Source organism: Neopelma chrysocephalum, unplaced genomic scaffold (assembly GCF_003984885.1).
Source record: "Neopelma chrysocephalum unplaced genomic scaffold, ASM398488v2 Primary Assembly neopelma1_22b, whole genome shotgun sequence".
Lineage (NCBI taxonomy): Eukaryota > Metazoa > Chordata > Aves > Passeriformes > Pipridae > Neopelma > Neopelma chrysocephalum.
In genome coordinates, this window is record NW_020897690.1 from 12,479,992 (window position 1) to 12,768,349 (window position 288,358).

Below are 288,358 nucleotides of genomic sequence, written 5' to 3' on the forward strand. Positions count from 1 at the left end.
AGAGTGCCGTGAAACCAGATAGGAAAATAGTAAGTGAAGAACACTTAATACTTCTAAATTACCTTCACTACTGTATTGTTAACTTGGCAACAAAATGAGTTTGGAATAGAATCCAGAGTTTTTAATTGCTTGAGGCAATCATCTTGGTTATTAAGTCACTGGGGAGGATTCAGCTAAGGGGATCATACAGCAATGAGGTAATGCAAATCCTTCACTGGTAGGTGTAAAATAATTCTTGTGTGTGAAACATTCATTACTTTCCTTCGGATGCTACTACCAAAGTCATGACCATAAACTAAGAAGACACAGGCTAATCTTTCTGATGTGTTGCTGCTTGTTATGAAGAGGTGTAGGAGGGCCAGCAATCTCGCAACACAATAAGGCATAGGCTCTTAAGGTTTGGCACTATAAATAGGAGGAAGGGAAATTAAGAACTGATTAATGAACTGACAGGGTACCTGTCAATAAGGAAAACAAGACACAGGTGTTTCCATTCACTGTACAATCCCAATTCCAAAAGTATGAGCAACTTTGCAATACTTGTGTGAGTAAGATAGGATCTGGTCTCTTGTGTTACAGAGCTTGTACAGCTGTAGAGCACAATTGGAGCAAAATCTCTCTGGGAGACTTGACAAGAGGGAGAAGACATTTCAAGGAGTGCCTTAGACAGAGGACAATGCTAGATACATAGTGTGAGAGGTATTACATAAGCCATAAAACCAGATGGATAAATATGTTTACAGAAGACATCCTAAGATTTATCATTTTTAAGTGTCTGCCACTTGACAAGCTATTTTTGTTTTCTTTTGTGAAAAGAACGGAAACATCTCAGTTTTCACTTGCTGTAAACTGGAGTTGTTCTACGAAAGCCAGAGGGTCTCAAGCAATTTACAACAGCTGTTGTAAATTTACACAGGAACTGTGTTTTTAAAGAGAAGACAAGCTTAAGTACCTTGTAGGGCAAGAATAAAAACTGTCGGCAACCTCCACCTCTTCCTGCAAGAGCTGTGAGGTCGTGGAATACACTAGAGTGCTGGTGACCCTGACCCACACCTGCTTTGACAGATAAGGTATTCCCGCTTTCCATCTTTTCCAGTGTCCTAGGCATTTTACAAGAAACTTCTCAGTAAAAGCGATCATCACAAGGAAATAGTAAAACCAACTGAGCCCTGCCCTGTGCAGTCTGTCTGAACCAGTGTACCAGGCACACCTCACCTGAAAGTCAGTCGTGCAGTAGTTGTAGTTGAGAATTATCTGGGCATTGCCAAAGCATGCAGAGATGAAGTTAGAAAAGCAAAAGCTCGCCTTGATTTGAAATTGCCCAGAAATGTCAAAAACTACAAGAATGGGTTCTTCAGGTGTGCAAACAAGTAGACGCAGAAGGAAAATATTAGCCTGCTGTTGAACAGGAGAGATGAATTAGTTCCCAACAATGCTGAAAAGACAGAGGTTCTCAACATGTTCTTCATGTCTGTCTTTACCAATTCTGTAGGTCCTCAGGCCTTGATAACAAAAATCCAGGTTGATGTGAACACAGACCCACTGTCAGTAAAAGAAGAATTGATTCAGAAACAGTAGCTTGACCCCCCAAAATTGATGGACCCTGATGTTTTCCATCCAAGGGTGTTAAGAGAGCTGGTTGACAACATTGTGAGGTCACTCTGCCTAGTCTTTGAAAAGTCTGGAGATTGGGGGAATGCCCCAGAAGATTGGAAGAATGCTGATGTCACCCCCATCTACAAGAAGATCTTAAAGGAGGTCTTACCTCAGTCCCTGGGAAAGTTATGGAATAAGTTGCAGAATCACAGAATCTTTAGGGTTGGAAGGAACCTCTGGAGATCATCTAGTCCAACCCACTGCCATGGCAGGGTCACATGAAGCAGGTTACACAGGAACATGTCTAGGTGGATTTGGAATGTCTCCAGAGAGGGTGACTATGCAACCTTCCTAGGCAGCCTGTTCCAGTGCTTTGCCACTCTCAGTGCAAAGAAGTCCTTCCTCATGTTGAGGTGGAAGTTGTTCTGGTTTAGTTTATGGACATTGTTCTTGTCCTGTCACTAGGCACCACTGAAAAGAGTCTGGTACCATCCTCTTGGCACCCACCTTTGACATATTTATATGCATTGATGAGATCCCCTCTCAGTCTTCTCTAGACTAAATGGGCACAGCTATCACAATCTCTCCTCATAAGAGAGATGCTCCAGACCCCTAATCATCTTTGTGGCCCTCTGCTGGACTCTCTTCAATAACTCCTTGCTTTCTTGTCCTGAGGAGCTCAGAATTGGACACAGTATTCCAGATGTGGTCTCACTAGGGCCAAGTAGAGGGGGGGGGATAACCTCCCTCGACCTGCTGGCCACACTATTCCCAATGTACCTCAGGAAACTATTGGCCCTCCTGGCCACAAGGGCACACTGCCAGCTCATAATCAACTTGTCTTTCAAGACTCCCAAGTCTTCCTCCGCAGAGCTGCTCTCTAGTAGGTCAGCCACCAACCTGTACTGGTACTTGAGGTTATTCCTCCCCAGGGGCAGGACCCTGCACTTGCCCTTCTTGAACCTCCTTAAGTTTCTCCCCATGCAATTCTCCAGCCTATCAAGGTCCCACTAAATGGCAACACAGCCTTCAGGTGTATCAGCCACTCCCCCCAATTTTGTATCATCAGCAAACTTGCTGAGGGTACATTCTATCCCTTTTTCCAGGTTGTTGATAAACAAGTTGATAAGACTGGACCTAGTATTGATCCCTGGGGAACACCACTGACCAGAGGCCTCCAGCTGCATTCTACTCTGCTAATCACGACCCTCTGAACCATGCCATTCAGCCAGTACTTAATCCACCTCACTGTCCATTCATTTCACCCACAATTCCCAAGCCTACCAATGGAGATGTTACAGGAGATACTGTCAAAAGCCTTGTTGCAGTTGAGGTAGACACCATCCACTGCTCTCCCCTCATTGACCCATCTGCCAGGCTATCCGATTGGTCAAGCATGATTTCCCTTTAGTGAATCCATGCTGACTACTCCCGATGACTTTTTCTTACATACTTGGTGATGACTTCCAGAATGATCTGTTCCATTGGCTTTCCAGGGGTGGAGGTGAGGCTGACTGGCCAATAGTTTTTCACGTCCTCTGTCCTAGTTAGAACGGCTGGGACCAATTCATCACTGGATGGGTGTAACCCAAACCTGTGTGTTCTATAGCCTTCCATGCCATTTCCCAGAAACTATTATCAATAGAGCATTTACACCCTCTGCCCAGAGCAGCCTGACTCCTCAGGCTATAAACTAGGTGTTAAGAGGCCTGTGAGATAGGAAGATGTTCCTGTCCTCATACCCTTTTATGGAATTCCCCGCTCTGAGGGAAGGACTGAGCATTCCTGCCTGAACTGGAGAATATACGAACTTGGAGTTTTGGAACCTTTTTACCACTCATGGGATCCAGAGGAAGACTGCAGCTCACCGCTCTCAACCAGACTGAGACCACCACCCTCAACTGGACTGCAATCACCACTTTTGACCAGACTGTAACAGCTCTCCCACCAGCAGGTTTTTCCCCTCTCCCTTTACTTTGGACTCAGGGGGGCCCAAGGAACACCACTTTGTTCATGCCCCAGGGTACTGGGTTATACATTTGGGTTTTGTGGGTTAAAACCAATTGTTTGTCTGTATAATTGTACTTATTGTATTATTTTATTAAATTGTTATTCTGACTTATAATCTCTCTTTTGAGTTGAGTTCATTTCCCCTGCTGGTTAACCTTTAAACCAGCACATCCTCCTTCTTGCTCCTTTTGAAGATGGGAGTAACACTGGCTTTCCTCCAGTCATTGGGCACCTTTCCAGCTCTCCATGATTTTTCAAAGATGATGGAAAGTGGCTTAGCAACATCATCCATCTCCCTCAACACCCATAGGTGCATCCCATCAGGCCCCATGGATTTATGGGTGTTAAGTTTGTCTAGCTAATCCTTAATCCAGCTCTTTATGACCAAGGGGAAGTCTTCCTTTCTCCACCCTTCCTCTCTTTCCTCCAAGATCTGGAATTCCTAAGGGCTGACCCCAGTAGTAAAGGCTGAGGCAAAGAAGATATTCAGTAATTCCTCCTTCTCTGTGTCTTCTGTCACCAGGACACCATTCTGATTCAGCAACAGTTCAGGGTTCTAGTCCTGCTTTCTGCTTTGCTTCCTTCACACAGGATCCTGAGTTCCACCTTTTCAAAGTCACTACAGCCAAGGCTGCCTGCAATTGTTACATCTTCAATGTAACAAACCTCCTGGTTTGTTAGTACAAGGTCCAGCAACACACCTTTCCTCATTGGCTTATCCACCACTGGCATCAAAAAGTTATCTTCAGTGATCTGCAGGAATATCCTGGACTGTGTGTGCTGAGCCAATTTTTTCTCCATATATCAAGGTGGCTGAAGTCCCTCAGGAGAATCAGTGCCTGTGACTGTGAGGCTACTTCCAGCTCTCCACAGAGAGTCTCATCAACTTCCTCCTCCTGATCGGGTGACCTGCAGTAAACACCCACAACAGTGTCACCCATGTGGCAATGGATTTATGGAAAAAGTCCTGCCAAAGATGGACTGGTGAAGAAAAAGAAGAAAACAGCTCAAATGTTATAGAAACAGGAGTTTTTAATGTTGTTTAAACATGTCTTAAGATGGCCCTTTTGCATTTCTGCAAAGTCACTGGTCCTTCTTCCCGACACCCTCTGTAAAGACCCCTTATCTCCCAGGCAGGAGTGCCCTGGGAAGATGTCCTAAGGTGCTCTCAGTGGCCTTTGTTAACCCCTTTCTATTGGCTGTTAACTCTCTACCTGATTGGTTTTTCTGTAAGACCCTTCATCTGTAATTGGTCCCCTTTGACCCTCCCAAGAGCTTTATAAACCCCTACCCCACATTATACTTCCTTTTTCGTCCGTCCCTCCTTGGTGGTCTCTGTGTGTGCTCCTTGCGGGGTCACAGGGCCACATGGTGGGGGGCAGGGTGGATGAGCATACACTTTTCCAGGTAATGGACTAACTCCAGGGCCTGAAGGTTCCCCCCTCCAACTCATTCACCGTATACCCATATTAGCCTGTCCCTTAATTCATACCCATGAACTCTCAACTCATTCATCTGTCCCTGAGTAGAGCTTGATACATTCCAGTTGCTCTCTCACATAAAGAGCGACTACACCAGCTCACCTCGCTGACCTGTCCTTTTTGGAAAGCACAGAGCCATCCGTGACAACATTCCAGTCATCCCACCATGTCTGTCGAATTGCAATGAGATCATTGTCCTGCGACCGTACATAGATTTGTGGTTCTTGTTTATTCCTCATGCTGTGTGCCTTTGTATAGAGACACTCCAGAGAGGTAACAAAGCATGCAGGTGTAAGAGGAAGAGTCACAAAGATGATCAAAGCAGTGGGAAGCCTGACATATGAGGAAAGGCTGAGAGAACTGGGATTTTTAAGCCTAGAGAAAAGAAGGTTTAGGGGGGACCTTATCACCATGTTCCAGTATTTAAAGGGTGGCTACAAAGAAGATGGATAATCTCTTTTCACAAGAAGTCACATGGAAAAGATTAGGGGTAATGTATATTAGTTACTTCTGGGGAGATTCTGATTAGACACAACAGGAAAATTTTTCACAATGAAAACTATCAGCCATTGAAATAATCTCCCCAGGGAAGTGGTGGATTTCCCAGAATTGGACTCTTTAAGATTTGGCTGGACAGGATGCTGAACTATCTTGTCTAGATTGTGCTTCCACCGTGCTTTTGCCAAGAAAAGTTGGACCAGATAATCCTTGAGGTCCCCTTCCAGCCTGGTATTCTATGCATAATGGCAATTTATTTTTAGAAAATTAAGTACATGTTCCAGGTAGCAGTCCTGAATCCTCAGGAGTTAGCTTCTGATTTAATGTGAGTAGTCCCAGCTAGAGAAACCTTCATAGAAAAGTTCCTCCTCTATAGGCAACTTGACATACACAGACAAGTTTTTGTTGTTTTTTTAGGGCAAGTGACTTATAAAATGCAATATGCATGAGAAAAAGAGAGAGATAAAAACTGAATTGTAAAGAATGAGGAGGTTCTCAAAGCCCCTGTGGTGACGTAGGGGGGAATTTACAAGGGCATGTTGAACCTACTTTAAAATGTGCTGATGCAGAGACGATGATGGGAACTCTTGGAACCAACTGGGAATTGACTCACTTGTCCCTCCCTGCTGCTGCCTCTGCCTGTGAGTAATATTCACAGCTCACCTTTTTCTCTTTAAGCAGCTGGTGTGCCTGATGCTGACTCAACTCTGGGGGATGGAAATGTAAGCCAGATTGAAGCCAGAGGTGATCTTGTTTCCATGCATGGGATTTTATTTTTCATTGTTTGATTAGAATCACAGCCACATCAAAAGAATTGGAGAAAAAAGAAGGCACTGTTTTTGCCCTTCATGAAAGGCCTTCAGGAATTTTAGCTCTGCCTGTGGCAGGGGGGGAGGTGGTAAAGTTTACTAGATGAGCCAATTCATATCTTTCCCTCTCAGCTTCCCCCCTTGCCATTCCCACACTTGTCTGAGCTCTTTTTATAGGGAAAAGATAGGGGAAGGTGACTGCAACAGATGAAAGTGATGTTAGTTACATCAGCTGCTGTTGGAAATGGAGCTGAGGAATCCACCTACCAAGAAATACAGCCAGAAAATAATCCATCCAAAAAAGTTATTGCAGTCTCTGCACAGGGCACCTGAAGAAGCTTTTGAAGGACGTCTTTTTTCTTATTACAGTAATATTTTTCAGGTTCACAAGGTGAGCACTGTGTATGGGATGCAGCTGGCTACAGTGATTAATGGCTCTTTCTGCTACGAGTTCCTCTGCAGATCCTTTGGCATTTCATGTATTCAGCAAAGCTTATTTCCACTTAACTGCAGTCTCTCGTCGTGTCCCAACATCCATTTGGACCTCTATAAAGTACATCTGCATGCTAGTTAATCTCTGCTCTTGGCAAAGGGTCTGCCTATGCAGCATGCTGCTTCTTCCTATTCCCTTGCCCTGGGCTTAAGATGATATCTTCTTACTAACACAGACTAGGTACATTATCCTACAAAATCTGCTTTTGAAAATAAAATACTGAAAACCATTTCCTCAGAAGCACTTTTTTGTTTTCATCTTAAAAACGAAATGACATTGCCTATTTGATACTGTGCTCTTTAAGTTCCTTTAAGAGATATCTTTCCCTCCTACAGATATCTAACGTGCTCTGCACAAGCCAGTGAGGTTGCATGGCTTGATATGGCAGTATCCTAAATGTGATCCATTGTGCAGCAACATCAGTTTGCAAAGGGGAGACAGGCCAGCAAGGGCAAGAATCTGTTTTGGAGGCAGAGCCTGCTGCTGACCAAGAGGTAGGGAGAGTTTCTCTGCCATGTGAGTTTCTCTGGCAGTGACTGTTACAAACCTGCAGAACTTGGTGGGAGAGGCTTTAAAAGCACAAAAGATGTCCTTTGTCTGTTTTGTCTCTCTCAAATGCTCCTCTTGTGGTGCTTTCTGTCCCTTCTACTCTGACTGCAGTTCAAAGTGTGAGCACTGTGGAAGAGAGTTCAGGACATCAGCATCAAGGCAGCACCTTTTAAAAAAGAAACAGTTGCTGAAACTATGGGCGCAGGAAAACGTCTTGTGGTTGATAAAAAGGGCAATCCTCTCTGCTAGGAGGTAGGTGGGTGGTGGAGACAGTAGCTTGGGCATCAATCCTGGCACATCCTTGTCGGTACAAAGATTCTCTGTTGCATTGGAGTTATCAAGCAGTAACTGAAACGCTCAATAATCCTTCGTATTTACAAACCACTGTCATCCCTACCCTCTTATGGGGTTTTGTTCGCTTAGTGGCTGTCATGGTTTAGGAACAGTATTCTCCAGTTTAGTGCTCCCTCTAAAACCATGCTGCCATTCACTCCCCCCTCAGCCTCCAGTTGGAGGCACAAAAGGTGAACATCTCAGGTTGAGATAAAAACAATTTACTGGAAACAACGAGATAAGAAAACAAACAGTAACAGCAACAATATTAATAACAAAATGTATAAGACAAAGAAACAATTTAGATGGAAATAAACTATAAACAAATATCTGACCGTTTTGCCTGCCACATTTTCCCCCAAACCATAGGTACACCCTTCTCCTCAGAAGCGAGAGAGATTCCCTTTCCCCCATCCTGGCAATGACTTGTGGTGGTATCGAATAGCATTAGGGTCCTGACCATGGTGCCTTCCGGCTATCGGAAAAAAATTCACCCTGTCCTGGCTGCAACCAGGACAGTGGCACAAGCAGAGTGACAGAAAACCGGAGCTATAGATTTCTTTCCCTTCCTGTGTGGAACTATGCCACCCCATCACATGGGGATTATTTCTCATAGTCATTCCTTTCTGAGTGTCCCTGCTGCCTGCTCTGCAGCCACTGAAGCAGGTGCTGAATGCTGCTGTTTACCATGTTTTTGCCATTTTTTCCAGTATTATTTCAGGGCATGCTTACACTTTTCCATGCTGAGTTCTCTGCTAATTTGGGATTGACTACACAGCACTGCCCACTCACATTGTGTTTTACTTATAAGTTACTCTCCTCCTTTTGAAAACTCTCCGTGTATTGCTGCAAGCTAACTTGTCTGTCTTGCTCTGCTCCTGGCCATCTCTCTGACCTGACACACAGCTTGACTGGCTGGTGAGAGGTCTGTCTTCTCTCAAACCTATGCCAACCTGTTTCCCCACTTCTGCTTCCTAATTCACCACTTCTTCGCTTGGTTATTATTATTAGGATGACTAATATATCGCATCTGTTTCTTGCATCTCTGCTGTCTTCCCATCCTGACTCTGTGGGTAATTTATGTGAAGCAGAGTAACACACAGACAGTGAGCATGATGGCTATTTAGAGATGGAAGATGGTGTATTCCAGGAGCAATAGTACTTGACAGACAAAGGCCTGAGGTGCTATCGTAGAGCTCTGAACTCTTGCAGACTTTAAGGATAGCTAGAACTTGAGTTTGCTGTCCAATAACTAGGATGAAGAAAAAGCTTAACACTCAGAATGGGATACAAGTTCATCCCGGATGTAGATTCTTTTGATTTAGGGTTTAATTAATTGTATTTGTTGGGGGTTTGATGATACTTTGAAGATCTCTCCTGGAAATGAGATTTACCACCACGTTTGCATTCACATGTGTCTCCTTCTCAGACGCAGCAGGTGTGCTTCTGTGTTGGATACCCATGTATCAGGGGAGCCAGAGGAAGGTAAGCCAAAGCTGTCAGATCTGATAAAACTTGTGGCAGAATAGAGAGTCCAACACATCCTTTCAATCACACCTTACAGACTATGGTGTCTTTGTGTATGTTGCTGCTGATGGTGATATAGCTAGAGACATGAAGTAGAGATGAAAGTTTCCTCCCACTTCTTTCACTTCCTGACAAAGAAGGCTGAGAGTGAACCAGACAAAAAGGAGAAGTGTTTGCAAACTTGGCAGACTTTGAAACCAAAGTGTGCCTTTTTTATGTGCATGCACCTTTTCAGAGGTCGTTATTGTGCAAAGAGGAGGCATTGCTCATTCAAACCAGGATGGCAATTTCAGTCCAATGGCTGGAACTCACACACCTGTCAAACTAAATGAGTCTGGAGTACAAGCAGAGAGGGCTTCAGAAGGTTAAATCTGGAAGTAAACACCACTACTTGCTTCAGGCTTTAAATTGTGAGTCATAAATGTTAAACACTTGAAGGTATCAGCATAGTATGCTATTTATCACAAAACAAACAACTTAACTCACTGAGCACATTTATAGAGGTCTCGTTCTTCTCCCACGCTTGGCTTGCAGACAGATACAGAACTACTTGTGTAAGGAAGGACTCCTTTCCTATAGGAGAGAGAGACGTGAAATGGCTAATACTGAATGCAGATATTATTCCAAAGGTGCTCTATAATGAATCCACAAGCATTCTCCACAGTCATCTCTTAAGAGTGACTCCTGCAGTGTAACTGAGAGCCAAGAAAAGAAAGGTGTATTAAGGTGTAAAGTAGCCCCATTTTGCATACAGCAGAGCAGCTTCATGCATGTTATCTTCTTTGGCACAGAATGAGCGTAAGAGGAGCAGAAACAGGTGCCTGCACCCCAAAATCTCATACCATAAGGTCTGCAGGGCTTCCAAGCATGTGGCATGGCTTGCAGTGTCAGCTATGTGCGTATTTTCTGGTGTATCTGTCCTGTGATAGGGTTAAGCCTTCTCCAACTGACTGCCTCTAGCTTACCACAAAGCAAGGCTTTGTCACATCCAAACCTCCTGTGAATAATGTTAAAAATAACAGGAGTTGCATCACTGGGTTGGGTTAGCTGATAGGTGGCAAAGATTGCACTGCAGAATCCTGCTGGAGCCTCCCAAGAGTTTCTACACACTGGACCGTGGTTGCAGCCAGGAGGGGCTGTGGGAAATCTGAGGTCACTAGGTGTCTGCAAGGAATGCTCTTGGTCCTCCTGCTACAGTGGCTGTGCTGGTTGTCAGTCTTGCAGGAGATACTTGGCTTCCCCCCACCATCCCCCTGCTGCTGCCGCCTTCTCTACAGCATCCCTTGTGTTGTGATTTGAAAGTCAGCTCCAAAGATAAAGCTGTGTGATTAGTGTGTCTTTTAAACCAAAGTGTGTATCTTAATCAGTTTGATTTACTATCTGATTCAGCACATTAGCTGCAGACCGTGCAGCTTCCCAAACTCCACAGTGTAATGAATATGCATGCATTCAACAGTTGCAATTAGCAGGCAGCCACTGCTGGGGAAAACAAACTACCCAGGGTCTAATTCTAACCTTCCTGTAGTGACTTCAGTGGGACATTAGCTTAAATGCAAGCCACTGAATCTGCCCCGCAAAGCAGTGGTTAATAGGCCTTAATGTTTCAAAAACCTATTAAAATAGCAAGGTTTGGGTCAATTCTAATTTTACCTGAATGAGTTTGCCTATTCCTCTGTGACCCAGGCAGGGAAATTGAAAGCACAGAGCACGTACAGTACAGTACAGTACCTACGTCAGTGTTTGTTTCAGGACTGGTCATTTGGGTAAGCTGTCTCCTCTTGCTGAAAGAAATAGAATTAATTAGCAAACTTAAAGAAAGTAAAAGGGTTAAGGTTTCCCTTTGGGATTCCCAGCAGATAGGTTCAGCATTATGCAATTGTCATGAGAATTCATGAGGCAGAAGCTACTGGAGTAGCTAGGAAAAATATGAGCAATTAAAATTGCATTTCTGTTCTTGTCCTTCAGCTTAACCCCTTGGTGGACCATAAGCTCAATTGTTTGTGGGGGCTTTTTTTATTTCCCTGAGGCTTTTCAGATAGCTATGATTTGTATATTTAAGCCCTGGGTTTAAGTTCTGCTCACAGCCAACACAGTGATTTGCAAAGAAACACTTTCACATAGTTATTTCATAAAAACCATTTCTATTTAATATAAATCTGTCAAGCATTCAAAACCATATGTGAAGTAATTTAAAGTGTTTACAGAGTCGTAGAACATTGTGCTTTATTGCATTCAGAGGCAGAAAGCAAGGGCCTGACCTGCAGCAATAGAAATCTGAGCTCAGCCCTATCCAAAGATGAAAGAGATGAAGGGATCCTGTTGCTGTGTACATACAGGAAAAGGAACTGTGTTGCATCCCTCCGTGGATCTGCTTCCTCTCTGCATGTGACTTTCCCACTCCTGTTCCCCCCACACCAGCCCCATCCTCTGAAGCTATGCATGGATTGGGGTTGTTGAGATTTTGAGAGGCTGCTGACCTCTTGACTAGTGAATGCCCATCCCTTCATCAGAATAATGTTTGTTTCATCTTGAAGTCAGTCTAAACCAAATCACCAAGTCCGCTGTGTGAGCAGCTCATGACAGCTCACCAAGCAAAAGTGGTGACTTCTGGAGCAGTCACTCATCTGATCAAACCCTTCTTCCTAAATACAACTTCAATATCATCCCATTCAAGCCAGCTTTTGCAACCTGTCTGCTTCTGCGAGATTTTTTTAAAGTCTATACTGGGACAATGTCTCCATAATGCATATGGTAAACGTGCATTTTACATGTGCAAAGTCATAATACTCACAGAAGGAAACTAATGCTGGTCCTGAGCAGAAGCTGTTAAGCATGGGCCAAGTAAGAAGCTCTTTGCAGAGTGTGCAACCAGCTTCTTTTCCTTTCCTTTGGAAAGATACTAGGTGTTCCAGGAAAAGGGAGGCTGGTGGTTCTTCATAGCATTCTAATGCATCTAAATATGACCAAAGAAAAGAGAAGAAGGAGTACACCTACCTCGTCTAGGCTTTTTTTCCCATTTAACCCCCAACTTTCCAACAAAATTGTACATTCTCATCAAATCTGGCCCATGACAACTCAAGGAAACTGGTTTAACTTCTGCAAAGCTAAATAGTGACAGGGAGACAAGATCAGGCTTATAATGACAGGATATTTTTTGCTTAACTACGATGAAATTAGCTTCCCTCTACGTGTGCTGACTCTGCAGAGGCTTCTAATTCACACTGCTTGCATTTATTTATTTTAATAAAAAGACAATAGTTACATCTGTTTAAAAATAAATCAAAAGTGCTGTATTCATAGAATCAGTTGGATTGGAAGGGACCTTTAAAGGTCAACTAGTACAACCTCCCTGCAATGAGCAGGGACATCTTCAACTAGAATAGATTGCTCAGAGCCCCATCTAACCAGGGATGGGGCGCCTACCACCCCTCTGAGCCATCTGTGTTACTGTCTCATCACCCTCACTGTGGTAATCTAAATCAACCCCCTTTTAGTTTAAAACCATTACCCCTTGTCCTATCACAACAGGCCCTGACTAAAAAGTTTGGCCCCAACATTCTTGCAAAACCCCCTTTAGGTATTGGAAGGCTTCTCTAAGGTCTCCCTGGAGCCTTCTTTTCTCCAGACCGAATAAATCCAACTCTTGCAGCCTGTCTTCAAACAAGAGATATTCCATCCCTCCAATTTTGTGTCATTTTTCTGATGCATGGATAGAGTTTGCCCGTCGTTTTGAAGTAAGAATGGGAAAAGCAGTTTAGGGCCAATCCTGATGTCTGCTGTAGTGCATCAGTGCTCTTTTTGTGAGGGTACACAAGGGCTGGGAAGCAACCAGCTCACTTTCTATTGGGATGTCCCTTTAGTGATGTGTGGACCTGGCTGGTGAAAGACTTTCTGAGGTCATGTCCAGCATCAAAAAAGAGAAGTTACAAAACTGACCAGTGAAAAAAAACAGGGTCAAAATGGACTGAAAATCTAGGGAACAGAGCATTGAAATGGATGTGCACATGAAGATTGTACTCTAAAATTCTGACCTGGCACTCCACTAATTGCAGTACCTGTATCTCTATTCACACACAACATTGTGTATTAGATCTACTTGTGCCTGGCTGTTGATAGGACAGTAGAAGGAGGGATTTCTTTTCCCTGTTCAAGATGTTGGCTTACTTTTAGATTAAAGAGATGTGGTTTGTGGAAAGGCTTATATTGAAAGGAATATACTGAATTAATTCCTGAAGGGCAGAGAGAGAGAGGGAAAAAAGACGGCTAATAAATACAGCTTAAGAAGGAGAGTTATTTGGCAGATGCAGACTTCTGGTCAATTTGTGCTCTCAAGTAGCACTGAGATGTCAACTAGAGGGGAGAGAGAGAAAGGAAGGGAACTTAGCTTCATGATTGTGCATAAAAATAACATTAAAGCTGTCCTATAACCCTCTCCTATGCATCTCCTCCAAAATGAAAGTCTGAGTGGTTTGCAAAATCCTTTCAAATGAGCCTACCCTGGTTCAAACACTGGGAAGTGCAGCATGACAGGCTCTTAACAGCAGTAGGCACCATATGTAACTGTTGCTGTTCTTTGTCTATGTGCACTGCATACATATACCCAGCAATGAAACATGTGTATGGTAAGTGAATGAAAAGCAGCCCATGAACTCGCTCCTTTTTTGTTTTCTCTGCATGAGGCAAGTGGATTTATGCATATCATGTGCACATACATCATAAGTGTGAGAAACAATCAACTGGAGCATTTGAAGGTTGTTTTGTGGATTACCTGCCTGATTCCCTGAGGTGTGCCTTGTTAATTTTATTTTCCTTTTAGAAAGAATAATTTGGTTTGGGGTTTTTTTTGTTGTTTTTTTGGGGTTTTTTTGTTGCTTAAAAAAAAAAAGAGAGAGAGAGAGAGAAAACCCAACACATATGAAATGCATTTTTCCCCCAAAATAACACAATTGCAAATGCACTGTGGGGAGAAGGGGAGCAAACCTCAAATTTAATTGTTTTCAATTCTGGTACTACTTTTTGAATGTGAATTCTGATGTCAGGGATGACAGGATGAGTACGTTGAGCAGGGACTGGACTTGTGGAGGGGTGCCTGTGTCTCAGAGGTCTTCCTTACAGTAGCAGGATGGTTCTTCGCTGGGTATCAGAGCCATCCACATCCCTGGGATGTGGAACCAACCTCTGTGGATGACCAAACGAGACATGGTCCTGGGCAACTACAGTAGAGGTCAGCCACAGCAGGAGCCTTGAGTAGATATTGATGGCTTGCTCTGTCTTCTGATCTTCACAAGGACCCTTCTGGACATTAACACTTGCTGAACAGAAGGTCTTGCTCCCCCTTCCTACCAGCCTTGAATAGAGAGTGACTCACTGGTGCTAACAAGGAGTTTCCCTACCATCCTCTGCGGGGACATATTACCCTTATTTTATGGAGAGCAGCGGCAGAAGTACTGTCGCTCTTTCCTAGTACGGAACAAGCGACTCCCCTGGGAAAGTCAGTCAGTTTAATCCATTTCTTCCTTAAGGAAAATAGGACACCAGAGACAGCGTGACTTGCCCAGGCTAGTAGTGGCACTTGCTGGCTGCGAGACCTGACCTCATGGATGTTTCTTCTCCTCACAGGTTTGTGTGATCAATCAGCAAGGCCTGATACACTGTACCAGGGTAATTGTTACCTAAGCCTGCATGGCTGGCTACTCTTCGTGCTTCTGCGTGCTCCCTGTGCATACATATTGACTGATGAATGCACACCCTGTTGAGTGTTATTGCTTTCTTAATGTGCTGCAATTTTTCCTCCAATATCCTAACCAAGAATGATTGTTGCTGTAGAACGTCCTCCCTCCATTTGCCTCAACCCATGTTTACTTACAAGAGCACATTTTGCATCAGCTGTCACTCTGGTCTCACTGAAATAGAAGTTTCAAGTTCACAGAACAATAAAAGATATAAATTAGCTGTTATAATTAACTGAATGACATGAGCGAGCTTTCAAATTCCAGACTCTGTTAGGACCTAATACAATACGCACACACAACAGCCTAGGGATCTCTGCCCATCTGTCTGTGCCAGGGACTGGGCACTACCTGCACCCTGATCTCCGCCCAGCAGGCAGCCCTTCATGCCACAGTGCCAGCTGGTGCCAGGTTACGTATGCAGGAAAGCGCTCACCCACACTAACCATCTTTTATTGCCATCCTGCACCATCCTCGTTGGACCCCACTAGCAGGCCCAGAAGGGGAGGAGAAAGAGGGAGAAATGCCATTTTCTTGGAAAAGTGTGTTATTTCCCAGCCTATACAGCTTTACAGGGAAGTCCTGGCTGCCACTGATATTTGTCTGTCGGCCATTTCTATAAAGTTCAGGTAGCCATGAGACCTTGTTCTTCTTCTGGAGGGATTGGGACAATTTTCTGCCAGAATCCCCTGCAACTCCCCACCTGGAACTGTACCACCCAGCCATCCAAGTGTTCATCCACACCGTGTTCAACATCCAGAGTCTGGCTGTGAACACCATTCATTACTTTCCTTTATGGACTCCTGCAAACCTCATTTCTCCATGTCTATTTGACATGTCTGTTGGTTTGAAGGAGCTGATCTGGGCCTCCACAGGTCAGTGGCAGTGCTAAACCTCCTGACAAACCACTGATGTGCCTGCAGGTAGTTCAGCCCTTCATCAGTTTGACAGGAGGTGATTCCACATGGTCAGATCTCAGAGGCGAGACCATTGCTCATTTTTAGGTGAGGATGGTCAATAAGGCTCATGAAGGAGAGTTAAAACTTATGTGTTGCTCAAGTCATAGACTGGAGAAAATCAGAGGCAGGAGGTTTGGCTGACTACAGCCAAGGAATCGTTTATGTGGACAGTCAACATATATTCCCACATCAGAAGCATCCTCAGGGAAGGTCACTGTGCTTAGGAGATGAATCCTTGCAGTGAGGCTTTACAGGTGTTCAGACAGCTTGTTAACAGCAGGAAACACAGAGAGTGCAAGCACTTTTGCGGCTCATTAAAAGCCCAGGTGGATATGTAAACTTGGTTTTGTGCTCTTTCTGACAACTGTTTTTGCTCTTTAAAATATGTCATCTGTATTTAAATCCATCTAATATGAATCTTCCTTTATTTCTACTTGAACAATTGTTTTTTTCTGTAAGAGGGTGTCATGGTAGTGGACCCACATCTAACAGCTCTGTGTCTAGATGTGAGGCAGCCTTCACAGAAACAACATATTTGACTGTTCCTATGCCTCCCCAGCCAAGCCAACACCGTGTTCTAGGGTGTTGAGCACTGTGGAGAGGTTTCTTGACAAAGTTTCATAGTTTAAATTTTAGAGATTTTAATTCATTAATTATAATTAGCATTGAATAGGTGTTTCTTGCCATAGAACATGGATATGGAAAGAGAGCATGAGTTTTTGGTACAGTCTGGAAGGGTCAGAAAAGTGTTCAATCTGTCCAAATCTTTCACAAAACAGCTATCACTTTTGATGAAATTTTATATTGGAGAAAATCTGTTGTACTTTTGTTGTACTTCTGATTTTTATGATACTGCATTACATTACTGTTTCACATTAGTATTTTGTACTGTAATATTTTGACATTATTTGAACAAATTATTATTTTCTTGCTGGATAAAACAACTAGAGAAACAAAATGTTCTGAGAGCTTCAAACTATTTTTTTGTTCGGCTTTGGCACTGCATGGCAAATCTGAGGATGCAGCTTTTAAAAAAAAAAATCATATTTCGTCTAATGGCATTCCTGACCAGGGCTACTGTAACATTGTACTCCATGAACCCTCAAAGGATTAACAAGCATTTAAATCAAAGCTGACTGAATAAATTGTAATGAATAATTTATTCAATTACTTTCTCTTCTGTTTTCTCTTTACCAGTTTGTCTATTAATACATTGTGACTAATTTAGTTGTTGTTTGAAATATTTTACTGATAATTCCTGTAAATAATCTGATCAGGAAAAAAAATATTCAATTTAACAGAATATGTTACATAATACAGAATTTAAAGGGGAATTTTATAGTATCATAAGATGTAGATATACTTGACCTGCTTTTTGCAAAATATTATCTGAAACCCACAGGTGCTTGAAATAATTTCTATTTTGATATTTGCTGTTTTCATTGCTATTTTTATATATAAGGAAAATAATATGTAAGAGAGTCTCAAGCTGTTGATGGGGGTTCAAAAACAAGTCATGGGATGCATTTGATATTCAAATTTTCTTGAATTTTATTTGCATTCATAAGATACATAGCTCATGTTTATTTTCTGATTGGTTGATCTCAACCTTCCAGATTATTTTTTATGTGACTATTCAATTGTATTTTAAGTCCCAACTTCCAACAACATCCTAGAAGTCAATGTTTCAAGGAAAGCTTCTGTCCTAAAGCCTCTCACAGGTGCTTTTGATGTTCATAAAAATGGATGGATAAAGGGTGGGGTTTTTTAATATATCAGGTCTGAAAAAATTTCATATTTTAGTTTTGCTTGTTGTAATTCCTGAATTAAGTAAGAGGTGTTTAGGTGTTTATTTTGGAAAGGCATGCAATAATATTTTTCAGTGTTTAATTGGCTACCCAAGCCAGTCTTGACCATTCTCTGCACATCTGTCTACTAGACTTTTTATTTTTCTTTAAAGTGTGGGGTGTTTTTTTGGAAGACTGTCCCTGCTCACTGCCTTCATTGCACTGGAAAACCTCTTTCAAGCTTGTCCCTCACAGCAGTGGAGAAGTCACACACAGCAGGGTAAACCTGGCTGTGCCACCAGCCATGGTCTTAAGGAACACTCCCAGTCTTCATCCTCCAGTTCTCCCCAACACCACTGGGCTACATTCCACTGAGATGGAAGGTGTATGTTAAATTAAAACACACATATATTGGCAAATAACTAGGAAGAAAGAAAGAAAACTTGTTTCTTCTATATCTCAGCAGTGAATTGATGGTGTGGCACTTTGCCTACCGGGGCTTGTGAGAGGTTAGCAGGCGGTGGAAGGGTGACAGTGAAGACAGCAGCAGTGAGGAACATGATTTCTGCTTTCGTCAGTGTCCAATCTGTCGCTGTGTGGTGGCACTGCACTGCTGACCAAAGAGCTGAAAGCTTTGTGGTGGGCCAGGTGAGAGGAAGGTGGTTTGTTGTGCTTCATGTGTTCTGGCTGTGTCTGACAGGCACACCTGTGTTTGACATACACTTATTTCTAAATTACTGTTTCATGTCTCTTGTGGCCATCACAGAGTCTCTCCTTGAAGACATATGATATTGATGCAACAAGGCCTGTAACTCCTGTGTTTGAAAACTCATCATGTGCATGAATAATTTGGTGAATTATTCTATATGCAAACACATGTTTGTAGCAAAGTATAATTGGTACCACTGTAAACTGGTTGGGAGTGGGGAACTCTGGGCATCTCAGGCACTGATCTGAGATGCTTTGAAAATGCTGTCCCCTACCTTGTATTTTCATTATGTTTTCATTAACAGATGAAAATGGTGACCCTAAATATGAAGGTTTCTAAGGTTTTATCTTGCTTCCTACATTTGGTTGCATGAAAAAAAATTGCATTTTAACTATGTACACAGAATTTTGATTAAATTACTAACTTAGCATTCTTTAAAATCTAATTTTAATTGGAACTTTGCTAGAAGCTAGAATAATTTTTCTCCCTTCTTTGCCCATCTTTCCCTCACTAATGTGAGTTGAAACTCCTTTGTTTAATGCTATGCCCTGTTCCCACACAACTGAAAATGTTAGCATGAATCAACAGTGAATAGAGATAAGCTGCAGTGTCCCCCCCTGAAGACCACTGCACTGCTTCTATGCCTAGAACACTTTTGCATCACTTTTTGTCCTCCGTCTGTTGCAGCTTGACTCCACTCTATGAAACAGAAATGTTTTCCCAAATATGATAGCTCGTTCAGTTTGCGATTAAAGTTTCCCTGCAACAGTGATGGGATTGTGCCCAGAGAAGACTCTCCCTCTCAGGCAGGTCAAGGACAAGGGGCAGAGCCAGCACAAGGCCAGGAACAAGCCTTTACAGAGCATCTTGAGTACCAAGTGTGAGGAGTTCACCTGTATGACTGCTGCAGCAGTAACATTTCTTCCTTGGGAATGTTGAGATTTCCAAACATAAAAGGAAACCAGATAGAGGATAAATACAATTTCCAGCTGTAGCTTTCTTGGCAAAAGACCATCCTGAACACACTGATGCCTGTGCAGATGCCTCAATGGATTTTGAAGGGGCCAAGGATTCCCCTCTTTCCCTATTTATCTGGACAGGACTCCATGCACTCTTGGCAGTAATTCAGTGCTATAGAGCAATGTGCTTTAGTAAAAGGAGACTTCAGGATGGTGCTATCAATGCCAATTTGAAGGTAATTTAAACCATTTTGACTTGAGAAATGGCTAACAACCTCTTCACATACCGGTAGGATGGTTCAGGAAAAGATAACAGCTTCAGACTGATTAATAAAAACTCACCTCTCACTTGGAGCTTAATTAATTCTTCTGTTACAGGAACTACAGCTTTTGCTGTTAGCTGAAAGTGGTCTGACCTTCAAATAACATGACACATACCTTAGGAGTAGAAATATTCCAGGGCCTGTTCGTATCGTAGCATCTCTATGTGCTTTGCAGGTATTTGCACATTTCTCTTCTGCCAGTTCTGATAAAGACCTTACTCTGAGCAAAATCTGGTCCTGAACACCTCTTGGTTATTCATCAGTTGCCTTGCACTGTATGAATGATGCAGCCCATAAGAGTGGACATTGACTCTACTCCGGTCATTTTAAATTATACTTTTTTGTAAAGAGTTTAGGCTTACTCCCAGTAATCTTTTCTGGTTTGTGATTGAAAGGCATTTCTTCAAAGCTTTTCAGTTCTGTTGTATTAATGTAACACAATAAATAAAGAAATGCAGGACATTCTTCTAATACCGTCAAAGCATTTAATAAGAAATGAAAGAGGATTTCTTTTGTTCCTACAATTATGACTAGTGAAGCAAACTGTGGTAGTGAACATTATTTGGTTTTTGATAATTTTGTTATTTGAGAACAGCTTAAACTACTGTGCATATGGTTACAACCCGTTATCACAGGAGACCATAAGGCAGTGAATGCCACATGAGCAGCAGTCTCATGCAGGCAGGGAGGAAACTGATTTCTGTGGGTAAAGCATTCGATTAGGACATTAGAAATATCTGGCTTATGTATGTTCCTCAGCTATAGTTTTCTATGGGTCCTTGGAGATGTTGTTCAAGGGCAAATTTTCAAAGACATTTAGGCACGCAGCTCTCATGGAATTAAAAGGGACTTCACTATGTGGGCTTTGTCTTTCTGGGTCTGATTTCCAGTGTGTGACGATGCTTCTTTCATACCTTATGTATTGCCAATTACAAGCATTGGATAAAAAGCACTTTCTCTCAGTGTGTGTCACTTCATCAGTTGCCAAAATGGAGCCAGAGACCAAATATGTGGAGACTGAACAGGGGTTATACTGTACTGCATGGGTATATGTGTGTGTGCATGTATTCACGTACATACTGTCTCTTTAGTAACATTTTCTGTCCCTGTCTAGCTTTGTTCGTGTCAAGGTAAAAATTTTTACTCTATCTTTCCTGTCTCCTTAAATGACTTTCCTGACTTTCTGTTCTTCGTTTTTCATCTGATTTGAATCTAAACTATGAAGGAAGATGAACATCCGACTTGCTAAAGAGCATCACTCTTGTGAATAAGAATCTATATTGAAAGATGTTTAAATTATCCACAAAAACAAGTGCTTTTAAAGCAGTTAGATCTGTTTCCTTATGAATTTGACTTCTCATTTTGCATTATATTGCACTATATAATGTCCAAAACATACAAAGGGCAAATTGGAGTGCTATGAATATGCTCCTATGTGCAATCTACTATATTATACAAGATGAAATTTTTAAAAAAGTTAGACAAAAAATTATTTGAACATGGGGTGACAGAATGACAGAAGAATCATATGACTGTATGGAAAGGCTATATCTGCATATTTTAATCATAGCTTTTCCACAACTTGTTTTTTAAAGGAAATTCTGGAAACTTTTAGGTAGTTCCACACAGCCCTCTGATTTTTATAGAACTGCATGAACAGAATCTGGTTCCATAAAACTTTTCTCAATGAAATCTATGTAAAACCTTAATTAAAACACGCTGTCTCTACCAGTGCTATAGGAAATCAGATAACAAAGCAACAGCACCCAATATGCTGCTCTAGATGAAATAATTTCCTATTTCATTTACAGTCCTAACGAATGCTTCACTTTCCCTTCATTAAGTCCATATACATCTTTGTCCTGGAGATAACATAACTGCTGACACTGCAGGTTGTCCTTATACAATTGTTATTTTTAAGACCACAGAGCACATGATACAGTTCTATAGGAGCTGTCCTAATGAAATCAACAGCACTGTCACCACACTCATGAGCATTTACACAATGGACTGATCCAACTGCTGGCACTAGGTAACATTGATTTTGACATGCAGAGGAGGGGCAACCAAATTCTTCCAGGATTTCACATCATGCAAGAAGAAGCGAGTAACCCCCTTTATTTTTTCTGTAAAACATATTGGTCTGAGTTTATTAATTCACCGAGGAGGAAGAGTGTCCAACCCGCCTAACGCCTAAGTAGCCAGTGTACCATGGAAAAAAGGAAATGAAAGAAAATCCAGCCAAAGGTCATTAGTCTGAAAAATCATTGGTCTTATTTTTCTTTGCGTGCTGATCCTGTTTATGCTCAATGTGTTCACATATGAGTGGAAAGGAGATTTCAATCAACAGTTTATGTAGCATGCCCAGTTTTCATGCATTTGTATGTGACCTTTTCTTACCCTGCTGGTACAATTGGTTTCTCAGTGGCATATATTTTATTAACTTTTTCATGCTGGGATTGCATTGAAATGATGCTGCTTTTGCCCCTAGGAGTCACATCAGGTGACAGGCTTTCCAATTGCCATTTAAAGAAATGGTGTCCCGCAGATGTCTTAGAGAGGATGAGGATCTCTTACAGAGTGGAGAAACTGTCCCTGCCAATTAGAGAGGTGGTCCCTTACGGTTCGTGAGCAATATCAGTCTGGTGAGCCCTCTAAAGCTGTTTCCATTTTTATATATTCTTTACCACTCTCATCTTTTTTGTACATTTCAGTGGCTCTGCGGGGCTGGGAGATCCAGGGATTTCTTTTTTTGGTAGCAGTCATATAGCTTCATTGCTCCCCTGTAAAACTTTGTTTCTTCTCTTAGGAGTCAGTAAATACAGCATAAAGCAACCAGGAAGATCAGCAGGGAAAATTGAGAAAAGATGTAAGAAAAGCAGCATGACCAGATTAGTCAAGGAGCCAGCATTTCTGTCCAGGTTAGTCAGTGGCCCAACTCTGAGACAAGTGAGAAAGACAGAGGTCGATCGGCCTACAGTGAAAAACAGCTAAGCAGCAGCAAAATCATTTTCCTTAACTAGAGATCTGATCAAAAGCCTGCTTAGGTCAGTGAAAAAAGACTTCCGCTGAGATCAGTAGATTTTGTATCTGTCTTCCAAATGTGTTCCATCTTTGGTAATTAAAATATCTTTTGCTGCTTCCTGTTCATCTTAGCATTACAGATCCCACGCTTCTGTTATGGAAGTGGACTTGCATATGACTAACAGGTGGAGTGGTTGCAAAGAAGCTTCACTTCAGAATCTAGCCTGCAAAACATTAATTACTAGTAAAGATGTGAGGAGAAGAAAAAATCCAGAGTGGTTCTCAACGTCTTGGTGAGCTTCCAGAACAGCATGAGGCAGCAAATCCCCAGTTCAGTGGCTGCGAAACAAGTTCTATTCATTTGGAAACACCATTAAAAAGAAGTCCAGAGCTTTGTTATTGCAACTTTGGAAGTCAAAATGATTAAATGAACTGCTTGCTTTTATCTTCGCTCCACCAATGAGTTCCTACAACAGCCTTGGTTAAGGAAATGGAATTTAGCATCCAAATTCCTTTCTGAGATCTCATGAAATATTGTGGGTGTTAAGCAAAAGGATTGCACAGTTGTAACTATTCGCTGCTATCTTTGGTGAAAAAACACCAGGAATATTATTTGTAAGAGGGACAGTTCAAGACATGAAGTCTACATCAGACACCAGGCTTCAGTAGGCAGGACTCAAAGATGCCCATTCACCAAAGTCCAGTTCTGAGTCTTTTTGGTGAATGTTGTACAGTATCCCAGACTGTACAACTCACCCAGGGCTGGAGGTCTGCTTCTCACTCTCCAGCACCCAGCACATTTTTAATGCCTCTGTGATACTGAGCAGTAATTATGCTCCCAATTGCTAACAACAAAAGAAAGGGTCAAAAGTGCTTACTTTGGTGCTCTGTCTGCATCTTTTTATGTATCCAGAGGTTTTAAGTAGATATTGGCAGAGAGCTGAAGGGAACCCACAGCTCTTTTTCTACAAAGTGAAAAATTACGGAGAACAAGTTCAGAGAGAGAACAAAAGAGAGAAAATTTGTTCAGAGAACAAATACAACAAAAGAACAAAAAAGACAACAAAGCCCTACTACCAACACAATACTGTCCATCTTTGTCTCTTTTCTTCCAACCATAGATGTTTGGATCACCATCCACAATTAACTCTTTACCATGCTCAAAGATCTAGCTGGGCACAGAGCAACCAGAGAAATCAAGGGAGACACCAGGACTGCATTGCCACATCCCTGCAGGAAATTCGTGTTGCATAAAATACTCCAGTGATTGAGCTGCAATTGCCAACTTGTCAGCCTGAGGGAGAGCTCTGGGAGTAAAAGGCAAGCACTGCTCTCCTGGAAGTAAAGCTGCTGCTTGCTTGCAGGTAAATAGGCATTGCTGATCTGCCACCAGCATTGCTGAGCTTGGTGTGATGCTGAGCAAAATGAAGTCATGCTTTCAGCTATTTCTGAGTACATTTACCTGTATTTCCCTGTATTTTGCACGGTTTTTCCTCTGTTCCCCTACTTGTCTAGCCCTTCCTCATCTTAAAAGCACTGTTGCTTGGTGTATCCTGGAGGGAGCAGTCTGTTTCAATTACAATGGCAGCACTACACTTTCACTGATAACAAATAGGCATTGTGCTCCTGGCCACAGAAAAAAGGCACCGTAGGGAATTGTGCCTCTGGTTTGCAGGCAAGAGTTCAACTTCCTAATTTACTTTCAATATTCAAAATTTCACCTGTGTCCTCTCAGTTTGCTCTGCCATCTACAATCCCAAAGAAAAAGGTGGTGATCCTACCCATCCAAAGATCCTAGATTTGCAGAGGGTAAAAGGCAGCTTCACAAGTTCCCAGATTAGCCCACTTTCATATTTCTCAAAAGGGGTGCAAGCAGCTGTTCACAGAAAGACCATATTCAGTGCAAGATGAATGAAGCCTCACTATGACCTGTGAATGGGAAAGATCCTCTGACTCCTTTGTGTACAGTCAGGACAGCAAGAGATGAGGTAACCTGCCAAGGGCAGTAGGCAGCTGACAACAGGGCCAAAAATAGAAAGCCTCTTCCTGATCTCCAGGCCTACAACTTTCTGCATGGAGGTCTTCCTTCTGTCATCTCAGATAAATGGTTGAGCATGACAGGTCAGCATGAGCAGAGGTATAAAATAAGACAAGCAAATGTCTGTGTTAGATTTAATGATGTGTGCTCAAAGCCGTACTTACCAGATATCCTGTGTTAGGATTACCCTGGGATCACCGGCCATAATTCTCCATGCGCCAGCCTGTAATTTCTGAAAACACTACTTTTGCTTCTATTTTTAAGTTGTCTTTCCTATCATTTTCTTCATGGTTATCAGGGCTGGATAGTTCTGTAAGAGCTCAGTCAGCATGAGAGAAAACAGCAGCACAGAGGAAAAATGGCAGTGATGGCAAACTTCAAAAGGTTTGGAGGTTCAGGAAGAGGTGTAAGCTTATCTGCACCTCTTTGGTGTGGAAATTGATATGGAGTTTCATGAAAAAGAACTCAACTTCTTGTAAGACATCTGGCAGATCAGAGCTTCACCTGGGTTTGAAGTAACTTGAGAGTGACCTTTCCTGCACTGCTTCCATATTTTGCCTTCCTGTTCACTGCAAACGAGAAGTGGCAGAAGAGCATGATGGTTTTGGTAGATGGAAGCAGTCTCCCCGCTTCCCCATCCTCTGTTCTTTGTTATCAACAAGTTTAAGAGCTCAGCCTGCAAACAACAAAAAGCCAGCCAGCCAAAGTGTCCTTTTTAAGCTTTACAAGAATGTTTTTGGAGGTTGGGAGCAGAAGCATGCAGAGGTGAATAATTATTTCATGTGAGGAGGCTTGTTTGTATGGGGGCAGCCAGATCAACTGGCAGCTTCATAATATGGAGGTGACATAAGAGTAAAAAGTAATGTAAAACTGTGCAGGATAAATTCTTCCTGACATACACCCCATGCCAACTTCAGAGAAATTGATGACTTGCCTGGATTGTAAAACGAGTACAGATTTTGGCCTTTTGTTTTTATGCAAGGTTACAGAATCCTGACGCTATGATTGTTGCCCTTGATATGAAAGTCACATGCTATGATTCAGTGGTTTTAATTCTCCTTAAAAAGCTCATTAATCACTGATTGTACATGTGTATAATTATTCTGCTGGAAATCTCAATCCATTTTTTTTAATGTGAAAGTCAATAGTTAGGGGGCTGCCAAGTCTATTCATTATAAAACCCTGTTGTCAAGAGTATATAACCGGGCTGTAAACACTTGTTCCAATCTAAACAATTGCACAGAAAGAGCCTGCTAAAGGAGGTAAATTTAAAAAAAAAAAAAGTAGAGAGAAAAATCCGTATGACTGTTTCTAGTTACATGTCCTTTACTGAAGGTAGTACGAGGCACCCAACTCTGCAGGCTCTGGATGAGCACAAGGCTACGGTGCTCCTCTCCTTTCTGCCGGCAGAGGGAAAGAAAAGGCTGCTGTTATTCCGTCCTTCAGATACTGCAGATGATTTTCTGTCCCAGACAGAACAGCAGTGCAAATCCTGATACTTTGCAGCAGTGCAAAGTCTGTGCTCCAGGCAGAGGTTTCTCTCCCACAAATGCCTTTCTAGAAGGTATCTTTAACCAAATCTAGGTTCATTCTGTATTTTGTGCAGAAGGTGTAATTTTAATAAATGTGAGGCTCTATTAAACCATATCATGGTCTCTTCCGGCCTCAAACTTTGTAGTAAGATAATCCAAACCAATCCCTGTACTGGGTTCTGTCAGGGAGACTGATGCAGCAGCAAACGCCGAGAATTTGTGCCAGAGCTGGTGCTGGAGCCCCCCTTGCTGTTGCCCCATATCTTGTGGGTGGGTTTGCTTGGAGGATTCTGGAGTACTTCTCAACAACACTGTCCTGGGATGTCCAGGCAGTCAGCCTATGGCTGTATGCACAGATAAAATAGGAGCATGAGCTTGGATGGGGAGAGCAACCATCTGAAACATTCTGTTATATGCATGGGTCTGCCTAGAATTCATGGCAATTTTTGAGGTCCTCAGGACTGTTGCCACAGTCTTGGGACTTACATTAATTTTGTAGCAGAGAGCTCTGTGTTGCTATGAGGAGAAACGGTTGCTTGAATGGATAGGGAGGTCCAGGATAATAAAACATTTGAGTCCCATCCAGCAGGGGGAATATGGAGGAGCTCAGTCCCTAAGCCCTGAACACATCCACCTCCACCGCCTAGTATGGCAGAGAGTAGTCATGCTGAAAATAACTTTCCGATTTAGACAGAGAAGTCTCTGATGTTTCCCCTTACTCTCTGAAAGCAGGCACGAGAGGAATGAGTCAAGCAAGAGGAAATCTCCGGTTTCTCAGTATGCTGTTTCAGGCAGGTGTGGGACTGTGTGTGTCTGCTCAGTAACCACAGAAATGGTTTGTACAAATCATTAGACATTTCAATATAGAGTGGTTATGGCTGGAGAAGCACCTTTTACAGAATTGGATCACTGCATAAGCGCCCCCTCATGATAATAGTATTTTTAAATTGGCCCAAGGTTCCAAACAGAGCAATAAAGAGCATCAACAAATACTTAGGGAAACAATCATACCTATGAGTCCCAGCTGCACATCCCCATGGCATACTGTGCCTCTTGGAGTGTGCTAGTTAAAACAGGCCATGTAAATGGAAAGGAGGACAAAGCAGTCTTCTGAAGCTAGGTACTGGATTAAAAAACTTTGGAAAGTTTTCCACTTCTTTCTGTGAATGTTTCTGCTTTATGAAACAGAATCTGAGGACCAAAGTGATTCAGACTCATCCAGGATATCTACAGGATGGGTTAATGCACTAACACTATGGGCATTCATTACTATAGGCTATAGGAATGCACTAGGGCTTGAATGCAAAGTTTCTTGAAACCCCCAGGTGTGCAGCAAAACAGAATGGTGGACTCCCTGCCTCCCCCAGTCCTTGTACTCCACCAAGATAACCACTGAATATAGTCACCACATGCAGTGGCCACAATGTTGATTAATTAGTAATGTGCAGTGCCTAGGAGAACTGGAGAATCACATAATCTGGAGGGAAGGGCTCTAGGGAGATTCTAGCTCTGATTCCAAGCAGATCCAGTGTTGAATTCAGACCTGTTTTCTCTGGGCATTATCCAGTCAGGCACTGGAAACCTTCAAGGATGGAGCTTGCACAACTTTTTTGGGTAAACTGCTCCAAAGTCTGACTGTCCTCATGCTGGAAAGATTTTTCCTTATATCCTGTCTGGACACCCTCTATTTCATTTTATGACCATTGTCCTGTCCCATGATCACACATCTCAGTGAAGAGCCTGGTTCCATCTTCTCAAAAACCTCTTTGTAAGTACTGGCAGGCTTCTGGTAGGTCCCTCAATTTTTATTATTTTTTTCTCTTCCTTGGGCTGAACAAGCCTTGTTTCTTCAGCCCTATCTCATGCTCCAAGTGCTGCCACACCACACATTTTGGCGGCCCTTTGCTTAGCTCACTCTGTCAGTCAACATTCTTGTGTCTGAGGACACAAAATTGGACATGATATTTGACATGCAGCCTGAGCAGCAAAGAGGAAATTTCATTGTTATTCACCATTCTAAATTTAAAGAAACTCTGATAGGAAATGTTTTTAGCCCTTTGTAATTTAGCATTTAGCTATTTAACATTTAGCTCAACCCTGAAATCAGAGTGAAGCCCAAAAGTATCCATTAAATACTTTTTTAAAAAACACATTCTTTAGAGCAACACTAATAAAAACTGCTGAAGATGTAAAAAGGAATCCACATCATAATTGTTCATCAACTGCAATTAAAAAATTCTCCTTTCATTTCAACACTGCTGGTTCATTTATGCATCAGAGACCATGGGACTGAACAAGCATCGCAGGTACAGATGTCAGCTGTGAGCCATTTTGGGGAATGGGCATGCTTGCCTCAGGATGTCTGAGGGAAGGGACCAGCCAGCTCAAAAAGGCATGAAGAAATAGGATGGCCTAGGGATTTCCAGACTAGGACTCTGAAGGTGTTCCCGAGTACTATAGTGCTAACAGAATTGCACTTTTCCAAGGGGGATATTAAACACAGTGCTGTTGGGCTTCTAATTCACCTTGATGAGTTGGAAGGCTTCTTCGTGTAGCTGCTGAAGCCTGTCGCTGGCACCTGAGACTGCTTCCTCAGGAATGGCAGACTGGCAGAGTCAGTAATACCTCTCAGATCAGTAGAAATATTAATATATTAAAATATATGTGTAATTTGAAAATGCCATTGGTGAATGGCCAAAGCTGAAAGGCTCTGACTTTATTACCCAGACTTTCAGTGAGGTTTTTTTTCTTTTAATCCTCCAGGCAATACTTCCCCCATGTCTTTGCTCCTAAAATCAGATTTCATTTTAATTTTTTTGAGAATAAATTGCTGTAAATCTTTGGAGGGTCCTTAGAAATGTGATGGCTGCTGTGTCAGGCGTTTTGGTTGAAGAAATTCTGCAGCTGAGTTGAAAATAATCTATTCCTTGCTTTTATTAAGCATTGCCTGATTATTTTTTTCCTAAAAGGCCAGAACTGTAACTGGTCACAAGCTAGTGTTTCATCTAGGCAGAGATTAAGCCAACAGGTGTCAAAAGTAAATAGGTAACTCATTGGGATAATGTTACCTTAAAAGTGTTGGAGGATTTGAATATATTTTGTGAGATGGCATTTTTGGATTTCTTCCCATTCTCACTCCTTTGTTTTGAATGCAGATAGGTTGTACAAGCATTGCTTTAACTCACAAAAGCTTTCTGAATCTAAAATGAAGCATTTCAAAATTAAAAAAAGCAAAGTCAGAAAGATTGAGACAGCAAGCAGCCCTCTCAGAGAATGCTGTTTGGCAGTGGTATTATTAGAGGAGCTGGAGCTGAGAGAAGAGAGCGTGTGCACAAAATTCCCTGCGTCACTAAATATGACTTTCAAAACCTCATAATATCTTCTGTAAAAGCTACCATCCTGTCAAACATTTTTTCGGTTGATCTCTTTGTGGCTGAAACTATAAAGAAAGCTCAAATAAAGTCGCAACTATTTTTGCTATAAAAAAAGCCACATCCTTTTCCTTTCTCCTCCTTGCTCTAAACCCCTGGCTGTACGGCATTTGATCAAGCTTTCAAAAAGACAAAACAAAATTCTCCCTCAGGCATAGAGCAATCTTGGGAAGTTTTGGCTCAAGAGACAGATATTTCTGAGAAAATGAAAAAGAGATCTTGGAAACAAAATCCTACAGCAACCATAACTGTGCATCTCTATGGTGGCTTTAATTATTATGTGGAAAGATTCAGTCAGATATTTAGAAAAGCTGGGGGACTTATATTAGGACTGAAAGACTGGAATGGGGCTGGCAGCTGTGATAGGGACAGGGGACCCTGAAGAAGCACATCTGCCTTCCAGTTCTGTGTCAGGATATGGCCATGCAGCAGCGGGCAGATGAAAGGAGGTGCTTTTGTGTCTTTTGTAGTCTCCCTGGTAAATCCTCTTCCAAAGGGAAATGCCGGAGAGTGAATGCAGCCAGAGTGCTCGTTCTCCACATCATTCAGGCGTGTCTCAGTCCTGAATTGGGAGCTGATGCTTAGCCATCAAAAGAATATTTCATACCTGCCTTGACCTATTTAGTTATTGGCAATCAGGCAGCCTGCTGTTCTATGCATGTGTGTGAGCCCACACCTCTTTTGGACAGTTACCTGCTAATAATCAGAGCTGAGCTGACAGCACGAGGTCATTAATGGATATTAAGATTTTTATCAACTCTGGCCTGTGTCTGATTTAAATCAGGTGTCTAGAAATGATAACTGACCACCTCCATGACCTTTTGCCAAGCAGTTATATAGTATTTAATACATCAGATTTTTCCAACCATATATATTCCCTCATTTCTATGTTATTCTGACACTATTTTCTCAGCATTATCTACCTATAATTTTCTTCGATGAACTAGCACTCTCTTTTTCAACGCTGGAGTATGCATTCTTCAAACAGATGTTAAGCATTAAAAATAGCAAGGAATAATGATAAATAATTGGGATGATCTGAGAGATCGCAAGAAATAAAGGAAATAATTTAAGGGGAAAAAAATTCTATTACCATCAAAAGGCAAAGTAAAGTAAGAAAATAATTGCAGAAGTTCTACTTAGTAATCTTGAGGTGCCTGAACCCTGAACCCTGACATGTCTGACGTGCAGTTAGCATCAATCTCAGGTAGGGCTGTGGAGATTGTATTGTCCATGAGGCAATCTAAAAGGTAGCTCTGTCTTATGTATATAAATGTTGGAGTCATTCAGATTTAGAAACATGAATGCGTGGCTTAAGTCTGTGCCACCCCCTTTTCTCTAAGCTTTGAAGCTTGATCTTTCCTTTTGCAAGAAACATAACAGAGTCTCACTCCTTGCTCTTTCCATTTTCTATGGAGGTATGTGTTTACATGGAGGTATGAGTTTACACGAGTAAACTCATAATCTTTGTCTCTGTGTGAGTAATGGAGCTACAGGCATCACAAAAAGTGATTGTATGTGACCAGCCCCCAGACATCGTTCTTCAGTTTTCTCTGTGTAGGACATGCAGTTGAGGGCACGATTGAAGTCTTATCATACCGCAGTCAAGCTGTATAATGAAACTTTAATGTCATAGTGTCTCCTCAAATGCTGTAGCTTTACACCTTAATAATTTTTGCCTTTTGTCCTTTGAACCCTCTCCAAATTTTCTAATTAGGTTGTTTGGTACATAATGAGGGTTCTCAGTGCTGGCCCCTCTGCTCAGCACTGCACAGGTGACAAAGTCCATCACCCCTCTTCACTGTGATCTATTGGCTTTAAGGCGTTTCTTATCCTTCATTTACAAGCAGTGAACAATTTGCTGTCCAGTTTTGTTCTTCCTAAGTGCTTGACATCGTTTATTTTGGATTTCTCCTTCTTGGATGATGCTGCTTTGGGTTGTGTTAGTAGGGGTCAGTGCAAGTGTTGTTTTACAATGAATTTCTTTTTGTTACTTCTCACTTCAATTCTGTAGATACGTATATATTGCTGTGGTTTTGCCCTTTCTCTTTTGTTCCTGAGTGTGCACTTTGCAACATCTTTTACATCCCTAATGAAGGTATTACTCCAAGTCAAAACTAGATGGAACCCTGTGAACATTTTGCTTCTGCTACCTCATCACTGTCCCTGCTGCAGTTCTCTGTAGGTCTCCTTATCAGTCTCCTTTCTGCTTTAGCTCCTCCTGTAGGTCTTTATTAAGCAAATTGTTTATGCTGGTTGCTGAACTTCAAGAATGCAAACAAGCATTTGCTTTCATCTGGTGGTTGCTCAAAACCGAGTTGGAAAGATTTAAGCATGTGCTTAAGTGCTGCTGAAGGGAGGCTTCTCTTTCAATTTAATTACTTTTATCCCTTACCTTTTGATTCTAGTCTTCTATGTATAAAACATCGATATCTCCCCCTAGAATGGATTCTTTCTTTATCCCACGTCACTTGTTGCTCGTGTTTCCAATGCCCTCTCGAAGTTTTCTAATAGCTCTTTTTGTACTGCTTGGTCGATTATTTTACTGGAGATTGAAGATAAAAGTGCTGGGCAGTAATTGCCAAGATCATTCTTCCTTCTGTGTAAATCAATACTATATTTGCTTTATTTCCAGCCTTTGGGACTTCCATAGTTCTCCATGACTTTCAAAAATAATTGCCAATGGTTCTGTAAATTAACTGGCTATACCCTCATCACCTAAGGATGAGTGCAACCAGATTAGCTGATTTGTATGATGGATATTCAAAATTTCCAACTGTTCCTGTAACCTGCATTACAGTGATGGCTATTTGGCTAGGATTTTCATTATTTCCCAATTGCTACATCCCTTTTTTCTATTTTATTCAAGAAAAAAATAGTAAAGGGGTAAGTTGGCCTTGGAAGAAATACTGGTTTTTTCATCTTCCCCTCACTTATTAATGAAACTACTTCCTGGCCATCTTTCCTTTCCCCTACAAGGCATTGGAGAAAGCCATTCTTATTCTCCAGTACTGCTTGGGTTAGCATAAATTCAGCTAGGTTTCTCCTGTCCTTTCATTTCTCTTTTCTACTATTTGCTCTTCCATTTGCTGCTGCTTGTTTCTGGGTTCTGCTACCTCTGAGCAAAGCAGCTTGCACTGCTGTCACTGACCTATTCCTACAAATAATTGGAAACATAGCTGGGCCAGAAGGATCCAATCCATCACCAAATTCCATCCCATCTCTCCCTCACTGACCTCATGTCCTCTCATACGTGAACTTTTTCACTGTCTTTTATTTATCAGCAATGGAAAAGGAATAGCTTTAGGGCAGATATTTATGACTGTCTTTCCAAGACACTTCTCTCTTTCCAAGAGAGACGTAATAGGCAGGTGCCAGGATTAAGCAAGCCCTGTGTTTCTGGTTCCCCTGAGGTCACAGCAGAGACCCGCCCTGGAGGTGGCTGCCCATTTTCTCTGTATTTTGTCGCTGCAACCTCAGCCAATGTATGATGTTTGAGCCCAAAGCACTTTTGTTGCTGTCTCTCTCTCTCTCATGTACTTGTAAGGGCACTGACTTACATGACCTAGCAGGACTTTTCCATCTTTAACTTCTTTTACATGGTTTACCTTTTACAGCAGCATTCTCTGACTCTTTCATTTCTTGGTCGTTTCTTTTTCCCAGAGGCTCAGTTTTATACCTCCCAGCTCTCAAAATGCCCTCACTTTAATAAATGATGGCAGTTTACAAGCTGTGCTTTAGACACTATTCTTGTTGTGCTTGAAGTATTTCTGAACAGATAATTGTCAAAACTCTTCCCAGATTTAGGGCAGATTTTTTTCCTGTCATTGTGGTACCAGCTCTCAAACTGGTCTCTGCAGGTTTTAGAGTGAGTTGTTGTGTTGTCCTCAGAATAATGTAATGTAATGTAGTGTGTCAAGCAGTTCACACAACCTGTTTCTCCCTTGAGGCTGCTGCTATCCTAAAACTATTATTTTAAGGAGGGAAAATGTTTATTCTCTTCTTTGATGTTGTTTCATGTTAATATGCCTCTATTTTGCCCATTTTCCTCATGGTGGAGGCTGCTTTCTTTGCTCCAGCGACCAGATACTTGGAATGAAAACATGTTACTGCCTACTTGTCTTAGAGGGAGTGCAGGAAATGGGTCTGGGGGGAGAGCACATTATTTTCTTTCTCAGCTTTGCTACCATACATATTTATTACCATGTTCCTGGCTTCCCACTGATTATCTATAATACAATCTTCTGAAAACATATGGGTAAGACTCTAGAAACATATTACAGGAAATATGAAAAGTACTATTTTGTTACTAAATTCATGATTATCCTTCTTTTGAGAGTACCTTATGAAGACCAAACATGATACCACAGATGGTATAGTTGGAAACAAGGTGCTTAATTAAAATAAATTATAAAAAAAGAACACCCCTCCCAACTTTTAACTTAATTTATATACTGTCTTGATTTTTTGGCATAACCCCTATCACCATGCTGCTCCAGGAGCCTTTTGCCTCCCTCACCAGATTTCTGTGTAATGCATATTGTGCTTCTTGATGTGCCAGAAGCGGTCCATGTCCCCTGTCAAACCTTTCCATACTCACAGATGTTTCATCTCACATATTTTAAATTTCATCACTACTCGAAAGAGGAGGCTGAGTGTTTCAGGACCCTGACAAAGGGATCACAGTGACTGTCTCTGCTCATACAGCCCAGTCTCTGCTCTTCAGTTGTTTTCTGAGTAGGATTCCATTCACATTACGTGGGCATCTCTGTTGCCCTGAAAAAAAAGGGCAACAGAGGACCTCTTTTTTCCTGCTTGATTGAAAATATTTTCATGTATGGAAGAAATTCACACTAAACCCTAAATAAACTAATACAAGTCCAGCATGTTAGCACAGTAGGTGGCTTACTGTAGTCAGCGGCAGCATCTTTTTCTTCCAGGCAGTTTGCCCACTATGACTTTGTTCTTTATTCCCTGCTGTCTCATATGGTCAAGAATAGAGTCCCAATTAATACTTGCCATGTTGCCTCATGCTCAGCCATCAGGTAAGCTTGAAAACTTCCCATTCATTAGGCACTCCCACTTGAAATGTATTAGATGTTATGGAAGATGACCAAGGGAAGGGAAGGTCCCCAAAAGCTTATGGCAAGCAGACAGCAACATTGACTTTGGGTAAGAACACAGAAGGATGCTCACCATTGTCATAGAGGCTGAGGTTTGCCTTTCTATGCAGGGCTGCTGAAGACATCCCTGGCATTTGTTTCTAGTTCTAATGTCTTTGATGCTGAAAGAATGACGAAAAGATGCAAAGAAATTTTAAAAACAAACAAACAAAGAGGACAATAAGAATGCTAAAGACATAATCCTCCAAGAGCTAAGTTATCAAAGAGAATGTTAGGATGTGGCTTGATCATGGTCCATTGATAACTTTGAGGAGAAGACTGATAGTAGAGGGATCTTAAAATTAAGTAGACAGAATTGTTAAGCAGTCCCCTCAGGCATGGAAAGTGTGGGACTAAGGCCTTTGCCCCAGTCTTAGCTAAACTGATGGTTTCAGAGTAGGATTGTGAAGGCCCCAGGCGGATTGCTCATGGTTGCATTGCAACTGCCAGGCAGATGCAGCCTCCGGTAGGTCACATTGGCTGAGGAGGTAGCCTGTGTTTTGCCAGTGCCAAGGTGGTTATTGGCTGTTTTCCCTTTAGACACAGACATCCATTTGAGAGTCACTCCTCAGGGGCGATGCATTCCTGCAACTTTTACTCATTGATGCTGGGTCCGTTTGTCTCTCCATCTATAACACACAGAAGTGTGTCAAGTGTGTCATATTTTAGTTTGTCACACATATGCCCACCTTCCCAAATCTTCTTGCAACTGAAAGATAACAACTCCACACCAAATACAGGTGTTCTGCCAAGACTAAAGCTGAGTCAAAGTGTATAAAAGCGAAGAAAGGCAGGCAAGCTCCGATGGTTCAGACTTTGCTTTAGTCCTGTTATTTAATGAGAAGGTTCCTCTTCATCTGCTCAAAAACTGTTTTCTGTTGCAACACTCTTCAGAAAATAATTTCTTATACCTTCTGTCTCACAGCAGGTTGTACGGCTGCATTTGTTTTCAATCTTGGCCTGATTGCAAATCTAAAATATGGTTCTTTGTTCTTTTTAAACAAAGCAAAAACCCCTCCAAGCAGAATTTGAAGAAAATGGTCTATCTTCTTTTAAAGATGGTTTTGAAATATTTTGAAGGTTTTGAACTGTATTAGGCAAATGATAACTGTAAAGTTCCTTTTGTACTGGCTATATAACCTTGGCAGGAACTTGGAGCTCTTATTAGTCTAGGTAATGAGGAATAATAATAGTGATAATGACACTTCTGAATGTTTAAAATAGATTCTGTGACAATGTGCTGGTCAAATGTGAGATAATCTTAAGTCTAATACAGTTTTAATTCTCAAGCTATATAAAAATCCAGTTTTAAGATGACATGCCATTCTGAGATAATCTTCCCTGCATAATGAGTTAAGAAATTTAGGCCTTTCTACATTCCAGTTACTGAGTTTATAATTTTATCTTGCAATTTGGACACATCAGAAGGTAACGAGTAAGAGTTTACCAAGAGTAAGGCCAAGAGTAAGGGACAGTCTGGCATGTAATTTTAGGTGCTTAAAACACCAGCTATTAGAGACATGGCTCCCCATGCTTACAATTTGATGTTGTTTAATTTATCAAAATCAGCTGGCTATGTTTGGGATCCTTCTTAAAGAAGCAAAACATGGAGACCTCAGTAGAAACCCAGTCTTCCAGGTCTGGGACAAGTTGTGAGTTTTTGTTTAATAACAATGACAACTTCTAGCAAACTTGTCAGCGAACCATGAATAAGAAGTCCCAGTTACTTTATTTCTTGGCCTGGCAGTTTCACATGTGCCCAGCAGAGAGCTCTTTGTCTCTAAACCTCTCTGTTTCTAAGGAATGTGCCCCAGAAAACTTTAGGATGAAGAAAGCTCACATCAGATAGGAAAGGCAAACTATACTATAGCAATGTCTTAGGTCCGACTTAAGACAGTGAAAAGAAACTCACTGAGTTAACATCCTCTCATCTCTAATCTAGGCTCCATTCCTGTAACAATTAGAGATTTAGAAAAGCAAGGGTCCCTGAAATTTGAAGGTTCAAGGATAAAAAAGGATATTACATAAAGTCAGCTGAAACTAGTGTATATCAAATTCTTTTTTAGTGTTACTAACTTTTTCTCTCTTTCTCTTTTTTCTTTCTTTTTTTTTTAAGACCACCACAGGACTCAGGCCTTGGTAATTCACATTTATAAGTAAATTCTCAGCTTATTTAAACGAACATATTCTGAGGAATACCTTGGAAGTCTGCAGAGACTCTCTGCTGGCTGCCAATACAAAGCTGCAGGTAATAGAAAACTCCTGGCCAAAATTTCTATAAAAATGAAATGAAAAAAAAGTTCAAGTTCTGGAATTTTATATGTAAAGTATAATTTATATGTATATAATTTATATGTATAATTCTAATCTTAAATATTTCTCCTAATCTCTCCATAATTCCTGGATTTAATTAGCTTAGTTTGCAAGATAAATATGAGATGTTTCCCTGCAAATTATTCACTTCTCTTCTTGTTCATGAGTTGTTTATAGACCTATATTTATTGAGTAATTTGTAGTCTCTGGTGATCTTTAGTCTCTCCTTGCTGGGAATCCCAACCAAATATTCCTCAGCGGATTTTCTCCAGACTTCATTGATTCACTATTCGTGCTGCCCAGTCTATGACTAGTCACCTAAGTTTCAGTGTGTGGTCTCAGACTGCTGAATTGGTGATAGCTGATTTGGATTGTGAGATAAAGGATAACTGTGTAAGAAATTATATTTCCCATGCAAAAGTAATCTGGTTCCTACACAAATGCAGGCTTTGCAGAATAAAGCTCAAACTGCTCATCATTCGTATGACCAAAGCTCAGTCAATCTACTGTAGAGTAGACAGAAAGATGCAGAAAGTTGTAGAATTCACTGAATTCACTCCCACCGTGCCCTAGACCAGTTGTCCACTTTTGAAGGACGAAGAAAACCAGGCTACATCTATTGAGAAAGAAGATGGAGGCTCAGTTTCCTCCTGCTTCCTTGCTCTAGAGCTTGTTGTTGGGAAGAGATTCAGCTGAATGCTGCAATGACAAAACTCATTATCAATTTTACACAAGTTAGTTTTCTCATGGAAAACCTTACTTCACCACTTTTTATCCCTCTCACCCACAGTCTCTGCCTGAAGGCTGTGATTCTCTCTGAAACATATCAGTTTGGTTCCCTGGCAAACTGAGACAGTTAATTAGCTGTTTTCTGCTTTTCTGTGCTTGTGCCTTTCTCTGTGACAGAGTGAACAAATCTGCAGCCAGAATTTAGATGCATGAGTGATAACATGAGCATCACAGTGTTGCCAGCCATCCCTGCCATGATGCTTCTCCACACACGCAAACAGGTTGGCCACTGAATACATAAACTTTGTCATCTCCCCTCCTTGATCCTACCCAAACCTTAAAAGCTGCAGAAGACCCTGGAAAACAGTTCTCCACAGTTCAGAGTAATACAGAGATCCCTCTGCGCATCCCTGCCATTGCCCAGTGTTGAAGTGTGAAGGAGCAAGATTCAGGTTGGGAACAGTTCCAGGCATGGAGAAAAGCATACAGCAATTGGCAGGACTTTATTATATGGACCTTACAGTTATCATATGGACTTTACTGTTATTATGTGGTTTCATTGTATTCACACTACACAGTGCACAACCTGGTCGTGCCCAGGCTTGCCATGGGTTTGCCTGCTGCCTGCTCCCTGCTTCCTCCACTCCTCCCCCTTTTGTCCATGTCCCTATCCTGGTTGTTCCCCTGCTTGTCTGTCTCATGCTCCGCCCTATGTTCTGGCCCTTTCCCCGCCCGAGCTGACAAAAGACAGTGTGCACGCGTGAATAGGGCATTCTACTTGCACCCTTCCTCGTGTCCCATACCCTCTTCGGACCGCGGTATTGAAGCACTTGCACTCCCAGCCTGGGTGTGCATGGGGTTTACTCCAGATGGCAGGAAGGCTGCAGCAGTTAGCAGAGTAGTATAACTGGAAAGCAGGTGAGAACAGGAAGGAACAAATGGTCTGATGTGAGGGTTCCATACTCAACTTGGTAGTAGCATGAGGCATGCACATTTGCCACAGCTACGGACTTCTGCCAAGTTACAGTGCATTTGTGAAGTTACTGAGAAAAAACAGTAGTTAGCCAAGAGCTGAATTGTTTTTCAAGCTTCTGAATTTCCTCAGTAAGTGAATCTGATCCCTACCAAAAAAGATAAAATCTACCTGGTTTTAGTGTGGGATGTCATTAATGTCTGAGAAGACTTTAAGAACACCAGAACATATTCATAAACTGATCCTTAGTGATTTGTGCATGCATATCTCTATCTATCTAACCTATCCTTCTGCATTTCCATCTTAGGCAGACTCTTCCTCTGCGATTTGTGAACGTACCTTGAAGAGGGCTAACAGCCTCCTTATTCGGTAGAGCCACCACACTGAGAAGTCATGGTACTCAGAAGGAAAACCAACACTTGGAAAGGTTTGTATTCCAATTCCTGATTTCATGGATTAGTCTGAAAATTGTGTTATCTATTCTGCCTGAGTGGCAGCTGGTTATAAGCCTTGAGGGAGAAATACTAAATATCACTTTCTCTTTCATAAGAAAGATGATCTTATTTATTTGAACTGGATTTTACTCTGTGCTTTTTCTATGCCCTAGAGCACCAAGCATAACTTTGGTACTCCAGAAGCTTTCTGCCCTGTGCCTTTGAATCAGCCCACCCTGTCTTGGCACACATCTGACATTTCAGTAGCAGTTTGTACCTACATGCTAATTGAGATCTCCAAAGTCCCCTAACAGAACATGGCCCAACTTCATCCTCTGTTTCAATGATTGACTGTTCCAGTGATACTCTAGCTACTCTTTACAACATTCCTGTAGGATATGTAATATTCCCATGGAGCAGGTCAGAAAATATAAGATTTAAAGCACAGAGGTTCAAAATGTTTCATATCATGCATTCAAGCTGACCTCAGTTTTTCGGTTTCAAAGCTCTTATATTTTTCTCAAAAGCATGATTGAGATCAGAGAGAGAATGGCATCACCAATTTGTTCACAGTCATGAACTTATTTGGCTAAGACTTATAGTGAAAACAGTCTCCCAGAGAAGAACATAAGCCATAAGGAAGCTGAAAAAAAAAAAAAAAGAAAGGTTTTGATCTATGTTATAAAGGTGGGCCACTTGGATGACTGTCCTTGCTATTCAAATACATATGGTTTACTCCGGTTCCTGGTCCTGCCATCAGCTGAGAGAACTAGGAGTAGGAGATGTCACAAAGCCCCAGCCTACCCAGTAGATCAATATCTAAGTCAAGAGGAGAATATTGTTCTTGCCCCCTGGGGCTGTGGTTGGACACAACTGCCTCTTTTGTGTTATCAGAAAAGCCCATTAAGAGCAACTCATTTATACTGGGACAAACAGATTTATTTTCTTCTTTCTTTTAAGTCCTTTCTAGTTCTCTGTCAACAAACATTGATTTAAAATGGACATTTATCTTCCTTGGGCAGAACACTTTCAGACATCTGCAATCCTCTGAACTTGCTCTCTAACACTGGAAAGTTATAACGTCAGTGAATGAAGCCTGTGATAGAATTTTTAATAGGCAAATATTACCACCAGATTTACCTGTTGACAGTGGAGTTGATGTTAATGGCAGATGGTATGAACTAGGGGAACTTTTGGGCCTTTTAATGCTAAAAGCCTGCAGCATATAGGTTTTTAATTTACAAGATCCACTTACCATCTACTTGTAGGGAGCCTGAGGCTTGCAAATGGGTAAAAATGGATAAAGCAGTTAAAGAGGTGCTGAAGTATTATTAGGTGTGAAGCTCTGAGTGGAAATACTGTGTTCAATTGCTGCATTAGGTGGGTGCAGAGGTACAGGCAGTCACTGCCAGCTGGCTACAATGCATTAGTGGGAGACCCACACCTATTTGAGTGTGTGCTAACAGAGAATAGAGGATGGCAGCTTTAAGATTAGCTGCATGGCAGGAGAAACAGGCAACAACCAGGAAGCCATTCTTAGTAAGATTAGGCTTATGTATATTTTACATTTTGTCACTGGTTCCTCTTGGGAAGGCAAACTCGGTGCAGACATGTTGGAAATATACTCCTGAGGTGCACCAGCTAGCCCTCCAGCAGGCACTACTGGGCTGCAGGGGATTGCTGGAGCCCTCATTTGCATCAGAACTGTGAGATTTCAGGCAGGAGAACTGTGATACCCTGCTTCTGCCTGCAAACAGCAGGAAAAGTCGCAATCTCCCTCACTGGGAGTTGGCAAAACTTGCAATGGGGGACAGATATGTGTACCAGATAGAACAGGTTTTTCTGTTCTTTGGTTTTAATTTTCCTGGGAGATGTGAAAGGAAAGCAGAGATCATAGTATGTATTTAAATTAACAGAAACTCTTTGGCTTCTTACATGAAGGACATGTATGAAAACAGGAACATCAGAGCAACAGGGAAGGCAACTTGACGAGGGAAGCACTTAAAATAATGCAACTGCTTCATAGTGCACAATGAGGTCAAGGTTATGAAGAAGTCCAAACTCTGTCAGAGCTCCTCATTTCAAACTAATGAACACTTTGATGACAGGAGCTGGAGTTTCTTGACAAAGGGGTTGAACTGTTTGCAGCTAAGTGGTGATGTCAATGTCAGTAGCAGCACCGAGAGGTTAAAGACGGTAATTTAATTCATTTGGGTAAGCATGTGTCACCTTTTTGGTCAGGAGGGTCTGAACAAATTCCTCCTCTGGGTTCAAGTTCAACACTTTATCTTCAAAATATCAAGGCCAAACAGAGTTCAGTTTTACATGCACGCATAGAAGTTCACCTTTTATTCACCAGAAACATCTTGTTTCATGGCTCATAAATATTAAACTTACATAAATGTAACCTCTGTCCTCTCAGGGGTGATCATGAGTGAGCGAATTAAAGAACTAAAATTTCCAAGCTGCAGTCTCTTTTTCTGTTGTTAAGCACTCTCTGCTAGAGGCTGAACAAAAGCACAAGCAACTGTGATCAACTCAAACGCAGAAAGGACTCCCACCTTGATTCCCACTTCCCCCCCTCTGACTACCCAGTTGTAGAAACTTAACAACCACAAGTACCCCAGCCTGAGTTTGTGAGCTTTGAAAACAACAATAAAAACCCAAGTGTCTTCAATGTCCCATTCATAAAAGCCATGCCCCATGTGTGAGGGCATTATTGGTTTCTGTGGTGCTGTGGCCATATCAGTGCTGCCATGTCCTTCTTCAGTAATTTGTTGTCGCGCTAGCACAGTCTAGAAGTCACCAGTAACAGAAACGTCCAACCAATTTTGTGCTGTAACTTCCGAGATGAAAAACTTGGCTGGGAAAAAACAGAAGTCATAAGTCTATTTGCCTCACCTTCTTACTGTATGCTTATCTGGAACAGCTTGTGAAATTATTTGGAAACCTAATGTACTTAGCAGATAGGGACCAAGACTCTCTGTGAGCTTGCCAAAAGCGAACTTTAATTCACAGTCTTGATATCATGGGAGAGCTATACTTGAAATGGTCTGATGTAAGGCTTTTCTGACATTTATATGGTGAAATACAATTCAGTCCCATATTTAAAGGGAAAAAAAGGAGGCAGAACAAGGAAATCTCTTAGGAAAGCTTCAAGGATGATGATCAACATCTAAAAGTTACCCTGATCAGCATCATTTCTCCTATGGGTCTTTGAGAGTGGTTCTTGGATTCGCTTTTGGTGCAAAGAAAGATTTATTTAGTTGACTTTGAATCTCAAAAAATCAAATATTTCCAGATGCTCAATACCCTCAGTTCCTGCTATTTTTGTTGGACATTAAATGGCACCTAAGAAATAGTAGCTTCTGAGTACTTCTGCCACTGAGCCTGCCATGCTATTCCAGCTAGAAAATCTGTGTTAGCTCTAAGGCTACTCTTTACTCCTCCTGATTCCATCTTGTCTTGCCTCTCATGCTGAGCACCTTCCTCAGTCTTGCCTGCTGCCTGCTGTTTGCAGAGACAGGACACAGAGCCTGCTGTTGCTTCAGATTTCAAACATGATGCTCATCTCATACCCAGAGAAGACTAAAGAGATGGTCTAAGTAGGTAATAGAGTAATAGAAAGTGGAATTAGCAATAAAAAACTATTAAAAGGCTGTTCTGTAAATCTGCAGTGGCTAAAAAAAGAGTCCTGGCAGGGGTTGATACTGTCCTTCGCTGCAAATGGTGTCTGGGGCATAATTGTGCTCTCATGCTGATGATGACAGATGTACAAACCAGAAAGTGACAATAGTATGAGGTAGCTTTGCAGAGGGAAGCTTCGTCCTCCAGCCAAGCCACTGAACCTCTCCAACTGGAAAAGACCTTGTGCCATAGTTGTGACTCATAGAGGATGTTATCTCCTCTCAGAGAAGGTAAGTGGGCTTGAGTATCTTTCTGAAGCAGGTCAGCTGCTGGGAGAGGCACACAAATGGGCTCAAAGGGAAAAGCTGGTGTCCCAGAGAAGATATCTTGCTACACGAGTCACAGGTGTCTCAATCTTCACACGGGGTAATCTTGAAGTCTGTGTGGAATATCCATGCTATCAAAAGCAGATTAGAGCCTGTTCAAATGCTGTCCCGATGAACCTTTCAGCCTGTTTTTATTCAAGAGCCGATGGCATGTTTTGCACAGAGAAAGCCAATTACTCTTGCCCTGTGGGAACACATAATATCCCACTTCAGTTTCCATGGCATTTTGCTTTTCTTGGCCCAAATAATTGTTCAGTACTTGTGAGGGCCACAGTACTGAATAGCAAACTGTTTCAGCCCAGACACAGCAGTATGACAAGACCTGTGACAAAACTTAGTGCTGATTTAACAAAGTACTCTTATTGGCCTTTTTAGCCACCAACGCGCCTGCAACAAACGCGGGTAGAGCCCTTCCCAAATCTTCGTTCGCGAAGCCTAGCCATGATGATACCTGATGATTGTGTCTGTGAAGAGTCATCATGGCTGTGGTTTGTATTCAAAGCCTCACAGTACGCTGAGAAACATTCCCTCAGGCTAGATCTGAAAAGGTACTAGTGTGTCTCAAAGTCAGAGGTTGCAACACACAATGCTGAGATGAGCAATCCAGGACCTGGAGCCCTGCATTAGACTCCTGTGTGCATGGGAAGTCCCACACCTCTGACAGGGGCTTCCAGGCCACCATGTTGAAGCACGTGGCCTATGCTAACCAAAAGAATAGCCTAGCCTAGGAGCGTGCTTGTGAAGCAGTAGGATGGTGCTTTCATCCCTCCGGAATGGTAATGTTCATGGGTCAGAAGATGTTTTCCTTAAAAAAAAATTAGCAGATGTCCTGGAGGCATTGGCTAGAGCTGTTTCCCCAAGGGGCAAGAAGGCAAGATATCATCCCCTCATTTGTCTGAAAAGAACCAAATCCACGCAAACTGGGTATGTGTGAGCCTACTTCCCTCAGTTGAGGTCTCCTGCCTCTTAGGGCAGTGATAAAGGAAAGATGGGCTTTGGCCACCTGCTGTTGTAAGAGAAGTTCCCATCTTTCTCTCATTACTTGGTTTGAAGAGAGTTATGTCTGAGGATGTGACATGTGTTAAACATGTTCTGAAACCACCTTTCAGATCAGCCATCTTGTGCATCACAGCTAAATGTCTCGTTTCCATGACCCGGCAATGTGCACTTGCAGTCCAGAAAGCCAATTATATCCTGGGCTGCATCAAAAGCAGGATGGCCAGCAGGGAAAGGGAGGTGATTCTGCCCCTCTACTCTGCTCTGGTGAGACCCCACCTGGAATACTGCACTGTACTGTACTCTGGGGAGCCCAGCAGAGGAAAGATATCAACCTATTGGAGTGAGTCCAGAGGAAGGCCACCAAAATGATCAGAGGGATGGAGCACCTCTCCTATGAGGAAAGGCTGAGAGAATTGGGATTGTTCAGCCTGAAGAAGAGAGGCTTCAGGGTGACCTAACTGCAGCCTTCCAGTACCTGAAGGGAACCTGCAAGAAAGGTGGACAGAGACTATTTATAAGAGCATTTATAAGGCAGAACACAGGGCAATAGAATCAAACTAAAAGAGAGTAGGTTTAGATTAGATACTATCTTTACTGTGAGGGTGGTGAGGCACTGAAACATTTTACCCAGAGATGTTGTGGATGTCTCATCCCTGGAAGTGTTCAAGGCCAGGCTGGATGGGGCTCTGAGCAACCTGGTCTAGTGGAAGGTGTTCCTGCCTATGGCAGGGTGTTGGAACTAGATGATCTTTAAGGTACCTTCCAGTCCAAACCATTCTATGATTCTGTGATTGCAGTTAGGTCTAAGGCCTAGTCTAGGGCATAGATTAGGTGTTAAGCTCAAGGAAGGAGTATTTGCAAAAACTCAACTCCTGAGTGAGTAAGAAATCACACCAGAGAGCAGTCTAGGTGCCTTCTGGCCAGATGAGGTTTTTTCTAACGGTACTTTTAGATGCGGTGCCATGCAGAGAGCTGGTGCTTATCAAGACTTTCAAGATTATCTTGATATGGCAGAAAGTCTTCTGGTATCTTTTGAAGCATTTGCCTTTTCTTTGTCGTGGAAAGTACTATTTGATGAAAGTTGCAGTCTGCATGATCCTTTCGATCAAAGCAGCACACAAGCTTAACGAAGCTTGTGACTAGAGGTTCTATAAAATATGCTTAGAGTCGGCATTACAAGATCCAGTAATAGAGGAATTAGCTTACAGTGTACACAGGAGAAAAGCTTTGCTCTGGGACAATTTACAGAGGTTCTGAAAAAGGATTGGCAATAATTTTGCTCTGAAACAAGGATGTTGCTTTTATAGCAGTTTTTATTGGTAAGTTCATCCTCAAATGTGTTGTTTTATCATTATTTTCCTATTATTCACTCTGAAAAAACTATCAGCATAAAAATATTACTTGTTCCAGTATAAAACTCAGTTACTAAGGTTACTAGATGAGATCTGTTTGGAATGATTTACAGCTCCTAAACACACTTTCCTCCCCCAACAAGCTGACTGAGAAGAAGAATCTGCCCAAATAAATTAACCATGGTAAATGCAGACTGACCTACAAATTAAGAAATACAAGGTTAAATACAGACATTGATCAAAGGCAAGAACTATAAATAGATAATGAACTGAAGAAACAATGCCTGCAAAGCAAAAGGCTTCTGGAGTTTTCACATTGGCTGGCAAATGCTGTTTAAGTACCCTACTCAGCAGAAGAGGAGGATACTGCCTCTATGCATTCGGAGGAAATGTTGTGCAGCAGGCATTGTCACTTTCACCTAGAATAAGTCAAGAAAAAATTAAAACCATCCTCTGTGAAACTTTGCAGGGAAGTTCAGCATAGTTCTTCCAGTGTCAAGGCTGTGATCTGACACACAGTATCACTGCCTTCATGCGGATGAGAAGTTGTTGCTTAGATTTTTCATTTTCTGGTACTTATTCTTTACAGACCACCATGGTCTGGTGGTATAATGAAAAGGGTGCTGCATCCTAAAACACCATTTGATGTTTTGGGACATTCTGGCAGTCAAGTCTGAATTTCCTCCTGCTCCGTTTATGATCAAGTCTTTTTAAGCAGTTACTATTTTCTTCACAGTTTTTCACTTATTTTGGCTTTGTGTTGTTGATGAAGTCCAAAGTTGTGTTTTACAAAGGTGCTACTTCTTATCCTTCAGCTTGCTGGTGAACTGAGATCTGTAAAAGTAGGTGCAGTCATTAACACTGAAACATAAATGATACAGGCAAATAAGCACATCCCTGTGCGCCATTACGGGTCTATTGCCTTCAGGAAAGTCTCAGTGACATGCAGTGAGTGAGGATCCAGACTCATATGAATGAGGCCCTTCCAGGCAAGCTTTTTTTTTTTTTTTAATTTTGGCATCCCTTTTTTGAAAGGCAGGCCCCAAAGCTCTCACCTGAAGTGTGATTCTTTCTCTGGAGCCTTATAATCCACCATCAAAGGTTTTGGGAAAACACTGCTTCATTGAAGACATGATCCTTGCTGGAGGTCTCTGAGCCTGTCTAGTGGTAACTAACGGATAGACAGATACCCTTAGAGATGCAGGACAGCCCCTAGGGAGGTGAGAAGACTAAGAAATGTTCTCTGCTAATTAAAGTGCCATTTTCATGCAGCCGCCTCTGGCGACCGGGAATAGTGTATGTAGCACTGGAAGGGATATAGAAGTAGATTTAGAATGGGAATGGTACTACTCAGATGAGAACATTGTCTTTGATAACCACAGAGGAAGAAAAACAAGATGGAAAGGATGTGGTTTAATTAGGTCACTGGTGTAATAGCTGGGAGTGCCACTTGGAAGTATGCAGTAGCAAACAAGCATCTTTTTCTACCCTTAAGTCTCTCTTTCCTTTGGAGGGCTGTGTCATCTTTCCCACTGTCAAGGCCCTGAGGATACAGGAGCAGCGTGGCTGAGGTTGGAAGAAGCCCCAAAGATCATCTAGTCCTATCCCCTATGCTCAAGGCAGCATCTGCTAGAGCAGGTTGCTCAGGACTGTTTACAAGTTGCTCAAGACTATATCCAGTCAGATTTTGAATACCTTTAAGAACAAGAATGTCACAATGTCTCTGGGCAATTTGTCCCAATGTTTGACCAGCCTCACAATGAAAATGTTTTTATTTCTTATGTTTAAATTGATTTTTCTGTGTTTCAGTTAGTGCTCATTGCCTCTTGTACTGTCACCAAGCAAAAGCCTATCTCCCTCCATCTTCTTTACTGCCTCCTATCAGGTACTTAGTGATAAGATCTCCCTGGGTCATCTCTTCTCCAGGTTGGACAGTCCTTGCTCCCTCAGCCTCTCCTTGTGTGTCAGAAAACTGAAGCTCTTTACTACTTTTATAGACATTTGCTTAATCTACTCCATTATGCCCATGCATAGTTTGTACTGCGGAACTCAGACCTGGACCTAGTACTGCAGTTCTGTCTCACCAGTGCTGAGGAGAGAGGAGGAATCACCTCCCTTGACCCACTGTGTACCGCTCTTTCTAATGCAGCGCAGGATGCTGTTGGCCTTCCTTGCTGTGAGTGTGCACTGCTGGCTCATGGTCAGTTTGCTGTCCACAAGGACCCCAAGATCCTCCTCTGTAGAGCTGCTTTCCAGTTGGTAGGACCACAGCCTGTACTGGTGCATGCTATTCCTTCTCAGGTGTAGGGCTTTGCATCTGTGTTTGTTGACCATTATGAGATTACTGTTGGTCCATTTCTCCATCCTGTCTAAGTCCTTCTGAATGGCAGCATATCCATCCGACGTATTAGATATTCCACCCAATTCTGTGTCATCTGCACGTTTGATGAGGGTGCACACTGTCAAGTCATCCAGGTCACTAATGTAATTGTTAGACTGGGCCAGTTTTTAGTGCTGGCTCTGCTGTGGATCCCTGGGGTACAGTACTAGTGGTCCTAGACTTCATGCTGCTGACTTCAATCTTGAGTGAATCAGCCAGTTTGAGGTTCAACTCACTGTCCTCTTATCTAGACTGTATTTCATCAATGCATCAATGATGGTGTCATGGGAGACAATGTCGAAAGCTTTGTCTAAGACAACGTGAACACCATACAGTGATTTTCCCTCAAGTCCTGTCATTGCAGAGGGCTGACAAGATATCTGTGTGATGATCCATGCTAATGACTTCAGGTCACCTTCTTCTCATTCAGGTTTTTGGACAGGATTCTCAGAGGGACTGGTCACCACCTTCACAGGGTGAAGGTATGTATGCATGTTCTTGGGAGATCATTCTCCTATCTTTATAAGTAAACAAATGACTTGTAACAAACTACACTAGATCATAGGAGACTTCACACCACAAGCATGGGCTTCCCCCAGACTTTTCTTTAAATTCCTGGCAGCTGAATGTACTTATGAAAGAATAGTTTTTGCCCTAGAGATTTGCCATAATGTGATGCTGCTAGTTAAATCTGTTTCTCCTCCACCCCACCTCCCAGGCTGAGGTCTTACAGACTTCATTTCCTTGCTGCTATCAACTAAAGGCAATCTTCTTTCTGATTCACTTACGATGATTTTTAAATCAAGCTGATACTGCACTTGATTCTTTCTAATTGGTACACTCTGCCTTATCCCCTTGGAGATGGGGATGCCCTAAAGCCTGATGATTAAGTCAGCCTCTTAATAATATCCCAAATCATTTCTATGCAGGTGTCCAATAATAATTTTATAAGGCAGTTTCTTGGCTGCAGAAAGGTGTAGGAGAGATGTGAGCCTCTTTTGAAGCATACTGTTCTTTTTGATGCCAACCAAGAACCATCTTGTCATTGAGGCACTGCAATATGGGGTATGCCTTCCAATCCTCCCTTTACCAGCTGTTAAAATATCTTCCTTCTTATCACTCCATTCTGGCCAGTTTAGTGACCTTCCCTGGGAAATCAGCTGTGTGGTTGCACACTGAGCACACCATGTTATGCTGGCGCACCTGGGCACAGCTCCCTTGCCTCATTCACGGCGTCTTGGAGTGTGGGATTTGGTAAATCACTAAACCTGCTGTTCCACGGTTCCTGTATATACCTGGGGACAGTGGCATCTCATCTGTCCTTGATTTGACACTGTTGTGCATGACAATGCTTAAAAGGAAGGGTTTCCCTTTCATCAGGGGAACACAGTGAACGCTCTCTTGCATGCTGCCACAGCAGAGTTCATCTCTGAAATAATGCTCTGTCCTGTGAGGAAAAGTGGGTGACCAGACCAGGAATGTAAAGCATTGTCTCAGTGTGGCATTGTTCAACCAATGTTTCTGGTTTTGTGGTCTATAACACCTTTTTTTATAGCTTTCTATTGTTTTTCTATTGTATTTCTATTTATATAGCTTTCTATTTGTTGGAGAAGGGAACAGAGGGAAGGGGTCAAGGTATAGGAGAAGATATTCTGACCTCTCTTTTGTCTTCCCTCTTGTGAATCCTATGGGCCAAGGTTCCATGTAAATCCCATTCCTGATGAACCCAACCCAGAGCTTGAGGAGCTACCAGCCTACAGGTCAAGTTGTTTTATGTTGTGACAGCTCTTCTTGAGGCACAGCTGGAATGACCACAAAGAAGAAATAATATACAGTGACCCAGTAGGGAAGGCAGTAGTCCCATATACCAGACTGTTGCTAAATGTTCCTTCTCTTCTACTCCCTGTCCCAAAATGGCAGTTTAGTAGGAGCAAATTGAAGATGACACATGATAAATGCTCATACACACACACAGACAGCTGAGCTTGGGGATGGCTGTCGGGATGTGCTTGTTTCTGGCTTGCTGCCAAGTAAAAGCTGGAGGAAACAGTGAGAGCTAACAGTGAGCATTGCCTTCAGATCAGGCAATTTAGATGCTGCCTTGATGCCCTCTCACAGAGGTTTTATTTTCTGGTAATGAAAGATGTTCTGAAGGGGTTAAATCCCTCTGTTAATCCACTCCCACACCCTCATAAATTCAAGACAGCTGATGGGCATCATTTGTTCTAATTATTTGGGTCCTTAGATGACTTATTCTTTACCCATGTGCCCTTTGAATTTAAACCACATTAACTAGCAGTGTTACTTGCCTGAATATCAGTCAGCTGTTATGTATTTTAACTCAAGAATGGCACAGTTGAGTTCACACATTTGTTAAGTGATTTACAAAATTATAGAAAGATTTGTTCAGGTAACCTTAATGGATTTTATTAACTCGGCACTAATAATTTAGAACTTTGACTGAAAGGCAACTTTAACCTAATTTGTCTTTGGTCATAGGACAGAGTGCAGCAACCTGTATATTCTGTTCAGGCCTCACCTTGAGGACAGAAAGGAAAGCGATGTTGGGCAGGTGTGTAACCCTTGGAAATACAAGCACACAAATCAGTTTGGCTGTGCTGGAAATGGCTTTTTCATCAGCCTAGATATATGTAATGGGTCAGTCAAAGAATATCTACTTATTCCCACCTCTCAGTTTTCCTTTCGCTTTTTTCGTGCAGAGTTGCTATTTCCTGGTCAACAACCATTCACTAGCAAAGAGAAGGTCGTGTCCCTCTGACATTACTGCCTTACATCAGTAGAGCAGTGCACAGCCTTGTTTTTCATTCAGGGCAAGGTCAGCACAACAACAGTGCATGCTTTGCTGCCAAGATTGGGTTCACTTCCATATCTGGTTCTTTTCTCCTTGCTCATTATGGCACAAGCACGGTCCTAACATCTAGACCTCCGATAAAAATATTTCAAAATGAGCAGGTGGGAAGATATCCACCTCTGCTTTCAGGGTGAACCTACAAAGCTGTAAGTTTAACAAACATGACGGTGAGAGGATGTTTAAAGCATAAATGTTCTGAGGCAACCAGATATAAAGTTCGGGTCCTGACCAGATATGGCATAAGAAGCACAGGAAGGCTCTGTATTAAAAGCAAACCCTTTTTAGCTGAATGATCAGAGAGTACTCATCTTCTGTAGTCTATAAAAGTAAGTTTATATACAGGGAAAACCTCTACAAAGTGTAAACAAGATCAAAATGCAGCCTCATTACCGGTTACCCTGGTAAGTGCTGTGCAGCACAGACCTCTACAGGAGAGTTTCTGAGGAGGAGAAATGAGCCAGCCAAAATAGTATCTTCTAGGCTCATAGCCCACTGCTTCCTGTCAGTCACTAGATAAATTCTTCCTCAGGATGATTTCCTTTGCCAAAGGGAGCACCGCGCTGCTGTCTGTGATATAGTTTCAAAAATGCAGGTTTCTGTTTATCGGCTCAAGCTGTACTTGGGCTTCTGTCCCTTCACTTGGGTTATCGTGTCTAGTTGCTGGCTTAGGGGTGCAAATCAGGTGCCAGAGGAGAGTCAAATTCTATTTGATGCTGTAATTAATTCTGTAGGAGTAAAAATGCTTGCAGGAATATGCCAGCTCCTTCCGTTTACAAGCAGTGATGTTAGGTTCCAGCAAGACTAAAAATACATCGTATTTACTCAAATGTAAAGCACTGGATTAATTGTCAAGCATATTTCTGAACAGCTGAAAGTCTGCCTATCACAGAGAAAAAACACAGCCTATATCTGAATGCCTAGGTCCTGCTAAATTCCTTCAAGCCCTGTGAAGCAGCATCAAAGAAAGAAATTGGCAGCAACTATTTGGGTTTTTGTGTCCTGCCTCTGATTAATGCAGTGGTTCTTTTATCAATGAGCCTACAGGAACGCTGTAGGACTTGCATTCTCATGATCTTGTGAAGGACGAAGGCATGAGTTGAAGGATGAAGGCATGAGGTCAGGGTGCAGTGGATTGAAAAATGGGAAGCATTGGATGGGCATGGCGTGGGAAGACTTTGGGGGGATAACATTATAGGGAAAGAGATAAAAAAGGACCTAGAAGTGACATATATGTAATTTCTAGTTTATTATTCTAGCTTATGAATTGGTCTATATTGGATGATGAGCAAAAAGGAGTTGCTGTGTCAACCTTGCCAAAATTTTAGGCAAGCTGTCTTTGTAAGAATGATGAATGGCTAAGAAGGGGAAATTCACACTGTTTCAATTCATGGACAAGTTGTGGAATGCTGTTTCTTCAGTTGCTCTTCCAATCATAATCTAAGAAGTAAGGACTGCATGTCCCTTACATATATAATGTTCCCACTGGATCTGCTCTGCTATTGACTAGGTTTCATTCTGTCCATATGAGTTAAACAAAGCTGATATGGAACAAGGCACTGAATTTCTTTGTGGACTTGCTCTGAACCCTAGTTTCCATTCCCACTTAAGCAGGGCTCATTGACAAGCTTGAAACAACTTTGATACCAAGGAGAGTCCTTTTTCTGTCCCAGCTCTTAGCTCCCCAAACTCTGTGGACCACCCTGGAGATCCTGAAAGCAGTGGAGATCCTACTGGCACACTGGCATGGCTGTGATTATGTGCCATCCACCAAGGATGAGGATGGTACTGCCACTGCTCTCCATATGAAGTTCTTTAAAGACAAAATGCTCAGTGTAGATAAATAAAATAAATAATGACCGTGGTAATCTCAGACATCCACTGCATGGAGAATTACTCCACCATTACTCCACCACTCAGCTTTACCATAATTTTTAAGATATCCTTGGTTTTTAAAAAGCTAAAAAACAATTTTCCTTTAATCTAGTTTTTTTTGTCAATAGTGAATACACTGTAATCCATGGGTGACTATACAAGCTTTGACATGAAAAATTCATTGCTGCAATGTCTTTCTCAAGGAAGAGTATAATGTAGACATTTATCACTGTGAAGGTACTAATATACTAATGGTTTTGTTTCAGAATGGTGATATTTCAAGCATCTCATGTGAAAACAGAAGAGAACCAGCGTATGAAAGAAGCTGCTTTTCATCAAGAATTGGATGCTTTGCAGGAATAACTTCAGCAACATCAGTGCTAACAACAGCTAAAATTTAGACACGTGCAACCTAATTATTTTTCCTGGGGGCTTGGACTTAGGAGCATTATTTGAAGAAAGAAAATAGAGCAAAAAAAAGAGCTTTGTTGAGCCATTCTGTAATAAAGATGTGCTAACAATTCAAGTTTATTTTCTTACCAGATGCATATAGATTCTATTGCCTTTATAACTTGAAAGGTAGAGTCATTAAATATCACTTTGCAACATTTTTGTTTTTCAGGTCATTGCTCTAATTTGTCTTACCTGTAACTATTATGTGCTATTTTTACTTCTTGGCCACTTCTCTGCATCTCTTCACTTCTATGGATTCTGTCTCTACTCTTGAAGTGCTCTCCATAAAACTGGGAGTTCAGCATGGACTGATAGAGACCACTCATTCAACTTTTTTACTCTATAACTTGCCCATTTTCCCCCAGTATGTCATGATAAGGACAACAGCTGTATGACAAAAGCTGTTTCCTCCTGTCCCAACCCTGTCCCCTATCCCTGACCTCCTCTGTGTACCAGCCCTGTTCCCCCTTGACTGTTTCAATGCTCTTGCAAGCTCTTTGTCCCTGTGGGGTGCCAGCAGCTGGGCTGGTTCTTCTCTACTGTGATACAACATCACCTTGTGTAACACCCAGTGATAGTCTTCATCTCACTGTGGGCCATGGCACTTCATCTGCTTTCAAGGAGCGGAGTTCCCCGCCTCCTCTGCCCCGCTAGCCTTTGCCTTTCTGGAAGGCTGTTAGTGTTGTGCCCTTCCCACTGTGGTCGTTGCAGCACGTGATGCCTTCCTTCATTGGAAGGGAGTTTTAGAGGTCAACACCCCTGTGTTTTCTGTGCCTTTGTGGCTCACCAGTGACTGTCCGGCTGTACAGTGCCAAGGACCTGTGCCAGAGAAGACCTGGTAAGGGCTGGAGTGGGGGTCCCCATTTCTTATAATCTCACCTCTGATAAGAAGTGTCTTTGGTTAAGACTAGACTTTTCTTAGTGAGGTAGGGACTGTAAATAACAGCATTCACTGGTGATTTTCCCTGACATGATCTGGTGCAAGAAGCCATCTAGAAGACCAGTATAGATGCATCTTTACTGGGGCCATTTAGTGCCCAGAAGCAGGGAGGCTCAGGTTGCTCTAGGGCACACTCCTGTTACATTTTAGCAGAGTTGTGTTTGGCGCTCAGACAGTATGTTGTTTTTTGGTTGTTTTTTTTCTGGAAAAGTGTAAAAATTGCATTGGTGTATTTTCCTGTGATGTGCTTCTACCCTGCACAGAGCTGAATGTCTTCCTTTAGCTAGGATGAACCTGGTAACCCCTCCTAGTCAGGGGATTGTAATGTCAGTGTGGAATGAGAGCAAAATAGAGGTAATGTTTTATTCTAGTCAGAGGACTCTGCCAGCTGCTGTCAGTGCCTGGTCCTACCTCCAACCTGCCTCATTCTGAGCGCTCTTGGGGTCACACTCCTGGAGCTTATACCCAGCCCTATGTCTTTCTGCTCCCTGCGTTCTTATTCTTCTTGAACAGGGGAAATATATTATGTCTTTTTGTCCTGTCTTACTTCTTTTTTCCTAGGATAACTTCAGATCTTCCCATGCTCGCCTCCTCCTCTGTACTATTTATCCACATCTGTCGATACTCATGTGTCCCCTGCTCCGTTGTTCCTCTTTATGATTTAATTAGGATGTCCGGCACAGCTTTAGTTCACTTCATTTAATAATCTTTTAACTTACTCTTCGTTACTCTTTCTCAGAACCTTGCTTCTTGCTGTGTTAAGTTAATCACTCTTGTTGATTCTTTGACTTTTAACAAAATGAGATATAATGACCATCTATTGAGATCTATTTTCCATTTAGCCACGAAAACGCGATCACTTTTGATTAAAATACAGATGGGCCTGAATGGACCTGAGGAATAATTAAAATGAAATAAAACTCACCTCAAGGCTTGTTTAAAATTTCATCTGAAGCCAAATCTGTATTTCTGTAACTTCACCCAAAGTCTGCATTCTGTGCTCTTTTATAATCCACAAATCTCTTTGGTATTAGGAATTCACAGACCATTTGTCTTTCATTACCTGTAGTGCTAGCATAGAGCTGAACTATATAAGTCTCAATTTACCTCCCTAGGACTGAAAATTAGTTACCTGTAAGCAGTCAATTGTGCTGATTACAGTGATCACTAAACCAGTTGCATCCTCAACTTACTTGCTCTGTTTTAGGACTGGAAATGATCTCTTCATTCCTGCTGCATGTTCTTGCTCTCTGCCTCTCTGCCTTTTTTCCTTCTAATTCACATTTGTTTGGAACTGAAAATGAAGCCTCACAGACTACCTATAAAATACAGCTATTCAACCTAAGGTACAGCCCTTCGAGAAACAACAGCCTGGCTGAACACAAACTGTTTCTTCTCTGTGTTAGAGTACTCAAACCAAAAAGATTCATTATAGTTCCTTGACTAAAAAGTTTGTATCCTCCTCATCGTGCTCATTTTACTTCTGATTATTTTTCCCACCCCAAATGCAACACAATCCATTCATTGCATCCCAGGCAGGTAAACCTTTTTTTAAGAATGACTTCCCACTTAGTGGCAGATGGAGTCATTTCCTCGCAGCTATGCATCTGAGAGGTGGAGGGACAAGAGAGATTGGACTAAGTGCTCCAAACTGCAGGGATTTCTCTTTTATGTCAGAGAGGGTACGTATGTGGTACTTTCACTGACTGCCAACATTAGTGCCAGCATTGATTCTCTTTGGAAATTCCATATTAAGTTGCTTTTCAAAGGCCTAATAGAGAGATGGTGACTGTTTCTGAAAGGGCAAGGTTCCTTTTTGTGCCTGGTCTGCCTTGTAGCATCCATGTAATACCATTACAAATTCCCTTACTCTAAATTCTGAGCAATAAGGAGCTAGACATATGTTTAACACATCCTTCCTTCTTTTGCTCTCAATTTTCAAAACAAATATATATCTGTTCCCTTATTTAAACTGCACTTGTAAGTGCATATCAGATCACTGGAACCAAGGGATCCATGATTCTAGTATTCCCATTTCCCCACGTGCTTCTGGCTGTCAAAGCTGCTAAGCGTGAATGATATTGAGGTGTCCAGTTTTGCAGGTAAATTTTGCCTCTGGCATTCTTCACTGAGACTCTACGAACTCTCTTTGCTTGAAGACCTGTGCTATAAGAATTCTGATCTCTGCTGTCTGCTCAAAATGGAATATTTCTTTTTCCCCACCCACATAGCTTTATGTAGAACAGTTCCTCAATAGTTCCTTTCTATTTTTCCCTGTATTATACCTAACTATTAATTGATTTTTCCCTAAAAATCAGCTAACTGTGATGATAAAAACACTGGGTAATAGGAAGTGTGTCCTCATGCTACCTGCACTGGCAATTGTGTCACTTTGTCTGTGTCTGTACATTCGTGAAGGTTATCTCTGTCTCCCCAGTTCATCTGGCTGATGATACTTGTCAGATGGCTCGTGGATGCACTCGACAGGTAATGCCTGAGCTGATAGGTCTACACACTACAACTCGTTCCCAAAGAGCCTGACTACTGTAGGCTATGGCGAAACCTCTGTTAGGGGATGCTGCAGCCTGGAGTATAGGAGAAAGACTTGGGAGCTGTTAAAGCTGAAGGACTGGGTGTCTGAGCTCTTCTCTGATATTGGTGGTACAAGTCTGTCCAGATGCAGACACAAAGTTTGGGTCTCTGTCACTCAGCCCCCACAGAACATGAAACACAAAGACGTCGTCCACATGAACAGAGGACAGAGGGTTGCCCGAAAGCTTGCCAGAGGCAAAATGCTGTCTTTTGTCTGCTTCAGCCTGCAGGCAAGATGCATATGGGCAGCCCAGCTATGTCCATGTCAAATGTTACCACATGGTATTGGCAGCATGTGGCACCTCCTCCTGCAGGTGCAACAGTGCCTGGCAGGCAGGCCTCACCTCTCCCCTTCAGGAGAAGGAGAGGTTTCCAACACCTGGCTGGCTGAGCTGGTCTCTGTCCCAGCATCCCTCTATAGCTGTCCTCATCACAGTGCAGGGGAGGGAGCAATGAATGGGAGGTACCAACTCTGCTGTTGGGGAATGCAATTTCCTGGTTCCTTCTGCACTCCTAAGGCACAGATTTTTCCTGCCTGCAGCTTTAATGAAGAAACAGTGTCAAGAGACTGCAGTAGCAAGCCCAATCTAGCATCATCACCTTGCAGGTATGGGTTAAACCAGCTGTACTGCCATGCCAGTATTTAACTAAGCAGAGTCTATGAAGAATGAATGCAGTGTGACTGAGCAGCAAGTTCACCATTTAAAGTGAAAATCAACACTTCCCAGCAGTGAGGCAGATCATTAAACATTTTGTTGCATGAGCCACCATCACTTTTCAAAAAAAAATGTCGGCATGTTCAGCCAAAGAGCAATTCAGTTGGCTTAACTTTCCTGACCGCTTTCTAATTTGGTTTTAATGAAGATATAATTAAGAGGTAATGTCAGTAAAGCAGAACATTGTCACACAATAATGGTCTCCTGCTGCTGCATAAATGGTAAATGCAATAAATACAGAAGGAAAGACGTAATGTTTATTTTCAAAGCAGGAGGCATTGATCCTGGGACACTCTTCTGTTTTGATACCTTTAATTCAATTTTTTTCAGAAAAATGAGGGGCAGCAGATTTAATCCCTTTTGGCCTGCAGCAACTTCACAGGAGTAGGAGGAAAATTTTCAAGGTGGCTCTGCTGCAGTGGGGATGCACTGCTGCTAATGGTGGCTCATGGGTTAGACTTACAATTGCTCACTTTAACCTGATTGTCCTGTGGCCTTCGTGCTGCCATAGGGAATGCAGCGATTGAGAGCCTCAGTCAGTCGGCACTACCGAATAACTTAGCCATTACAGTACTGTTTATGAAAGAAAACCACCTTTTATAAACCAGCCTTTTGATTTTTTGACTGGCTGGAGCTTATGATGTTTGTCTTTTCTGGTGAATAACGTCTGCCTTCCAGCATTGCAATAGCAGAAATAAGGATTTTATGTTCCAGCCTGTACCGTTCACCTCCATTGCAATTCAGGCTGCAAAATTATTTCCGTTCTGAATTTCAGTTCCCAGTTTTGCAAAACTTATTTGGGGAGAAATTCTCTTCCAAGGCATTTAAGCCAAGTAATACCTTTGACAATTTTTTTGCATTATGAAAGCTGACAAGATATACTATCTCCTAAAGCTAAGACAGTTTTTTCAAGCAGAAAACTGCATGAAATAACTGCAAATGAGACTTATGCTAAAATAATAAATCTTGGAAGTTGAAACTTCTTCTGAAATTAGTACTTGCTGAAGAGCACTGTCTTTGTTCTGTCTGAAATATTTGGTGTTTTGAATTTGCTAATGAATGACAATTTTAAAGCACATGGAGTAAATCTTAAATCTTCCAGGATTCTCGAGAAATAATACCTCTTATATAGTGCCTCTTCATCAATAACTCTTAAAGTATGTTATCCTGATCAGAATGAGGGCTAGCCAGATATGGGTTCATTAAAAAAAATCCGGGGTTTTTCCATTCTGAAATAGAAGCAAATCCAGCCTTTCAAAAATGCTAATAAAAAGCAGGAGACCGCTAGCACACCATATGTTAAGCACATCCAAGCTGAGGGGGATTTGCCTTCAAGCCCAGAGTAGGCCTTGCATTTAAATGTGCCCTAACTACTGTGTTGCTTGGAGTCATTTTGCTCTTGTGGAGGGAGATATTCCCACTGACAGAGATGAGATGGGCTCTGTGGATTTGTAACTGAGCAGTTGGCTGGAAGATGGAAGCAGCACCTCTGTATCCCCCTTTTGGCTCATGCAGGTTTGGTTTGGGTCTGGTTTGGGCCTGTCATCTTGTGCAAGAGGATATCCTGCCCCTTCATCCATCCCAGTGACATTGTGGAAAACACGTGCTCTTCACCTGTTTCTCCTTTGTGAATTACAACACTTACCAACTCCCTGTTGCCTTGCACGGAGCACTAAGAAGTTGTTTTTCATTTACTCCTCTGCTGCTGAGGTAGAGCACTCTCTCTGATGAAATGGGACATCTCCCTCTGGACCAGAGAAACTTGCCTGCCACACAGAAATAGTTACGACAGATATATTCCTAGGAAAGGCTTGTTTTGTCATATCACTGTTTTACAGCCATAACAATTATTTTACCAACCTGCCAATCCTCAAGTCAGCATCTTAGCGCCATCTTCTCAGACAGGAAAGACAACATATCATAAGTTAACATGAAACCCATGGCAGAGCTCAGTGTAAGACATAAGCAGTCAGTGTTTTTAACTTTCAGCACATTGCCTTGGACTTGGCTGTGGAGAAAAATTGCAATATTAAAGACAATGAGTGTTTTCAGATACAATGCTGTGAATCTGGATGACTAAATGTAAGTTCATGAAGCTGCATTTACATCAGAGTCACTCGGTCAGAATTTGGTTTGGTCAACTGCAGGCTGTGGCCCATCATTTAGCTGTTGATATTGTCAAAGGAAGCTGGAAAAAATCACAGCAGGAGCTGTGTTTTGGCTAAAGTTATACTGGTGCAGCTAAAGCAAATACTAGGAAGTGAAAGGGATCCAGAGTAACAGGTTCGTTTTGTCCTGAGCCTGTTCCCACTGAGACACAGGAGAGGGTTAGCTCCCCCAAACCAAGACACTTCTTCAGCAGCTTAGTTTAAAAGCTCCTGGGGACAGCAAGAGGGAGAAATCTCCGCCTGACGCACAGTGAAAACAACAGGAAGAAGTCAGTCACTGTAATGCAAAGGGCATCTGAGGCTACTCTCCCACTTTTATTCAGGCCCCTGTAGAGAGGTGGCCATGGCGTACTGGCAGCAAGCAAGGCAACAGCTGTGATGCCCTGGTGCTGTGGGCACCCCAAGAGGTCCAGAAGATCAGAGAGGTGAGAAAGTGGTCAGAGCAGCTGTCTGGGCTGTCCTCAGCCACCTAAAAAACCTTGAGGCCATGGAAAAAAAAAAAAGGCAAAGACAGCCTTGCGGCTTTTACCTTAGCACAAGCAGCAAGGCATGAGATCTGCCTATCCCTAAACCACTATGCTTTCAGGATGTGCGCTCTGCTTTTAAACACCACCAAAGGCTGTCACTGAAATAGATTTATGGGGCAGTCTTCTGTAAAGTAAACCTGGGGAGGGAAGAGCAAGGAGCAACACATCCCCCCTCAAATGAATAAGAAACTTCCAAGATTTCCCTTCAACCTCTGGGAGCATTTCACTTGCCAGTGAACAGGTCTATAAATTTCACCTATTGGTGTGAAGTAAAGATGTTTTATGGTTGTCCAGACTGAGCTATGATTGACTTAAAGTCTAACAAATAATTTCCTTAAAGTCTAACAAATCAATCTCCTCCCACTGTGCCTTTAACCATGCAACCTCTTTTCCTTTAAAGATAACTGGGGAGGGAGGGAAGACCTGTCACCAACACCTAATGAATGAATGAATTTTGAGCCATCCTATAATTTCCCTCTGCTTGGCTATAAGAACATGAGGAAAACAGCAGAGCAGAAATCCTCTGGCAAGAAGCAGACTGATCTCCTGAGCATCACATCACACCTGTGCTGTCAGGAGGCAAATCGCTCCATGGGAAGCTGAAGCAGCTGCTTCCTCAGAATGGTGTGGGGTGCTGAAGGAAGGATGAGGTGTCCATGGGAGCCTCACCACAAAGGGTTTTTTGTTGAAAGATGCTACGCAGCACTGTATGTTGTGGTGGAGGGGACACAGTGGAGTATTTCCAGCAGGAGACGATGCATTTGTACCAAATCAGTGCGCATGCTATTTTCTCTGTTAGAATATTGTCATTGTCCTTTATTACATTAAAGGGGAACATCTTTATCTCATGGTGATTTGGGTGGGATGTGACATTGCCTAATGTAAAAGGGGCCTGTAATATCAAGGAGACAACCGTGAAATAACACATTACACACTGAATTGAACAGCAGGCTCATTTACATCCCTTTAATTTGGAAATATGAACATTCAGAAACCCTCTTCTCCACTTGCATTCCCTTATTTGGGAAACATGTAAATTACATTTATGATAATTTAGTATTTAACTGGTACAAGCATTGCGAATTCCAGAAGCAAACGATTTAAAATAGGCAGGAGCTGTGCCAGCCTTCTTTGCAAATGCGTGTGGTAAAAGACACCTCTGCGGATGACTTTGAATGCAGCACCTCCAGCTTCCGGACCTGCACTTGCAAATGCTTGTAAAGCAGATGGGACAGCTGGGATGAGGCTTGCAGGGCTGGACCTTTTGTCCCAGTCACAGTCTAGGCTTATCACATTTGGCAGATGGATTTAATTAATAAACCGTCTGTATCACCTCTTCTGTTGTGTGTAGAGTCATTTTTTTTGCACCCTCTGAGATCCCAGAATTGCAGATGAAAACAACAACAGAGGAGCTTTTAGATCAGCCATGCTCAGATGATGCTGAGAGGCCTCTTCTATGATAATCCCACTGCTACGTTTTCCAGTCTCGCCTTAGAAACCTTCTACCAGTGGTGACTCATATTCAGTTGCTCATCAGACAGTTTATTCTATTGCCTGTGTAATAGCCCTTATTATGAATTAATTTCTCTTGTATCTAAATGGGTTTGTTCCACTTTTAATTTGAGACCCTTTTACCATCTCTGATGCAGGGAAGGTCCATCGTAACAGCACACATTAGTGCTCATCCCGGTGCTAGCTGGGGTTCCCTCCTCCCCTGTGAATTGCTTTCTGTCACACCCCCACCTGCGGTTCCCTTCGCCATTCCTGCTGTCCATCCTCTGACACTTTTCATTGTCCTTTTTAGAAAATGAGACTTAAAATTGCTTGCTGTTCTCCAGATCTAGCCTTATCCAGAGTGCAAAATGCTGCACTCATCACTCTCTTTTTGTCACATGGCAGTTCCCTCTTTACTCTATACACCCTGGAATAGAGATTGCTCTCCTCAAAATGGAAGCTCTTACAGTCTTCGTTACCTACTACAATCCCAAGGTATTTTACCAACTTATGTGTTCTAAATATTTGTGTTGATTGTTGCTATTTCTCTTCAGGTGTATTACTGTGACATTCATCAATATTAGGTAAATTTTATTGCATTGACTTCTTCCCATGATTCAGAACATTCCAGGTAATTCTGCAATTGGGACTTGCTATCTCTTTTCACCTATTCATTTTATATTTTATTGCTTTTAGTGCTAGTAAGGTTAAATACAGTATTGCCTCATATAAATCAGTTGTCCAGAGTACAGAAGAGAATAAAAATATTTGGATAAATAATTGGAAGTTGAAAATGGGATTTTTATTTTAAAAGCAAGAAAAGTAAATTATTTTTCATTAAATATAACAGCTGCATTTAATTTTTTCCCTTTTGCCCAATCTTGAATGCAAAGAGAGAAGACAAAGAAAAAAATCTTCTTTTAAAAAAAATGTTGAAAATCTTTGTCAAACATAAACTTTCATGCTAGCATTTTCATCTGCGCAATACATCCTTTGGGGGCAAAAGTGTTCAGAGTAATTCTGACAGAGGCTGTGAGAAGGCAACACCTGTCTTTTTTTTTCTGCCTGTTTCATAGAAGGGACAGCACAAAAACCATTGCTCTGAAAAACAGTTCATGCCTTCAGGAGAGCTCTGAAACATTTGCCTGCAGTTAATCAGGAGCCATTGCTCAATGAGCTTCCATGTGTCTTTGCTGTGTGGAGCAGGGACTAAAGCAAGCACATGCTGTGGAAACTCAGACAACAGCAGTCCTTTGAGCAAAATTTTATTAAAACAAAAACCCAAAATCATCATAACAAAAACTAAACTCAACCAAAATGTGTCTGAGAAACAGAAATGTTAGCATACTCATTTCTTGATATTGTCCATAGCCTTTTATATATTCATGCATAATTTTCTACAGAAAGTTGCATAGCTTAAAGACAAAGGACAAGCTGGGGGGAATCTCATCTATAATAAGAAAAGCACAACTAAACAGAGATCTAGTTAATGAAAAAAACATCTTTGCTCAGAGACACTAGTCAATGGACTGAGTTCAGAGAATCAAACAAGAGTTTCATGCCCATTCCTCAGGAATACTCAGTTTTCAAATCATCTGTCATGGACTGTGCACTGAAACCCCATCAGAATATACCTGCTACAGCAAGAAGGTGTGAGAAGCTGTGGGCATACGTTGTCTATCAGGGTCTGATGGTGCTTCTGAAAATTGCATCAGATTATGTCTTCTGTTTGGCACTAAAATAATCCTGAGTCTTTTCATGGTGATACAAACACCATTTGACATGCCCCTGTGGATGGCTGACTCCCAGATGCCATTATTAGCTTGTGGCAAACACCTTAAAGTTTCTTTAACCTTCTTAGTAAGTCTACTTTGTATCTGTGTTGCTCATTCCCAACAGATTTGAGGAACATTGGTTTTGGTTGTCCCTAAGGCAAGGATGAGTACAGGAGGGGAGCCCAAACAGGACTCCTTGATTACCTGAGATTTGCTCTGACAGATTCATTTTTAGTAATTGCGCCTGCACACCTGATTTAGGGCTCTTCAGCAAACAGTAGTGCAAGCTGATTTCTTTGAAAGTAAATACCCAGTAGTCAGGACTATGACAGGTGTTACAGATGGGACTAGTAATTCACTTAACTGTGTCTCTAACCCCCTCTTTTCTATACATTTCACCTCAATATTCTCCAGGGCAATCACTAGCCCTGCTAAATTTGTGGTTCTCATTTAATTCCCTGACATGTTCTTTTTTAAGGCTTTATTTTCAGTTATTGAAGTACAAGAAATTGCTTTTGGCCTCAAGCCTTGGTTTCCAGAAAGGTAACAAGAGATTTCACTCTTGGTAACTAAAACGAAATGCTTTCTGTTTTTGCGTGAACATGTCTCAGGGCTTTTCTGAGCCCAACTGCACTTTTTCACAACAGTTCATGTTCCCAATGGAGGCAAATCTTTTCCTGCTCTGCCAGTGGAGGGCACAGTGCTCAGACCAAACCCTGGTGATAAAGAAGTAGCTTAATTCAAGATGAACGTCTTGCATTTAGAGACAGTCAACATATCCCTCTGCTCCAGGGCTTCTTAATTTACCATACAACAGGGGGTCCCCTGGGTGGGGGGATCTAGCTGCATGGGGTCAGGTTCAGAGACAATCCTAGCAGGAGTCACCCAGTGCACACCACAGCATATTCTTTGGAAACAGGCCCGTGGTCATACAGGCTGTGGTCACACAGCCCATGGTCATACAGCCTGTGACATGTTTCGGGTTATGAGGTAAATGCTGCAGAGGGCACCTCCCTGAGGAGGGATGTAGATGCACATGTAGATGCCATGCACAAGTAGTCATTCTTTTCATGGCATTGCATCAGAAATGTTACTGTAATCATTACAAATTATGTCTGCTGGATAATCTTTTCTTTCCTTTATCTAGTCTATAATTACAGCACCTACAAACAAACAAACAAAAAAACCTTATTGGATTTTTTCTGTCATGATCTATGTTTAGGGCTTGGCAGGATCCAATTTTAATTTCAACTTCAATGATAACACTTTATTACCCGTGTTCTTTATTTATAGTTACACACTGCTTATTTATAATTATGTAAATATTTTTCAACTTGCATCCAGGAAAGCACTACTATCATGGGTTGAAAGAAAAGCAGCTTCTCTCTTTTGAATAGCTGGCGTGATTTCAAAGAGATAGGGTCTACAAATTCATCTGCCATCACAAAATTTAGCCCTTAATCTATACAGAAAAGAAATGACAAATAGATTACAAAACCCTTCCTGACAGAGCCTGTCCATGCTCTGTTTTCTTGGAATACTGCACAAGGTGACAACATGAATCACAAGAAACATTCAACGTGAGCTTGAGCAAGCTAGAAAATGCTCTTTTTTCTTTGGAGGAGGGAGAAATAAATTATGTTATTAAAAACAGAGATGAGCTGAGAAAAAAAATTCTTTTAAGTATTTTGTGCATTTTAGATAGCCCAAGAAGATCCCATATGGAATATGAGCAAGTGTTAACAGAAAGGTCATTAATCAAGTAATACGCCTACTGGAAACAAATCCCACAACAGCTCAGAAAAAAAACAGACAAAAAGTTAGCCCGTGGTTAGATAAGTAAATGGATGTCTGTGTGGGAGCATTATTGCAGAGAGGAAGCAGCATGAGATTGGGCAGCCACAGGTCAGGCATTTCATCATCCAACTCTCCAGTACCCCAGCACTCCAGTAACAATCAGATGATACCCAATCAGCAGAAAAAGTTTCCTAAATCAAAGCTGCTTGCTAGAGAAAGAGAGCACAGAAATGTCCACCGGGAGGAAACCTCTGGTTTATCCAGGAAAATTGATCCCCAAGACTGCTGTGTGACCTTGTCTGGGGACAGGGACCAGGTTTCCTCTGACTCCAGTCAAGCTGAAGGATTTCCCTGCACAGGAAAGTAGTGGGACTTCGGGTATGTTGTCTGCATGCCTCCACCCACAATGGTCACTTCCTTCACAAGGTACCCAGGCAGGAAGCTCCTTCTTCACCTTCTTCCAACAAGCAGGGCTGTCCAATGCAGTGTTGCTGGGAACTCTGGTTGTTGTTCAGTAATGCTGAAAGCTGAAAAGTATTATGTCAACATTTTCATGTACAAAGGGAAAGCCTTAATTTTGAAAGAATTTATAATAGCTCAAAATAATTGGTCCCTGCACGCAGTAAACATGGGAGTTATTGGTTCGGGGCTGCAGAGTGGGTAATGGGAGATGACTGCTACCATCTTGACATTGATATTTTTGCTGAATGGTTTGGCAAAGCAAATCAAAAAAGCCAAGGCTATAACTGTTTTCTGTTGTCACCTTAATAATCTTAAGTGCTCTGAGGAAACTGCCACTAAGCATTTTACACAAAGTATTTGTGGAACAGGCCTTAAGAATTATTGTTAGTAAGAGAATAACAGATAATAATGAGCATTTTCTCCCAGTTAGTGTACTAGTGGAGAATTTACAAGTCCTAATGTGCACTAAATTTGAAAATTATAATTTTAATACTATCATGAAGAGTATTTAAATCTGAAAGAAAATTACAGGCTAACTAACTAGGGGATCTGAAGTACAATTGTCAGAGCTGAAACATCCTTACTTCCCCACACAAAAACAACTAAGTCCATCAATCTCAAAGTTTTTATTTGATACTCCATTGCCAGGAAATGTTTTCAAATTCAGATGAAGGGAAAAAAAATAACAATCCTAAATATATCATTAAAAGCTTTGTGGAGCTAGTAAGACAGACATTAGGTCAACTTAGAGTCCTTGATTTATGCCAGAGATGTAGCCATGCAGCAGTACAAGAGAGCTGAGTGTCCAACACTTGTCTAACAAGATGTTATATTTTTCCACATGCAATGAACAGCTCTTTACCAAGTCAGAGGAGAAAGCAATCCTCCAAACCCTCCTTAGTTGACAGGTTGGGCAGAGATGCCTTTGTGATGAAATTCAGTTCTTGAACAGGTCCAAATTAATAGCATCTTTTGGTCTGCCCTGAAATTTGATGCACCTCACAGAGATTGTAAGGCTGAAGTTATGGACTGAGGGAAGCAGATAGGATGCATCAGTTTGTGGAGATGGTTCTCCCTATACCAGGTGCTCTTTCAGCAATATGTGCATGGGTGAATAAGTACAGATGTGTGTGAAGATTGGGGGAAGCAAACCATGGTTTTTGAACAAGCTCAGTCTCTCAGCATGTACTCTGCTGTGTCTTGACATCAGTTCACCTTTGATGACACAATATTGGCAGCAAACCTCAGGAAGCATCTGGTTGCCTTGGTAGGTAAATGAGCAGCAGCTGGGAAAAAAATTGAGTTCATGTGGGGACAGAGGCATTGAAGGGCTTTCTGAGCTATTGATTTTTGTATGTGCTCAAGGAAGAACAATGGGGAAACAGATTTTTTGTCAGCTCAGGTTACCCAGAAATTTCTATAGTTTGCCCTGCAGCCCAGTTGCCAGATTGATTGAACCTGGTTAACACTGCTTAATAACCAGCACAAACGATCTTTGAAGCAAAAATGCTTGAGAAAAATCTGCTCCAAATCCTTGCTAAAGAAATTTGTATCTTAAGTTGCAACACAAAACATTTTGTGTGAATCATAGAATCATAAAATATCCTGAGTTGGTAAGGACCTATCAGGATCATCAAAGTCCAGTTCCTGGCCTTGCACAGAACCACCCCAAGAATCATACCCATATGGTTGAGAGTGTTGTCCAAATGGTTTTTAAACTCTGTCAAGCTTGGTGCTGTGTTCATTCTCCTGGTTCCAGTGCCCAACCCCCTTCTGGGTGAAAAACATTTTCCTAATATTCAACCTAGACCTTCCCTGACACAACTTCAGGCCATTCCCTTGGGTCCTGTCACTGGTCACCACAAAGTAGTGCCTGCCTCTCCTTTTCCCCTCACAACGAAGTTGTAGACTGCAGTGAGGTCTCCCCTCAGTCTACTTCAGGCTGAACAGACCAAGTGACCTCAGCTGCTCCTCATATGGCTTCCCCTCAAGGCCTTTCACCATCTTTGTTGCCCTCCTTTGGACACTCTCTAAGAGCTGAATGTTTTTCTTATATTGTGGCACTCAAAACTGCACACAATATTCAGGGTGAGGCCACACCAGTGCAGAGCAGAGCGGGACAATCCCCTCCCTCTACTGGCTGGCAATGCCCCCAGGACATGGTTGGCCCTCCTGGCTGCCAGGGCACTGTTGACTCATTCAATTTGCCATCGACCAGGACCCTCAAGTCTCCTTCCACAGCACTGCTTTCCAGCATCTCATTCCCCAGTCTGTACATACATCCAGGGTTGCCCCATCCCAGGTGCAAAATATGGCACTTGTGTTTGTTAAACGTCATGCAGTTGGGGATTACCCAGCCCTCTAACTTATCAAGGTCTCTGCAGGGTCTCTCTGCCTCTGAGGTAGTCGACAGTTCCTCCTGCTTTAGTTTCATCAGCAAACTTACCTCGTATGTCTCTGTGTCCAGGTCATTTACGAAGATGTTGAAGAGACAACATGTTGAAGAGAATACTGAGGTCTATCATAGGAGAAAACCAGTGGTGACCATCAGCTGGGATGGCCATTGCCCAGCTATGTGGCCCAGCTATACTTTTCTACAGGTGAGTGTCATGTATCAATTAGGTGCTGGGGTCATTCTTGTCCAGTTTCTGCCTCTGCCCTCTGCATGGCTGGACCTCAGGCATTCTGAGCCATGCAGCTGCTAGGTGAGCAGAGGACACAGCATCTCTTCCCCCCACACTCCACAGGTTTTCTGCTCCTGTCCAACCTCATCCTGCTCCTACAGACATTGCAGTCATTTTAATTTTGCAAGAACATGCATGATACTAAGATGTATTTCCAAGCTCCTGTATTCCTTATATTCCTTACATCTTTCCTTGCAAGCACGTGCAGCCACTGCACAGGTTGCACTTGCTTTAGGACTGTAGCTGCTTCTGCATATGATGCTGTGCTCATTCCCTCACTGATGCCTCGGTGTCAAAGGTTCCCTCAAAATAATTCATACCGAGGTGAGGGGGTGCAAGATGGCAGTTAATAGCCATTTTCACACAACATTTTGAGAAATATCTGCACCCAGGACCAATTCAAAACACAAGTCTTCCTTTCCATGCATTTTTCTCTCTGCTGTTCACTCAGCTCTAATCATTAGGACCTGATCGCTTCAGCAAAGATGAATGCATTGACCGACTATTTTTGTGTCCTGTTGTTCAGAAATCATTGTTCCTGTCACATAATAACTGTAATTACTACTTTTCTAGGCCTTTGGCCGATTGTCTTAGCAGAAGAGAAAAACAACATCTGAAAAAGGAAGGTGCAAAATCGGACATCTTGGAAATAAAAATAACCTCTTACCTCTTGCTAATAAAGTTGTTCCCTTTAGGTCAGAGCCCATATGCATGCACATGTGCACACAGTGCTTCCTCTACTCTACAGTGCCTGGGGTAGTTTGCTTAATTTTAAATTGGCCGAAGTAGATGAAGGGTGGCAGAAGGTTATTTTTAATCTGTTAATATGTTATGGGAGACTGTTGCAGCAAGAAGGTGGGGAAAGGCAGAGGGAAAATGTAAAGTAAGTTTGTTTGAATTAAAAGAGCACATGATTTCAAAGCTCCTGGTGCCAGACTTTTATAGTAGCAAAAAAAGACCTTTTTTTTCCCCTGCTTTTCTTATTCCATGAGAAGACATGTCCCTGTGTCAAACATGGGAGCCTTGGCTTGGCTGAGTCTGTGGTAAAGGAATAAGTGACAGCCTCACAACTGGACTTTTCCAGAAAGCTCCTGGCTGTTTACACAGCTCAGCATAACAAGGAGTGTCACCACTAATACACAGAGGAACTATGGATTTAGAACCACACTGTTAGCCTGCCTGACTCTGGGAGATGGTGGGACCTGACCAGACAGGCAATCAGAGGACATCCTTTTCCCTGGGCAGCTGTCAGGTCCCTGCTATTCCCACTCCTTCCTCTTTGAAATATCAATTTATTCCTGCTTCTCATGCTTAGTATGTCTTTTTTTTTCCTTTTTTTCTTCACTTTATACAAGAGAATTCTTAGCAATTTCAGACAGGTCCAGCTGTGGTTAATTTATCATGAAGAAAGTAATATCAAATGGAGCAGTGCTGGGGAAACAAACAACCCAGTGCAAAGCCTGCCCCTAATTGATTGATGAAAGGAAAATTAGGGCTGCCTCCAGAAACAATTTCCATAGCAATGGGAATAGAGAGGAAGCTGTGCTGAGAATTGTGGGCAACCCCCTGCAGCTCTTTGGCCTCTGAATTGCTGGGCACATCAGCGCTGGCAGCAAGGTGCCAGCCAGTGTGCCTGGGGCTCCTACCAGCAGCCAGTGGTGGATGCAACAGGTTAGCATGGGACCACTCTCCCACTGATGGACCCCCAGGACAGGGCACAGCACAGGGCCCATGGTCAAGCCCAGTTAGGGAATTGTGAGCACAGTGCTGTACTGAGGGATGGAGATTAACTTCCTCCCCCAACTCTGCTCTGCCCCCAAGGAAACAGATGCCATTTTTGTGGTCTTTTCTGTTCCTTTGCATTTCTTTCAGGCAAGGAACAAAATGCTGCCTCAGCCCAAGTACTGATTGCTACCACTTCAAACAGACTGACTTTCTTTTATTTTCTCTGTAACAAAGTCATTCAGGAGACTTCCCAGCAAGAGTTTTCGCCCTTCAGAAAAAGTCCTTCAGGTGCCCTGGACAATTGGGGTACACTGGCAATTATTGAGACCACGTTCTTTGTTTTTGATGGTTAAGGTAGTTTGCTTTAAAATTGACTAATGATATGGGGCATGTCTTTTATTTGCTTGATTGGAGGTGTCTTAAGGAAGGCTTCATTTCAGGGAAGGAAGTCCACTGCAGGAGTCTAAGGGTGGGGAACCACAGTTGTCCACATTGCCAGCTGCTTTTGAAAACCTTGTTCATGCAAATTTGTGTGTGCCTTTTGTTTGTCAGGCAGGCCACAAAAAGAAAAATTAAGTTCCTGGCAGCTAAATAATGAGTAAATGTTACTCTTAATTTGGTGTAATACAAAATTACCAGTTTACAAATTTTAATAGACCTTAGAGAAAAAACAGCTCAAAGAGAAAAAAATAAATAACCCTAATTCTGGACTTGAAACTTGAAAAAAACAAATTAATCCATTTTCATAGTTGTCCATTGGGCACACTCTCCCCAGGTCTTACATTTACCAAGGCTTAATTCCTACTCTGTAACGGCTCAATCCTGACAGGAATTCGGCACCTAGATAGGAGGAGCCATTTCTTGCAGCACGATGCTGTAGCTGGCTTCACCTCTATGCCTTAAAGCCATACCCTTTTCAAAGCCAGAATGTACACTACTGCTTTTGGCAATGTTTTGATTGCTGGTTATGACCAAGACAGGGTCAGAAGAAAAGAAAGGCAAGGTTGATGTGAATTTCTCCATGCTACCTTTGTCTGGCTCACCTTTTTCAACAGTATTCCTGAAGTAAGTGGAAAGACTGATCACTAAAAAGCCTCTCTCCTAATGTGTGGCCTCTTCATTATCATCATCAGTACCAGCAGTCTACAGAACATGTAGAAGAAACTTCCTGAAAGGAAACAGCCAGAAGACAGAGAGAGAAAAACAAAGGTCTTTTCCAACCTAAACCATTCTACGATTCTATGATATGTAATGCACCAATCGACGTGAAGATGGATTTCTCTCAAAGCAACATGACACATCTTTATCTGCCTGAATTTATAGGAATAAATTTTACAGCGCTGCTTTTCGGGGCAGACAAAAGTTAGCAGGCTCTGAGGAGCATACATATTTCAGTAATTTGTAAAAAGTTAAAGAGTCAGTGTATCAGAGAGATGACTTAAGGGACAAAAATAAACTGGAGAGAAAAGGAGACGATGGAAAAAGAGCAGTGCTAAGGATGAAGTTGAGCATTGGTAAAAATTTCTACTTATTTGCTAAATGCCCTTTCAACAGCATCCACTTTCCGGGAAAAACTCAAGCTTTCTGTTGAAAAGCAATTGAAATATTGTTATGTTTGGAGCATTTTCTGATATTGAGCTTTTTAGTGTAGTAATTAAAATTTGCCAGGGAGGGAAAACATCCTCCAATGCTGTTATTGCTGTTGACAATTTTTAGTAAGAAATCTCTCCTTCCCTACCTTCACTAGGGAATGAAAAGCTTGCACTTGATGAAGAGCTAGAGCAAAAGACAAACAAGGAGAATGACAAAATTAGACAAGTCAAAGCATCCTGATTTGTTTTTTATCTACTTTTTGGTACTTTCTCTTCTTAGCTTCTTGTCTGTTTCTTTTCTACTTGTCAGGGCTCTTCTTTTAGGCTAACAGATTTTTGCACAGGGATTATTACTGAGTTTTCACAAAGGTTAGCATGTTGTGGGTTTGACTGGCAGAGGGTTTAAGGGTTACAGCATATATCAGTCACCGCAGACAGACAGCTAGAAGGAAAGGTCATCTGGACAGCCCTTTGCTATAGTAAACAGCAAGGGAACCCAACAAGAAGGTTGAAATTTTCAATGCAAAAAAAAAAAAAAAAAGTGAGAAAAAAGTGAGTAGAGCTTTTGTTCTAAAAGAGATCAGCTGAAAACCATCACAACCAGCACACCTGCTGTCTGAGCATTCAGTCAGAGTCTGGAAAATGCTGTTGCTGAAGGCTGGTAGTTTTGCTACGTGCTGTATTTAGCTCCAGCTTACAGTCTTACATGCCATCAAAACCAAGGCAAGACTACATATTTGCTAGCTATACTTGAGCAGTCTTTCTCAGCTTAAACTCAAGCACCTGCTTTATGACCTCACTAGGGCTGGATTATCAAGGCCCTGGTGCTTGTTCACAAATATTTACAGGGAAGGCATGATACTCAGATGGAAGTGGCATTGTTTCTAGAGAAAACAATCAGGACTAACAGGGTAAGCACAGAGCAGACGTGACAGTGTCAGCTAGAGACAGGAGCTGATACCGCTAGGGTGGCATTTTAAATATACTCTTCTATGGTTTATTTGCAAAGAATGAACATAATGCTCCAAGAGATGAAGAACTCCACCTGCTCTGGAGATGTAGCTATAGCAACCTCCACATGATTACATTGCTAATCTGCAGGTGTTGAAGAGGCATAGATAGATGCTGTTGAGTAATTCAGCTTCAAATAGATACTTTGATCTGCATAACAGCTTGCATTCATGTCCTAAATATGGATCATTTCCAGTTCTGCAATTCTTCTTTATAACAGCAAAATTCCAATCCTTTATTTTATAAGGGGAGTCTTAAAACTTGCCCATGCTAACTAACAAGATAACCAGATCCCTTAATTTCGGGTTGGGCAGGAGCAGGAGGAAAAGAAACCTTTTCACTGCCAAAACTGTCTGAACTGTTTCTTGCATATTTTATCTGCGTGACTCTTCAATGGGAACAAAACCAAACAAAAAAGAAAAGTCGTTCTACTTTCCTGTATACATGATGTACTGATGAATCAATTGCATCTTCACATTAAAGACAGTTTATTCTTCTGCAGACACTGGCAGCAGTGTCTGAACTTGTACCAGATCAGATCATGCTTCATTAGCAGCCACAACACTGTTAAAAACATCAAGCTAACGTCTGTCCTGCTTTTTTCTCCCCAAGATATAATTGAACTTGGTGGGGTTGCCTGGGATGGAAGTCAATGCAGAATATGGCTCATCACCAGAGAGCTCCAAAGGAACCTGAACCTTTGATAAGCAAAATCTGCAATTCACTGATTCAATAAAAGAAAGGAATTAAACAGCTCCAAGAGAAAAATGACCCTTCATTGTGTTCCCTGCTAATCTGCTGGAGCACTCCTTTGGAAGGGTAGTTCAGCCACACACTCATCATTTCATGAAAGCTAGCTAAGGACATTTGATGAAGCTTCTAAAGTCTGCATAACATGCCTCTTTCCTTCTCTCCTTTTTTATTTTCTTTGCCTTATGAGCAACCTGCAGCCCAGTTGCTCCCTTCACTTCCTGAAGAACCTATACTGCCCTGCTTCCTGTCCCTGCTTCATTTATTTCTTCACAGATTTCTGCACAATCGCCTTATTTATTTATCGGAATGACTTTCTGTGTTAAAGAACAACAAATTAAAACAGAAAAGGCATTTGAAATTAATTGGTCAATGTTGAATGCTTGCCTTTCGCATGAACTGCATGCATGTGGCAATAAAGTGGACCACGGCACAACAGTCGACTCTTTTTTTCCAAGGGAGCCTGTCTCATCCCTTGCCTAGGACACAGCTTTTCCAGAAAATGATATCTTATTGCTGAATTCAGACATTCTTCATTCCACCCCAAAGCTCCCTGTCCCATTGCCTTTCTACTGGTTTTGCCTCCACTCTCCCCTCCTGCCCCACTGACCTCCGACCCTATCTTGGTGTCCTGCGTTTTGTCACAGCCCCAGACCCCTTGCATCCACTGCCCTGGCCATCCGGGCTACCCCTGCCACCAGAAGCCACTAGGCTCCTTCACCTTCTGCCTACCTGGGACATTTCAGACTCTTTTTCCCTGGCTCCTGTGGCCTTTCCTTTGTGCCACCCATCACTGAGCGGCTCCGACCACAGGGGCTACCCACCCCTTGCAGCTTTAGGGGGCAACTGGAGAGGGGAATTACAGCATCTGTCTTGCACACTGAAGGGAAGCAGTGCCGTGGTCTTTCTGGTCTTGGCCCTGGGTGTCCTGCACACTGATGCTTTGCACATTGGACAGATCTGTCCTGCCTGGTTACCCTCTAGCAACCTCACTTCCCACGACAGGAGTCTGTCTGAAACCACAAACTCCCTCTCAGTAGAATCATGTCAATTATATGCCTCTCTTCTAACTCTTTATTAATTAAATCTTCCATTAGTTTCTCCTTTATTTAGCCTGATATTGATATCAAGTAAACTAGACTATATTCACCTGCATGGTTTTATTTGTCTCAGAATTTTTACACAATATTGACATTGAACTGTGAGAATTTACCCATTTTAAGAAATATTAATATTAATATTAAAAAGTACATACACATGCTAAAAATATCCTTCATTGACTCTTGTGGGCCACTTTTGTGGACCTTTCTATTTCAAAAATGGTTAACTAGTGCAAGTTGTTCAATATCTTTCTTAATTAGTAATGTGTCAGAAAATACATTATTCCAAATAGAGAGCAGAAATAATTGTAGAACAGTTTAGAGTTTTTCTTCATTGTTATTAATGACTAGGCTATCTTCAGCTAGTAATAAGTCTATGGCATTGATAGTTTTTCTGCTATTATTCATATCTTTTCAAGAAAATACTTCTTCTTAAACAAAGTCTGACCATCCATGAAGTTTTTTCTGATGTCTTTAGTATCCTTTATCAATTTTCTACACCTCATAAACTCTTATTTATATGGATTTTTATTACCTCCCCCTTTTTGCCATATGTTGCATATTGCTTTTTAATTCGTTATTCCTGCCTTCATTCTTCCATTGAAAGAGAATGTGCTTTTCACCAATATTATTTAGCTCCTTTGCTGTGAAGGAATGGCTTTTTGGCCATTTAATATGTGCTTCTGCCTAATAACTTTTTACACTTAGTTTCACTTGTAACTTTTCTCGGTTTGGGAAACTAGTATCTTTAACTACTGAGTGCATGTGGCACTTGAGGTTACACAACTTGTCAAGACAGTGATGGCAGCTGTCCCTAGGCAGCCTGTGATTTATGCTTCGGCACAGTTTTCCTTGCCACACAGTCCAATTCCAAAGGAGGACACCAGTCTGCACCAGGCCCGGGGTTGCAAAGGGTCTCTCCTCTCTGAAGGTGTTGGTTTCATAGGTGTATGCAGTTTACGAAGCTGTTCCTGACACACAGGCAGAGGAGGTTTGCTGCCCCTGAGATGCCCACCATCCCCAAACCAGCAACGGTGGAGAATGTGTCACCTTCCATTTTATAGCCAGTGCCCTGCCCAAGCAGGTTTTATCCAGTGCTTTTAACACTGTCATCATTTAAAACCTTCCAGGCTGTTTCAGTAGGCCAGTTATATCAGATTTCTTCCCACTGGGGGTTACTTTCATTTCCTCCTGCTTGTTTCCCAAACTCCTCATATTGGTTTATAAATGCATGGAAAACAAGGGCTCTGGTGACACAGGAGATCGGAAGGGTCTCTGGCCAAATGGGAGCCCCTGACCCACATAGACTCATGGAAATGGGAAGAGAACCTGAGAGGGAGAAAGAGGCTGGCTCAGAGGTCAGGACAGAGTTGAACTGAACTCTCCCTTTTAATCCTCTGCCTCGACTGCAAGACTTATCTTTCCTCATGAATTGCTTTTGAGCTGTATTGCTCCCAGATGTGCAGAAGTGTTTTTAGCGAGCCCAAATAGCCTCTCAGTTATCTAAGCTGAGAAGGAAATGTCATATATTGCTGAGGGAAAATCTTAACTTTCTCTCTGTATGTGCATGCTGGTCCATAGCAGAAATAGTTCCATCTAGAAAAATATTATTTTGGGAATCAGAATCAGCACTTTTTTTTGTTCAAATGTGCTATTTTTCACTTTGCTTGGCACTTCAAGTGCAAGGTCATGTGGCAAATCATTACACTAACAATGTTTATCTCTGTTTGAAGAATTCTGTCAAGAATTGATTTGAAAAAGGTTTGGGTAGGGCCTTTTTTTTCCTTGACAACAGCTCCATTATTCAATGCCTGTTTATGTAAAATCATTTGCTGCAGAGATATCTTCATTTTAATTGTAGAAAGAAGCCAAAAAAAAAAAAAGTCACCAATATTCTTGAAGGAAGAATAGTCTTTTTTAAAATTTTAATGTTAAATTTTATCACATCCCCACCCATGGATTCTATAAAAATTCAGGGAAATATTGTTTAGAGAGGTGCCTGGGGATCACTTGGGCAAGCCTCAGTCTTGAAGCTGGAGCAGCATCAACCTAGCTCAGTCCAGCCTGTGCACTCACACATATACACAGATTTCTATCTCTGTGTGTATGCACATATACACCAAATGACAACTTTCATAGGCCCTTACTGTTTTCAGTAGTCTTTAAAACCTTACACAGGTGCCGTATTTTAGAAATACAGTTTTTAACACCAGCTGGTTTCAGTGTGCTAAGTGTTTTATCTAGCAGATTAGATTACACACCCTAGGGAAGAAAGCGACTTAACCGCATTGTACAGCAGGTAAAGTGCTTTGGGGTCTGTGTTGTGTCATTAAGACCAACATGAGGAAGCAGCAAGACTTATCTTAATCTTGCTGATTGCCTCAATTAACACAGTCCCTATAGTGTCCTCCTTGATATCTAATCCCCACAGTTTCTTGTTCTGTATTTTGCTCTGACAATTTTATCAGATCATTGCTAAGGGTATAAAAGTACATATTAAGTAAGCAAGGATGTGGCAGTTATTTAGAGAAGCCACGTGCTTAATTAACATGGAAATCAAGCAATGGATTATTAAGTCTTTCACATAAGGGAAGAAATGTACTAGATACATACAGGCCCTAAAAATAAAAAGCCAAAAAAAAAAAAGAAGGAAGAAAAAATGTATAGGAGGGTAATTATGAGCAGAATTCAAAAGTTATGCCATTCATAACAACCTGTCTACCCCCGGCAAACACTTTCATCATTTGGAAATAGCTTTTCATATACAGCAACATAAGCAAGCGGCAAAAAAGAGGGGGGCTGTCCTCCCACATATCACACATCCAAGATGTAGTGAAATTATCTCTAGACTCATGGGACTTTTCCTTATTCCTGAGGGTAGCCTCTACTCCCAGAGCAGTCCTCCGTGCATTCCTCAGTCATGCGAAGACAAAAAAACATGAAGATGCAGATCTAGGGAACTTGATGAAATGATGATCTATATCTTTCCAGCCAATTCTGCAAATGATGCCTAGCAAAAAGATTGCTATGCTGGGAAACAAACGAACAAAAAAATCCCTAGCTGAGAGTAAAAGTCAGTTTGGGAGGCCGACAACCTTGAACTGGCAATGAGTGCTGCTACCAGAAGCAATCCCATGGCTGAAATTGCTTTCTGCTCGCTGATGTGCCATCTGATGCTCTGGACAGCTTTCAATAAGTGTCCCAGGGCCAGGATGCTGCAGGGAGTGAACATGACCATCAAAAGGGAGCACCTGCGGGTCCTTCCTTAGGACAGCAGGTAGGTAGGCAGGCAGTAGTCGTTCTCCACTGCATGCATCCTGTAATGAAACCTCATCTTGAGAATTGTGTCCATATCAGTTTGAGCTTTCTTTCTTCTGAAGTCTCAAGATGAGAGCCTCTAGTTTAGAGATTTGCCTTCTTTTTCCTTTTTTCCCCATCCCATCTCACCCACAGTGTACAACACACGGGATCATGTTTTGAGGAGAATGATGGAGAGCGAAATGTTCATATCAACCCCTGCATACTTAATCATGTCAATCCTTAAATATTTTACCTGAATCAATCTTTTAAATCAGCTCAGCACTCACTGGCTCACTGGGCAACTGCCACGAAAGAGCACAGCAGAGGCTCTGATGGTGAATGCCTGTTGCAAAGAGTTTTTCCTCTCTTTTCTCTGCCAAAATTTTAAGCTGTGTACACCTGTTTCTAAGCTAGGAAATCCACTCTGTCTTTTGTATTGCCTTTCCTAACTGACTTCCTGACTGCATGTTGCAGTGAGATGCCAAGACAGCACCAAAAGGAAATATTTCTGGAAGAAGAACAAATCTCTACTAGTGGAGTCCTATGTAAGAATATCCCATCCTTACTGCTCACAATGCAAACAGCACCTCATTTGCATTTCTGTGGTTAAATGTAGATAGTCTAAAATAAGTCATTGTCAGACTCCTGTAAATATTGATGACTGCTCTGGGACCTGGTTTGTAACCATTTCTTTCTCTTCTGTCACAATCTGAGAGCAACATATTAGCAGAGACACCGATGGGAGGCAAATAAATACCTTTGCCTAGTGGGTGACAACAAAAGAAAAGAAGAAAGTTACGGAGGAAAATTTCCAGATGAATAATGAATCGAGCCAGGTTGGAGGCTGGCGAATCTCAATTAGAAGTCTGACATATTGTCGGTCTCCTGCCTTTGCAGTCCCGGCACTCGAAGGGCTGCTCGGTACCAGCCGCACGTCTGAGTGTTTCCCACCTGTTGGTGACTGTAAGGCCAGTGATGGAGCCTGTTGTAGGACCAGGTGAGATGCAGTCACCCAGGCTGGGGACAGCACTACTGCTTCTCTCATGCAGACGAAAGGACAGAGAATGTGCCAGCAAAAATGATGGAGAAAGGTGACTGTGGCCACCCCGCTGCCCTCCAGAGATTATCAACAGATCTGGTGAATTGTATTCATCTTGTCTATTGTGAATAGATCTTGACAGTTTTTCTTTCTGCTTTTATTTTTTTTCCCTAATGACAGTTTCAACACTGCTATTTGAGATGTCTTGGTGAAGTGCCTGAAGTTACAAAGGAGGGAGTGAGAACATCAATCTGCATCTGCTCTCTCCTGCAGAGAGTTGTCATTAGTCATCTTGTCTGGACTAGCAGGTGAGGGATAGTATGACCCAAAGGGCAGCCCTAGAACTAGAAGGCAGGTGAGGTTCTCCCAGATTGTGCTATGAGAAGGTCACATCTTTGGGCCTCAGTTTCTCCAACTGTAAAATGAGAAAAACACTTATTGCTCCATTTTATTTCATGTCTTGGAGGAAAAGTACTCGGTAAGTGCTACAGTTTATTATTTTAATGTGACTGTAAAATCATGATGTCTTTATTGCAAAATGATCTTTAAAACATGAAGCATTAGGATGGTGACTGAAATCATTAGTATCAAATTGTTCTGCTTTTGCCCTGTCACATTGATACTTCAAAGCAAAATTGTCCTGTGGGTGTTTATAAGAGTTTATGAGGATAACTTGTCTTTTCAAACCTTGTTCAGGAGGGCAAAAAAGCCCCCAGATGTTTTCTTAATGAAAAAGGACTAAGGTTTCTGCCTGTTTAACTCTGAAGCTGTCCCTTAATATTTAAATTCCTTACTCGCTAACAATCAATGTGATGAACAATCAACAGGATGTCAATGAATCTTCAATTTTTCAGAAGTGATGCCGGCAGATGTCCCCACACCTTAGTCCCATCCAAGGCTATTGAGCATACTGAAGCACTGAAGAGGTGACATACGTGGTGCCCCATTCCTCCATCTGCCTGCAGCAGGGGAGTGAAGGTGTCTCTGCTCTCTGGTGTGAGCGTCCGCTGGCAGGGACAGGTTTCTCTGTTGTTTTGGGGTGCTTGACACCTGGCACAGGGAAGCCACATCCAGGACACAGCTGTCTTGGGTACAACTTCATCAGAAATACAGTACAAACAAGATGGCACTGTGCACTGCACAGCTGCTGGGCTTGCTTGGTTCTCCAGAACTGTCCTATCTTCTCTGTCTTACAGGTTATATTCCCACCAGGTTAACAGGGGTTTGAGTCTTTGTCCTCTCCCTCCATCCTTGTTCAGGCTGGACTGCATTGTAAAATCATGTTTCCTCTTCTGACAGAAAGCCCAAAGGCACTTCAGGAGTCTTGGTGAGTGTCCTCTGCTATGTGGGGACACACCATTAACAACCTTCCTCCATTCTCCATTTCTCATTCTCCTTCAAACTTGTCATTCCAGGATCTTGCCTTGCCTTGCATACATTTTACAGATCACGAACATGCTTGTGGTTGCTTATGATTCCTCTATTTTGCCCTAGAACCAGGAGGGAAGCTTTCTTCTCCTTCTTTTTTTTTTTTTTTCAGCCCAGCTATTTAGCAAAAAAAGCTACTGGCAAATGTGTTTATTTGCTTGTTCACTCCTTTTTTTCCTCCCTGCCAGCTTTCCCAAATGACCTTGGGATTTGCTAGGCAGTTTCCAAACAAGTTTGATAAAATCGAAGTGGCTTCAAATGCTACAAATATAGCAATGAATTAAATATGTCTGGAGTTTTTCCCTGGCACAGAACAGTTCTTGTCTATGTGATTCAACTACTTTTTCCCCACACTGTGTATTTGGAATGATCCTGGGTTTTATTGTTGTATCATGTCCAGGAACTGCTGGGAGAGTGCTGGTCAGCACAGGCCAAAATGGGGCAAGGGGTCACCATCATCATTGTGCTGTAGAGATGACTATATACCCATGGCCACAGCTTAGTTTTCTAGGATAAATGTAACCAATGGATATCCCTGCAAATTGAACAGAGACGAAAGCCAGATAGCAGACAGTCAGAAATCTACACCAAATTGTCTCCTGATACAAGAGAGCCTGGCTACAAGACACAACCTCATGCCAAACCAGATTTCATCAGCTCAGGAATGAATTGGTAGTTACTGGCTGAATGGAGCAAATGCTCCAGGTTTATGCAGATGGCCAGACCCAGGGCCATTTGCTTGTACAGCACTGATTATGACTGCTTCAGAAAATGTGTGTGAAAGTGCTATTCCCAGGCCCTTACATCAAAAGTTTAACAAGGTCACTGGGTGTGTGCTGAGTAAAGGAGCCACCTCATCATCACCTCTGTCACATGGTCTGCAGCCCAGCCCTAGATTGTGTGATAGAGGTCATAGAGACCATGCTTTTCATAGGCAATAATTGTAGCTGATCCCGATTTAAATGGAAATAACCTCTAATGGGCTGTAACCCCACAACCACCCAGAGTGGGAAGTGCCTGTGGTCCCCGAAGAAGTGCAACCTAAAGGGCCTGCACAAAGGAGGCAGAAGGATCCGAGTAAGACTGTTTTGAGGTCTCTGAACTATAGGGGACATCCCATAGGCAAAGCTGGAGACCACAGCTAGTCACCAGGTACAGGGTAGGAGGAGACAAGTACTCCTGCCTTTAACTCTTCCTCAGGATTCCACAAGTTTGTGTCTGGCTCTACAATCAGATTTTCAAAGTGCATATGAACAATTTCAGTTTTTGAGGACTTGGTTTCTTCAGGGTTTCAGGGAAGCTCCTCAGTCTGTGATACACAGCAATACGTGTAAATTTAATGTCACAAGTGAAGCCCAGCAAAGGAAAGACTATGGCTCTGAAGCAGCTAATGAAAATTACTACTATGTATTTTATGGCAAACCAGTTCATTAGCATTTAAATTGATTCTTAAATATTTTCCTAGAAATTCACAGAAATGTAAGCCTTAAATTCAGGACTGATAAAGTTTTGTGATTTTTATCTCTAATTTTAGATTTAATTTTTAGTCTAATAGATTGCAATTATATGGCCATGCAATTTCATAGAGCTGCTTTAAAATGCACAGATTTGTGTTTTGCCTTTAATGAGTACAAGAAAAAAAGAAAGGAAGTAGGCCTTATCCCATGTCCCTATGCAAAATTGATGGCAAATCCTGATATTCTTGGACATAAGCCCCCTCATGCATTCTAGTTACACGGCTTGCAAATTGAAATCCTAGACAGAAGATATATCTTTTAAACTGTGTACAGGATACAAAATATAAATCCAAAGGACCTGAACAACCCTGTAAGTTGAATGGCATAGATGCCAGTCAGTGAATACCTATATTCATAGATTCATAGAATCATTAAGGTTGGAAAAGACCTCCAAGATCATCAACACCATATCAACTAAACCATACTGCTCTGAACTTGGTTCAAAATACAAGTGAAAAGGCTTGAGTGGCCTCCATCCAGCCTCTGTCTGCACCTGAGGGGGTTCAGCCATAGTGCTCTCTGTTTGACTGCACCTGCCCCACCAGTGACTCCACACGGAGAGGAGCTGTGGCTTGCAGGGGGTAAGTCACACTCACACCATGCTCACATCGATACTGTGTGGACATAAGCGATGGGCCTTGCCTGTCTCAGCTGTGTACCTCAGGCCATTAGTTTCTCTGCTAAATTTCACCACCCCCTCTTAAAGCATTAAAAAAAATATTTCCTATGGGTACAAAAAGGCAAAACTCAGCATAAGCCAAAATTGTGTGGCTTTTCAGTGACCTCTGTGATTGGGAGCACTTTTTCACTACATTTATTTAATCCTGGTAGTTAGTGCCACCCCAGGTCAATCCTTGAGAGTTTTGCAATTTTGAGAGGTGTAATTTATCCAGATGTGGTTTCCATGGCTGAGAACTCTGCTGCCACTTACCTCAATCATGACTGAAACGTGAAAATCTTCAGAGACTGACAACTTAACAAATGGACACTTTAGCAATATTGCTCATCTGCTTGAATCTATATTTTAATTAGCTTGAGGAAGATATAAGGGCTGCTTTTCCAGGTGTGAGCTACCACAAGACCCAGGGGGAAAAGAAAGAAACTGCTGAAGGGAAGGATGTACTTGTGCTATTATGGCCACAGAAGACTGTCTTCACTCAGTCCTGCCTTGTTGAAAGTGCTGCTAATATTGTACATGAAACATCCCTTCTCAGGCTTCTTCGGGAGCTCTGATGCGGAAACCATTTTAGATGATGAAGTACTACAACACTGACAATCACACATCTTCAGTATTGCATTAAAAATGAAAAAAAAGATGCTTGAAAACATCCTTGTTGAGTATTACTGAAGACACCTGATTTTGTTGTGAGAAAGGTTAGGTCAAGCTCTATATGTTTCTTATCCATGTAACAAGCATTATCACAGGGAAGCTAAGGGTAGAGAGAAATTACTGTCACAGAATTTTATTTTACTGAACTAAATCTTCAATACAAAGGGTCTGACTGCGGTTTCTCTTTAACAATAAAAGTTTGATTATGAACTGAATGTCACCAGTTCAGCAGAGTGCATCTCACTTAGTGTTAAGTTCGCTTCCTTGCCAGGAACATATATCTGTTCATTACAACATCAGGCTACTTACTCTAGATTTTGTACTGTATCAAAGGGGACACTGCACAGCTCAGGGATGCACATTTCCTCTCCCACATTTCTTTTATAAAACTCACTGTACTTGTAAAAATCACAGTTAAAAAATTTAGAAAGTTATGTGAAGAAACAAGGTTAAATCAAAAGCTTACAAGAAAATCCTCTTGATGTGATTTGAATTCAGGGTTACATCCAGGTGGTCCAGACCATTCAAATCAATCCATGACTCAGAAGAACATTTGAAAAGGAGCTGATCTGAATGGGACTGTGAACTTTTCATCTTTGACTACCCATATGATTTATTATAAAAGATAATACATTTATTTCCAAGAACCTAATCCAAACCCCAGTACAGTCAAGAAAAACCTCACCACTGACTTCAAAACCAAAACTTATCACATAACCAAAAAAAAAGGAAAAAAAAAAAGCCAAACAAAACAAAAACAGTCGAATGATGGATTGTTCTGTTTCCACAGAGCACAAAGTGGCTTCAGTTTTAACGCTCACACTTCAACTCCCAAATCTGTCTGTTTCGTGCATGTTGTGGAATGTCATATTTATTAAATCATTTTTCATAAGTGTGTCAGAAGAATAAAGTAAAAACAAAACCTGCAAGTGTAGGGTTGTGCATAACTCTGACACCACAATTGTGGTGCTGTGCTCAGGGCTTCATGCAGACTGGTGCAGGTACCAAGAGGAAAGCTCCCCCCATGGTTTCAACAAGGGTTGGAGTAGGCCCTTTACTTTGAGTATACCTTTGTCAAACGGCTCCCAAAATCAGACATTTGAGCTATTTTAGTGCTATTGTTTCCATCATCCAGAGATGTCTGACATGGTTGAACAATACTTCCCTCTCTCACAGCCCCGTGAGAGGGCTAGGAAGCAACTAAATGTGTCAGAAGAAAAACTTGCAGAGATGCTTGAACATCCCAAACCAAGATGAAGCAGATCCATTGCTGAATACAGCCAGAGAGATTTGACCATAAAAGAGCTGTTACTATCTACCTAAATGATCTTGCTAATATCTCTTTCTCGCAGTGACTACATTCTTTTATATCTTATATAGCTGGTGTACCAAACGCATAAACCTTTTCTCCTGATAGCCCATTAGGTATGCTTTTGAGGTACAACCCTCAGTAATTACTTCCTTCCAATATAATTGTATTTTAATTACACATTTAAGGCCAAATTCTTTCCTCATCTATCCCAACTAAAACTCTTTGAAACCTTATTAATTTTAATTAAGGAGAAGTTGATGCAAAATTTCTAACTGCTGAATTTTGCATTAAAAATTTTAAATTCATTTAAACATGGCTTTAATTTCCATAAGCACTTCAATTCGTAGTGTGCTCCCTCATTCAGTCTTTCAGAGCAATAACATCAAATATATGAAACATAAAGTTCTTTCCAACAGATGATATTAGGACATAGCCCATCTTTAAATGGTTCCTCATTTGCCACAGTTACCTGAAGGATGTTTGCTAAGGCTCTAACAGGACTTCTCTCTTATTAACACCAGTAGCAGTGCTACTCCATAAAGGATGGCAGAAATTATTTTGAGTTCTTTTATTCAAGTATTTCTATATTCTCAGTTCCAGAGCAGGGAGGGTGAGGCACAGGTTCTATGTAGGAAGCATTTAGAGGTGACATCAGGGAGCACACAGCAAGGGGGTGACCTGCAACTGGAGATAAACTGTCCCTTTCTGAGACATGGGACAGAGCTTATGTCATCAGCCAGTGCAGTACACACATCACTGCAGCATCAGCCCTGCCGACTAATGCCCTGTTGTCCAGGCAAAGAAAGACAGCCTGGAAATGAAGCAGGCAAACTGCCATAAGGGCCTTGTGTCACTGAGAGGTCAAAAAGCCAGTTTGAGGTGTCCATGTGAGCATAGAATTGATACATGGAGTTGGTCGTGAAAGACAGTGGGAAAACTTGGAAGTAAAACTTTTTACTGTCTCACTGAGCAAGGAGGACAAGAAGTGACACAAGAGAGTCACTTATTATTTTCAAAATAATACTTGGAACAATTGAACCATCGAGAAAGTTATTTGAAGACTTGACCTGGACAGAATAAGACTGTAAAGGGACTCAGTAATTGTGCTCAAAACTGAGAATAAAAATAAGGGGCAATAGAGCCTTATGTTTCGGATGTAAGATCTGTGACACTATGCTATCGTCGGAGACTTTATGGACCCCCTAATTAAAAACAAGGGTTGCTTGTGGGATTCCAGAGTGCAAGGAAAATTATTAAGAGAAACAGATCCAGCCCTGGAGAGATTAGCCAGCATCACAAAGAAGTCACTGATGAGTGCTCAGACAACTATAACACATGTCACTGGGACTCCAAAGCTCTCAGGTGAGGAGAGGGTACTGCCCAGCAATGTCTCTGGCAATACAGCGAGCAGGGCATGCTGTGTGGAGTACCACACAGATGTCTGTTTGCAAAACCTTGACAGTAGGCACTGTAACCTACTGCCCACAATGGGCACTGCGGGATGTGCCTGTGCTAACTCCCAGCATTTTTTTAAGTAGCGACCCAGTAGCTCCAGCAAAGATCTGACGTTTATTCAACATACGCTGAACATGTGGGAGACAGCCTTGTCTGAGTGAAGTCACGGAGCATACCCTTTGGCCAAGCATGAGTGCCCACAGCAAATAGACAGGGAAAGCAGTGAGATAGCAGGGAGATAGACCAGTCTGACCCATGGGAAAAAAAAACAAACTACAAAAAAGCCAAACAAACTGGGCAGGTCGGTTTGCTTTTAATAACAGAAACGTGTACAGCCACCCCAGCTCACTGCCCCAGCTCCACAGAGACCAGCTGCCTTGGAACAGCTTTCTAGGCTTTTGGAAGCCTTAAGTGTGTGCACAAAGTCCCATGACACATAGAGGAAAGTGATATCATACACATCTGTCTGACCCTTCTACAGCCTCTCCACTTTCAGTTCAAATGTTTCTGGCCCCAGAGGGTCAGGGCAGTCTCTTACCAGCCTCTGCACCAGCTTCACACGAATCCTCAATGTCAAAATCACGTCAATTGTCATTTCTAGAGAACTGTAGGCAGATACAGGGGACAGGAAGCCTGGAAATAATTGAAAAGTCTGGAAAAATCCTGGAGATGTTTGTTATAAGTAGTGTCATTTATTGTTATAATCCATGACATTAGCCAGATGTTACAAACCTTGTAGTGTGAAAGAGCCCTAGCACCTGATGCCACCCTCAAGCCCAAGGGGAGAAGGTTGCGAAGACATTTAGCTTGTAAGGTCTTGAACAGACAGGAGACTCTGCTAGTTGAGACCTCCTGTCTGAGAGGTCAGACAGCCACCTGTCACACCAGATCATCACAGCCTCCAAAAATCATCACTCTTCCTCAGGAAGGGGCAACCACTGGGCACACTAGGAGAGAACAGCACCTACAGTGCAGATGTAGTAGGCAAGGCAAAACCAAAACTGAAAGATCCTCCAGCATGAAACAGCAGAGCTGCAGATGAGTCAGGAGACAACTGGAGGTCAAAACAGCGCAGGATGTCCCAGGAGCCCTTCTCACTTAGCAGACTGTGAACAATTAAATAGGTATATTTTATTATTGTTTGTTTCATATTAATGTTGGCTGTTAGTGTGTGTTGTTTGGGTAATGAAGGTGTAAAGAAAGGTAGGACACACTGGCACAAGGCAGCTGGACCTCTCTCTTTGGGACTGAGGAGTCCCTGTTATACGTTACCTACTGAAACTGTTTAAAGCTGTTTCCTGGCAGGCTCCTGGGCTCTGCCTGATGGCTGAGAAGCAAGTCTACAGCATCATCTGCAGCTGTAATACCTCTGGAAATAGTTTTTTTTCAATAAGAACCTTGTTTCAGTTTTACAAGAAACGAAGGGCTTTTTGACTGTTGCTCAGCATGTGTTACCTGACATGCCAGGCGTTCCCAGCAGCCATGAGGAGACTCAGGCAGGGAGGAACTGCTCTGTGTACTGAGATGAACTTTCTCATTTTGCCAAGTCTTGGCAGACAGGTAAATTTTTTAAAGGTGATATTTGCTTCTAAATGCAACACGTAACTCATTTTGCTGCAGTCTATCCATCTAGTGTGCTATGCTTGCAAGTACAAACTTACCAGTACCAGTTAACGTGACTCAGAATTAACAAGGAAATATGTGTTTTTCTATCAGAGAAAGAGTGGGTCACATTAAAATATTTCAAAGTATTCTGCAGTTGTCTCAAAGTTTGAAGATCCCTGTTCCTTGCCTGCTTAAATGTAAAGAGGTGGAGCTTAATGATACATTTCTGCATAATTGAAAATGCTCAAACACGGGTAGAAAGACAAAGAGAGAGAAAGCTAACTGGAAACAGTTTCCCAATATATGCAAGTCACTTGATCTTGGCCAACAGAACCTGCAGTTTCAACCCATTTAGGCATTCTGGAAAATTTGTTCTGGATATGAAACATGCTTACTGGGCAGCTGCAGGGCCTGTCAATTCTGTGCTGCAGCCAGCCCTCAAGAAAGAGAGGTCTCTCAGGGCCTGCAGCCAGTGTCCTTGACAGCTTCCAGTCCTCGTCTCCTTCCAACAGTAAATAAAAGCATAATGAAACAAGAGCAGCTAATGCCAACGCCCAAAAGCTGATTTTGGAACGAGGAGCATGAGATCAGAGAAGTGCAAGCAGCATCTCCCCTCTCCTCCAAGTACTTTACAGCCTTTTGCAGCCCAGACATGTCCTGAGCCAGACTGGTTTTCTGTGTATTCGGTAGCTCTCAGGGGAGTTTCTCTTCCATGAATTCATTCAACCTTCTCTCAAGGCTGCACTGGTGATCAGTGTTTTCTACGCAGCCAGTCACGCCAAGGAAAAAGAGAATCAATATTCACTTTGGTCATGGCCTTTCCAATACTCGGCCATTCCTTGATGTGTCTTTGTGTTAACAACCCCATGTGAGGGATAGGAATGAGCAGCTGCCAGCAGGGCCCTGTGCCATAAATATTTCCAGATAATATTTTTTCTCTCTCTCTTAAGGGCATGGAGTGCAGCTGACACTCCTGTCCTGTTATTCCACCTTTTTCTGTGCATATAATGCATCTGGCAAATACACATTAAAGTAAATATAAGGAAAAAAATCTCACAAATGAAACCAAAAAGCCAAATAAACATGAAAAGTGCATTGCTGAGATTTTATGCCATGTACATATACGTATGCTAGTGTACGTATGCTAGTGTTTAGTAATATGCAGAAATTACAGATATGACTTGAGCCTTCTAAGGCTTTATGCTAGTTTCTCCCTCTGCAAAATAAAATTCTCAGTGGAGGAAGCATGACATGAAAGAACTAAGAATTGTGATGATGATGGTCATTATTATTGACATTTTTCCTTTCATATTTTAATTTGACAGAATTAGCTAAATACCTTTCCTAAAAGAATGAACCTGAATTGAATTCAGTTGAGTTTCTGAGTGAAAGAATTAATTATTTTTTTCATTTCCTCTAGGAAAGAAAGGTCTCTGCATTACTTGTACATACCATCAAACTAAAATGGTGTGAAGAAGTATGAGTTACTCAGCAATGAAATGTTATGGACTAAATGGGAGGCAACTGTTAAAAATCCTCATCTGAGCAGCCAAGGAGAAAATTCCTTCATGATACATGTAGGTGACATAATCCTGGGAACACCCTTCCCACAAGTGTGGGCCTTCTTTGCAGATTCCCCAAGGAGAAATCTGCACATCATTTGCCAACATGGCTGTAGATTTATGTCTTTGTTTTCTTAGAAATATGAAATTTTGTATATTCATTGATTTTCAGTCTAGAATTAATCAATTACAATCAAATGGTACATCAGTCCTTATAAACTTGCCACAGACTTTTAAGTTCTTCCCTCAAGTTCATATTTTCTGGCTGAACTGAAGCATGTCTTCTGTAATTAGAAAAAATAAAAATCAAGCATTGGTTTAAAGACATCAGGTATTAGAAAATTGTCAGACAGAATCTGATTCTTGATCTGAGTTGTCTTGTGGTTTTCATCATGAGGTTCATCAGTCCCTGGGCATCTGTGAACTACCCCTTATGCAATCATGAAATGTAATTGAGGAAATGAAGTTCTTTGTCTCTACATAGTAATTGACCTGTGTAAAATGTCCTTGAAAACTTATATTTCCATTGAAAGAAGTTGAAGAATCTATAAATTTAAAAAATTACTTACCTAGTGTCTAGAAGTACCAGCACTAGACCCTTCAGAGAACGATGCAAGCAGTCCCATACTCTGCAATTATAAAGTAATGTGTCAGAAGGGGATATTATTCCTATCCTAACCTTTCATGAAGCTTGTTTATGCCCTGAAGCACAAGTTTATTTCACTTACTTTTTGAGACAATTTCTATTCCATGCTGTAACTCAGAGTGGCTTTTTGGAAATCACTAGATTAGTGGTCAGTTTTCTAAACACCAGCACAGCATCTGACATCCCTTTCTTCAGCATTATCCTTCAATAAATTACATAAATATATTGTATCATAGATACAGCAGTTACTATATCTCAAAAGAAGTAAAAATTTGCCCGATTCTCATAATGATATCCCAGTCTTACCTGGAGAGGCAAAGATGGGATGTGTCATGCTGGAAGTTGCCTCCACAGGCACTAGGGAGAAGAGGCGGAGTTGTGAGACAGTTTCACTTCCACCTTGGTGGGACTGTTATCAGACACCTATGTGGAGACCTCAGCAACTTTCCTACTCCTTCTCTGTCTGAAGTCTGATTGCTTTTGGTCTTGATCCTTGTACTGGCATCTTTTTCACTGTTGTGTGCTGGTCCCCTCATCCTTCTCATGTCTTCAATCTTGACGACATTAATAGGCATGCTGATGAGGAAGGCACAGGCCCAGACCTAGCCTTTGGGGAGAGAAAAAAAAATTAGAAATGAAATAGATTTTGAAGTAGGAAGCACTTTTCCCATGTTGAAGAGTCACAACAGTTCCAAAATGAGAAGGCATGTTTTAGTGATTAGTTGCAGTTAATCCTAAGAATGCTTTAGGCTTTGTAATAAGTCAAACACAATATCCTCTCCTCCTTGGAGAAGTGAGATGTGGGGTTTCAGAGTGGAAGAACAAAAGCTTTACAAATGAGGTATTTGCAATAATTCCTCCACAGCAGCTATCTACACTACATAATACTTCCCCCTAAAACAGAAATCTGCCTTGAATAAAAGGAAGAAAATTACATTAGAAGAGACAAGTCATATCTAAAACCTGCATGTAAATCGGAAGTTCATTAGGAGAGTATGCAGAGAAGCTTTTGGAAGGTAATTTTCCTACTAACTAGTTTTTCCAAGAATGAAGTAAGGCTTTCAAAAGCATCATTGCTCTAAGTATTTCAAATTATCTACTCTACCTGATACTATCTCTTCTCATAGAGATTACAAAGCACTTAAATTTTTACCCACTTTGTTACAGAAATCCCCAAGGAAGGTTTCAATCCATTTGCAAGCACTGCTCTGAGAAGATAGCAGAAGTTTTCAAAACTTCCTCCAGCACATCTAGAATTAAATGCTTTTTACAGTATTGCCTCTATATCATAAAGTTCTTTGTTCAGAAACTTATCACTGAGTCATGCAAAAAAAACCCACTCTGGACCAAAACTCAGTCTACAAGGGTTCAGCCAAGAAACAATATTTCCTGGCACTTTGTCCCTTTCTTTTTTCTAGCGCTGAAATAGAAAAAGATTCTAAGTGCTCTACTGTTTCCAAGCATGAATGTGCTCCTATTACTCATAAAATTACTTTAATTTTAAAATGAAATGGTGGGAGCTTATAGCTGAGATTGTTGATGATGTTTCAAGTGTCAGGCAAGCTCCACCGCGCTGGCGGTAACAGATGGCCCAGCCATCGTTCAGAGGCGTGCACATCCCCCTATGACATCTCCCATTTTGTAGCAGTCCAAACACTCACTTTTATTTAGGCAAGTCCACCTTTGGCACCCACAGGGGCATGTTATAGCAAGGGTCATTAAGGAAGGTATTGCTCAGTTTCTGTCTCTCCCCATAGCAAGCGAGACCCACGTTTTGCAGAGTGGAAACATGTATTTTGTAGGGACACAAAAGGGCTGGGACATCTCATCTCTCTCACAGCCCAGAGGAGTACTTAGCAGTGTGACTGTGTTTTATTCTGGCTTGCCACGGAGCCACACCAGACTCGTCTGCTTGCAGCATTTTCCAGCAAGGTTGCTTCTCAGGGGAGCTGAAAGTGTTATGGATCGAGGCAGGTGAAAGCTGGCTCAGCTTCAATCCAAACCATTTCTTGCTACAGTTTTGTACTGACATACAAGGGGTTTTGCTGCATTCTGCTTTGTGTGCTGAAGTTAGAAGAACTCCAAATAAGAAAAAAAAAAATTAAAAATTAAAAAAAAAAAAGATGCAGAGGAGAAAACTTGTGTGGAAAAAAAGGCCAAAGAATGAATCTTCCTATAAGCTCCTTTATGAGCACTGCTGCCTGCTGTGCTTTGAACACAAAGGTTAAAATCCACAGGTAAAAATCCAGGCATTCTATGGACTGGAAGAGCTTTCCCTTTGGCTTTGGTGTACCTAAGTTTCCAGGCAAGGTCACTACTTTGCTGTCTTACAGGCTCTGCAGCTTGTACATGCCTGCAAAGTTCCTGGGGGTCACAGCAGCTGCGTGAGGAACCCACGTGCCATTCTGAGCAGAGCAGGAGGAAAAAGACAGCAGAGAAGTTCACAGAAAATGGTCTGGTGGAAGGTGTCCCTGCCCATGGCAGGGAGGTGGGAAGCAGAGGATCTTTAAAGTCCCTTCCAACCTCAGACGTTCTATCATTCTATGAAAATACACCATTGTGGTAAAGTGGGCAAATGTCTGTATTGCTGTGTTTGGCTGCTTCCTCTCCCAGTTGTATCTTCTGCCTGCATGAATACATGGCTTTATCAAGACTATCTGTGGAACTGATCAACAGCAGACCAGTAGAAAAGGTGACATAATTAGGGCATCCTGGTGGCCTACGTTCAATGCAGCTGGCAGTCATCTGGGAGAGAAAGTTGCTCACCAGCTTCTCTGGGGCTGGTACATGAAGGAGTTTCTCAACCCAAAGCACAGCCTCAGGAAAGACCAGGAGCTTCTGAAAATGTCTGTGTTGTATTAATAACTGAGGGAATCACAGAGCTAGAGGGACAAATACCCAAATCCCTTAAGATACGGCATCTATTTGACCTCTCACAGAAATAGTGTTGCATTCAGAGAGAAAGCAAAACATTTTTAGCGTTCTTCCAGCATTGCCTCTTGCATTTACTCCAGCACGCTATATTTGGTATGGTTGTTTCTGTAGGAGAGCTACTCTCTAACAACTGTCATCGTGTAGAAGCAGCAAATCTCCTGGGAGTTTAAGGCAGCTTTTATTTAGACCCACACTTTGTTATGATACCAAGTTTAGCCTCAGCCATGCTGCATACTGAAATCCCAGCATCTGTGGCTGCTCACAAGGTAAAGGTCCACATTTCTTTGGTTTCACTGTATTTCAAAGTATCACTGCCGATGCAAAACTGCTCCTGTTAATCCAGGTCGTTGACTACAGATCAGATGTCTGGAGATGGAGAGAGAGGGTGGTGGCAAAGACAGCATGCAGTGTACACTGAGGGGGACAAGTAACAACTGTGTAGTTGTCAGCACAGAGAAAGGGATGCTTATCTTGCAGGTGTGATATTTGGGACGGAAGGCTGGAGTATTGATTTAACTTCTTTGATGTGCCATATCTTTCTGGTAAAGCTTTAAATGCTATTTCTGGCTGCCACATTGATTTTCATTACCATGGATCCCCTTTTTGAGGTGGAGACTTTCTCTCAAAGGAGTTTCCTAAATGTTTTTAGCCTCGGGTAATGTTATATTTTAAATTACAGCACAAACACATGCACACACATATGCAACAACTCATACTATCCGTAGGAGATCTGTGTATGGTACTGTGCAATTTTAGTTTTCCATCACAGCAGCATTTAAATTATGGATTTGCTTAAAAAAAGAAAAAAAGAAAACAAAACATAACTCATCCAACATGCAAATACAACAGTCTGTCTTGTTTGCTCCTGTTCCATTCATCTGGAGATTCAGAGGTATTAAGTGACACAAGACCTTTGAATCTGCCCCCTCAGAAACTCTGACAGCTCAGAACATGGTGCGTTCTCCATTATTATTCCAAAATATTAGCTTGCACACTCCAGAACTATTTAAGAAATACTGATTTAATTGTACTCCCCCACATTTTTGCAACTGCCATCTTTTACTGTGAGTGTTAATATGCTGAGTGGGACAATGGTGCTGCTTTGCTGCTGTAAAGAAAAATCTTTTTCCTTGTGAATTCCAGGAATGGCTTCTTTCTGCTATTTTAGCTGTTTCATGTAACAAATAATCCTTGCAATAGGAGAATTTGGCTCATCATGCAGATTTGTGTTCTTTATAACTGTAAAATAATAGCAGACAGTTTTCCCTGTGTGTCAGTGTTTTTATTCCAGTCAAGGTTGATAAAATATTTCTTGAAGAGAAACGTACAACTCAGTCTGCATAAGAAACTGTGCTGCTGCTGATGAGCACAAATGTGGGGGTGATATTCCGGTGTAGTGCAGTCCCATCCCTGTACAAAGCTGCCTTCATGCAAACCCAAGCTGGCACAGCCTAGGCAGGGGCTTTCCTGAGACACAGGCCATCATACGGGCATGTAGAACCCTCCTCTGCCTCCACTGCAGGGACAGAGAGACGTGATGGCTCATCCAGAGCAAAAAACACATCCCATCAGTAAACCTCTCAGCGGTGGTTGGGTCAGGTCTGCAAGTCCGTGTCAGTGCTGTATGTCAGAGCAAGCCTGCAGGATGAGTCTGCTGTAATGGTGCTGCTGTGGTTTCAAAACCGGCCATTAAACCTCTCTTTCATGAGAATAAATGATCCTATGTGCATACACCCATATGCACATACTCACATACACACACATTTTTTAGGCCTTGCCAGTACTTGGGGTTTGGCTAGTGGTGCTGATAGGAGACCAATGAAAGTTCTTATGGCTGAGATGAAAACCATGCATGATGTTACCCCTGGAAGAACTGTTTGAAGAAGCGTGAGTGTTCCCAGAATAGCACAGTTTCTCTAACACAAATACAAGCAAAGCATCAAGCTCCAAAGAGCTTCTTTTTTTAGGCTTGGATCTAAGGAGTTGGAAGTGGGGACAAGCAGTGGAAGGTTGACAATGACAAGAAGGCATTCGTTTGAAGGAAAATAATAAATCTACTAAACTCTTAAAGACTTACAGCATAAAGTCTTGGCAATCCCATCACTTTTCCAAAATACAATAATGTCAGGATTCTGGTGTCTTTAGGAATAAAGAAATAGAAAAATGCTTAAGATTATAACATGGCATTTTCCAACATTTAATTATAATAAATACAACCCTATCTGAAAATACAGGAAATATATTAAATAAATGCTTTTTTTTTTCTTTTCTAGGCTGAAGAGCAGCAGTTGTTCCTGCCTAATCATATACACCAGCCACAGGGTAGCACATGGAGGTCCTGACAGTGTAAAAATGCCACTGTAATTTTGTGGTAATTGCATTGTAATTTTAAGAAATGTCCTGAACTCTTATTATCCCATAGAATACATACTGGTTTGTATATTCACAGACATCTAATGTCCCTGGGCTGTTTTTTGTCAGGGATTATCTGGGTAGTTGTTTTTCACTGTTCCCTTAAGGCTTCACAGACCTTCGTAGGCAGTCTGGTGAGTTCAGTTCAGCATGTCGCAGTTCCTCTATGGGAAGAAAGGAAAGATCTTGTTGTAAGACTCTGACATTTAGTTTTCCTAGGCATCAGGTGCTTCCCTACCCTCTAGACAGCTCAGTTCCCTGGCCTAATGCTCTGAGTCTCCCTGCTGTCTTGGTCATGTGCAGAAAGTACAGTCCAATTAGTTCCTCCATGTGGAGAAGATGCAGAGGGTCAGCAGTGATAAATAGATCCCTGCAGGCCAGAAAGACCCATTCTCTGCAAAATAACAAACCTTGTAGCAAAAGAAAAAGAAAGAAAAAAAAAACTTGGAAAAACACAGCTTACAACTGAAGAGCCCACAGCCCTTAGTGAGCTGAAGTTGAAAGTTCACATAGTTTTGAATCATTGCTTCAGGCTCTCTTCAGAGTCAAAGGGATCCCAGCTTACAAATTGGTCATATATTTAATCCTGCTTTAGTGGCTGCAATCAAGTAAGTTTTTACTGTTTGGGAGGGGTTTGAGTGAAAGCTGATACCGCATGTGGCGAGAGAGAGCTTTCTTCAATTCCACAGACCTGAAATAATCACTACCACAGTGTGAGCTACATTTCATTCAGATGCAGTGTAGTCCAAAACTTCCTTCCTAGTCCTGGACTGCTCTTCTGGATATTCTTCACAGAGGTGTGAGCACAGACATTTCTGAAGCAAGCACTGGCATTATCAATCACAGCAGCACCAGAGCAAGTGATCTGATTTTAAAAATTATGAAATGAAAGCTGTTGGTGCTTTTTCACCTCTGAACATCAAACAGTGTGCTCACAACCTTCTCTGGATGGAGGTATTTGATATTAGCCACTGCTATGAAATTTCTCTCCTCTTACTATATTATGAATGTGGGTGCAAAAACCCGAGTACTGCTATTGTTTGCAATAAGAAGCAGTGAATATGCACTCATCACTGCTGCACCATGATCACATTAGTTATAAACACAGGTAATAGGCTGTCTTTGATGTAATTGCATTCATTATTATGATTTCTTTGCCTACTGTGGAAATCAGGATATTTTGGGAGTCTTCTTAATGGAAGCAGTGGCATTTGGATATGTATCCAAATGTATTGCAAAACTGTTCTCTGACTGTAGATTTTTGAACTTTTCCCTCCTCCTTAAGCCCAATTTTGTCAGTTATGGGTCTGTGAAGTATAAAAATCATTCACTATGTGGCAGAGCACACCTTGGAAAACCTTCCCAATGCTATTTGCCTACCTTCCATATATGACAATGTTCCCTTTCTCTGCTTACCAAGAAGTCTGAATAGATACTATAAATTCAAGTGCCCACTTCACATTGCACATGCAGCAGTATAATTCACAAGCAGCAGTGTACGCTGTGCCCTCAGCAAAGCCTGGGTTGGGTGATGGCAGCCTTGCCCCCATGGAGCAGCATCTGCATCTGCACATGATTTTAGAGAAAAAAAGGGTACCAGAAAAAGACTCTGTGAGTGTAGCCAGCCCTTCCCAGGTGAGCTGCACATCAGAAATGTATGGGTTTTTTTCTGAAGAAGCTGGCAAATGCATTTGAAACATACACAGAGATATTTTTCAGCCAGTTTAAGCCATGGAGGGAATCTTCTGTGGGCTGCAGAATAAGTGGGTGCAGTTTCCAAAACGTCTACCTTCTCTTCATAGTCTGATGCCTAATAACAATGAGTTTATTAGCCTTCCTACCTATGAGGCATAAGCATCTGTTTCCATCCATCACGTGCAAACTGAATTGCCTCCAAGACTGCTGATCCCCCCTGTCAAAAGTCATTGGCAGCAGCTCAGTAGGATCAAAGTATGGTGTGGGGCTTGTGGAAAGAGCACCTGCTACACACACATCCTCGCCCAGACAAGCTGCATTGCATAAACCCCATTTCTTTAGGAATCCAGACTCAAAAAAATATTTTATTTTTGGCCTCTTTATACTATGCATTTCATTCAACTGTGCTTCAATCACTCTTTGCCAGTTTTTCTTGCTCTTGTGAGGCTGGAGAAGTCATAAATATGGCAGCTGCCTTTGAGCGTTAATGCTGGATGCTGTCCATGACTGCTGAGCTGCAATATGCGAGCCAGCGATACCACAAAGTGAGAGTTTATATTCCTTCCCTATTACATATTTTTAGTGTGTAAATCCACAGAGCAGAAGAAATTTATAGGGGAGTGAGTTGTCATGGGGAAAGTAATCTCCATATAAAGCAGTGGCAGGTGCCTCTTTCTGCCTGGGACTTCTTCTGTTGGGAAGCTTCCCAACAGGCTGAACAAAACCTTCAACCATGGGTGTTCTTTTCTTGTGCCTCAGTTAAGGGCAAGGGGGGTCACTGACATTGTTTATCCATTATTCATTTAGGAATGGCTCCAGGAAGCAACTTAATGTCATGTATTTTTCACTTACATGAATTGCAATAAACCGACTTCTTCTTCAAGCCTACCTGCACTGGGAAAATCTTCTAAATTGTTTTATGGCCAGCACAGCTTAAACTGTTTGGGGGCCACAGCAAAGACCCAGTTATAGACAGCATGAGGTGAGTGATCAGTTTTTTCCAATGTGGCTTCAGACTGTGGCAATAACTACACTTACCAAACCTGAATTACTAAGACTACATAACTCAAAAGTATCTGGGCTTTGTTGAAATACACAGTATCTTTCTGCCTTGCTCTGAAAATACTACTATTTCACAAGTTGCCCATTCTCCCTAGAAAGGATTGGCTTTAGTGGGAGATTTGAGGTTTTCTTGCTTTGCTTTCCTAGCCTTCTTTAAAGCAGGTATTTTAAGTCAATATATCACTAACAAGCCCAGATGAGATTTCAGTGCAGCCTTTACTGTCAGAATCAAAATTACATGAAGTGTTGCATTTTGAGACAGTGATATGTGTGCAGCCAAGAGGAGGTGGTTTCTGATCTGACTGGTTGAAATGCTCCTGGTTAAATCCCATCACATGTGAGGCTCTGTGCAACAAACACACTTGTGAACTAATAAAACTGAGGGGCTGGAAAGAGAAAAAAAATTATTTCTGGGTCTAATAGGAAGTACATGAATAAATCACAACTGAAAACATGGAGCAGAAAAGTTTGGTTGACCCCCAAGAGATCCAACAGAGAGAGATGGTACATCCTTTGTTGAAGGAAGGCATCTGAGGAGGAGGAGGTGCTACACAGAATAGAACATCTGTCTCTGCCCTCAAGACCTCCTGGTCTGACCTGAGCAGTACCTGGGTCATTGGATGTGGCAGATTAAAAATTGTCCTGTAGGCACAAAGACACATTTTCTGAAGACTAGTGAGATTTGCTGAATTTCAGCTGGAGTCAGTCACTCCTTTAGACAGTCTCCAAAAATAGTAGAAGCAAGGTGGGCTGTTAAAGCACGAGTCCAAGTCCTTGTGTGAAAACACCCTCCTTGGCATGGGAGGCATTCCTAGCTCAAGATAAGGTACTGACCAGGTAAGGCTAGCAGAGACCATGCCCAGGGGTCCATAGTCAGTTGGATGTGCTCAGTCTGTGTCCCAAGAGCACCAGAAGATCCTGCTTTTCCTGCAGCTCCTGTCTCCCCTCCCTACTGGCCTTCTGGTATGAGGAGGCAGGGGCTGTGCTTCGCAATGTGCCAGGGATGAGGGCACAGAGAAAAGAAGGAAGGCAGGGAAAACTAGTTAGTTCTCATCCTTTACCATCCCGTTTTCCTGCTGAGAACTGATCCAGAGCTCCCTGTGAAATTAGGAGGCATGTGGTCAAATGAAGAGACACTAGGTCCATCCCAAAGGAGGGAGAGAGCCTTCTCCAAAGCAGAAATTGGCTGTAATTCCCTTCAGTGCTCTCCTATCTTCTCAGGTAGGCTGTGATCTCATCTCAGGCCACCCCTGGAGTGGGTTTGGCTTCCAGGGTCCCCACAGCTTTGGGGGACAGTAAGAGGTAACTGGAGCTGTTCACTGACCTCTGCAAAGAGGCTGCTTGGTCCCATTTTCTTTCTAGGGTCAGCCAGAAAGGAGATTCTCTAGTCTGTTGGCAAGGCTGAAAACCCTGGTTTACATCAGCTCATGAGGACCTCTCTGTGCACTGGCAGGCACTAGCTTGTTCACACCTCCATGTCCTCTACATTCCCAGAAGGAATCCTGATTCCCATTCTGGAGTTTCTGATTGGCCAAGTGACCCAACACAGGACCCTGCTCTATCTCTTGTGAAACCCCACTGGAAGGAAGTGCCTGTCTTTCTCCACCTCTTTCCCACTCCACAGCCAAACCAGCCTTATAGCTCAGGGTTAAAGTTAGGTGCTCAAAGTTAGGGTACCATGCAAAGGTCTCCCTCAAGCTCAGTGTTGAGTGTGAAGGATGCCTGAGAGCACGTCACCTTTCCATCATCCCAGAATTAGTTTCTGTGCAACAGTTTTCTACTTGCAGACAGTGGAGGGTGTCATGTATCTCCTTGTCTTGCCTCCCAGAAGCTAAAATTCTCACATAAAATCCAGATGAAGATGGTTTTGTGGGATGGTCAATAAAAAGCATACTGAATGGTAAGACGACAAATCCTTTATCTCTCTGAGAAATGACTGTATGCGGTCCTTAGTGCTAAACTCTCCAGATTGTCTTCTATTTAATGAATCCTTATCTTGCCTCTATCAAACATTTAACTTTAATCTAGGCTTTACACATTTGCTTTAGTTTATTCTTACTCCAGCTGACAGTGGTGGAGAACTGCCTTAGTAGTTCTCTTGAGGCATTTCTGGTGGCTCTTCAAGTTGCTACATCACCCTCCAGATCCTCTTAGAAATGGTAGTTGAAACACATCTCCCATGCCCTTTCTCTATTAGACTGAGAGATGGGGACCAGGGGGTTACACTGACTGCTGTGACAAAGGCAGCAGATACCCCTTGTCCCCACACAGCCGCTGCTCAGGTTCAGACCTGCAGCGAGTTCTTCTCTCTCTATTCAGCCATGCAGCTTACGGGCAGCAAAACACAGATCATGAACTGTCAGAAAACTTCCCTCCATTCTATCCATGGCAGACAGATGTGTAGGTGGGGTTTTTTTTGGTCTCAGAAGCCTACAGCTTGATGATTCACCAGCACAAGGTTTGATGACTCCTACCCTCCAGTGTTGTTTCCTCTTCTACAGTTACACTGGTTGGTTACAGTGCCCAGCTGGAAAACTGAGGGGGAAACCTGCAAAGAGAGGGTGTGCTGGAGGCAAAGGACTCTTGCAGTGAACAAAGAAGCCTGTTTCTTGTGTGTCACCCACTTCTGATATGGTCAGGCATCCCCCTGTAGATTCTGTGTCTCCCCCAACTACATGTTAGGCAATACATTCCTGTGGCACACAGAAATATGGGAGTGTGAAACCCTTCTGAGGCTCTATTGGAAGCTGCTTGTCAGTGTCTTCCCATCCTGGCCACAGGGATGGCAGTCCCAGATGCAACCAAAGATTGAGCTTTTTCCCAGCATCTGGACTGTGCTGTGGTGTGTCAGAGCTACCCCAGACTCCTGCTGTGTCCTAAATGGAGGTATAACTCCAGCTATGGCCCTGCAAGAAAGGGATTGCAGGTGATCCTGCTCTGCCACAGGCAGGCATCCATATAATCAAAGCAGAGAATGGTAGCAGCATAGCAGTGCTAGTCCTCTCAAAAAAGGGCAGGTCCTCCACAAAGAGAAGATAGGCTGCAATGGGCCATAAGTGGGAATTTGAAGCACCCAGTGTGGATAACAAAACATCAACTATGGACTACTGAGGAGCAAAGAGCAACATTTCTTCTCACAAATGCAAGGTTTATACTTTCTATCCCATTTATTAGCTATGTTTAATTTACATTCTTTTTCATTTGGCTGTGAAAACACTGGCATAAGTGGGAATGCAAACTCCATTTAAATACCTGTATTTATTTTCATTCTTCCCCTTTCAGTGAAAGTTTTGGTGGCAGACAAACTTCTGATGGACAGCTTGCGTTCCCATCTGTGGCTTTTTTTGGTCTGTTATAAATATAAATTAGCTCATAGCCAGATATTGCCTTAACTTAATTGTTTACATAGTAACTGAGGACAGATAATGTATAATCTTGGCATTATTTAGCAATTTAAACCTGAAGTTTTCCTGAGTTGTTGTTAGACAAAACATTACATTGTAAGGGTTTTTTTTTCCTTGCCCTATAATATTTTACTTTGATTAAAGCTGTACTGAGGTAAAATTGCACATCTCACGCAAAAAGCAATTTACCTCGGTTCTTATTGAAGTTAACCATACTTATTTGTCCTAGCGTAATGTATTTTTCTAGCTGCATTCTAACTGCAGTGCTTTATCATATGAACCAAGTTAGATTTAATCAAATTCAGTTTGTGTTGTGAATTTTAAGACATTTGTTCAATTAGTTGGAATAAAAGCAAAATACTTGGAAGGAAGATTAAAGTTGAAAAATGCTGCTGCTGAGCTGGGCATCTAGTGCTCCTTCTGCACCTTTCTCACCCCCAAACATTTCTCATGCTTGAAAAGGCCCTCCAATCATTTTTTTCTCTTTCTGTTTCTTGGGTTTCTGGTGACGTTCATGGGATGAGGAAGATAAGTTGTTTTATTGGGTTCCTGCACCAAGGGTAAGACCTGACCACTTTTCCTCCTCTGTCTGTCATGAGCTTTTTCTGTGCTCTGGTCGATGGAACCACATTCAAGCTGGGGCTTTTTTAATATATTGGAGTCCACTGGGATGTCACAGTGCTGCTACCCAGTTCCTCTCTAGTCTTGCCAGTGCCCCTTGACTGCTTTCCTATTACTCTCCTTGTTGCCACCTGGTGGAAAAATTGCCATCACTCACTTGTGTTGGCCCTTCAGACATGGGTGTGCAGCTCAGGGAGACCACCGCAGGAGACACCAGCCCTGAACACCCCTTGCCAGCAAGAAAACTACTTTCTCCTCCCACCCTTTCTATTGCTTCCCCTTAAAACAGCTTTTTTGCATATGTACAAAGTATTTTTGGGCTATCAGGATGTTTTTACTATGTTGCCCTTCATACCAAATACAACATCCATCAATTATTAGCATATTGCCTCTATTAAGAAATTTTAATGCTTGTTGTTACTATGTCTTATTTTCCTCATCTGGGAATTCTTGCCTGACTTGGCTTAAGCTCACCAGTCTGAATGACTTGAAAAGGCCATTGTAAAAAATTGAGAGAAATAAAAATGTCTTAGTGCAGTCAGAGTCCACTCTCTCAACTGAAAAGCATGGTGCTTTTACGTTTTGAGACAGTTTCTCAGACAGCCAGACAAGGTGACATTAAACAAATCATGCTAATTACAACACAATTTATGTAGAGAGATTTTGCTGGCCTGCTAATACTTGGCAGGAGCTGTCAAGTACTAATGTTTCAAAAAAGAGCACTTCTAGCACTAACTTTTTTGGTTCTTGGGGAAATAGATGGAGCCTGTTGAGCTCCCTTGTTTGTGCGAAGGGAAGCAGAGCCCAGCTCAAGCACAGGAGCAGGGAGGGCTCAGAGATCAGAGTTCGGGCCATGGCTTTCAGATAGAGGTGCACAGACTGAGCTGTGGCCCTAGGCAGATCACTCCTGAATGCACCCCATGCCAAACAAAATCAGCAAGAATTTCTGCAATCCCTGGAGGCTCTGCGTCTGTCTGGCTTCTGTTATCCCACACCAGGTGTTCTGCTGCATGTGTGTCATGCCCAGAGGTGCACACAAGACCCTGCCATTCTGGTCTGGAAACATTTTGCATGGTTGATGGTATATTGTAAAACTGAGAGGAAGATCACACTCTCTGTGCATTAGTTGTCTTATTGACAGAACAAGGATTAAACACTTACCTATAAAATTTGCCAACAGCACCATGAAATTTGCTTCCTAGGAGCTTGTAAAGCACCTTAAGCTTAAATCTAAGGGATATGTAGGGCTTTGCCTCCTATTAGTTTAAGACTGTGTTCACATAAGTGCTATCTCCCGCTGTCCAACTCCAGCTAGTGGTTACCTTCACCTTCACAGAACCAACACAGGGCTGTGGTGCACTGGCTCCTCACCCACATTGGTGATTACACCATAGCTTAAACACTGCAGTTTACAAGAAGCTGCCCTGGTCCTGAGAAGTGTTCAAGTGCATCATGCTGATTTTGCTGCAGGGACAACAACAGCCCTGGTAATACCAAATGGATTTGGGGGCAGGGACAGGGAGAGAAAGCAGGAGGGAGAGAAGGCTGGTAATAGCCTCTCACTGTGAGGGTTTACTGAATGACTCTCTGCCAACGACGTCTGGACAGGGCTGCACTCCATGCAGTGGCCACTGATCGCGCACAGACATGGGACACAGAATCACAGAATATTCTGAGTTGAAAAGGACTCACAAGGATCACTGAACACAACTCTCAAGTGAATGGCCCATACTTGGGAATGCAAAGCTCTGGGTTAGACCCTTAACTCAAGGGAGAGTGAGATGGCATGGAGAAGGGTCCTCAAAACTCTGCTGCTCAGACTTAAATGAGCTCAGACCCTTCCTCTGCTTCTCTGGGACAGACAGAAGGAGAAGCCAATCAGATAGCCGTCTCACTCTCTGGAACAGCAGAAATGCCCTGGCAAGCTTTTCCTCATGTGGTCAAAGGAAGATGGTGTGAATAAATGTGATTTGGAGATTCTCAAGTAGGGTGGTGGGTGGGATGTCTTGATCTGGAAGTGGATTCAGATCTTCCTCCAAAGCAAACTGAACTCAACTCTCTGAATAGTTATCTGAATGCAGGGCTCCCCACACCCAGCTGAGTTGCTCTCATTCTCTCACAGTCATTTGTGTAGCCCATGCCTGGCTTTGATATCACTTGGAAATGCCTATAAGCATGGGCATACCTCTGCAGAGCTTGGGTGTCTTCTTTCTGGGCTTCTTATGTTTTGCTCTGAGGTAGATTTACAAGCAACTCTGCACATATGCTTCAGGGGCTTCATGATGCCTGTGGGAGTTTATGATCTCTGGTGAGTCCTGGATACTTGTGGAAATTGCCCAGGAAGTAAGCTACATTTTTGAGAGGGTCAGAAGGACTCTAAATGGTATATTTAGCATCAGCTGGAGACAGCAAGACCTTTATGGGCCTTGGTGGAGGTGGCACTTTTTGCATGAAAAAAGGAAATGCAAACTCCTGCTAACCATAATAGCACCATTAAGTCCTGCAGTGCTTGCACATCCAATAAGTATTTGCAAAAGTTACATAGAAGAGGTTTGCAGGGCAAGGGCAGGGTATTACGAGGGGTAAGGCTTCTGCAAGGAATAAAGCTTTCTGGTCTCACCAGCCACAGCAACTCCTGGAAACTGAAGATGATCACCTCATCTCAGCAACCTCTGGGAGTTAAACCTTGGTACCTGCAGACAGACTCCTGCAGTGGTAACATGCAGAGCTCATTTTCCTTTACAGCTGCACCCGATCGCAGATGTGACTGTCACTTGCTGTGTGCAGGCATATTTTCACACTTGACTCACAGTTAGTCCAGCACCATAAGCCAACACTGCCCGTGGTTACATAGAAATTGAGTAGCATTGGGAACACGTATAGCAGGGGAGAGAAACAGGCCAGAAGAGTTATTTCAAGCAGATGTTGGTGATAGCTGTTGGTAGCAACACTAAGTTATCAGAAGGAAATACACATATATATCTTTTCAGAATGAAAAACCAGCATCTGCACTTGAACAGGGTTTAGTGATTGCTAAATGGTTCCAATAGGCAAGAGAAGAGCTTTATGAACAGAAGGTTTTGCATGAAGCAGTTGTTGTTTACACCTGAAACTAGTGTACAAATAAAGCCATCACTCTTTACTGCCAATTCTCCTCTGCTCTGAGCCAGAGCAGCCTGCAGAGCTGCATGACAGCCCTCTCTGCAATTGTTCCTCGCAGTTGTAGCTTTTATATATGCTTGCCAATGGTTGTCCAGGTCAACTCACACGCTGAGCCCCATTTAATCCAACAAAGCAATGTGTTAAGAAAAGCAGAGAAGGCATTATTCAGAAAGGGGAACTTTGGCCTTTGACAGAAAAAGGAGAACATGGAGTTAATTTTCCACTTTGAATTGTCCTGCAGAGGAGTTTGCCTTTTTCCAGTCAGCGTCAGGGGAACCCACGGCCAGAGGACACCATGAGCAGAAGTTTCCTTGTGCAGCTGCCTCCCTTGCCTTCCCATCCACAGGCAGCAATCACAGTCCCATAGACTAAACTTGAGCTGGATAAAAAATTAAGCCTAAATTGTAAAATACTATAAAATATTAGGTCTGAAATCCAACCCTTTTCTCCCTCCCCATTTCTGTTCCTTTTATACAACCACCAACATTATTTGTTTCTCCTGTATCTTTCTCCTTGCTAAGGTAGGTCATATGAGGTGCCTTCACCTTGAGAAGATCAATGTTGGGAGTTGTGACCCTCTGGTACCTCTTGCTGCAGCTGCATAACCCATGCGATGGCAAACCCCAGCTGCTACAGAAGTGTCAGGGAGCCCTGTGAACCTCAACACCAAATTGGAGGCAGCAAGCTCTGGGTGATTGTGCCCCTGAAAGCCACCAGGAGCCAGAAGTGAGAAAGTGCCACAGGTGGAGGGGACATGAGAAGTGGACTAAAGTCCTGCTGGTGCTCACTGGGTGCTCGCAGTGACTAGGAGGAGCACAGGGAGGTGCTGAGGAGGAAGGAAAGTCTGAGAAAGGCACTAAAGAGGGGACTTGGGGGCTGGAGTAACCCCAGGAAGAAGGAGATGAAGAAGCAGAAAGGATTAGCAAGGTAAAGAGGTAGTGATGGCAGTAGGAAGCATTGTTACACTGTGCTGTGTAATCGTTGCACAGTGTTGTGACAGCTACACTTAAAAAAAACATAGGTTAGATCTCAGAAAAGCTTAACATTTACTGCTTAAAAGAATAAGTTTTACTCTTTTTCTTTTCACTTCTCATTGAGAAAGAAGGACTCTGCTCATGTCTTCAGGCTTTTTTTCCTAGAAATAAACATTTAAGAAAACAATTCTCACCAAGCTGTGTGACTCAAAGAACTGGGGCACTGGGGAAAACACCAGTTATCACAAACCTTACCACTAAATGGCAAGCACTAGCAAGTGGGGGATTAGGTTTTTTCTGGACCTGCCCCTTTAAGTTCCTGGCAGCTTTGATCTAGCAGCAGAGAACTGAGGTGGGAAAACAGATCACATACTCCCTCCTGGATACTTTTCTTTTGTAGTTGCATGTGATGCTGTCATTTAATCTTGACTACAAATGGGAACTGACGGTTTCTCTTTGCGTGGGGAGCATGGATACATCCCATGCAGACATTCTCAGCCATCCACAGATTTGAAGAGACAGTGGGAAACTGGGTCCAGCCCCAGATAACACGGCTTCAGGAGACAGTTTACAAGCAAAGGTTATGTTGTGGTTCACAGCCTGTTGCCTGTGCACATGTGCAGAAAGAAGCCAAGCCACAGACCCACACCCTAGTTGTGAAGCACCACTAGGTATGGTGTTGCCCCCTTGGCAAGATTTGTTTAGCACTCAGAAACTTCTGACAAACAGCCAAAGTCTCCAGATTGTGTCTGGACAAACTTTCCAAATGACAAAGAGCAAATTTCTTAGAGAAATGTGGGCTGTATCCAAAATCAAAAAAATCCAGTTTCCCATTCAGACACCAGGTGATAGCCAGCCCCAGCCTTCAGATTCACAAATGCAAACCCAGATCTCCACATCCCTTTAGATAGTGTGAAAGCTAATTTGGGCATTTGTAGAAAATCCAGATAAAATCAAGCTCATCTTAATGTTTCATCCAATGAGACATTTGATGTATTTGAAAGTTTATCTCATCTTTTAAAATCACCTGTGGCTCACTTTTAAAGTCTGAAATCATCACATCCATAATAAATCTCTTCATGGATGTTCAGCTTCTTGAAATTAAATTAGAATAGGAAGTGAATGTATAGACAGATACACAAAATAAAACAGGTAGGCTGGCTTACAGTGATATATTCTGTCTGTAAGGAAATACATTGGTGGCCCCCTGTATAAAAAAACACCCTTCTACAACTATGGCATGCATTAAATGACACTTTTTAATGCTTTTTTTTCTTCTTCAGCAAGAAAAAGTGATTTGCCTGGATATCTCACTTGCCTGAGCCAAACCCCAGGGTGTGTATTGTCATCTGTGTCACTGTAAATATTTCTGTTAGATCTGTTTCTGAAGACTCTGAGCTGACATGATCAAAAGCAACAAATAAGAAATGGCTTAAATTTGCTTCCTTGCTTACATGTTTTCTGTCCCCTAAAATATATCTTACAAGCATGATGAGTATGAACTGGAAGAAATAATCTTTAAAATTATAAAGATATGCATGTATAGATTAGTCTTATGCTAGATTAGACTACAGATCTTTCCATTAAAGGTAAACCACTAACTTTTCCATTTTATATCTGCTTTTTCTTTAAGACTGGTGTATTTTCTGAGATTTGATAGATCGCTCAAAGCCACAGATACTCACATCAACTCTCAAGCGAGTCTTCATCATTCCTCGGAACTCTACATTTTCCCAGGAAAAAAACAAACAAGTAGTTTTTGCCTACTATGTAAAACTATGTTTAAACTATTTATTACCCAACAGGTTTACACAATTAAAGCTCCACTAGATGTGAAGCAGCTCCTGATGACATCAGGTATCACTGTCTAGAGTCATGCTGGCTCTGTTCACTGTTCTCACCCCAGGAAGACAAAATAAGCACCCCAACTGCTACACAGTTTGAAAGATTTCCCATCAGACACAGTTAGCACAGACTTGGAAAGAGGCCCTTTTTGGTACAGTCCCCTGTTCAGGAGTGCTCTTGGGCTTGTGATGAGGCTCTTTGGAGCCCTGCATCACACCCGGCATTACTGAGGGTTCCCTTCCCCTCTGCCCCAGTTCCACTGAGTGACACTGTTTGTCCTCTGTCTTCTTCCACCTAGGCTGGCATTCAGCATCTTCTGAGAAATTTATGCTGACTGAGTTTCATCTGCACATCGACAGAGGATTTATGGCTGCTTCTGCAAGGCCTACTGGCTGTACCACCTCTGGTTTCTCACTCAGCATCTTCTTCTGCTTGACTATGGATAGCAAGAGAAACAAGTCAGCAAGCCCTTTCCCTTTTCAGTGGTTTCCAAGCAAAAGAAACATTAGCATGTCAGACTGCCAGACAACACACCACAGATTCTCCCACATATTGCTTCTTTCTTCCTTTTTTCATGTCAAGAGCTAAAGAGGTGGGTGACAGATTTCCAGTGGAGGAGGGGAGGGATTTATGCTGAGCACTGCTATTGCAACCTCTCTGCCTTTTACACTTGAGCGGGAAGGGGCCCTGCAGTGAGGCACTGAAACCAAAAGCCTATGCAAAAAGTCCCTGGCTAATTAGTCATTATAAAAGAAATGAAAGAAAAGAAAGAAAAGAAAGAAAAGAAAGAAAAGAAAGAAAAGGAAGAAAGAAAGAAAAAGAAAGAAAGAAAAAGAAAGAAGGAAAAAGAAAGAAAGAAAGAGAAAGAAAAGAAAGAAAGAAAGAAAAAGAAAGAAAGGAAGGAAGGAAGAAAGAAAGGAAGGAAGAAAGAAAGAAAAAGAAAAAGAATTGCAATCTGTCCAGACAGGAAAGAGGGCTTTAAAAGGATATACCTTTACAGCCATAAATTGCTAAAGAAAAGGAATTATAGGATAATGTACAAAGGGTCAATTCAATAAAAGGAGGGAAAGAGACATCTGAGTTTCCTTGAAGTCACTGGGGAGGCAGCTGTGCTCAGTGTGCTTGCTGCACATATATGTAGCTGGATAATTGCTTGGTTAGAAACTGAAATAGCAGCATGAGGGCATCATCCAAAGGAGCAAGGAGACACACGGGGAAAAAAAATCACCATTCCAGCCTTGGGCAAAGTTTCGCTGCATGCAGAGTAGATCAACAATTTATTTCTGAAATTTACACTTTGTAAAGTATAAATAAGCAGAGAGGATCAGCGTGCGCCCCAGCAATGTACATACCCTCTGACAGATACTGTGTTTGGCTGCATCTAATGAGTACAGGCCCAGAAACGAGACTACAGCCCTGCAGGAGCTGTGTGCTCTCACACTGCATTTTTTTTAGAAAGCAGCTCAATTAATCTGAAGGTTAACTTAATTAAGTAAAGCTCACCTCCTTATCAGGTTCTTCTAGGCTTTTCACCACATCAGGTACTGTGAAGTCATTCATTAGGCCTTACAATGTACCTCTCAACTAGGTAAATATGTGCTAATTGTATTTCACAGAGAGTTCAGACAAAAGCAGAACAGCTAAGCAGAAGATTTTGAACCTCTGGCCTTGGGAGTTGTGTAGGGCTCCAGAGGAAAATCTGGGTCAGGGGAACGAATCCCAGAGCATCCATGGGACTGTGAGAGCCAGACAAAGGAGGAGAAGGTGACTAGAAATGAACTCTCGATGAAAACATTGACGGGTGTTCACTAAGCCCCAATTTGTGCGCTGTACATTCAGGGTGGGCCACCAATACTCTTAGGGCTGCGATTGACTGGAGAATAAGCACAGACACCCCACTCCTGCAGCTGGGACGCCCCAACAAGCCAAGGGCTCCAGGATACTGTGGCAATAAGGATAATTTCTGATTCATTTAGGGTCTTGCTTTCCTCTCAGAAAAGAGGAGAGCTCACACCCATCAGTGCGTGTCACCCCTGGCAGGGCAGTCACAGAGCAAACCCCCATGGAAATCCTATGTGCAAACACAACTCGTGTCACCTGCATGCAGTGAGCAACTCAAGAGACAGCAGGTTTGTGCTCCTCATGCATGCCAATATGTTGGTGATGGTGGAACATGAAGTCAGTGCAGGGCTGCATGCATGTGAACATTGGAGACTGAGGGGAACTGTCTCTTGTTCTCACATGATGGAGAAGGGAGTTTGTCTTGCCATCCTACAGTCACATGTACTGCAGTAAAAAAAAACTAAAACGACTGGACAAGGTCACAGAGAGAAAAAAATCTGAAAGAGATTTTCAAGGCATCTTGCCTCAAATCCATGTCCCAGGTACAGTCTTCCTTCCTGTCCTCACATTCCCAAGTTATAATTCCTTACCTCCATTTTTCTTTTCCTATAAAAGAACAAAATGAATGTGATATTTATTGTTACAAGGAGTGCAATGCCATAATCAGGCTAAGAAAGCAATTGACTGACTGCTGACACATATTACTGAAAACTTAATTCTGAAAAGCTTCATTTGCTCACTGGGGACACTTGTCTTGTTTACAATGTCACTTCTGTTACAAGAAGTGTTTTTAAGGACAGATAGTTCTGGGAATGAGAGGAGCCTGACAATCTTGTGAATTGGGCATACAAATTTGCCTGGCAGATTCAGCCTCTGTCCTTGCCCTATTAGTGCTAATAAAAAACGTATGCATTAGCCTCGTGTTAAGAAAGAAAGAGAAAGAAATGAGAGAAAGAGAGACACAAAGAGAGGGAGGAGGAGAGAAGATAGCATGTGGGCCTAGAGCAGCACAAGGAGAAGTTAGCAGCAGAGGTGAGATGTTTGTACATCACTAATGCGCTGTCCCTGTCTCTGCTAGCACTCCACCAGTTCTGTACCTGCCTTGAAAATATGTTCCTTGGTGCTGCTTAATTACTGCAGTCACTGAAGTTTCAGAGACAAATACATCTCCCAACAACCCTATGTTCATCTTTTCCTATTCTCAGCACTTTAAAAAATGCACCACTTTCCATTCCAGCCGAACAAGTAATATTATTTTTTTCCATCTTACTTCAGAGCTTCCTCAGCATTTTTTACACCTATTTACATGAACCAAAGTGGTTGCTTTCAAAATTGATTTTTCCCATTTGCTGTTGCTCTGGAGGTATCAGGCCCAAGAGTTGGTTAAGATTTTCCCTTTCACCTACTAGAACAGAGTCCATGTTTTAAGGACACATTTTTCTCACCTTCATGTTCATATTCTACCTCATTTTAAACAAGCAAACATTTCTTTTGAAAAAAATTAAGTTTGTGGTCAGCCCAACCTCCCCAAATTTGTCCTAGAGGAACAGCTACATGCACTCTGACGCAGGAGATCAGTAGTCAATACTCTGTGGAAGCAAGAGTGTTTCTTCACTGCCTAACCTGGAGAAGTCTTGGGTACACATGGATTTGTAACTTTAAGGAGGCTCCTAAATCTTAGCCCTTTTTGAGGTACTTTAGATGATCTTCATTTCAGTATCTCTATTCTCAAATTAAATCACGTGTTGTGAGCAGCCTAACACAGCTAGCACAGTTCTGCACAGTGTGCTGACTATTTTTCTAAACTTGGAGCCTTTGGCATATGAGGAGGTCACAGCCAACAGCACGGAAGTGTCCTCTCTAAAACAGGAAGGACCCATTTTATTGGCAAACCGTCAGTGGCAAGAGATTAAGCTAAGATTGCAAATAATGAAAGCATGGCAAAAGCATGTCCTGTTTCCCCTCCCTTGATCCCTTTATTATGTTTTCTGGTATAAACACCATAACCTGCCGCCTTCCAGCAGAATCCTCATTTATAGAAGACCTAGAGTCCCCCTGAGTTTTAAGGACTTGACTCTGCAGTAAAGAGCCACATGGGTTTATGCAGATCTCTCCTAGCTCACTGGGAAGGTCAGGAGGAGTGCTCAGGCTGGTGTGCCAGCAGATTGGAGCTGAGAAGTACATGCTAAGGTAGTCCTGTAAACAGTCCTGTAAAACAAAACAGAAGCAGAGCTGGAGACACTTTGTTGAAAGAAGCGTTAAGTGGAAACTTTTGCCAAGCAGTGCGGGACTGCCAAACCCACAAACGATTTGAGACTACCTTCCAGTTCATGTCTTGGAAAATGTATTCTGTGTAAAGAGCTACACATGCTCCTAAGAGTACATAGTTTAGCCTACAAGTCAGTCTGATTAATTCATACACATGCTAGGAGTGGGAGCAACAGAACAGAGCTGGGTGAAAAAGGAAGTAATGAAAAGAAAATACACTTCAGAATTCGGTGGTGGTGGAGATACTGGGTGCTATTAACAGTCACTGGGATTGATGCTGGGGCACCTCTAGAAAAGTCAGCAGATAATAAGAAGCAGTATTAAGTACAAATGAAGGTGGGAAAAATTTACTGCTGTCTCTACTGAGACTGTGAATGGAAAATTTGGAAAGAGATGGTGAAAATACTAAAAGAGGCCAAACAAAAAAATTCCACTAGAATCAGCAGAGTATTTTTAAATCATGTGCTTTAATAATCTACTATTTGCATTACCGTAACATGTCATTGCATTATTTGGGTGTGCAAACAATTGTTGATTTCCCAACTTCTGCTGGAAAAAATTATGACCTGGGGGAAAAAATTTCTGTAGTAAATACCTCAGCATGAATAATAGGATGAGGTTATTTAAGCGACAGCTCCTTGAAAAATTAGCCTAACTTCCTAATAACTGTACTACATAGCTTAAAGAAATCTAATTTTATCTCTACCTCCCACACAGTAAATCTCCCTATCACATTCTTTCCTTGCTTCACTGCTATTTCTTTGCTTAATAATCACCTACTTAAAAGATTGGGGATAATGTTAATAATGGGTAAATTAGACACACAGAAAAGTAATGTTTTCTGTGCTTTCAGAGGTACTCGGCATGACTGTCATTAAACCAAAACCGAGGCTTGAGGAGGGAGCACAGAATCCCGGGCAGGCTGCAGTGGAACAGGGCAAGGACTCTGGCTACCTTAGTGTTGAGAAGACAACATTAGTCAGCGTTGCAATGCTAAAATATCTAACAGGAGCGGCTCTCCCCTTCAGCATTTTTCTCCCATAAACTAATTAAGCTATAATATTATGAGCGCTTCCTAAGAGGCTAGGCTTTCCTCTTAGCATGACTATGGGCAGACTGGGCAAAGCTGGGTTATCGCTGTGATGAAAAAATTGGCACTACATTTTGCCTAAGTCTCCTTTATTTTTTATTTCAAGCTCTACACAAAGCCACTCACATGCCCAATGGCTCAATCTCACTTCCAATTAAGTCAGTGATAAAACTCATATTGACTTAAATGGGAGCAGGTTTGCATCCCAAAGGCTAACAGTCAAGGCTTTTAACAGTCAGACTACTAATGGGGAAAGTAGAGAGTTAGAAAATGTCACCATCTTCTCTTTTCTTAGGAGCAGTAATTCAAAGTGAATAGAGTAGGCATGTTGGGTTTGAAATTATTTTCAGTGAGAAAAAATACGTGGTGAGGCTATTTATAATGCAGTGATTCAGCTCTTCTTATAATACGTGTGGATGGATCTGTTGCAGAGAAGAAGGCAGCACATAAGAATTATTGACTCTCCCTTTAAATAGTTTGCAAGGCCTTTCTTAGCCCTTATTATATTTAGCCCTTACTATATCACCTAGCCTGTGCAGCAGTGTACACTGCTAATAAAAGGGTTTGGCCAATTAACTTGGTTATATTGGAGTCCGCTGCTGAAAAAAGAGCAACAGACCCGGAAGGCTCCAGGTGCTTCCTCAGCACTGGCCTCTGCTATCAACAGAGACCATAGGAGTCCCAGTAAAAAAGAGAATTTTGTTTTTCTTTTTATGACGTTAACAAAATTAAGCAAAAGGAAGAGATTAGATCAACAATGACCGCATTACTGTTGATTTCTCTTGCATGAAAAAACATACTTTTGAGGGAGGAGGGGTAATCCACAATTAAAAAAACCTGGAGAAGGGGCTATGAAGCCTGCTAGAGGAGCCCAGCATTTAAATTTCCCACAAACCTTTTAAAGGTAGCTGCTTTGACTGAACCCAGCTTTCCCAACCTCAGTGTGATTCCCACTCCTCACATAGGGCAGAGGCACCCACACAGAAATGCAGCCCTCTGGGAGCAATATTTTAGGTGGTGACAGCCTACTGGTGCTCATAACCAATTTCTCCTCCTTTCCCCACTCTCCCCTACCCTGCACCAGGAGAGGAAGAGGGATGCGCATTGCAGAGTGACTAAGCTGCAGTCCCCAGCACACAGAGGCTTCTCCTGGCTGGAGCAAGAAGGGAGGGCATTTCCAACACCGACTAGGCCTTGAAATCTGCTACCTTGCAGGTGAGTGTGCTGCAGTGAGCCAGTGCCCACTGGATACTCAGCTCAATTCAGGCATGCACCTGGAGGGCTGCCATAGGAGCCCTGTGGCTCCCTGTCTGGAATTGCCCCAGTACATACAATGAGGTATTCTGGGGAAATTGACACCATGGAAAGTTTGAAACGCTCTGCCAGCTGGACTTAGTATTTCTTCAGGATGCTCATGACAGCCACAGTTGTAACTACACACCATGTGTGGGAACAGGGAAGCCTGCCCTGCCCTGCCACAGTGTTGAAAGTATTTTCCATCTATCCTGGGTATTGTTTGTTTGTTACCCTGTGGATGTGTTCCACCTGTATTTATGTCTTTCATCTCAGTGCCTTTTCCACTTCTTGCTTTTGCCCTGCTAGCAGAGTGGAAGGAAATGTGCTTGTCTTTTGCAGTGTTCATGATCAAATTCAAACAGAGAATGCTGAACTATAGCACTGCCTGAGTAACCCAATGGGATGAGCCCACACAGGAGGGAAAAGTAAAGGGAGCAGCTTTTGTGAAAGACATTCAGGTTCAGCTTGCAGGTTTGTGACTCTTCCGAATAATTGAAATGGCTCATGCAGCAAAGACTGAGCAAAGTTTTGTGACTCTAATGGGAAGCCAGGTGGCTCAGCAGAAGCTGATGGAATTGCTCCGTATGAACATGAGGGAAACAGGCATCTCTAACATCAGCTCCCAAATGTTTGCACCTCTTCTCTCCTCAGTCCATGATCTGGAGAGTACACCTGCACACACCCACATATGCTCTTTTTTGTCTCCTTTTCTCTACCATTCTCCTTTCCAATCTTTTTGATTGTCATGACTTCAAAATTCAAAACAGTCCCAGCCTCCTTCTCTAATTAAAGCAGAGATCGTGGTTTTGCATCTCTGCGTCAAATGCTGAGGTCCAGTGGCAATCCAAACAACCATAAAGTTGACATTGAAGTAGTAGCTTGGTATAAGTACACACTGCAAAACCTGGAGGAGGAGGGGGAGGCAGTGCAGTCCTGAAGGATGTGGGTCTGGATCTCCTCTTCTTCTCTCTCTCCCTCAGCTCCTGACTCTTTCTCCCTTCCTCCCTCACTCCCTCCCAGCCCCCTTAGAGCAGAATGACCTAAGCTGGGAGCCTTTGCCCACTCCCTTGCTGCCCTAATGGAATGCCCTAATTCCAGCAGAGTTCCCTCCTGCTCCAGCTGCACCATATGACCTACAGCCCCCCTCTGGGTTCATATAGCTCAGAGCTCTTCTCTGGCACAGTGATGGTGAGGAAAAGATGTACCAATGGCATTGTGTAAAAAATCCCACCAATCTCCCTTCTGCAGCTGGTTCTGCCTCATCTTTGGAGAGCAGAAAGAAGGGAGAAAAGTGTCACAAGTACAGTGGGTCCAGACAGGAGCCTACTTGGGGTGAGAGCCAACAGTCTGATACTCCGTGCATGACAGCCAGTAATGCTGCCATGGTGTCATCCTGTCATCCAACAGCAGGATGCAGGAGGGTTCGCAACAGGGTTTGTACTGCCACAGAAGCTAGTCTGCCTTAAAAAAAGCAGAGAACTTTGAAAAATGTCCTTTCACAGCTAGCTGGCTTTGCAGGCCAGTGTGAAGAGGGAAGAAACCTCCTCTGCATGTTCCTGATGCCATAGGTGCTGATCTGACTTACCCCATCATTCCAATTGGGATTTGGTGTCGACCCTCTGTCAGAGTTACAGGATTGCTCTGCCAGACCTTGCCTTGCTCCCTTCCTTCACCCACAGGGAGGAGGCATGTCCCCCCAGCTGGTATGCCTTGCCCAGCCTGGCCCCATTCAAGGAATACTATTGGGGACCCGCATACTCACCAAGCCCCTTTGGCTAGGTCTAATGTACAGGGACAATCTATTTTCTGACTACTGGAAGTTCACCCAAGGCTCTTAATGGATGTTTCCTCTGCATCATAACTACTGATAAACATTCTACATTAAAGTACTAAATTAATCTCTGCTGAATATATGTGACACAGCCTGAAGCCCACCTCCATATCCATTATCTGCTTTGTTCTTACAGCCAAGAGAAGTAAGATTTATTTTAGTCAGTAAGGTGAACAAACACCACCTGTGATCCACTCAGGAAGCTGACCTGAGATAGAAGGTGAAACTTTTACTGTTTCTTTTTTACTATAACCAAGGCTAATGGTGCATGGATTATTATGCTTCCAGCAAAGCTGCCTTTTTCAGTTGAAAATGAGGTTTTTGTCAATTAAATACTCAGTGAAACAAAGATGTGCACTACACATATAATAATTCAATTTTAAAAACATACTGAAAGAAAAGGAGCTTTAAAGAATGGTGCTGTAAATGACAGATAATATTTTTTTGTGTGGTTTGAATAAATTGTTACTTTTATTCTCATGCTCTACATAGTGATCACAGACTGAATCAGGCTGCAAATACAAACAGCCCCTTTGCTTTCCAAGCAACTCACTGGCTAAAGTAACTTATATAGTGCCACTGTTTTATGGACAAACAGGCTAAGTCAGTTCCTTATCCTGGCAGTATGGAGCTCTGACAATCAATAAGTTCCATGTTTTGAAGAGGGATGGAGAAACTCTTTCAGTGAACTGCATGGGACTTTTAAGCCTAAGTACAGCTTAAATGAGGACAAGGATAGTTCTTTAGTACATCTCTTTTTCTCATTAATGCAGCTCCTGGAAAATTCAGAGCCCATAAGAGTGCAGGCTTTTTCCATGTTGCAAAGCAGGTTTCCTCCAGCAAAGTCAAAACAGTATGAGCCTAGGAGACAATGCCTTCCCACTTTGCCCTTCAGGATATACCGTGCTGGGTTTCCTGTACATGGATGACAGTTAAAAATACAATCAAGAATTACGTATTAGAGCTTGCATTCTGCTACATGCTCTGTCCTGGGACTTTCTGAGGGTCTGAGCCTTAATAGGGTTTAACTACTTTAGTATTCATTAAATCAGAGGGGCTTAGGGTACTCAGAGAAGGGGGAGGAGGAGAATGGGGAAGCAGAGAACTGATGAAATCACAAAAGGTTCAGGCATGCTTAGGATAAACCTTGAGGTTTTATGTCCCACACTCGGTCTCCTTCTCTATCACCATCTGGGAACTCAAGACGAAATCAAAGCCCTTATGGGGACAACTGGAATGATTGTGTAGACTTGTGCTATCTGTGCAAGAAGTCAGACAAGATGGGAAGGAATCACATGCTGCAATTCACAATCCAAAGGATGGATAAACCTCATGCCCAAGGAGAGGAAAAAGAAAAGAGCCTTTTAAAGGGATACTTTAGGTCTGTTCAGGACTAAGCTTTGGTTCATTATTTGAAGCAAATCTTGTGAAGCAGATAAATTATAGACAGTAAGACTAATGCTGTAGTGATTATTACTGTCAAAGGCACATAACTCCCTCAGATTCCCCAGAAAATCCCTGTACTGCTACATGTTGCACAGACGGAAGTGAGTAAGGGCTCTGACTAGTACAGGAAGAAATAGTTCACACCATTTTCATTCCTCATCTATGGTTTCCATAGCAGATTTGGCAACATCTCAAAGCTTCCTCAGCCCTATACCTATTATCAGTTAAGTTATGTTACAGTGCTGCATTTTAATTGCTGGGTTTTCTGAGACAGAGGGAGCTGAATCTAAATATATCTCAAGTGCCAGCAGTGATATTTAGTACAGCTACTGTAATTAAGTATTCAGCCATCACCAACAAATAAACTTCTCACTTGAGCAAATAGGTTCTCTGAAAAACACCTGAATGTTTGACAAAATTCCATTTTCTGTTATTTTAATATCATTAGGAGGCCTTGGCTTTCCTGATTGGCGGGGTGTGCATCTAAACTGCCAAGAAATTACTCGTTTTCAATCACAGTTCTTTTCCTTTTATGACAGCAGACACTGACAGCTCTAACAAAGATGCTCAGCTAGGAAGCTTTTTCTCCTATAAGAGAAATGAAATACTGCTGAGTTAAAACCACTAATTACAGTTTATAATAACAATGCTTCCGGGGGGGTGTGTTTAAACTATACTTAACTGCTGGGGTTTTTTTTCTTTAAACTAGGGGTTTGGCTACAATTTGATGGTTAGCTACTTGGAAAAATCTTCTCAACTGGTATGGTCTAGCTGGTAGATTCCAGAACAAAAAAAAAAAACCTCTCCTGCAGTATAGGCATAATTTTCTTTCAAATCATTTGCTTTGTAATTCAAGTGCAAAACTTAATGTATGCAATACGAGGCAAAATATTTGAATAAAGATCACTGGAAAACCCCCAAAGTACATCCTTCACTCTGAGTATTTTAGAAAGCTCTTGGAATTTTTGCTAGCCCATATGGGATAGTTCAGAAATGGAAAAATCAGTAGGTAAAATGCTTAGGCTGTAGTAAACTTTGCAGCTGCAGAGATCTACACCCAGAGTTCTGCTCTTCTATCCAAGTGCATGTGCTCCTGTTTCCTCCTGAAGTGTTGACACCTCCAACGTCTTCCACTGGGATGGGAAAGTTTTTCTCACTCCTTTTTCCCTCAGAAGATGTCTGAACATGACTTGTATTTGAGAATACTGAGAGACAGAGCTTCTCTAGTAAAAATTTTCAGATTATCAGGTTTTATGCTTCCAGGATTGAAAAAGGCGCTAGACACGGAGACACATGCACACAAGGATGCAACAACTGGACTTTTTAAGCCAGTGGGAATTAAAGGGATAACAGATGGCAACGGACGGACCATCGGTATCTAATGGGTTATTTTGCTAATTCATTCTGCTGAACTTGCACCAAAGCTCAGAAAAACAAACAGAAGAATGTAAATGGCATTGAAAAGTAAGCCAGGAGTACTGACCCAGAAGGCCACTCTCTTAATGAGAGCATTCTCTCTCATTTATATGACAACTACACAAAGTATGCAGGAAACACTGAGCCTGATCAGAGAAGTGAAGGTAAGAGTATTTATTTACATTTCTTATAACTACCTTTTTATTTTTCCTACAGGAAATAGCAATCTAAAATGGACTACAAAAGTAAATATTTATCTGGTAAGGCAATCGTAAAAAAATCTGTCTTGTGATGATACAAGGTTTAGCTCCTGCTATTCTTAACCCCTTGAACAGAGCTTTGTTTCGTGTGTGTTGCCACTGAAATCAATCAATACAGAATGGGGCAAAGTCTGAGAAATCAGAGACAGTCTGGAAACGTACTCTAAATTATTCAGCTTTTATACCAAAATCTAAATGTGTCTATTGCCACATGAGAAAACATCTTCTGTAGCTTCCTAAAAGATGTCAAAATGGAAGGATGGGAACATGGCCATTTTTAATCATCCTCACTATTTTAACAACTCAAAATACAATTCCAAAGTCCTCTTCTGAGTGTTTCAGTATTTCAATATATTTTTAATGCATATATTTAAAACATTGTATCCCAGTATATCCAGTCTAATGCAGCATTAAAAAGAAAGATTTCTATTGAGTATACTTTATTAGATGGGACATAAAGGCATGCAATATTTTAAACAAGTGGCAAAGTTAAGCCAAAACAAAGAAATCGTGTTGCAGCTCCTACCCAAGCCCAGACACACCCTGAAGTCAGCTGGTGAAAAAGTGAAAAATTTGTCCCAGTGAGAAACAAAAAAGTTCAATGCTAATCATAGACATGCTCTCTGCTCAAAACTTGCAAGGATACTTAATTCTATTTCTATTTCTACTTCTACAGAAAACTCACACCTACAACTCTTGAAGGACAGAAAGAAAACTGCTGAGTCTCAAAAGCACAGATCATGAGATACATCCAAACAGTTTAGTGTTTAATTCAGTGATCCTAGTCAAATTTGCAGAAAGAAACAAAAAGATCAATACCAGTAGCATTGCAAGTACAGTAACTTTTGCTACCTGATTCAGATCTTTCAACCTGCACTAAAGAACAGGCAGAAATCTGACAGAATCTCCTCTGGATCTAGGAGAAAGCTTCAAAGGCTAATGCCAAGGATCACATTCCTGAGTCTGCTTCTCTTAGATGTTCAGTGAAGTCCCATGCCTGTGCCCGTCTCAAATTTTTTCTTTACATCTCTTTCACGTTGGTTTCTTCTACTTGTCTCAGACTCAGTTGAAAAGATGTGCCCCTCTGGCTGCAACACAAGACACGAGGGTTCAGAAAAGCTCCCATGTCCTGTGTTGTAGCCGGAGGTCTCACAATAGTTTAGAGCAAACTCTCTGGCATGCAGGTTCCTTTCACAGGCAAAGCTCTTTTCCTGCACTTTTGAATTCAACCTATGTGTCAATCTGTGAAAGAGAAGTGGAGAAGAATGGAAATCACATGCACAGATAACACTGTATACTTTTGCTACTGTCAACACAGTAAATGGATAAAGGACCGGAGTAGCTGCCAACCTGGAGCAAAAAGGTCAAATTCTGACCTGGAATTAAAAGCTGTCATTCAGTTGACCTCAGCAAAGACATGCCAGCTCACAGTAGTTTAAATTAGCCCTACTGCCTTTCCAGCATGATCTCCAGACCTTGAAGGCTAAAAGCATTTCTTTGGCAACTTTGCCAGCACCTGTTTTTTCAATAGTAGATAAAGCTAAGCAAATAATTAGCAACTAATCATGTAAAAACAAATGCTGCCTTTTGTTTCTTGTTTGCAAATTGCCCTTACACGGATCACAACATTTTCAAATTTGTTATGCAGAATTATTTATGAATGCCTTCATAATTATTAATTCCAGGTCTGCAGATCACTCATAAGGAGTTGTGAACATTTGCAAATCACATTGCATTTCTTAATTATATAAGCCATGTAAAACTTATTCCTGATGAGGTTAGTTGTCCAATTAACTAACTGACACTATGGATATGCAGCTCAAGAAATCACTTTTGGTGAACATCCAAACTTATGAATTTAAAAGGGGCATTGCTGAGAACAGTTTCTGCTAATAAAGCTCGGTAGCAAATAAAACAACCCTTTGAAATGGTTCAAAGAGTTAAATTGAAATTCACTTGTGAATCCAAGCGGATAGTCACAGGACAGCATGTTTTTCTACTGCTTGCTCAACTCAAGTCTTAAATTAATGCTAACGAAAATATTCAGAGCTGTTGTTGAATTTCTTATGAGCACAGTATTTACTTGTATGTGCTCTTTTCCTTGTGGACTTACAATTCATTCCCAACTGAAACACTTTGAAAAGCAGTGCTTGAAAATCCCTTTATATATGTATATGTGTGTGTATATATATATATTTATATAAAAATGTCAATCCAGTACAGTATATTGCTGTGCATTACAATAAAGATCAGCACTATGGAGTCAGGTGTACAAGACAAGATTATTGCTATCTCTGTTCAAAATATCTTTGGCAGATTTATTGGGTTTTTTGTCCCTGACCCTCCATATATTACTTTTATGCTGTCGCTACTTCACTTGGTACTTTTGCTTCTCTAAACAAACTCAAAGAAGCAGGAGAGGAAATGAAGTGTACTTAGCTGCTATTTTTACGAAGATGACCGACTGCCTGTACAGGCACTCTGATGATAAGTACTCACATTAACAGAACTTAGCAAATTACATAAGCTGTTTGCTCAAACTTCTGTTCAAAAGATTTTAATTTTTTTTAAGCTTTCCTATCTACTTCAAATAAAACTCACAGCTATCAGCTTTGTTCATTTCCAGATTTATCTTCCAAGGAATAAAGTACAGTTCAACTAATCACAGCTCAGATTAGGCAAAGGACAAAGCTATGAATTAAAAGGTCTGGTCTTTCCATATAAGGGCACCAAAAGGAATGCCATCAGGATTTTTGACAATAACATGGCTCTTAAGGTTGTCTAATGACAAGTGCAACAACAGTTTTCAGCCATTAGTTTGAAGCTTGAAGAATCCACAAATCTTTTTGTGTATATATTCTGAGATTTTTGCTAAGAATTATACAGTTTATCTAGAAATTAGTTATTTCCAGCCACCTGCCTTTCTTATCTCAGCCGCATAGTAAAAAAAACCAACCATTTTTATATTCAGTGTGAAAAAAAAATCATGCCAAGCTCCATCTGTCTTACCAATTCCCTAAACTGTGCCTATATAGGCACTAAAAGGAAATCAAAACAGAGTACTAGAATCTTGGGACCCAGAATTAATCTGCTTTTTACAGAAAAATTATGTTCAGATAAAGCTAAATGATTCACTCTATCCCATTTCCACAGCAAGGAAATTCAAGGTTAGAGCTGAAATTGCATCCTTAAAAATTTGCTGATGCCCTGTGGAAAAAGCATGAAAATCCTTTGAGTTAGAGAAGATTCCAATTAAATTATTCTATGTTTCCTTCTCTTATGTCTCCTTGTTTTTGTTCACTGAAGGCATTTCCGAGAGAAGTTGGTCTGAGTCCACAAGCCTCTGTGGAAGGGTTTCATTCTCTGCTCTGTGCAACATCTCAAATAATAAGCAGGATGCATTAGCACGGCAACCTGCTCTATACAGCGCATCCTTTTACCTGTTTTATGCTACCAACAAGGGTAAGTCGATTTATGGACAAATGGGAAACCTGCTCATTCCTCAGGATCCATTTCCCTAGTCTGACAGTGCAATCATCTTTCACACATGGCTATAAACTTTGAGTCATGATGAATACTGATGGAAGGGAGGGAGAAATTTGCAAATCACCTCTTGCCTGGTATTTCACTCCCCTCTCTCTCCTATTGTGAGAGGAAGGTGAAAGCTGCAGTGAACAATCATTGAAATTTCGCCTCTCGGCTAAACTGGCCAGCGTAATCTTCATAGTGAGCCATTTGAGAACAATCAGTGGTGATATCATTAGCCAGACAGTCATTACTTCTGTAGTTTGCATAACGAGCAAGAATAGATATAACGTGCTCATGTGACCTCAGAGGTGTCCAAGGGGTCCTTCTCTGGGGCAAGGAGATTCCATTCCAGACCTGGCCATCAAATCAAACCTATAAACTGGAGGTCTGACAGGAATTCTGACTTCCACCACCAAACCCACACTTAAAATTTGTTGCTGTGGCTGGACCCAAAATGGGAAAGGAGTTATTTTCCAGTTCCAGAAACACATCACAGGAATACTGAAGACACAGCATGTGAATTTGAACTCAAGACGGAGTGATTTGTCCTCATCTTCAAGCCATTAAAAACTAGCACTTTCCTTTGGATCTGGATACTGCCTTCTCTGCCCACTACTATTATTAGCTAAGGGAGAAATTTCTTGCCACTGTTAGAATCAATTTTCTTTCCCAGCCCCCACTCTTTGTTACAATTTCCAAGTTTGTGACAAATACTCTTTAGTTTTTCTAATTAAGTTTCACATCTGTTCCACACTGGTTCACCTTTTTCTTTAGTGAGGGCACTTTTGCTGGGGCACACTAAATGTTGCAGTCATTTTATAGAAAAATAAATGTGGGTATGTGTTACAACTTACCTAACTACTTCCAATTAATTTGCTGTTTAAGGTGACGCTGTACTAATTACACATCAGTACATTAATGTAGCTGCAGGCTGTAATCATTTCCCTTTGAACAGTGCACACTTCCAGCAAAGTCCTCAAGAATTGTTTTGGAATACAAGAAAACAATAATCAATTCTCTTGTTGCTGCTACTTCAATATAGAGCAAAGATCTGGCTAACTTTATTTTTTAAGAAGATCAATCTCTATTTATTAGTAGTAAAACAATTTTGACAAACTCTGCCCTTGCATGAACACAAACCCTTGTGGTACTTAATAGGCACATATCACCTCAGGCAGAATTTGGCCCTCAGTAACCTTAAGCTCCCTGTAAGCCTCATCTTCTTCTGATCAGTTTCCACAGTGGTATTTCCCTCATTCTAGACTCCAAAGCCAATAACCATGCAACCTAGGACAAGGCCTCTGTGGGACATTGTGGTTCTGTTCTGACATGGTCATGCACAAGCATTTATCAGTGGTGACTGTTAAACTTTAACTAGCATAATTTGAGAGAGCAAAAGAAAGGAATTTACTTTTAAACATGGAAAGCTTTGTATGATATTTTCTGAATTAAAGACTGTGATTTAAAATAATCCTGTAAATTGAAAATCTATATCTGATGTGGCTGAAGGGGGACTTCTAGACCTAACTGTCTTAAATATAGATTTTAAATCAATATGAGTAGTTTGGGAGCATTACCGTTCAAGGATTTTGTGCCATTGCTGTTAAAGCATTATTAATTCATGCTCTTATCTTTCTCATTTCACAAAGTGCACGGGGGTTTTTTCTGCAAGTCTATTAATGTAGGAACTATAATCCATCTTTTTCTATTTTGCCTTTGTATTGTCTCCCCAGATCAAAGTTAGATTATAACATAGAGTGAATTTCATAAATTATTTTGAATGACTGTAGAGAAAAAAAAAGAAAGGAGAAAAAATGCAAGTTAAAGTCAGAAGCACATCACATATCACACAATTTACCTAGAAGCAGTCAAGATTGCTTGAAATAATCTGCTAAAACTCAGCAATAAAAAGTTTGTTTAGTTTCTAAAGATGGCAGATGTCATAAAAAAAGAGGCTGATGCAAAAATAAAGCCTCCAGAGTCTGGCAGTTCTGTTTGGATGTCAATAAAAGATAATGTAACCTGTCAAATTTGCAAGCATGTATTATCCAACCATCATATTGTACCTTCACCACTCAAGCATTACCTTCCAAGAAACATCCGCATCTGCTTGATTATCTTAAAGTAATTCTGATGAAGAGAGCTGGTTGCAGATTAAAAGTGTCTTTCTCTTACTAGTTTTCTCTCTCTCCCCCCTCCTCACTCTTTAATCCTTCATTTTTTACAGTTCAGATAATTTTTTCTTGAAAGGTTAAGGAGCTAGCAATTATTTCAATGGCTCTTGCAGCTTTAGGGTAAGTGTCTCATATGGCCTTTATTTTAAGGAGCTTCCCTTCATTCTTCACACTCAATATCTCTGGTTGAACACTGAGATTACTCCAGAGTTGTGGAGTTGTGTAACCTGGAGATACTGAGCTTTGTTCCTACTAGAGCATACAAACCATGGTGTGGAAATGGCCTGCCGTTGCCATGGATGGGTTGTCATGCTTCACTCTCCATTGAGCTGGGGTTGCACCACCAGACAAAATTCTAAAGGCTAGAGGTTTTTTGTTTTATGCTAATTTAGAAATCTTTAGAAAGTTTTTTTTTTATTTCTATATCCCTTATGAATTTTCCAAACATTTTAATTCACCTTCTATTAGTCAACCTCCACTTTCTTTTACCATCAGTTCATACATTGTGACTTCGCAAAGTTTTGGAGGTTGCTTGACTTTTTCCAGTGTGTATGTTCAGTTCTGGAAAGAGGCCACAAAAAAGCACACCATCTCAACAAATTGAACATTTATTTTGAGGCTTCTGCTGACAGTCCTCATCACTGAACTGCAAAAGTTTGCATCATATCCCCATGATATCTCTTCACATTGTTATGCTTGATGGATTCAATCACCTCAGCCACTGTGTTTCTGGAGAATCTGTCCAAATTCTGCATCAACCTCCAAAGAAAGTCTGAAAATTAAATTCTTGCTTGTTGCTTGTTTTCCAGCTGTACAGCAAACATGCATAAAGTGCATGAATTAATCAACATCACAGCTATTTCGGGAGCCCAGAAGGATGGAGCATTGGGTCAAGGTGAAAATGATTGTACTAGTGATTCTTGGTCATCAGTATTTAGCAAACCCACCCCTGTGAAAGCATTTCCTCCTTAGGCAGAGCTAGTTTATGCTGTGAGAGGGCTGCAGTTCATTATCTAGCTTGGTAGCACAGAGAAAATCCATCTCCACAGACAAAACCAAAACTGAGTCAGGCATTAATTCCTAAACAAAAAGTGTGTCTTTCCTAAATGAGAGTGGAAGCTGGCCCAGAACTTCCACTCAACACAGAAGAAAACCTGCAAAACTGCCACTTTCACCGCAGGACTGGCATCAGTTTGGGAGAAAGGCCACCGACAGAAGCCCTGTCTTGTCAGGCAGTGCTGTCCTCCCAAGGCCTTGCTCTACACAGCCATCTATCCTCGCTGGGCAGCCACCAGCATGTGCCTGCTGCTGCACATCCACATCCTCCAACGGGGATGCTGTGGTTCGCACGGTTCAGGCTCCTTTGCCTCCCTGGTCCTGCAGCGTGAGGATGCACAAGGAGACTGTCACTGTCATTACAACAGGCCTTCAATTTTTTTCCACTTCTCATTCAGTTGTGATTCAAGCTGTCCTTCTCTCATAGAAATGCCCTTGTGTAACAGCACACGATGCTTGTGTAACAGCATCCACGTCCTGCTCCTGTGCACTTAACACCGTCTTTTCACCACTTTCTGGGCACCAATTTGCAAAGCAGAGCTAGGCAGTCAGTTACTAAAACCGCCCTAATTTATTAAATGAAATAGCACCAAGGGAAGGCATGTGGTTATATGCATGGACTGATACAAAAGTTTCATCTAGTGGTACCCTTAACGGATACAGTGACCCTCAGACCAATGTCTCCATGGGATGGAGACGTGACATTGAATATTGCTTCCTGGAGAACTGAGCAGTTATTGCATGTATTTTATGTCTGGGAGCCCTGCTAGACAGTGGCTTATCTACAGTTACATGGAAAGTGTGGGGCAGAATCAACAATTCAAATAAGATTTTAAAGGTGTGACTGAACAGGCATCTGCTAATGTATGTAAAAATACTTGGCAGGCTTAGAGCTGGTTCCCAGAGGGCACCAGAAAATAGGGTTGGACACAGCCTGACTGGTGTGCCACACTGGCATACAGAAAACAAGTCTCCCAGATGCCATCAGCCACATGCAACACTTGCCATGTAGTTCCTCCCAGCCAACCTATGGATCCGAAATGCAAATACAGCTTGTAAACTTCAATTTTGCAGAAACTGATTTCCATATTCACTGTTAAGGCCCTGTCGGTGTTGTCTGTGGTATGTAACTGAAACATGGTTTCATGAAGAATGGAACTAATGATAGATTTAGAGATGCTCTAAATTTGCCAGTGTGCAGGAGGTTTTGTCCACTGCTACTTCCTTCTAGTACTAAGAACTGACTATTGCTTCCAGAATTAAATATTCTATATGAAAAAATTGTTCCCACAGCACAACTGACAGAAATTTGAAATGAAATAATAATAACGTACAGTTCATTTGCTGTCTAATGTATGTGTGGGATTGAATAGCACTTTGCAATACATTCCTTTCTTGCTAAATTACTCTAACTTCAAACTGAACTAAAGTACTTAGTTGCCACTACACCACTGAACTTTGATAGCTGGATCCATTCCAAAAGTTGGGACTGCAGTTGATTTTTCTTGTGGAAATTCATGAATAAGGGAAGAAGACAGAATTTATTAGAAAAAAAGAAAAAAGGCAACTTATTCCATTCTCTGAGTTCTGCTTCCTTCACCAATCTGGCAAGGGTGATTAGGATGTGAAACATGCATCAGGTGGAAACATCCCACCCAGGTGGGGGTTGGCAGTGTATGCGTTCCCAGTCTCTTCTTCCCCTGCAGTAGTACAGCTACAACTCTGACTGAAGCTGTGTGTTTAGCCAGGCACAGTCAATACACTCAAGAACAACACCCCTGCTGGTAATTTTTGCAAAACCACGTGGATACCTGCTACCAAATTCAGTGCAACAGCTTCTAACACCATTAGTTTATGTCCTTCTGTCTTCCATTAGTGCCAGACAGGCTGAATTGTGTGGGAACACACCAAATTATGAAGCAGACAAAATTATACCAAATTATTACACTATACAAATATTACACCTAGAATCCTACCCACACGGCACATGTTAGCTCTAGCTTAGTTGCTGCTTAGGCAAGTTAGGTTGTAGCTATGGCTGTACTGAGCCAGGTGCTCAGGCATAGCCACTTACTAAAGCATCTACACTACAGTTAACTACAGTATTTGCTATCAAATGGGTCCCACTGTACCACACTGGTGAAGGAGCAAAGTCAGTAAGAAACTGCAGACACCATGTCTGGTACCTGTCTGCTCTGCGCAGACCTCCTGCTTTATTGCATTTGCTTGTGAAGGATGTAGGCAGATGAAACCAGCCTGATGAAACCAGCTACCAGAGAATCATCCTGCTGTATTCTCTGTGTCTTTGATTACTCTTTAATTCAGGGAAAATTTTGTGCAAGGTCCTTCTGACTCTGAAAAAGCATATATATGTCCATTCCAATTCTTAAGAACATAAAAGAACATAAAAGACTATGCTACCACCCTATCCATAGATGCCCTTCTGTTACCCAGCCCCCATGGAGAACAAATGCTTTCACTTAGGGAAGGAATACCATGCAAGGCATTTTTTGAAGTTCAGACTATTGAAGTACAGTTTTTGAGCACTTCATATACTTCAATGACTATTCTTGCAGCTAACTGCAAAAGAAGAAGAACAGATGCACAAAAATAGTAAGTAACTAGTCTGAGGTCACACAGACCATGGCTACAGTGTCTGGCAGGGACAGGATCAAAGCTTTAATATTCTCAAAACTAAACATGTCCTCTGTTCAGGGGTGAGCCTGAAAGCACATTAGCTGGTACAGATGAGAAATGCCCTCCAGGGCATATGCCCTAGCAAGACCAGCACATTAGTGCACAGCTTTCACACCCTGCTCACACACCCCATCTACTGCCTGCCTCCAAGGCAGCCACATCAAGGAGCTGAAGAGCAGGCAAAGGCTGTCATCCTTGCACCTACTCTGGAGACAACCCTTTCAAAGGGCTGTAGATAGCTCTAAGACACTGAACTTGAATATGATTTAATGCTTTCCCCACTTCCCTGGGGTCAAAGGTGCTTTAGGAAAACTGCAAATTTTGGGCAACTTTAGGGACATCATGTTCAACACTGGGAATGAAATGAACAGATAACAGAACAGAAAGTTCCCAAAGATAGCTGCGGGAGTGAAAATGAGAAAAGAGAAACAGAAAACAAAGGAATCAAGCACCTATACATTCCTTACAGGAATCATTCAGTAGTATAGCCTTCGGTTGCTACAGGTGCACTAGTTCTTCTGCAATGTCATTCACACAAAACTGCACATAAAAAGTACTTTGGCCAGAGTTTGTATTTAATTAAAATGATTTGGACTGATGAGCAACATGCATTTACACAGAATGCATGTGCCATCTGGGTAACGTCTCTAAGTAAATCTAGATTAGAGCTTGTGGTTCAATTTTAATTTAACTGTCTACAAATTAATTTAAATACAATAAATGGTGACCAGAGCATGCTAAGGATGCTTGGTTCATTGTGGGCTGAGCTCCAGAGGAGAGGCTGATCTTTGTGATAGAGCTGGTGGTGAACTATACTAGTTCAGTTTTTTCCAGCACTCCAGTGCAACAGGGCTAAAATCTACCAGGCACCAACCTCCTGTCAGCTTCAACAGAAGAACATGTGCTTAAATTATTGTCATGGTTTGAGCAGCCTCAAAATCCAATTCTTGATTCCTAGCCCCCCTCCCACATCTCAGCCCCATGTGAGATGGGTTTTCCAGACAAAAACACAAGACTCAATATGGGGGGAAAGGAATATATTACAAAGACTATACACATAAATAAATACTATAATACACTGCATACAATCTTAACTCTATATCTATCTCTACCATGACAATAATATTTACAATGGGCCAAATCTCTTCTCCCTCCAAATAAAAGTCCAGGAGAGAAGAAGAAGAAAAGACCCCTTCCAGTCTCTCAGCAGCAGGTCTCTCTAGGTAGCAAGCTCTTCTTCTCTTCCATGCAGCAGAAGCAGTTGCTGGCTCCCTGCCAGCACACACGAGGGAGGCCTCCAAGCCTCTCTCGGCCCCCGTCTCCAAACAAGGGGTCTTTCCGTGGGCTGCGGTACCCCAGACAAGGTTGGGTCACCATGGTCATATCACGAAGCACAGGGGTCTTCGTGACGGTCTGGTATCCTCAGGGGAAATCAAGCCCCTGTGCAGAGCTCCCATGCTCTGACTCAAAGATGGCTGCCAGCTTCTCTGAAGCTGCAGCAGGGGGGGCCAAGGTCACCCCACACACACATTCCTTTGGCCTTCCTGGCTTATCTCTCAGGAGGCCGGAGCTTCTTAGCTCCTCTCTGTAGTGCATACTGCACTCCAAAACTCTTTCAAGTGAATCCAATCATCCTCCTCTCACTCAGAGGAGTCTCCAAGGGAGTTTGGGGGAAAGTTTGGTTGTCCAGTTCTTACCCCCCGAAACTCTGTTCCTGCTGCTGGCTCGGTTCTCTTGTCCTGCTTTCTGCTGCTGGCTCTTTTCTCTCTTTCCTTGCAGGAGTTTTTCTGTCTGCTTCCTCAGTTCTTATCAGTTGGCTCTTTGCCACTGCTCTTCAGACGCTGCTGTTCTGCTGCTGCTCCGTCGCTGCTCCCAGCGTCTCCCACTGCTGCCTACCGGGGAGAAACTCCCCCAGCTCCTAGCCACAGGCACTCAGCCCAGTCCCGAGTCCCTGCAGCCCCCCAGCTGGGGGCTGGGGGGGGGGGGAGAGCCCCCCAAGGGGCCGGAGCCCCTTCCTCGTGGCCTCTACAACATGGCCACCACTTCTTCAACCAACCAGTACCACTGCTTCTTTTCCGGTCCAGAGAGATATGTTTATATTTTGCAGGAGCACTGATTGGGTCAAACCCCAAGGGTCACCACCCCCTGGGGGTTACCACTTTCCTAGTTTCAGGGGGAAAACCTGGCCCAAACCACTACAATTATCTTTGAGGATTTGTTTATCAAATGGTAATACTGCCGTCATCTGTGAATCCACACAGGGAATTCTTCATCTTCAGCTTGGGAAATACTGCTTAAAAGAGGTGGGAGAAGATGGAGGTCTGGGAAATTTGTAAAAGAATATATTTGTATACACAACAAAAAAAAATTACAATAAAGGGAATACTAGTATTCAGTAAATGAGCACTTGTATTTTTCCTTAAGAGGCCACAGACAGGTAAAATTAGCCCCTGTAGCTGTTTGAGTATTCAGATAGACAGATTAACTTTGTAATTCCACATAAAAGAATGCAGGTAAAGGAGAAATTAACTATTGAATAAAAACCTCTTCTGTACCTTCTGAGGTTCAAATGTTCAAAAATTTTTCCTCCTGTAAATACCGTTTTTGTAGCTCAAACCTATGCAAAAGAGAAAAGCAATCTCCATCACTCAAAAATACCTTCATTTACAAAACATATACAGAAACATGCTCTACAACAAATCTCTGTGTCTTGTTATAAGCAAGGAGGCATCAAAATCCATAATAACTGCATTTATAAGAGAAAGATCAATATGGCATCTGGTATTTCAAAGGTAGAAAATGATTCCATTAAATTTCTACTGGTAGAAAATGCACTAAACAAAATATCTAAAACTCATAGTGGGTTTTAGTCTTTCACACTGTACCACTGGAAAAATCACAGGGAAACCATCACAAAATTCTCTGTAAAATATGCACCGGGACCTGCTTCACCCTCTTCTGATTCAAACAACAGTTCTCCAAGAGAAGACTGTGGCTCAAGATGTTACTGAAATCCTCCAACTTGCATCTTATCAGAGCATCTGTGTTGTCATTGGGATGTGGTGGTAAGAGTAAAACCTTAAGGTTTGGGTTTTTTGCCCTGAGTGCCACTGTTCCAATGTTGTCTCTGTGTGTGTGTAACTAATTTACTTGCGCTACAGGAAAAACAGTAAAAGAGAGAAGTGCTCTGATTTTGATTCCCATTTTAGATACATAAAAGCAAAACCTAAGAATGACTACATTACATTAGACCAAAGGTCTGTCCACTCCAGCAGAGCACCCTTGTTTTTACAGAATTGACATTAAGAGATCTCTGAACACAGTTTTTGCTCCTGGAACTATTGACAATCTCTTATTCTGGTGTCTTGACTAAAAAAACTCCACAAAGCATGGCCATAAATGGATGGTTATTGAATCATAAGAACAGGACAACCATATGTGAAACTTGCTAATAATCTCTCTGCCTTTAATGATTTTAGCTCAGGACCTTATTTCGCTGAATGTAGGCCTTCAAGTATTTTGCAATGCTCAGTGGATTTATTTTCATGAGCTTCAGTCATCCCTTATAAATTTTTAGAATCCACCATATCCTTTGACAAGGACTTTCACAAGTGATCTACCTGTCATGGGAAGAACAGTATGAGACAACCCTAGCCAGTGGGAAGTTATGGTGTCAGTCCACTGGTTGCCAATGTTGCCATGTACTCTGCTGGTAACTCATAAATGGAGCTACAGAGGAAAATAGTTTTGAAGTGTGATGATGAAGTAGATGTTGATGGATATTTGCAGAGGGTAGACCCTCAGCATGAGAGACATCAGAGGAGAAAGCATGAAAGTGGCTGTTTGCAAACCTTAGGTGGCCTGTAGGCAGGACCAATCTATTGGATTACCTGCAGGGAAATGGTACCCATGGCAGTCTCAACACTTCCCAGAAGGGTTCTGTAAATACAGCACTGAAGAGGAGCTCTGGAGGAACAATATAGAGTCAGGCTCTATTTCAAATACAAGACAAGACAGATACCACTAAGCCAGGAAGAAGTCTAGAAAGTTGTATCTTTGTTCTTTAACCTTTATATAAGTGATCAATCAAACAGTTCTTTCATTTCTGCAAGATGTGGAATGATTCAGAGAGGAGGCTAGACCATGGCATCAGCTCCCTTTTTCCCCTTGAAACCTGAGCAAAGGCCCATTTTGCTGCAATAAACTGACCCTTTTTACAGTCAAATACAAATATGGTTATTCATGACACCTGTAAATGGTTTTGTCTTAGCATAATCCTCAGTGCTGAAGACAGTGACATTAAATCAAGCAAGAGACTGGGTTTTTAGATGCATCTGAGACAAAAACATAGCAACTGGTATGGGGCCTTAGAAATTTGTACATTGGTAGCAATTAATACTAGTCATTAACCTGGGAGCTACAAGGGCTTATGATGTCTGAAGGCCTCCACTGGTTGCTAATAAATCCAGGCTTTTATACAAGGAACAGAGCAGTTATGGATAAAAGCAGTAGGATGGATGTGACAACCAGCAATTTTAACTTATCACCTTGGAGCTTTATTTTTGAAAGCTTTTACTTCCCACTGATTGCAGGCTTCCAATTTTGTGTTGTCATGTAATAAATTACAAAAATTATCTTTTTTTTTTTTGGCATAGTGCTTCATAGACAAAGTGTCTAAAAAGCTTCTTTTTTTTTAATGAAATGAGTTAAGTATTGCTGCCATGGTAATTATAAGAACAAATCAGCACCAAACAGTTGCCTAGAAATCTAGATACAAACTCAAAATTTTCAGTAGCCAAGGCATTTGGTTTGAGTCCTTTCTAACTGGAGGCTTTTACTGTGTACATGAAGGGCATAGGGGTGGAAGACTGGAGCAGAGAGGTCGTTTTGAAAAGCAAATTTTTAACCCTTTTCCTGAAAGGAGAGGACTGTCTAACTTACTAATATGTCTGAAGGAGATCTGAAGGATATCACTCCCATCAGGGAGGTGAGCCTCCTCCTCTCAGCAGGGGTGTGAAGGAGAAGGCATCCTCATCCCTGAGGTGGCTGTAAGGGTGGCACCACCATGCCAATCATTTAAAAGATGTCCTGCTTGACCAGGAACTTCCCCATTTAGCACTAGGGTAGTCTCGGCTCTTGCATTTATTAACATTCACTGCTACATTTACTGCTCACTGAATTAATATTCTAGGTAAGTATTCTAGACCAAAAGATCTACTTGTCTACTTTGCTGACATTGCATATGCTTGATCATAAACATCATAAAAAGTCAGTAATGGATGCAAAGAGAAATTGTGAAGCTGGTAAAAATGTTTGCAATATTTAATTAATTATCTTATGTATCACCCATAACAAGAAGGCAAAGATGCTGTGGGTTGAATAGACTCCTAAAAGCAAGAAGCCATAAAAAAAAGCCTTGCTCAAACCTTCAACTTTTCTAGAGCAAATATAAAACCAGCAATAGGTTGTTAAGCACCTGATTATAAGGCAAAGTCTTTGCATCAGAAAAAGGTACTGAGATCAAAGATGGAAAATTTCTGCCAATAATGTCTCCATGGCTGGCTTGAGAATGGAGTCTAGGGACTGACAGCTAAACAGATCTCTTCCAGGGATATGAAGGTGGTCAATTCAAACTGCTCTGTTCCCTATTATGTACGGCATTTAAGATAGGTCACATTTTACAGTCAGTGACATTAAACTATTTCATAGTGATCCATGTGCTATAAGTTATAATATATTATTTAGAATATTTTAATCACCTAAAGTTCAGGGACCTCAAAGCACATATTAATTAATGCTTATTTTAATTAGCTCTGCCTCAGAGAGAGGAAGAAGATAAAACTGTGCAGCCTTATTAGCACGACAGTCCAGATCCATAATTAAACCCAGAATACACAACATAATAGACATCAGAACTTAAAGGAGTGGAAGGTTGGTCACCACCACGGCAGCCTCCCACTCCTATAACCTTCTTTTTTCTTAACATTTTATTTCTTTCCTCCCCGAGTCTTCCTGTGAGTGGCAGTTTCCACAAGGGAAAAGGCAAAAGATTTCTGCACCTCATGGGCCAAACTCAGTTCTGCTCTTGCAGCAAAAGCATCATCTTCTGTGGAATTATTCTATATTCTACATATACTATTATTAAGAGGAAAAATCTTTTTGTGAAGGTATCTTCACAAGCAAATTCTTCCTCTATTTAGCTACCAGCCATGTGGATCTGTCTGCAGGCATAGAAACCTCTGCTTTGCTGCCTTCAAGCATTCTGCCTCTTTCCCTGACCAAGAATCGCTGAAGATGCTTTATTTTAAATTTCACAGCTGCTGGCTTCTGAAAGGAAAAAAAATGGGTTCTTTATATTTTCTGACTCCTCATAATAAATTAACTGTATTGGGTGAGTCAGTGTGCAAAGGTCATACAGCCAGTCAGTGGTAAAGCATCGATACAACACTCAATAGGGCCAGTCTCTAGCACCCTACCCTTGTCTGCCAAATGACCAAGCCAGGAAATTCCGATCACTGCTATTCAAGCATCTTCCTATGTGCATTAGAGACACTTAAACAAAACTCCAGTAAACTGAGATGCTGATTCTAAGTTCATGAAAGTCAGTAACAGTTCTCCTGTTGACTTCAAGGTATTTAGGATACGATTTTAAGAGCTTAATAAAGATATTGGAAAACAATTATCTAACTCTGTACTGGTACTATCATATAGCATTAGTTTTCAACCTTTTTTTTGCTCCCAGCTCCTTGAAATTTACTCAGTAGATTTGATTTTCTTAGCAAAGTTATACAGACACCCTAAAAGTGGTTCTCACACTCTCAGATAGGTATGGGTCATGAACTGAAAACATCTACTAAGGGGAAGGAAAGGACATTCATATAAAAAACACCCAAAACCTTACCAGTAACTAACTATAGGAAAGTTTTGTATTCTCTTTCTTATTTCATACTAATTACCATTTTTTCAACTCTAAATTGCAATAAATTCCCTCAATTTCACTCCCCTTGCTCCATTCCATAGAATTTCTCCAAATAAATAATGAAATTGAGTAGTTTAGCTTGCAGAAATTGCTATTACTTTATCAATGCCTGAGCCAACAAAAGCATTTTTCATGCACCTGCATAAAAGAGAAGGAACTGAATAGCTTTTAAGAAATGTGCTACATTTTAATATGTCCTGGTGACATACAGAAGCATATCTACAATTCTGAAAGGAGTTGAGATGGAATAATGGGTGGAGAGGGAAATTTTCTACACTCACGCTTCTTCACAATGAATTTACTGATGTTAGAACAAACGGTCATGCCTTGATCCAGAAACAATTCTTTGCCAATAAATTTTGCATCAAATCCTGAATCATCATTTTAGTGATTTCTTAAATGCAAACCAATGTTAATGCTTCAGTATCTTTTACTCTTAAATGCAATATTTCACTTTACTATTTCTTCATTTGCATTTGCTATTATTTTGATTTACTGTATTATAATTTATTTTGCAATTGTAACTAATTTTGTTATATATTTAAAGTGTTTTATTAATTTTGATAGTTTTGCTAACACAACACGACAGCATATTTAGTGGATTATATCAGGTTTCCTTCTACTCCTCAGCATCAAGCAACTGTAGAGACATTAATGTATGTTTAAATTAAACCAAAGCAGCGAGTTTAGACTGGTCTAACCTTCCCCAAAGTTTTAGAGGAGCTCATTAATGTTACTCTGCAAAGCAGTCTTAAAGTGGAGCCATTATGTGCTATTGTTTTGATAATTTCTTGCCAAGCTCCCAATGCCTTGCAAGCAACTGACTTTTTATGAGCTACTCTTGCTGACAATTTTCATCATCACAATTCTTAATTTTGACTCGTCCCATAAAGTAAAGCTTCCTGAAGTCCTCCTTATATTTTGCATGTTTATTAGAAGGACCAAGAAGAAAGGGGGAAAACAACAGGCCAGGGTGTCATTACTCTTATTTATGTCAATGAATGATGCTTTGCTCCATAAATAATCCACTGAACCCATAGTGTATGGTACAGGTGTTAGCTTGTCACAGTTTAGCCTCATATGGATATAGACAATATATTCTTGAACATTTGGGGATTGGGAGAAGACTTGCTTGTCATTTGAAGCTGAAAATAACAAAAATCTACCAAAAATTTAGGAAAACTGTTTACAATGAAAAATACACAGTTACATTAGTGCTTGAGTAGCTGAACTCCAGCCTTAGGACTCAGCTTGAGACAAAATCTCCTCTCAGAATGCCTTGAATTTGGACAGATGCAAAACTGAACAGGTTCTTAGAGACATCTTTAAATAGAGCATAACAGAGTGTTCAGTTTACTGGAGCAAATGCTACAGACAAACTTCATTGAACACCTACTTCATTTTTACACCCAGCTTCTGCTTTCTCATTAATGCATATCCATCTACAAATCCTGAAAGCCTAGTGAAGATTTTAGAGAGAAAACAAGGCAAACCGGTTCAATAATCTCTGAAGAGCATTTGCAGAAACTCTTGGATATCAGACTAGAATCTTTTAAGTCAAAGAAGGGCAGGTGGATAAACACGAAGACTGATTTTCCACAGAAAGCTAACAGTCATTTTGGAAATATAGAAAAAATAATGTAATTATTTTTCCCCTCTGTCCCCAGCTTCTTTCTTCTTTTTAACCCTCAAGGAACTAACTTTTTTTTTAAGCGTGAACCCAAGTACATTGGGGTAACTTAATTTCAAAAAATTAAGCAACAGCTGTTCTTTTTAGAGTTCCAGTTGTAAAAATTTATTAATTAACTATTAAACATTTAATCATTAAATGTACTTCCTGCATGTGTGCCTGCTAAAATGCAAAATACTGGACCCATTTCTTTTTTATCTTTCTACATTCAGGTGGCAGAGGCAGAAGTGGAAACCAGATGGAACACAGCAGATGGGTATTCTGCTGCTGCAAAAAAGTCTCTGGAGCTGTAAAAGGTAATGCAGTCCAGCTTCTGAAAACTATACTTCAGGCAAGATGACTAACTACAATAATCACAAAATCAGCAACATAAAGGAAAATATAACTTCCTGCAATAAAATGAGAAAAGCATGCAAAGACAGAGTCAAACTGGGAGGTTGACTTTGCAACCCCTTGTGGTAATGAGCGGCGATCAAGATTACAGAGAAGAGGTTCATGCCTGAAAGCTGGTCTGCTTCTTTCAAGCATTGCAGTTGATCTAATAAAAGATAATATCTCCTCTAAAACCTTGCCTCTTTTAGATTTTTAATCCATTCTGAATAGAAAAACTATTGCTATTTCATTTTTCATTTGGAGATTCTAAAGAGCTTTACAAAGAGGTTTACAGGTACCACTGAGATTCTTGATGTATAAAGTATAATGGACTACCTTGATGTTTTGACACTTTACAATCCATATCCTGACTTGGATACTGATGTGCTACCAGCTAATGCATGGGGACAGTTAGGTGCCTCAGCACAGGACGTATGGAAGGTCAATCTGAAGAAGCTGGAAGAGTGGCGCTGCTGGAGAAGGAGGTGCCCTCCTCTTTTCCCCATCCTCACCAACATATCCTGAGCTGCAGCTGGCACTTCTGTAATTCATAGTTATGAACCATCTCCTTAAGATGGACACTTAAGCCATCCCTTACTCACAAAATACAGACAAGATGTCTACAACGTTCTTGGAGCTCTCATTTGGGATCTCAAATTCCAGCTTCAAATCCTTCAAATGTCTGAAAATGTTTGGCTCTTTCTTCTCTATGCCTTGGTACAATTCATTCTCCTCCTGCCTCCTCCCTCGACTCCACCCCCTCCAGTCCAATAAACATTTAATCACTTCATAGAAATTGGAACTGCTCGACCCAAGGGAAGGATAATTTTGACTCCATGTCCCATCACTCTTTCTCAAAGCTTACTCTTATAGCCTGCTATTTAAGGTGCTTCTCCTGTGAGGCAGAAAATACAAACTCATATCTACCTAGGCAGAGGTGGAATTTGAAGTGGGATCTCCCAACTACTGGATGAATGCCACTAGAGCTGACTGAGGGTGTCAATGTCATGCTCAAAGAATATCTGTAACACTGAGTCTTGCAAGTGAGCCATCCATTTCTAAGTTTGAAATCCTGATAGGTCTGAGATGCAAGACCTGATGCAATGCTCAGAGTCTCGAGGCTGGAGACATAGTGGGCATGTAGAGGAGCAAGATAAAAGGCACATCAGGAACATTTTAACATTAGATGCTTAGACTACACTTGATATTCAGAGAAAAGTGGTTCTGCCCATATGTGATTGCAAAGACCTATATATTTTCTTATCTTGGAAATAAATAACTTCACATTTTCAGAATGTCCAAGCACCACCAGCTTCCAAATCTAGAGCATAGAGCAGCATGATATGAACAGAAGAGAAATCTACCGCACATTAATTCAAGCTTTTTAAATCAATAGCTAAACTGCTCAATAAGATCCTGGATCCGATCCTGGAATGGTGAAGAAATCTGGTGATGGCATGAAGGTGTGCTAGGAGAAAGAATATGCAGACAAAGCTCTGCATACCTTCCAAGCTGTTTCAGTTAAGCTCTGGTTTTTTTAGATGGCAGTTTCACCTTACCTGTACCTTACCTGTGCAGCTAAGCACAGCTGGGCATGAACTCATCTGAATCCATTCCCATTCAAACTGCAGACATAAACCCTGTGAACACCATGAATTCTACCCTGAACTTTGCACAAATCTCTCTCTATAAGTAATTTTACATTCATATCAAAGGAGGCTTTTAATATCCTTTGCCAGACAGCTACCGAAATTTCAGGGGTGTACTAGATGGACACATTTTATGACCCTTTAACTAATTATTGAGCCTTTACTACCCTTGGTGCTTTCTACATTTGCTAACCTCAGATTACACTTACATACCTCTCTTAACATGATTTCAGACTGAGTATGACTTTCCTCCCATATCCACTTTCATTTAATTCTGATCTGTCCCTTTTTTGAAATTCTGAGCTGGTTTTCATAAAAATCTTATCTACAATCAAAGCTCTGTTTCTCTGTAATGCTTTGGGATATGGCCTTATCTCATGCTATTATTAAAAACGGAAAGCTCTTTTATACAGGTATATTTTTGACCTCTGCTCTTCTCTATTTCGAACAAAACCTGCAGCAGCATGGCCAAGAATAGAAGCAGCATCATTCAGCTCCCAATTCTATACTTTAACCACTAGATGATGCCTCCTGTGAGTATATAAAATTTCATTGAAATGCAAAATCTCATTATATTTGCTTACACTTACAATGTGTTGCTATTATTTTTTATATCCTGCCACTCCTTGACCTCCCTTGTCCTCCAGGGCTTAGCAGATTTTCCAGGTCCATTATAACAATGGAAGAAGGTTTATGTGACTAGTTGTCACTCAGCCTATATGTGAAAGGTCCCCATCAAACAGCTAGGGATAGTTATTACACCATAGTCAGCCCTGTTTGAACAAAGGACTCCATGACTGTGTGAACGACACTTCTGATAAGGTAGATATTTTAGGAAACAAGCAGAAACATTTTGAGGATATTACCACTAGACAGGCACTTGTATTACCCAAGAGTTCAGCACTTTCAATATGTGATAAAATGTCAAAAAGCCATTTTTTGCAGCCAAATGTATAAATTGAGACCCATTCTACTTAAACAGAGGACACTATATTTGTATAAAATAGTGTAAAAACAGTGTCAATCTCAGATCATCACCAGTACAGTTGAAGATAAACAACACTGTGGCTCTGTAGATAAAGTTACCAGGTAAGTGGATAAAGAGTTGTTGTTAGTATATTGTGCTCTGCCAAGATATTAAGAAATAAGTAGAAATTAATAAAAGGTTCAATAAAAGAGGTTATAATGTGCATCAATCTATTGCAAAAGCTTTTAATAGTAAAACTATGACTTATTTGTGGCTATGGGACTTACTTGTGGCTATGGCTTATTTCTGACTGTATGTCATGAAGTTGTTTTCCGAGTGCAGAAGGAAGGTAAAATAAACATTCTATTTTCTACAAAAGCTTGGGTTCTATTTAAAAATCTTGTCAACCAGAAATGGGGAGGAGTGTCTGAGTAAGAGTAAACATAAAATGACTCATTATCTTCTGATAAATCAAGGCACTACAGACAATGTATTTGTCCAGCAGTATGATCATATGTTCACATTATTTTGATCAGGAATAACATTAGCCAGCTAAGCTCCACATTTGAACAGCACTTTAGCATCCAGCTTTTCATTGAGTCAGCAAACAGTCGCAGTGAACTTAGTACTCACTGCACTGAAAGGTGGTCAAAATTGAAATTTCTGTTCTGCAGGAAACCCTGACCCTTCAAAATTTGATTATGCTCTAAATCAGAAAGAATGTCACTACTCCAGAGTTTCCCATTAAACAAATGTCTTGAAGAAAAGATATTCAGGAATTTAAACCAAAAGCATTTTGGTAACTACAAACCAATTTATTTTTATATAATTGATCGGTTTTAGTTTGATATAGTTAGAATCTTTGCATCAATTGTATCTAAATGCTGTCTGAACCATTTTAGATTACATTTTATGTCATCATAGTAATATAGTTAACATTAATATATAATGTAAAAGGCAGGACAAAATAAAAAATGGGAATTACTAAACCAGAAGATTTTTACAGAACTGAAATAATTATGTTAGACAGTTCTCTGCAGATATCTGCACTGTATCTAAAATCTTAAAATAAGACTGTCCTTCATTCACTGGTAAAAAACCAGAACAATCCTCCCTCTCCCTGCCCCAAAATTACTCAGTTGAAAAACGTGATTAGGTCTGGCCTCTCTGAAGTGACTGGGAGTTCTGGCATTGACATCAATTAAGTCAGAACTTTATTCACTGATTTCAGATGGACTGGAAGTACCTGTGTACTCGAAAACATGCAAACATGAGTCCTGTATTGATCTGGAACCTTAACAACAAAACTTCAAAGAAAATGATCCCATCTAAATCTCAGCTGAGAGGATAAAGCAAGACTCCTAAACATAGTGCATAGACTCTCAAAAAAGCAAAAGCATTGTCTAGCCAGATTGAGTCCATTTTCTATTAATTTACATCATCTGAAACAACAGCAAAAATAGATTATTTCAAAATTAGTTTGACCAGTCCACCAATTTTAAAGTATTTTCAACCACAGGAAAATACTGACACTATTTTTATCATACACTTAGAAAAAATCATTACTGTTACTGCATTATTAAAATCTGCATACCTATAAATAAGGTAGTGATTTCCAACATTAAGCAGACACTGTTCTCAACAGTCAATATAATAAAACTAAACCATGTAGTATGATAAACAAAAAAAGAATTCACCCAATGTGGGCAAATATGCCTCAGGCACATCTATTATATGCACACCTGCCTACAGAGCAGATTGCTATCATCTAGTGTTATCAAAAGGCTCTATGTATTTCTCAGGAAACAAGCACACACACTTTCAATAAATCATGGTGCTAAATATATGTTCCTCTGTCAGTAAGACATTGCCTTCCATTTTGGTCATGCCTGAGAGAGAATGTTTCTTTTTTTTTTTGCGAGTTCAGATTAAAAAAAAAAGTAGATTCTCCTCTTCCCTCCTGCCTAATCCCTTGATCTTGTGCTTTATTGCAGACTTGAAAAGCCTTGTGGGGCCTTTTTTTCATGGAACAGGCAGGGCTTCGTTGCCAAGCCCATCCACACTGCCCACCACTTTTCTGATGGTACTTGGGAGACAAATCCTTTTGGATGTCCACTGGCCCGAATATAAACATGAAGCTCCTTACACCATTTTAGATGTAAGATCTTAAATAGATCTTACATCATTTTAGGCCAATATAGTCTGAAGGGACATCCCCACTGCTGCAAATCATAAAAGACTAACAACCATCTCCATCTACCTCCAAAACTATCAGCCAGTGCAAAGTAAAAGGTGTCTTAATTTCCAACAATAAAGAAGCATATTTAAAATAAAGTAAAAAACAATACTTCAAGCACTATTCATGCAACACAATAGACTGCAAAATTGCATTGAAATTTTCAGAACGCTCACTTAAAGGCTCCTTGTTTTCTTTGAATAAATATTTATTTTTGATACATTAACTCAGCATTTTTGTATCAGTAGGTGGAATGCATACTCTAATCTAAAATTCATAATACTCTAACCTAAACTTCATAAGAGTATTAGCTGGAGCTTTGCAAATACTTTCATCCAAAGAGATGACTGTATTTAATACTGCAGTATAACCTTGCCTAGTTTCTCAAATAAATTTGCAAAGGGAGTGGATTACTCTGAGGATAATTAATGTGATAGGGAGGTGGGGTTTTTTTATCTTGATGTCATTATTTGAAACTGTCTAAATTAAATTGCTACATTAAGTAATCCGGGGCACCAAATGGAATTTGAACCCTACTCCCTAGGTACAGCAATTTAGCAGCAAACAAACTTATGTCACAAAGCAGACTATTCAAGCATAAGAAAGTACCTTTGTCAATCCCGGGCAAAGAGTGACTTACTTATATTCCCAGTGGAAATACACCACAGAGATGGAAACTGAGCAGGGATCTCCCAAGTACCAAGGCTTTCAGCACAAGTGCCAACTATTACAGTGGAAGAACCTGCACAGACCCCACTGGATCTATATTAGAACTATGGCAGCCAGATACAAAACAAAACAGAGATGGAGAACAAGTAAGCATCCACTGAAATGCTAGGCTAAGGGCCAACTGTCTGTGTTGGCAGATGTGATGTACCATTTTGACAATGCAAGTCCACTCAGGTTCTCTAATCTCCATTAAGTATTGCAGAACATTGTCAGAGAATTTTCCACGTTTTAAATGTACAAAGAAATATTAAATACCTTGCTCTATCAATGCATATTTTTACTTACGTTTATTAATTATCTCTATGGACAACAAAAGCAAATAAGGCGTTTAACAATGGTGAGAATTAATGGCCTGGTAGAATGTGCAAAAGTTTCACTAGAAACTTGTAGCTAAAAGCCACAGGTCAACATTACCACAGGCATAAAACTAAAGAAACATCCATAAAAGGATGATTCCAGACCAATTAAGGTTCAGCAAACATTCAGCATCTGTGGGTTCCTTATGGTCTTTATTAAGCCAGAATGAAAGGGTTATGCTCATAATTCTGTACTCTTTTTTCTTTTTTCCTTTATGGTTAAAATCTTTCGCTGCATTTAATCACTTCTGGTGTCTTTCCTTCTTCTTTGCAGCAATTTTGCCTGAGCACTCCTGGGAGTGGTGTTGCATTACAGATTCATCAATGATTTGCTGCTTACTCTACATTATCCCACAAGTGCTGAGGCAAACAGTTCTTCGCCAGGATCAAATGATGTTCTATATTCGCCCACAATTTAAAATCTTGTTAATGTTGACACTTCTGACGAAAGCCTGACAGTGACACTGGAATGAGTGTAACCTGTAGGCTTTGGTGACTGCCAAATAAACAGGTACCCAGGGCACAAAGTTTTTTCTACATCCTCTATATGCCCACAGGGGCATCATCAATTTAGGCAACATCTTTTCCAGAAACAACATCAAATAGAACAGCTAACACACCCAGTCTGTAGGTGATGTTGCTGATGGGTGACAGGGTGACTATTTGCTATGTTGCTAAACCAGTGTCTGAGAAAGAGTTTTGCTCTAAAGTCAATTAGCTTTAATGGAAAGACTCCAAATTACTTCAATGATCTTTGGACCAAGCTCAATAAGAACTAATTAGGTCTCCATTCCAAAGGTTAGTTGTCAGAATTATTCATGGCTTTTTGTTTGTTTGTTTTTAATATTGGACAAGAGGGTCTTTTTTAATTATTTAGAGGAACTGGCATCACTTTGAAAGTCATAAATTGCAAACACAGGTGCCAGTATTAAAAAATTTAATTTCAGGTTATCAGACAAGTAGAAAAATTTTACACACTGTGCAAACGCAATCCACTTCATGGGGACGAAGGCAATAAAAACTACAGTTAGTGACACCTGTAATTTAGTTCTGTGATATTGGCTACACTCCACAGCCTTACTAAACCTTTCATGTGTTCTACAAGAATACAACTAAGTTTCCTGACTATAGCTTCCAGTTCTGACAACAAAACCTAGGATCTAGTCCAGGGATGGACTTTTCAGAACTCATCTCACTCGTGCATAAAACCCCTAACACAGAAGATTATACGTCTGAAAAACTTACCACAAGAGAGAACATACTCGAAGAAAGAAAGGGATACAGGTACCTCATGTAGAAGTGATACCACAGCAAATGGCTGAGCAGTCTCAGTACTATCTATGATTTATTTATTCTGTTAGCAGATCATCACCTGCAAATCAAATTAAGAAATGCTCAAAATCTGAAAGTCACAAATTAGACCAGAGTGAATTATATGATGTCATTTATCTCACAATCTTCCTCTTATTTTTTCTTCCTTTCTTTTCCTGGAAACTTAAAGTTCAAAGTACAATAAACATAATATAATCAATTTGCACTTACAGCATACAAGACAGGAAACAGAGATGTAGTTCTTCACTGCGAATTGGTCAGACAACAAAATTATTTAATTTGGAGTGTAGTCTTCAAAAAAAAGACCTAAAATCAGCTTTTGGATACTAGAGTCCAATTCTCTCTGGCACTAACAAAATGTCAAGTCATTTTCTGGCAAAATATGGGTCTGCGCCTTTGCTGAGCTCTGAAAACCTAGTTATAGACGGAGAGGAGAGCCTGTCTTTGTGGTATAATGGAGAGGATGAGAGGAAAGACATAGCTCACACCCTCACATGGTGCATACAAAGGCAGAGAGCCAAAAATTTCTTCCTGTGGGCAGAGACGGCCCTTCTTTCTCTCCAATAGGGACTAACCCCCCTGTAAGGGAGTAAAGGAGGAGGGTTGCTCTCCTCTCCTCCATCTCCTGTTCACCTTGTAGGCACCAAAGGGCCAAGCTCAAGCGAATTCTGGCACAGAGATTTTCCACAGGCTGCCCACACCTGCCCTTTTGCCAGAGACCTTGTCAGCTGAAACGTGTACTTGTTCCGTACCTGCTCCAAGCCCCAGGTCGCTCACTGTCTTAAAGCAGATGAGACACCAGGGTACAAATAGAATGCACTGAAGGTCACCTGATGGAAGTCAGAGTGGACACAGGTATACGCGCACACTCATCACTTGCTCTGTGTTTGGACACAAACCCCTGGCAAACAGGTTTGGTCTGAGGTGTTGGTCTGCAGGGCTGGGTTGCAGTTCATAGTCTCTTGCAGAGCTTTAGGTCAACTGCAGTTTTTAGAAGCAGTGACACTTCACTTGAGCTGAAGATAATGAAGATGTGGGCAAACAGCCTTTCTGAAAAGCAGTTTCTCAACAGTCATAAAATCACAGAACCATACAATGGCTTGGATTGGGAGGGACCTTAAAGATCAGGTAGTTCCAACCCCCCTGCCATGGGCAGGGACACCTTCCATTAGATCAGGTTACTCAGAGCTCCATCCAACCTGGCCTTGAACACTTCCACAGATGGGGCATTCACATCTTCTCTGGGCAAAGTCTTGTAGTTGCACTGATTAACAGTTACCGAGATTTCTAATAAATAGACAGACAGTATAAAATATTTTGGATTAATATGAAGAAAAATTGGAAGAGCTTAGATGCACTACATCCTTGTGCCAACTCCAGCCTAAAGTCTCAATTACGATGTGTAAGCATCTTTTCAACTTGTGCTAAAAATAATAAAAGAACTGGCATTAATTTATGGCCAGTCAATCTGAAAGATCCATAATGGGAAGTTTTTAACAAGCTGCTGTCCAACATTTTTGACATGTTTTAAAACAAGCCATCCTGATCAGCCCTATAGAGGGTAATGCTTCTAAGCCTCTCCAAAGAGGAGGAGGCATAAAGATTTAGCGACTCAGTAGACATGACTGCACAGACCTCTGCAGCCAGCTTGGAAATGACAAATGATTTGTTAATAGAGAAGCTTTCTTTTTGTATTATTTTTTGCCGATGAAGTGAAAACAGAGCATTGATTAAGCAATCCAAGCTGAGAATATTCTACCCAAATTGGAGAGCTTTCAAACCAGCTGCTGGTTTCAAGGCTTTGAAATACAACTTCTGCTTGTTCCTCGATGCTTAGAGATACCTATCCTGAAGCCACAGATAGTGATTGATGCCAAGCTGACACAGATGTATTTCAGCTGTGTGGGCCATGCCACTCGCACACCACTTGTGTAAAAAAATGCATTCTGTCTCAAATGCTACAAACTAAGAGAAAGGATTAATAGAGACATCAACAAAAAAGTTCTCTGTACAAATAGAGTATGACTGAAGAATATCAATAGCCCAACATGTTCTTGACTCACCATCACCCTTCTCTTCGACTTGTCAGAAGAAATCATTTGTACAAAAATTCAGACGGAGCCTTTCACTCACAACACTATGTTTCTGCACAGAATTTTACAGAAGTCACCCTACATATTCAACAGTTAATAAGAACTAGGTGTCTAGAGGGAATTAAAAATATTTGTGCGATTTTTCCCCTTGCAGAAAAGAATTAAATTTTCCATGGGAGCTTTAAATACAAGCTTCTGGCCCTTACAGATGTTAAAGTTTGAGTGATTCATATTCTCATTCCCTTGTGTAGCTACATTATTAGACTGTATTTCCCTCAATTCATCAGAGAATACACTATGTCCATAATCATAAAGCAGAGATAGTGGCATGTCATGGAAGACTAGGTCCAAACAGGAAAACAAGCCCCTAAGCAGAACAGGAACAAGAAGCATCTAAATTGTAATACTCAGAAGGCATTACGGAGCCTTTTTAAAATTAAAAAATACATGATTTTGTCATTGAGCAATTTGGGATTTTTTATTAAAATAAACCTGCAAAAGGAACATGCCTTTCACTACAAATATTTTAACACACCAATTTTAACACACTGCTGCAACGAGAAATTTTCACCTTAATCAGGTCAGTTTGTTTGGATGACTGCTGAGTAAATAGCTATGCCATGCTATCTGTATTGCAGCTCTTGCTCCAGAGATAAGAAAAATCAACACAGACATATGAGTCAAGTAAAAAATATGCTTTATTTTTAACAAATAAGCATTACAAGAAATGGTATGTTTATTCAACTAGTGATCTCTACATTTTACACATCTGAAAATTAAACCGGTTATTTTTATCTCTCTGAATTTTAAATCAACACACATCACTCTAAAAGGCTGTTAACAAAGGGATTGTTCTTCACGTAGCTGAATTACTTTCCTGAAAAGTTCATGGAAGAATACAAATCCTAAGGCTAAGATCCCATTTTCTGAAAATTTTGCTCAGAAAACCAGCACATATACTGGAAGGGGCAGATTTCCATTACCATAATTTAACATCCCCATTTAACCTATTATCTCCACATTCTTGATGGAAAAATTTCCAATTGTTTGAATACCTCCTTCTTCCCTGAAAAAAAACCCCAAACAATCAGAAAAAGGGAACAGAAATTTGTGTTTACTGTTTTAGAACAGAGACTGGGAGAAAAAAACACTATCAGTGATAAAATTATTAATACTTTTTGTTGTTGTTGTTAAAATTAATTACTGAGCACAAGATTTGTTGAGCGAGTAAAAGTAAAGTTGGGTGAGCCTTCTTGTAGCGCTCTCTGCAACATCATGCTGGTACCCAAAATTCCATTCATAGTCTTAGTACCATCTTGATCAGATTTTCCTTAAAATTCCTTAACATTATGCAAGCACTTGGATAAGATTTGTTGCTCTTCTTTTTTCAAATCATAAAATCATAGAATGATTCGTAGAATCATAGAATGTTAAGAGGTGGAAGGGACCTTAAAGACCATCTAGTCCCAACTCCCCTTACATGGTCAGGGATACCTCTCAATAGAGCAATAGGTTGCTCAAGGTCTTATCCAACCTGACCTTGAACACTGCCAGGGTTGAGGCATCCATAACCTCCCTGGAAAACCTGTTCCAGCATCTCACAAGCCTGACAGTAAAGAATTTCTTCCTAAGTATAGTTAGTACTAAGTACTATTTCTTTCTTCCTAAATATAGTACATGGTTTCACTGCCAGAGAGGAAAGTAATAGCTCTGTACATACAGGAGATGACACTCTATAAAACAAAATTCTGCTTTCTTTTCTTTCCTATAACCCAGGATCCTGTCTTGATGTGAAGATGACACACAGATTCCTTACTAACCTCTCCTGAATCTTTCTGACACACAGAGAAGTGACATTCCAGCTGAGTTTTATTGGTCAAACTTGGATTCACAGATGCTACTGAAGTAAATGGATGTATTTATACACGAAAGAGATTTCAAGAGTTTTTTTTCGTTCTCACAGCAAAAAATTACACTATTCAAAGTACCTGTGTCCATGAGATTAAAAAAATTTCTTTTCTCATTAACTATTACTTTAAATTTATTTTATAATTTATTTGTATTGGAAAAAGTATTTATAAGTAGAAACCACAGGAGAGTCATAATTCAGGTCACATTTGTGCAGCTCACCAGCTAATCTGAAAATCTAAATCTATTGAGACTTTCTAATATCTTCTCAGAATTGTGTGTCATATTACTTATGAATAGACTCAATCCAAGAGGAAGCTTTCTAAATACCAAAAAATATTTTCTGCTTTGTCATCTACTTCTTTCTTCAGTCAGCTTATGCCTTTTGCTCAAAATTTGTAAATTAACAGACAAATTGGGTTTTGATCCATCCACTGCCTCCTCCCTGTAAGAGATTAATGGCTAAAGAATAATCCCACTGGATTGGCTAAAAAATGCAATGGCACCAGTAGAGAACATACCATGCCTCCTCCTTTTACCAGTTGTTTTGTATATAGTGACAGATTATTGAAGTAAGTGAAACAGCAGGAAAATAAATGAAATTTTGTCTCCTTTCATTCCCAGTATCCTACTGTAATTTCCTTCTCCTGATAATGACTCTAGTAGATGAAAAAGGGAAAAACCTTCCTGCAACTGAGAGAAAGATTGAGAAGTCAAGAGGACTGGATGCAGCTACTGGACATACCCCCAGATGAGTGACACTGGCTTATTTCCCACATTTCACAGTAACCATGAAAAGAACGTTTGCTTCCTTTGGCCTTAAATGTATTTTAGTTGCAAGCTCTTTGGGGCATAGTCTGCAGCTGAATATGCTTTTCCAGTGTTATTTGCAACACAGCCATGACATATCTTGAGACCTGACAAAAATCCCAGTAATAAGTAGTTACCAAGGAACTTTTTCCATGCAACAATTTAGTTCTGTGAAAGACCACTTTCCTGAGCACTCATTACAGTACTTGTATACTTGCAAATCGTCTATGTGCCAAAAGAAAATCTAATACTTAAAAGACAGAAATAAAATATGAGTCAAGTGGCAAAAAGGCTATTAGAGAAATACTGGGCACCTGAACAGATCCATGCATCCTTCAGTTTCCAAGCAGTTTCATTTTCTAAAATATTTTGCATTTCTTTTGATACTGCATACATATCTCTTAAACAGTTAAAAAAGCCACCGCTGTGAAAAAATGCTGCACATGGTGAAAGTACTTCAAGGAATGCAGACCCTGATCTGGAACTCTTTTCTCACACGCATAATCTTCATAGCTTTGATTATGACATGAGAAGGATTATTTCTACAAGAGAGAAGAAAGGTAGGCATAGGAACTTAAGAATTGTGCTAACATACTAAAGCACTGTAAAATGAAATAAAATACTAAAATTTGCATTTAAGCTCTTTTAAGTTACGTCTATTCTGTAATACAGAAAAAGAACAGCAAATTCAACAAGCTTTTATAAAGCTACAGCCAGCAACTAGCGGGACTTTGTAAAAAGAAGGTACCGCAAATAAGCAGAGTCCATACAGAATGCCAAAGGTAATGTCCGCAAACTAGAAACATCTGAGAAGTCAAAAAATACTAAGATAAAGTTTGAACTCCCAAGAACTTCACTGAGTTCTGTCCTGAAAAGAATATAACAACATATAGTAAAAGGCTCTTTGGTCATATAAACAAACAAACAAACAAAAACACCCAGAAAACAAACAAATAAAACAAACAAAAGAACTCCACAAAAACACACAAGGAGAAATGATGTGCCACTGTGGAAGAAGGATGGGGAAAAGATTAAGGACAACAGAAGGAAGGCCTTCAATAAATATTTTTCCACAGTTTTCAATCAGAAATGTTTAGGTTAAAATTAGAGACAAAGTTAGGGTGAATAATGAGAATGTGGGTATGCAAATAGAAACTCCCACAGCTAACAAAAAACTTGATTCAAAAAGTTAAATGCATCAAGCTTGAAGTCTGATTAATCACTAACTCACCCTTTTTTAAATTTTGTTCACATGTAATGCTAGTCCAGTGACAAATATTTTTAATAGCACCATCCAGCTGAGAGTGAAACTGAAAAATAGCAGATATGGTTTCTTTACTTACAAAAAATCTCTGAAGAAAAATAAGAGGAGATGGCAGTTGGGAAATTACAAGCTATTTCGTTGGATCTCATTAGTATGAAAGGCCTTTAAATGCATTTTGAGAGAGACAATGTATAAAGACACAGAGGTAAATGAAAAATGGGATAAAATGCAACAGCAATTTCCCAAAAGGACACCACACAAATCATCCATATAGTTTTCTTAGATGAGGTAAGTGATTTTGTGAACAGATGAAGTGTAATAGATCTCATCTTTCAGGACTGTAGGACTGCATTTGACACCATGTTATATGTTATTAAGGAATCTGAGAACTAAGACTTTTTTAGTGGTTAAAAAAAACAGCTAAAGGAGGACTAATAACAGGCAAGTGCCATTAAGAAGGGATGCATCAAATCAGTTGAGATTAGCAGTGACAGCCTTCAGGATCCACCCTGGGGCTTCTGTTGTCCTTTCATAGCTCTTGACCACTGTCATCCAGGTAGAAGACTACCTGCATGTTCTTGTACTGCCAGTAAAGAAGAGCAGTGAAACTATACAAAGTCAGCAGTTTGAAGATGGGAGCCAAAGAAATGGGGTAAGCAGCAAGGCCCTGGGCAGAAAATTCAAATGTAACCTAGGAGATGACCCAGTAGTGACAAATGAAGACTGAAGTTGTCAATGAGCGAATGACTACACAAGTAACAATGAAAAAGGCAAGTGAGGCTGTAGGACAATGAGGATGGAGATTTTCAGTAGAACTCAGGAGACATAGAGATTCTCCATCCAAAGATACTAACAGAGCTGGTTTAGCCCAGTAATAGAAGAGCTACAAAAGCATGTAACTGCTGGCTAGAAATGTCTTGAGGAAGATGCTTCCAGGTGGGAGAAGTGTTATTTAATTTAAAGAGCAACAACAGCATGGGCAGGGGGGAACGCAGTACACATGCCACACACTCATCAAGGCTGTAAAGAAGGGAAGTTTCAATAAGCCTATGAGTTTCTCAAATAGTCTCCCAGATAAAAGAGTAAGGGTAAAATTACAACCTTCGAGATAGTGGTTGAGATATAGTCGGAAGTATCACATGCTGCAACGCCCTTTACAATTTCCTGGACCCATTGCTTGCATCCACTGGTCACAGAGGGTCCTTAAGCTCCATTAATAGTATGGTGTTGATATTTTTAATGCTTCAATGTTACTGGTGTCATTTTGGGGAACATAACCAAGAACATTTACCATTCCGTTTTTCACATGCAGTTTTCATTACAAAATCCATGTAAAACTAATTACACAGATAAAGGCTTTTGCAATAATGCAGGCTACTTACAAGTGAAAATAAATAAAAAGAAGAATGTAGAGCCCAAGATTATTTGAACAGCTAGGGCTCACAAAAATACAATCAACAGGAGTTTTAATTAAGAATAATTAAGTATTTTGTGAAATAATCCGGGGCAAACTGTGGAATTGTTTAAAAATTGTTATTAGCTGCTTAGACGGAGTTTGTCAGATGGGTGGCCTAAAGCTGAGAAATTTAACAGAAACTGTACTTTCAGAACTTGTGGAGAGATGCAATTCTCCTGAAGAGAGTGAAGATTTGGCACTTCATATGAGCAGAGACGATCTGGCCCAAACATTCCTGTTTGCAGATGATGACTTTCTTATATTATGCACTTTGTCTTGGCACAGTCAATCAACAGAGGAAGTGCGGCAGAAATAACAAAGCCTTTTCTCTATTTGCTGATAACATTTTCAGCACATTTAAGGAGACATTTGAAGAACCACAGTAATTTCTACACCCCTGAAAATGTGTTGAGCAGAGACAAAAGGACAGAGAGGATATCAGTAATTGCAAAATACAAAACAAAATGCAGAAAAATGTCTCCAAAAAGGGAATGTGAAGTAGAAAGTATCTGAAAGAACCTTTCCAGGAAATAGTGCCTATTTTTACCCATTAGGTTTCAACCTATTTGAAAACAAATCAGTGGATACTATACTAGGGATGAATCTAACCCTTGTATCTAAAATAACACTTTCAGGGATTAGCCAGGACAACAGCATTTTTATCAAACAGAAGTCATTTGTATCCATCCTCACATTATCAGAAAAGCAGCTCTCTCCTAATTAGCAGATCTTGAACATTAACCTTTTGTCTTGACTGCAATCTCTTCGATTAGTGGTAATATTCAGCCTTCTCAAGACTTCTTTCATAAATTGCCTATTCTCATGGTAACAGCTGCCACTTTCATTCTACAAACACCAAGAAAATGTGATTTCCTTTATATCAGTGGGCCGGGCTAGGTGCGCAACTTTGGCCTTTGTCAAGGATCTTTTCAGAAAAAACTGCTTATTCCAGAAGAAAAGGAAACAGGTGCAAGCACAATTCAGGAGGCTGTTGTTGGCTGATCCACAAAGCAGAACTGGCAAAGCTTCAAAAGGAAACAGTCAAACAACCTACCTGCAATGCCAGTAAACTCTGCAGCTGCATGAGGGGAGCACAAGCACATTCAACAGCAGCCACCAAACTTAAATCAATATTTTCTGTGGGGTTTTGTTTGGTTGAGGTTCTTTTATATTTTTTTTTTGCTTTTTTCTTTGGTGGCTCCACAAAGAGTAGCAAGACATCAGCTTAATACTCACACAAGAATAGTTGAGAAACAGTTAATGTAAATCAAGAGTTCTCATTCAAAGAACATTGAACTTTAGCCAAAAAGAACACTAATTCATTGCTGAGACGCTGACACAGCTTTAATCACCAGTGTCTTAATCTTCAGGCTCACAACAGTCTATAACCAAAGTTCTAGTCTCAGCTGAAGTGAATTCCCAAAGGAGCATCAACTTTGGTGGGACCAGCAAATATTCACAACTTTGTCTCCAGCAAGTCGTGAAATTTTTCTGAAAGTTTATCAAATCTAGGGCTTTTTCCAGAAAACCTGTCTATTGCATATGAATTCCTCTGACACCTTTACCTTCTTTGAAACTGAAGGTCTCCAAGTCAATCCATTAAGGGGAGAATGGATAAAGTGAAATTCATATCTACTTCTCCAGCAATCCACTGAAATAATCAAGTTTTCTCTTAGTCACAAATGTAAGATTCTGTCAGAAAATAGAGCTGCAATTTTCCTAAATTAGCATTGCATGTTCAGTTTCTTAAATTGGTTTTTAAAATACATTTTTAATTTTTGTATGAAATTTTTAGCACTTGTGTAAAGGACTGGCAGACAGCAAAGAGACCGAAAAATTAAACACAACTCTAGAAGCCTTTATTTGTTTCCTCTCCTTAATTCCTCATTAACCCCTTCAGCACCAGACCAGGTGATTGCTTTCCTTGCCTTACAAGACTTTTGATTCCAGGCATACCAATACCTGTTGTTAACTAGACACTTCGAACACCTGAACTCAGTTTGGATTTGGGCCTACTGCTTTAAGCCAAAATTACCAAGTGTTTGAGGACAGAAATATCATGGATCTTCTTTTATGATATATAAATAATGGCCCATCTTCGCGAACGAAGATTTGGGGAAAGGTCTTTTTACCTTTCCAGCCTGTGCAATGGATTTTTTAGGTGAGACACAGCCTGCGCTGAACTGAGCCCACCCTTTAATCCTAAGGTTCATCTGCCGGGGCCAAGCAAGCTTGGACAATGGCAGTGAGGTCCTCAGGACGTAGGTTTGTTTAGAGTGTCCTTCTCATAGATGGATGGCCACACAGGGCTAACGACCTCCATCAGGCCAGGAGACCGGGGATTCGAACCCGTGGTCGCAGCAGTGAGAGTCCTGCATGCTAACCACTAGGTCACCAGGGGTCTTCTTTTATGACAGTGAACAGTCAAAGGCTGCAGTTGACTGCGTAAACCTACATAAACTCTGTCTCTGCTCATTCCAACAGACATTAAGATTGTTCAGTAATGGACTTATTTCTGACCCTCAGGTCTGAGCATTTATTGTGCTTCTACATCTGCAGATTTCGTTACTACCAAAAGTACCAAATCCAGTACCAACAGTAACGCCCATGGCTTCTCCCACTGTAGCCAAAAAGGAAAACACCACTAGTCAGCAATGAATAGGAGGCTGTAAACATATTGCAAGCACTAAACCAGTATATTTACATGAGTATCACAGACGCTGCATGCCACTCAGACTCAAAATCTAATTCTGACACTGGATCATAATCCATAAAGGGCCAAATTAAATCTCTCCATTCTGGGCTCACAGTGGGAAAGTCTGGGTTTGAGTTTGCACTCAGCATCCCAAGCACATGTTTATTTTCACTCCAACTCCCCCAAAAAATTAGTGAATAATCCAGAGCTGCTCATCCAGGAAAGATTCAAAAGATTTGCCAAGTTTCAGACAACAGTCCATGGAAAAATCCAAGTGCACAGATTTGCTGGCAAGAGATGCCTCTATCCACGCTCAATTTGCATGTGTTCTAGAGTGGTTCTCAAAAATGGAACAACCTTAGGAAAAGAAGGATGATGGACTGAATTGCACCCTACCTGTGAACGGCAATACCCCTCAGCTTTACTGCAAAGGAACACCAAGAAAACCATTCAAAGTAAGCAAAGTAACCAAAAGTATTCAAAGCAAACAAAGTAAACAAAAAATTACTGCACAGCACTGAAAGGAAGGAAATGGTTGGCAGGAAGGGTTGCCTGTATGACTGGCAATATCATGGCAACAAAATTATTTTACAAGAAAACTCGTATTCTGATGCCAGTTTGCAATCGTACTACAGGGACCAGGACTGTTAAGGTATTACTTCCACACCCTACAATACTACACCATACCCCATTTGGTGCCTTTCTCTGCAGTCTGGCCCATCTTCCACCTGGGAGAGGGGTATGACTCTACCTGCACTGGCCCTGGAGTTAGGAGAGGCAAGCACCACTCATTTCCCACTTTCCTAAAGGTTTGTTCTTTCACTCCAGTAAAACACCAGAGCACAGCAGCTGTTACTGGTAATTTTTACAAGGATTTGTGTATCCTAGAGAGTCCAAGCACTGGATGGTGCCAAGGTGGAAAGGTCCCATACTGCAGAAGAATTGATAGAGAGGAGAGGATCCCAATTCCAATGCCTTCTGAACTAAATCCCCAGAGGGTACATCATGGCTTCCCTCCCACCACCCCTCCAACAACATCAGTTCAGATCTCACAGGAAGCACACTAGGGAGGTGACCACTGCCCTGACCCACAAGTCCTATAAATCTCACTCTGTCTTTGACTCAGAAATGTTTATAGGATTCCCATATTTAGTGTCTTTACTGTACTTCAAAAAAAAAAAATCAGTAATATGGGGGATTCAAATGGTGTTGCTTTGTCTTCACACTTCTTCTGTCTCCAACTCTGCCAAGCAGGCCCTTCCTACCTCATGCCAGGGAGACATAAGCAGCATCCTTGCATCACTGGTTGAGTTTTGAGGTTTTCTGCATGCTTTTACCATGTATTAATTGAACTTGTCCAACACCAATTGGTGAGCTAATTGCTGTTGGAGCAGATGGTAAGATATTGGTACTTTTATATCATGTGAGGGAAATGTAAGGGAGAAAGGATGTCTTTTCCATTTCCTGTGGGCTGAAACAAAAGTTAAAGTAAGCTTTTACGATCAGTGGAGTTTGAGGAACAATTATCCAGCTCCAGTGGATTCATACCTTGCATCTAGCTCCATCTGGTCCCCTCTTCTGTGGTTTAGCTTGCCCTGTGGGCACACCATGTGCTGGGGGTTCATAGACTGCCAGCACGCTACTTCAATCTGCTCCAGGCACCAGCGGTCAGTGAGCAGTGTTGTGAAGCAATTCAAGATACTAAAACCAGGAGCAAACTCATAAGGTGCTTGTGATAAAGAGATAATATCTGTTTCTATATTACGTGCAGTTATCTTGGAGGGATGCTAGCACAGCAATGCCCTCAGTGGGAAACTACTGCTCAGTGCTAACTTCCCCGTGGTGGCCACCATTCACATTCAAATAGAGATATAAATAGCACAGCACTATAAAAAGTAACAACAGCAACAGAGGTCTGTGTGAGGATCAGACTTCAAAACGTGACACTGCAGAAGAGATGCTGCATTGGAGCTATTCAGGCACAAGGCCTCACATTTGGAGAAGAAGAAGGAATATCTTGCCAACTGGCATTCCAGCAGTCAGTTGCCAGCCAAGATTTTCAAGGTTGAACTTTATACCCGTAGCTTCACAAAGGTCACACTTAGCAAACTGCTGGAGCTTAACAGAGCAAGGATACATTTGGCTCTTATTCCAAGGCCCTTTCCTTGATGTTAATATTGATGACAGTGGAACTAACATCTCAATAGCTGCACAGAAAGGCCAATGCACAAATGTGCAATACTCAACATATGGAGGAAGTCTAAAGCCTTTCAAACCACTTAATGAGAAAGCTATGGATATCAACAGCAGAAGGAAAAAATCTAAAATGGGAGGAAGATGCCTACATCCTACCATGCTAATTTATGTTGTTAGAGTGGAAAGTAAATGGCAATGGTAGCTGTGCTGACGATTTTCAAAAGTTGTATTTATTTTTGGCTTCCTTTCAAAAATAATGTTCCAATAAATATGCAGCACGCTGGGTTTGTGGCACTGGTAGTGTGTCCATCACCATGGCACCTGAGCACTCAAGCAAATGATTAACCATCAGAGCAAATGAAACAGAAGCTGAGAGCCATCAGGCACTGTGACAAGCTCTTCATAGACCTTAAGTATGCCAGTACATCTCTGTCTGGACTTTCACTCCTTCAGGCTTTCCACTGTCCTATCTTTCCTGTTTTTATGAAAACCAGGTATTTTTTTCAAGCAGTGAAAAGGGAGGCAGAGATCTCAGACTGGCTTTGGAGAAAGAAGGAAATAAATAAAAAAAAACAACAAAAACCAACAACAAAAAACAACCAAACCAACCAACCCAAACCCAAATACACGCTTTCATCAGAAAAATATTGCTTAAGGACACAGTAAGGAAAAAAATAATTTTCATTTGCACAAACCAATTATGAATCGACAAACTGTTATGTCTGCTCTGCCATCAGTTTAACCCTTAAATTACTTCTCTGAAGAAGGAAAACAAGTCTTTCTTCACTGAGGGCAAATATGATCTTTCAGGAGACTGATGCAGACCATACTTCAACACTATTGTTAGCATTATCTAATAATAATGAAAAGAATACATAAAAACATATGGCTATGTGCCTTCTTCAAAAAGTCTGGAGATTGCATCAGGCCCTCTCCACACTTCAAATAAGCAGCAAGTTAATGACAACTCCACAGATGTTTGTTTAACATATGTGCATATAACTACTGTTAGCTTCTTCTGGCTTAGGATGCTTAAGCAGAGACCTCTGAGGTTTTAGAAAAAAAAATAAAAATCTTCTGTTGAATCATCTATCCCTCGCTGTTTTGTTTTGTACAGAATCTCTGAGGGGCACAGGAAAGCAGAGGGCCTTGCATGCAGCCTTTACAAAGGCTAGATCCTTTCACTACTGGAGAATTGTGCAGTTATAATACAACACTCACTGTTTTCCATCACTAATCAAGAAAATGATATTGCACACTAATTAAACTGGTGTCACATGGAGCTTTTCCTCTTCAGTGTCACTGCTTCAGACTTAGGAGATAGTTACATCCTCTCCATTCCAGTTTATCCTTTAAAGAGGAGTAAGTTTTGGGGACAATGCCACATTGCCAGCAATGAAGACTCAAGTTCTCACTTCCCAGGGCAGGTACAATGTGCTGTGCTACCACTGTGCCTCAGCAGCAGTTTTGAAGCACATAAGGAGCACTGCACTGCCCACCTATATTTGACTGTGAAACTCTGGATTAAAGTTCACTCTAAGCATCAGTCTGATTCTGTTACCTCTCCTGTGTCTAAATTATATCCATCACTGTCATCTCTAAAGATTCAGATCTTCTGCACACTTTATCAGGCATTATAATCGAAGCTAATGAAAGATAGGTTTGTTTAGCTGTTGTAAATGGCTTTGAAGATCTCGGTTTGAACAAGGGTGATGAATTAAGGATGTCATCTGGGCAAACAGTTTAATTTCGAATGAACTTAGCTAAAATGGATTACTGAAAAACCAATACAGACTTTTCAAATTCATATTATTTCACATACTTTACCAGTAAATATTTTACCCTTTCTTGCCACCTGACTCACCAAGCATAAACTGAAAGAATCAGCAATGACATTCAGCTTCTCAAACATGAGACTAACTGGTGACTATAGGTGTAAGAAGCCTCTTTTTGGCTGCAGCAGGGAGTATAGCCCTCAAACAATTTAGCCCTCAGCAGACTAAATTTCTGCATAGTAGCAATTCTGTAAAACAGCCTGAACATGGTAATCAAAGCATTTTATAACAAAATTCAGAAAGTAACAACTGCAAAGAACTATTCCATAACACAGTTATTTATTGGAAGTACCTGGGGTTTTTTTATTCTCCCTGGTCCATTTTCAATGAATTAAAATAATAACTTAAGGGGAAAGAAAATTATCTTAAAATAGTCGCAGGGGTTTTTTCCTCTCTCAGGTAATTTGGAGCCAGGAAGATTCCAAAATAACAGCATGATTGTTGAAAATCACAGGGTAAGGTTGGAAATGTCTAGAGGTCATCTAGTCCAACCTCAAATCGGTGCCACCTTAGAACAGGTAGCTCAGAATTAAAAGGGAAAGAAAATAATTTAAAGAAAAAAAATTTAAAGAAAAAGAATTTTAAAAAAATTAAGTCTTCCTCTATCCCCTTTTGCACCAGAAGGGGGGGGCGAAGTAAGGAAATATTTTCTTGAAACATATAGCTCTTCTGTGTTGTTTATTAGTAAATATGACCAACATGGAAAATAGATTAAAGCTTCCTCCTTTGGTTGACCTACTTCCCTTTCTGTCTTGATGCAGGTAACATTTAAGCACAATGTGTGGCAAACTCCAACTCAGTTACCAGCGCTGCTCTGCCACACTGCTGGCCAGAAAAGGCTAGGAATGCTGCAAGTTCAGCTCCAGTGACAGAGAAAATGCTCCATTTATTAGCAGTCCCCTCCAAGTTAATCAAGGAACGGAGCCAACAGCTGCTGAGGAGGGTTCCACCCCATCTTTTCCTGGGAAAGCAAGGCCTCTAGGGCAGGGCCTGGACTGTACAGCAAAGGAGAATAGGGTGGGGAAACCTTGGAAGATCTCAGTGAAACCCAGATGACTCATCAGAAAGTAAAACATTTCTATTTTGGCAAGAGGCTGAAATAGCAGCCCTAGGTTGTGCTGCAACACAGCAATAAATGACCCTGAGCGCTTGGGACAAACTCCTGTGCACATTGATATTCCTAACGGTAGGGGCTATTTCATATCTCATTAAACAAAGAGGTTTACATGACAATTAACACATTAATTAGCGCCATCTTTTTCACAGTTGGAACTTTGCCTTGAGATTTCAACATTTTTAGACAACTGTTCTGTGAGTGAAAATGAAGGAATAGTTTTTTTATGACTCAAGGTCATAAAAAGGTGACACTCTAAGTGGCAAGGACTCTTATGCAGAACTGGCACAGAAATATATTTATCTATGTACTGAAGGACACTGCAACCAGTCAATGGCCTTTCCCATAACTTCCATGTGAGGACGGCCTCCCCGTACAATCTGCACCCTGCCATTCCAAGCCTGGCCCTCAGCCTAGGTAAGGTGCCAGGCTGGACACTTCATAAGCTGACCATAAACAAGCCTAATGTAGCCCAAAGTCACACAGGGGCAAAGCAAAGCCTGGATTTCAACAAGCAGTAGCTCTCATTCCTCAGCCCCAGCTGCTGACCCGTGTGGCTCTCCACTACAACAATCCCTTCAACTGTATCTGTAGAGATATGACATGTGGGAAAACTCTTCAGCAAACGCCAAAAAGCAACACTGCTAAATTCACTGAAAATAGGTAACAGCTATAAGAGAATGTTTATTGCCCAAGAGCTTCACATTTTAGATACATAACTAGTAACTTCTGCGAGGGATCACTTTAAAGAAGAGTTGGCACACAAGTATAGATATCCTTAAACTGCATGTGTATTTCTCTCTCAGGTGTTTGTTCAATACCATCTTTAATTTCTATTTTCTTTTGAGAGAATGGATTTGCAAGTATACAAGAAGACATAGAATACTGGAAATGGAATGAAGGGAATTAAAAACTGCAAACTGGAACTCGTAGCTTTCAAGACCAGGTGGATTCTGATATTCATGGGGTCTATTCCCTATCAGATGGATGTTGCCAACCCATGGAAAATAGTGACATGGTTTATATATGTTATCTTTTACTTCTCTCAGGTATATACTACAAGGAAGTATGTATAAACAATAATAAACAATGTATAAACTAACAATAAACATATTAATCTTTTACCTGTTTTGGCACTCAAGGCACAGAAAAATCATTGTGTCATAGCCTTACCTATCATACCACTTACAAAATAAATCTATGCTCAGGAGGAACACTTTTCCTTTAATTAGCTTTTCAAAGCTGATGATACTTTTTAGAACATGATTTATTTCTTTTATTTATCACCCTGCCTTGTTTCAGATGGATACTGTTTGACTGACCTCTAGATACCCTTGCACTTGCTCTGTGATATCCTCAGAATGTCAATGCTTTGATTCTTCATCTTTCATTTCCTAAACGTTTCTTATTGGTCACTTCTGCTACCAGTGGCAGCTGAAGTGGAAGTTTATCCTCTGATAATCTGTACTGCTTTAATGGTTCCCACCATCCTGAGGACATTTTCCAAGTGTTATGGTGACACCAGCTGAGATCTTGGCAACAGAAAAGTGTTTCATATGTTTATTTCCTAACTTAGTCTTTTGGGGTTTTTTTCTGCTTTCCCAAGCCTCTGTTACTCCCTTGATTTCTATGGCTCAACTCCTTTTGTTATTGCTATATTCTTTGTTATCATTTCTCAGTATCTTTCTGATTATAAAGCCTTTGAAGAACCTGAGGGCATTGCCAACATGCATCCAAAAATCTCTTAGTAAAGAGATGAGCAAAAATCTCCGCTAAAAGGAACAATAATAGTTACATCTTATTTATATATTTATCTGTAAACTAGAGTCTAGGAACTATAGCACACAAACCTTGTAAAATGATGAGCATGTTTCAAACAGTTTTAATATAAAATATCACACATAAAACAGCTCACCAGTTTTAGCATGTCTCCAAAATAATGTATGCTTAGAAATGCTTATCCTTGTAGCATCATTATCCTTTCTTTTTTTTCCAAAAGGAAATTATTCTTGCACCAGCATGCCCAAAAAAGCAAAATTCTCATATAATTTCAATCACTCAGTTTGTTTACGACTTTTATACAGCTGACTGAACATCTATTATCTCACCCGAAAGAGAAGCTGTGAGTTTGCTCACCTTGGTCACCTGCAGGATTTTTGAAATGCCTCCTCTTCTGTTCCTTCCAAAGAGTGCCTTTCTGCATCTCCCAGTCCATTCCCGAGTCCACTGAACATGTAGACATTGATAAGTTCTGGCTAAGTTATCCCACGTAACTCTGAAGAAAAAAAGGAGACCCTTGCAGATGCTGCAGAAGGTCTTCTTTACTCTCTTAGAAAATTTTGTTTCCTTGGTGGTCTGTCACAGTCAGGTCTCCGGTAGTAAACTGAACAACCTATCCTCCTGGCTCTTCTTTTCTTCTTTTTCTTTTCTGTAAACACATAATCAGGGCTTCAAATCCTTTAGGCATCACAAAACTGTATTTCTCTATTGCCCTCTACTGACTGCTGGGTAACGCAGCCTTCCCGGAGAACTGGCGAGCAACAGATACACGGTAACGCGTTCCCCCGCCGCCCTCCCTCGGATCGATAATGATACACGATGACCAAAAGTCAACACAAATCATTCTATTTTTCTCTTTGTTACAGAACACCAGGCAAGATTTACAGCTTCTTGGCCAGCCGTGGTAGCTGCAAAACACTCAACAACAGAAGCAGGAAGCAGTAACATGGCTCTGCCAATGTGGGTTTTTTTTCTTTTTTGCGAACAAAAGCCAGGAGAAAGTACAGACGAATGCATTCTGCCTTGAAATGCAGATGAATTTGCCCCACTGATGCCACAAATACTGTACTGGGGATCTGAATGTTATCTGATTTTAAGGGTTTTAAGGTCCTGCCAGCACTGGATGCACAGAAATACTGACTTTTGATGGGGGTTCTGCATGAAGGGGCTGGTAGAGAGCCATGAATTTAAGGCCGTGGGTTTTGGTCATTTCCCCTTTGTGTCTAAGAGTTCTGTTTAGCACATTCAACACCACACCTAACATGGGAAACATCATGTGACAGGACCCGGGACAAGACACATACTGTGTATGAATGGCACTGGGAGTGGCTGTTGGCACTGCTTTTCGGACAAAGATGATCTATAATGCAAAGAGAACCCAGCGAACTAAGATAAAAAAGGGAATGGCCCAAAGTTGTTTTAGGAGCAGAGGAAAAAAATATCAGCATTTCAGCCAGACTGTAAGAGATTGAGAAGAAAAAAGCAGGGATAAGAAGAGTGTAAGAGTGTGGGGGAGGGGGAAGCGGTTGGTGGAGAAATCAAAATTAATCCTTTGCATTGTATTAGTCACTGCTTAATAAGTAAAGCACAGTGCTTGCTAACCAGGTCACTCGGGCACTTGTTCTCACCAAAAAAAAGTTAAAAAAGGGTGCTGGTGCAAGTGTTCTGTCCCGCCTGCACCATTCCAGGGGCAGGAAGAAGTCAGTCTGTCAGCTCCAGGCAACAGAATAAATCCCCAGCACATCTCCCTTTTGCTAGGCAGAGGCTGGGAGAGAACATGGTATTATCTTGCCGTAACATTCTTTCTCTGCAACCAACTCTCCTAGGGAGCAAGCATGGTTAAAAAATTATAAAAATAGACCCACCCCTCAAAAAAGTGTTGGAACTATTTTTCCTTACTTGCGTTCAAAAAATACATTCATTTTTTTCCCACCAATATTAATAACCAGGAATATTTAATTTGCAAAAAAATCTGTTGACTGATGAACATTGGTTGTGCTTTAAATAGATATTATACGACATCCCTGCTCTTCCACTTAGGAAAGACAGAATTCACATAAGAACTATGATCAACCAAGCCAGCAACATGGCAACAACAATTTAATATTGAAAGGTTCATTGAAAAAAATTATTTTCAATTCAAAGATAAAGTCAGCAGAGGCCCTAATTGTAGCTATTAGGAACATTTCATTAACAAGCCAGATTTACTGACTGCATTGTAAAGCTCTATTAAAGGAAGCCCTGAAACTCCTTTTTGCCCCATGCTTTTTCTATGTCTAAAGCCCTCAGCTATTTCTTATTTTGTAACATGGAATAATTGTATTTATTCAAATTCCTTGATAGAATATCGAAGCCTGCTCAGCTGAATACCTCTCCTAAATGAACACCATTACCAATAGATCAAAGGAGAAAAACATCTAGCAAATGAATGGGGCCGAGGATACACATCAAACGGTGAAAAGCTGAGGGTTTGGGCTTTTTGTTTTTGTTTGGTTGTTTTGTTGTTTTGTTTGTTGTTTTTTTTTTAATGGGAGCACATTTGCAGAGCGATAAAGCAACTATGCAGTTGCCAAAATTCATAGAAGGGCACCTCAAGTAGAGCGGGCGACGGGTTAAGCTCAGCACTCCCGAGCATCACTCTGGAGCTGCTGCTGTTGCAAATCCTTCACGTGACAATCCCTGACAGAGACATCCGTAGGGTTTGGTTTTGGGTTTGGTTTTTTTTTTCCCCATAGAATCACAGAATAGTTAGGGTTGGAAGGGACCCCAAGGCAGGGTTACCCAGAGCAGGTGACACAGGAACGCGTCCAGGTGGGTTTGGAATGTCTCCAAAGAGAGGGAGACTCAGCGACGTCCCTGGGCAGCCTGTTCCAGAGCTTTGCCACCCTCAACGCAAAGTTCTTCCTCATGTTTTTTTCCCTAGGGTAAAAGTTTTCTTCCCTACAGGCAAAACTTTTCACGCCGCTGGAGACACAGACGGCTCCCGAGCACGCACTGCCCGTTCCGAGCGGGCGGCGCGGTGAGGGCCGGGCTCGGCTCCCCTCCAGCCCCTCCGCCCGCCGAACCCCCGGGGCGGCCCGCGGGGCCCCGCCGCCGCTCTCAGCGCCAGCCCCGGCCGACCCTGGCCCTTCCCCCGCTCCCGGCCCAGCGACTCGCGGTACCGCGGGCCCACCCGAGCCCGGTACCATGGAGCTGCGGCCGCGGGCAGCCGCCGGGGCTCAACCGAGCGCTGCACATCGGCCGTGCTTCCCTTCCGGCGGGGCGGGCGCTGGGCGCCATGGGGCGGCGGCGGCTGCTGGCGGCGGCGGCGGCGCAGCTGGCGGGAGCCTGCCCGGGACAGGCGCGGTTCCTGCTGTAAGGAGCCGCGCCGAGGGTGGGAGAGGCGGTGGGGGCGGGCGGGAGGGGGTGGTGGGACAGAGAGCGCAGTGGTGACGCGCGGGGTGTCCCCGCCCGGTGGCGGTGCCGTGACGCTTTCCCTCTCTCCCCCAGGTGGACGCTCCGCAGCTCCCGAGGCGAGTGAGGGTCCCCGGGCACACACGGTGGTACCGCGGCCGGAGGGGAGGGGCTTCGGAGCAGGGCGCCCCTCCAGCGGAGGCTCCTGCGGTGGGAGGGCAGCGCAGAGGTTGCCGAGGGGCAGGAGCGTGGGAATGCCGCCTTTCCCATTTCCTCCATTATGCCCCTTCCTTTGCACTGCTCCCGGAGGGCCGTGCCACGCCGTGCTCCGGGCTGCCGCCAGGAATGTCGAGCTTGCCGGAGAGCGGGGGCCAGGTGTTCCTCAGCGGTGTAGGGAGAGGGGCTCGACTCCGGCTCTGGCAGCAGGAGCTGATAAAGCAGATGCAGGAGCCTCTTACTGGGTCTGAAATTTATCTCAAAGCATTCCTTTATCCCAGGCTGAGGTGCGGTCGTTTCCTCGCACTTAAAATGGGCAAAGAGCTTTACAAGGCTTTGGTGTCCCTGATCTGGCAAGAGTGTGCCTGCAGGGAGCTCCTTGCAGAATTGTGAGCCTCCGTTGTTAAAAGATTTTCAGACAGGAATTCCATTTTTCAGTAAAATCTGCAGTTACATATTGTGTGAACTTACACCATAAGCATAAACTTACCCTGAATTGTGCTTAGCTGAGCACATACTGGTGCCCAGCTTCCTCCAGAATCCTAGTTGTATCTTAAACATAAAAACACGTACCTAGGTATTGTTGAAACTGAAACATACTGTATGAATCTTTGCTTATAAAAATAATTTTTTTCATTCTTTTACCTTTATTTATCTGTAGCTAATGAACGTGAATTAGAAAGGATATGTCCTTACTGCTTCCAGTTCCTGGTTCCTGATGGCTACCGGGTGCGTCTCAAACCAAAGATGAAAGTGTCTCCACAGATAGAGAAAGTTCTTAAGCGAGAGGCAAAGAACCATAAACTTAACATGAAACAGACAAAGCTTTTGAAAAAGTACAGGGAGTCAAGAAGCATTCTGGTAAGGACATTTATTTGGGACTGACAAGTACATGACATTTCTCTAAATTTCATGTCCCTATTTCAGTGGCATAAAAAAGAAGATACAGAAACCTTCCTCTCAGAAGAGGAGCCCACACCTGCACATTTCTTTTTCATGAGCATATGTCTCTTTCTTGTGGAATAACTTCTATTCATTTTAAATCTACCCTTCCCAATAGATAAATCATGAACAATGACAAGAACAGTAAGATTTTCCCTCCAAAAAACCCCACAACCCCACATTGTCAGAAGCTACACAAACAGCTCTGCCTTCCCTGTGATATCTTTAGCAGCAGTCTGGATAGACTCTGCAGATGTCTAAGCTCTTGCTGAAAATTAAGTAATCTTTTCCTGCCAGAAGCTCTGGTATTTCCACTGTCAGCTACTGTATCATTAGCATAGCTTTGCAAAAAAAATGGCAGGAGTAGCAGATTTCTGCCTGTTTCTTTTTTTCCTACAAATGGGGCAGAACTAGAACCAGGCAACTGTACCAGATGCAGAGCTTTAATACAGCCATGTAGATCCTAAATCCATTGCTAAGAATAGTCCCATACCTAAGAAGCAAAACATGCCATTGACTGAAATCAGGCTTATTGTGATAACTTGACATTTACTGCCTTTGTTTCAGTTTTATCAGTTTTTAAGTTGAGCAAATATATTTTTACACAAGCTGTACTTCATTTATTTCACTAGACTCTCATGGCTACATCAGATTATTGTTACCTTCTGTATTAATTGAATTTTTTACATTTGTCTGAATATTACTGTTTATAGAAATCTTTCAAAACTAAACTATGGAGGTAATTTCAACAAGCTGATGTTGCTCTTGGGGGTTCAGTTATTTTTCCTAGAAGTGCTCAGGAGTGTGAACTTTAATTACTATTTTTTATAATAACTACTATTTGAAGAATAATAGTATACGTTTAATCTAGTGTGGCCAAGGTATGTACTACTTTTAGAACACGTTATGTGAATGGCTGTTGTAATAAATGAAACAGCACCCTATTGTGCACAGCAGTTGCTAGCACACTTGGTATTTTCTTCTGTTAGAGTCTGCTGGTTTGGGGGAGTAAAATTTATGAAACCAAAAATTATTAAAGCGTTAATAAAACAAAATTAAACTCAGGAAATATCAGCGAGGTTCTTGGCTTTGAGAGCAAAATAAGATGCTCCATAAATCACTTTCCCCAAATTGTAGAGCACAGTTGAGCTTCAGAAAGGATATCTGAAAAGGTTCTTCACCCAGAGAGTGAAGCACTGGAACAGGCTCCCCAGGGAAGTGGTCACAGCACCAAGGCTGACAGAGTTCAGGAAGCATTTGGACAATGCTCTCAGGCACATGGTGTGATTCTTGGGGCTGTCCTGTTCAGGGCCAGGAGTTGGACTTTGATGATGCTTATGGGTGCCTTCCAATTCAGGGTATTCTAAGATTCTGTGAGCTGAAATCTTGGCTTTATTTTTCTGGGATCGCAAACATTTAAGGGTATCTTAAGAACTGTCTCTTTAAGCAACTGATGAACATGAAATTACGATGGGTTCTTAGTCTTATTCTGTAGCTAGAGAGAGTTTGTAAGGACACACTGTGCATTCATATAAGTAGTTTAAAATTCAGTTTCAAAGAGGTCCAGTGTAAACTCTGGGTAATATTTTAATCTTGGTATGTAACTACAGTTTGCTGCATTTTTGTTCTGTTCAGTTTGCATTTGTCCTACGGATTATGGTTTAAGTATTTCTCGTCTTAGTCTTTAAAATGCTGTCAGCAACTGGCAGCTTTCAAAATTAGCAATGTAGATCCCTGTAATCTAATACCTGAGACTTGTGAAAATGAAAATTCAAGCGTGGTTGAAAATTAAAGTGAGCAACAATGTGACAGGTTGTACCTCTGATACCTTTCTTGGCAAGTAGAGCTTGATTTTAGTCTGTTTCTGCTATGAAAAGGCATATAACATAGGGCAATTTTGGAACTTTAAAATTTTTGGAGTTAACTGCAGATCCAGTTCAGGGAACAGAAACTAGCTGTGAAGTGCTACTATTAATCCAGTAATTCCTGCATTGTAAGGTGGTCACCTCCACTTATATTCCACAGAGTGCTAAGTCGCCATGTGATGCTGGGTTTTTTCCCATCTGAATTACATTTAGAAGAACTAAAAATACATCAATACCTAAGCAGCAAAAGTTAATGTTATTTCTTTTTTTTTAGTTCATTAGGCTTACAAAATAATGTCTAGAGACAGTCAAAATACTTAAGTAACTGAAAACATTTCATTTCGGCATCTCTAAATGCAATTTTTTTCTAAACAATCTGAATTTAGTTACATTTACACACTTTGAAATTATTTGGTATAGATGTTTTCAAAACTGCTTAGACATTTTTGTGACAGTCTTTTGAGTATGTTTTTTTAACCAGAAACATCACGAAACTGTTTCTCTGTCAGTGTAATTGTGTGCCTCAGAAAGTTGTCTGGCTGTATTACTCTCATGTCTCTTAATATGGGTAGTTGCCATGACAGTAAGGGATATCAGGAATATCTGACAGTCTCTGTGACTGTCTGACATTATCTGTTCTGATGCACCTCTCAACTTACTGCGCTGCTGGAAGTTCCTCACAGCCTAGAAGTAAACAGAGAGAAGAGAAAGTGCCCTTTGTTCAGAACATCCTCCTTATTGTAGTAAGTATTTTTGCCCTAATAGAAACCCTCATCTGAGGGTTCACTGAGACTTCGTGTTACTAGTTAAATGGATGGCAGTTTTTTGGAGTTCGGTAATTTAAATATTTTACCTCAAGACTCCCTGGAAAGTGTGCAATATGACTTTATCAGGCATACAATATGCTAATGTATTTAGATCATATGGTATGTCATGCTTTTTAGCCAAATACAAGTACCTCTAATGTACAGAGGTGCTCTTGTATCCTCAATGTATCTTGTATGCCCAAGATACCATATATCCGGTTCAGTTGCTCTTTCATCTTTCTGTCTTGACAGGGTTGTTCTCTGTAGTTCACTGTACAACGTTAAGTTCAGAGTTACAAGTCTTCTGAAATTACTCCAGGGAATTGGAATAATTTCCACATAAACCCATAGGAAGTGTTTGGCTTAAGAAATATGAATTAAAATATTAGTTGTAAAGTATATGTTACTTTTTAATATCTCATGTTTTATTTAAGCAAATATTTAATTTGTGTCATGGTATTTGGAAAACAGTTTGGATAATTTTTAAAATGGCTTTATAAAATCAAGGTAGAAAGACTGAAAGAAAGCTTGATATTTCTTTTCTTCTCTCCACAGCTAGTTACTTGCAAATCATGCAACAAAACAACAAGACATTATGGTAAAAGCAGGGATTTTCTGTCAACCAAGACACAAAATTCTGGCATTCCAAGTATTAAATCTAGCCTCAAGACACCAGATGTAAAAATTCCATCTTCGAAGAAAATTACACCTGTAAGCTGCAGTAGGTCGGGATCTAAAGGGAACAGTCCCTCAACGCTTCCCAGGTACCTGTTTCTCTCCTATTTAAAGAAGCACTTTGCCAAGTAGAGTGTATTATGTCTTGATTTTAGATCAGTCATTTAGTAAACTTTAAATTGATAACTAAGTGTTTTTCTCAGTGGTGTGGTTGATGAGATCAATGTTAGCTTTCCAACCTTTAAAATCAAAGATTCTCATGAAAAGCCACTGTGCGCAAAAGAATGCTCAGTTATGTTAGTGTCATTAATGTGAAATGTCTGTCTTAAAATCTGCATAACAAAGTTATACTTCTGACTGCTTTCACATGAAAATACACTACTTACCTTGAATTTTTTTTCACCCAAATTATATATGTGCACTTTCACAGTTACGTTATGTTAATTCTGATTTTTCACCTTTAAGACATTTGAGTCTTGTTTTTCAGAACATGTGAATCTGGACAGGCAACAACCAACTCTGCTTCCAAGACTCCCCGAAACTCCAAATTTCACTTTTCTAAGCTAAAACGGATGCTCAACCTAGAAGAAAAAGAGAGAAGCCAGAAGGCAGATTTCAAGACCTTCTTGACTTTACTTTAGTTCTGTATTATTTCAAAGTAATAAAGATTACAGCAATAAATATTGTTCCAGTTCTAGTAAATCAACAAAGCAGTGTGTCTAAAACTCAAGCTAACAGCCTCTACCCTGCGAAAGCATAGATCATATTTTTTAGAGGCAAGCTCAGTTTCGAAGGGGAGAGTGATTGTCTGCCAGAGGGAGATGAGAACAGAGCTACTCTATTATGCTTGGGAACCTTGAATGTGTTTTGGAGTTTCTGATGGTCCAAGAATTAAAAGCCAGGATTTATCCTTTGAGGAAGCCAATGATATCAGATTGATCGGTGGATCCACCAGAACCAAGAGATAGGTTGGCTGACCAGAAAGCAGTTTGGGAATGCAGAGGTCACAGTTTGCTCCCCTTCACTGTCCCACTATTGAGATAATTCATCACAACAGAATGTAAAAAATCTCCCCCCTGCTTTGCATGTTTGAGTAAAACAAAGACACTCACTGGCACCTTTTTCAGGTACGTTATTTTCAAGGGTCTAATGTAGTGTCCTGTAGTGTTGCTGTATTTTGATAACTGTGGCAATTTAAGCGCAGCCTTTACAAAGATAAAATTAACCTACTTTTTAAGACAGCGCTCATATACAGAGAGAGAAAACTATCACCAGATTTAAGTTTCTTCATTTTCTCCATGATATGGACTGCAGATGGTACGGGTCCCATGATAACAGAGCCTTGGGTGCACTAACTGCACTCGGATGTGGGATGCTCTCAGTACCAACTGACAACTCCACACTAGACTGGTACCAGCACCCTGATTAGTTACTGATAGAAGAGTGGCACAGTCATAAAGAACAGAGGATACTTCTTTTCCAGTTGCTCTGGTGCTACCAAAATGGGTCACTTTAGTTTTGTGAAAATGACTGAGTTCTGAGAACCTCTTTCTTAAGAATCTTTCAGTTTTGTCAGGCTTCAGAGTTGCTTCCTTTCTGGACTTCAGTCTGGAAAACTAGTATTACCCTGGACAGTAGAGAAGTCGTTTTGATGGGAAAAGGTGATTGTCAATATTAAAGCAGTCTCCAGTGTTAGATTTTCAATTTAAACTTTGGTACAGGGATGAGAGAGGACAGTATGTAAAGTCACTGTTCAGGACTGAGGTTATAGCCTGTCCTGCATACAGTCTGCAGTGGTAAATTCTTCAGATTTCCCTTGTGAAAAAGAGAACGAATCAGTTAAAAACATTTACATACTTGAATTTAAATGTCCGTATTTTCTTTTCTTTTTTTTTTTTTTTTGTTAGTCTAGTAAATAGTTCCTTTTAAGTGTGTTCAGACTCAGTGAACAGCGCTTAAGAAAACTGGACCAACAAATAAGTGGGCAGACTGGAAAGCAATCCAGGGCAGGGGAGAATAATTTGCTGTAAATTGTACATACAGTCTCAAAGATTGGCATGTAACCTTTTTATATCTCCTGTATGCTTGCACAATAACTGAAAGGTTCACTGCCGTTTGTCTCTTATGTACATGTAGGATCAAATTAACTGTCATTCTTTGATCAAAATACAAACCTTGGAGTGATGCCTTTTCCAGTGTAGAACTTGGCATTACTTCACCTGTTGCTGTATTTACGATCCAGTCCTCTGGAAAAATACTTCAATCTTATTGACGGAAAATGTGCATTATACAAAAGTGTTTGAAAAAACAAGTTTTGCAATAAAATTTCCTATTAAAAGTACACACATTAGCTATGCTACTGCTGTGCTTCCCATGAGGCTTATGTGAAACCATCTGCTGTGTTTTAAGGTGCCCCAACATTAACGTTAGATCAAAGCACATCTCCCAATTGTCCCTGTTTACTGTGCTTCTTACGCAACACCTTGTGGTCTCAAGAGTGCATTCCTTTTGGATAAAACTACAGATAAGGGATAAAAGACAATGAGGGGGGCACAACCAGCATGCTGAGAAAGCTACTGGGCAATCTGTTCACGGACCACGGGATAGATGTCTAAACTAGGTGTCTCCAAAAAGTGTATTGTGGGTGGCAGGCACCAAGCTACAGTTATTCTGCACTCCAAATGTATAACTATTGCATCACTCTATTTGTTAATGTAGTCTTGTCTTGTTCCAAACATGTTTTTTCTTTGAAATTACCAGAGTTGTCAGGTATGTCCAGCTGTGTTGTTAAAAGTGATCGTTATTGTAAGCTATAAGACTTTATTCAGGGAAAAAAAAATTAAAAAAGGTCACACATTTTACAAGTGTGCTTAAAAATGCTGGGTAGAAATGACCTTCAGTGCTTTTATGTTTTTCCTAAGCATACAGCCCTTGCATACAGGCATTTAAGTATAGAGTTATTTCCCAGCTCATACAAATCCTATCTAGGCAACGGTGTGTGTCTCATTGGCAGTAATAGCATCATACCATATCAAAAATGTTACTGTGTCTTAATGTAACCAGCTCAACTAAAGCATGTTTTACTTTGAAACATCAGTTTGAGCCACTTTCCCATTTTTTGAGTATTGGGAGCCTCAAGGTGACATATTCCAACTGGTTCCCTCGCACCCATCCTCACCTCTGAAGAACAGCAAACTTTGGCTAAACTAGATGGTATATGAATAGTAGTTTATTTTTTTAAATTTACAGTTCTAGAGATAGGACCTCAGACCCTTTAATGCACTGCTTCCTCAATGAAAACTGTCACACAGAATACAGAGAGTAATAAACCTCAAAATTATTATCAACTGTTTCCTCAGCATCATCATTGTGAGATCTTGTCTGACTCATAAGTATAGGAAGCATTTACATAAAAGCCATTTCCCACCATGAGATTGAGTAGGCAAGCAATAAATAATAATTTCAAAGATGTTTTTACAACAATGTTTTATTAAATATGAAAGAGCGTACATACAGGTGTGTTATTCTGAGGACATAAATTACACAAGGATTACAGGTTCTGTCAGAAAAGCACAATAATGAAACATCTTTACATTTCAAACTTTTCTTGTTAGCTTTTAACAAATGAATCTATTTCTGTTGCAAACAAATAACGAGTGCTATTGAACTTCTGCAAATTCCCACAAAAACATCATGCTTAGTAGGATAATTTAAATATTGTAAATATGAATTCTGAATTAGATTCCTAAATAACACAATGGAAGAGATTTACTACTTAATCAAGATAAATGACACACTGAAATAGGAGCCAAGACAAAATTGGTCATTCATTAAAAAAGAATTCCACTTCAGACACTACATTTGAGTCTGCCTTCTTTACTTGCAGGAATAGTCACTGTGATTATGTGCATGAGTAATGAACAGAACCGGCCCTAAATATTTATAGAAGTAACCATCAAATTTTAGATGTGGTGGTTTTCATTGATCCTCCCACTGAAAAAACCCCACACCCACAGATCCATTTGCTTACGTTTCAAGAGGCTGACATCCAGCACTTCTGTAGAGTGCCAATCAAGCCTGTGTATGATTTCCATGTCTTCCATAGTTGTCTGCACAGCTGGCTACTGCATCCTATGTATCTATTTTGGGTCATCATCAAAGTAACAGACTGAGTCGCCACTGACTTGTGAGAGCAGCATTAGTCCGTGGAAGTCTTAACACACTGTCTTTTTAAACTTCAGGTAAACAGGAATGTAATTTTGTCATAATGAAAGCTCTCAGTTTGACACTCAGAAGACTACTCGGATAAAATACATAATAGGCATGTAGATTTGGGTTGTGTTGCTAGGGATTAACAGAGGTGTTTTAATATATTAATACAAACATTAACAGAGTGAATCAGACAAGCTAATGTTACTGCAGGCTGTAGTTTAATTTCCAAAAGGAGTAATGAAACATAATTTCTAAGAATAGTAATTTTTGTAACTAATGACTTCACATTTATTTTTCAAACCACAGAATTGGGGTAATATTCCTGATATCTTTCAAAACATTCTGCAAAAAACACAGCTTGAGCCTGCAAACACTAGAATATACAAGCAGTCCCAGTGACCTCCAAGAGAAGCATTCTCATATGGCAAAGTGCTGCAGGAATCTCTTTGCTTTTTTCAGAGAATGCTCAATAAAAGTGCAATATAGCAAAGCAAATAATCTAATTATTATGCTTCTATTATTAGATGAAAAATGTTCAGATATTTTATAATTGTGCCTTTTGTAGGGTGGGCATTCTGGTCTGCAAAGAGTCAGACCACATTAAAAGAGGCAGGCAGGGTATACCCACACATTTTCTTTCCCAGGGTGGTAACGCACCAAAGCACTTCTATTGTAAATCCCACCTACAGCTAAACCATTGTGCTGCCCAGTTTCACAATTACTTCTGTTTGGACAAAAAGTTCAGTTTCCTTTACATTTCCACCCAGGCATGTTCTCCCTTCCAGCTCCCAGGCACCCCACCATTGCCCACCCAGCCTCTTTTCTTCCTGAGATGTCAGAAGTACGTACATTAAGCTCTGGAACCTGAGAATTTGGAGGTATTTTTTGACACTACAGGACTGCATTTGTATCATACCATGTTATCTTCTGCTACACTATTACAGTCACAAGATAAATCTTCTAACTACTTGATACCTGATGCCTTTTCCATATAAATAAAAAAAAAACAACGTACCGTTCAGCCACTAATATACAACACTTGCTGTAAGAGTGACCTTTGCCTTCCACAAGTCCTCTTTTCCAAAGAAATATTGAGGGATCATTTCCAAAACTCCAGCTGTGAAAAACTCCTTGAACCAAACAATTTTCACAGTAAAATGAAGAAAAATATATCCAGAAAATAACACTCTCTCAAAATTAAAACTTATATACATCAAGAAGTAGTTGAGGTTTTTTCCTCATTCTTTTATCAGTTCTACATTATCTGCAGATAAACAACATTACCACTAAGAGTTATGAAGAGGAAAAACAAATCTAGTGAAGTGTCACGTCTTTTTTAAAACCCTCGAGAGATCAAGAAAATTCAGCATACAACTTCATTATTATAGTTATTTTCAATTAAGGCAGCAAACGACTGTTTAAAATTCCCTATGATTTTGAGTATCCAAGACAGATCCTTCAATGCAGTCCAACAAGCCATGTCACTGTACTTATTTTGTACCTCTGGGTACAAATTAAGTTTTCCATGGATGGAATTCAACCATTGTCCTAGTTACAGGGGCCAGGACCAGTTTATCACTATGTGGGTATAACCAAAACTGTGTATTCTACACCCTGTATGAGATTTTTGATGGACTGTTAATAACAGGTCATTTGCAGCAGCTGCCCAGGGCAGCTTCTAGGGAAGTTGCCTGGAGGCCTGCTCTGGGAGTGGATACTGCTAAGTGGCACAGAAAGTGGCAGGACATGGGCCAGTATTTGGAGAGCTTCTCTCCTCCAATGATCTGGAAATTCACCCCTGAACAACTTCAGGACCCTGTTAGAGCAATAAGATACGTGAGAGGAAGGTGCTCTGACAGCTCCAGAGATGGGCAGCTTACGGCAACATGCTGGGCCCTGGCCACTGCCTACCGGTCGCTGCTTGGTATAGTACAGCACCTTAAGGAGGAGGAGAAAGGAAACAAATCAACAGGTACTGCGTCCACACAAACCACGGCTAAGCCAGAGGTAAAATAAAGCAAATTAACCAGCATGGTGTCCACGCAAACTGTTGTGGAGCCAGAAGGACAAACTGAACCAACAGCAGTTGCCCCTGTCCAGAAAAGAACATCCAAGACTAAATCAGTTTGCTTAGTGGATGACGGGGAAGAGGCAGGACCTTCACGCTCAGCAGAAGAAACAGAGCCAGAAATCATCCACTCGGTCCCTAACCTGGGTGATCTGCATGAGCTGCAGAGAGAGTTCATGTGATAGGCAAACGAGTCCATTTTGACATGGCTGCTCCGAATCTGGGACGCCACAGCTAATGATACAATTCTAGATGGGAGTGAAGCAAGACAACTGGGATCTCTGTCTTGAGATATGGTCATTGATCAGGGGATTGTAAAGAGGCAGGAAACACTCAGCCTCTGGCAGCAACTGTTGTCAAGTGTAAGGGAGAGATATCTTTGTAAGGAGGACCTCCATGTGTAGCAAGGACGATGGAATGAGGTATCCGATGCTTAAGAGAATTAGCTGTACTGGAGATAATCTTTTCAGAGGACGAAAGATTCCCTAAAAGTCCGGACGGCGTACAGTGCACATCCCAGATGTGGTTAAAATTTGCACAGCTCGGGCCAGAAATATATTCCCATTACTTAGCAATGTTGCAATGGAGGGAGGGAGAAGACAAGGTGGGCGCGTTGGTTAGTAAACTCAGGATTTATGAAGACACTGTTACCGCCCCACTACAAGCCCACATCTCCTCTGTGGAAACAAAACTGGCCGAACATGTCCAAAGCCTGGAAGAGAAGACTGAAGAGGGCCACCAGAAGCTAAGAGAGGAATTTAAGGAAGGAATCTTCCATATCTTGTCAGGACAAACGAGAGTCTCTGCTATCAGGAGAAGGCCTCCCCCAGCTAAGGAGAGAGGGTACACTCCCCGAGGTAATCTATGGTTTTACCTCCATGAGCATGGAGAAGAGATGAGGAGGTGGGACGGAAAATCCACCTCTTCCTTAGCAGCCTGGGTACATGAATTGAAAAGAGGAACAACTACCAGAAGAAACTGTTCAAGGATAAATGTTGCTCCAGTCTCTCATGGGCAAGACTCCAAACGGTAAAGAAGTGATGATGTTATATGCGATCCTCTCAAAGGGACCTCCAGGTCATATTTATGGTAAGAGAGCAACGAGTACCACAACCAGAACTAGGGGGGCCCTGCCTCTAGTCAGGTAGAGGAGAGGGACAATCAGGTCTATTGGACTATGGCCTGGCACATCAGACCCACAAAGATATGAGGCTCTAGACGACACCAGCGCACAATGTACTTTAATGCCATTGATATATGTAGCTGATGCATAGTACACTAACAAGGATTCTTCACAAATTCAGCTGTTCGTAGACAAACACCACATTTGTGCCATGCAGAGGAGATTGTTAACTTGGCAATAATTTTCCACTGTTTGACTCATACACAGGTCTGAACTGCCTCCTCCTATTGTGTGAGAAAAAGATGATCGAGATCTAGAAATCTTTGCTGGGGTGGGTCAAGGTGGGGAGCTGGTAGCCCATGCTGGCCTCTAGGGTTTCTCAGTGGAAGAGGATGTACAGCACGGCTGTATCATCTTGCTTCATGTATGGATGGTACGTAGCGTTGCCAAACATTAATAATGGGCATTTAGCAATTGAGACAGTTTAGAGAATGACCTTTCAATTTAATTAAAGCTGTAAAATAGCTTCACATTTCTGGGATTAACCTTTTTAGATGGAGACAGATGTTCTAGAAAGAGATTAGAGTACAAATGAATGGTCCCTCGATTTAGAAACTAAGCAGCTGTAAAAAGTTACAATTTCGAAACATAATTAAACTGGTCAATTGTATAGTTTCTACACAATGACTTTTAAATGATACAAAAATATTGCGGTATTTTGAGTCATTTAAAGATCTGCTCAGTGTTACATGACTTATGTTTTCCAACAGAAAATTGGTTATTAACATTTACCTCAAAATAACTTACTTTTTTTGGGGAGTGGGTAATTTAAATGTAATGGACAGTAAGATCACTTTTAACTTTGCATTAAATTGCATTGACCTTTTTGCAAACACAAGCCTGTGATTTCCACATTTCAATTCCTCACTAGCAACGAAAACGTCTCAAGTTAGAATTATGTTTTCATTATATGTTGATCTACATTAAATACAGGGTACATAAGAAAAATCTTAGCATGTTTTTTTACAGGGCACCCAACCAAAATCTTTACAAAAGATAAGATAATCATTAATTCCTCAGCGTAACAGACACACATGCCACTTTTATAAATGTACCCTTATGTTCACTCGCCAATAAAATAGTAAACAAATCAACTTTTTAAACCATTTTTTATAAATTATTAAAGTATTTTTACTGACACTCTCCAACAATATACAAAAATAATACTACAAGAGTACCAATCAGTCTGGCCTACCCCTCATTTCACAGAAAAGCAGAGGTTATGGAAGGATGTTCTTGTAATCAATCATCACTGTAGATGTCTCCTGCAAACGGTAGGTGTACATGGCTGCCCGTGACGTTGGGAAGTCGTGAGAGATCAGGCAGGTTCTGGATCCTTGACCTGAGTTCTTTCCTTACTTGGGACACTCTGGCTAACTTGCGTTTGTACTCCTGTAACACAGAAGAATTCAATATGAGGTTCTTTTGCTAATACCATCCCTACCACTTATTGCACTTGACAGTAATTAATTTCCAAATTAAGTATTCCTTCTGCAAGTTAGATAAACAGCCTTTAACAGGTGAGATACCAGAAAACTGGCTATTTTGGAGACAGAGGCATCAGTTCTAGCATTTTTTCAGCAACTGACTTCAAAAGCACAGACATGGTATTATTTTGCTTTGAATTGTAAGTATATAATTGCTAAACAAGGAAGACAATCCCAGTTAACACAACCACAGGCTTTTTCCATGTACTAGTAAAATGGAATTATTCTTAAAACTTTATTATGGAGAGTTCATACACATACGCTATTACCACTCACAGACTATGGGAGAACAAACTTACTGATTTCATAGAAGTTATTTTCATCTCATACTGATGAAAGAATAACAACCAACCAAATATCCTCTAACCAAGCCTGCTGATCCACCCCCCCAAGCTGAACAATTTTGTATTAATTTTTATAACAAAAAACATACTTCATCAGTACATTTATGCATTTAACCCTGAGTTTTGAGAAACTTCTTGAATTGGAAACTTAGGATTTCACATTGTGTTGGAATACTACTCTGATATATTTCATGATCATGAGGCACTCTTCACTTGAAACAACATTATATGATGAACTATTTAAAAATGTAAATCAGTGCACTGAAATATAGTTAGTGCTCACCTACTAAGAACATAATACATAATGGAAAAGAATACCAGTTTGTATAAAATGAAAAGTTATCCCAAAATATAAGAAGATTAAGGTATAATTCACAGAAATACTTAAACTTCAAATACTTGGAAAGTTTGGAAAGCAGAAGCAGCTAAGCATTACCAGGCAAAGTGGTGCTTCATGAAATTATACCACAATTCACAACACACCAAATGCAGATGCTTCCTAGAGTGGCTGCAGGTTTTGCTGCAGCCTGGGAATGGCTAGAAATAACAACAAATACTTAACCTACAACTTGGACAATCAACACATGGATAACCAAGATCTCATGATTATAACCACTTCTAAATAATAGTGGGGAAAAAACTCTACATCATCCTGCAACAGTGCCAAAACACTTGAAAGTTCCAACAAGTATACAAACACTGTGCAAATGTCTACTAAAGATAACAATCATGCTGTTTATTATCTAAAGATAATTTTAAACGTTACTATACTGTTAATAGCATGGAAAAATAAGGAAGGACAAAGAAAAGGACCTTTTTGTCATAGAGCTCAATACACTAGTAAAAGTGTATCCCCACATACCTGGGGGATGATCAAGATTACTGGACAAGGTCCAACATATGTTAAAAAAAAAATTTTGCAACCACTAGCAGCAGCATGATCTTCTTACCAAGGGCAGTAAAAGAACCACAAGATAGCATAAATTCTTAACAAGAAGGTAAAAATAATAAAAATAAATAAATAATTTTTAAATAATTAAAAATAATTAAATCTTTACATAGAGAGGAACGAAGTGTCCCTGAATTAGGATCATCAATTCCTTGATATCATATATCTTTCAAAATCAAATACTACATACAGTTCAGAGTCTTAAAAGATACTAAACACACTGAAAATACTACAGATGCCCAGTCAGTGGAACTGTAAACATTTGGTAACAGTACACAGGGTAAAGCAGCATTCCTTTTATGATACAGATGACCAAAGAAGTCTTACGAGTCCCTTGGTCCTATGAAAACCATCACTTGCTCACACTTGCCCAAAACATCCTCTGTGGTACAAATGACTTCAGGATGCGGCTGTGGAACTTAAGGTCTGTATCCTGATACTGTATCCTTTCAATAATGCCCAAAGGTCACAAATACTTCACTGTTTCATATATAATATACATTCATATATAATATTACAGCAGCATTGAGAGGCCTCAGTGATCTGAGTCTCTGCAAGATGCATAGTCCTTTGCCAGCTACTTGTTGCCCTTCTCACTAGGCATTTTAATTGAGGTTGCAGAGATATACCCCTGACTATTATTTTTAGGAAACAGATTTTAATGTCAAAGAAAAAGACAGCTTTCAGGTTGCATGGTTTAGTAAAACAACCAATTTGGCAATACATAGAATAATAATCAATCAATACACTCAAAAGGCCTAAAATTTGTAAAAGATAGTAACTATAAAATCCCTCTAGAAGTTAATTCCTGTAAACAGCTGAATCCTGTCCAAATTAATTCTCCATCAATGAAGAACGTGAAGCAACAAATCAGTATCCCTTTATAGGCTTGAAGCCTGATGCTCATCAAATATGCACAATTACTTAGTGACAGACTTAGAAGCTATGTTATTGCAAGACTTCACTCCAAAACCTGAAACGTGCCTTATATTAGACTGTCAGTTGCTTGACTCCTTTAAAATTCCCTTTAGCTGATAATAAATAACTTCCATGACAACATCACTTTTCTGACCTCCAGCATTTTCCATATAAATTTTGTCTAGCACTTGTTGCCTAGTGACTATCAGCTTGATCAATATTACTGACAGTAGGTTCCTTTTTTCACTAAGGAAAATATTCTCATACGTTCAGTCTCCCACATAAAACAGTCATCTTCCTCTCGCCAACACTTCTGGCATAAGGCACACCCTCAGTAGTCAAAACTTGTTCCTCATGCCTTCTCAGAAACAGAGAACCCTGAGAAAGTTTGGTCAAAGTTTTTACTGTAAAACTATAGTAAATAAAAAAAATAGATAAGGTTTTGTAGTTCATTATATTATTGTTAAGCTACAGAATGCAATTGTAATCCAATTTTGCTAATCCAAAGCATGTGAGATTGAAAGTGCAGGTTAGATGTTCATAGCAATCCTCCCCCACAAGCAGAAAAATTATTCACCTTATCCAGAGCACCTCTTTTCCCATGACACACCTGAAACCATTTAGAAATCTCTAGAAATCTCCAGTTTTGATGACCGGTGAGCAAGTTCAAAAAAGGGGTGGTTTTCAAGTGCAGTGACCCAGCAGTTTTGAGGTATTTTCAAGACAGATGCTTTTCACAGTTTGATTCTATTTAAAATCACTAGTGACTTCTGAAAAGGTTTGCTTGTATAATTTTAAGGTTGCTACTGTAGTTCTGGCATTACCTAAGTAGTCCTGGACTGTTGGAATGCAAGTATCAAGTACTCATTACCAACAATACTCATTATATGTACAGGCTTTATTATTTTATCATAATAGCATGCACATGTACCGACAACCTTTTTCCTCAGCATGTATGTTGAGAGTGTGACTTAATTAAAGCAGAGTCATGGGAATGGGGATATCCTGGTGTTATTTTTGATATCTTTGCTCCATTAGAAATGCTGTACACTATACAACCAAATAACAATTCAACCATATTTTTGACACTTTTAAATGGAAAATTTTAAGTGGAAATCCTCATGGAGAATTTCAATTTCATTTTCATTATGCTGATTTTTAAGATATACTTCCAATTACCCCTGTGTAAATGAGGCAAGATTCAAGCTTTTTACTTCAAACAGTCAAGGACAGGCAGAAGTGTGATGCTTTCTTTTGCTACACTGAGAATAATTTGCATTCCTTCCTACCTGTGGAGAACCTTACTCTTGGGATATATGGGCAACCTGATGTATGGAAATAAAGTCTCTTCAATTTCTCCAGTGGTTTAAGATAACACTGCTTTCAAGCAATAATTTTTTGTACTTCCAGTCATAAAAGTAGGTTTATGAGATAATTAGAAGAACTTATTTTGCTCATTAGAATCCCACTGATTACTACAGTTTCCATTACTTGTCAGTGTAGAATATGGATATTTTGTGAAAGCAATGCTAACAACATATGGATTCAGCATCCAGATTAATAGTGATTCTCTATCAAATAAGCACCGGGCAAAAAAGCCAAATAATTTTTGATTAGACACTACAGACATCATAAATAATAAAAATGTGGGCAGGCTAAACAGGCTGAAGAGAATATTTTCCCTTCCAACTGAAATAGATCTTAATATAAAGTTTCTGCAATTACTGCAGGAAGGCGGTACAGATAAAACAACTTGAAACTTCGTGGATATGCTTCCCCTTTATGATATTGATATGACTTTGAACCTTCATCTGATCACTGAGGCTATGGTATGCATCTAAATACTGTGTGGTAGGAAACGTACAGCAAAGCAAGAATAAAAAAGTTTGCAGAAGACCAGTATTTAATCTGCACCCTGTTAGCTACAGAAAGAAAGGTAAGGTGGAAATCAACACTTTCAGTACAGAAAAAAAACAAACCAAAAGGCTTAAAAGGCTTTTAAGGTGTTGAGAGTATGTGTGTACATTGAAATCCATGGCTTGTATGCACACCATATTTAAAACTGAGATCTCTGACTTTGTACGTCCATTACAACCTTCCAGTTTCAGGTGCACATGTCAGAGCTGTGTCACAGAGCAAGGCTTCTCACATGCTGTGCCCAACACTGCAGAAATCACTAGAATTTTTCAAAGGTTCAGATGAAAGCAAATATTATATGATAACCTGATATCTAGATTTCAAAGTTCAAAATCACAGTATTTTTTTATAGACTCCACTTTGTTAAAATCAAATGCCTCATGCAATCAGGGTATTTTTCTGCAAGGAAAACTGACAACTACACTTAAAGGAGCCAGATAAGCCTATCACCCTGGAAAATGGATGAGCAGGGTGAAATTTTGTGCCTTTTAAAATTTGGTATGCCTTATTCTCCAGTAGTATGATTAAAAGCTCAACCTATTTACCAGTGTTAAGGACAAACAAACCCCTGAAATAGCTTTCATTTAAGACACTGAACTGCATTTGAACACATCTATTTGCTTCACACAAGGTTGAAAAACCAAGGACAGTTATGACAAGCTTAGGAAAGGACAGGCCTGGCTAACCTTCTATTGCACATGGTGTATTTCCTAGAAAACAGATTTCTGGAAGAAAACTGCAACTTTTCGGTATGTTAATATCTAACCATTTTCTATTACTTCTTGTCACATTTAGAGCTAAATAAGCAACGAGCACACCTACCTAGTGACTGCTTTTTTATTGCTTATTGTTCTGTTCATTGCCCCAGGCATTACTAACTGTATGCACTATTTTGTGTGCAGATTTACTAATATTCTCATAGGTTTTCTAATGGCATGCTTCACCATTACAAAACACAATTTATTCTTCAGAAACCTTTGAGTTGACAGATCAAAATGAAATGCATCGTCGAATTCTGGGTATCCCATTTTTCTTAGTACTTAAAATTACCAAGAAGTTAACACTTCAAAACCAATTTTCTGAATTAAGTTAAAGTATTAGAGACTCCTCAGCTTGTCTGCAAATGAAGCAACAGGAAGCAATCAACTCAGAAGTGTGAAATCCACAAACTTAATCAGTGAACATCTGGGGAAAGCTTGATCATGTGACTTTGTCTACCATCAACTGTTATGCTGTGGTACACACTGGAATACACTGCAGGTCTTCAAATCACAAATTCCTGAGTGAAACAGTAGTAAATAGGAATAAAGCATTTTATCAGGACGTTTCCCATCTGAAGACTGATTATCAAAAACGCAAAATCCTCCACAGGGTCACAAACTACTCTTCCCATTCCTTGAATGTGCAATTTCTTTGACCAGCTCCTTCCAGCCTAAAACTGCATCTCAAATCTCATTCACTGCAGTCTTGACTCCTGGTTTCCATCTCCATTCCTGGAACACTGTTTCTAGAACCAACCTTTGTCCAGCAAGGATGTTCAATGCCTCTCAGACTCCTGTTGTGCCTGTATTCACATGCAATACAGACACGCACAACTGGTTTTTGCCAACCTCTTCCCATTTCCATCTCTTCTGACTCCATATCTAAATTCCTTCCTCTCCAATCCTCATCTGCACTTTTCATTCTGTCTATAGTTTTGATCCCATTACACCTGTTTCTCCCCAGTCCTATACTTGGCCTGTCCCTATTCTCTGCATTTATAGTACCTTCATGAGATCTTTCTATCCATTCTCTTAGTCCAAATGAATTCCAGTTCCTCCCATTTCAGTCCTACATGATGTTACGCTTTTCTGGCTGGTCACTCCCTTCTCAGCCAGCTGATCTCCTAATCCATTCTTTACTGTAATGTCTAGTCCTGGATTCCTTCTTAATCTCCAAAGCTTCTGATGCCAAGTTCCATGTGCACTTTTCCAAGTTTTGCATTCAAACTGATCGGCTTCCACCTGTCCATTACTCACACGCACAGGAGCCATAGACAACCCATGCATGGAATTTCTCTGCTCTCACATCATAGAGAGCAAACAGCCAAGTGGCCCATGGTCAGCCTAGAGAACAACTGTACACAGTTTCAATTGCAGAAGTCTTCTTGAGCCCAAACCAGAAAACTGTCTGGCAGAAAAGTTCTTCATAGAAGTTAGTAATGTTTTAAGAAATCTCTGATGAGCATATCAAATGTAAGATTTTTCCAAAGGCTTGTAATTTAATTAAATTCAGGTTGATTTTCCTTGGTATATCAAAATGCATGTCCCCTCAGAAAGATGGATTTCCCCATTCAGTACTAATTTGAGAAAGAGCATAAATTATTTGATTTCAAATAAAAGGTAATTTTATATGACTTTTTTATCACAAACTTGTACTTAGCTTTATTATTGAGGATTGTGGCATTGTTGACAAAAAGTCGGTGAATGTTTGGGAAAGCTGAAGAAAAGAAAACAGGAACCTACAAGCCTTCAGGAAGGTGGTGGAATCACCATCCCTGGAGGAGTTCAAGAGGTGTCTGGATCTGGCACTGGGTGATATGGTTTAGTGGTTTAGGGGCTACAGAGACAGTGCTAGGTGGACGGTTGGACTGGATGATCTTGAACGTCCCTTCCAACTTTGACAATTCTATGATTAAGCTTAATTAGTAGGAGTATTACTAGGCTTACTTAGTTTATATTTATTTCCATTCAATCATAAAAGGTCCAGGGTGATGAATATTAATTTATAAATTACTATATAAAGACATTGCTTTAAGTAGACAATCTCTACAGGACTATGATTGAATTTAAAGCATTCCAGGATGGCAGATATGAGCAGCAGCTCAAATGAAAGATACCTGCTTGAGGTTAAATTTGGCCTCCTTGTGTTTTATTATCTGATACAGCATTTTTATCTGATTGAAAAATTAGCCATTAATAAACTCAAAGCTACGCAATTCCAAGAGATGCTTACATTATACTCAATCCTTAAGTTTCAAACCTTGGCTGACAGAATGAAGTTTTGGAGAACTTCTGATGACAAGCAATCAAATACTTCAGAACAATTCTGAGCAATTGTGCTCAAATACTCAAGTTGATACTCTATACAGACACAGAGGGGATAAAGCAGGACAGTTTTGAAAATAAGAAAATAAATAAAATTAAATGGCTCGAGGCTTATAGATAGCTTCTTAGTTTCAATCATCCACAAACAATCTAAAGGAAATCCAAATTAAAGGATACCAGGGTTTAATTTTAAAGGAATCTATGAGTGAAAAATTTTGGTGGTCTATAAGCAAAACATGCCTTTATCAATGCATTTAAGAACAGCTGTGTAAAGTCTTCAGGCTCAAATATTTACTGTATCTAACAGCTGAACTATAAAAATTGTGTGCATAAGATGCACATTTCTCATTTCACACACCCCGTGCCTGTAGGTCATTACAACAGTATCAGTTCCAACTTCAGATTCCACACATGCAACTCATCTTTCTAAATCTAATGCTGTGAGTGTTGAATCACAAAAACGTGGACTTGGAAGTTCATTATTTAACAGAGACAAATGGACATCTGAAAGTATGAAAATGCTGTAAAGCCAAGACTTCATGTACTTATTTTGAAGATGAAAAATGAATCTAAGAATGAAAGTACCACTGCAGGTCACCAGGTATGGATTTATCTATTGCTAGCCATGTTACAACTGTCTCAAATCCTTTTCTTTTGCCAAAGACAGATCTACATAAAGAAGCATAAAGCCTAGTTTTATTGTAGCAAGGCTAAGCACTAGTAGCAGTCTAATCCAAGCAGCTGAGAACTTAAAACAGGCTAAAGCATATAGCTTTTGCTACTGCAGTATAGAGTCACACAATGTTAACCTGTGAGCAAGAATAAAAATGAGAACGGTTTGATTCAAAGTGTTTTATTGACCTGAGATTGGGTATTAGCTATATTAGGGTGAAGTAAATAAACGCAGTGCAGATTGAGGACCCAAAATTTCAGCTACAGGCGGGCCCAGACTGCTGACCTTGTTCATTTAAAAAATCAGTGCAGGTCTATCCACATGAAACTGGTCATGGACCTTTTGAATAAGCTCTTACAACTATTTAATTATTCATGTTTGTCTTTTGTTTTCAAAGTTCATAAATTACTCCTGTTCAACCTGAAGGAAGAGCTATGAAGGACAGCCACCTTACAATCCCATAAAAGCCTTACCTGAAGAGCATGTGGCTATTTCTCACAGATTTTTAAAGAGTGGTTCTCAAAATAAGCCAAGAAATGCCATGGCCCATCCCATATGTGTACACTCTAATGAATCAGGTAGACATTTTCATATTACACTTACAGTTGTCAACTCATTCTCACAGTTTCATTAAGTAGGTTGAAATATCTGTTTTAGAGACACGGATTCTAAAGAAGAGCATTAAGTTACAGCTCAAAAATACGTATTCACAAGCCTGATTTGTTTAATGGTACTTGAAAGTGCTCAGTGTCAACTGATAATTGAAACTAGAGTTTACATGACTCCTAAGAATAATTGTCTGTGTAAGACAAATTGTTGATATGCTGCATGGTGATTTTTGTGGTTTTCTCACATTTTGTGTGAAATAGATACTTCAAATGTAGTATTCAGTGATGGGGATAGAAGCGTTAAGAAAGGTAAAGTTGGAAAGGAGAACAACACAGCAGCAGCACATATTCTGATTTACCTGCCCTTCATATGCCCTGTGGGAATATCTCCAATGAAAACTCTACTATGCAGGAAGCAAGCAAACTGCACCTGTTCTACAACCAACAAGGATCAGAATCTAAATTTTCCAACAATGCACATAAATACAAGTTCCATCATTTAAAGAAAGTGCTTACTCTTGAGCTTAAGTATTAAAATATTATGATGAGAAAAATCTGCCTTAGCAAAGTGATACCAAAAAAGTCACAAAGCAATTACAAGAAAAATTGACAATGTAAAAGTCTCTTACCAGTCAATCAATTTCAGGCAGCAAATTTGGCACATGCACATTTTTTACATTATTTACCAGATTCCAAATTGCTCAAATAGCGCGTTTTATTTTATAACAAAAAGGGTGTATAAAAGAGGTTGTTAGGGTAGAAATTATGAGCAACAAGAGAAGAAAAAGTCCAGAGAGAAAGCAGAACACAGAACAAGTAAATAACATTAAACAGAACAAGGAAAGACATTTACAGTTCTTTTCCTGAACTCTTCTTTCCCATTATAAACTATTTTGTTCCCAAAAGCCTACAGCTTGCAATAACCTCACTAATGCACATCTTTCTGTGATCTACTGATAACATCTATCAGTGGTTAGCAATCATTTCAATCTAAAATGTCTTAGTTTTTTAAAGCCTCTTTCATCCATTCAAGCCACCTATATTTCATTCAAAGGATCTTTAAAATCATTATGGTGGTTTATATACAAGCTCTGAAGAGTATCTGTGGGGTTTTCTGTTTTGTAGGTTTGTATTTCTATCCAGTTGTGGATGAAGGGACTTTGGAAGATCAGGTCATGAGGCAGTTTACTTTAACAACACTTAACTTACTATGTTTAGCTCATGATATTTACAAATATCAGCATGAGTAAATCAGTAGACTTGTTATGGGGGGAGGGAAGCAAATAATGTAAAAAAATCTTTTGTTCTTCCAATTTTCATCCAATTTTTAAAAAATGTGTTATTTTGGAATGGAGGGGAACACAGGGAAGAACTATTTGTTTCAAAGCAGAGCATTTCAGATATTCCTGATAAAGATTCTAATGAATAAGATTTCTGACTATTCAGTAGGCATCTAAACACAGTTACTCTTCTTCATCAGTTTCTCTACTGTATTTTCTAAACTAGTTATTTGTGTTTCTAGTGTTGAAAAAAATAGAATTATACAAAGTAATAAATCACTTAACTTTCCTTTTCTGCCATGTGCTCCTTGCATGTCAGAATGCAAGTCACTTAGATATATTTTCACCAAGTACATTACCCTGGGTTTCTTGTATGACACTCCAATCTTCTCCCTTATTCACACTAAATCTGCTCTCACAAACTTGATACTGCTTTAAATTTGTACCAAAGGTTCTAAAGAAAACCTCAGGCTCTACTTCCATTTGTACAGGCTAAAATAAGAATCTAGAAACTTTTCCTTTGATTTTCCTCACAATGTCTCAGGAAAGCAAGGAAGTACATGGGGTTTAGCAGATTCAATGTCCAAACTGCAAAATAATAACATCTGTCTCATTTCACTGGTGAGCTGCTTCAAATTCCTTGAGAAAACAAGACCTGAAGTAGCAATGAAAACTGCACTCTGGCTGCAGCAAAGGGCCTACCACAGTGACGAACTGAATTGAACACAAATCCATTATACACAGTTAGTAGGGCGATTTAAAAACTTTTTTATTAATTGTCTATCCCTACTTGCTCAGTAAACCATTAAGGCTGGTCTGTCCATAAGCTCATGCTTCCAGATCTCTTGTAAATGTGATGGTTGAAAGAAAAATAAAAATAAAGTACACCCAGCACCTGACATCTGGGACTTCATCGAGGGAAACAAGGCCACCAGGTCTGAACCTGCAGCTGAAGTTTGGGCAAGAGCTGGATTGACTGGCTGGCACACCAAAACCCTCCTGCCAGGACATGTGGTAGGCTAGAGTAAGTGTATGAAGAAGTATGTACATTTCCCCTGTGTATATGTTTCCACCCTACTATGAGGTAGAGAGCTTGAGTACTAGGAATACTTCGCTGTCACTCTGCAGTGCAATCATCACGAAAAAGGGCAACATTTCCCCCTTGTGGGGGGGGGGGAACATGACAATGAATAGCACTAAATCCAAGGTACACTTACTTATGATTTAGCCATTACTTATAATACAATATAAAGACTTGCGCCCAAACTTAAGATTCCATCTTAAAGAGTGACTGCGCAAGTCACCATGCATTCAAAATTAAAAAAAAAAAATTAAAGGGCTTGCCTTGTAAAGTAAAAGGTGATTTTTATAGTGATACTCTGCAAAAGCAAGCTAGCCAGGCACCACAAGCTGAATGGCTTAGCAGCCCAAACGTATCCCTCAGTGACTCCCAGCCAGCTCTAGCAGGTCTTCGGTAGTGCAATAACATAGCAAGAGGGGCCTCTGCTGAAAGAATAAGTTGATGGTGCAGAGAGGACACACCTGTCCCCCTTTTCACACCTAAAAAGAACAAACTACAAAACCATGCTTTTGTCACTGTTCAGGGTAAGTGACTTGCTCACAGCTACGTTATCAAGAAGAGTCAAGAGAACAGCGGCAAATAAAACCAGCAAAAAACCCCTCTCCACAGTCATTCATGTGGAGGTGGAAAGCTGCAACTGTGTACAGCATATTTAATTATGTTGCCAGATGAACTGAGGTTCGGAGGATAAAGTTTATTTTGCAACATGGTAAAAGCTGTGTGACATCACATAAAAGCACGCTACGTGCCCCAGCGTTGGAAGAAGCATTGTTAATCACACATGTCCCATGAAGCAGTGAACAACATGCTTTAACAAATAAGTCTGTATGCAGCAGCATAGGAGAAAGATTTTCTGCAATTAAAAATTTTGAGGGACGTATAGAACACATTTCCTGTACAAATTATTTCAAGGAAACTCTAGACCTCATAGCATTGTCAGAATTGCCCAGTATTGCCCTCCCACAGCAGCACTGACAGCCTGCCTGCTGACCCTCACAACAGTGTCTATGCATGTACCTTTTTCACTAGTAGCTTTGTTTTTACTGGAGCTCCAATGAAATTCAGTATTTTCCAGCACTCTCCTCCTATTGAAGCTTGTGCACTAGCTCATGTGCAGAAAATAAATTTGCTCTAAATCCTAAATCACGTAATACAATTAGGATTTCTTAAATTAGAAAACATATATTTAAATGCTAAGCCTTTATCAATTACACTGAAAGATGCAATTCCGGCATTTATGTTCAGTATTTTATAACTGAAGATCATTAAAACCTACTGTATACATTTCAGTCTTTATCACTTTTGGTATTTTTAAAAGTAGCTTCTGTAAACTTTCTTGCTCTTTTAGTTATTACCTAACTGAATGTTAGTTATTCAGACACCAGAGGACAATGAATATTTAAATCCAAACCTGAAGTTCAAGTGATCAATATGATCCTACAGCCCACACACAGATTTACCCTCAGAAGCCTGAGCATTATTGCTTGCTGTTTAACAGAAGCATAAGTTAAAACCTATAGCTGCTATTAAGTGTGAACAATTTTTCTGATCATGTTGCATGAAAAAAACATTAATTTCCACTGACTACTAGTGGCTGTTATCCATCGTGGCTTCAAGGATTTGGGGCTAGGATATTTGCCAAGTTGTAAATGAACACATAGAGAGCAGAGGACACAAAAGGAATAAGTGAAATGCTCCTAGTCAGCACAGTGACAGGAACCTTCTCTATCATGAACTGTTGGATTTGAAAAAAATTATGCTAATAGTAATTTTGTGTTTTACACATGCATCAACACAATAATTTTCAACTACCTGGCTTGAAAGCAGTTGCATGATCCAGTATTAGTAAAGCCCAATAATATTAGTAAGCCCAATAATAAAGCAGTATCCTTCTAGGACTCAAGGATTAGTACAAAGTATAACAGCTCTACTGGAGCATGAGCTGGGAAAAAAGGAATATCCTGGTGTTCCAGAAAACTGGCCTAGATTCTTCTCTCTGCACAAAGCAGAAGACACTGATCAGCCAGGAGATAAAAAGAAGTTTCAAGGTGCTTCTTTCTAGAAATGCTGAGAACATGGGTACAAAACAGCTGCAGAAGAAAAGCCCAGTACTATTTTTGGCAGGACTTTTTCCATAGATCCATTGCCACACAGTACATCTTCAATGACATCAGGATGACTTTCACTTACAGGCACTGCAGCAAGGGAATGCACTGACAATCCATATAAATTATAGGTGAGAAGCTAGCTAGGAAACCAAAAGAGTAGTGGTTTAAATACTGCTTTCTGGAAGATAGCCTTGTCATGTTAAATTTCTTGCTGCTGTGTTCTAAGACAGCACTACTGTACAAGAAATCCAGAAAACTGGGAATTGTTAGTCTTTGAGAGGAACGTGTTGTCTGAAAAAGTTCATGCCGGTTCCTCAAAACTAAACCAGTGTGTAGTGACCATACTTTCTGCTTTGGGCTTGCACCTGCATCACTGCTTTATTCTACAATCGTTCAGCCTGACAATAAAAATGTTTTGAGATAACCCTGCTGAGCAAGAATGCCTGATTTCTTCCACAGATAAGAATACTATAAATAAGGACCTTCCACTCCTACGTCTTCAGATAAGCTAAGCACAGTAATTGTGTTATGGCATATTAACAGGTATACACGCAGACAGAATTTAATTCTCTGTAGAGAGGTTGCATCTAATATCATCCTGCACCAAACAATGAGTTTCTGTACAGGAAATGGCACTCAATTCAACTACATGACCTGTGACTGCAAGCACAAAAAATGCCTGGCTTTCAAGATGGCATACTAAATTGTTTTGCTTAAACAGTCAGTGTATGCAATACTAATTAGAGTGGTACAACTTCTAGATTTTAAAGATTAAACTAAATTAAACTAAAGATTTTTTAATGTACTAGTGGTTTAAAACACAACAGCAGCAACAAAAATCACCACCACCTAGCTTTCCTAGGGCAGAAGACAGAAAGTGGGGAAAGAGAAAACCATGATCTACTGGTACCCATGCAGTATCTCTGACTTACATTAGTCATTATGGAATCATCGTAGATGAGTAAGACTGAAAAGCTATGGCTGGAAGCTACCCATGGAGTTTCAGTTCCACAAAACCATGATTTTCTCTGGATGCCAAATACTCCAAAATAAAGTTGATGATGGCACAGCTCACCAAGTTTACCTATTAAATACACTGACCTTATAAACAAGCCAGCACCTTTTGCACATGGTTCACTATGGATGGTTCTGATGGATGTCAATTATCTCCATCAGAAAACAGGTACCTTAAGATGGGAAATTTTATGATGTTTCTAAAACAGATCTAGAAATGAACTTGGCTTCACCTTGACACTCTAAAATCTTGGGCAATGAAGAGCACCAGATTCAACTTTCACTGTTGAGTCTGGATATGTAGGATAACAAAGTGGAGGAAAGCAAAGAAGGAGGTTCTATACACACGCAACATTCTCAGTACTCTCTTAGTGGCCGTGGTTTGAGGAGAATGCACAATAAGTGATAGGGTAGAAAAGAAGAAATAAAGTGATGGGTCATTACAAATAGCAAATAGGGATGTGATGCAGAAAATGTGATTTCTTATCTAATGCCCTTGCAGAATCATTCCTCCTACTCTATGGTAGCTACTAGCAACCTAGAAATAAATTACATCAAAACCTTTTGTGTCTGAAACACTGCCAAATGTAACACTTGGGGGAGTTATACCATCTGCTGTCTCCTGTCTTCTACTGCCCCCAGGATCAAAGGGCTCGCATTTACTGAGAACACAACAGTTCTGAGGCTTGTCTTTAAAGAAGCTATAAGGAGCTCAGTGCTCCACATAAAATCTGAGAACTGTTTACAGGCATAAATAACTGTGGTACAAACAAACAATGACATCCCTCTACCCCCTTTGCTGGCCAATGAACTACGTATTTGGGCTGGAGTAAAATGAACCTTTGATACTGACTGAAGAGAAACAAAGGAAGAAATACATGATTAAGAACAGAAAGGGGTCATGAAAACCAAGTATTTGAGGAAATAGAGCAAAATAAGCATTTACTTGATGTCTGTGACCACAGTCAGATGTAAATCTTGATTATCCAGCCCTCTTCACATTATGTTATTGTTAATGTTCTACTTTCAGAATTCACTTCAAAGGAAAAGTCTTTTGAAGGGTCGAACTCAAAAGTTCAGTGCTTATCTCCAGCTTTCAATTCTGTGTTTTTCAAAACTTGATCCTCTGTCCTGCAATGTAATAACTAACAAAGCAGCTACTACACGTTTTCTACCCCAAACTCTAATGCAGCAGAGCTTTAAAACTGCTGCATGTGCTGACTGTAAAACAAATTCTCCACATCTGGTTTATGAGGCCTCAAAGATGGGGCAGCATAAAAATGTCTGGTTTGGATGAACGGGGATGAGGGAAAATATCCCACCAAAACACACAGGGAAATGTCTAACTTACAGGAAGATCTAAGGCTTAATTTTACAGTGATTTCTATCTATTTGTTAACACCAGCCTATACTGAAATCAGAAACTCACAGAACAGTTTCAAATACTTCAGGATTTGTGCTAAATCACAAAATACTGATTTAATATCCCAGCCCCCCGTTGCACAGCTACTGTAACTTCAACAATTATTTTAGGAAGTATGTGGCATTTTTCCTACTTCTCAGCTTCCTCTCTCACTCCCAGTTAAAAATTATGTGTATGCTGTGGAAAACAAAGCCAACTATGGAGAAAGAGTCTCTCTTTCACACTGAGAAATGAGCCTGATTCAGCGAGATAAGGCTTGGGGCCAAATAATCCTCTTAACAATACTTTATTTCATCAAGAGTCCTTCTTCCCTCTACTAACTAAATTGTAACATACTTGTCTGCTTAAAAAGTCACAGTACATTCCTCTCCTATCTATGCCCCTCAAAAATACTGTTCTCATTGACTTTAAAAAAGCTGATTTTTTCAGTTTGGTAGTGTAGAAGTGTGGAAAAACAAGTAACTAAAATTCTTTTTTGACACATAGACAACAAAGTGTTTCAAATGTTTCCATTTAAATATGTATTATTTCATTTCAAATACTGAAGCTCTTCTTCAATTTCAAAAAGTTGTAACAGCAGATTTTTCTTCTTTTTCTTGATGGAAGGATGTACTTTATTTGATAACTATGTGTAGGGTTTTTTTTAAAATCAATTGGAATTCATAATATATTACTAAATTACCAACCCAGTGAGAATTTAGAAACTGCTGTGAGGTCAACTTCACAGAAAAAGAAAATTAAACAAAGGTGCTTCTGTGAAAACCAAAGAATTCAATACTGAATCAGGAAAGAAAGTAAAGCAGCTAGTGATATTGGAGAGAACACCTAAAAACACTGGCACTTGAGACTACTTTCAGAGAAATACTGTTTCAATTCTATTATCACATGCCAATATTTTACACCTGCAGTAGTACATTTATTCAAGATGAGGCAGCACAGTGGTACAAGAGTGTTCCATAAGTAATGATGCTATTTGACTCCTGTAAACCAACAGCCAAATGTCCTAACTGCATCCCAGTTAGCCTAATTCTCCATCCCACAGTAACTCCCACCCAGTGTGCCCCCTCCAACTCTCCCCTTTCCATCTCAATATCCCTTGACCTCTTCTACATCACCCAACTACTGTCGCGGCAAAGAGCAGTGAAGGTTATGGCTCAGGATAGCAGACTCAGGGGAGGAGAGCTGCTGAAGCATTCCCTTATGCCCCTCTGCTATTTACGCATTCAGAGAAGTAATTTTATCAAACTTTCAAGAACAACTGTTTCTCTGTCAAATGAAAGAACTGATACAACTGGCAGCATAACTGCAACAGTCAAGTATCACAGGAAATCGGACAGTACCTGTAAGCCTTATATAAGAGCAATTCACTCCCCTCTTCTGCCAATCGCTGCCAGCACTACCTGAGAAATATTAGAAAAATGTTTTACACTCTTAATCTGATAAAAAGTCAGCTTAATGCACTTTTTATCTCAGAGATACATCTTCACACTATATAAGTAAAATTAAATTCCAAGACAATATAGAGCTCATTTACAGGATTTATACATCATCCTGTGTTGTGTCCCCAGCATTCTGTTTCTCCTTATTTCCTTCAATGTTAGTCCACTGCATTCCAGACTTTGGCAGTGGAAAAACTTCACCAACTCCAAACTAGACCACCAGAATATTCTTTTACTTTTGGCAGAACTAAAAAACACCACAACTGCTTCAGCCTGAATGCAGAAGTAAATGTACTCTGGCTGTTTCTTTGGTTTAGAATAAAACTCTAAGGCAAGTGTAAGGACCACTTTACACACTTATCAGGTGGTGCTGAGCACTCCTGTGACAAAAACCTTCCATTTCTTCCCAGCTAAGAAATTAATCCTCAGCAAGCACAACAGATGTGGAATACATTGTTTCCTCACTGCTGCTAAAACAGCTCTCCCAATTGCTCTTACTGTTCCATTACACCCCCTCAGAATAACTAATCCATACAACTTCAAAATGAGACCTGGTGTTTCCACATCGTCCTCAACCATGTTTTAATCCATAGTTCCAAGCTGTTCTCCCTGCTCTGCAGACACATATGCCATACCCTGCTCAGTCAGGGAAATCTAGGTATGAAGAAAATAATCCAGCTTCTAAAAGAACACATTTTGAAATAAGATGCTAGGAAGAAAAAAAAACAAAACACCAAACAGCAGGCATGTGTCTAAACATATACATGAACATAAATCTCAGTTTTTAATCAATGAAAGAATAAACACTTCCGCCAGGTACCTGTAGCACTGTGTGAAAGTTCTGGAGTTCCCCTACTCCTCTTTCCCCCTCAGCATTTTGATTCAGAGTACACACATTGTGTGTTTCAGTATGGAAGCAAGCCTACCAGATTGGCTTCTTTAGGAAAAAGGGCTATCATTTCTTCTTGGAGATGAATTTTCACAATAAGGCCAGTATTAACTGAACTACAGGTGCTACTAGATAAAAGGAAACATTACTCAAAACCCTGTTTTTAATCAGCAAGCTATAACAGAAAGATAAAGAGTTTTTACAAACTGGATTTATCAGCACAGCCCAGCTAAGAATTATGTTCCCTAACAGTTTTCATCTCTTCTCAGCTGGGGCTCTTGACCTACTGCTCCATGAAGTGGACTACTATTCTTTAAGTTTTTTAGGAATGAGGAGTAGCTGATTAAAAAAAAAAAAAAAAAACAACAAAACGGGCTGGATTTTATTTTTTGAAGTAAACTCCCCAGGTTTACTATGCTGACTAAGACATTGGTTTAACTGTGATGCTTTTGATCTGTAAAATTCAGTTTCACTTTGAGTCCTACTGAAGAGCATTTCTGCCCTCTACATTTATAGCCTTAGCTGAAAAGATGGAATTTGTCTGCAATAGTCACAATAAAACCCTGTGACTAGTTCAGCAGGACCATTACATAAGATCATAATGAATTTAAATTATGAAAACAGAATTGCTTGGGTGCTTGATTAAAGAAACTCAACTATGAACTCTTCATTTTGATTCACATGAACTCAAATCATTTTGACAACAAAATTACTAACACTAAAAATTATTCATATGTCATGTAAGATTCATATGAATTCTTGAGTGTTCTTATTTCTTATTTTCTTACATTTTATTCATAGTTGATGGACTCAAGTAATAGGCAAATTTCAATTCAAGTTCTGGATTTAAAAAAAAAAACACCAAAACAAAGAAACCCCATCAAATAAACAAACAAACAGAACCACATGGAAAGTGCACTATCCTTACATACTACAAAATGCTAACATATTCCAAAACAGGAATATTTCAGCTATAATACATTTTTTTTTAAATGCAGAGAGGTTTTTGTCATATCACCTATACTTACTAATTAGTTTGCACCAGTTTTTTTACTTTGCCCTATGCTGACACTAAAACACAACTGATAACAATATGTAATTTATTATTTCATTAACAAGATCTGAAAATACTTGCCACCTCAAATGATTACTTAAGCTGATGAATTATTTTCCTAGGTAGATATGAGGACAGAGGTAAATACAAGCACTCTGCCCAAGATCTACAGTAAGCACACTGGATGAACATTTTCTTTAAATGCCATCTCACAAACAGCTACTTGCTGTCCACCTGAACACTGTTTCCTTCTCTCCACAAAAGCATGAGTGTTATGTTCTACATCAGATTTCACACAAATCACTTGTTCTGTATAACACTACAGTGGTTTTAAGTGAAAACATCAGAAGTCTGTCACTGAGATAGAATGAAATTTGCTTTGTGTTGTTTCATTAAGGCTGAGAGAAAAAGCAAGCTGATGTTCTAGTCATTTCTCTTCTTTCTGCTGTCAGAAATTCCTGGAAGCAGTTCTCATCAGCTCTTCCAACCTACCAGGCAAATCATTATCAGAAACGCAGCAAAAAAATCTAAGTCCTTGTAGAGGGCATAGTAAAGTGCAACTTGAGCATGGTGCTTCAACTTCATATAGAAGCTCGTTAAACAAAAAAAATATATATTAAAGTTTCTAGATCTTAATGATGGCAGAAAAAATTTCCAATTGTAACTTTTGAGTATCAGCCTAACAGCACAGGCTTTAATTAGGACACTATTTAAAGAGAACACTAAGTTCTCTTTTGAGTCACAGCTTTTGAGTCAAACACACTTATCTTCAAATACACATGGGCTTATTTTCTCATTAAATGAAATTATCAGGAGATATTAGCTCAAGCAACAGATTTTCATTCAGTTTGTTTACACAAGTCATCTCCAATTGTGGGGCAGAGCTTTCCAATACATTCCCTTCCCTCTTCCTTTCCATCCACAACATTCTTTTTTGAAACTAGACTACAGATGTTTCCTTTGTAACTCCTGAGAGAGAAAGCCCAGTGTTTAGTCTGTGTAGTTACTACCTTTCACCCCAGTGTGGTCTTATATTCCTATTTGGAGTTCACAGCTGCTTTAACAAATAATTCCAAAAGCAAGTTTCTAGCTGTGGGAGGGATACAGGCAGGGTTTACAGTTCTGCTAACTTTGTATTCACAACACAGATGAAAAAAAATATTACAATTTAATAAGTCTAGCAACACAAACATACAAACATCAGACTTTTAAAGTTGTAAACAATAACAATATTACTGCAGGAAATTAACGCTTGCAGAAAAGGTGTAGCCTTAACTTGAAAAACCTCACTGCTACTACCGACACAAACAGGCATCATGGTTTCAGTATTTCTTATATCCATTTCTTACATCCAGGTTTTCTTTTTCTTCCGGGAAACACCCGATAAAAGCAAATGAAACATCTGCTGCAGGAAGCACCACACAGTCACTTGCCAATCTACAGCTGTCCTTTAAAAAATTTAGGAAGTTCCAGACATAACACTGATTATTTCCTTTTCAATTTCCCAACATCTCAGACGTTTGCACAAGGTTTTACATACCTGCAAAACTTGTTCTTCTGAGGGTGACACAAACAGATCCATTCATTTTGGTTAACAGTATAAAGTTTTTGGCTGGCAATAGCCAGGAACATTCCGTCTAAAAGTCTCGCAAACAACAGCAAGTACTACTTAGGTAAGACCAGTATCTTCTCTCTATATTTTTATAATGAGGAATTCAAAAGGTACCTCAAGGGTATTAAAGTACTTGGTATCTTGTGGTATCTTGTACTTTTTTTTCCACTTTCAAATAAAAAGTAATGGGTAAGCTGCAGAGTGAAAGTTAAAAACCCCCACCCTTCACAAATAAAAAGGGTGAAATTGCTAAAAAAAAAAAAAAAAGTTGTAACATTTTTATTACCCTTTTTTAAAACCAGAGCATGTTCAACGTGACAAGCAATGTTTAAAATGTGATGAACTGAAGCAAATATTATCCTTACTTTACAAGGATATGCAAAGTACAACCTACAACCTGCCCGATCTTTTAGTAAAGCCAGGATTTATATTCAAATATCTGGCAAGTCAATTTAAAATGTGGAAGTCTTCAAGTGTTTCTGCTGTTCTGAATTGGTCTGTGGTATCTAATACTCTTTCAGGTACTGAAAACTGAGTAACTATGCAACATGGTATCTGAGCCTGCAACTGTTAAGTCACTATATGAAAAAGGTATATTTATTACTCAAGTACAGACAGGTTATAAGCTTGCTATGAGAAATGGGTCAAATAAGCATTATGCTCATAAAACACGTACAACACAGGGCAATAAAATGCACTGACCACTTGACTTTGCTTTGCTGTGTTTGACGTACAGGCTGCTGTTCTCCACTCTAGTCCTGCAAATTAGTGCTACAAAACTCTACAACTGTATCTCCTGCCACTGAAAAAAGTGCTCATGGAAACAAAGCAATCATATTTAAAAGATACACTATCAACCTGTAGAAATGCTTTGCAAGCCTACTTCTATTGCAGAAAAGAGATGCAACCTAGGTCTTATTTTAAACATTCCCTCACCATAACTTCTAACCAAACAAACGTTAAGCAGAGATAAGTATTTCAGTGATCACTTAATTCTCCCCAGTCACCTTTGGGTAGCTAATCAAAACTACTGAGCTCAATGAAGTTTTGGGGTTTGGTTTTTTTGGAGTTTTCTTTGGTTGGTTTTTTTAAATCAACACAACCACCCCAATGACTCATATTCACTAGAGGACTTGCACTGTGCAACTCGACTTTAATAAAGCATTTACACCACACAAAGCCTCTCAAATGGCTATTCTAAGCCAACCTATGAGCAAGAGCTTTCAACCAACCGACACAAATATCTAAGCATAGGAGCTTGTTTCCAAACCATATTCCATTTCATACAGGGTAGGATGGGGAGAGCTAGGATGAAGAGAATTCATCGATTAGAGATCCTCAGCCTACATTTCCTTCCTGATTGTTACAAGCTACATACATTTCTCTGAAAAACAATGCAAGTTACTTGAAACTGGGCCACAAGAGAAAGAAAGTACTTATGGTGAAGGTCTCCTCCCTTTATTATAAAAAGAAAAGGTCTACAGTCACGTTCCCCTCAGCACAAGAATATCTGACTTGACTCAAACACCTCTTTCTGTAGAAGTCAATCCACAAACTGGAAGCACTGCCAATTAAGCTTCAATTTTTGAAGCTGCAATCCTGAACAGAAATTAACGATTCACGTCAAGAGATCACACAACATGGTCTGTTTGGTACCACTGTTTCTGTTGCCAAGCATGTATCAGAAGATCTTAAATATTCAAAAGTCCTGATGAGTATGAATGAACCTTACTGCCCAATTCCTGCTACCTCCAAGCTACCAGTTCTGTAATTGTTGCACTGTTGGCAGCTCAGCTTTAACTCCAGATTAACTTGAGTTACTGTGCTGCTGCAAACTCTATCCCCTAACAAACGGCAGTGTAGGACTCATGCTACAAATCAATTTTTGACTTCAACCAAAGCTCAGCACAACACTTTAGCTGCTCAGCTGCAAGGTTATGAAGAAATGAATTATTTGCAGTGGACTTGAAAAGTACAAAGCATGATGGAACATATTACCCTAAGTAATCTGTCACTGAACGAAAAAAGCTGACATACAAAGGTTCTAGTGAAGTACAAGCGGTAAAAAGAGAAAAAATAGTAAGGAAAGCACTACACCCTGTGATTACATTAAGGCCATGCTGGAGGGCAACAGCAGACAATAGTACCAATCCAGTCTTGTAACAACAATGGCCAGTCTTCGCGAACGAAGATTTTTGGGAAAGGTCTTTTACCTTTCCAGCCGGCGCAATGGATTTTTTAGGTGAGACACAGCATGTGCTGAACTGAGCCCACCCTTTAATCCTAAGGTTCATCTGCCAGGGCCAAGCAAGCTTGGTATTGCAAAACAAAACCTAAGGACAAGAGGCCTGTTATACCACTGCCATCCCTGAACTGTTTACTTAACGTTTTTGCCTACATTTGGTACCATTAATTGTGAATCAGGCAGGAACAAAAAAAAGGCCTTTGAGTCCAGAGCTACAGACAAGGGTGAGTAACTTTTTGCTGTTTACCTTTAAAAATCTATGACAAAACCTTCAGGAAGACAAGTCAAACTATACTGAGCCATAACGCTCAATCATATAATAAAAGTGTATTGAACATATAGTATTCTCTCAACATGCCAAGAAACCACAATTATAACCAGATGTGTGAGTGTAAGAATATGAATATTGTTTATACCGCTGTAGAAAATCAGGAATGCAAGACAGTGACATCATCAATAAAAGTGTCAATGAAATGCAAGCTGCTAAAACACAGTAGTGTTTTACTTCCCAGAGTAGTATTTCCTCATAAAAATTTGGATCTAGTGACAAGATATTCCCCAATTTTAAGTGGTAAGTTGACAGAAACACTATGTGAGAAACTGGGTCATCCAGTATACACTAAGTGTAGCAATGCTTCATTTTTCCGTAATGTCAAAATTAATGTGAGAGGCTGTCTTGTTTTTGTAGAAAAAGGTTGCATGATCCCCTACTCACACTTGTTAATAAGTCATGTAAGATTTCAGACTATCAGATCCTTTATTTGAAATGTAGTAAGAGACTATTTACCCTGTAATCAATCTGTGGAAGAGGCAAAAGCAAAGCAACATGAGAGAACAGTAAATCAAATACTTCTCTTGTTCATTTCATTTTTAAGGCCATGTTAACCTCAGAACATCTACAGGACAGTCTTATCAAAAGGACATGAACACACATGGGTATCAATTTATGTATACCCAATTCTCTGTTCCTGTATAACATCAAAAGCTCTTCTTATCAGCCTTCAGTGAGACCAAGAGACCAACCAACAATTCTGTTCAAAAAGTAGGGGATGGGCAGGGAGTTAGGACGAGTATACAAAAAGGAAGCAAAGTGGGAACAGTCAACCCAAACAGCAAAAAACTTGAAATGGTATTAGCACTCAAAATTTACATAAAGAAATAGTTCCACAAAATTATTTCTGCAAAAATTTCCATTTTCTATAATCGACAGAATCATCTCTAGCTACAAATCCTAGACAGAGCTACAGTACTCTGAACCTTAAATATTTATACTAATCTAAAACTTACAAAAGTGAAAATACTCTTTAGGATGATCTGAAATTTGAGGGGGGTTCCAAAGGGGCATAAGTGCAATTATAGAACACACATTCTCTGCTACCTAATAAAGTTTTTATTGTGCTTGTGAAGGACAAGCCCTACATTCATCACTTCTCATTTCTGATCATGTAAACCAAATAGCTAGAGTGTAAGTGAAAGTCTGAAAAAGTCTTGTTTTCACAGTTCTCTCCTTTTGGTAATGGCAGCTTCATTGCAAGTGACCCCCAAACTTCTCCATTGCAAGTTTCGAATGATTTTATCAAAAGGACCTGGGAGTTTTAGGAACAATCACGTGAAAGATTTAGTCTTCAAGAAAAAGGAATGACACTGGATAAATATTTATCCATCTCAGGCATAAACTCAGTAATGTTTGTGAGAATATAGATGAAAATAGCAGAGGTTTGGTATAAGTAGTTACAGAAATCCTCCTTTTCAAGTTTTCAAAAACAACAGACAATACAAGATTTTGATTCTTAAATTTATTTTTAGCAGGATGTGTGTACTAATGGATGGTGACATCATTAGAAGATAGGTCCATGTCCACCACCTGCAACAGAAGCTAGAAAGATGTTAAAGAAAACAATTTAAGAGTTAAAAATGACACTACTTACCATAAACATACTTAGGAAAGTCACCTAAGCAGTACTGTTAGCTTTTGATGCAGACATGGTATTACTTATTTGTTACCAAAGTCTCCTTTCAAGATTTAATGCATACATTACCTTGATTTTGATGGGAATCATGCACTTCTGTTTCAGAAATAACAGTTAGAGAAACTCTCATTCTTAAAAAAACTACTCATAGAAAGATTGGTTATTCAAAATTACTTACCTGTAAATTGTCTTTAGAAGATAAAAGATCTGCAAATTTAGGTCTAATGGTCCCATCTAAAGTTGAAAGCTAATGAGAATTCTCTGGAAATTCAAATTCTATCACTGTTAAACCAGGTCAACAGCAAGTAACATTTCTAGATTCAACCAAGAATACATCCACTTGTTTCTTGCCATACCTGGGTGTTTAACAAATCAGTAAGCTAGGGTCTCAGCATTATACTCACAGATTGGTGATACTAATTCAGGAAGAAATGAAGACTTGATATGTTACGACCCAGAGACCATGTTATACTAAGAAAAATGTCAATAGTCAGAAGTCTAACAAAAGAAACAATCTTGTCTAGAACAAATTAATTTCACCAGAAATCACGCTCGAGCATTAAAACCTAGGAACACAGTTCAGGAAAATACATTCTCAACGAATTAGGTGACAGGCCCCTTTCCCACTGCTATTTCAAATGTGAAGCCAAGAAGCAAGGCTCAATTTAAGGTATGGAATTTCCCAAGACTGTAAAGACAGAGTCCTTGCTTCATCTCCATTTCTTAGTAACTAAAAACAAAACACACCAGCTAAGTCAGCAGGCTCTGCAGACAGTATCATGAAAACATCCTGATCTTACATTTCAAAACATCAGAATGTTTATCAGCCTCCACTTCTCAAACCAAAAAGCACTAATTGTAGTGAGCATGAGGTCACTTCATTTATCTTAACACTAGCTTAGAAACTTCATTGTAAGGTTGTTGTTCTTAACAATCTCTTGGCTCATTGGCCTTTATTAGTAACCTGGGTTGACACCATCTCGGCTCACAGTTCTTTATTAGTAATTCACACGTATACCACACTGATCAGCCTAAAAACATTCTTACAGTGTCCTTCAACATCCTAGGACTTCATCTGTTTAAAACAGACTGCTACAGCTACTGAAGACTGTCTCCCACTTTTTAAAGAAAGACCTCAAACTAGTCCAAAAAGGAACTGTGTTGTATTAGAATGCAATTCTTTAGCAGTTTAAATAATTCAGTCAAGAAACCTGGTTTTAAGGACTATGACAGCCCAGTAATACGCAACTGCTGTCTCTTACAATTACAAATTCTCTGATCTAGTAACACTGGGAAATTAAACTGGTTTATATTTGATGAAAACAACCAACAAGGGCAGAACCTGTTCACAGCTGCACTACCATTTGTGATTTCTTTTTAATTGAGTTCTCTTGTTTTCACAGAATTATAAATCTGTCTGAAACACCAAGTCACTGCCTTTTGAGCAACTCACTATCCCAGTGGTCTACTATACCTAAACAGGGAATAATTGCTGGTAGTGAGCTACAAAAACAAGTCAGTGTCTCTAGACAATCAGTCCTTCACTGAAATTGGGAATTTGTCCTTCAAACCCACTACAGAGGGGAGGTAGGGCATGTGATGAAAAGCTTAAGGCTTCCTGTTCTTTAATCTTCCAGGTTCCATTATCCAGTTGGGTCAGTTGCTATTGCAATCAGAACTACTGTGATACCACCTATCTTACATGAAGTTGGTTGATATTCTTCCAACAGGATAAACACACACAGTAAAGTTGACAGGAAGAACCTTCATCAATTGCTTTTCTGTGAGGCACAGAGGAAAGTAAGTAAGTCAGGAAATAACTGACCTGAATGATGACTTAAAATACATTGTGAACAGCATTTTCCTGAACGAAGGCAACAAAAAATCTGAACTCAAGTGATAAAAAGGTAAAAAAAACCCATTAAGCAAAGAAAATGTTCCTGACAGGTCTGTATGATGAAACCTCAAGAGTAATTAATTTGGGCACCACATATGCATATGCTACAGTTACAGGGCACTGCAATTGTTTAGATATCTCCTCTTGAAAAATGACACAGCTTCAGTTCTATTACTGTAGTACTCAAGTTAGCCCTGGTAAGCAACTGACATAAAATTATGTCAATTAAATTCTAAATATGTGGGATGTTCAACAGGAGGCTTTACAGTATCACATGGTAGGAAAGGAAAACAGATAACTGGGAATAGCAAAGAACAGAATAACTTAGGGGATCACGCTCATAATGAGCTGCTGACTATGCATCCTTCTTTTATTATGATCTGTCTGGCCCTAATGGTGCTAGTGCTGCTAACCAGCTGCATTAGAGGCTGTAGATGCTAAAACTACATTTTACTAGGTTTAATGGATGCTTGAGTCTGGTTAAAAAGTTGTGCTGAAACCAATGATTAAATTCTTAACCTTTAGCAAATACATAACTAAGACTTACAACAATGAATGAAAGGAGCATGAAAAAAAATTGTGAGGAATTACGTTTGTAACACTCAGGGTAAGAGTTTTTATCTGCACTACTAAAATTAAGTCTGTACATATAACAAAGACTGAAAAGCTAAAAAACCAAAGAGCTGGTTTAACAGATTTAGAACACTGGAATCAAACAAAATGTTAATAATGTGCTGGAAGCAAAGACATAAGAGTGGCAATTAAATATTTATCTTTGGAGATAACAGTTTTTTAGGCCAACTAAAAACATTTGCAAGAACAAGCTTTAGTGAAGAATGGACTAAAACAAAACATTACGCACTTCCAGCTTATGTTCTTTCTCTGCAAGGAATTCTTTTTGACATCGGAGAAAGTCTGATAACATTCGAGTCAGCTGTTTTCTATCATCTATTTCAGCTGCCAACCTGCCATTGTAATCCGCCAGCAACATACATGCATCATCTACCATTTTGGAAAGTTGCTCTCCAGATTCCTTATCTAAAAATCAAGCAGAGAAAAACAAGTAAAGAGTGATTTCATCACACACCATTAAGTTCTCAGAACAGCATTTCGGTTACTGGGTCCCCAACCCTCACCTGTTATTCTGTCTAACAGGGACACATCTTGGACCTCTATAGGCAGTGAGGCTATTCTCTGATGAACTGCTGCATCCCCAGAGGCAGCATTTTCTAGTTCTTGTAACGCTCTAATGAGATCTGTGGTCTGAAAAAAGCATGCAAGATGGAGAACTACTTTAAGTAAACAGATCCTAGAACAAAACAGTATCTTACAATAAGCTTTTGGAATTGATTTGATGGCAATTTCAAGAGCATTTACAGCATCAGCTTTTAGATTGAAAACAAAACCAAACCTTTCATTCTCAGGACAATATTGCAGCATTCCCAGTTTTAAAGGTCACCTTCCTCTAACAGATTTTTTTCATTTAAATTCTTGGTATATAAGGATTACTTATACATCTTTTATTCTTGACAGTGAATATTTTCTTTTTACTTTAATTTTACTACAGATTTTTAACATTATTTTTCGTGTCATTTTGCTTCACTACTGCATCAGACTAGATCAGCGCGCTTCTTTTGAAAGTAGAACCAAACGTCTGTTACAGAGAAACATACTAAATTGTGATTATTTGAGGACAGTCATTCCTGGCCATAACAAAAAGCCTTTTGAGATAGGGTAATACCATAATAAAAAAAACACAAGAATTAGGAAAGCTATAACAGTGCAAGGTAGACAATTTTTCCCAATCATCATGATTGCAACACTGAGAAATATTTTACTGATAAATCCATAACAATCTTACTCTAATACATGGGTTACTCATTACTACCCTGGAAACTGAATGAGAACCTAAAACACTGTAGAAACTAATGCTGAAATCCTGATGTGAGCAAAGCTGGACATACAGTTAATACATTCAGGTTTAGTGTCAAATGACTGAAGTTACAACATACTTGTAACCTGAAATACTGTGAAAAGTTTTAGGTGTAGTCACTCTTGCACAGAAACAGTACCTCATTAAAAAAAAAACAGAGATCATTCAAAAATAGGAGTAACTGAAAAATTTTGCACAAAACCATATGTAAATACAGAATTTTATAAACATGTTTTTACCTGAGGAGGGTCAGTGGGAGAACTTCGAGGTGAACAGTTATTTTCATCAACTTTTATCTGTTCATACGTGCGCTTCTTCCCCTTTCTGTCTCCATCTAAATGAAAACAAACAGAGGAGTTAGGGAAATAGTATTTCAAAAAAGAGACTGAACCTTGATACACACACAAAATACTTACACAAAGCTTGCCTAAGTTGTTCTAATACATCATTTTCATAAACAGACCTTTCTTCCCAGATAGACAGCACTCGGCCAAGGTGTTTCTTACAACTCTCATCAGACTCACTGTTACAGGGGAAAAAAGCAAGTATCAGCACTAGGTAGAAGTACAGTGCTGCTATATGATTATTTTTCACAGAAGAACCTTCACATACCTTAGCAATATCCAAGCATCAGAAGTCAAATAATCTCAGAAAATAACAAAACCACATTTTAAAGAAAAAAAAGCAAATGCCAGTTCATGGTGTCTTAGCAAGTACATAAATAAAAAAGGGCCAATGCCCAACTCTCTGTTTGCTTGCTCAACCCATAAATCTGTAGGTCTGTAACCCTATTATGCAAACACTGCAAATAGGTTTGTGGTGCTTAAACAGCTGTGTATCATTGTGAAAATAATCCTGCATCAAGACTCTAGCTTCCTCATGCGATGAGATTAATGGCTGCTGGGGAAAAACAAATCATGAAACACCAGTAATGAAAAATATCAAACTGTTGCAGCACATATACACAGACTGAAAGCAAGTCTTAGTTTCAGGAACAGCTGACGGCTTTCCAAAGCAGAACGGACTGAATGCTGACGAATTTACTATGAAACTTCATCCAACAGCATTAAGACTCTCCAAGATCAAAAGAACACTGAATAAATTAAATTAACAAGACCTCAAGTAGAGAAATAGCACACAAAGACTAGCTGGGCCAGAAGAGACGAACTGAGGACTTCTCTCAATCCCCCTCAAATACAGTATGAAGAAGGACACTGCACATACAAGTTTACTGTACCTTGAAACATGCTTAAAAGCCTCCACTATTACTGGAGCAAAGTCTTTTGTAAATTCTGGTCCTTTTCTTTTGCTGTTCTGTATGACATCATTGGCCAAGTACAGGAATGTCAGCTTCCTATTTGGTTTTGCTAATAAAAAGAATAATAAAGAATAATTAGAAATTTTACTTCCTTTAACTAATATCTACTTATCCACATTTATACCAAATACAAACACCCACCTCCGGACCTCCCCCACTCTGAAATAAAAGATGTTTTTTTCTGTTTTCATTAGTGCTTACAACCATTTCACATTTACAACATTTTCATGTGAAAAGACTCCAGTCACCCATTGGGTTTTCTCTCCCTTCTGTTCTCTTTGTTCGAATTCCTCTTCCTTCATAGTATGAAAACTTCCCTTTAGCACCATCTTTGAAAACAAATAGGAAAAACCCCAGATATTCCAAAGTGTCCTTCAGACCCCAACTATTTTCAGGTGTTTTCCTGAGCCTTATGAGATTTGTCTGTTAGGTAGCCCTCATGGATTTCTTCAGCTTTCCTCTGAGCCTGCATAAATTTCTTACACTCATTAAGTCCTCTCACAAGTCACTTCACAGATCCACAATCATTCATTCCTGTGAAGAACCTCCTCCTTTTCAGTCTGAATTTCATCAGTCTTACATACCCACTTCTCATTCTCGCATTTGAGCAAACTGAACAGTCAACCCCTAGTCAGTCTCCTTGTTATCACTGTGATACTTTCCTCCCTCATCTCCTAATTGTTAAAACACTCACATGCTCGCAGCTGTAAAATCAAGAAAACATTAAAAAACCACTGTCAGGCTCCTTGGTGTATCCCTTCTCCAAGCATCTTAAGTATTCTACCTCCTTTCCATTATTAATGTGCAATAGATTACAAGCTTGCCATTTACAAGTTGCTTTTGAAAATCTATTCCATGTTTTTTAAGTGTTCCTACCTGGGTGTTTTCATTTACAATCATACTTCATCTAATCTTCAGTAGTCTACAAGTCTATAACTCTTATTGTAACACTTCTATCCTTGGTTAACAGCAGAATATCATTACCACTACATAGTCTCAGTATGTACACTTTGATTTTAAAAAGAGGTTTCTTTTGAAAGACAAGGTTTTCCTGCCCTCTCAACTGTAGTAAAGCCAGTCTAAGATTTCCTATAATACATGCTTAGTCCACAATATGATTTGATTTTGTTAATTTCTATTCCAACCTCTCAAAAATGCAGAACCATCACCCTCACATACAAAAAGAAAATTCAGTGTTGATATGCTTTCACTGTAGGGAAATGTTTTTGAGAATAAATTTTGCACTACAGAAAGACTCTTCTGAGGGATTTCTCCTTGAAGTACTGAATTTTTCCCATCCTCTTGGACAGACATATCTAACAAGTTGAGAGTTCTGGACTAAGTGAGGAAAAAAAAAGCCCTCTGTTAAACATAAAAATGCACCTATCTCTTACAACCAAGGCAAACTAAAGAGTGGCAAAAAAAAGAATTAGCTTGGAAGTGCTGAACACAAGGTGGATCTATTAAAAGAGTCTACTCCAAACACTGAAGTCACTATAGGAAATAAATTTGTGACAAAATCTGGCTAATCTAAAATGTAGATTTTATAAACTTATGCTACTCAATTTCTATATTAAAACCTGACTGATGATACAACAACACATCTCCTACCTACGTTTCAGGTAAATCAGGTAAATTTCTGACACATAGAAAGCTTTGAATTATTCAAAGAGAGAATCTTAGAAAACACATATTGTCTCACAGGCATACCAAAAAGTAACTAGCACTTACCGAAGATGACCCTGCACCCCTTCCCATTTCTTAAATGAGCCCAGAATTATGACTAAAAATCTAATGAAGCAGGCCACTCCCCATACTATATCCTCTGGAACTGCATCCAAGATAGGTCCTTGTCCATCCATTTTACAGAAAAAAAGTCATGCCTTAATCCTCAGTGATGTAACTAATTTGTGACAAACCTTATCTTTCCAACATAAGCCAAATCAATTGGGCTGGCAAAGACAGGAGATGAATGCACAGTGCCACCAAGTTAGGTAGTGCTGATTCTCACAAAACCTAGACTTCATCTATTCACTGCAGTAAAGAGATCCATGTATCAGGCTTGGAAAAGCCTTTGAAAACCCAGAAAGTCACTTTCAGGTTTATTTCACCTAGTACTACCTTTTCAGCTTGCTATTACAATTCAACATAAACGAAGCTGCATATAATGAACAAAAATCCTAAACCTGCTATTAAGCTAACTGTGGCTTTGGCTACCAATACTGTACCCTTATGTTCACAAAGACAATTGTGAAATAAAATTGAATCCCTCTTGCCGCAAGAATGTGGTGCACAAAATTCCAATGCTGAAAATTATGCCTAGTCTTGAGAATGGTTTCCTTTCATTTCACAAATCTTCAAGACTTACATACTGATCTACTAGCAACCTGCCTTACCCATGAGACTAAAGTACAATGTAACCTCTGGCAACTGAAGCTGACAAATTTGAGCTGAAAAGCATTCTACTATGACTGTAAATTAACTATTGAAGTCTGAAATACAAAACTGAATTCAGGACCATATAGATCTGTTCTGGAAAAAAATTATGTTAAAAGCATCTCTCTTCACTCGTAGTGACACGAACTTTGCAGCCCAGGGCTTTGATAAATCTCAGAACAACAAAATGAATCAAATGGATTAAGTGTCCTCAACATGTGGCAAGGCTATTAGCAAAAGCATTCCTACTGTGAGAAGAAAATGAAGGGGGAAAAAACATAAGAACTTAGTTTGAAGAAGGATCTGTAAGGCACATGCTGCCAGAGTGTATAGTGTTATAAGTAGCCAGCCAACAGTACCTCTGGTACACTAACAGTACAGTGAGCTAACACAAAACTTCTAAGAAATCATCCACATTGGACTGAGTCATCTTTTCAGAAGATTTGTGCAGCGTTCACATAACTCCTCTGCTTGTTTCAGTTAGATTTACCATTTAGCCATCAAAGTAGCTCCCTGGAGCACTGTATTCTGAAATACCTTAACATGTCAACAGTGCTGGTTGGTGTAAGAGCCATATTAAGTAGATTATTCTGATTATAAAGCATCCACAATGACACTAAGTGGGATCTGCATCTTGCAAATGAAACTATGTCTGTCCCAAAAATGTACCTGACGTGTTTAAATGCCAATGAATATCCTTCAGATATTAACGATATTTCACCTACAATTGGCATACTGAGGCATCTAAGTGGAAACTACATTATTAAGTCTTAGTTTTTGGCAAGCCGTGCTTCTTAGGAAAGCATACATACCAGGTATGCCTGGTTCTTTGCAGTTCAATATAGATGCCCTGACATCATATGCTTTAGTCCATAACACTTAGAGAACTCTTAACACTGATAAGACACCACTTTAGTGCAAGAAACTACTATTTTACCTTGAAAGGCAATAAGCTGGTCATTTTCACTGAGGTTAGCTCTGGCAATCAAAGTCAGCATAATCACCTATATTTGTCTTCTCCAGGTTTACCTCCTGCATTTGAAATTGAGCTCTCATGAAGATTGCTGGTAACATGCCCATTAGTTTCATGCTGTTCTACACCTCTTCCCTAGAGCCAAGAGATATTTGCCACCTTAGATATAACTACAGAGAAACACCCAAGCCTAAGAGATTTCACTCACATCCCACTTCAAGTGTATAGATTGACTGAGCCATCTGAAAATGTTACATCAGGCTTTAAGGTTCTACAGGCCACCTTTGCTACATCGACTGACCTTGAAAGAAAATACCATCTAACAAGCGGTTCTGAGACAATAAGCTTCAGTATATTAAAATCCCACAACAGTTATCAGGAATAAACAGTTTATTTAGTACACTAAAGTTACGTAATATGGATTCAAATAAAGACTTGGCTCAATAGCTTCAGAATTACTTAGTCTACATACATGCAGGAGAGTGTCATCACTTCAAGAATCTCTAGGACACTTCCTGTCTCACAGCACGCTTCACACCTTTGCAAGAGAAGTTCACAACATCCCTGTAAACACTCGACAAGCTTTCAAGCTTTTTATTACAAGACCAAACATCTTCAGGTCAAGCAGCACTGAAGCTTGAGTGCAAGATCACTGATCCTTCACACTGAGGAGAGCTAACCTGAGTTTTCACGCAAGCTGATCAAGTGCAGCATTTTTTGTAACATGACTGTAAAAAGCCACTTGAGAAGTTGCCACCAGAAAGGACAATTTAAAGATAACACAATCCATAAAAGGCACGCTGTACAATAAGCACTTAAAATTCATTAACCTTCTTTTAAGAAAAAGTTAAACTAAGTGTTCAACATTGCACAGTCACCTGATTCTCCTGGTGAATTTTACCAAGGTTTGATAATTGCTGTGTTTTCTTTTCAAAGAGGGGAATGGGATTGCCCACTGATGTGCTCAATACTTGACAGTCCAAGTACTTTGACTTTGAGTTTGGAGGCCAATAACAAAGAGAACACAGCATACAGACACTTCTGGGAAAAAGGCCATCAGCATCAAATTACCAGGGGATGCAGAAAGCTGGTCACAGACCAAGGAAACCATTCCAACATAATTACTCTGCAGAAGCTTCCCACTGCACTTGGTGGATCTTGAATTACCTGAACACATGAAACAAACCAATTTCTTTCATTGGCTTGCCTGGCTGGTACAATGCCAAGATGGATATGAATTAACAGCAACAACAGTTTCAGGACAAGAAAAAGACACTACATTAAAGTATTCAGAATCAGAATGGTAAAAGACAGGCAGGTACAGGTAAAATATGAGGTCTCGAGATACAGCGCTAAGTTAATACATATTTGGACTACACTATCCAAATATAACTATCTTAAATAGTTATACTCTTATATTGCTACTCTGTTGCTCCTAACTGTAGGTCGTTTTTTAAATCAGTGTGTAGCAAATAGGTTTCTCTAACCTGACTCAACTACTCCAATTCACCTTAAGTTTTGCCTGTTATTTGATGATCTCCAAACCTTTTGGCATAGATGAGAAAATTCACGTGCATAAGCAGGAAGGCACGCACAAGCACCTCTGTCCTAAGTATTCTTACCGGTCTCCTCAAGAACACCTACTAACTAGCGAAGTCAGGAAGCCACAGTTTTCTTTCTTTTAATTAAAACAAAATCTATTTATTCTCTCACATGGGCCAATGACACTATAGCACCATTAAGTAAAATAACCTTACAATCACCAGTACAGAAAGATTCCTTTTGGCAGAAAAATCTACATGACATAATTGCTTTAAATCAGGAACTTATTTCCTGTGATCTACTTCCCATCTGCAAGGCAATATACTGCAATCAATTTTGGCTGTAGTTGTGCTTTAAAGCAGTTGACTTGAGTATCAGAGTAATTCAAATGCAATACAACTTTCAAATCTGCTTTCAGTGTTGCTAGGCCTTCTCAATTTGCCTACTAAAATCCTCTATCTTCCAAATTTCAGCAGCTGCCACAACAGCCACTAGCTTCAGGAAAACATATTGCATCAATGCCAACAGCTATACTGAGTGAGGGCCCAAACACCAGCATATGTCGCAGTAGCAGAAGTTGCAGACAAACAACTATAAATAAGCAAAGAATAGTAGCTTCTCATAACACTGAATGACTTCAACACCACGAAACAAAAAAAATAAATAAAAGGCATATTAACTAGAACAGCAGGTAAACTGTCAGAGTCGAGCACTAAAATATACATCCATCCCTCTGTAGCAGCCCAGATGCACTCACACAATTGTGGCTGTCTTACAGCTGCTAACCCAGATAAGCTGTGCAGGGAAGAGTGATCAGTGTGACACGGGTGGGGTGACAGATGACAGCCAAAACAAGAGGGCAAGTGATTAAGGGGGGTGGGGGATGATCAGCATCAGTTTCTGAGGCTGACTAATCAATGAGATGCCATGTCAGGTTCTGAGGAAACAGATACTTGAATCTGAAATTAGTTTTAAAGATACAACACGACAATGTCTTGTGCAGAGCCAAGAGCTGGACTTGATGATCCTTGTGGGTCCCATCCAACTCAGAATATTCTGTGATTATTAAAATATCATTAGGACATAAATACCTAACAAGTGACAGAGTTGGACCTGGAAAAGCTAACAGAAAATGAGAGGACAGGAAAAGATTATTACGAACTACTAACTGGAGCTTAAAATAACAACTCCTATATAACAAACTTTTAGCAAGTTTTGGGTTTGTTTTTCTTTGAAAAAGAATTCATTTTAACCCAGTACTGCAAATTGCACACTGAGCCTCCTGAACAAGCACTTATTGTTCACCCTTGAAAGCTGATGCTTTGAATTATGGAACTGAAATTTTTCATTTCAAAACAAAACATACAAACAGGTAAAAAATCCCTACCGTTTCAGAGAATCCTGAAACCAGGCAGCAAGAGATGCATGCAAGAGAACATACCTGATTTGCAACAGACTCCATCTCAGAAAAGCCTATTCAAAGGTGTTCCTAGGGGTATTCCCAGCAGCCACTTACTTACTGCAGGTTTACACAACAAATTTTTATGTATTATACCACTACTCAGTTTAAAAAAAAAACATCCAGCAAGTAATTCCCTTTATGGATACACAAAATTACATAGCTTAAATGGGCCCGCCAGTTGCATTTTGGGAATGACTGATGTATTCACATTACAAGTTAATTAATTAGTACTACTTAACTACTTAACTACTGAAAAAGCTTATGACTACCAAATAATTAACTATTTAACTTCAAGTGTTACATTTCACATACATCTGAAATCTAGCCAAAGCAGGATCATTTTCCTCAGTATAAACTTTTCAAGAAAACCTGTACATGAAGGTGTATGGAACCGATGATCTCTAGATATGTCAGAATATGAGACCTGACTAGTATCAATTAATCCAAGTAAACAGAAGGGTACTAAGACTTTATGTTGTGTAAATTATGTGCGCATTTGAAAAGCTGCCTCTTCGCCTCTACTCCAATATGGTATATAGACAATGACTATTTTAAAAAGAATCAGAACCAAACATTTAGGAACAAAAGAGCTCCGATCCTAGCAGTCCTTTTCATGAATCACTAGAGACACGTTCAGAAAGGCTCATGCAAGCTCATCTGACGCAAGTGATGTTTTACCAAAACTGAAAGCATCCAGAAAAAATGTAACATCGCACTATATTGTGTTCAACCTAGTTAGTTATACCACGTTCTATAAGCCCGAAAGGGAGTAAGCTGGAAGGAAGGTCTGGAGAGGGGGGTGACAATAGATATACAATGAAAGGAAATAAAATTTAGAAAGGCAAGGTTCAATTTTTAGTTCCAGTACACTGCTGGCTAGCAATAGCAGCTGACAATGCCAGTAATCTTTGTGTCCGTATTCTCCAAATAGAGGTAATTTTCCTCTCAGGTAGGAGAGGCATAATGTTTATACAGCTTGGATGGGAGGCAAGTCAGGAGCCTTAAACTTACTCTGTTTACAGCCTCATTGCTAGCATTCTGCTTTGTGGTGTTTATGCACCTCATTTCACCACAGTATGCTGGTTTTCCTTCCCATCCTCCACATGCTGTTCACTTAGATCACTACACCCACCCTGTGGGGATTAGGGACTATATTGCAATTCTGTGATGCAATTAGCAAAAAGTTAATATTGGGTGAATGCAAGCTAATATTTTTGAAACTCAGGTACTGTTATCAGAGATGAAAAACTAAAATACATCCTGTGTATATTAACCATGCCAGCTTCAAAAGCTGGACAACAGCTTCAACAAACTCAAGACAAAACCAATTATGGCAGCTACACTCATCCAAAGCTCAAAACAGGCTTAGAAGGGGAAGTCAGACACTGAAAGCTGAGAAAAAGCAACACATTCCTCTGACTTCTTAAGAAGATGGTTATCCTTGCCTCTCAATGCCACCTTCAGACACATAGACCATGTTTCAAAGACTTCATTTCTCCAATTAGTCAAACAGCACAACAGAAAAATTAAGGTTAAGGACTGACCATTAACATCTTGCATTATTACGTACTAGTATTGTGCACATTAATTAAGATGAGCAACCAAAACTCTGACTCTATTTCAATTAGTTTAAGATGCCTTTCTAGTATCATACACCACCTCAAACATTCAAGGTGTTTGATTAGAAGGCCCAGAAAAGTGAAATGTTTCACACACAGATGGGAGATCCATTATTTTGTTCCAGGAACAAGAAAGCAAGTTTGCAACTAACGTATACTGAAAATGTGTTTATTTCATAAGATAAAATATGTCAAGTAAGCCTTTCTTAGGGCAATGGTAAAAAAGAATTCAACTCTTGCCTGAAAGTTCAAAAGATCACATTTCTCACAAAAAGAGTATTTAAAAAAACCCAACACAGTAGCCACGTTACGTGCAACTCAGTGGTTCCTCTTTCATAAGTCCTGTCATGGCTTAGTGCTATTTTTCCTCTCCACTTGAAAGCCTAGTCTTCTACTTTTCCCATTAAAGATCCACATAATAGCGAGGCTCCAAAGGAAGCTATTGGAAGACAGCAACATTTCCTAGAGCAAAGCAGAGTTCTATCAAGTGAGTTTTAATTTCTTAAATGAATTAAAAAATTTAAGATCAAGTTATTTTCCAGTCACATCAAATAAATCTTCACATGCCATTTCTCCCTTTCAGTCCCTGAACCACTATCTATAGCTGCAAGTTCCTTCCTGTTAAAAAGAAAGCCACATAAGCATTTAAGTCTGCACACTTAACATAGCTAAAGAAATATACATTTTTATTATTATTCTAACACTGGTAGTAGGCATCTGGCAAAAACAGGAAGTAAAAACCACTTTGGACACATTAAATTGCTCTTCCTTCAGAGTATTCCCCTCCTCAGCTGCCCTACAAGAACAGTTTCTGGCATGAGTGAACAAGAAATTCAAAGAGTATTACAGCTAACCACCATCATCAGAGATGATGAAAGAAACTACCTAAAAGGCTCCGCCTTGGAAGAGCTGTAATTACCTGTATTAATAACAAAATCCCCCAAACCCCGTCCCTCCCGTTTCCCACCTTCCTATCTCCTTTCACAAGAAAAAAAGGGAGGCAAAACACGACGGGCAGCCTCCTCAGAGGCAACTCGCTGAGGGAGGAAGGGATAATGGGAGGGAAAAGACAAGAGAGAGGGGAGTAGAGAGAAAAAGAGGGAGGAGAAACACCTCCCAGCCCACGGTCATCAAAAAACCGAGACCTGGGGCTGAACCCCGGCCTCAGTAGCTCCACTCTTCCCCAGGCGCTGGGGCCCACCCTCCCCCTCTCCCTGCTATCCACAGGCGGGGCATCCCCGCCGCCATCCCTCTGCTTCCGCCGCCGCACACACCGCAGGGGGGGCGGCCACTTTCGCCTCCTCCTCCTGCCCCGGATCCGCCGCCCCCGGGGAACCCCGGCGAGGCCCACTCGGCCCCGGCCTCACCTTTGCGCAGCTCCCGCTCCCACACGCTGACGATGAGCGCCGAGTGCTTGCGGTGGTGGATGAGCCACAGGCTCAGGGTCTGCACACTCTGCTGCGAGTTGCTCAGCTCCGACAGCTTCCGCTCCAGCGCCGCCTCCGAGAACGCCGACATCGCTGCGCCGCGCTGGGCCCCGCCACCCCGTCCCGTCCCGGCAGGGCCTCGCTCAGTCCCCGCCTCTCGGGCCCGGCGGGGGAGGAGCCGCCAGGCAATTCCCGGCCCTTTCCGTCCCGCCGGCAGCGCCGGGCGCCAACAAAATGGCGGCGGCCCAGACCCGCGGGGAGCCGCGCAGCCCCGCCCCCCGCCCTCACTTCCGCCGAGCCCGAGCACGAGGGCAGTGCTGGGGGGGACGGCCGAGGTTGGGACGGGACGGGACGGGACGCGATGGGATCCAATCTCATCCACAGTGGATCCATCCGTACTGTGCCCTGGGAAACAACATAAAGACGCACATGCAAATAAGCCCCCCTCAAGGCAATACAGGCCTGCCGGTTTCTTTCACAGAGCAGGTTAAGAATTACAAGATGGTTAGGGTTGGAAGGGACCTCTGGAGATCATCTAGGCCAACCCCCCTGCTAAGGCAGGGTCACCCAGAGCAGGTGACGCAGAAACGCGTCCTAGTGGATTTGGAATGTTTCCAGAGAGGGAGACTCCACAGCCTCTCCGGGCAGCCTGTTCCAATGTTCAGTCACCCTCACAGCAAAGTTCTTCCTCATATTCAAGTGGAACTTCGTGTGAATCAGTTTCTTCCCCTTTTGTCCTATCGCTTGGCACCACCAAGAAGAGCCTGGCTGTATCCTTTTGACACCCTCCCTGCAGATACTTACAGGCATTGATGAGGTCCTCTCTCAGTTGTCTCTTTTCAATGCTGAACACGCAAAGCTCCCTCAGCCTTTCCTCATAAGGGAGGCGCTCCAGTCCCTTAATCATCTTCATAGCCCTTCACTGGACCTGCTCCAGGAGCTCCATATCTCTGTTGCCCTGAGGAGCCCAGAATTGGACACAGCACTCCAGATGTGGCCTCACCAGGGCTGAGTAGAGGGGCAGGATCCCCTCCCTCGACCTGCTGGCAATGCTCTTGCTGATGCACCCCAGGATACCACTGGCCTTCTTGGCCCCCAGAGCACACAGCTGGCTCATAGACACCAGGACCCCCAGAGCTCTCTGCAGAGCTGCTTTCCAATAGGTCAGCCCCCAGCCTGTACTGCCTGGGGTTATTCTTCCCCAGGTGCAGGACCCTGCACTTGCCTTTGTTGAATTTCAGGAGTTTCCTTTCTGCCCACCTCTCCAGCCTGTTGAGGTCCTTCTGAAGCAGTGCAGAGCATCCTAGGGTATCAGCCATTCCTCCCAGCCTTTATTTTTTAAAAATGTATAAAGTTTTCTCTCTATTTCATGTCTGACATTCAGAGAAGGTGTGCCAGAGGACTGGTTTTAGGCACTTTTCCTAATATTTGTTCTTAGTGAAACCTTCCCTTTAAACATAAATCTTTGATGAGGGCAAGGTGGGAGTGTTAGGAGGTCTTAATGTGAATTCTGTTTACAAAATCATCTGTAGCATAAGTGATTTGGGGGGAACTAGAAAGGATTCTGCAAAAATGCTTTTGACAGGGAAATTTAAGTGAGAAGCTGAACATGTCCCTACAGAGTCACTTATACAGTGTCTTTTGATCGTCATGAATGAAAGAACCTGTAACATACTGCTATTTTTGCTACGTACAGCAGAGGACACTCTGGCATTAAGTAGAATTGGCCAGTGAAGTAAAATTAAGACAGATCTAGCTAACATAGATGCACCCATTAGAAAAATGAAATATGAATGGTATTCTAGTAACCAACATCCAAATACCAGGTTTTGGAGGTATATATATATATATATATTCTGTTGTTAGGAGAAAACTGTGGGCAACTATGGAAAAATAAATATTTCTCTCATGTACAGACTAGACTATAAAGTAAATAGCAACAAACAGTAAAATTTACATGTTAAAGCAACAAAAATAAAAAGGAAGAAAAGGCAGAAAATTGGTAGAGAATTTTAGTAATGTTTGTAGAAATATGAATACCAAGAGATCTTTTATGTGTTACATACTGTATAATACACTATACAGCAAAATAGAGATTTCACTTTTCCCATAAATCTTTATAGCACATTTAAAAATTTGCAGTAATGTTTACATCAGTAACCTAATTTAAAATCTATGCTTTATCCAGTAGTGAATGGAAATTTGCCATGAGACTTACTCAAAGCAAAGTGACTGTCAGAGAGGAAGTATTGCACCATGAAGGGTTCATTTGTTGCAGAGCTTGGAAAACCTCAGTATTCATTCCGAAACAATTCATACATTAGTCACCTGCCTTTAAAAAATTCACCCACACCCACAGCAGTGGAGCTGCCAACAGATAGCAAGATTTCTTCCACACATTCCTGTGTTCGAACCGTAAGAGCATCTTCCCTCTGATTTCCTAAGAACAAAGTTCTCTGTTGCTTCTCTTCTGTCTGGGTAGTCCACTATATTCTCCCCCTCTGGAAGAAAGGAGCCACATGCAAGTGTAAGACAATGGCTGTGAATAAATTACTCGGTTGATGTTTTTGTAGAACATGGGACTGGGAAGCTCTAAGTAGTTCAAAGATGTAATTACTGTCACCAAGAGGCTGTACAGCATGCTTACTTCATGTGCAGGTTGCAGATTTTTTGTTTCTTTACCCCCTCACCCAAGGACATCCACATAAAACCCTTCATAAGAAGGAAGTTTAACCCTAGTAAAAGTTGGAAGTTTTCACATCTGTTACCTTGAAGGAATCGTAGGAAGTGTTTAAACTCATCTGTGTCTAAAATATCTATGCTTACGGTGCATTTTGGGAAAGGTAAAAAAATATCAAACCAAAGTAATACATCAGTCCACATACTTGCTTTTTTTTTTTTCACTTTTTTTCCCTTACCAAATATCTGAACATTTATATTATCCAGTTGTAATTCAAAGAGAAAGCTTGCTTCTACTGAGATGCTACATCTTGATTCAACTGTAGGGTTCTCTCAAAAGCAATTATTCCAAGGCACAAACGTGTATGTGATTGTCAGAACATTGAGCCCTGTTTCTTGGACTGTCTGCAGCAAATCTGGCTAGCTTAGCTCCCAGTACATTTGAAGGCATGATCAATGAAACTGCCTCAAGACAGGAACGTTTTGTTATCACTAAGCATTTTAAAGGTAATAGATCATAGGGGTTTAGATATTTTCCCTGAAACAGGCAAGAAAAAGCTAAATTTAAAGTGAAGTCAGCATCAAGGCAGATTGTCTGTGCTGAGTATCTCTCATCTTTCAAGCAGGGCCAAAAGAATGGCATGGGTAGCAGTTTGTGTTGGTTAACAGTGCCAAGAGAGGCAAAATGGGCAAAGCCCTGGTGAAACTGGCTTGCCTGTACTCCAGTGGTCTCGTGGTTTAGTGTGAATCAGCTGCTATTGCTCTACAGAACAACACTCTGCCTGCCAAATCCAAGAGGCATAGGCTACATTAAAAATATACACCACCCGACTACTTTGTTGTTCACCGAGCCTTCCTATCTCACTTCATGTTTTGTTGATGTGTACATGTCTTAGTCTCAGAGTCGATTTTAACTTTAGTTGTTTCCTCCAGGGCACTCCCCCAAACAGCTGTCACCTTTAGAAGTCATTTTCTCTTGAAGCTTAGAGATGCAACTGATTGATTTATTTATCCTTAGTAATATTCTATGCTTCACTGGAAGTTTTTCAGGAACCCTTATTTTACACCACTACACAGAGCAATAAAACAATCTATGTATATACTGGTTTACTGGTTTACTGAACATTGCTCATCAGCTATGTGGGGTATGAGTTGAAAACAGCTCTTGCACCAGAAAAGACCAGATATTTCTGTATAAGGATGGCGTTTTCTCATTTTAATCTTTCTCGTAGCTCTTTCTCAAATAGTGTCACCCAGGAGATGCAATAATATTAAAGGAAAAGTGAGATTTCTCTAGTCTTGTTTCATGTCTCAAGCTTTGTGTTAGTCATACCAATATCTACCTGGATCTCAAAAATACAACACTGGCAGATCAGTTCTTTTTTATTTTTCCAGGTCTGGTCCATCCACTGTAACAGTTTCTGAAGTTTTGCACTTAAAAATATTTTTCCATCTATCACAATATGCTTGTGCATCTCACAACTGAATTCTGTGTAAATGATCCTACTTCCTTATCCCAGTAAGAAAATGAAAATTGTAGATATGCAAAAAAACCACCCTGAAATATAGCTGAAGTCATTCTTGACTGAGTGACGGTAATTCAGCTGCAAATTTCTTCAGAAGCACTAAACACCATTTGTTATCTGAATAACAAGAGGGCATATCCCTGGCAGAAATTATAAATAAATAAATGCAGGATGATAAAAAAATAATAGTTGAATCGTTGTGAAGTCCTGCAGACAGAGAACAAAAGAAAGCTTAAATGGAGGGAAGAAGCCCTCTGAAGTACCATACAGGAGCTGCCTACTGGAGCCAAAAACTTCAGGTTGATTAATTGTGCTTTTATATGAGTTCCTGCCACTAAGCACTTCACCTTCTAATGTGATTCATTAAAGGCAGAAATTATTTGCTACTTAGGAGATTAACAAAAACCACTCTCTGAGATATGATCCAGTAAGGCATTCCCATATATTATGGAGAAAGATAGATTGTACAATCTTAAAAAAATATTTCCAGCATTTCTGTGATTTCTTTGGCCCTCTGTGGAGATCTAAAGATGTTTGTAGAAAGCCTTCCTTTTTTCCTAAGTCAGGCATTCAGCCAGACAGTTATGTACATCCAGCTTCTTCATCATTACGCTATTAAGTGAAGTCATATTATGTAAACATACACTGTGATTAATATATGGATGCAATCAAGTCCCAGTTTTCCTTAGTAGAGAGTGCTGTAACTAAGCAAGAAAGCACTCCGGGGTATGTATTAACTCAGGTGTGCAGAAAGGCATGTAACATTAGGCTGAGTAATTTTAAACATCTGAGCAATATATTAATGGGTCATTAATATATTGTGGATATAGCTCTTAGTCACAGCATAGAATTAATAAAGCACATTCTTGACGATAACTAATGTTATCTCTCAAGGAAAAGGAAAACACTGCAATATGCTGACATACTGTGTGAAGAACCTTCTTGAAATTACTGAAGATACAAATTTAAATTTGACTTTAAATCATAGGAAATGGGATGATTCACCTTTATGATTCAGTAGAGGACACAATGTCCCAGAAGCCATTTAACTGTAGGAAGCAGACACTGTATTTTTGTTATTTGTGTACTCAGATCATGGTTTTGGAGATGGTCGTTACCAGCATACTGTGCTACACTACCACAAGCACAGCCAGAGGGCTGAGGGAAGCACTTTTTCACCTTTACTCCAGACTCATTCAACCACATCTGGAATAGTACACTCAGTTTTGGTCTCCCTTAGTATAGGAAAAATATTTATATGCTTGAGTAAGTCCAGCAGAAGGCCACCAAGATGATCAGATGATTGGAACAGAGAAACCAGATGGGGAGAAAAAGGATACTAGGCTTGCTTCACCTGGAGAAGTGAAGGCTTTGGTGCAACCTAATGGCAGCTTTCCACTTCTTACAAGGAGGTAACTGAAAAAATGGAGCAATTCATGGACATGTGTGATGAGAAGCTGACAAACAGTGGGGATAAACTGAAATGGAAGTTCCAACTGAAAAAGATTTTTCAGGACAGGGACAGTCAGGGAGTGGAACAGAAACATTTTGCAGTCTCTATCCTTGGATATTTTCAAGACTAGACTGGACAAAATTCTTACCACCTTGTCTGACCTCATATGTGACGCTGCTTTGAGCAGGAGGATGATGGAGTAATGCTCAAGACTATGTCTCTATACTGTACCATTCACATTTGCAATGTATTTGTACAGCTTAGTTTGTACTTGTACAAGTTCAAATACATACCACACTATAGGGCATAGCTTGCTTGGCTTGCATCAGTTGGATCCACACAGGAGAGGAGGTTGTCCAGCTACACAACATTACTCTTCTATCATTTAGAGCACCTCAGGTTAACTTGAATGTCAGTGTGATCCTTCATGCAGAGGGTACTTGTCTTCTGGAGTGTGCTTACCCCCAAACTCCTACTTGAGCAGTGAGCAGGCAGAGTGGGATAGAAAGGTCTGCAATTAGAATTGTTACTTCACAGCCATCAGATGTATCTTCTACATATTAGCTGCCGGTTATGTTGTCAAAAACATCAGTTACTTTAGTAGCCACAGTTTTCTCAAATGGATGGGTGTCCATAGGTAAAATTCATGTATATTTTCATGCATACTCAATCTTCTCACTTCCTTAAACTGAAAAGAACATCTGAGAGTTGCCAGAATGGTAGGTGGCTGTTCCCAATGAATGTTTATTTGTTCACCCAAAAACCATATTTTTGAGCCCACTTTTTGAGAAAAGAACAATAAATGAAGAGAGTTTATGAAGAAAGGAAGATTGTGCAGGCAGTAGGAGCTCTTAGTTTGCTCTTGCAACATCTTCAGGAACATGACTTAAGCACAGTAATTTTGCCAGTCATTGTTGATGACAAGGTCCTCTCCTGTACTTATTCTCTGTGCCATTATTTTTTCATATCTGACTCAAAACCACATCAGAATTGGTAATGGATAAGCAGCTGTGTGCGGAAGTAAGCTGTGAATGCAATGGAAAGTCCATGTTTCTTCAGGCATCTGTGATTTATAAAATGGTGACCAGATGCACTGTCATGGTCTGATAGTGGTCCAAGGCCACCATATGCGTTATTGATAGGTGAATCGCCTATCCTATTACATCTGGCCACAGCTACTACCTAGTTCGAGGAAACCCCTTCATTTCTATGGAAGTGGGATTCTTATTTCTCTTAGCAAATGATGAGCAGGGAACAGGAAAGTTTGGAAGGTAGGTAAGGATGCTGTAGCTGAGAGTACTGTAGCAATGGTGGGAAACTGTGACTGCCCACAGGCATCGTCTGATGTTTTCCGTCTTCTGGCTGTCACAAACTGTAAGCTGTGTCACATGCCTGCAACTTTATGTCCCCAAGAGACATAATTTCCAAATCAATACATTTTACAGATGTTTGTTCTTGTCCCAGGAAGGAGAATCCAACCTTTTCATCCAGTACCCAGTGTGGAATTTGCTTTGCTTCTGTTTTAATTTGAACTGGGGACAGTGTGAGGGATAGGAGGCTCATGGCCTTCACAGTACTCTAGTGTCTTTGGAGTACTGTATAGCAGAGCAGGTCATGCCAGACCTGATTCAATTGCATCTCTCATGCCTGTGAGAATAGGACTTGCATGTGAGTAAGCTGCTTCCATGACAAGTCCAAGGTTTCCCGCCTGAGGAGCCAGATGGTACCACCCCAGAGTTGTCCGAGTGCACATCAATATGTACAGTATGCAGACAATCAGGGAGTCAGTTCTCAATGAAAAGTCCATGATTTAGCCTGACGGCACAGACACAGACATGGAAACATCTCAGTAGTGTGTTCTACTGAGAGGCCTGTGTTCTTCATTGGAGCAGAGATTTAATGCACAAGGTTTTGTTGTCAAGGTCTATTCATTTGGGGTTATGCTATGCAGAACTTTCAAATTACCCAACCTGTATCATTCTAAATGCAATCTGATGCATTTTTTTAAGTTGCAGTGCTAATGTAGCTACTGGTATTTTTCTTGGAAACTAGGTGTCACTAGTGGTTTAGAAATAGCAGAAACAGTTTCATTCCTATGTGCTTATTTTTCCTGAAACTCGTTTATAGCTTCTCAGACTCTCCCCATGCACCTCCAAAAGAGCATGGAGCTGTCTTCTCTGTAACTGAAGACTGAAATTAGATCCTTCTGTAGCCTTCTTTTCACCAAGCCAAAGAAACATGGGTCCTTTGTCCTTGTTTGTGTGTCATCTTAATCATCCTGGTCTCTCTTTGTGAAATTTCCTCAGTTTTTTGCTTTACTCTTTGTACTGCAGGACCCAAAACCAGACTCAGTTCTCCAGGCATGGTCTTAAAAGTGCCAAGCAGAAGGCAAGAACTGCGTCCTTGACCTGGCCATGTTGTAGTAATACTGCCCAGTATGGGATGATCCTCCATCCTCACTATTCATGCCTGTTCCACTTTCAGTCTCTAGGACTTGAAAGACCGTTCCTGCAGAGCTTCTCCTCAGGCAGTGCTCTGCAGCTCCAGCAGTCCACACAGAGCAGCTGCATTGCAGAGTCCTGGGACTCTGCACTTTTCTCTCTAGAGCTTCATGGCATTTCTGGCAGCCCACTGAGGCTCATCCAAAAGTCTGCCCTACTCACCAGTGCACTGACTGCCTTCCCCCACCTCCCCATCTGCCCACCGGTGTGCTGTTAACTGCAGATTTGCTGAGGGTACGTGCTGTCTCCTTGCCTAGGTCATTCATAGGCATTAACCAGTATTGATCCTGCTACTGGCCTCAGGTCCCTCCAGTGGGGCACACCTAGTGATTGCCCATCATTTGAACTTTGTACCACTGATGACAAACCTTGGAGCCTGGTGATCCAGCCATTGTTCAGCACCTAGTAGTCTGCTTCTCTAGTCTTATGTCTCACTGAGTTCCTAGAAAGATATTGTGGGACACTGTGCTAGGCCTTCATGTTCCTGGATATATTTTCCAGGAGGATTTGTTCCATAAACTTTCTAGAGACTGAGGTTAGCCTGACTAGCTGGTAGCCTATGGTTTCCCCCTTCTTACCAACCTTGAAGGGTTGGTAAGATTCTCTATCCTCTCATGGTGATAATAGCCAAGATTGTAATCAAGTATTACATCTTCAACCACTATTTCCTTGTCCGTGAGTAAGGAACCCAGCAGAAGCACCTCCAGCGCTTCACCCATCCAGAAGCTGTATGAAAGAATTGCATCTAAATTCTGGAAATTTCCTGAATTCTTGTGCTTTGCCGTGTTGATCTGACAGTGGATACCCAACAATAACAGTATTATACAGTGCTGAAAATAAAAAATGTCATATAATACATTCTTATTTTCAAGGTGGGTTATCAAAGTTCGCTTAAAAATCAAAGCATGGAAGAAATTCAAGACCAGCATAGTCCTTTTAAGTAAGGAACTTGTCACGTAATCATTATATACTAAAAATCCTTCGTTAAGTTTCGTAGTATATGTATAAATCCATTTTTTAAACACTTCTCAAAGAAAATGTACAGATTCAATAAAGTGTTCATAACACTATGGTCTGCAGTATTGTTCTGTATGATCAAGGGATGGATGCATATGAATGAGTCATGCTGTTAAGATACATATAAGCTGTTTTTCTTTGCAGAAAGGAACTCCACTGCTGTGAAAGGCCTGAAGTAAACTTCACTGTGGTCCAGGCAGAAAATGGCAGAAAGAATGTCCCCCCAGGGAAGCCTTATATCAGTGATGGAAATTTAAGCAGCTCCTTACAATTTCAGCTTGCACAGAATGATGGTACTGATCATCAACAATTCAGAACTAATTTCCTGATCATTCTACCATCTCTGTTCAGGGCCAAGATAAAAAAAAAAAAAAAGGCATATTTAAATAATGTAGAAGCAATTCCTCATTGTATTGTTCTTGGTTACTGCCTGGTATTTTCAATCAGACCTATTTAGTTGTGATCAAAGTAATTCTTGTTTCATGAATAAATGAATGAAATAACCCAGCTGTCTGACCCAGGAATTGCTCAAAGCATTTTAAGAAAGAAAGATGATCAGTTGTATGTTTGAATACAGTCCTCGTGGCACAGGTAGATGAGATTTCCTGCAGATAAATACATATCCTAATGAGATTAAACAACACTTTAGAGTTATATTGTTTTCAAATCACAACAATTAATCACATAACTGATTTCTCCATGTTGAGACAGATATCGGTTTGCTTGTACTCAACAGACTATCTTTCCAGCACCCCTTCCCACCCTGGATATTCCAAAAAGCTCTATGAAGTCCTCTAGGCATCATCAGTATGAAATAGTGTCAGAAGAATTTGGCAGGATGGGGACGTACTGATTGCCAGAACTGCCTGTACTGCTGCTTTTATAAGGAAGGAGCTTGAGTTCTCTCAGTTCCATTGGTCTCGTGAGGTACCAGGACTATGCCAACAGACTTCATATAATATCATCAAGAAATTTGGGTCACTTCAAGCAATCAATGCTTGCTGTTGTATAGTGTATGATTTGTACTGAAAATGAACTGAAGTTCCACCCTCCCAGTGACTGAAAACTTGTGCTGTTGTTTAGTATTTTTTAAATCTGAATCTTGCTATGTGCAGTGGGGCTAGCCACACACCACAGACAACTGTCCTGAGTTAACCCCTGCTATACCTATATGGTAAGCACCTCATTGTAATGCAGGTATCCCTCTCGGGATCCAATGCATGGCTGCCAAATGTACTTATTTTGATGTGTCTGTATTTGCTGTTGGCCACCATGTCATTTACTCCTTACCATTCTCCACCTGTCTTTAAGTCTCAAAGCTTAAAGGGCCTGCCAAAAGTTCCTAAGGGTCGTCTCCCATTCAGCATGAAAAATACCACAAAATCAATCCTTCCCTCTCTACCCCCAAACTTTGACTTTATAGAGCAGAAAATATACCTGCCAAAGACCAATTTACTACTTGAACTGGGAATCACTCAGGTACTGAAACACTACTTGCAGGTCTATTTTCATCCTAACACATGGGAATTAGATAAACAGTTGAAAAAGAGTGGAAATTTTACAGATCCATGTGATCTATAGCATAGCATAGATGCATAGCAAAATGGTTTCAGTCTTAGTATAGGGTTGGTAAACCAATGAAAACCATATTTTGCCACAAATGGCTTCTGGCAGAATGTGGAATGTCCTCATTGTAAGTGCAATTTTAACCTGTTCCCAGCGTGGCAAGGCCAGACTTAGGTCTCCAGGCCTTTTTCCTCCCTTTTGTTTTTTAAACTCGTAAATTCATGATCTGAGTTTCTTGTTTATAGCAAAGGTGATTCTCATCTTTCTTATACTGTGCCAATATACCATCAGTGAGCTCAGCAGAACATACCAGTGTATAGCAGTCCTACAGCAGGGTTTGGAGGTCACCTCCAGTTTGCACAGCCCGTGACTCTCTCACTGATATCACTGTGCAGTCACTGACAAGCTTAAATGCGTATCCTTGCCCACCAGATTTAAGATAAAATGGAATTCAACTGACGTTTTTGGAGCTTTCCCTATACTCATGGTTATTATTCTGATCTGGATGTGGATAGACACATGATGCTGTGAACACTGCAGCGCGATGAACTGCACATTGAGGCACACTGAGAACTACTTTGGCTTTTGCTCATGTCAGTACTTGCCAAGAGAGTAGGAGCAATCTTTTCAAATGAGCCCTTATTGATTTGAGTGATTGTATTTTCTATTTTGTAATTGCATTTTGCATAATCTAAGAAATACTTTCCAGAAGTTCAAATTACATACAACTAATATTCACTGATTCTTTACATTTGCCTTTGGCCTTGATTACAAACTATTCTCAGTTTAAAATACAGCTTTAATATTACAGTATATATTATCACAGTAAGATTGCTAACTATGTATTTCTTCCAATCTGCTGTAAAAAGATCCATTCAGTCCCATATTTTCTGTTTGGACTGTAAAATTTATCTGATAGAGTACAAAAAGCCAGGAGAAACAGCAGTCAACATGCCACTAACTGTATTGGTGCCACAGAACAGATCTTAAACATCAATGTCAAAATTAAAAGTGATATAAAGGTAGCTGCCAGTGAAAGAATTTCTTGGAAAAAAATGGACTGTGAAACAAATGAAAGAACTTGCACAGAAGTCAGAGCTGGTATCATCTTAAAAATGAAAAGAAAGAGCAAAATGCAAGCAAGGCAAAACAAGATTATTATTTTGCAACTTAGGCTCTCAAGAGTCTCCAGAATAAATTTTCCCATTTCTACGCTCATTTGTTTAACAAATGTTTTTTGTTCTGTTCATGTGCGTGTAGTAAATGAGAGTTTCTGATGACACATCTCAGCTAAATGCTTTGTGTGCCACCATGTGTTACCCAGGTAGAACCTCTGATTGCAGCTCCCATTTATCATTTGATAAGTTAGATGTAACCACTGGATTTTGTTTTCATTAAGGAGTGATGCATGGAAAGTTGATCTCTATAGCAAGACTGGTTGGTATTTCACTTTGTTCTGCAACTACTGGTTTATAGGTTGCCATTTTTTCCTTTTTATCAACTATTTTCCTTTCTCCATTAATAAGAAAATGGATCTTTTCTAGGTTACAAGTGCTCTTCTATACTGCTGAACAAATTCAGCATAGAAGAAAAACCCATCTGCTTTATTTTCTCATAAATGAGTATAAGAAACTAACAAGGCTGAGATTAAATCTTATTACCCTCACCAGTAAATTTCAGACCTTATCACAGCCCTCACAAAGCTTAGGCAGATCTTGCAGTGTGCCTTGCAATTCAACTCTGAATGCCTATTCAGTCCAAGAGGAAAGCAGGTGCCAAAACAAAGCATTTGCCTTGGAAAAGCAGAGAAGTGAGCAGCTCCCATCTAATTGTAGTAAGAGAGGCCACCTTTGCTGCCTGCAGCTACCTGCATTCACAGCTTCACTAGAGTTACAGCCTTTGCAGTAACAATCTCCTCTGAGATGAGCATTTGGCCACACCTTCTGGTAAAGCTACACTTTCTTCCTCCATCCACTTCCAGCCATAGCCAACCCCACTGGCATAGTGACTGGGTGTCACTTCTGTGATGAGATCTCAGAGACTCTCATAACCTTTGTGTCTTAGGAAGAGCAATGCAAAATTATGCTTTAAGAAAGGGAAAAGCTATTCTAGGGAAAAGCATTCAGAGTGAAACAATAAAATAGAGACCCTGAAAGTAGTCTTTGGACAAAATAACCCAGAAGAAAACCAAGAGCTTCCAAACAAACCTCTTCTGAAAACAGCAGATTGAAAAGAAAGTTTTTTCTTTATTCTTTAAGCAGGCCTGTAATAGTTGAAGATATGTAATAAATACCAATTCAGTTGAAAGATTAAGTTATTGACTAACCATTCTGCATGTAGATTGTTTTCAGAATATTTTAGCAGTTTCTGTGTTAAACTTCTTTACCGGCATTGCCTCTTGGGGTGGTGGGAGCTCCAGGAGCTAGGCTTGTGAAAGGTAAAAGTGGCTCCTAATTTAAGGGCTGTGTGATACAGCTATAAATTTATTCTTCAAAAAGGAACTACCCAGATGCACAAAACTGCAGTGAGATAGCCATACCAGCAGAGATCATGATAGATAAACAGCAAAGTTCCTTTTCTGCCATGAACACCAACTGTTAACAGACTTGGTGGCATGTGACTGCTGAAAGGACTGCAAAAATATGATAATTTTTTTAATGTTTCTGATTTGAGTGAGTGTAAATGTAAAGCTAAGCCTTTTTATTCTTTTTACCAACCCTGGGGCAAGAAACCAGACCTTGCTTCTACCTAGCACTACAGCAGGGTTGTTGTGGTTCAGTTTCAGAGGAGCAGGTCTACTGGCTAGGAATCAGCAGAGCACCTCAGGTTCTGCTCTGCCACTTCTAGACTTACCCTTCGCACTTGCCGCAGGAGACAACCTTGCTCTTGCCAGAGGCACATTTTCTCTGACAAGAAGATGGCTTCCTTAGACAGAGCGTGTGTGAAGTTCATTTTTCTTTCACGTCTCTACTCCCCAGGCGATTCAAGTGGTGCGGTTTCCTACAGCATGGCATTTAATTTTTGTTCCAGAGGGACCCTTCACCTCCACTGCTTCTCCAACCATTTTGTTTGAAGTTATTTATTTCTTTCCCCAGCACAAGCTTCAGTGCTTAGTTCACTCTTGTCTGGATAAAGGGATTACCAGGAATTTTAATACAAAATGATTTTCTGAAGAAGAGCCTTGTGCCGCATGCCAAGAGAACAATTAAGGAATCACTGTTAGACTGCAGCCGAGTTTGATGCCATGAACATGGAGTGTTTGCTTTTGGATGTCTGCAGAACATCATTAATCATGGTGTTTCTGGCTCCCACAGCCCTGTTCTCGTGGTGTTCCTCCTCCGACTCCTCTGAGCAATCTGTTTACTAATGACTAGCTCCAGTGCAAGAGGTTTAAAGGCTGAGAGGCTGAGCTCAGGACCCCGTCAGGCTACAGGCTTTTATCATCTTCTCTGGGAATTCTTTTTTGACAGTGTCTGTCTCTCCTCTCCTCTGTCAACAACTGATTGAGTTATGATTTGGGCACCTCTCTTCCAACTGCAGTTAGGAATGGTCCTCTAGGGTTTTCCTCTCACATCAGTACCGTTATATTTCTTTTCCACTGTGATTTTCTTTAGTTTTCTTAAAAAAAAAAGAAGGAACCCACCCCTACTTCCTTGCTTGGTAGCTTTTACAATTTTTTGGAAAAAATTAAATTGCCAGAAAAACCCTCAAACCAAAACCCTCTAAACCAAATCAAAACTAAGAAAACAGAGAATAAAATGGAAAAAATTGGGTTGCAGAAATGTTTTCCTCTTTATATTCAGCAGCAAAAATGAAAAAAGGAAGAAAGGAAAAAAAACCTGACCCCAAAAGGCAACTTAAAAAATATTTTCTATTAGATCGTAAAAAATAGTGATCTATAAAACAGTATGTTACAAAAATGTCTATATTTAGTGTGAAGCAATTTTAGGAACAGGTATAATCTAGTCACAAATAGAAAAGATATTTTCTTTCTTAAAATAATCTATACAAATAACAATTCCAGTAGCAAAATATTTCCTGTCTGAAGTTATATCCTTGTGTTTGATAGATTTTCCCCTTGAATTTTTCTAATTCTTTTTTAAATCCAATTTTACTTTGATGCTTGCAATTAACCTATAACAATGGATTCTGGAGTTTAATTTTATTCTGTGTTAAAACTTACTTCCTTTTGAGTTGCTGGTAACTTTAGTAAATCCCTCCTATTTTCTGTATTAAACACTTCCTACCCATTTTCTCCCTTTCTACTGCAACTCACAGAATTCTGTTATCACCACTCTGTCATCACTCCTCGAGGCTGGCAAATCCTGGCCTGTATGCATCTGGTACAGCAGTTTTTGTCATAAAAGCCGAAGTGATATTAAGCCTCTGTAACCTAAATAACTTGCATTGTACAAACCACCTGGAAGACTAATTCCCACTCATTTACACTTGAGACCCTAAGTAATTTTACATAAGTCACTCCTGTAACAACTGCAGTCATTTAACCCCTCAGTATATGACCTCTTCTCTTAAAAAAATTACTGATGCCAATACTACTAAGGCCTGTAGTTCATTCCTGAAAGTTAGCATCATTTTAGATGCTCACAGTTGCTCCTCTATTGCTACTAGTAGTACTCAAGATTGGTGTGATGTACACTACAAGATATATCTGTAAGCTTGAAACCTGAAGGCATAGATTGTACACTACTGGTATACCATAACTGTCAATTTGAGAAATATATCCTGTCCTTGATCCTAAGACTTTACCTACCTTAATGGACAAAAGTGTGGCACAAAGACCTTTTGCAGGAGTACCTTCTTATTCTTGGAAAACAATTCTGCATTAGCTCAGCTGAAAATGTATAATTTAGTAATGATGTCTTGAGTAATCATTCTTGTAAATATCCTTAGCTGCATTTTTGTCTATAAAGTCAGAAGGGAGAAATGTCAAGGGAAAACCCCCAAAATTTTAACATACTTTAAAAATTGTAACTGTTTTAAATTAAATACTGTGTTTTGACTGGGAGAGTTAGTCCTCTTTCTCTCTCAATCACAAGATATTAGTTCTTGTAATGCTCTAGACAAAATATTCTATCATTTGCTTATGTGCAATCTTCATTAATTGGTAATGAGACTATATTGAATTGAAAAAGAACTACCTTTTATGGAGGAAAATTTCTATTATATGCTCTACTTCAAGTGAACACATTCCATCTTTGTCAAAGGCAGACGTATGTACAGGGTAGTAACAGAATATGTTCTGCTGTACCACATTACTCACATATGAATTTGGTTTTACATGTACAGAAGACTGAGTGCCAGATCCTGCTAAGGTTGCTTATGTGAATTGTACTATTTATTTTGTACTTGACTGTACAAGGAAAGCTGAATATAGCTCACTGTATTTTTAAAGCACAAAGGAAAACTTACTTCTCCACTTCCTAGTAGTTTTATTTCAACGTAAGAAATCACAAACAAAAAAGAATTAATTTCCATGAGTGTGAAAGAGCAGAGAGTTTTTAGCTATATTTTGCAGCCAGTTTTTCTCTGATGTTAGGAAGAAGAAGAAAATTCTGCATTATCTGGTTTTCCCAGTACATTTAGCAGGGCTTTAAGGTAGGACCTCCCTGTGTGATAATTTTCTATGCTTCCTTGTGTTACAAGCTGCTCTTGAGGCAGGGTAACTGAGGTTCTTGTTAATAGGTCCCTTGGGGCAGATTAGAGTGAAACAACACTGAGCGTCTAGAGTTTATACACACACACACACACATACGTACATATAGACATGGCAGGTTTATTTTGGAACAATTTGGTTGCAATAGAAAGGAGGTATGTAGCCCTTTTGGTTATTATCTATAGAAAGAAAATGATATGAAAGTATAAAAATATCACTTAAGAAAATATATAAGGAAAAGAAAGAGAGAAAGAAAGAGAGAAAGAGAGAAGGAGAGGAAGGAAGGAAGGAGGGAAGAAAGGATAAGGGTAGATAGCAGAAAGGAATGATATCACCACTGGTATATCCAGCAATGAGATGATTGTTGCAATTTAGATGTCTATTGGTTGAAGTGATGGCCGCAGTCTTGATCTGTTGGGAGTGGGCGAAGCCCAGGAAACACAAACCTCAGTGGGTTAACATACTTTCAGGTTTAGGTGGGAACACCCAGGTGCCTCTCCTGGGGAGAAGTTTTACACTGGCTGTTGCAACACTGTAGATCAGTCCTCTGGTGGACGGCCCCATAAATGAGTCTGGGGCGCTTTGGGGGTCTTTGATGTGATGCCTTAAGGTCCTTTTAGTTTTTTGATTTTTCTAATTTTTATAAGTTTTACAAGTAGTTATATAGCAGAAGTAGATTTAGAAGCGGCAGCATTTCATTCCTTTACCCTTAACACAGAAGCTACATAGATTTCCAACCCTCTAACCCCATTCTATGCTCCCCATATCAATTCTACCCCTGGATTCCATTAGAACATGTTTAGTCTCACTCTAAGATAGGCCTGTTCTGTTTGGAGAATTCTTGTATCTTGGCCTAAACCGCAGAGTACAGTCAAACTCTAGGTAACTATGTGCCCCCCGTACCCCGAAGAAGATGAAGATTGATGAAGACAGGGTCCCAAAAAGACCCCCACCTCAATTCCCCAGGGGCAGGCCGAGGGTGGTCCAGGGCAAAAGCCACAGGGTGGGAAAACCTGGGATTGGACAGGCAGTATTATAAATTGCAACATCTGAGACATAGGGATTGGTGTGCATCTTGTAATCTTATGCCTCAGAGGCACAAATTAAAACCCTTTCCTTATCTCACCTTCAAAACTAAAATGTCTCAGAGTTTTTTCTCCCTGAATTTTATTTTAGGCATCAGGTGGTTTATGACACCTGTGACATGACCACTGTTTCTCACGCCAGTGTAATCGAGCTAGTTATGCCCCATCAGAAGGGAAGAATACCTTCAGGCCTATGTGTGAAGGTCCCAATATTTTCCCTAGAGGAGGGTTTTACACCTGAGCCAGCTGTGTAAGGGAGGACAGTGGCATGATAAAAAGCAGTATCTTACCTCTCAGGATCTGCTTCTTATTGGCCTTTACCCTCCTCTGGCTCAAAAACCAGCTTGCTAAACAAAGGTCGGTTTGTTATGGTCATCCTCTGCTGGTGGGTGCACAATCCCCCTGCTGGAGGGCTGTTCTTCTACAGATCAGAGGTTTCACCACCACACACCGAAAACTACTCCTTTCTTTCAGTTACTGGGTGCAAACCTGGCCTCAGCAAAGCACCCTGCTGGTTTTGCAAATGGCCAGTTGTTTGAGTCATTAACCTTTAACATTTCAGTCTCTCACACCTTGTTTTTCCAGTGCATACTAGAATTGTCTAATCAGTTAGAGCTGGGCAGATACCTGAACCGTGCTTTTGGGCAGACATCAGGCACTGAGTGACACAGCTCCACACTAACACTCTGTCACAGTCAGGGTACTGTCACATGCTGCTTACAACAGCTGCAGTTCTGCACCATGTTACTACAGGTTGTTAGCTATTACACTGAGCTAGGTAAAGAGGATGAATCATTGTGTTCTTGAGAAATGCTCTGGCACAAAATGTCTTGTCACAAAACGTTATTAAATGGACACTCAGACAGTTTAAAGCTGTCTCCAGGTTCACTGGCTCTGACTGATTTCGAAACATCACATCGATTAGCTTTTACAAAGTAATTTGCAGAAAGCATTACTCAAAATACATAGGAATGCGTCAAAGTCACTGAGACGTGTAATGTTCTTTATATAGTACACCATTTAAAAATAAACATGCTTTCAGCTTATCTGCCTTCCAATAGCTCCAAAGTATTATAATTATTTTTGGATGGTTGGCCTATAAACCGGGATAGGATATTTTAAACAACTGTTCTCTTTAAAAGAATCACATTATTTTCATGCCTTGGCATGATTTCTCACATAGTGACAGAGCCAGGTATTTCTAGTGTAAAGGTCCAAACAATGATCTGACAGAATATTATCATGTCTTATTGGATTCATACATGGCTTGCTGTTACAGCTCTGTATCAACAGGAATCCAAATCCTGCTAGTGATAGAAATATGTTTATTATTTACAAGACAGAAAGGAGATTTCAGACAAAGTTATTTGCACCAAAAGCAAGACTCGGTTTGTTTTGATTTCTGAAGTGTTTTGTTCACATTTTTCCATGGGTTTTTTTTGTGTTATACATTGTCATCAACTTTTTTTTCCTGTGAATTTCTAATGGGAATAATGATAAATAACTGCTAATGTATTATTATAATACATTTATAGAAGTTTTCAGTTTGTCCTATCTGTTCCATCCTGTTGCTACTACCTGATGACCCTTTTGAAATGGCAGAACTCCGAAATACTTTTTGGCAATGAAAATGGATGATTAGAGGCTTTCCTGCCATTGCATATACATGTAGCTTTCTGAAATTTAGCTTGATTTAATCCTTATGTTCATTCATCTAGAAAAGCCTGGGTGTAACAGATGTAGTCTACACACATATCCTTTGGATTTTAACAACGAAGTTAATAGGACTTTTCATGCTTCATCCATTTCTCTGATTGTGGACCAATTCACAGTAATGCACAGTTACAGTTTTGCATAACTTTATTACAATGAGGCTCTCTGATTCTAAGTGCATCTTGGAGTGAAATCCTTTCTCCACTGGAGCACATAATAAAACTTCCACTGATTTCTGTAAGGTTCATTGACTTCACCTCTGTTTATTTTATTAGGCTTCAACTGTGTAATTCAGATCTTGTTCTGGATTTCAAACACTGCAAAATTTGAGAAAATCTAAATCCCAGGTTTAACAATTGCCCATCTTTCATGAACGTGTACTCACTAAAAAAAGGCATTTTGGGACCGAATACAAAAAATACTATTTTTTCATTGGTATTTGGTTGAGCAGATTTTTTGCTTGGATAGGGACTATCCAGCTTACTGCAGTATCTCTGTGATTTAAAGTGAGAGTATTTTATCACATCATTCAAACTTTAAAGTCCTGCTGGCAAGCTACACAAAAGGTATCATACCAGTTTCCTGACAATTGCCCCAGAATCCTATTAACTTCCCTGCACATAATAATGTATAAATCCTAGTATGATTCATACAGGTTCTCTAACCATTAAACACCACTACAGTGGTTGACATAAGTTTTGTCCAGAATTGTACATTTAGTCCTGACCTGGTTCAAATAATGGAAAAATAATTTTGTAATATGTATTGTCATTCTGAAGTTTCTTTGATTCTGAAGGCTTAAGAGGAGAGATTTTTGTTTTTCCACCCACATGTTTGTGACCTTTCAGAAGAGAATATTCAAATAGTTATTTTTTCCTGTTTGTACTTTTTTCCTTTGAGTATAAAAAATGAACAAAGCTCAAGGTTTATTTTGGGTTGCTTTTTTTTTCCAACTACTTTTCTTCTTTGCTATTCTACAACTACTCAAAATGACTCCAATTCTGAAGCAGTTATCAGATCTGCACTCACATATTTTTTCAAATGTATGGAAGTGCTGAAAAATTCCTGGCACAAAGAAGAGAGTATAAAAATAAAAAGATAGAGGAAAGATGGTAGACAACAATTTTTTATACAAGGAGGAAGAAAAGAGAAAAAAAATTGTTTGCCATTCAAATTAAGTTTATTTCTGTGAAAATGAAAAGAAAATGAAAAAATGAGAAGTAAATTTTTAATTAAAAAAAGATTTTTTAATGAAAAATTTGATAGTTTTGCTTCTGAGGCTGTTGGTGATGACTCAGTTTCACTAGAGAGCTACCAGAACCCAAACCAAAGCTGTACATCAGCTAGCTAGCCAATTTACATAAACCAAAATAAATTGTAATATTTTGATTTTGGGATAATATATTTTCTACTAAAACAAGGCAGAATCTGTCACCTACAGGAAGGTAAAACATCCAGAAACATCTGTTAAGAATCAGAAGACATTCAACCATGCCATCTCTCCAGGATTCCTTATGGTTTGGGAGAGGCAAGTGCTCCTCTAGACACTCATTGTTCTACTTTGATTGCCACAATGGGGACTTGAGAACACAGAGGAACTGTTTCAATATATAGTGCTTGTATTGGGGATAAGGAAAAATATCGCTTTTGGCTACAAATGGACTTCTCTCTGTCTTGGATTCACTCATATAAGACAAGTTCAATAGCACTTCCCTGGGTTACACCCATTACTGTGCTAAAGCAAACCTGTAAAGTTTAAAATTACACTCTTATTGTTTTGCCGACATAATGTATATGTCATTAATAATAACAATTGTCAAGGCATTATTGTTCAGCCAGTTTATCATTTTTATCAGATTGCATTAGAAAGATTAGGCAATGCAATATTTACATTAGTGATTCCTCACACCTCTCTGTAGAACCTCTTTCCAGGTGTACCTTGCTATAAATTTTTCCAGATACACCTGGATACAGCAAGAAATTTCAGCTTCTCACTCCTGCTTCAGAACATTATCTTGGAGATGAGTTGTTTATCATTTATATTATTATATATGTTATTATATTATTTATATTATTATATAAAATGGTAAAGATGAATGATTTATGATAATCACTCAACAGCAGTGAAGTTAGTACTGCGTAATGTGTGGGTTGTTGTACCAGCTGAGTAAACCTATTAACTGTGCAGAATAACTGCATAATACTCCAGTCATTGAATTGTTTAATGATACACTTATAATAGAAGCTGTCCCAGATGTCTGTGTCTTAAAAATTATGCTCAGACATCATATTTAAGAGGTTTTATATTTTTATGCAAGAATAAAAGAAAGCAAAGGCTGAATGCAGTGGCTTAAAGTATTAATTTAGCAAGATACCCAACTGTGTGCCCATAAGTATAAATATCTCTGTCAAAATCAATGGGGCTTAAGAATCATTGCAGAATTGCTCTTACCCTGGAAGAGCATGGATGCAGCAATGTCATCAGAATTCAGAAAGGAGGAAGAATGGAACAAATAATATCAAAGTGTAAGCCTGCTGTATCAGTACTCATTTGGGATGAAGTATTATCAATGAATAAGTAATCAGTACTGCTTAGTAAACAGCAAGTAAGCTGTTTGCAAGCACATGCAAATCAAAATAAGATGATTTATTGTCTTGGATGCCCTCTGGAATGCAATGTTAATTTGTTTCTGTTTTACAGTAATTATAGTCTTGCAATACAGACCTGAATACAATGTGGTGGAATATTGATGTGTCGTGCTGTTTCAGAGCCCATAAAAGAAAGAACAGAATTGAAGATTACTGAGATTGTTGAAAAAGTTCCTCTATGCCCATCCCTCATAATTAGGCTCCTCTGAAGTTTCTTTAAATCAGAAATTAAAGTCTTGCCCCAAATTTTGAAACTAGACTGTACAAGGATCACTCTGCTTCCCAAAAACTGGCAATAAAATTCTCTCTTAATTATAATCTGAACACGAGCAGGTCCTAAAATGGCTGTTCCTGAACTGTTTAAGCAGAGAGCTCAGCTATACATCTATTTTTTCAGAGATAGTCTTTTGTCACAGCATTCAGATTCTTTTCAGCTGACCCCAGAAGCTGGCACTGTACATGAAATTGCTGTTGCAAAGCCAAAATACCAGTAAAAAAGGGTATTAGAAGGGCTTTCAAACAAACAAGGAGAGGAGCAAAAGGTAAAATCAGACACTGGTACTGGAGAAATAAACCACACAATAATATCTGGATTCTGCATCTGCCCAGCATTTGTAATTTCTGGCAATGAGTAACTGCTGTTGGAGAAGTAAATAAAGAAGGACGACAAAAGAATCAAGCTCAACACCATGACTGTAAAGATCAGACAGGGCCAAGTTAATAATGAAATAACATTGATGGGCAAAGACTGTAACAGCTTTTTTGACTCTTCCTGTTTTTTAAAAAAAGAGTCAGTCCTGCACATGCTGCAGACAGGGTAATGGTGATATGCCAAAAGCAAAATTGTATTTTGGTCTACCAAAGCTAATTTAGCATACAGATGTGTCAAAATAACACAGGTAAACATCTTTCACTCTGCTTATGAAGTTGACATTTTAGCTTGTTCTTTTCATTCCGCAAAAGGAAAACATGCTGTCTAGACCAAAAGGTGTATAGATGCCAGACAGTGCCAGAAAACTGTTTGTATTTAGCACAGAGATGCAGTTCTTTATCCTGGGTGGATCGTAAAGACTCAATTTGAAAAGATGTGGAGTAGAGAAATTATGTCCTCATGATTTATCTTTTTATAAAATTCTTCTGAGCTTCAACTTAAACATGTTCCAATGTTATTTTGAGACCCAGGAAGAGTGCTGTAGGGTACTACAGAACAGTCACATCATATTCTTCTAATGACAGAGGATAATTTTGGCCATTTAGTACAAAGTCTTGTGCTGGGAGAAGGAAGAATTGCTTCATCCCAGTGGAACAGTATCTTCTATTGGGCCCAATCCTAACTAAGAGTGTAAAAAGAGTGCTCCAGTGTTTTCCAGGACACCTCCCAAGTGTCCCAAGTGAAGTCAAACAACTAGAGTGAGGATGTCCTTTTCTTCTTTATGGGAATAAGCTGCAGAAAGTAGCTTCAACATGCACTTTCTGCTCTGTGTCACAGACAAATGGTTTTATAATTCCAGGGGAACACAACTACCTTGGAAACTGGTAGTCATACAAAGAGAGATAATACCTGAAGCATCTACATCTCAACTGATAGAAAGTTTTATGTGTCTAGGACAGATATCTTAAATGTCAGTCTATTACATTGGGGGCTTCATGTAGGAGAAAGCAGTAATATATAATTTTCCAAGCAATCTGTCCTGCTACCAAGTTGGCTGCCATATCTCATACAGCATATGGGTCTCCCTGAGTTTCTGTGGCTTCATATTAACCATGAATCATTATGGCTAATTCTGACCCCAATAGGAAATGATGCAATGTCTGGGTCTTTTGTAAATTATCACCATTATTTTTGCCTCTCCACAAGACATGTTCTCATATGAAAGTTAAAGGAGTCCAGCAGGTCAAAAGTCTGTACAATGACCTGACCTAAGGCCCAGTGCTGGATATAGATGACATCTTACATGAGACAAGTCCTTCTTTTGATCAGCATCATCTATTAGATGTGGTATTTCATTAGCCATAGAGGGAGCCAGAAGGCAATGCTGGTCATGTTTGCAGTAAAAAAAAAAAGATGCTGAGTAGTAGATCTTGCCAACAATAGACCTACTCTGTTCCTCCTGCGTAACTGCTGTGGATCTGCACCTGTGTGGGTACAGTCACTGCCTCTGTCTGCCTTGGTGTGACACTTGGTTGATGTTGTCCTAAACATGTAACAGCTTTCTGAAACTCAGATCTGTTTTATCTTTTGTCATATGAAATGTGTAGAATGGGTTTCGAGACAACAGGTAGTCCACAGCATCCTACAAAGCCTTTATCTTACTATATTGCTACTCATTAACCTGTGCTTGCTGGGTCTTTCCGAATCCTAACGCCGCAGACACCTGGAATTACAGCCAGCATAGAACATACTTGGGAATTTGCCACCTATCCAGCGGAGAAAGTCTCATTAAGTGCTTGGAAATTAGGAGGGCAGATGAAAAGATAATGTAATATTATTTTTTTAAAAGTATTTTGATTTTAAACTAGTCTGATGGGGTTTTAAGTGACCTGGGGGAGAAAGAAGTGTCAGCTATGAATTTGGGGCTAAAAAGCAGGATACAGAACTTCCTATTCTAAACAAAATGAACATAAAGCAAAGCAAGGGTGTTAAGCAGGCAAAAAATGCAGAACGAAGTTTGAAAATTCTGCTTTAATTCCAACCTTTGTATTTATGCATTAAAGTAAAGCTATGCATTGCATGTTTTAAAATGATTTATGAAATAATAAGATTCACAGTTTACTGCAACCTGGAATTGTTTATAAAATCTCACAAACAGCAATCCTGTGGGCAACAGCTGCGCTCAGCTGTGAGCAAAAGCTCTTCACTCTGAAAAAGTGACACTTTGAGAAATCTATGCATTTCCCCCCACCCCCCCACCCAGAGCCTGCAGAAAAAAAGTGTTAGGACAGTCTGTTGGAAGACAAAATTTATATGCTTTCCTTAAAAAAAAAACTTCCATAGTACCCCTGGGAAATTGAGGGCTGGGGAAGGAAGAAGGTGTGAAATGTGTGGAAATGTTTATGAAACTGCATATTCATTTCACTCAGTTGGAATTTCTCTCAGTCTTCATCACACAGAGCAGCAGGAGTAAAGAAGCTAGTTTAAGCTCAATAGAAGTCAATGAACTCATCATCTGTGATCCTTCTGTGTGTGGCCAGTCTTCGCGAACGAAGATTTTGGGAAAGGTCTTTTACCGTTCAAGCCTGTGCAATGGATTTTTTAGGTGAGACACAGCCTGCGCTGAACTGAGCCCACCCTTTAATCCTAAGGTTCATCTGCCGGGGCCAAGCAAGCTTGAACAATGGCAGTGAGGTCCTCAGGACGTAGGTTTGTTTAGAGTGACCTTCTCATAGATGGATGCCCTTACAGGGCTGACAGCTCCATCTGCCCGGGGGAGTTCCCTGATCCTTCTGTAGTCAATGGAGAAAGGCAAAAGGTCTACCAGACAAAGGCAGCAGAGAAGGAGCTCATTTTATGCCCTCTGGGCAACTCTCTTTCCTTATCAACTATAGACACCTAGGAGGTCCCAAGACTACTAATTTTGGCATCTAAGATCCCTGAAGCATGAAAGTGTGATTATAGCCACAGAATGATTTATGTCCTGGAGACTGGGGAACATTAACAGGACTGGGTCTGTTCATGGTGCCCCAGGTGGCCTCGTCCTTGCTGTGTTTCCAAGAACAGTTTTTTCCTCTGGAAAACAGCATTAAATTTTTCCCTTTTTTTGAATTGATTAGTTGACATAGTCTGGATGGGTGTCAGAGGATGAACCCTACTCTCTGGAACCAGTAATTGGCTCCAAGGAGAAGTCTCTCCCCTTTTCACTCATACACTGGAGAACATGAAGGAGCTTTACCCCACTGAATTAAGCTCTTATCCTAATTCTTATCTACAAGATTTCAAACATGACAAAGCAGGAGCTTGAGACATTTTACAGTTTCAGATTGCAGATGGATTTTGGGAATCACTTTCCATCTCATTTTGATTTCGTTCTACCAAGGGCTTCTGATGATTTTGGACTTTTCAATTGTCCATGCAGTCTTCTTACAGTTTTGCAGGGGAGAAAAGAACACTGTTCGTTTTTTGGAGAGTCTCTTTCCAATTTATTGTGGAAAAGGAGAAATGCTGGAAAAGGCTCAGAAGAACATATGCAACCTTTGCTGTTTCCTTAATAAGCCTTGCAACAAACTTACAGGGAGACAGGGATACAGTGCTCTTTCTCTGCTACTGTCTCCTGACCAAATGCCTAAGCTCACTGTGCAAGTTTTCCATGCTGCAGTCCCTCTCTGGGAAACTCTCTCAAACTCTTAAAGGCTGTTTTAGTAGGTTGAACTCTAGCATGTGTTCTGTGCTGTGCTGATCACCTTCCAAACACTGAGATACTGTAAGGAAGCCAGTCAACTGTCAGGCTTTAGGGCTTATGATGATTAGGGCCAACAGCACTCTGTGTTCTTTATGGAATTCAACCATAGAAAGCTGCAAAAGAACAGGCACAGGTGATAAAAAAATCTTGTGTGTTCAATATTTTCATGACATTTTTGTCTTTGTTGGGGAGAGCTTGTACTGATACACTGGCAAACAAGCCAATTTGAAAATGAGACTGAAAGTAAATCATTACTGATTTTTATGTCTGCCCTCTTCTTAGTTCGAAAACTTTTTTCTTTGGAGTACTTTTCCTCCAGATAAAAGCCTCATCTGAAATTCAGACATATTTGGGTTTGAATTCCAGACATTGACTTGGAAAATCTTGCATTGCACTTGGAAAAAGTGATACCTGATTCAAGTGGCTCACTGTAGCTCTATCATGCTCTCATCTGGTGGCAATGCTTTCTAGCCTACTGTGCTTAACAAAGTTCTCTTTAGTGCGGGACAGCAAATGTTTTGCAAGTCCTGTGAGAAGTCCAAAGTTTGCTTCACACAGTTGCTATCAGAGTTGAATGCTAATGTGGCTGCAGTATGAAAACCTACTCTTCAAGATATGTTGGGGGGGGGGTGAGTACAAAGACATCTCTTCCTACCCCTGTGCTGCTTATTGCCAGCTGATTTTCCAGTCTGCTTTCTCTCAAGCTTGCAGCCAGTTAGCCATCTTCAGTGTGGACAAAAGAGCTTGGAAACTGATGCATTTGCAGAAAGTCAGTTAGCAAACTTAGTGTCCCCTTAGTTTCACTGCCCTGTGTGGCTTTCTTCTTTCCTCATCCTAACCATTTAAATTAATAGGATTGTAAAATGTTCTTAGAAATTGCTTGAAAATATAAGGAATGGAGGTCATTAGAAACAGCATCTGGAGCACAGGAGAAATCATTAAATGAATCTAAGCCTAAATTCTCAGTTACTGAGGCATTTACTTCTGTAGTGCAATTTTTGGCAAATCAAATTTTTACTGAAAAATGTAAACAAGCATTGTCAGGACCTCACTCTTTGGATGCTGTTTTACAGGAGCAAAACAGGTTCTGCCAATATCTCTCTCACATTGTTATGGAGATTTGAAGCAACACGTTCAGTTTGGAGCATTGTGCTTTTTCTTTCCAAAGACTATTCCAATAGATCAAAGGGAAAAATCTCCCTACAGTGCTTGGTTTGGTCCCATTTAAAAGGAAAAATCTGTAAACTTTATTTGCAATTTGTCATTTCAATCAATCTCTTCCTGACAGAAAAGAATAGCTGTTGGCTGAGGTGCCTCATACTGAGGCCAAATGAGATTAGGGAAGGTAATATTTGCTTGCATATCCCAGAACAGTTCATAGTTCATGATAACCATTGAATAACCAGGGTCAAATCAGTGCTTTGATAAAATGCTGTTCACATACAGTGAAAGTGAACTCGGGTTCTATATTCAATGAAAGTATATTCCTTCTTTATTTTTTCACATTAATCCAGCAAGGTGCTGAACTCCTAAAAGACTAAAATAATGAAAAAATGAAAAAACTCTGGGAGGTAGGAAGATGATCCCTTAGATCTATTTGTAAGTATCAAAGACAGGCAAAGTTGCTACTCATATTTTCTAACATAATGAGGTGCTTAAAGATTCAGAAAGGCACTTTGCAGAATTGTCAGATGAACACAGGCCCTTAGATCCCTAAGATTTAGAAAGTACAGAGATTGAAGCCCATAAGGAACATGGGGGCTGTGGCATGTGATACAAGAGTACCCTCAAGCAGAACCTGCACTTCAAGCTAGATTCTGGGACTCATCACATATTGCACAGAGTTGGGAGCTTCAGTTCAAGAAAATAATGAAATTAACAATAAAAAGGCAGTCAGACAGCAGCAAGCCTTAAGTCCTTCTTTTAGTGGGGTGATCTTTTCTACTTTGGATTCTGTAATGAACTGCAGTCTTTTGAAGGGTGGTGTGTGAGGCCATAATTCAGAAAAACAGAGGAGAGTCACTCTGTTTCTTTCTGACACCAGTTATTTATTCAGTATGTGGCTTTCTCAGCACCCGTGATGCTTTATATCAGAAGCCTGAGGACAGACAGACTTTAACACAGAAATATCTACTGAGAATTTTTAGAATCTACACTTTAGAGTTAGGTGTCATAGCCAAACTACGTATCTAAGTCCTCTTAGTACCCAAACTTAAGTGGTACTTTTTGAAATTTCCTAAAGCTTTGAAGTTCTTATTAGGTGGTTATGTATATCTTGGGGTAACACAAGACTTTTGCAATTCTGGGTATGGTTGGGATGTACAAACAAATGGGGAGTTGAAGTACAGATGTGAACCAAAGGCCCCTCTGATCTGAGTAGTTACATATGAAGTCTAGTTTTCATGAACCCTAATATGTTAGTATATATGACCTCAAAAATTTGTTCCCACAAACGTAAGTGCTTCTAGAACTCCATCACTTTTATGTTTCCAAAGAAACAAATGTAAAAGGAGTGTGAGATTGACCCATGCACCATTTAAAACTTTATAGGGTTATTTACATTAAAAATGTGCAGTATTTACCCAACTGTAACTATAAATGTAGCTTTTAAAGTCTCTGAGACCCTGGACTAGTTATTTATTGTTCTAGGAAATTACTTTTATGAGAGCTGCAAAGAAACTAGCAACGTTTGATTCTAAGTCTAGACTAAAGCTCAGCAAATAGTCCAGAGACAGTGACTTTCTGACTTCTTGCCCAATGGGGAGGGACAGCTTCAGTGACAAAAAGAATTACCTCAGATGAGAGAGTCAGTTGTCACCACTACGAGATCTGTTTTCAGAGGCCATGCATACTCTGCAATGTCAAGCAAATTTCTCTGAGGGGCCTGCCACCAGTTTTCCTGATTTAGTGGCCACTATGTGCTGAATCATGTGAAAACTCTTCACCAGAATTGTCCCTTTCATCCCACTTTTCAGGCTCTCAGTACTGTAAAACTAACAGATTAACAGAGTCAAAAAGATGTTACTGATCCACAAACAGACAACATTGCTTGTTTCTCTAGTCTTTGAAATAGATGGGGCAGGACATGATGTTACAAAAAAGCAAAACAGAACCCAACACCCAGGGCAGGCAATTAGTGATAAGGCTTCCTTATGCAATAAGACTCTACCGTGGCAGTGTCCATCTGTGAAGGTAGGCAATATAAGAACAGTTCGTCCAGGGCAGACCAGAAACCTTTCTTTTCCAGTACCCCATCCCTGGCAGTGGCCTCCAGGGGATGCCTAGAGAAAGGAGCACAAGAATGGGACAATCCTACAATGGTACTCATCAGCACACCTTCTCTGCCTTCCCTGCTTTACAGCTGATTGCTACTTTCTTTGTACTCTGTAGCCTTCAAGGGGGCTTCTGACACAAATTTCTTCAGTTACATTTTCAAACTCATACAGTATTTGGCAATCAGGATTTGGATTTTGAAGTCAGGGCACTCTCAAGTTCTGTGCCTGATGTGGAGAAGAAACATACTATCTGTTTAGAGCAGTACCCTTCAGTCCTGTTTGATTTGCAGATCCTTACACATTTTTCAGTGGAACTGCATTTTGCTGTATAGTAAATATAATCCTGTTACTGATAGACTTATTGTTCTTAGTTACAGCTTGTGGCTTCATTACCAACAGTCTGTGGACTCCCAGAAGTCTACTAACGCCTGGTTTTACTCTCTAATGTCACTCTGACCCCTCTCAGAAAATAGCCTGTTAGTCTACCGTATAATTTTCTCAAAAAGACCTCTTATCACTACATTACTGGACCTTTATGGTGGAACTATTCATGTTTCCAAAAGACATTCCAGTTGTGTAATAATGTATTAATTACCCTTAGCAGTATGTAAGAATATTAATTATTCTTGAAAAACTTCTGTCCTAAATTAAACTTGATTTTTCACAGCAAATTTAATTAAGAATACACATGAATTTTGCAAGTCAATATTCAAGCATGACAAACAGAAAAAGTAGTTAGATTAGTTTAAGAAACCTGTATTTTATTTGTAATCTGTAACACTAAAAGAATTGAGTTGTTCCTTTAAGTCTTAGCTTCTCTATTAATAAATTTTATGTCGAAAGTATTTTGATATATGAATACAAAGTCTTACATAAAGACTGAATACTGTTCTGCTACTTAGTTGGCAAAGGCACATTGTAATAAGCATATCAAAATATAGAAATATAAGAATTTTCTATGGCAGGCTGAATCATAGCATGAAACTAATTTCTTGAGAAGGCCCCTACCAACTCCTGTAGACAGAAATAAATTTCAAATGCAGCAGGCAGAAAAGCCTGCCCAATGCTCCATTGCTGTTTTCTGAAGTACAGAATACTAAAGAGCATCTTCGTTCTCTCTGGTTATAATACTGAAACTGTACTATTTCTTGAAGACTCAGTAGTATCTTATGGCAGCGACTTCCAGAGGTTAGTCAGGCATTGTGAAGAAGATCTGGTTTTTGTCAAGGGTAAATGTGTTGCTATCGCATTCAGTGGCTTCCTTTACCTTCTCAGGATTATAAAATGGAAAACTGGAGCACCTGATGTATAGAGAACCTTAATTATTTTCTAAATGGTTTGCAACAATTACCTACTGGAGCTCTTCTATATTTTATCTTTGTTTGCAAAGAGAAGCCAAAACAAATATCTTGAATAAGAGTAATATGTTTGGTTGTCTTCTACAGCTGAAAACTTGTTGTGGGGTAAAGATTTTAAATTGCCCGGACAATGGTTGGGGCATAGGAACTTAAACTTCACCTTGTTTACAGAAAACCACTAAGAGCTGCATCAGAAAGGGTTATGTTTTGATACTAAATAATCTATATACTTTCCTGGTGTTAGGGGCTGTTTAATGATTGATTATCCAAGACCTGAAAAGGGGAAAATTACAATCCTTGAGTGGGCTGGTGATGGGGGTGACTGTGCACTGGTAAGCAGAGGCAGTAAAAATGGAATAAAAGAAAAATGTACCAAACAAGTGACTCAAAATCACATCACTCATTGGAAAGCCCTCTTAATTTCAACAGGCACATACATAGGCCAGCTAAAGCCTTATGTGGGTCAATCGGCAAATTCTTCCATTAATATGAATGACCTAATGATGATTTAATCTATCTGAGGATCTGGCCCCGAGCATTCAGCTGCAGGTTAGATCTGGTTTTGTCAGTTTTTCAGCCTAATTTTCTTGCCTGGACAGTTGGAATGACTCTCCTCTAAGCACACAGTGTTTTGTGTATCATCATTTCAAACTAGCCAGCAAGTTCTGTATGGCACCAAAACTAGTGCTGGAACGTGGTGCAAGCCAGAGATCCCAGCTAAGACAAGCAAATGGTTCTGAACTCACAAGCTCATTGTCCAGAGTTTGAGCTAAAAAACAAGCCCAGAACACCTGCCAAAAATCATAAGACACTTGTACAGCTAGAAAGAAAAAGGAAAATAGAAAGAAGAAACAAAATCCCCAGACTAAAAAGTCTTAAAACTATTTTGAAAATATTAAATAAAATCACTCCCTCTTCAGGCTGGATTTTCCCCCCCCCCTAAAGCAGCTATTTAAAACACATCAACCCTCTACAAATACTGTCTTCCATTATGATGCTTCCCATTTTGGGGGCCATTTTTGAAGAAAAGCATCAAATCAGGCAAGTGCAGATGACTCAGGACAGAAAAGGTTGCTTCCAAGGTGAAAGCTCAAGGGTATTTCATGACTGTAAATTCTTTTCCTCTTACACACAGGCCTGGTGAGAACTTACAGGAGACCAAAATTGTTCTCATCTTGGACTATCTTTTCTTATCTCAAATATTGTCATTTCAAGCCCATTTAGTTTAAAAAGCTAGAGGACTGCCATAGCAGTCCTTGCTTGGGCAAGCAGTAGTTACTGCAACATCAGGTTGAAGGTGCTGGTAGGGAAAGTCTGGGAGCAGCCCAAGCTGTGTCCTCCCTCTGTCCCACCCTCCCTCCACATGCTGAGTGGCTGAGTTGCACAAGAACAACCTGGATAAAACATGCTCATGCTTTGTATATTTTTGTCTTTACAGGTATAGTGATTGAGCAACCCTCAGTGCTTTGTGGTGCTAAAACAGGAGGTTTTGGGTGGAATATGGGAGGCAACACAGCACTTTGCCTTTGATGGTTAAACCCTTGTTGGGTAGTCATGATCCATCAGCCTTCCATTAGAAGGAACTTAAGTATGATACTAAATAAGAAAGCGAGCCTTTCTCTATACAGAGAAGCCTGAAAGAGGCAAGATGTACATTTGCATTTCACTCGGCTGGCACCAACCATCTTTGTGCCCTTTGTTATCCAAAATGTCAGCAGTTCACAGCCTTTTGTCTCGGGTTCCCACTCAGAGCTAAAGATGCATCTCAATCTGCAGCTTGCAAACCAAGCTGCCTGCACCAGATGTATTCCTCAACACGTAGAGTAACTCATCTCCATTTTTCCAAAGGAATAATTATTTAAAACTACTACTACTTAAAACAAGAATTTGAGAAAAAGTAGTGGTATACATAAGAGGAGAAGTGAAACCTGAGTATTCCACATTGCTTTGGCTTTCGTTATCACTGTATACTTGAAAAATGAGTACAGCAGAAGTGTACCAACTGAGCGGGTTCATGAAATCAGAATGTAGAAATGCTATGGAAATGAACAGATCGCAGAATTTCGCAAAAGAGCATTTATGAAATAAATGAGAGAAAAGGTTGTCACGGTAACATCCCAAATCCACAACCACATTTCATGAAGGACTGAAGTTTATAAATTGGATATTTTTTAGATCCTGATGGAAGAATTTGGAATTTCTGACACAGGCTTAGAAAGGAAGCAAAATGAAAATATGAACACTGACAGGATTATGTGTAGTGGACAAGAGATATTAGAGAAGACATAGACAAGCCATGGGAAATCCTTAAGTTTTGTAAGAAATATGTAAGAAAATAAAAATGTCGTTAGACACTAAAGGTCAAAATTCTGGAAAAGCAAGAGACCAGCCACCCTAAGGTAAATGTTTGAGACCTGTCATATGAAATCAGGAAAAGTGAAAGAGGAATTAATTTATGAAGACAGAGACAAAAGATGTGGAAACTCAAAGAGCCATTGGAAACCCACCATAGGATGTGGAGATAGGTTCATGAACAAAACATATTTGAAGTCCTACCATGAATGGATATGGTTGGAATCCATCAAGTAGCACCAAAAAAGCATGAAATTGCAGGAAAAAGCACATTGTAATGAACCAACAATTTGGAACAAATGCGACAAAAACTGAGACATATTCATTTTTTGAAGGGTGATATTGATGAATACATCGCTTTCAGATTATGTAACTTTGGTTACTAAAACAGTGTCAAAGCTTACCAAAGGAGAAAAATGTGGGATGCTGAGTGGTGATCTGGGCTTTCAGAAGGTGGGGTTTTATTTGTAACTGACAGGAGTGCAGTGCAAAGTAGCAAAATAAAATAGTTTTTTAAACAAATCAGGACCAGAGGCAAAGGAGGATGAGAACACAAAAATGAGGACACTATGCCTGTGAGAAATCAGTGCTAAGGTACAAAATTTTCCCCAGAGTGCGACAGGCATGTCAGGACTAGAAAAGTACTATTTTGCACGATGGTGTTTACAGAATAAAAACGTGATTGAAACTCTTCAAGCAGAAGAAACCATATACAGAAGTAAAGATAGTAAGCTGTTAGGAGCACATAGTTCAGAAGTCACTCCTAATTGCCCAAAACACCTTAATGACAGGCTACTGATATGGCAATGCCACAGCTTATAAGCAGGGAGGATGTGGGGTGAAGTTGTAGCCCCACAATTAAAGTTTGAGGTAGTGCAAAAGTTAGGCCGTGTTCCATGGGAGCAGTGGAGCTGGTTAGATGGTTTCCATGGACACGGCCTTGGGTTGCAGGGAGTACAAGGTTAAGATGGTTTGATAATGTGCAGGTGCTTGGATTCCTGGGTGTTGTGGGAATATGTTTGTGTCGTGTGTGAAGTTGGCAAACTCAATAAAGGCTGCCTGCTGTGCTGAGCAGACAGACATCTCTTGTCTCACCAAACTAGTGTGTCTTGTGTGTCCTTCTTTTCCCCTCGGACCAAGACCTCACGACAGGTACCCCACGACAGGAGGAGCTGAAAAATTTGTAAAAGTTTTATACAATTAGCCTTGTGGCATGAAAATATGGTGGCAAGATAGGAAAATGAAACCTGTAACGTGATAAAATCAGCATGTGTGTGGCAAACGTCAATATAGGCCAGTTTCTGTGCAGTGGTTAGCAGGAAACTACGAAAAGCAAATGTAGATTTACAAGTGCTTATATCCATCATATTGCCGTAATGTCCAGACATCAGGAAGAAGTCTTGCCTACTGCCTAAGGATACTGGACTCCTAAGAAGTGTCCAACACAGCGTCATATATACAAGCACCTGAGTAATCATATCTGGGTTACTGGGAAGAGGAATAAATCTCAAAAATACTTGTAAGCCAGCTCAGAGAGGGGAGTTTCTTGCAAAATCCAGGTGCACTACCTACTTTCCTGATGTGGTCAAAGGTGAGCAGGGTTGTTGTGTGGGGCAGTGCAGGCTGACAAGCAGCAGAGAAAATCCAGACCAACGTATCAGAACACCCATCCTCCCTCTTCCCAGCATACATAGCTTTGAAGAAAAAGTGGGAAACACTCCTACAGCTACCATTAAAGAAAATATTAAAGCTTTTCAACTGCTTTTCAGCCCAAGAAATAGGACTCAGAGGAATGTAATTCCCGTGAACTTGTACAGTTTCCCAGTGAATGGGAATTGAATCACATCACAGGCAAAGGCCAAGGTGCACAAATCTTTGATCAATAAAAGAAGGACACAAACCCATGCCAAAATACTCTTTGGAAGGTATACATGACATTTTGTATGATATTGTGTTGTGTACCTTTGAAAACTCTCCAGCAATTAAGAACTGCCTAATAAAATCTATTTTCAATTTCAATACATCTGGGTCATAGCTGTATTAGATGCAGACCTTGAAATCTACATCTATGGGTGAGTTTGGAAAACAACACTCTTAGGAAGTGCTGTATGAAAGGGATATGTTTTCAGAAGAACAGGACCTGGGGGACAGACATAGAGTTTTGGGCCAAGGTTTGGTGCCAGCTGAGTTGTGCTCACCTGGCTTTGGGCTCATCCCCTCCAGAGAGCCTGTGTAGAAGTGGAGGACTGAGAGGAGGGAAATTGATACAGAAGGGAGCATGTGAGGAGTGCATGGAAGAAGGATGGAGGAGGAAGAAGAAGAAGCATATGTAGAAATAATGTGACAGAGGGAAGCAACCTGATGAGCAGAACTTTTGTAGCAAAGCAGAGAATAACAGTTTGGACAGAGATGGGAGTTCAAATATGCTGCAGAGCACAACAAATGGAGTTTACTAGTGACAATGTGGGTAAGTGGCATATAATTGTATCCTGTTGCAGGCATGGAACACAAACCACTTTTTGTCTATCTCCACGACACTGGAGTGACTGCTGTGGTGCTGTGTGCCAAGTCTGCATTTCCATATGCCACTTGCCACGAGCCTGCTGCCTATTTGTGCTGATTGAGCGCCCCGACCACTTGTGTAATTACCATTAGGTGAATCCAGGCTTACAGGCAGGCCATGCTGAATTGAGCGGAAAGGACTTGAGCTGTGTAAGGAGAACTACATTGCATCAGGCATTTTGAAAAGTTATGAGAAAATGAAAGTAGCATCTTACTCCCATTTATTTTCAGCTGTGGAAAGGTTCAGAGAATCTACTCCTGATCCAGAAAAGAATAAATATAGAAAATAGTTGTTTTGGACCAAGAATAGAGCTTCCTGTGGAATTAGACTTCTACAAGCTGTTTTTGCTTTGTAGGAAAAAAAAGTTGGAGTCTTTCAATAACCTCTCTTTCCAGTTATTTAAAAATTAGATACCTTCATCACAAATATGTATGTTTGAGAATGGGCCACTGTCATTCTGACTTTGAAGAAGGTCCCAGGTAGATTAACTCCTTTGCTAGTTGTCTGAAAGATGACTCATGGAGGGACCAGCTAGTGTGTTAGATCAGAGAGTATTATGTGCTTTTTTTCTTCCTGCTCTAACTCCCATCCTTGGTTTCTGATTAAGAGTTATCCTCTCTCCTGCTTTCTCTAGAGATAACTGTTGAATCCCTAAGCTCTTGAGCCTGGCAAGCTTTATCTGCTATAATATCTCACATGCTCACCACACAGATTTTCCCAGGCTGTCTTTGCTCTAGTCAAAATATTTGCAGGAAAACTGACTAGACTTCTGTCTCTCTTTTACCTTACCTGACCTAAATTAGTACCTAGTTATACTCTTCTTAGTGGTATAATGTGGTGAAGGCAATTTATGTGCCATTTCCTAGCATGTTTGGTTTTCATTAGTGTAACTAAGAGATACTAAAAGACTTCCAATTGGAGACATATAATTTTTACCGGGGGAAAGACCAAGAATCCTTTAAATCACATGTAAGCTGTTGCATATGGATGCATTTAGGCTTTTAGAGGGCTAGACATTTCTTTACAGTTAATGTGTTACTATGGCAACAGCAGTACTTATTCTGGTTCCTTTTAACATTCAGGCTTTGACTGCTGACAGCATATTGGATGGGTTGTTTGGGACTTTTGTTCCCCCATACATGATTTTGCCTTGTTAATAACAATGCAAATTAAGTATTGGGACAGATTCTGTTCATGTTTAGAGATTTGCAACCTTGTTCTCTGCTGAGGAATTGCACAATGTGATCAGTAGCAAAACCTGGCCTGTTTAAACTATATTGGGAAAATTTCTGGAGAAGATGAGCCCTTACCTTGCAGCTTTATGAAACGAGCAGCATCAGAGAGCTAAAAAGAAAAGATTCTTTAGCTTTTCCTGAAAACATGTTTATCTCAGTAAAAGTGAAGCTTGTCCCCACTGTCTTTTCTTTGTAGAATGGAAAGTAGTTTATGAAAATGGGATTGAAATTACTGTTTGGTATCATGATTAGATATTATCATGTTCACTACTTTGTGGATTAGAACTTATGGATGTTCAGATGTCTAACAAAGCAATTTGGGAAACAGCCAGATAATACTTGGCAGAACTTGGTGATTAAGGCAGGGAATAACCATTTGCCCCTGAAATGATGATGATGATGGCCATGGTGACTATAACAAGCTGCCCTTCCATACTAAGAAGGCTTAGCATTCACCTGGAACAAAGAACTGGCTATAGAGAAATACTGTAACTTTTACCTGTGTATATTTTCACCATTTGTAACACACAGATATATGCAGCTACACTACCATTCTAGTTTACCAAACAAAAAATCTCCAATAATAGCATAGAAAAAGGCATCTGTAAACATATCAAAACAATGTCTGTGTATGCGATGCAATATCATTTCAAGGCCTTTTACTGATAGCACAATAACTCTGTTCATGTTTCTGGCAGAGCTTTTAGAGTACATAACACAGAATAGGAAACAGGTGGGACAGTAATTTAATAGTCTTAGTGGCGTACTTCAATATCAGAAGAGGCCACTGAGAGTCTTCAAAGAAGTCTTGGAACAAGAACCATTTACTGAAATGATGTGTAGTGTCTGCAATACTTTGCATCAAAGAACAGTTTTAAAGACCACTATAAAAAGGAGAAAACACCACTTTTATTGGGAAATCTATCTTTACAAAGGAAAAAGTCCATCATCATTGCATTATCTAGGCAGCAGCAAGGAAGTGTTCCAAGGTCTGGGATAAGTTTACAGAATGGTAGGTAAAACATTTAGCCATGTAGTTTGCATTAACACTGACATCTGTCAAGCGGTGCAGACACTTCCCAACTTATTAGAAAGCGGTCTTTTTAATTCTAAATTTATATTGAAAATCTTAAAACAAAAAAAGGTAAATTATTAAAATGAGGGGTGAGGAGATGAATGCTAATTTCCTGTTTAAAAACAGCAGGAGCTGTATGTCTGATTCCCTGCTGTAGTAGCAGTGCCATTGTAAAAACGATGACTTGGGAATCTAAGTGATTTGTAAGGCAAAATAATGTATTTGTAGGCTATAAGGCACTGTTGGTAGCTTAAAAAACATAAAGACTTTCAGCCTTTCATGTGTGACTGCATGGGACAACAGCTAGTGGTTAAGTCATGGGCATGTAATCTTGTTTGCAACCCGCCAACCTTGTTTGCCTTCAAATGACAGTGCTAATGCTGTCCCTCAAGGCAGTATGCCTTCTTTCTCACCAGATGGTTTGCTTTAGCCTCAGTTTATGCCCCCGTATCTATTTCTGCACTGAAGGAGGCCAAGGTAAGGCTTTATTAAGGCCTGGTGGTTATATGAAAGAAATACACTGGATTTTTCAGTTGGAAGAGAGTCTCCTCCATGTACAGTTCTACTGTGAGCAGCTACTTAGATGAAAGGTGTGGTAGGATTCCTTTTTTATTGCCCCTCATTTCCTTCTGATTGAAATATTTTCCATTTGCTTACACAAATCTCTAATGAACCATCTAACCGTGAACTGTGAAACACAGCTTCCTGGTCAACACCCCCCATTTAAAGAGGAAATAGATCTGTCACAAACCCAGGACTAGGAGAAATATTTCTGTGGTCTGTGACAGTTGCCGGCCTTTTCCCTTGGCAAACAGGCATTTTGCTCAGTTTTGCCACAGAGCCTTGCTTCGAGCTGGGAGCTGAAACAGCCTCACAGTTGTTGTCGAGTTGGTAACTACAAAGAGCTGCACAAGCCCAGTGATATAGATGATATTCAAGCCTCTCCATCATCAACAACAAAAATTCTGTGACCTGCAACTAATCATCGAATCCTGGTATTTCTGCCAGGCAGAAATTTGACAATTTGACAGGCAAAATTGGATATATTTTGGCTCAGTATCCAAACCTGTGTTGCTTTTGCCAAATTAACAGGCCTTAATCCTTAACCACTATTACTTAAACATTTGGAAAAAATGTATTTGCTTTTGTGAATATATAAAATAATCAATTATGATAGAGAGTACTATTATTTACTGGTAGATTTTCAGGTATGAGCAGAGCTTTAAAGGACAATGCGCAGCTGAATATTATCTCTTTTAAAAACTTAATCTACACAAAGTTAGGGCAAAGTTCATAGACTTTATTTAAGCTTTAAGGTTCCATGAGCCAACTAGTGACAATAGATCTGCACCATGTAACATTGGAGTATCATAGCAATATCTCAAGCTTTTTATTGTTAAAAAACCATTTTATTATTAAACAAAAAGTATATATTTACATTCCAGTAGAGCTTAAAGGGTTTAAAGGATTCAGGAGAGAGATGCAATGTGCATTAGGTAGTTCTCAGGGAAAACCTTTTTCTCAAAAATTCAGAGATTTGCCTAGTAAAGGTATCCTGAAATTAGCAAGTTATTTTTGTCAGTTACTTCTTGACCATGCAAATCACAAACTTCTAGTGTCTATTTGCAAGAAAAGAAGACTGAAAATCATTTTTTTCAGTGATCAATGTTGGAAGACTTTGTAGTCTGACCAAAAATTCTGGAGAAGGAAGGAAAAGGGAGTGATTTTATGTCTAACAAAATTTTGAAATACATTTAAGTGTAGGTGGATTTTTATGCATTTCCATATCTGTGGTGGAGGAGAAGTGGAATAAGGTACTTTCCTTATATGGTTTGTAGTCTAACCTGAGAATTAGAGCACTGCTGTTCTGGCACCTTTGGAAACAGGAAACTTAAACTGGTTCAGAACCAGCAGAAGATACTGCACATTCACTTACCTGAAGCAAGCCTCATGGATTATATATTGCACCCAATCAGAATAAATGTGAGATGAGATGTATTTGCATGCTGCTCTTCAGATGACCAAAAAGACCAAAGTCAAATTTGAGTACAAGTATAGTCTGAAATGAGAAACTTTTTAATTCCTAATCTATTCCAGCAAAACTGAAGAAACAAAAGGAAGAAGAGCTGAATGCAAGAATTCAGTACAGAGTATGGGAAATAGAAACACAAGGTTCCTAAGAGGTCACACTGACTTTTTGCATCTTCATAGATTGTATCAGTCAAAGCTAAAATCTGTAAAACCTCATGGACTCTTTTCACTTCATTAACCTGAGAAATCATCAGACTTCATTTTAGTGTCACATGCATTGCCTCAATTGCCAGCCAGTGGCAAAGATACATATCTGGAAGCCTGTTTTTTCCTAAAAAGTACTCTGTTTCTCAGGCAAACCATATAAATATGTGCACTGACCACGTCCAAAGTAGGCATTAGCCTAAACATCATCAGCTGGGATGTGGTCTGCACACAGGCTAATGTACCAAGGGAACTGGATAAATATTAAGATGTCTGTCAAACACTATTGGTGAGTGTGTTGTTGATCCATCTCAGTGACTAGCCTCAGTTTATTAAACTGTGAAAGATTGAATTTATACAAGTAATGGGCAAGATATCCTTCCCAAGTGCGGTAATTATAAGAGAAGATAACCACCAAAGCCTATAAAATCTTTGGGAAAGCTGCAATGTGGGTTTCAACCTCCCATGCCTCTCCCCACTCCTCTTCCTTTTTTGAAACCTGCTTTGTAAAAAAGATTGTAATATAACATTAAAATAGTAATTGTCTTTAAAAAAAATCAGTTTGAGATTCCACATTTGAATAACAAGTCATATTCAGAGTGCAGTTCCCAGCAAGCTAATGCCAAAACATTGGAGTTGATTTGCAAGTGCAGCATAGTGCTGTGTTCATCAATGCCTCCTCTGGATATTTCCACACTTATCTTCTGCCAAAATATTGGCATTACCTCACCCACCAAAATGTTCATTGCAGGTAAAATGATTAACAAACATATGGTGTAGATGACATATAGCATCTATTGTAAATTAAATTTAATAATCAGGAAAAAACCCAACAAAACCATTAAAACTTTACAGCATAAAATTCTATTACTTTTTCCAATGTGGGGTAAATCAGCTAAGAAGTCAACAGAGTAGTAGTTTCTTGCTGCCTGAAAGGCATTCAAAGCATCTATATACTGTGATCTGCTCTGAGAAAGAGTAGCAGATGGATAGGCATTGCAATGAAGTCATTACCCCCCTCATAAGGTGGGGAAACTTCCAAGGATGGAGGCAAGCTGGGTATGTACCTCTGCATCACTCACAGCAGTATTTTTTGTGGGGTCAACATGAGCTTTCCTAGAGCTGGCCCATCATCATGGAGTGGTAGGTGCAGAGCAAGGCCATCTGGTCAGTTCACGGCATGTCTGGAGTAACAGTGACTTTCTTGTCTTAATTTGGAACATTCAGATTTGTCATTCTGTGATGAGAAAGGGCCTGCCTCCTCTAACTCTATATAAAATTGGTAGAATTCCCTTCTGACTTTCAGCGATCTCCCTTAGAAAGACATATGTGCCAATGCTCTGTGATACCAACCAGTTACAGTACTTCATAAATGCCAGAATGTTTTCCACTGGCTGTATAAGGGCATATTGTTGCATCTCAGCTACTTCTGATGGTATCAGTAAGCCAGTGCCAAGCAGATACAGAGCAAGTGCACCATAAGTCTTTGCTGTTTATACCAGCTCAGCACCTTCACTACCTGTAATTTTTAAGGCATTCACAATACAATAACAATTTGCTGCCTGTTTCTTCATCACCAATTTGTTAATTGGCCTGCGCAGGGCTATGAGAGGCTGGAGACCAGCCCTGCTGTGGCATCATAGGCAAAAAGGCTAACACCACAGAGGCTGACCTGGCCTTGGGCAGGACAGGGGGAGCCCCGGGGAAAAAGAGGCAGCAGAGCCTGTATTGCCCTCTGGGCACAGACACTCTGGTCCAAATGAAGGCACAGAGACTTCTGAATCCAGCCTGATGCAGCAGCATATTTGGGGACTTTCAGATTTAGACTGAAAATAAAGAGAAAATAAAAAAAATCTGAGGCCAAGGTTTCTTTTCAATGTGATAGCCTTTCTTGCCAGACAGGATATTCTAATGATGTTCTCCTGCTGAACAATATGAAACATCAAACAAGTCACTTTACAATAACATGGGTGGATCTAACTGTCTCCATATGCACATTTTTAGAGCATCATTGTTCAATTAATACTTCATATGGTAAAAAAAAGTAACAAAAATATTTCATCTGGAAGTATGATCAAAGGTCAGTTTTTTGCTGCTGAATATGGTGAGAGTATATAATACAGGACAAAAGTCAACTTTTTTTTCCAAAAATGTCCTTTGATTTAATATTTTGAAAGTCTTTTATTGCAAAGACTATATAAAATGCCTGGGGAGGGGAAATATATAAATGTATGTCTCAAATCATCCTGAAATGCTACAAAGAGGGAGGGAAAAATAGAAAGTTGCAGGATTGTTCTCAGCTTTAGGAATGAAATGAGCATGATGTAATATTGAATAGGGTTACTGAGTAAAAAAAAACTATCTTAAAAGACAAACTCCTGGATTTCTTGACTTCCGGCTCTTGAAGTTATACCTTCTAGTAAAGAGTGGGAATATCTTATTATCACAGCAATAATAAGCCTGTATATTAGAAACATGAAAATGCGTTGTTAACATTTATTTTCAGCTACTCGTATTTCAATAAAATAATATAGATCAGAATTACAGCAGAAAACCACTTCTCTCCATGTAACATTTCTTATTCTATGCCACATTTTACATATACTCAGAGTGAATGACAAAGGTTATGGCTACCTGAAATTCCCAATGATACTGCAGCAGAGACAGTACCAGTTCTGTGGTCTCCTTCCAAGCACTACAAAGATCTTGTGGGTTAAAGGCTGGCCTGGGATTCCAGATTTCTGCATTCAATGCTTTGCTCTATCACCAAGGTGCTACAGGGAGCCAATATACTCCATGCTTTCCAACTGTGAGTCGATAAAATATGATAAATATTTCTCTGTGCCATTGTGGTGAGATATAAAAGGAAAAAAAAATCATCCATTGTGAAAATGAAGAGCAGAGAAACAGACTGACAAAATGTAACTGAACTTCAACTGAACCCAAAGGTTATCCTTATCTTTAAATAGATGCAAATGCATATAACCTGCAGCCTTCCTTTAAGCTACAGCCACTGAAGCAGATCCCTTGGCATAAATTGCTACCGAGGCAAACACATTTGTTTACCTCACCCCACTGTTCACCCACACAGCTACAAACTGTGCAACTTAGAGGCAGTGACAGCCTGTACCTCTTATGCCTGCATTTCCTGTAGTGTAGGTCTGAGGGTCCTCTCCTACGTTGATGTAGGACAAAAATTATAGAGCCTGGAAGGTTAGAGTAACACAGTGGACTTGCCCTACCATCACCCTGCCAATTCATTTTTTTCAAGTAGGGAGAAGAATTTCTAGAGACATGTCTACTTGGTGGATTCAGTAAACGCAGGCATCTCCTATAACTGGAATCAGTTTCTTCCAGGGAGGGACAAACCCATGTTTGAAACAAAGGAAAGACAACAGCTTTCCAGTTCCATTTTTTTCCCTGGAAGTCCACAGGGGGAGACATATGGTTGCATCAAAAATCCTGAAATAACAGAACAAAATAAAGATGACTGATCCAGAAGCCTTACTGTGGTGAAAATGAGTGAAGCAGATAATTGCTAAAAACAAAAAAAAACACCCCCAAAACCAACAACTATAAATCTAACTTTCTTTCTTTTGTTAAGGGATAAGCATCTTTTAATATACGTATGCACACATATATCAGTACTTCCTGTCCCCCTTGGTGTCTGTCCCTAGTGAAGATGTATGTTTCTCAGAATTTTTCTTTTGTTCTCTGTGGTCTTACAACTTTTAATTTTGCACTTCTGGGGGTTTCATTTATTTTGCTTAAGTCACAATTCTGAATTCCTTGTAACAATAAGCATCTTTTTGCTATGTTATCAAAAATGTAATGGGAAAAGCTTTATGTTCTAACCACAGGCAAGATGACAGACTTTTGTCTGCTGTGGACAAAAAGCACGGGTCTAAACAGAGCTGGAGAAACATTTATTTTCTCCTCCTAGGAAGAGTATGAATTCAGCTGCATTTAAGGCAGTAAAGCTGAGGTACCCCAGAAAATAACCCTGTTCAGTACAGGCACTACAATGTGCAATTACAGAATCTTTTTACTGTGCTCTATTGAATCTCAGTTCTAGACATGTCTAATACTCAAACAAGGTCAGGGTGTCTAGAAACCATGTGTATTCAGAAATTTTTTTAGTGTTTCACCTGACAAAAACTCCTGCATCACAAGGAGAACAATACTCTTTAATTTCCCACCTTAACCTAAGGCCAGTTTGTAGCTGAAGCAGAGAAAAAAATAATTTGGATTTTTTTTTAACTGAATAAGAATGCATTTAGTATGTTAAATACTTTCTAATTCAACACTTCTCTTGAAAACTTCAGTTGAAAATTTTTCCTCCCCTCTGAACATCCTTGGGTTGGGCAACTTACAATATGTGAGATATGCACTCCTCAACACGTTCCAAAATAAAGACTATCTATCTCATTTATTGGCCCAAGCTTTCTGGCATCCAAATCTGTATTGCACCTGAGTAGACATTTCCCTCCTGCAGACATCTGTCTGCATCTCTATTGCAGGAAAGCCAGTCGTGTAAATCAAGTGAATGAATGTCATGCATTGGACCTGCTCTTCAATTGTGCATCCTTCTCCATATAAAGAAAAGAGAGACCATATGGAGGAGACTGCCAGAAATGGTGTACATAACTACAACATACTGTTGGCATCAGGTTAAAGCTGCCCTTCAAAAAATACCCGGGGAAGGGAGGTAGAGAGAAATGAAAGCCCTGCCATTGGCATCACCCAAGCCTTTCTTTCCCTTCAGTAGAGTCAGGGTTTACATACAAATGGAAGTTTAAAAGCTTTAACAATTGAAACATTTCTAACTCAGCTAAGTATGGAAATTTGCTCCTTATGTTGTGCTAGTATTTTCATTTCCAAAAAGGAGGAGACAATGCAGGCATAACTTAATTTTTGCTATTTTAAAGACTTTTTCTTTATTGTGATTGAAAAAAATATCTGTGACAGAAATTGATGAGTGTGATACCTAATGTGACTCATGGTGAATTATGACTTTGGATATCTCTCTCTTGTGGCAGAGCACCCTTGAGCTTCTCATACACTCCAAGTGAATGTAAATACATAGGAACTATCTGTCAGGTTTTGGTGATGGCTGCTGCTGGTTTTCACCCCTTTTTCACACATATAACCATAGAAAGACCACAGAAGTCTTTTAAAATGCACTATATAATAATTACAGAAGAAAATATACATTTTTCCAAAGCAAATATGATCTTAAAGAAGATTTATTGTTTTACTCCTGCAAGAATGACAATTTCAATAAAATATAAGTAGGATTGTTCCCATCATGGCAAGTTTGTCTTAAAGACAACAGCATGCAATGGAGTGGTGGGGAGCATCTGGGCCATCTTCTATACGGTCACAGAAGTGATCAGGGCCACTTGAGGGACATGAGTCTTTACTGGCGTTGATTTAACTGCTTATGGGACATATCAAATACTTTTTTTCTCCTCACGTTATTCTTAACACTTAAAATCAAGATTTCCAGATGGATGTTTTTAATGCTTTTAAAATTGAGGCTCCTGACATGCCAACAAATAGAATGGCCCATGATAGCCTTTGCCAAATGTAGCAAAGAAAGTGGGGCAGCCCCATGACCCAAAATTTGTACAAAGTAGCTCTGAAATGAGTTGTCTTCTGGATGAACACTTCTTGCAGATACTCTTTCTTTATGTTGCTGTGCAAATGACTTTTCTGATGGGGCTTGTCATAGCAACAAAAATATGTTACTATGTGTTCCAAATATTGTCATTCTAGTTCTGCTGTAAGTGGGATGGCAGAGTAGACAGCACATACAAATGGTTGAGCCCTGAAGCATGTTTAAAAAATTTCCCTTCAGCGGAATGAAAATATTGCTCTGCTATGCAATCTATTTTAATACTAATTTAAATATGATTCTCCAAGATTAAGACAAAAGTCACTAAGACCTTTCTTCTTCTTAATCTAGCAGCTTACTAGGGTTGTTTCCAGTGCCGATCTACATCCCCTATTTACTTTACACAAAAATAAAATAAAAATGTAATCCATCTCTGAAAATATTTTTGATGTTACATCCACTTGGAGTTACAATAAAGGAGGAAATATTTTCTTCATAATATCTGTTATTTTTTTCAAAGTTCTTCAGCTATAGTTTATACTACAGAAGTGAAGACTTGTTTATCTGTATCACTCACATGCACTGACATGTCTTAATTCTCAAGAATCTTTTACCAGAGAAGTAAAAGGAATTTAAACCACTGAAAAAAAACCCAAAACGTTTGTTGTGTAACTATGGAATCTGATTCCTAACAGAAACTAGGAAAATTGGAGGTGAGACTTCACATCAGTTCTTTAACCCCAAGTATATCAAAAGAAAGAGGGAAAATTTAGACTTTAATTTGGCATTAATATCCTTCTGTTGAAGTGATCTTCATTGTTCCTCATACAGTTTGTACTTTAGGATGAATGTGCTTACAATACACGATTGAAGCACTGTCTAGAAGTTAATAAAAATGGACTGTGATTTTTGTGTGTGCATTAATTGATTGCTTTTTCTGATGTCTGTTTACCTTAATTTCTTGAAGTAGCATTCAAAAGAAAAAAGTTTTTAAGCACCTGAATTCAAGATTCTTTTGGACTTGTCAACACATTGCTACACATGGGAAGATTCAACATAAGAATCTGGCACAGGGTCAATGAAGCATTTACAGTACATCTCTACCTTTCAAGATCTGAGACACATATGGAGCCATATGTTTTTTTTTAAAAAAACTTTATAAGACAAACTCTACTCATTTTCTAAACATATTCTAACAAAAAAAATAGACCTACAAGTCACCTATATAATAGGATAGGAGTCTTTTTAAAGAGATGCTTACATGCAGAACCAAGACATATCAGATTGTATGTGAGACGAACTTTGAATGAGTCTTCACCTCATCAAGTGCAGCATATGGCTGATTTACAGTACAAAATAGCAGGGCTCATTTAGTTAAGTACAACTTTCCAGAGTTTCCACCAACCCTGTTTCTTGTATGCTTTTCCTTGATGACATGGCCCATGAGAAAAAAAGTGGGGTTTCTTAGTCTAAGGAGAGTAGTCTTCAGATACTTTTGGGCATGCATTATTTTCATCTGTACAGTAAATAAAATGTAACAATGTAAGGTAGTCATTGGCACAACTCCACAAATGAAGCTAACAAACCTCCAGGAAGGCTTGTTTGGGAGGCAGTGACATCTCTGGAGACAGAAGAACAGGCTAGATACAGGCATGGTTCAGGAAAGATTGATCCTGCTGTGGGGTAGAGGGTTAGACAGGATGGTTTTTTTCCTATTTTGTAAAACTTTTTGTCTCATGGTTCCACAAACTTGATCAGTTTTCTGTATGGCAACATAAAATTGTCTGCGTTACTTCTGCTGTATCCTGATTTACTTCATGCCACCAGCTTGGAACGGGCTACAAACACACAAAAAATATTGAGAAGAAACTTGACAAATTTGTTTGCTAATTGACTGCTCATCTTGTGTCTTACTTCTACAAAACAGTGCTTTAGGTGCAATTTAAAGTACACTTCCATCTTTTTTCTCTCCACTTCAACTATTAGTTCCGTGCAACTACTGCTGCTCTCATATCTGTGATGAAAGTATCAACGTGGTGAGAACCTGCCAAATGCTTTATGTCTCCTATCCCAAACTTTTCTAGGAAAGAAAACTCTTGTCTGCCTTCAAATTCAGGACAAAGCACACAGGAGATTTAAATGGGATAGAGATCTTTCGAGACTATTCTTCAGATTTTCATCCATTTTAAAGAAATGGTGCAAATGATAGAAAAAGTGTGCCGAGGTGTGCATGAGCATCCCTTACCCCAATGTTTTTTCCTCAGAGCTCTGAAGATATGATATGCAAGTGCTGAACAAGGTTCCAGAAACTGCTGGCAACATGCTGCAGTGTGTTTATTTCCTTTGCGTAGGCTTATTACCAATTTTGCACATAACTTGTGACCTACTGTTTCCCTTCACGGCAAGCAACCAAAGGGAATGCAGGTCCTTAATAAGAAACAATCCATTCTGCAAATGGACCTCAGAGTAGCTTTTACAGGCAGCAGGACTGCAAGTGTTAATGCTGTGAAGATGCCCAGGAAACATGCATCGCTACATATTTTTGGGTGTTAAGTACTTAAAAAAAAACCAAAAAGAAGAGACACTTTGGCTGTCATCAGGTATGAGCCATAATAAGGTTGTTTCTGCCATTTGTTGCTAGACAGAACCCCAAAGCTATTCAGTGAGATTATCCAAATAACTTTGTCTTTAGAAAGCAGCTGTTCACCAGATGTTGTGCAACCCTTACAGTAAACTTACAGGTAGTTATATCCATTTCTTTTTAAACCACAAAAAAGTCAGAGTACTGATAAGTTTGAAATCTGACTTTAACCATCCTCTTAATATTGCCTTCTGTAGAAAAAAAAATAACATTTACAGCATAGTATCCACAAGCAGTCACATAAAAACATGTATACATGCTAATTACTTCAAATATCCTATGAAGATGCCTTTCATAATGTGCTAGCTACTGTAAATATGAAACTGATTAATGTATGAAAACTCTTGTGTGACTCCAGAGATATCTGCCTACAACATTAGGATTCATTCTGCAACTGTCAACAAGGGAAGACCAGCCAATGTCACCTACCTCGACTTCTGTAAGGCCTTCGACAGTGTCGAAGAAGGGAAGGCTTCAGGGAGACCTCATTACAGCCTTCCAGAACCTAAAGAGTGGCTTATAAAAAAGAGGGAGAGTGATTTTTTACACAAGCAGATAGTGACAGAAAAAGGGAGAATATTTTTAAACTGAAGAAATTTTTCACTGAAAAAGGTTGCCCAGAGAAGTTGTGGATGCCCCATTCCTGGAAGTGTTCAAAGCCAGGCTGGATGGAGCTGGTCTAGTGGAAGGTGTCCATGCCCATGGCAGAGAGTTGGAACTAGATGATCTTTAAGGTCCCTTCCAACCCAAGCCTTTCTATGTTTCTATAATTCTATGAGGCTCTTAATTCTGTAAAAAAATCCCCTTTTGATGTGTACATTTTTTCCCATGCAATACAACATATTTTATGGCCAAATCCTGACAGAAAAAAGTATTGAAGACATGCAAATTGCCTGAACAATGTTATATGGACTTGTTTAAAGTCAATTAGTGATTTATCAGTAATCACTTAGAAGTTAAGAGCAATGATGCATCATATAAAATTAAGAATTGTTTTGTAGAAGACAAAAGTGTGACAGAAGTGGTCAGAGAGATAATTTTTCAGAAACAGAAGCTATTCACCAGACTAAGCCAAGAATACCTAACCTTGACAATTTATAAGGTATGTGTATCATGGTGTGTTAGGAAAACATATTTGTTTACAGTAATTCAATTTTTCCCCTTATTTTATCTTTCTTAAGATTATTGTTGTAAGTCTGAAATTTCAAAGTCCTTGTGTAATAAAATGAAAGATCTGTAGCATCTAAAAAAAGGCATAAAAAAATTGAGCAGTTGCTAGAAAATCAAAATGAGAAATCTTCAGAGGATAATTAAGTCAACTGGACAGAGATATCATCTATCAATGAATGAAGTTGTCAGTGGGCTGAAGAAGATGCTTGTAAGAGAAAGGTCCAAAGGTTGGTGATGAACTCAGGTTGTCCATGGACACATTGGGGCCATTCCTGCAAGAATATCTAGAAACCATTCAGAGGAAGATATTATGCTTGCGGTGGGATGATGAATGACAAGGTATCCCAATTCAGTAAATCTTACAACAGGTTTCTATTGTATTTTTGTTTTAGAAGTCAGGGTCAGAGGGGCTGACACCAGCAAAATCAGCCTGGCCGAAATTTCTTGTTCAGAAATTTGCAAGGCAACTACATACCTGATGAAATACATCTTTGCCACCAAGAATCCTGCAGGAATTACCCTAAAGGGAAATACACATTGCAGTAGGAAATTTTAGTGTAGGAATTCAAGAAATGTTCAGAAAAGCTTTGGTCTATGCAGACTTTAAGAAGCTTTTGCTTCAAGGAATCCTTGTCTACCCACCTGGCACAGCCTGGCATAGGTTGAACGAGGTGACTACAGAGCCTGTTCCTCCATAATCCACATGTGTAGCTGGCAATCCTTGAGCACCATAGTCAGACTCAGCGTGTGGGTGTGTGTATGATCAATTTTTCCTAGATCTCTGCAAGACACAGGCACTGGATAAAAGAGAAAGTGTCATATTTTGGAAAGGTATTTGCCAAACATGTTTGATGATATAAGGCCCTCATTTCTACCTTATCATGGAAATAAATTATAGCAAGGCCCCTTTGCATGCAAGAAAGTATGCAAAGAATAAAACAGAAGTATGGAAAGGCCAAAATCTTGCTCCAGGTGGGGGCCTTGTAGAAGAGTTGGAGGACAGCACATTGTATAGCTATGCAGAAACATAGGTTTATGGTTTTCCTCAGTTCATCTTAAAAATGGAGCAGACTAACCTTCATCATAGTAACAGGTACAGTGTAAAACATAAGGCAGATGAATGTCTGAAAGGCCAGGTTTGGCCACGGTGGAACTAGGGAAGAATTCTGGCAGTAACGCCCCCAGACTCAATTAGGAAAGACCCCCAAAGCATACTGCGCATGTGGCCAAAGTACTCACACATGTGCTGAAGTGATGCACTTATATAACCAAGGGGGTGGGACTAACCACCTCTGGTGGGGCGGTGCTGACCACACCTGCCTAGGCAGAGGTCACTCAGTTAATTCTATAAAAGCAGATAGCGCTTTCTTGGAGGGAAGCTAGCTTCGCACCAAGGACAATGTTGCCTTTTGGCGGGAACACCCGCGAATTTTTGAACTTACTGACTTTCCAAGGATGCAGCTTCTGCTATGGGTAATTATAGGAGCTCTAGGTCAGTAAGATAACTTTATGGGCAACAGCTGGGTGCCTGGGGAGGTCGTGCTGGGGGCTTATTTCTCTCCTTCTTCCTCTCTTTTGGGTTTGTTTGTTTTGTTGGCCACCTGTTGGTAATAAATATCATCTTCCAATGGTCTCATGGTTTTCAAGCTTCAGTATGATCCGAACTCCTCCCTAATACACACCGATATGTGTGTGTGTGTGTGTGTACATTTGCGTCTACACACATGTACTTAAGCACAGGCTCTAAACAAAAGTCTGTTCTCTACTCAGAATGCTAGAGTTGTCTGATTAAAGTGGAACTGAAGAAAAGTATCAGGCATGTGGACTTGTCACAGATTTTATATGCATTGGAAAATAACATATCACCACCTACTTACTGCCAAAAAAGAAAATATTATAATTTAAAGTATGAATGAAGTATAAAATGTAAGGGGAAATCATGGACCTTATTCATGTAGAGTCCAGCACAAGAAAACAGGCACATGTCTACTTTTGCATCCTAGGTTTAGTACAGGCCAGTAGTCATGGAGTGAGGGTCTGCCCTTCTGTTGCTGAAGTCACATCCCATCCTCAAAACATCAATTAATTTTACATGATGTATTAATTTCCTTATGCAAAAGACAGGTAGCATTAAACTGAATCATCTGTGAATATATTTGCCATACCCCAGTTACCCTGTCTTCTCCAATGGTTTGGCTCAAGCACACCTTCTTCCAGACCTTCTGCCTGTGGTCAGTGTCAATATTATCAACACAAATAGTTCGTGAGCTACTAACATGGCAAAACCCAGTTTGTGTGTTTGTCAACAGTCTCTGCCATCCAAAGAGTCAAATTAACACTAGACATTGGCAGTCTGGACAATCCTAGCTAAATGAGAAAGTCTAGTGTAGGCAATTCAGTTTCACAAAAGCCAGACTATAGCAGAATAAATAAGATGACATGCTTTCTTCCCCAGGAGGTCGCACTGAGATCATCCATCTGTTCTTCAAGGAAATTGCAAGGCCATCTTTCAGGGCAGATATACAAGTGATGGAAAGCTAAATCAACTTCTACATTAATTTTCTGCTGTTGCTATCAAAATAGCAGAAGCAGAACATCATGATATAACTGTACATTTGGTAAAGTATATACACACTCTGAATTTTAGCATTCTTTTCTCTGATATTTTTGCTTCTTTGAGCGAGAGTTTTAATAAAAGCATTTGAAGGATGGGATAGAGTTTTCTGAAGATTATAAATTCCCAGTCAGAGACTATCACGACACAACCGTAATTAAACAGGATTCTTGAAAAGTTCCCACACATGTACCTGTTTCAAGACTTCAGGCACTCAAGGTTATAGCCCTAGCATAAAACCAGAAGATAGTTGTAGGCTTGCATTTGAACAGTAACTAATAAAGTGACATTTTGTGAAACCTCTACTTCCCATTACAGTGGTTGCTACTGAAGAGATGCCTGGTATTTTTCTCTCCAGCTGGGTTCTGAGGGGCAGACAATTTTTTCACTATTCTGTGTTGCTACTACAGAAATGGGTGCACTGTACTGCAGGGAAGGTTGCAGATGTGCAAATTTAGGTAAGTCTAGCTTATGTGCATGGTGTAGGTCAGAGATCAGCGGTTGGGCTTTCTCTTAGCAATTGGGTGAAAGAAACATCCAGATTTTGAGTCTGATCAAAGCTTGTCAAAGAAGCAGATGCAGGCAGTAGTTATACCTTCAGGACCCTCCAGACATCCTCATGAGCAAAAGTTTGTAACGAGGTAAACACCACGAATGTGTACATGCCTCTACTGGGGGAGATTATCAGGGCCAAGCTTTAATGCAAGGAGAACATATGCCCAAAATGTCATTATATCACACATAACTGACAGCAAAAGTGTAATTAAATACTTGTGTTACTTGGTAAGTTTTGATGGTAAATAAAGCAACCTGACACAGGAATTATCTTACTAAAAGAGGAACCAGTTAAAATATTTAAACTTCCAAATTTTCATCTTATATGCAGAAATAGACTGTCTTTTATGTGTAGTTTAGTAGGAGACTGAGGTGACAGCTTCCAGGCTGCATAAAAATGAATTGTATCAACAGAACTTTTTCCACACTTAAACCTGTTAGGATACTAAATGTTGAAGAAAACATACACAGAGGACAACTGTGGTTCAGAAACACATGGTCCACATGGTCCTTGGGGGTTCAGTTCCCTAATACTTGAGAAATGAGGTTTACAAGTGGTGTGTGTGAACAACTTCAAGTTGGCATATCTATGCAAACATGAAAGAGAAGTGAAAAATTTCCCAGGAAACACCTGGGAATTAGAGACCTGCGTAATGCTCTCTTCATTATGACAGAATAAAAAGAAACCCAGCAAATTGTTTTTAAACCAGAAAAGAGTGCATGTGAATTTATTTTAAACATATTTCATACCATGTTTATGTTCACCTTGCTATCTGCTTATAACAGTCCTTCTTTCTACATATGGGGTCTTGCGTGCATTGAGATCAGCATGATTCCCCTCTCCAACAGCCAGCTCCTCTCTGGAAAGAAGGACTCCTTTTGTTTTTGTCAGTTCTTGGGCTGCTGCCCTTCTAGACAAAACCAGTCCAATAGCCTCAGCAGGAAATCACACCAGTGCGGTCGGAGCCAGTTGGTCTCTATTATCCTATTCCTGTGGAACGGCTTATCTTGAGTCATTGTTTCCTTACAGCCTCTTTGTAGACTTAGTCAATGTACTCATACAGTGACTACCCTATAATAAGGTCAGCATTGTTTTTATACATTATTATGTCCCACTCAAAATCCATCACAATAGTTAACTTCAGAGATTTCTGTCATTGTAGAGATGGGCCTTAAGCCCATAGCTTCTTGGCTGAACTAAAAAATATCTATTAGAAAGATACCCAAAGCTTAAATAATTTTTGGAAAATATGATCAAATACTGCATAAAAACAAATGTGTAATGAAGCAAAGAAATACAACCAGAAGAAGATGAAAGACTGGGCAATCTTTTTTGTTCAGGAGATGTGAATGTGATGTTTGAGATAATAAATAATATTAGAAAACAATTTTAACAACAAAGTAATAAAAAGGACCAGGAAGAACACCCTGGAGATCATCTTAGTTGAATCTGGTTTCAACATCAATTCTTGAATCCATTAATGTTACTCACTCCTGTCCTAAAGCTGCCCCCTCCAAATAAGATGCAGTTCTTTGTAACCCCATTAATCGCCCACATCCCCTCTCTGCTGATTAAGTGGCTTAAAGAAGTTTATTTAGTCTCTCTAGCTTTCAAGATGAAAGACCTTTCCCTCAAATACTGAAGGCTTGAAGATACAGAAGGTTCGAGCTTCATTCCATATACTAGACTGGAATATCCTTGGCCAAGGACACCCTCAGAGTACAATCATCAATGCACAGTGCACCAGGAAGTGCTAAATTGAGAAGGGATAACATGACACCGCTTATAGTGACACCTCTTTAATTCAGATCACCGTTCTTGTAATACTGGCCTCCAAGATAACAAAGAGAAAAAGAGAGGGAGGAAGGCAAAAGACAGCAACCTTCTGCTTGGATTGTCAGCTTCATCCAGAGCAAACGAATGAAGGAGAATCCACCCTCAGTACCAAGTGACAGAGCTGGTTAGTATTTCAGTAAAATTAAGGTAATATTCATGCAACAGCCAAAGAAGATCTCAAAGGCTGTCACAGATTGGAAATATTCTTTATTTTGCATGGACATTCCTCTAGTCTTGAGCCCTCTGGAGGATCTAGCTCCTGAGATGTAAAGCTGGTGATTTTTTTCTTTTTGCCATTGCAGCAGTAAGGTGCCCTCAATGTGCTCTGGCAGCCATGGAAACACAGTGAGAACAAGCATCCTCCTCTCTGAAATGTTCCTTGTGTCATATGAAGGAGGTGGATAACACCTCTGAGAGCCATGAGCGGAAAAGTCCAATCTTAAACTTAATGGGTGGGAGGAGGAATCAGAAGTCAACAGATTGCTATCAACTTGGTAATAATGTTTTGAGCAGTCAGTGTGGTCAAAGGTAGGTGAGACAGTATAAGAGTTCCCAGTCTGGTGGTCAGAGGTGATGATTTTTTGTTTGGTTGATTTTAAGCAAGCGTGCAGAGGAAACGAAAGGTACAAAAACAATCAGCTTATGAGCCAATTTATTAATGCTGCCCCAACCTGGATGCAGACCAACCTGTCTAGCTTGCCTAGAAGCCAAGGAATCCACTTTCTCTCAAGCATTTCAAACTGCAGAAATGTTCACTTGAAAAATTCAGAAAGGATAATAGAGTAGTGTCAAGAGAGAGCTTGCAGTCTGGCAAGAAGCCGGAGTATCTTCCATGCTCCTCTCTCCCTGGAGAGGTGCCCATGTGAACTGGCTGGTGTCCCCTGCACGCATCCCACCTGCTGCACCAATGTCCCATGAGAAGAAGATGCTTATCTTCCACTTGATGGCAAGATTTGTCAATTAACTCTGCCAGCAGCCAAAAGCCAGGAAAGAGTGAAAGAGGGGAGAAAGGAAGTGAGCAATAGAAAAAAAGGAGGTGACAGGAGGAGGGGCAGGAGCAGAGAGCCCAGGTTTGCTTAGGCAATGCGTGATTGGGCTTGGAAGCAAGTGGTGGTCTGGAAGAACACTAACTGTGATAAATATAAAAACATTTTGGTTTAAATGTGAAATATTCAAAGTTAAACTCTAAGACTTGCATCTGGTATAGAACTCCAACATGAGTCATCTTGTCTGGAGGTCCCTGGGCAGAGGAAAGAGATCAGGTGCTTTTCCTAGTGCACATGGATCTCTGCATGGGCAAACCTGGACCATAAGCAACAGGTTGGGTCCAAGAAGGAGCCCTCTCATTCAGTGCACAGAAGCAAAAGTTTTGTCTTGGTGATAATATCTGCAGTGGCATTCTTCAATTGAAGGCAAGAGCATCAAGCTTTCATTGGGTGCATCACCAAAGTGCATCTCTGACTTGTACAGGACTGGTACACAGAAATAGAAACTTGCTTTTATCATGATTCTAACCATGCCTTCTTCTATCAGCAAGGACGGACCAATAAAGACAATTCTACTGTTCTGTGAGGACAGACTGATACTCCATGCATCTTTTAAGCTATTATTTCTATACTTCACCTTCTCCCCAGGTCAGTAGGGTCACAAAATATATGAATCTAACTGGCAGGCTTGCAAATTGACTGGACTGAAGACTGGGTAGTTGCTGCATTTATGACAGACAGCATGTATGTGGAGCCATATTGAGAAACATACACTATGATTACTGACACTTTTGCAATTTAAATTTTTCTCAATAAATCTCATAGTGGATAAGTATAGGAATTTGTTGAAGAACCTTGCCATGTTCATTATTTACAACTGCAATTTTTTTGGATATTCACTGTAACGGAATCCCTGTTTGCCTCTTCATCATGGCTAGGCTTCGTGAACGAAGATTTAGGAAGGCTCTATCCACGTTTGTTACAAGCACGCTGGTGGCTAATGAGGCCAACACGAGGTAGACAAGTCCGGTTGCAAAAGGCACAGCAGAAAGACTCCTTAGGTGGTATATTCTGCAAGACACGATTCTTTCTGCGTTGTCTTTTCTCCTCGAGAGTGATCCTGCGTGCGTTCTCAAAGGAAACAACAGCGTTATAGATGGTGTGTCTCCAGGCCTCCCGATTTGAGGCCAGAGTAGACCAGTTATGGTGATCAATATGGCCAAGGCTGAGATGTTGTTTCAGGGAGTCCTTGTATCTTTTCTTCGGGGCTCCTCTCTTGCGGCAGCCGGTAGCAAGTTCACCATAAAGCAAGATCTTAGGGAGGCGGTGGTCCTTCATCCTTGAGACGTGTCCTGCCTAACACAGCTGTGTTCTCAGCAACATGGCCTCAATACTTGTGACTGCTGCTTGTTCTAGAGCAGATGTATTGGTCACATAATCTGACCAGTGGATGTTTAGGATTGTACAGAGACAGCGTTGATGGAAGCGTTCTAGGAGACGTAGGTGGTGGCGGTAGACGACCCATGATTCGGAACCATATAAGAGAGTAGACAGCACTATGGCTTTGTAAACACTGATCTTGGTACTTTTCTTCAAGTGTTTGTTACGCCATACTCTTTTATGGAGTTTTGCAAAAGCACTATATGCCTTTGCTAACCTGCTCTCTAACACTTTCTAATTTTTGTTTCTAACTTTTAATGACAGGTAAAAATATATGAAATTACTGTGATCATAGCCAGCTTATATATGCAGGGAGAACACTCCATGTAGGATTATTTTTGGTATTTAAGTCTGAAAAATGTGGAAGAGGAAATGAAGTGAAATGGAAAATTTAGAGAGAAAACTGTGAATGAAAATTTAGAGTTCTGTGAGAGCTGTTGATTAGATAATTGGTTTTCCTGATTTTCCAAAGAGGAAAGAAGATAACTTTGGCTAAAAACTCATAATTGTTTTAATGGTAAGGTGAAATCTGTAAGGTGACAAATGTCAAATGAAAAATAAGATGATGGTAGAAACAGAAGTGATGACTACCAAAGCTATGAATGTTAAGAAGAAATTTGAATATACTAGTCATTAATTTTTGCTATAGGGTAGCTCAGTACAACTATTAATGTAGGAATGCTGATGGAGAAAAGACAGAGGTATGGCATTAATATTTCTGTTCTGTATTTGAAAAGCAGAACAAGACACTCATAATAGAAAAGAAAGGTTGTAACCACCTGGCTAAGCAGTATTCAGTAAGAGAGAAACTAGGAAAAAATCATCAGACTTGAGATTCTTGAATGCAAAAGTTCTGAAAATTTTTGCTGTGGGATCTTTAGTCCAGGGGAATGAACTTCTAATAATACTTTGAATACCATCAGGATTCAAGAATTCAAACTGTGCAGGAGTCAGGGAGGGCAAGGGGGATAACCCAGTGGACTACAGCAGGCTCCTGTTAAACCCCCAGAAACTAAATGGAAAAATCAATATGATATTGGCCCAACTAGAGGTATTCAAGAAGAGTGAGATAACATGTGCTGTAGGAATCAAGTTCATTTGTAGCAGATATATCTAAGCAGATATAATCTATATTAGGCATTCTGAAAGGCATTTAACTCTTTAAAATGCATTTAATTTCATATTAACACAAATGGAAGCATCAATACCCACTGTGGTCCCTTTCAACTCTACCCATTCTGTGATGTTGTAAATAGATCAGTTCCAATGCATTAAGAACTGGTTTTCTGATGTGCCATATTCCAACAGACCAAACTATCAATGAAGCAGCAGTTGCCATGTTAGTGGCAAAGCAAACACATGTGACAGCAAAGCATTAATATAACAGAGCTGTATTTGTGACCAGTGGTACCTGGACCCACTGTCTACCCACTTGGAACATGGACCCTGCGAGATTCCTGACAACATCAGGTAAAGGTGCTGTGGTAAACCCACAAGTGAATTGAATCACCCCATCACTGCCCCACATCCTGTACTGTTTTCCTTGGTTCTACTGAATAATGCAGGTACAATGCAGGCAGCTGTATTTACTTGATTTTCTGCTATCATGCAAAGCAAATGCAGTATCAAATTTCTTACCTCCTCAAGTCAAGGACTATCTTTGCCTTACTTACCTGTACAGTGCCAAGCGCCACGGTTGATGCCTGTTTACAAAGGTGTTTTTATGCATGCAGGTCATCTGCTGGTACATGTTAAAGGCTGGGTCAGTGAAAAGAACAATATTCATTTATGCTAAGTGATGATTACCTGTTCTGAGCTGGGCTTTTCATGTTCTAAAGGCACTAGTTAAGCCCTTCCTTCAGACCCACATTTCCTGATTTCCTCAGACTTTTGGGAGCTACTCACATGTAAGCACAGCAAAATTTGGTCTTCTGCTTGTCCCTGGTCAAGATATGATCTGCAATAGACAGAGAGGGTATCACTCACTTAATGATAGATGCCTTTCAGCTTCATAAAGCCTTGCCTAAGTGCTCTAGCATGTCTCTTCTGGGTGCTGCTCCAGGTGGTCTGGATGACTTGAAATGTCCTACCACCAGTATGAGGGGTGGTATCAGCTTTGCATTTCAGAAGCCTCTTTTTTGAGAAGCTAATAAAATGTGCAGTATATTGTGGTGTGAATTTCCCATGGTCCCTGGGGAAGTTTTCAGGACCACCTTCTAGAATTACTGGGTTTGCTGGGTTTGGTGGTTTGGTAGGGATGGGTTTGGGTTTTTTTTTTGTTTGTTTGTTTCTTTTTCATTTCAGCTACACTGTATGAACATCTGGGCACTAATGTGCTCAAACAGTCATTGGCATACTGTATTGAGATGCAGCTGGTCTATAAATAAATACTTGTTTACACACGCAATGAAATCATCACAGTTGCAACTACTCCACCTGGTCAGCAGTAATCAGTCCATTATAATGTAAAAGACACACATTTTAAATGGCAATGATATTTTGTAGCCTCATATACCTACTTTAAAATTTCAGAGGTGACAGATAGAGAAAACTATCATGATTTAAAAAAAAAAAAGTCTCCAAAGGCTCACGGTCTACTTCAACTCCAATTACCCTCTGGGCATAACTATATTCATAAGGTTGATCACAGCCAGAAACTTCAGCCAAAAGTTCTTTCCAAAGCTGTGGATAATGCAATTTCTGCCAAGCATAAGTAAGCATAAGACTTTGAAAATACATGTCACAAGGCAGTTATTCTGCAACCACAGTCCTCTCAGTTAAGAGACCTGAATTGGTTGTTTGCAACATTTAAAATGTTGACAGGGCTGCTCTTAAGGACCATATATTTTTTAAGAAGTCATTTGCTATCATGTGCTACAAAGTCAAAGCATCTCAGAAAAGTATCTGTAGTTGAAAATTCACTTAAGAATAAGACAGGGTTTACTGACAGCCAGAAATTTTCTGACATCAGTGCACTCAAGATTGCATTCACATTTTACAATGGGAACAAGGAAAGATTGTCTCTTTTCCTTGTGGTTGTAGCAAAGTGCTGTTTTATACTGTAGTCATATTGAGTGGAAGCATCCGTTGGTCTGAGTCAACACTGAACTCTCGATAAGTAACCCTGACTAAATAATATAGAAATAATTCTCTATGTAATGGTACCACAGTCTATTCTGAAATGCATTTACAGTTCCAAGTTGCAAAGACATCTAATGTTGTTCAAAGTGCAAGGAAGAAAGCCTCTTCTCCATCAGTTTGTGCTGTGAGGTCAAATTTCAACTTAAACCTATAGCTCATAAAAGTGTAAGAAAATCTTATGATATCACAATAAAGGAGTAGTAATTGAAACTCAGATTCTGTTTTCTGGTTATCTGCCAACTCAACAGAGATGAGTACATATAATTGCCTACAAAATTTAGTCCATCACCTATTCAAAAATTACAAATCCATTTGCATAATCCCAAAGCATCATGTCAAAGCAATACATTTTAAACCCCCTTTTTCTGAGAGAGTTCTTGAACTCTTACCATGAGTATTGATATTAGCAGTAGCACCTTATATTCTTTTTGAAGCACAAGTGGTTCCTATAATCTTCCATATTGTCTTGATTTTTCTACCGGATTTCAACAGCTTCACTCTAGCGAACATAGATTTCTAAATTTGACCTTTATTATTCCAGCTTCACTTTCTTAGGTCTCAAATTCCCAATGAAGGTATCCCAATAAGCAAACTGTAGATAATAAGTAATTATCCCTTTACATGAGCAATTTATATTCCTCTGTGTCCTTATATCAAAATCAACTTGGCTTTCCAATCTATCATCTCCATAACTTGACAGAAAGTTATTTTGCTGTCCTATTAATACCTTTGAGGTATTAGAATGGTCCCAGGGTCTTAATTAGTACAAAGAAAGTAAAAAGTTTCAAACTTTTTGAAAAATTATTTGATTTTTTCCAGATTTTTGACACTTTCTTTTATATTTACCAGAATTTCAAAATTAATCTATTTTTGAATTTTAAAAACATACATTTTTGTTGAAAACATAGAAACAGATTTTTTAAAACTCTCCTTTTTTTCCCCCCCAGGAAGCTCATCAAGACTGATCACCTTTCCAAACAGCACTGGTTTTACTTTCATCAAGTAATTCCAAATCAGTTCTAGTTACTTTGATTTTGCAGACTGGATTCCTTGTGTGTTGTCATGTCCTGCCTCTCCCCCACTCTAAATTTTATCTTCTTCTCTTTAACAGTCTGAGTTTTTTTATAAATTCTGCATTGAAGTTCTCCTTTTCAGAGTCCCTACATTTGTCTGTGCCAGTAATCATAGAACCTGGTCAGAAAGGAAGGAAACACAGAAAGGGAGTGCAGTGATATTAGCTGGCAAATGGTGTGTATGGTGTGTTGTCAGGGTTCTGCTCTGAGGAGCCTGTTCTTACTCCTGGGTCAGCACTCTGGCGTCAGAGACCACACAAGGAAATTTCTAGATCACATGCAATTAATTCCTGGAACCAGTGCCAAAAAAAATTTAACAGAAACATAAGACAATGAGTAACTGGAACCTTTAAGCTGACCAAAGAGAAAGCAAACCACTACCTACCTGGACTTAGAAACAGTTCTCAAGGTCTTTTATTCTCTTTGCCATCTCTGCTGTATTCAGGGATAGTTTTCTTGCAAAGTCAATGTTGTCAGAAACAATATACCTTCTGTAAAGATTTTTTTAGAATTTCCTGCAAAATGTGGTCCTTATATGCAGAAAACATATATATTTTCTACATTGCAGCACGCCAGCTTTCTCTCCACAATTACACCCTTTTCACTGCCAAGGAGAAAGTTAAGCTGCTAACAGTCTGACAGGGGAGACCACAGAGCTATTTAACTCTCATCTTCCTATTTCCTCTCATCAGATTTGGCAGCTGGGGATGAATTGCATTAAAGCCTGTATCTGCTGACCCAAATGGTTTATTATGAAGAGAATAACTTCATCAGGGTGGACAAAGAGTGACTGACAGAAAACCGCAGTTTTGACCAAAGGTTCTGTGAGATCCCTGGCTACAAGGGAAGTGATCAACATCACATTTCATTCAGCATTCAGAACCACCAACATAATCCCATTTTAACTTCTGCTTGTTTAGGGGAGATATGCATTTGCAAATCCTCCCAGCTGTTGACTGAAATACTTATCAAGGTCTGGTGCAATATTAAAAACACTGCAGCCATATTCAACCTGACTTGAGATTCAACCTCCTTCTATGCCCTCTTGCTGGGGTTAGAAGGCTCTTTGGCATCTTGTCTGCAGCCTCCAACTTGTCCTTGCCCTCATCAGTTTTAGTAGCATGTATCCATTTTTAGCCATCCTAAGGGTATAAAATGTTACTTGAAATAGCCCTAACACTACTTGGTGTGAGGAAAAGGAAAGAGCATTCCTTACCAAGAAGAATTGCTGGTTATTTCTGTGTCCACTGTTGCTTCAATATAGATATTGACAACAGGTCACAAAGCTGATGACGCTCACAGCAGCAAGACTTCTGTACAGTGATCCCAGAGGCTGAGGAATACAAGCTCCTACTGACACACACAGAAGTGCAACACCAGCTGAACTACAGCTTATCCCACATACCTCCATTGGAATTTTACCATAGACAAACAAGAGGTGATGCCCTCCTTGCCACACACAAAAGTAATTTGTGACTGTCGGAAGACAGTGAAGCCCAGAATGGCTCATTTCTGTGACTCTTACCTAATTTATGTTGCACTTCTATTTTTGGTGCTCACAGCAAAAAAGAAGTATTGGAAATTATCAAACTCTTTAAACAGACTTTAGATAGTTTGCTTAAGGCAAATCCACTTAACACTTAGGAAAGGTATGATGTCCTCTTTCTTACCTTCTCTCTTTTTACACACTGTCTTGCTCTCCCTATAGTGACAGAGGTCATAATCCATTCCCTTCTTGTTTTCATGTAGTTCAATACAGAGCTTCTCTAAAAGTCAGCCTTTCTACCTTGCACATTCAGTTACGTGTCCCCTTCCTAGCCTTCAAACTTACTTCTGCATCAGGGCTTTACTTGAAGTGTTGCTACTAAAATGATCTCTGCACTTTTCTTTGCTGGGTTCACCTGTATATCAAAATAAGAATCTTGTCTTTGTCATTAAGGCTTTCCCTTGTTTATTTTTACCCTATATTGCTGATTTGGGTGTTGATGTTACTTTTCTTTCTGTTACCCAAATTGCCTTTTCTCCCAATTTCCTCTCTGCAGCAGAACCTTTGATGGAGTCTGAATTTTCCACACGTGCCTCAGTGTTCCCCTTTAGTGGGACCTTGCGAGCTTACGATGTCTAAATATGTAAGAAGTTGCGACTCTAGAAGTGAACACTAGGAATGTGTAAGAAACAGGTAACAAACTGCTGATAATTCTTCAGGAAATCCATATCCCAGGGTAATAGGTCTCTTGCCTCGTTGTTTGGAGAGCTCATTCTCTGAAAGATACAAAGAAGAATGAGCCTTGTTGCTTTCTGAACTGTCTATCTCCCTTACCAATAAATACTTTGCACAAGTTAAACCACTCATATAACCATCGCATTGCCTTTCCACCTTGAAAAATATGTTCAGAAGTCAAAATAACATGTTACCAGATTATAGAATCCACTTGCATATTCAAAAATCCACTTGCAATGTGCCATAAGCATAAATATGAACACAAAATTACTCCCTGCAAATAATTTATATGATGCTGTTGAGAGGTATTTGAAAATAAAAATATTTATCTTTTACATACTGTAATGTAAGGCCCACTCTCATATTAACTAATATCAAGTAATCACAACTTTATGAATATCCAGATTACCTTTGGAAAGATGTATAGGGCATTACCAAATAATAAATGATTAACACATTGTGTATGCCAACTAACTCATTCCCATCATAGGAAAGTAAAAAAACCTATGAATTGTGTAAGTTAACATTGCATGGAGGATGCAAGTTTGGAGAAGGAACTATTACAGTAATCAAAATTGCATGGCTAGGAACTTTTTACCATTTTTAAGACCAGCCTTAAACTTCCTAGTTTCTAGTAACTTGTCTACCAGTGTCTGTCCGTAAAGAAATGGTAATGAATTTTGTAACAGTGATAGAGTTTCTACTAAAGTTTTATTTTCCTATGAGGAAATTTAATGGTTTTCACATTTCATATATAAAAAAAAATTGCAATTGACTGCTTTAGGTTGTTTTGTTTTCAGACTTTGCAGTGTTTTGGCTTCTAAAAAGATGTGGAATTTCCAGACTATATAATTTTGGATGCTGTGTTTCATCCCACATGCTTGTAATCTGAACACATTTGAGATAATTTCTCTGGAAACAAGGATTCACTTTTGGTTTTCAGGCTATGGTGTGCTGTCCATTCTGGAAAGAAAATTCCCCAGTGTAATTAGTGAGGTTAAAATGATTTGAGACCTTTTTTTTCAGAGAAGAAATTCCATTTTCCATCTAGTTTAACATTCTAATAGTTATCTTTGGGGGCTTGATTCAACCTTGTTGAAGTCTATCAGGTTCTTTCCACTGCTCACAGAGCCAATAGCATCAAATTTTCATTTGGCTTTGGTCACTACTGCCTGATTTTCAATACACTTTCTTTATCATTATACTCACAGCTAGTTTTATTTAGATCATCACTGTTGACACTGTGAATATTTAGATTTTTATTTATTAACCTGCACATCTATTGCTCCCTATAATTAAGGCAGTATATCTGGGAGGTGTTCCAGACAAACCTATGTGAAGGCAGTCTAGTTCATGTTCAAATGGGTATCTTGCCATATTTCAAGGTTTCTTTCTGTCTTGACTTTGCTATGAGGTCAATAATTTTCCATAAGTTTATGTGGGGAAAAAGTTTGTTGAAACGATATCCAGGGCCTCTTTTTAACAATAATTTTCCTTTGCTATATCTTGCCAAAATTATTTAAGCCTCCCAGTGCATATTTATAGGAAGTCTGGACAAGGATAGAAGGAGGATTCCTTTTTTTTCTCATTCAAGAGTCTTAAGATTTCATTGCTTTATTAAAAAGGAGAATTTTCACCCTGCTGTAGCTTTTGGATACCTGTGACAAATGTGTTTTCACAGGTTAGTCCAAGGTTTATAGTAAAAACATTTATATCCATACGCAGACATGGCACATGCCTCTGTGGTGGTGGATATATTCCAGAACCTTTGCCACCTGTTGGCCCCTCACCTGAGCCCTGCCCGGCTCTGGAAGTGGTTTGTCCTCTCTGTTCAAGGGATAAGATTTCAAACCACTGCTCTTAAGCAAATTCAGAGCTCTTCCAAGACAGGCTTTGCTAATGTTGCCTTGAGATGGAACCAGTAGAATGTTTACTGGAGGCTATGACATGGCTTTGACCTCACCTTTGTCTTCAAGTTTGTCCAGTTTCAAGTGCTGTGGATTTAATTGGTATTTTATTTTCTTTGTCGCTTGTTAACTGTTGTTCTTCTTTTATTACATTAAGTATGGAACAAACAAAGGAAAATATACGTAAAAGTCAAGATTAGTCATTTTGTCCGTTGTCTAGGCAAAGAGATCTGAACGCTCACCAAGTGAGGGCCATAAAATTTATTTGCAAGATTTTGGCATATGCTTAAAGCATTTCTGCTCATTATAACATAAATAATGAAACAGGATATGCCCAAGGATCCTGTGAGTCCTATCTGGGAAGCTGAAAGGGTCTCACCCTCCCCAGTGCTGGTATGCATCTTCTGTACATTGACATGCTCCATGGTGTTTTCCAGATAAATAACAAATTAAAAGCTCTGGACTCGGCTCAATCAAGAGATCAAGCTTGGCAGAGCTGTGGAAGAGAGGTGGGTACTGGAGAGGAGAACTGGATTTTGACTACTGGAAACTGAAAACCAGTATTTTTGAGCAGAATGCCTCCACAGATGGGTGAGTCCTGCTCCTGCTCAAAAATCACTCAGGAAAAGCCATTCAAAGGCCTTCACTGGCATGACACTTCACATAGTCTGTGCTCCTTTTGGGATTTCCCAGCAGAGGTCTGTCTCATCAGATAGTTCCCTAATGGAGTACAGACGTCATTTTTAATTTCCTGCAAAGAAACTTGCAAGAGGTAAAGCTTTGAGGACAGCCCTTTCCCTTTACCAAACTGCATTCCCATCAGAAAACTTGGAGAACTTATAATAGGAAAAAAATGTATTTTTTTAAATTTAGTTGTGTGTTCTCAAACTGTTCTGAAGGGTCCATAAACTAGGGCATGCAGCTGCACAATGGATAATCTGCATACTAACTCATTCCCTGACTATAGGCCAAAGGCTTCTCTGTGACAACATATGAGTTCTGACTGGGCACCAGGTCTAAAAAATATATGTACGCATTGTCATTGCACATCTGGAATTTAGAACTGCTAATGGATATGCTGTGATAGAAAAGAAAAGTGTCTGGCCAATAAACTTGGTTTATATATTTATTTCAAAAAGCATTACCACATTTCTGGCTAGTAGCCTTTCATCCTCTAGACTTTACACCAGTGCATCTGGAACGCTAAGCAGCTCTTTCAGGGGTGCAGCCATATCCCAAAAGGCACCTTTTTTATTTGAAATAGCTTTAAAAACTAATTAAAAAGGAGGAAGGTGGTGTTTTTCCCTATGAAGCCTTACATACCTAGCCTTTTATATCAGTTCCTACAGTCTCAGAAACCACAGTTGAAAATTCTCTCTCAGACTCTTCGTCAACCTACTTTATTTTCCAGGGTGCCGCTATAAACACGTGCAGCTGTCTTTGAATAATGTATTTGCACCCTATTACATGTGCAACTCAAAAGAGCAATTACTTGTGAGTAGCTTTTTGAAGGACTAGCAGTGGAAATCCGAGCATTTTGAGTTTCTTTGTGTCACTTTGACCCCCCTCCTCATCGTAGTCATTGAGCCTCTGGGCAGAGCAGATGCAAGAGTCCCTGTGCTACGACTTACCTTCCATAAGGTCAGAGATGCCCCATCTGTCTACTCAGTCTCTCTCAAGTGCTGAGAAATAGCAATAAAAGAAAGACTCAGACACCAGCAAACAGAGAAAACTTCAAGACCGCTGCCTGTCCAGGCATACTAATAGGTGGCCACCTGAAAATTACATTCCATGGTGATGCATGGAATGTATTTCAGCCAAGTTAAAGGCATGTCTCATTTACTGGCCACCTTTACAGCTATGAATCCCTGGCAGGCACAGTGTTTCACGTCGATGCAAAGGCAATGTGAAATGCTCTCCCACATGCAGGTAGTCTTTTATTTTATTAATGTTTGCTTCTATAAATCTCATACCTCTATGCAATGTGCTCTGTGCAGAGAGTATTTTTTAGGCAGGAACCAACTCCAAGCTGATGGCAGCAAGAAGCACCCATGTATGTTTAGTGAGGATTTGTAGGGCTGGATTACTGAAAACCTTGAGAACTAGAGAAACATTTTTATTTTCTTTACTCAAGATTAGGAATTAGGCTCAAACTGTGAAACAAGGCATAAAAGATCAGCTCTTTATAATCAGATCACCCAGATGGTTTAATGGGAGCTGCTTTGATGTCCACATAATGGCTTTGCAGGTACTTGGGGGACATGAGAAAAACAACCCATGACCCCCCCCTTCTCACTCATTTCTCACCCAAGCTCCCATGATTGGCTTCATCAACAAAACAAGAAGCAGCCCAGTCAGTGCTTTATAAAGCTTTATTGCAAGATGTGTTTACATAATGCTGTAGAGGTGAGCTTTTTAACTACTTATATCAAGAAATTTTGGACACAGGTCTGCGGTCAGTTTTCCATATTGACCCTGCATGGCACAGAAAAAACAAAAAGTGTCATTGGATCTTTCCAGACAGTAAAGTGGGAAGAGTGGGGGGAAGAAGAGGCAGATAAAAAGAAAATCCCCCTGTTTTACACTAAATGTGACACAACTTCTGAAGGATCAGTACAAATGGTAGGTGAGCTTCGTGTGTAATAAAATCTTAAAAGAGTAGTTCAAGTTCTTTATGAAATAAAACAGAAACAAAAATGCAGTTTCATGGACAATTAAATTTAACATAGAACGAATTCACCTAAAATGAGAAAACAACAAACAAAACCAAAAACTCAACCAAAAGGACCTGTAGATAACATCTCTGACCATGCATGGCTTTTTTTTAAATTACAATTCACAGAATAACACTGCTGGAGAGCCTATTTTACACTATGCTACACAGAACATGAAAAAACATGAGTAGTGACATTTACACAATTTTACAGTATGTCTCCTTTGTCTAAGAAACACGTCCTTTTCTACTTTACATTTTTTTACAGTTCCCAGCTCACAAAAAAAAGGACACTATACGCTCAAAGACAGTCTTTAAAAAGGAGAAATGCACCCAATGCTACAAATACACGTTTTCTTTCACAGAAGCCTCTGTATTAGATAGTGATTAAACAAAATATATCTCTATCTGCCACTCAGTGTGAAATGGACTAATTAGAAATAATTATAATTTTTTTTTGCATAAACATAAAACTATACAATCTCTGCAACTCCTTGCATTACTTTGCTATGTAACTATTAAACTCCTTGCTAAAAACTTCTTGGGATCACATCTGAAATGCCAATTGAGCCAGTTTCTGCCCCAGTTGAAGAAGGAAGGTGGGCCTTGTATGTTGTTCAAGTGTTTGCGAGTGATCTTCCAACGGTTGCCTATAACCAAACATTTTCTCTTTCAATAACGCCTCAGACTGTTTTCTTTCAGAGCCTGTAAATACCTGGCAGTTTTTCCTGCAGAGAAGCATCAACAACCATAGCCTTACAGCTTAGACAAGTGTTTTGTGCATCCCGATGCTGGAAGTACAGAGCCACCATCCGAATGTGTCACAGCCCACCTCAAATTCTCATTAGAGGACTGGAACATGTAGTGTTCGTACAGGAGTGAAAAAGAGAGACAAATATGCTCCTGCTTCTGTCTAACACCATATCCCTGTGCATCCTTTATATGGAGGCAGGCAGTGCGTATGCCTGCCTATGAGTTGCGGTGGAAGGAGGAAGGATGTGAAACTGGTGGGCTGCCACCTTCATCTCAGTGAAATCAAAGCATTGCAATAACCACAATGCACAGTGTACCTGAATCCAGACTCCTGCCATTGACCAAATGCCTTCTAAAGCATTTTGGACTGCTACTTGCTGTTGTTACATCACCAGGGAGGCTGCTGCAGGCCGAGTGCCTGACGAAAGGCATCATTCATGGACCTATAGTGACATCGCGACCCTTGGGGTTGCAGTACATGTTGAAGTCCTAGTGTTGGCCAGGCTACACTTAGAGCACAGCACAACAGGAATTCAAGGTGCTGTCATGCATGACCTTGCAGGAGGCCCTTGCTGTTCACTCACATCAAGACTCTAACTCCAAATTTCTGTTAAATCGGGACATTAACTCTTATCTTGATATTCACATGTGACTTTCTATTATGCTAAAGCCAAAGTCTTGTCTATCTACAAAACTGATGCCTTACTTTGCTGATGTAGTCAATCACTGCAGATATTTACTACAAAAGGGGGTCAAAACAGAAAAAGAAATTTATTTTGAAAACTGCTTTTAAGGCTGCTTCCAGTGTTTATCGGAGCAAGAAAGATTCTCATTAAACCAACACTTTTTTGTTGATTTTGGATTATAGACAGGGATCTACCAAACAGAAGGGTCACACATAGCAGCCCATGGGCTATAAAACATCTGGAATCCA

At 40.3% G+C, this 288,358-nt stretch overlaps 2 protein-coding genes and 3 long non-coding RNA genes across 10 annotated transcripts; 2 read left to right on the top strand and 3 right to left on the bottom strand.

The window, feature by feature from the left end:
- Positions 1 to 34,406: 34,406 nt before the first annotated feature.
- LOC113964911 lies at positions 34,407 to 38,423 on the bottom strand. The gene is made up of 3 exons (XR_003533342.1): positions 38,328 to 38,423; positions 34,984 to 35,071; positions 34,407 to 34,563 (listed from the first exon to the last, which is right to left on the bottom strand). It is a non-coding gene; the product is annotated as an uncharacterized LOC113964911 (long non-coding RNA).
- Positions 38,424 to 63,070: 24,647 nt separating this feature from the next.
- On the bottom strand, positions 63,071 to 165,076 carry LOC113966091. Its single transcript, XR_003533705.1, has 5 exons — positions 162,697 to 165,076; positions 145,146 to 145,229; positions 90,173 to 90,473; positions 89,790 to 89,849; positions 63,071 to 65,875 (listed from the first exon to the last, which is right to left on the bottom strand). It is a non-coding gene; the product is annotated as an uncharacterized LOC113966091 (long non-coding RNA).
- A 14-nt stretch (positions 165,077 to 165,090) lies between these two features.
- On the top strand, positions 165,091 to 172,577 carry CUNH18orf21 (chromosome unknown C18orf21 homolog). 3 transcript variants are annotated; one of them, XM_027680336.1, is made up of 5 exons: positions 165,091 to 165,263; positions 165,829 to 165,851; positions 166,610 to 166,809; positions 170,117 to 170,325; positions 170,724 to 172,577. In XM_027680336.1, the coding sequence occupies exons 1-5, from the start codon at positions 165,247 to 165,249 to the stop codon at positions 170,875 to 170,877; spliced, it is 603 nt and encodes a 200-aa protein (XP_027536137.1). In that variant the 5' UTR covers positions 165,091 to 165,246; the 3' UTR covers positions 170,878 to 172,577. The 3 variants fall into 3 exon arrangements, with proteins under 3 accessions (XP_027536137.1, XP_027536146.1, XP_027536127.1); XM_027680345.1 differs by lacking the exon at positions 165,091 to 165,263 and adding an exon at positions 165,596 to 165,693 and having other exon boundaries at positions 166,610 to 166,677; XM_027680326.1 differs by lacking the exon at positions 165,091 to 165,263 and adding an exon at positions 165,596 to 165,693 and having other exon boundaries at positions 170,724 to 170,938.
- A 1,128-nt stretch (positions 172,578 to 173,705) lies between these two features.
- On the bottom strand, positions 173,706 to 218,669 carry RPRD1A (regulation of nuclear pre-mRNA domain containing 1A). 3 transcript variants are annotated; one of them, XM_027680361.1, is made up of 7 exons: positions 218,344 to 218,669; positions 208,864 to 208,993; positions 208,043 to 208,149; positions 207,866 to 207,960; positions 206,830 to 206,956; positions 206,556 to 206,731; positions 173,706 to 179,091 (listed from the first exon to the last, which is right to left on the bottom strand). In XM_027680361.1, exons 1-7 carry the CDS (start codon positions 218,492 to 218,494, stop codon positions 178,942 to 178,944), a joined length of 936 nt encoding a protein of 311 aa, XP_027536162.1. In that variant the 5' UTR covers positions 218,495 to 218,669; the 3' UTR covers positions 173,706 to 178,941. The 3 variants fall into 3 exon arrangements, with proteins under 3 accessions (XP_027536162.1, XP_027536180.1, XP_027536171.1); XM_027680379.1 differs by lacking the exon at positions 173,706 to 179,091 and adding an exon at positions 195,928 to 195,987; XM_027680370.1 differs by lacking the exon at positions 173,706 to 179,091 and adding an exon at positions 203,608 to 203,702.
- Positions 185,350 to 188,375, top strand: LOC113966108. Of its 2 annotated transcripts, XR_003533709.1 has the most exons (4): positions 185,350 to 185,548; positions 186,891 to 187,001; positions 187,471 to 187,651; positions 187,943 to 188,375. It is a non-coding gene; the product is annotated as an uncharacterized LOC113966108 (long non-coding RNA). The 2 variants fall into 2 exon arrangements; XR_003533708.1 differs by lacking the exon at positions 187,471 to 187,651.
- Positions 218,670 to 288,358: the final 69,689 nt, after the last annotated feature.

Coding starts and splice junctions, on each gene's coding strand:
- RPRD1A (XM_027680361.1), bottom strand. CDS start 218,494: ATGTCGGCGTTCTCGGAGGCGGCGCTGGAGCGGAAGCTGTCGGAGCTG. Junction 206,957..207,865: donor CTCCCACTGACCCTCCTCAG/GTAAAAACATGT, acceptor TGCTTTTTTCAG/ACCACAGATCTCATTAGAGC. Junction 206,732..206,829: donor CCTGTTAGACAGAATAACAG/GTGAGGGTTGGG, acceptor CTTGATTTTTAG/ATAAGGAATCTGGAGAGCAA.
- CUNH18orf21 (XM_027680326.1), top strand. CDS start 165,617: ATGGGGCGGCGGCGGCTGCTGGCGGCGGCGGCGGCGCAGCTGGCGGGA. Junction 165,852..166,609: donor GACGCTCCGCAGCTCCCGAG/GCGAGTGAGGGT, acceptor ATTTATCTGTAG/CTAATGAACGTGAATTAGAA. Junction 166,810..170,116: donor GGGAGTCAAGAAGCATTCTG/GTAAGGACATTT, acceptor TTCTCTCCACAG/CTAGTTACTTGCAAATCATG.